This window comes from Pinus tabuliformis, chromosome 8 (assembly GCF_031772625.1).
Source record: "Pinus tabuliformis cultivar Carrire ecotype Pingquan chromosome 8, CPIR1, whole genome shotgun sequence".
NCBI lineage: Eukaryota > Viridiplantae > Streptophyta > Pinopsida > Pinales > Pinaceae > Pinus > Pinus tabuliformis.
This window is the reverse complement of record NC_142294.1, coordinates 974,759,598-975,047,955: the sequence shown is the minus strand read 5'-3', so window position 1 is coordinate 975,047,955 and position 288,358 is coordinate 974,759,598.

The following is a 288,358-nucleotide window of genomic DNA, read 5'->3' as shown; positions in this document are numbered from 1 at the left end:
ACTCGGTGTCTCCATTCCCCTAGTTCCATCACCTTTATGTTGGAGTTACTCTTTATGAAGATTGTTGGAGCTGCTCTTTAGTGGTTTGGAACGGAGGACATGGAAAATGGTTATGCTTGGTGTGTATGTCACAAGATAAAGTGAGTCAAACATTAAGGAGAAAAGAGAAAGAATGACAATGCATCTTCATTATATTTTGATTTCCAGGTATTTGGAAATACACAGGCACTGTTTTTATGACAGTTCACACGACATATGAAGGAATTAATGGCAAAAGCTGAGTTAAAGTTGCTTGAAGGATTGTAGATATATAATTGTTTGCAAACAATTATTCAATTAAATTTCTACAACCAATTTTATGTATGGCATGAATCCTTAGAAAGATGAAGTTTTGGGTACTGAATTTTTCGCTGAAAATTCAACTGGAGGTGTGCGCTACCCATAGAGATGGTGCGCTACGCACAAGGGATGCGCTACGCATTGGGATTCACTGGCCTGTGCAAAATAGCACGCGCGCTATGCACATGCTGCGTGCAGCGCACTTGGTAAGCGCGCTACGCGTATAATTTCAGGGCCAAAATAATTTGCCCTCCACAAAAATTCAATTTGTTTCAGCTCAATTCTTCTCCAATACGTAAGGCGATGTTTACAATTATGGAGTCGTGCTGCTTGAAATGGTTACCAGAAGATCTCCCAACGCTTTCAATAATAAATATGTTAATGTTGGTTTAAATGAAAGTGAAGCCCAGAGCTCAAGTTCCAAGTCAAGTTCACTGATTGAATGGGTGGGTAGTTTGTATCCGGAGAGACTGATGTGCGATGCAGTCGATGATGCTCTCAAAGTCAATGCCAAACTGAAGGAGGAAATGTTCATTCTTATGACAAGAAACGGCCAGGGGGTCTTTGACTCGTGAATACAGTGTGTCATTGAACAGGGACATTCAAGAAGGTGCACAAACATCAATGGCGGATCGACTTCATCAAAGTCCAGTTTTTGGGTCACAACTGTATGATTTCGAAGGCAAAGCAAGTATCTCTGTTTCTAGTCCAGAAATTGAAAAGTCCTGTAATCGATGATAGACTGCTTTTACCTGCAAATCGCTCCTTTTCATCAAAAAATTCCAAGAGAATGGACTTTGATCGCAGGAATGGAAATATTGAAAATGGTTTTACTTGATTGGGAGGATGGAGTAATGCTGATAAAGTGAAAGAGCTGGGAAAATATTCCAACAAGTATCAAAGTTGCAATTCCTGGTTTATTTCCATCGGCCAACACGGTGGAGGGAAGCTGCAACATTCAAAAAGTGGAGTGAAGAGATACAAATATGGAGAGTCAGATTTGATTGTAAATTTTCAAAATGAAACATTTACCAGCTCTCTCCGAAATGGATCTGCTTTTGACTTCGAAAAGGGCGAAAGCAGCAAATAATCCACAAGCGAGAGGAGATGGAACGATATTTCATTTATAGTGGAGAAGGTGAAGCAATCAACTATTCTGAGAAGAAAATATGAGCAAAAAATTGTTGCACAGTTGTCCAGTGAATTTTATTCATGCTCCACCCAAATATTTTCTCCACTATTAGTCATTATTGCAATTGGTGTGTACTTCTGGTTCCTCTTGTTGTGGGGAAAAATGCCTATGCAGGACGATCCTATCCACCTAAGGTGTGACAGTGCCTTAGCAACAAACAGAGACAGCTATCCTAGTATTCTTCCTTTATGAATTAAGAATGAAGAGAGATGGATGGACTAACCGGTGTCTTCCGTTTGTCCCTCGATCCGGTTTCTCTTCTCTTGGAGAGTTCCCTGCTACTTGCCTTCTCGCTCGCCCAGCTTCAAGAGGTTTCTGCAAGATCACAAGAAGAGAACACTACACAAGACATTGATTCATATTCATAACTAGTTCAGGATTAGAAATAAACTAAACATACTAATGCAATCATACATCAAAGATACACCAGTATATAGGAGAAAACAAGATAGCTTTATTGATGAATAATAAGGTTCAGGAAGAGATACAACCCAGAGGGCTCCAATCCAGCATCTCCTTCCCAGCAAATGGAATTCCTATCTTCACCCCCTTCAAAGCATTAAGCACCCAATGATTCCAATCTCAAACCAACAGCAATTCTTTGCAATAACAAAATTCCAGCCCCCTAGATCTCATGGAGGAGAGATCCATATATAGATGTTTGGAGAGAGGATGAGTTAGCTTGAGATCTGACTAGTGTCCTCTCCCTCTGTCAGTTCTTGATTCCACTTGGAGGTTCTTGCTTCCACTTGGAGATTAGGAACCTCTTACTCATCACTAGTCGAATTCACTGAGGCAAGTGTCATTGAGGAAGATTCTGGAAGCTTCCTGGGTCTTGACACCTCTTGGAATGAACTTGCCATTTGTCCAATCTCGCTCAACGCACCCTGGTAGTGCTTCTACCTGCGTTGCAGTGTAGGTAGCCAGTGTTGGCTTTGGCATTCAGCGCAGACAGCTAGTGGAGCCACTGAATTGATCCTGAATTGACTTGTTTTTGAGCAGTTTCTGGTGGAGAACTTCTATGAATTGTTGTGGTTTGTCAGCCTTGTTCCTCTAGGGGTAGGAACAACATGTTTAGGGACTTTGGATCCCTTAGATTATGGACATTTCATGCTCAATGCTGTAAGGCACAAAAATGTGTATAACAGTTGCCCCCTAAAGTATGAGGCCGTTTATCGGGTGAAATGCTTTATCAGGGGGATCCGAAGTTCATCCAATGCTGGGAGGAGACCTGCAATACATTATTTTTCATACTGCTTTCATGATCTAGCTGAGGCAGGCATTCCCATGCTCAGCTTTATAAATTCATTTTTCTGTACATAGAACAAACAATCATCTGATGGTAGACTGATAATTTTGATGAAATTATCATCCTTTGGGTAGGATGATTATCTGCTGCAATGATGTACATGTCAATGTCTTTATCTTTCCTGAATATATATCGCAGCCCGGATGGATGAAACTAGATCCGGGTCTTCAAACTCGTTCGATCTTCACTCTAAGTACAAGTCGATCCATGTGAGAAATTCTCTGAAGTCGAACATGGAAAGACATCGCTTGATTACCGGTCAATGAGGTAAACCGTTAACAAGCGCGAGAGGAATCACCGATAATGATAATGACCCTCAAGGTACTGCAGTAAAATTAACGTGGTGTGAATAAAGGACTTGGCGTCGAACACCATGAAAAATATTTCGGTCGAAGGTCATTGATGTATACCTTTCGCCGAGAGTGAGAAACTTGCCATTGAGGTATGCAAGCTTCAAAGTACTGAAGGGTTTGTTCCTAGATCAACTTCTTGGATAATGAGCTGATGTCAACAAGAAGCGATCCGTCAAAGGAGGGCCTTAATGAATCCCACATCAGTGACACGGAACGGAGCTAATGATTTTGGTGGAGGCGAAAATGATCTGTGACATATGATTCAGGGTGGCGGTCATGAAAGGATGAAGGATAATGTACGGCAGTGGATGGGACACGGTTGAATTTTCTGAACGACTTCTCTTGAACATATGGCGACACTGATGCAATGGATCGGTAGCATTACCCCAAATATGGATGGTATGGTGAGACCATGGTGATGTGACCGGTGAATGAAACAACCCAACCCGATTGTGGTACGGAGGAAAAGTGTCATGTTCAAGAGCGACTTGCTACCATCAAAGTTTTCTTGAGTTTCTCCCAATTTTTCCCCAGTCATTGCTGACCAGTACCTATTTATTTTTGTCAAGCTTGAGGAGGATAACATATGCTTGTTCTATAACCTGCCCTTCGGGCAAGCCCATCGCTATGTTTTAACGAGCCTAGCGATAGTGAAACTCGTTCTCGTCTAAAGACAAGTTTGTCGCTATTTAATGATTTTAACGAGTCTAGCGACAAAGATAACTCGGTTCTTTTCATTTTTAGAGAGTCTGAAAAGATACATAAAGTTAACTCCAAAAGTCCTTTTTCGTCATCTAATCCCTTAGGTCCGAAAAATTATAAAACAATATAGAAGGGATGAGTTTTCGATAGTTTTAACGAGCCGAATAAAACAAGCGCTCGATCTTTTTGTGCAATAATCCCTCAGGTCCAAAAAGATTAAAATCTAGAGGAGGGATAGCACTTCCTGTCCCTTTAACGAGCTGGAAGGCCAAGGACTCGGCAATCTTTTCATATTTTACGAGTCAGATGAAAAGAGCTTAAAGAAGACTTGTCTTTTGAGGAACGAGTGATGAAACAGGTTAGCAGCTGATTCCAGGTACAGGTTGGAATTTTCCAATCACGGCAGTGTCACAAGGATGGCTAGTGAAATCACTCTTCGCAGTTGTTCCTCAAAATGGGTAAACAAACATATGGAGGTGAACGATCGGCCAATGGAAAAGTGGAGGTGACGGGCAAACATGACCAAGGCTTTAATGGCTGATGATATTACATTCACAGTGGTTATTTACTGGGTAGTTCATTTTTTAACGAGCTTAAACGCGGGTGGAAACATTTGCTCAATCTTATGTTTATTTTTTAACAAGCATGAACTATGTGCTAAAACTGCTCGGATCTTGCGTTTATTTTTTAACGAGCATGAACTGTGTGCTAAAACTGCTCAAATCTTGCGTTTATTTTTTAACGAGCATGAACTGTGTGCTAAAACTGCTCGATCTTATGTTTATTTTTTAACGAGCATGAACTATGTGCTAAAACTGCTCAGATCTTGCGTTTATTTTTTAACGAGCATGAACTGTGTGCTAAAATTGCTCGATTACCCAGTCATATGATAAGAATGTCTCAGTGAAGATGTTATTTTTTATGGAGCTTCATCTCACGAAGCTTTGCTCCGGATCCTTTCGTTATGCAAGTTTGGAAACGACTAATCCTACGAGTTTAAAGGGTTAGACCTACAGGTTTAAAGGGAGGACCTAAAAATTTAAAAAATAAATAGCCGCCCCTTGCTTGTACTCCAAAAGGTTTGCATGCCCCCAGGTATAAAATACGATTTCAAGGTTACCCTTACTTTGTCCGCCAAAACATTTGTTTAAGCAGGAAAGGCCTACCTCTTTCAGGCTACCCAAAGATTGTTTCATTAATCTTTCAAACAAAACACTTCTTCGGCGGTGTCTACCGAGATAGACAAAGGTGAATGACCTTAGTGCCAATCACGTAGCTTTGACAAGAGAATCTTATTCTAGAATAACCCTCTTCTAGCATGGGCGGGGTACAGACTAGTCATATTCTCCCGCGGAAACCTACCTTATACCCAAAGTTTTCCTGCTGAAGCAAACCAGGACGCATGCCCCCTGGGTTCCAGTCCTATCCTCCCAGATTACTCGCGCTCATCAGGAGGACGGACCGTGGGTTGAGACATTTCTTGCGTGAAGAGACCATTTAGGGATGGTATATGACTATTTGCGATGCGTGATCCGGGAAATGAAAGCTGGTCCACGAGCTTGACCATTCTTCCTTCGTGCGGAAAACACATTACTCTAAAGAGTGAGGAGACGATGGCTCCCATGCAATATATATAGTCTCGTCCAAGGAGTAGGTTATAATCCAAGGGTCCTTGAATGATCATCACGTTCATTTGAACGGTCTTCCCTTTCAATGTGATAGGCACATTAGGGAGGATCCCTAAAGGTCGACTGGTTCCTTTATCAAAGCCTGTCAGATTTCTCATTTCAGGCAAAAGCGTTGCCGAACCAAGCGCTTTCCAAGCAATAGAGGAAAGGATACTCACAGATGCCCCCTCATCAATGATGGTGCCAGCCATTACCATTCTGTATATTTTAACGATAATTCTGAATGGTATGCTTGCTGGCAAACGGGGTCTGCCTAGTTGGTTCTAGTCGAACGAGACAACCAGGTTGCTTGGTGGTGGGACCGAATAGATGGCCGGGTATGACTCTGACGAAGTTCCTTCCTGCGATAAAGGAATGGGAAAATTTCCCCCTTGTTCGTCAGAGTCTATGTTGATGAAGAGAATTTGGACGGTGTCGTCTTTATTCTGCTCTGTGATGGTATCATTCGAAGATAGAGCCTCTGAAGGCAAAACCGGGTCAACTGCCGCCTCAACCTTTTGACTTTTGTCAGGTATGGATTCAGACGGTTCATCCTCAATGATAGGTGCTTCGGCTGACCACCTGAGCGGGCTAGCCGGGTTCTCTACTGGTGAAGGACCTGGCAGGAGTTTTTGATATCCAGGAGGAAGTTGCACTGGTAAAACCGGGCGATCTTCCAAAACTCTTTTAGCCTCATCTAAGAAGGGACAACGGTGGATGGCATGGTTGCCTTCACACAGTTTGCAGGGAAATCTAGCTTTCCCTCTCTGTCCTGTGACTTCACTTTCACTAGTTGACGGTGAGCTATCAACATGGCTATCAGAGGTTGATGCCACCGAATTGTGCAAACGGGGAGACCAGTCCCTTAGTATCCGAGGGATGCAGGGACAATCTCTGTGGAAGTGGTCTCCCTTGCATATGACACATGGCGATTTAGGCCTAGTCAGTGCTGTGTATGGATTTTTGTCAGACGCCACTTGTTTGCCCCCAGTCGCTTTTGGCTCCTTCTTCTTCTTCTCTTTCTTCTTCTTTTCCTTCTTCTCCTTAGGAACTTGGGTTTTTGTTTTACCATCAAGCGAAGAGGAAGGAGGAGAGGGAGAATTAGATGAAGTAGAAGGCTGGTGGGTAACTCTGGTCTGGTCTGGCTGTTGATTCGACTGTTCAGGAATAGTGGTGTTCTGAACGACATTGGTTGAGAAGAGCCAGACCGGCAAGCCAATTGTCAGTCCTGGAAGCGACAATGTGGCCATATGAGGCACACCAACATCTCCCCAAGAGGAGAAGGGACTAGGATTTCCACAAAGGGGAATTCCTTGGTTGGTGTGCTCCATTTTCTCAACCTAAAGATCAACGCAGGAATAGGGGTGATTGTTCCATTTAAAATAAATTTTAACGATGCTTTAGACACAACTTGCTTTTTCAATTTTAAAGAGTCGAGAAAAAGCTAAAGATGACTCTAGTCTCCTTCGATGTTTTAACGAGCCCGAAGTGACAAATTCTCGGATGGACTTTTTCTGTTATAGAGTCTGAAAAAGGCCAAAAGAAACTGCTCTGGAGTTCTAGGCAGAGGGTGTGCCAAACTTTTCGCAAAACCACAGAATACTTTTTAGGGTACGGGCGGTCGATCTTCCTGAATGTTGTGTTCAGTGCATTGCGATCAGTAGGGCGGCCGACACGGCTTCCTAAGGATAAAGGTTTTATGCCTATAGGGGTCTCCCAATATATACGCGACGGTACGTGGGAGCACAATCCGTACTGGCGCTATCGTCCCTCAGGAGGAATCACCCACCATCAACGAGATCGACAGTCACCAGGCTTTACGACGCCGAAACATGTCTCTAGCCTAGACCTCTATGTTGTGCGTTATGTTGCAAAGCGTTGTTAAGTTCATTTAATTTATTTTAGGTTGATCTTTTTAGAAGTTTGCCTTTTGAGGTTCACCACGAGATGTATGATACAATTCCTAAATGCAGTCTAAAGATGATAAGCAAGCTTTATATCTTTTCAACTTATGAAAATCCTAGCTACAAAGGGAAAAGAAAGACACCATCTTTTCTCAAAGAGCAATCAACACACTCTAATGCACTTTTCCTAAATCAAACATTAAAACTATCAAGATGCAAATGCACAATGTAGGTGTTTGTTTTCCGCTTTCTTAGTATTGATGCCTACAAAGAAAGCTTTTTGTACAACTTTGAATTTGCTTTTAAATGACCAATACAAACAAGTTTACTTTTTCGAAATCAGAGAGGGTAGAAGAGATTACAACACTTAACGATTTCCGAAATAAATACTTGTTTCGACACTTAAAAGAGACAAACTCAAACCAAAAGCAAAAGTAAATGTATAATCAACTGCAAACAGCCAATGAACTCTCTTCTAAGATCACAATCAACAGATCTGAATCAAGGGCTACAAGATGACTATTTCACTCTTGCAAAGGAAAACTGTGAATGACGCCACAAACACATAAAAACACTCACAGTATTTTTGTACAAAAGGAGGCAGAATTTAAGCAGAGAAAAGGAGTTATCAGATTGGTACCTATGCTGGTTACAGGCTGCAAAAGTCAGAGATCAAAACAAGGCAAAACAGAGCAGAGAACCCCAGCTGCACAAGGCCTAACTGGATCAGCGCAACCTCAACACAGGGGTTTTGACATTCAGCGCAGGTAGCCTTCACGGGACCTGCGTTGAAATGTAGAACCTCTTCACAGGGGTCGCGCTGAAGGAGAAACGAGAGTTTCTCACTGGGTTCTGGGTCACAGATTGCTAATTAATCTACTGTTTCAGGCCAAATAAAAGCAACAAGCAAGGTGCAATCAAAGGGATGCTTTGAGGGAGTACTAAGATCTATCACAAAGGATCATCAAATCATTTGTGAGTCCATTGTTCAGATCATAGACAAGTCCAGTGATTGGATCAAAGCAGCAACTGTCTACTTTGCATCTAAGAATAGCAGATGCAGTTCGATTGTTGATGTCGAGTCTATGAAACAAACAATGATAGAGACACAAATAAAATGACTAAACAGATATCCCCAGCGGAGTCGCCAATTTGTTGTGGGGAAAAATGCCTATGCAGGAAGATTCTATCCACCTAAGGTGTGACAGTGCCTTAGCAACAAACAGAGACAGCTATCCTAGTATTCTTCCTTTATGAATTAAGAATGAAGAGAGATGGATGGACTAACCGGTGTCTTCCGTTTGTCCCTCGATCCGGTTTCTCTTCTCTTGGAGAGTTCCCAGCTACTTGCCTTCTCTCTCGCCTAGCTTCAAGAGGTTTCTGCAAGATCACAAGAAGAGAACACTACACAAGACATGGATTCATATTCATAACTAGTTCAGGATTAGAAATAAACTAAACATACTAATGCAATCATACATCAAAGATACACCAGTATATAGGAGAAAACAAGATAGCTTTATTGATGAATAACAAGGTTCAGGAAGAGATACAACCCAGAGGGCTCCAATCCAGCATCTCCTTCCCAGCAAATGGAATTCCTATCTTCACCCCCTTCAAAGCATTAAGCACCCAATGATTCCAATCTCAAACCAACAACAATTCTTTGCAATAACAAAATTCCAGCCCCCTAGATCTCATGGAGGAGAGATCCATATATAGATGTTTGGAGAGAGGATGAGTCAGCTTGAGATCTGACTAGTGTCCTCTCCCTCTGTCAGTTCTTGATTCCACTTGGAGATTAGGAACCTCTTACTCATCACTAGTCGAATTCACTGAGGCAAGTGTCATTGAGGAAGATTCTGGAAGCTTCCTGGGTCTTGACACCTCTTGGAATGAACTTGCCATTTGTCCAATCTCGCTCAACGCACCCTGGTAGTGCTTCTGCCTGCGTTGCAGTGCAGGTAGCCAGTGTTGGCTTTGACATTCAGCGCAGACAGCTAGTGGAGCCACTGAATTGATCCTGAATTGACTTGTTTTTGAGCAGTTTCTGGTGGAGAACTTCTGTGAATTGCTGTGGTTTGTTAGCCTTGATCCTCTAGGGGTAGGAACAACATGTTTAGGGACTTTGGATCCCTTAGATTATGGACATTTCATGCTCAATGCTGTAAGCACAAAAATGTCTATAACACCTCTCCAAATCAATGGTGATTGTTACAAGAGTTGTGAGAGTTAATTGATGCGAAATTCGGTATTCCGCTGTAATTTATGTTTTCCATCCACCATTCAATTTATTTTTCAATCGCTTCTATCAGCTGGGGTGATGATAGTAGATTATGCTTCAGAGTACTAATGCAATTACTAGATTATTGATTGTGAAGCATGCAAATCTATTTTGCATGGACAAGGGTGCAACATCTGATCCCATTTCAAATGACAAGAAAGTAATTTCCGTATACATGGACATTGCGCTTTAATGGTATTGGAAAGGAAGCATTTTTGGCCATGAATGCAAGCGAAATGAAACGCTTTTAGAGATATCGACACCTACCAAAAGCCAAAAATAAACAGAGACATCTGTCACAACAGAAAAACGAGGTAAGAACTGGGATATAATGGGAGATCACCTTTTTCAGTGTCCACCTGGTCTACCGTATGCCTTGTTGCAGGGCACACTTGAAACTCGAGGTGCGGATTTTGTAGAGGTGCCTAAGGAAGCTTGTCCAAGTATCAAGAGAGGTTCGGTAGCTTGGATTGATGGTGGGCCTGTTTTCTTCATCAGTCTTGCAAATCATGATGGATGGGATAGAAAATATACAGTTGTCGCTTTAGTTATTCCACAAGATATGTCTATTGTTGAAAAGATTGTTGAACTTCCAACGATCCCAGCAATGTGAAGTAAAATTAAAGTTGCTGAGTTAGGAAGGGCCATAATATGCGATTACTTGGAGAAGCTAAACTCCTATCGAACATGTGTCGTTATCTCGATTTAAACCATTTTTATTAAGAATTGGTTTTTATTCAACGGTAATGGAAGTGAATAGACAGTCAAACCCAAATTAAACACAGAATACCAACCATAAGCAGAGAAGTAGGGTCGATTTGTCTATTTTTGACCTCAGTTGCATTTCAGATGGTCTACACTCTAGATTCTGTCTTTTAATTGGCCATCAACAAACAAATGTAACGCTGCTCCTTTTTAGAGCAGACCTTTCCTATTTTCATCATTTCAATTGAAACAGCGCCCTTGTTTTGGGTCGATCTGTTTTCTCCTAGCTGAGTCTTATTTAATGTATTGAAAATCATTTGTAAGAGAGAGAATTCTGGCAGAGGTGTAAGGAGAAAAACAAAGCTTCTATTGTATAGTTTTGACAGAGATTTTAATGAAAAAATACAGCATTGGCTCCTGAGATTCCTGTGGTATGACATTTGACATATGTTTCTTCTCTGTCTCATACGTTCCTTGTTATGTTTACTGTTTCATTGCATAATCATTTCTAGATGAATGCTTTCAAGTAGAAGGCCAGAATCCAGTTTACTGCTCTGCCCTGGAGGAGCATTCAGTGTTTGTGTATCCTCTTCTGTCTGAGAAGGATTCATTATATATGCCCTTTTCAACCTCTCGACTGCCTTTCACTCCATACAATTCCAATTTGATTGTTAAACTTCATGCTTATCTTGCCTCAGGAGATAATCTGCGTTTTTCATTTAATCTCTGCTCTTGCTATCTTTGCTCCACACAGCCTAGAAAACCCAATCATTTATCAAAAAACCCCTTTCTATCAATTTACTAGCCTAAAATCAGTTCCAGTTTGAAGTCATCTCGCATCCTATTGCTCATTTTCTCGAGATCGACTAGAGAGAGCCCTCTCCTATCCTCGTAGGGCTAGCTATGAGGCTGAGCGTGGTTTGATGTAGCCTCGAGTTTTTCCTTTCTTCAGCCTGAGGAAGATTTGAGCACTAACATAGTGGTGACCATACTGGGGAAGATGGTTTGCTGTTGATGTGACATTCGACTTGTAGATTGTCTTGCCCCAGTACATGAAATCAAGTTGCAGATCTGATGCTGATGGTGGACAGCAGTCAGACACATATGAAGGCTGAAACATTCACCTGGCGACTCCAACTTGATCCAGACATTCCAGTGCTCGCTGATCCATTCATGCAATGGTAGGGTACGTGGCAAACCCTGCACTATGTGAAGCTGTAAAAGAAGTAAGAAATCAGTTAGCAGATTTTGAAATTAATGAAGATTTTTTCATTGTCTTGCTTCAATGTTTGAAATCTCCGAAGTTTCCTCTTGAAGCTAAAATTGGTGTCTGTGAGTTAGTTGTTGAAAGAATTGAGAAGGAAATTCAGTATTTGAATGAGCAGATCTAGTCATATGATTTCTGAGATCCTAAAAACTTCTTGGAAACTCTTCCTCCATCGAAACAAGAAATAATAGAGTTGCCTACAGATGTTTGCATTGACAGTGTGCAGCTGGAGGTATGTATTGCGGAGTTGGGGCAGCAAACAGAGTCTGGCTTTCGCGATCCTATTGCGATGTACATGGAAATGTTGTTCATTTTGACTGACAAATCAAACTGTCTTTTACATGATCAGACTCATTATGTGCATGTAGGGCTGCCAGCAATTGCATCTGTGATCTGGTTGAAGTAGTCTCAAGCAGCATTCTTCTCAGATTTACTTGAATGGTTGATCTGGCATTTCAGTATTACCTGATCTACTATTTTTACAGCAAAGTAGGGTATATTTTGTAAATAAATAAGCAGCCAAAAGGTAGCATTTTGTTCTGAGTTTCATTACAGTTTTAGTGTGAAGTTTGTTGAGTCAGTTTTTTAAGCATTTCAGTCAAGTTTCACTCCATAAATGAGTCAAAAATCTCATGTTTTCTATTGAAATAATGATTCCATAGCCCAATGGATGGAGGCACTGTTTGCTCTCCGAAAGATTTGCAGTTCTTGGCACCTCCAAGAAGTGGCAGCTGCCATCCCCATTGGAGCCAATGTTAGACTCAGTCTTGTCAGTCCTCTGTCAGAGTATAATTCTCCAAGGTTCATTTCTCGTCATTCATTAATGTTACTGTGGTCCAGAAAAGAGTCATTTTAGAGTCAAGGTTTTATAGTTGGTCTTCAAACTTGTCAAATGATTCCTACAGGCTAGAAGAAGGTTCAGTGAGTTTCTATCTCAAGATGGTTACCAATGCGAGATGGATTCTTCTTCAAAACCCCGTTTTGAAGAGAAAATCATCAGATGTGTCTTTGTAATAAATAGGTAAGTTGTCAAAATGTTTCAAATCTTTCAACTCTTCAAATGACAGCCCTGTTTTCAGCTTCAAAGGCAGCTCTGTCACCGTATTATCTTCACCATTTTCAGCAACCCTGCAACAGATAGACAAGAGTTAACAGTCACCATATGAGTTGCAAAGGTTTTTCTTCACTGATTTTAAGCATCCTTATGTTTTGGGAACCATTGTCTCCATCTTCACTCGGTGTCTCCATTCCCCTAGTTCCATCACCTTTATGTTGGAGTTACTCTTTATGAAGATTGTTGGAGCTGCTCTTTAGTGGTTTGGAACGGAGGACATGGAAAATGGTTCTGCTTGGTGCGTATGTCACAAGATAAAGTGAGTCAAACATTAAGGAGAAAAGAGAAAGAATGACAATGAATCTTCATTATATTTTGATTTCCAGGTATTTGGAAATACACAGGCGCTGTTTTTATGATAGTTCACATGACATATGAAGGAATTAATGGCAAAATCTGAGTTAAAGTTGCTTAAAGGATTGTAGATATATCATCATTTGCAAACAATTATTCAATTCAATTTCTACAACCAGTTTTATGTATGGCATGAATCCTTAGAAAGATGCAGTTTTGGGTACTGAAGTTTTTCGCTGAAAATTCAACTGGACGTGCGCGCTACCCATAGAGAGGGCGCACTATGCATTGGGCTTCACTGGCCTGTGCAAAATAGCACGCGCGCTACGCACATGCTGTGCGCAGTGCACTTGGTGAGCACGCTACGCGTATAATTTCAGGGCCAAAATCATTTGCGCTCCACAAAAATTCAATTTGTTTCAGCTCAATTCTTCTCCAATACGTAAGGCGATCTTTACAATTATGGAGTCCTGCTGCTTGAAATGGTTACCAGAAGATATCCCAACGCTTTCAATAATAAATATGTTAATGTTGGTTTAAATGAAAGTGAAGCCAAGAGCTCAAGTTCCAAGTCAAGTTCGCTGATTGAATGGGTGGGTAGTTTGTATCCGGAGAGACTGATGTCTGATGCAGTCGATGATGCTCTCAAAGTCAATGCCAAACTGAAGGAGGAAATGTTCATTCTTATGACAAGAAATGGCCAGGGGGCCTTTGACTCGTGAATACAGTGTGTCATTGAACAGGGACATTCAAGAAGGTGCACAAACATCAATGGCGGATCGACTTCATCAAAGTCCAGTTTTTGGGTCACAACTGTATGATTTCGAAGGAAAAGCAAGTATCTCTGTTTGTAGTCCAGAAATTGAAAAGTCCTATAATCGATGATAGACTGCTTTTACATGCAAATCGCTCCTTTTCATCAAAAAAATCCAAGAGAATGGACTTTGATCGCAGGAATGGAAATATTGAAAATGGTTTACTTGATTGGGAGGATGGAGTAATGCTGATAAAGTGAAAGAGCTGTGAAAATATTCCAAAAAGTATCAAAGTTGGAATTCCTGGTTTATTTCCATCGGCCAACACCTTGGAGGGAAGCTGCAACATTCAAAAAGTGGAGTGAAGAGATACAAAGATGGAGAGTCAGATTTGATTGCAAATTTTCAAAATGAAACATTTACCGGCTCTCTCCGAAATGGATCTGCTTTTGACTTCGAAAAGGGCGAAAGCAGCAAATCATCCACAAGCGAGAGGAGATGGAACGGTATTTCATTTATAGTGGAGAAGGTGAAGCAATCAACTATTCTGAGAAGAAAATCTGAGCAAAAAATTGTTGCACAGTCGTCCAGTGAATTTTATTCATGCTCCACCCAAATATTTTCTGGCACTATTAGTCATTATTGCAATTGGTGTGTACTTCTGGTTCCTCTCCAAATCAATGGTGATTGTTACAGGAGTTGTGCGAGGTAATTGATGCCAAATTCGGTATTCTGCTGTAATTTATGTTTTCCATCCACCATTCAATTTATTTTTCAATCGCTTCTATCAGCTGGGGTGATGATAGTAGATTATGCTTCAGAGTACTAATGCAATTACTAGATTATTGATTGTGAAGCATGCAAATCTATTTTGCATGGACAAGGGTGCAACATCTGATCCCATTTCAAATGACAAGAAAGTAATTTCCGTATACATGGACATTGCGCTTTAATGGTATTGGAAAGGAAGCATTTTTGGCCATGAATGCAAGCGAAATGAAACGCTTTTAGAGATATCTACACCTACCAAAAGCCAAAAATAAACAGAGACATCTGTCACAGCAGAAAAACGAGGTAAGAACTGGGATATAATGGGAGATCGCCTTTTTCAGTGTCCACCTAGTCTACTGTATGCCTTGTTGCAGGGCACACTTGAAACTCGAGGTGCGGATTTTGTAGAGGTGCCTAAGGAAGCTTGTCCAAGTATCAAGAGAGGTTCGGTAGCTTGGATTGATGGTGGACCTTTTTTCTTCATCAGTCTTGCAAATCAGGATGGATGGGATAGAAAATATACAGTTGTCGCTTCAGTTATTCCACAAAATATGTGTATTGTTGAAAAGATTGTTGAACTTCCAACGATCCCAGCAATGTGAAGTAAAATTAAAGTTGCTGAGTTAGGAAGGGCCATAATATGCGATTACTTGGAGAAGCTAAACTCATATCGAACATGTGTCGCTATCTCGATTTAAACCATTTTTATTAAGAATTGGTTTTTATTCAACCAATAACGGAAGTGAATAGATAGTCAAACCCAAATTAAACGCAGAATACCAACCATAAGCAGAGAAATAGGGTCGATTTGTCTATTTTTGACCTCAGTTGCATTTCAGATGGTCTACGCTCCAGATTCTGTCTTTTAATTGGCCATCAACAAAGAAATGTAATGCTGCTCCTTTTTAGAGCAGACCTTTCCTATTTTCATCATTTCAGTTGAAACAACGCCCTTGTTTTGGGTCGATCTGTTTTCTCCTAGCTGAGTCTTATTTAATGTATTGAAAATCATTTGTAAGAGAGAGAATTCTAGCAGAGGTGTGAGGAGAAAAAAAGAGCTTCTATTGTACAGTTTTGACAGAGATTTTAATGAAAAAATATAGCGTTGGCTCCTGAGATTCCTGTGGTATGACATTTGACATATGTTTCTTCTCTGTCTCATACGTTCCTTGTTATGTTTACTGTTTCATTGCATAATCATTTCTAGATGAATGCTTTCAAGTAGAAGGCCAGAATACAGTTTACTGCTCTGCCCTGGAGGAGCGTTCAGTATTTGTGTATTTTCTTTTGTCTGAGAAGGATTCATTATATATGCCCTTTTCGGGCTATCGACTGTCTTTCACTCCATACAATTCCAATTTGATTGTTAAAATTCATGCTTATCTTGCCTCAGGAGATAATCTGCGTTTTTCATTTAATCTCTGCTCTTGTTTTCTTTTCTCCTCACAGCCTAGAAAACCCAATCATTTATCAGAAAACCCCTTTCTATCAATTTACTAGCCTAAAATCAGTTCCAGTTTGAAGTCATCTCGCATCCTATTGCTCATTTTCTCAAGTTCGACTAGAGAGAGCCCTCTCCTGTCCTCGTAGGGCTAGCTACGAGGCTGAGCATGGTTTGATGTAGCCTCGAGTTTTGCCTTTCTTCAGCCTGAGGCAGATTTGAGCGCTAACAATGCACATGAAACTCTTTCTTCAAATTTGGGAAGATTAGAATTGGCACAGTGACCATCTTTTCTTTCAAGATATCCAAGCTCTTCTTACAATCATCGTTCCAACAAAATGTGACAACCTTCTTCAATAGTTTCTCCATAGGCATGGTGATTTGGGCATAGTCTTTGATAAACTTTCTGTAGTATCCTATATGTCCCAGGGTAACGCGCAACTACTTCACACTCCTCGGTGCTTCCATGTTCAATATCACTGCTATCTTCGCAGTTTCTATCATCAGTCCTTGTCTCCGAACAACATGCCCCAACAGGACCCCAAAAGGAACACAAAACGAACACTTTTTGCGATTGAGCATGATGTGGTATCTTTGAAAAGTATCCAAAATCAGGTGCAAGATTGCTACATGGTGCTTAACCAGGCCAAACATAGTCCAATCATCAAAATATACCTCCAGGAACTTATGAATAAATTCCTTGAACACAACAAAAACTACGCGCGAGAAGGTCATAGGTGCATTCTTCAATCCAAACGGCATTATAGCATACTGAAAACAACCCCACTCAGTTGCGAACATTGTCTTGCTCCTATCCTCTGGCGCGATTTTGATCTGGTGGTACCCTCAGAACCCATCAGTGAAGGAATATGCTTCCTGGCCACCTACATTGTCCAAAACTTCATCAGTGAACAGAGTCGGGAAAGGATCATGTACGCATGCATCATTCAACTTTCTGAGATCCACAGATATCCTTATTTCATCTTTCTGCTTCTTCACTTGTACCACCATTGGGATTACCCAGTTAGATTCTTCCATAGGCTCCATGGTACCTGCCGTTAGCAGCTTTTCCATCACTAAGAGAACCTTCTCCTTATATTTCAGATTGAGATGATAAGGTCATTGCTTAACTGGCTTTACGTCGGGTTTCAATGTAATCTTCATCATACCTAGGTCCTAGATTATCCCCTTCAGATCTATAAACTTGGTAGGGAATAAGTCCTGATATTAGTGGAGAAATTCAATGACCTTATCCACTGTCATGTTGTCCCAGTAGTCTCTAATATTTGCGAATTTGGGTTCTGCCTCTGTACCATTCACTTGTTTCGTTTTCAATGGCACGGTTATATCAGGGTTCTCAATCTGTGGTCCTTTAACCTCGCAATGATCTTATGTTTCCGGAATGTTAATTTTCCACGGATCCTCATCTTCTTCCTCAGCAGTCACGTTATATCACTTCAATGCGTGAATTAGCTAAGTATCCCACTCATGCTGAACTAGGTCTAAAGGATCCTGTGGTATCCGAAAGATAGCTGCTTTCACCTCTTGTAGTGCCTCGTCAATACAGTCAAACCTATCTTCAAAACTGAATTGCATCACAAAGCCATCGTGTAGAACATCCAATTCACCTATACCATGGTGGAGCTTTGTTTCTATGTACCAATTCATTGGGACAACATCTAGGGTATGACAAAACAAGTGCACCCACTCAAGTTGGGGCTTTTCTCCATAAGCCTGGGTACATTTGGCCAAATGCACGTGCGGATCATCCTGCCCATCATACTTGTCTGTCATTCACATATTAGGCTTCCCAAATTGTATTCTCATCATCCTCCTACATTTGCATCAATCATCAAAGCTTCCTTTATACGTACCCCACCATCTTGCGGGTGTAGCGCGCAGTGCCTAGTCCAACGCCTAGAAGTGATGATTTTCTGATACCTCTCTTTCAAATGCATCCAAATAGATATCTACCTCATTTAGGCCATCATAAGTAGGTAGGTTTGTTACCTCTGAGGACACACAACATAGCGATCGGGTCATCATATTGCAATTTAGCGTAGTTACTTCATGTAACTAATTCTGCGAGTGTTCTATCTCTTCATCAGAGTCCGAAGTGTAGAAACTCTCACGATCCCAAGTAATTCGTCCATCTGTGGTGGGATTCACCCAATCTTGATCTCACACTATTATCTTGTAGATACATTCCAGATCGTCATCACTCTCATAATCGTGGACTTATTCTGTATAGCGTGATCCTTCAGCAGGATTTAGGGGTACTATTGCGTGTAACAATTCCTTCTCAAAGATCATCTTCAACTTCTTTAGATTGATTAGTCCATTCATATCAGTAGCCCAGTCAATTCCTAGGAGCACATGATAAGGATTACTGTCATACACTATCTCTATTAATTCAAAGTCATCTAGCGTGCTCGCTCCTTCAATATCCACAATCACCCCCTGCAGCTGTTGCATGGGAATGATCTTCTGTTGATTTTCCATCCTTAGCTGAATCGAAGACGATTGTAGCATGGGTCTCCCCATTCATTCCCAAGTCTACTTTGGTAGGACATTCGCGTCCAACCCTAGGTCCAAAATAACATGATCCATTTCATACTCTCCTAGCTGTGCGGTCAGTCTCATCTCCGTCCCATCCTTGTTTTATGCTTTCCAATCTTTCTTACTACGCACGATTCACCTGGCGTAGTTCTAGTGCATCTATTGATGAGCTCTTGCAACCCTTTCATAGCCTTACTATCGCACAGTAACTTCATATAGGTCTCCAGCAAAGTTGTGAGCATAGAGGGGTCCATCTCTTGGTTAGGCTTATCCTTGCTTCCTGAGGTGGAGGCCTTAGCAAAGCTCTTCTTAGCTTCCATGAAGGTTTCGCGTGCGCACTCCAAATAGAACATAGCTTCCTGCACTGGAGCTTTGCAGACCCACACACTGTCTTCTGGCTATTTCCCCTTGTCATCTCCCATCGCGATTCCACTCCTTAGCACTATATTTACGTTTGGATCTTCTTCACATGTCTCAGACCTCATCATCTGTAGGTTCTGAGTCAGTGGAGGTGGTAGCGCCCCTTTGTCACGTATCCTAGCTATCAGTGTAGGACAATCTTTCATTTCATGATCAAACAACGTGCAGTACTTACAAAACAGACGTGTTGGATTAGTGCAATCACGCACATAGTGTCCTAGTCCTTTGCAATTGTAGAAAATCAACCGTCCTTGACCTCTGCTAGGTCCTCCTCTGCCTCGCCCTCGTCTGTGCCCCTGAAATCCTGTCTGCACCAACCCTGCGCTCTGGTCATGGGGCCGCATTTCAGAATGAACCCTATATTTGGGAGTTCTATCTGTCATCAATTCATAACTCCTGCAATTACACTCATCATGCCCTGTCGACCTACAAAAGTTGCAAAACAGCTGTCGTGGTGTCTATACAAACTTCTACAGTATATGAAAATTATTCGTGGCATGTTTTCCTGCTACCTGACAGATAGCACACCATAATTCAAGCCCCACGCTAGATCCTTCTTGAGCTTCTAGCCTTAGAGGCATTGGCCCTCCTCCTACAATATAGTTCGCAACGACCAGGAAATGGTCCTTGTCATGACCCTGACTCTTGCATTTCAAGCACCATACCTCCTCACGCATCTCTGGTCAAACCGTCCTGTCCTGCTTCAGACTTTGTATCTCAATGCATAGATTTTTTAACTATGCATGGATTTGCTGAACCCCCAAGTTTGGATCTTGCATCAAAGTTTCATGCAGTCTCATTGCAATATCTAAGGCCTCCGCCTAAGTTTTTATCTTCTGCTGCAACAACGCGACCCTTAAGTGTGGCTGTAGCGAAGCCACAAACCACTTCTGATGCTATCCATCTGTCAAATTCATGTTGGCTTCATGGATTGTACACTTCAACCTATGATCTAGCTCTCAAGGCATCTCACCTGGTTGCATCGCATTCTCCTTGAATCCCACAATTAACTGTGCCTCAAATTTAGGCCTATTGAACTCTCTACTCAGTGTTGTTTAGATGTTTGCCACTCCAACATTCAGGTTATCATTTGAGTACTTGATATACCAGGTTAGCGCGTGATCTTGTAGGGCACTAACCAATGTCACCTTATTTATATGATCATCTGTAACACCTTGAGCTTCCCATACATCTTTCACAATGAACTAGAATTGGTCCGGGTCCTCATTTCCCAAGCCTTTGAACAAAGGCAGCTTCACTCCATTTGCCATACTGAACTATGGTGGAGGTGGAGGTGGTACGGGTGAAGTCGGACGTGATGGTGGTGAAGCTGGAGGTGGTGTGGATGGAGGTTGTATTCTCGGGAATCCTTGTCTTATTAACTAAATAGTTCTTTGCAGAGAAACCTTTGCTATCCCTTCCTTGTCACCTCGTGGAGGTGAAATCAATGGACATACTCCAAACCCTTTTGTCCTTCATTCTTGTACATTTTTCCACTTCACGTAGTTCCAAACATCAAGATAGCTGCATAACCCGTTTTTTTCACAATATCATTTTAATCCAAGTATTCAAATATTTCACCTACTTACCTCATGGTCCCTTGAAAATGCACCGCTTCGCTTCACCATAGCTGACTGAGGTGTGTTATAGACATTTTTGTGCCTTACAGCATGAAGCATTAAATGTCAATAATCTGAGGGATCCAAAGTCCCTAAACATGTTGTTCCTACCCCTAGAGGAACAAGGTCAGCAAACCACAGCACTAAAAATCAGTTCTCCACCTGAAAACACTCAAAAACAAGCTAATTCTGGATCATGTCAACTGCTCCACTGAGCATCTGCGCTGAATGTCAACTGCTCCACTCTGTACCTGCGCTGAATGTCAAATCTAATGAAGGCTGCCTGCGCTGGACGAGATTTGCCAAGTGGCACAGTCATTCTGCAAGGTGTCAAATGCCCAGAAAGCTTCCAAAATGACACTTGGATAAGGGAATTCGCCTTGTGATGAGTAAGAGGATCTAGATCTCCAAGTGGAAGCAAGAAACTCCAAGTGAACTCAAGAACTGAAGTATAACTGAAGTGGGAGAGGACACTAGTCAGCTTCATGCCAGCCTCAAGCTGACTCATCCTTTCTCCAAAACTCCTATATATAGAGCTCTCTCCAGAGGTCTAAGGAGGTTGGAATCTGGTGAATGTAAGGAAGTGCTGTTGGTTTGTGCATAGAACTATTGGGTGATTGCTTTGAAGGAGGTGAAGAGGAGATTTCTTTCTGCTGGGAGGTGTTGCTGGATTGGGCCTCTTATGGTTGTAACACTCTCAGAACTTTACTTCTTCCATTAATAAAGCATTTGAGGTTCTTCTATATGCATGTGTCTCTGTGGCGTATTGATGCTTGTATATTTGATTTATTCTAATCCTTGAATCAATTATGGATTTATGCTTCTTGTAGTTTCCTTTTCTTGTGCTTTTGCAGGATCTTTGTGTAGCTGGGCCAGTGAAAGAGCAAGGAGCTGGGAGCAAGCAGCAAAGAGGGAAGATTGGATCGATCATTAGCGGAAGATAATGGTTAGTGGATCTCTTTCTCCTCTCTCTTACATCTCATAAAGAAGTAATCTTGAATAGCTTTGCATTCGGTTGTTGCTGAGGTACTATCACCCTTAGAGTGGGATAGGGTCATTCCGTATTGGATACTTTTCCCAACAACAAGGTGTCGACCGTGAATTCAGTCACAAATCCTCATATGATGCAATCGAGCCAATGATCAACATCATGGGCGATATTGTACTCAGACGCTTCTAATTTTTGTATTAGCTCTGGGGTCCAAACAATAGGACCGTCAAGTTTCCACATTCCTTGGATATCTGCTAGCTTTGTGATCCACTCGTATAGCTCAATTGGGAATGAGTAGAAAAAGATCTCATGGATCTCTATATACAGGTATCTATTGAGCCACTGTTCCTTTGTTAGTCTCGGGTTTCTATTCTCCTGTGCTACGAATTCATGGATCTTCCTGTCCAACCAGTCTCCAATCTCTTTCTTAGTTGGATTCCAGTGATACGGCATCACACATCTCTTATGCAGATTCCGGTCCTGGGAATGAAACAATTTGTTGGCTTGAGGGGGCCTGACCCAGGTTTAGTGTTAAATAGCCAAAAAAATCCCTACAGTATTGGCCCTTTGGGAATCAACCCGCAGAGCACAAACCGAAGTCTCACCCGAAGCAGTATGGGGGGATGCTAGAACTAAGTTTCCGCACACAGAGATGGTTGTGATGTCATTTGATTCCCTCTATTCCTACCTTCATGCAGGTCGCTTCGCTCTAGGGCTTGGAAGACGAGCCCTCTATTTCATCCTCCCGTACCTCCGCGGAAGGGTACAATTGACCTTCATGCAACCTTAACCTGTTACTCAGGTACTTTTGCGCTGCTATGGTAGCTTGCTGTGCAGATTCCCCAAATTAATCTAAGTGATTTTCTTATCTCATTAAATACTTAAATTTAACACCGTGTAAACAAATGTTTGTAATTACGTTCAATTATTCAATGTAATTGCAATCATTCGCGAATCATATAGCCCCAAAACTGCCCTTGGGGGATCCCGCTCCCAACAGGAGGACTAGCCTTACAGTGGCACCGAGTTCCATGGAGAACCAGACATGCCCTTACCAGATGGAGAGGATTTCGACGATGAAGGTAAAAAATCAATTTTTAATTTTGATATTTTTTAATTGTTTTTGGTATATATGTGCTTATAACATTTCTCTTGTTAATGCAGACATTGGACTAGAGTGGCCTGAAGGGATGTCCCCAATAGCTAGGTGCATCCCCTGCCCAATTGATGTTGTCGCTCCTTATCAGGAGGGGAGTGACAACGAGGAGGAAATCATGAGGAACCTTGAGGGGTTGACTCGTGGTATCCCCGAGTATGCTCGGGTAGGAGACATTCCTTGCTAGTACCATAGACACATGGTAGGAGTTTAGGATTGGATCCGTCGATTGCTAACTTGTGTTCCACAAGCTATATCATGCTACCACGATCACCATGCTGATTAGTTCCTAGGTCCAACAATTTTTTGAGGCCTGCGTCCCACGGATATATGAGGGCTACGAGCCGCCGATGTTATTTTGGACACAAATATTATTTTTTGGGGTTCTTATGTATCAAACATTATCACCATATATATATATATATATATACATATATATATATATATATATATATATATATATATATATATATATATATATATATATATATATATATATATATATATATATATATATATATATATATGTGTGTGTGTGTGTGTGTGTGTGTGTGCTGTATTTTCTTGCTTACTATGGTACAAATGGTTTGTTCTATGTTTTCACATGTTTTGTAAATGTCTATCCAACACATAATTAGCTAATGGATCTGTCAATGTATTCATGCGCTTAGGAATATGATGATGTGTAATGTAATCAAAATGTCTTTCCAGTAGATGAATACGGAGATACATTCTCAATCTTTGAGGGTTTATGATGGAATATTTCCTGTTGAGTTGAAGGACGACAAGCTATGAATTCAAGTTGACAACCAACTCTCTAATGTCAAGAGCAATGGCTTCCAACAACAGTTTGATGACCGCACTGTATTCAACAATGTTGTTAGTTATATGACCTAAACAGATACCTTGAAGGTCAATCAACTCACCGTTAGGGTCACAAATAGCCCATGCCGCAGATGATAGGTTCTGGGTGCTACGACAAGCTCCATCAGTGAAATCGATGTGAGGAGTCGCAGACATTTGCAAAGCATGAAAAACATAGTAAACAGGAAAGATGTTTGAAAAATAACACACGAAAACACACTGAAAAAAAATGAATGACACACTAATGTACACAAGTAACCATGGAAGATGACCTAAGAATGTAGAAATTTTGAATAATTTAACACATATTCACAGAGATTATCCCGATCATACAATTATAAGCGGAACATGTATAATACATAATCTCCTCTACGTTGATCATCAATTTACAGAAGCGGAAAACATACACAGGCGCACATAGAAGCATCAATCAAACTCATAAACACAGTATGTATCCCGGGGAAAGCATCTCGCTAAAAACCCCAACAATATGTATATTATATTGATTGAATCATGTAACATTACAAAGCATAATACTTCTCACAAGTATCTCCACCTGTTACACACAATACAGCTCAGATTTGGTCTCCAAATCTCCCCCGCTGCTTGCCTGCCTCCACTGCTCAATACCTGCTCAAGAACTCATGAGAATGGCTTCCCAAACTCGTTTTTCACCTGCAAAATAGTCACTCACTCTTTGTGGACGTGAGAAAAGGCTAACATATGGGCCAAAAACGTGAGCAAACTCATTGGCATACTCAATCCCTTGATTGTGCAAGATCTGATGCACAACTATAGTCACAACTGATAGCAATCTGATTCTCTACCACTTGTCCCTGTTGAACTGAACATGCACTGACATGCAACTGAGTTAACTGATGTATTCTTTAGTTGTATTATGAGTTAATAATTAGTTTAACAACTCATCATTAGTCTATCTGCAGTTAGACTAACTACAACTAGTTTAACTAAGTCAAACTGAACACAACTCCATCAACTGTACCTCCAGTCCACTAAACTCAACTCACTTGAGTTCTAACTGAAGTCATGCATGCAACAACTCAACTGACTCATAAGAAAAGCGTATTTCCTTCTGACAGCTGCATGTGCCACCTCTGTAGCTCAAACTGAAGTGCTCCAAGAGAATAAGATCAAGTTTATAGTCCAAATATTATTGTGAGATAATAATATTTGACTTTTCTATTTTTGACAGCCAGTCTAAAAATAGACTTTGATCACTCACACTGTGATCACTCACACTTTCATCAAAAATAGAAGTCCATCTATTTTTCCCAACTTGATCAATCATCCATAAACATAGACATGATCCATATGTCTAAAAATAGACATAGTCTAAAAATAGACTTGCGCCAAAAATAGCCTGCGGGCCCACTTAGTGAAGGCGACTCTTTTCACTAAGCTCCATCATCTTGTTGCAATCTCAACAAGAATTTCTTGTTGCACACTTTTCAACACTCCCTCTCAACAAGAAAGGCTTCCTCTCAAACCCGATCCTGTAACTCTGGAATGTTATCCATGCAACACATCTGGCCGGTCCACTTGCTCTGTCATCAAAGTCTCTGACTGCTATTGCCTCTGTCGACTGAAACTCTGCATCTCTATGCTCTTTAGTATCTGACTGCTCTAGCCTCTGTCACTTTGATCTCTGACAACATCCGTGCTGCTGCTGGTTCTATCTCCCAGCATTGCATCCGCACTGCACCTCCCAACTGACCTCCCTGTTGGGATAGAAACACCCTCTGATGCTGAAGCTCTACCTGCTGCTGAAAAGTGCTCCCTCTCTGACATCTGCGCTACTGCAACATCTCCATGCATCTCTCACCATTGCACACCTCTCTTTGCCATCTAGCACTGTGCAAAACACTTGTGCCTCTCGCATTGCTACAGCCTGCTAGCTATGCGCTGTCCTGGGATTCCATGCACTGTCGCTCTCTCTGCCGCTCCATCCGCATCTGTCTCTACCCAATCAGTCAGTTCCTGCTACTACACATCGGGGCTCCCGTAGCAAGGTCTCATCCAAGAGGTTGGGTACCTCAAGGATCTTGCCCCTCCTCCTTGGGATGATCAATCCACATCACCCCACCTCCTACCTGGAGGTATGGCTGCATGCGATCCCTCAGCCCACCTGGCTTGAAGTTTCCCCCTACTGGAGGTCTATGGATGAGTAGATGTCTCTACTCGATCTCCTTTCAGCTTCCCCTGTTGTGGCTCCTCCACAACCTCCTGAAGCTGCTGCACCAATCGTGGCTCCTCCACAATCGTCTGAGACTTCTTCTGGCTCTGCATGTTGAGAGGTAATATACGCTCCCTCTCAACCACCAAGTCTCCATCAGTTGCCTTGCTGCTCAAGGCTTTGCATGCATCTTGAACCTCAAGAGCATACAGGTTCCTGACCTGTGAACCAATCTCATGACAACGAAAGCATCGCACCTTCGACTTGTCAACCTTCTTCTCATCATTGGAAGAACTGGATTCGGAAAGAGAAACCTTCCCCTTCCCCTTCTTCGCCTTACTCGCTAAGGCACAGTTCTCCTCATCCTGCATGGATGAAGAACCGTCTCTGGTGCTCCGTCTAATCTCCTCCTGCACAAGATCCGACCAAAGTCTCTCCCATCCTGGCAGTTTCTCCCTTCCATTCACTGAGTCCTGGTAGCTATGCCAACTCTTAGGAAGGTCAAGGAGTCCTAGACTCACCATCCTCATCATCAACAGTAACCCCCACACTTCCCAGCTCATCTCGACACTGAGTGAACCTCGTGAGATACTGGGGCATACTATCTCCATTCTCGAACTGAATGTTTCTGAGTTTTATCTCTTGCTTTGGAATTAAATTCGAATTCCACCAGCACAAAACTCAACTGCTTCCGATCTAGAATTCGTGAGAACAAATTATTTCTTGTACAGAGATTGACTGTATGGGCATTCACCGGATATCTCACCTTCCAAAGGAAGGATGAATCCAGAGGCTACCTGGCTCGATTACAGACTCTACCTGAAGAAATAGAATGTAAACACTTCCTGAATAGTAGATCTGATGATCAATCCTCACTTGATATCCTGTAAAAATCTCTTCTACAAATCAAGCAGCTCCGATACCATGTAGAAACTTTTTCTACAAATTATCTAGCTCTGATACCATGTAGAAATTTTGAATAATTTAACACATATTCACAGAGATTATCCCGATCATACAATTATAAGCGGAACATGTATAATACATAATCTCCTCTACATTGATCATCAATTTACAGAAGCGGAAAACATACACAGGCGCACATAGAAGCATCAATCAAACTCATAAACACAGTATGTATCCCGGGGAAAGCATCTCGCTAAAAACCCCAACTATCTGTATATTATATTGATTGAATCATGTAACATTACAAAGCATAATACTTCTCACAAGTATCTTCACCTGTTACACACAATACAGCTCAGATTTGGTCTCCAAATCTCCCCCGCTGCTTGCCTGCCTCCACTGCTCAATACCTGCTCAAGAACTCATGAGAATGGCTTCCCAAACTCGTTTTTCACCTGCAAAATAGTCACTCACTCTTTGTGGACGTGAGAAAAGGCTAAAATGTGGGCCAAAAACGTGAGCAAACTCATTGGCATACTCAATCCCTTGATTGTGCAAGATCTGATGCACAACTATAGTCACAACTGATAGCAATCTGATTCTCTACCACTTGTCCCTGTTGAACTGAACATGCACTGACATGCAACTGAGTTAACTGATGTATTCTTTAGTTGTATTATGAGTTAATAATTAGTTTAACAACTCATCATTAGTCTATCTGCAGTTAGACTAACTACAACTAGTTTAACTAAGTCAAATTGAACACAACTCCATCAACTGTACCTCCAGTCCACTAAAATCAACTCACTTGAGTTCTAACTGAAGTCATGCATGCAACAACTCAACTGACTCATAAGAAAAGTGTATTTCCTTCTGACAGCTGCATGTTCCACCTCTGTAGCTCAAACTGAAGTGCTCCAAGAGAATAAGATCAAGTTTATAGTCCAAATATTATTGTGAGATAATAATATTTGACTTTTCTATTTTTGACAGCCAGTCTAAAAATAGACTTTGATCACTCACACTGTGATCACTCACACTTTCATCAAAAATAGAAGTCCATCTATTTTTCCCAACTTGATCAATCATCCATAAACATAGACATGATCCATATGTCTAAAAATAGACATAGTCTAAAAATAGACTTGCGCCAAAAATAGCCTGCGGGCCCACTTAGTGAAGGCAACTCTTTTCACTAAGCTCCATCATCTTGTTGCAATCTCAACAAGAATTTCTTGTTGCACACTTTTCAACAAAGAATAGTACTTCTTGAGAGAGCCCATGTTGGGCCTCGGGCAATCGATCAACATAGATGGACACCAGAGTTTTACCGTTGTCATGACGAGTAAGCATTGACTCAACCAAATAATAGAGTAGAACTCGTATAAGGCATTGCCCCCATGCCTCCTAGGCGAGGGAGGGTTACGAGTCAGATGAAAACCCCATTGAAATAATGGGAAATCGGTAAAAACTCGGGGAGGGAGAAAAAAATTGAATCCATGAAGGAATAAAGGTGCCCTCAGTTGAAAGATCTTGATCATGTCAGGATAAACTGACACATCGATAATAGCTGAGAGGATAACTCTTCGAGATTGGAAGACATGACCCCCGGGTGAGGCAAGAATGAGGAGCGATGGTGAGTATTGGTCCAAGGTGGTTCCTTGATACCTTCATCAACAAGGAAGGTCTCGACTAAGGGATCAAGTGATTATGAAGCGCCAAGCCATGGGGATTGAGAGTACATATCGAGAGAGGTCTTAGAAATAGAAGAATCAGAGGATGTAGAACTTGAAGCCGGAAAAATTTCCATGTAGTTGACTTTAGCGGGACTAAGCAGCATAATCTCGCCCCAGGTATCAATAAGATCTAGTGAAGGTATGACCCAAGGATCAAATTTAACTAAGACCATGTTGACGGAGGCAACATGAGGAGGTGGGAGCAGAAAAATTCCCATTCAAGCAGAATATTTAAAAAGACCTGCCCCCACACTCTCATAGGGAGCACCAGTGTGCTTGACATATGGAACATTTCCATTCAAGGAGGAAGAGGCAAATAAAGATAGCTGGTCGACCGTGACAATCTTCCCTTGATGGGGAAAACAAATCATGAAAAATAGGGAGGAGGCTACAACATGCTTAGCATGGATCTAGCTCCAGCCGAGTAGAAGATTATAATTTAGATTGGAATCAACAATCTCTACGTCGACTTGCACTTTCTTTCCTTTTAGGGTAATGGTAAGGTTAGGTAAGACACCGAAGGGTCACGAATTGCTCCCATTGAATGATTCCAAAGTGTTTAGAGATTGGTTCAAAGTAGAAGAACCAATAGCCTTCCAGCATGGGGTTGACATGATGCAGGTGGAAGCACCTTCATCGATGACAGTCTTGTGGATGGTATTCACATTGATGATTACCTGAACGAGAAAGGAAATATGATGAGGGAGGCGCGGAACATGGTTTTCTAGATCAAAACATATCAAATTGGAATCGGTGAGATCGATACCCCCGATAGCCGACAACAAAGATTTCCACTACGATGGTTAGCTTTGGAGAACCACAAGAGTCGATATAGTTGACGGCACCTGAGTCAAATCCTCAAAAATATTATAGTGTTGAGTGGCTTAGGCGTTAGAATTGTACGAGGATTTCCACAGCACACCTCGAGAGGGTGGCTATATAGCAGAATCTAGGTTAGGACGCTCGATATGAAGAGGGCCAGAACTCAGGGAAAAAGAAGAAGGGGTGGCTTCCTTCTCTTTCCTAGCTACTGAAGCACAATTTTGATAATATTTTGATCTAGTAGCCACATTAATAGGCGTACTCATTATGAACACTTGAGATCCTGAGGAAGTAGATGATTGGGGTTGGTATACCATTTGGGTCCGTTGAGACGAAATGGCTCTTTGAGGACAGTGGGGGTCCCTTTGAGGAAGCGACTAACTTCGGATCATCGGGGACAATTCTTAGTGTAGTGATGTTCGTTGCAAATGAGGTAGGGATACCTAGGTTTCCATTGTGAAGATTCGCCAGCAGACAATTTGCGAGGACCCTGTTTTGGGGCATTGGCTTTACCCTTGCCTTTGCCTTTCTTCTTACCTTTCGAGGCTTTTTCTACTGCGGTAGTCTTAACAACGTGGACCTTTGAGGTTTTACCAGGGCCAGGTGGATTCTGGGAAGAAGTATTAGGAACAACATTTGAGACTGACTTCTGTTTGGAAGAAGATTTAATGGGGGTCTGGGATACTGAACCATAACTCCATCAACAGGAGGTACAACTTGTGACTTTGACACTGTGGGATCGGATGATGGTCACGAAGCATCGGGTAATAACTCATACAAAGTGCTAGACTAAGAGTAAACTAGACCTAAGTACTGGGCACGAGAAATGGCTTGCTCTTCAGTAACACATCCACCCATAGCTATATTGCAAGCAATTAGGGCCACGAATGATTTAGTGAACCATTCAGTGAGCAAATGATAAGCAATATCAAATTTGATCAAGCGATGTCTATGTCTCGATTCATGGATGTGATCGAAGACGTGTGTCGCAGTATCTTTCTTAAGCAATGTGAGCAAATAGGTGCCAGTTTCATAGTGAAATGACATCTGAAAATGCGTGAGGAAAGCCATGGCTAAAGAGTTAAAGTCATGGTAAGTATTTCGAGGCAGCTCGATGTACCACTTGGCTGCAACACCTGTGAGGGTTCATGGGAAAAGATGGAGATAAATGGAATCATCAACGTAATTGTTCAAAGAGCACTAGAGGTGATATGTCATCACATGTGCCTGAGGATCTTATTTTTCTTTCCCATCGAACTTTGGACAATCGCTTGGTATCTTGGATGGCACCAGAGGTCAGTATGGCGAACGCAAGATTTGATCATTCGTAAGGCAAGATACATCTAGCAACTCTAGTGTGGCCAAGAATGGAAATTGGGTGTTAAAAGGCACAAGAGGTCGGTAAGCGGGTCCGAACGGAGGAGCCCATCCCTACTGGTAATGATTTTTGCCCCATAGTGGGGGATTTTGGTCATATGGCATCTGATGCTGCCCCCATTGCAGGTTACCTTTACCATAGGGAGGATTTTGACCTTTAATACCTTGGAACTATCTGGCCATAGGTTGTTGATAAGCAACGTATGGGTTAAAAGGATGTTGAGCCTATTGACCTTGGACATATGGATATTAGATTTGTTGTTCTTGAACATAGGGGTGATGAACATGTTGTCCTTGAACAAGAGGATTTTGGACTTGATGTCCTTGGGCATAAGGTTGATACACTTGCTGCCCTTGGACATAGGGATTCTGCACTTGCTTCCCTTGACAAAAAGGATTTTGAACTAGTTGACCTTGGGCATTAGGGTTTTGTACTGGATGTCCTTGGCCAGAAGGTTTCTCGACCTGTTGACCTAGGACAATAGGATTTTGGGCCTGCTGCTGCAAGACTTGACCTTAGCCTTTTCCTCACAAGGGTTAACCTTGTGGTTGAAAAATTTGTCCCTTTGGGCTGCAGAGGTTGGCCCTACGAGGACATGGGCTAGGAGGTGTGTGTAGCATATTGCATCTGTTGCTGCATGGTTTGCTGCAACTATTGCAAGGGTTGACCATGCGGTTGTTGCAACTGACCTTGCTGCAGGATCATCTACCCTTGCTACAAAAAAGGTTTCCCTTGCGGTAATGAAGGTTTCCCTTAGTGTTGTAGAGGTTGTCCTTACTATTTCAAGGGTACTTGAATAGTGCCCAGAAACTTTTTGCACTAAATCTAGCCATAACGAGCCTGGATGGTGGATGTGTGAGGCTGAATGTACTGCCAAGACTGAAGGGTGTAAGGTTGATTAACCATTCCTTGAGAACCATATGGAATGTAAGGATTTTGGTATTGGACCTAAGCCTCGTAGGGCTGCTGATACTGGACATTGCTCGATCTAGACGGACCAACTAGATTTTGAACCTGTTGGTACTCGACATTGCTTGATCTAGTAGGATCAACCGGGTTATGAATAACACCAGAAGAAGGCTGGTTCATACCAAGCATGCGAGCTTGTGATCCAATCACATTGGTGGCACCTGACACCATAGAAACATTCAGATTTTTCTCCCCAGGAAGTGGCAAAGCTTGGCCACTGATTAGAGGGATGGAGGAACTGACGAAGACATTCTTTGAAATCATTGGTTGTGCTTGACGGGTGACCCGGATTGATGATACAAGGGTGTTTGGGATGGTGGGTTGCACCGAGACTGAGGTAACATCCTGTTGGGAAGTCATGCTTTCAATGAATGGACCTGAAGTAGGCATGGCGCTTGACACCCAAACAAGGTTATGGTAAAGTGATGAGGCACTAGGTGTACCTAAAACCAACTGTGCCAAAGACACATAGTTAGGTGGAAAATTTGTGGGAATACCCCCTGTATAGCGGAAACCATTAGGAGGAAAAGGTTACTCTTCCTCCTTGACAGTGTGTTGAGTAGAAATTTCAGACTCTTCTAGAGAGGTGACTGGTGCATCGCCTTCGGGTTCCGTATCCGGGAACAAATGATGACGAATGGCCAAAGAAGTATGAGGGAATAGTTCCAAAGGAACACCCAGCGAGTCATACAGACTATAAGGATGCTGTGGTGATATCACAACAGGGTCAAACAGATGATTCAAAGGATAGATAACCAATCCAAGCTGACCATTATTGGTCAGCGAGTTCTCAGGAGTTTGAATGAGATTGTCTAGAGATTCCGAGCCAAGACCAATAGATGACCCAATATCTAATGTAGGCGGAGGATGAGATGACAAAGGTTGAATGCTCAGAACAATTCCGAGTTCAACACCTTGGTCCTAGAGTGACTCTGGTAACTTAAGAAATGGCTCCTCAGACAATCTTTTAGACGGAGGAGAGGAAGAGGAACTGGGTGAACCAGATGGTTCAACCACGATGACCTTGTCTTAGTCAACAGAAAAAATAAACTTCAAGGCTTTAAAATTTTCTTTTTAGGGAAACTAACAATTTTGTCTCAGAAAAGACTAATGTGGTGTTATCAAATCATGGGCAATCAATTATTAAGACACATAAAAGACTGGTGCTCTTTCATTTTTAAGAGTTGGGAAAGAAACAAAGATGACTCTATCACTTTCGACTGGAAACGAGATCGACAGGACAAGTGCTCGAATGATCTTTTAAGTTTAATGAGTCAAAAAGATCAAATGAATACTCTGGATGATCTAGGTAAACAAGATTACCAGGCAACCATGAACTGGATAATACCTCCCGACGAACTGAGAAGTAAGAGCAGGCAATCCCTCGAATGCTGTGTTCGGTGTATTAGATTTGCCAGGTGGCTGACTTGACTTCCTAAGGATAAAGGATTACAGCCTAGAGGGGTCTCCCTTTATATACTTGATGATATGGGGAGCTAAAATCCATACTAGCACCGTCTAATGCCAAAGCTAACAACAACTACTAGGTTTAAAGACGCCGGAACACGTCTCTAACTTAGACCTTCTAGATATGATCGTTAAGTGTCAAATGCGACTTAGGTTAATTGAAGTCATTTTAAAGTTTATCTTGAGTTATGTTTTAGTTTTCAGGTCTTAGCGATGCAACTTGAAAAACCCTAAATGCAACTAAATGGGACTATACCCTTTCAATTTGATGAATTTCCTACACTAGAGAGGGTAGAAACTACATAATCAAATGCAAAAAACCAAGCAAATGAAAGCAAAATGATATTTCACTACTTCACTTTTCAAAAAAATAAACTAATGAAAAATGCATTCCAATTCCTAATTTCCTGACAAGCACATTTATAACAGTCCTTTCAAAAGCAAAATAGTTCTTTTTGTTATCAAATGCGAATGAAATTCTAGTCTTTTAATGATGTAGGCTATCGTAGCACAATGATGCAACAAACTAGAATTTCATACTTTGCATGAAACAACAAAATAAACGTTTTGCATACAACACTTCATTGAACAAGTTTATGAGACAATCAACTCTCCAAGAAAATGAAAACATGAAAAGAGAGTCTCATTTAGACTAATGAAGCATCGACTTTACCAAGAACAAGACAAGCAATGTAATCCATGCTGGAAAAGAAACGTTTAGACAAGCAAATGAAAAATTTTCAAACTTGTGTAAAGGAGGTCAAAGTCATAAAAGGGCCGCAAACGAAATGCAAGGACTAAGTACACCTACAACTCGACTCACTAAGTTCACAAATGGATTAATGGATGACAATCTAGATGCCCTAGTGTCACTAACCACCCAATGACTCAAGAAATCAATAAAAAATATGATAAACCAACAAGAAAACAAAACCAAATGAAAATAAGCTTTCTGGTGAGGGAGAAAATGATCTAAAAGGCTTACAGGGTCAAAATCATGAGAGCAAAACACACTGGCCAAGATTGGGGAAAAACACTAATCTTCACTTACAGGAATCGGTGTGACTGTCTAATTGACAACAAGTGCCAGAGGCTGGTCGGAATGACTGTTTCTCAGCATATCACACTAATTGGAATGACTATCATCGGATTAAGCACACTGATCGAGGGAGCTAAGATTTTTTTTTTTTTGAAATAGGGACCAGATCTGCTACTATAAACTTCAAACACATGCCAGTAAGAAGGAGAAAAGAAACATAACCAAAGCAAAAAGTGGAACTAGAAAAGTTCACAAGAAATCATGAAATCCAAGATAAACAAAAGGATTGGGTCCCTAGTGGACTCACCAATTTGTGCTGAAGTAAAATTATAAGTGCAGACACAAACAAATTCCTCTAGCCTGATAATGGGTCTAGCCACAAATGATATGTTCTATGGAAGATTTCCTTAGGTTAGAACCAATTAATAGGGCCAACCTCTTAGTACACTTATCTCGTTTGATGATGTCCTTGTTTGCTCGCTCCAGCTAACTCTCGTTTCCTTCTTCAAACACCTAAAACAAGTAAACAACAACAAACAAAAACCGTGATAATAGACAAATTATAATTCTAACAAGTCAAGAAACATTAATCCATGAACATGTAAGATGACACATCATGTAGGAAATCAATTGATAGTTTCATATATATTGAATCAAGAAGAGATTACAACCATTGTCTTGACGTTGCTATTCTCCTCTAACAAGACCAGGTTCTCACACACTTCTGATAGAGTTCCATGATGGCCTCAACAATAATAGTTTTAAGGCTCTTCCCTTTAGGCTTCACTCCAAACGAAATCTCACTTCTCCCTCACAAAACTAGAGAGCTATAACTATGAATAGCTTGCTATTTACTCCAAACTTAATTAGCACTAGCACACCAACATTAACACTAGCTTGTGCTTGGGAAAAAGGGAGGCTTATATAGGATGAATGGATGGAAAATGGATCCTCTTCTCATGGGATAAGGTCTTATCCCTTGAGGTAGTTCCATCACTATAGGGTGAAGGATCCCAAACTGACATCCTCGACCCCATCCGGCCAAATCATTTACCCGACTTCCGTTACAAAGCTTCTAGAGTTGGAACCTTTGAATCTTAATCTAAAAAATTTCCATAAGAGGACCAACGCGACTGGAAAAAAGCTTAGTCATTCTGATCGTCACTAGGTATAGTGCTAATCCCTGCATATCGACACGAGAAAGAGAAGGGCCATTAGTGCCGGTCTTGTAAAAAATACGTTTTAGGGGAAATGGTGCGAAAGGGAATTGATTTTCTCATGAAGAGGGACACAATGGGGGTTTCTTCATGAAGGGAAAGCATGTAGGGTTCACTGTAGAGGTCCTCTAGGATCAAGGAATGGGGAGTATAGGGACAGTGACAAAATGTTGTGTAACACCAGGCAAAGACATCACGAAATTCCTTAAAGAGGGTAGTGTAAATCTTGATCTCATCTGGAGAACAAGAAACCCCAACATGGATGTTTTCGACAATTTTTGGTTAAACAGAAATGTCGATGGGTATCATAGTAGTAATGTTCCCCATGTCACCCTCAGAAAAAACTTCATGTACTAGAATAGGTATTTGAAGTGGATGGGTCATTGTATGGGAAACAAAGGTATCTAAACATGATGAAATCTCTCCAAGGCTCAGGAGAAATGAGGAACAATGATGGGAATCATTCCAGGGAGTTTCTTCAAGAGACATAAACTCGGTGATACTCTCGTCATTGGGAAATGTCTCATTCAAGGGATTTGTAGAATCCCAAGAACCAAGCCAAGGGAATTGTGACTACGCATCTAGATGCATACTAAGAGTAGCATGACTTTCAAAGGCAACCGTTGAAGCCAAAAAAACAACTTGATAGTTTTGTTTTTCTCGGCTCAACAGCATGACATCGCCAAAATAATCAACATGATCAAGATGGGGAATGATCCAAGGATCATGAAAAGTGGATATCATGTTGATGAAAGCAACGTTTTGAGGTGTGAGGGAAAAATTTCCCATAAGAGCAGAGTCTTTAAAAATACCCCCAACACTCTCATAAGGGATGTCAGTATTTTTGACATATGGCACATTTCCATTCGAAGATATAGAAGAGAAAAAAACTAACTGATCAACGATGACTATTTTCCCCTCATGAAGAAAACATAGCACACGAAACAAAGTAAAAACCACACAAAACATAGCATGGGTCCAACTTCGACCAAGTAGAAGGTTATAATTCAAATTGGTGTCAATGACTTCTACTTCTTCAAGTTCTTAACAATACCGTAGGTGGAAACACTCTCATCAACAACAGTCCGATGAATCGTCTTCCCTTTTATAATGACTTGGATTGAGAAGGTAATTTGATGTGGAAGACATGGAACATGATTTTCCAGGTCAAGGGTAATCATACTTGAATCAGTAGGGTCAATTCCTCCTATAGTGGATAGTAATGCTTTCCGGTGCAATGGAAAAATCTGGAGAACTTCCAAGGAAGACATTGTCGAAGGCGCTTGATATAAATATTCGACAATATTGTAATGTTGGAAGCTAGTGCATTCACATTGTAAGATGATTTCCGAAGGAAACTCTTATAAGGTGGTCGGGTAATGGAGTCATTATTAGGTCTCTCAATATGGGGAGGGCTAGAACTGGGTGGAGTGAAAGTGGAAGTTGTATCAGTAACTTCTTTCTCCACAACTTGTTTGGGAGGATTTAGATAGTCTCTTGACCGGGTGATAATAGAAATAGGTGTCGTTCCACTCATAAAAATGTAAGAACCCGAAGATGAAGAAGATTGTGGTTGTTCTACCAATTGGGTTTGTTGTAATGGAAAAGGTTCTTTTAGTACAGCTAGTGTCCCTTGGGTTCCTTTTAATAAATGGCTAACTTCAACATGACGGGGACAATCCTTGGTATAGTGATCTTCCTCACAGATGAGGCAAGGATATTTGGCCTTACATTTAGATGCAACATCAGCAGATGATTTTGGAGGATCCTGTTTTGGGGTATTATATTTGGCTTTTCCTTTGCCCTTATTTTAACCTTTTGAGTTTTTTTCTGCCGCAGTAGACTGAATGACATTAATCTCAGAGATTTTACCAAGATTTGGAGAGGGATTCAAAGGAGGATTGTATGCAGTAGTTGAAACAGAATTCTACTTCGGAGAAGCTTTACTGGAATTTTGAGTCACTGAACCAATAATACTGCTGACAGGTGGCACATTTGGAGGTTTAGAAGATGTAAGATCTGTAGACGGTCTCAGAGCATCAAGTAAGAGATAATATAATGTGCTAGATTGGGAATATACCAAATCTAAATATTTGGCATGGGAAATGGCTTGATATTTGGTCACACAACCACCCATAGCTATGTCCTTGGAAATTTTATTAATGAATGATTTGGTAAACCATTTAGTTAACAACTTATCAGCTAAATCAAACTTGATAAGGCGATGCTGATGTCTCCTCTCATGGATGTGATTAGAGATGTGGGTAGTAGTATTCTGTTCGAAAGACGTAAGAAAATGGGTACCGGTTTTATATCGAATTGGAAACTAGAAGTGATTAAGGAAGGCCATTTCCAAAGAGTTGAATTCTTGATAGGCACCTCGAGGTAACTCAATGTACCATTTCATAGAAATACCTGTCAAGGTTCGTTGGAAAATACATAGATGAATGGAGACATCAACCGAAGAATTGGATGAACACCATAAATGGTAAGTCATAACATGGACTTGGGGGTCTTCTCCAGATATTCCTTCGAATTTCAGACATCACCAAGAATGATAGTAGGAACTGGAGTCCAATATGTGAATGGAGTATTGGGTCATTTGTGAGTCTTGACATGTCCAGTAGCTCCAACGTGCTAGAAATGGCAATTGTGGATTGAAAGGCATGGGAGGATTTTGATCAAGCCTAGATTGTTGATTCCAACCTTGTTGGTATCGGTTCTACCCCCAAATTGATTTTTACCGTAAGGAGCTTGATATTTCTCCCACTCAAAGGTATTCTGACCATACAAAGGTGAATGTTTTCCCCACAAAGGTGGGTTTTGACCAGGGTAAGTTTGATACTGACCTTTCAAAGGTACTTGAGAACCATAGGGTGGATAAATAGGTTGTGAATATGGAGGATTGATCCAAAATGGATCCTAAAAAACCTCTAAGTATTCATATACATAACTATCAAAAACACTATCGCTTTGGAAAAACATTAAGAAATGGTGAAAAACAGAGTAAGCGAAGATTCAAACAGGATGCACAGGAGCCATCGGATCAGACCAATCAATGGTCCAAATCAAATTGGCATATCGCAATCGGCAGAGGCTAGCGGGACATATCAGAGGCAACAATATGGAAATCGTGATAGCGATCAGTGCAATTTAGCGAGGACTATTGATCAAGCATGCAAATCAATGACCCAGATCAAATCACAATATCGCATTTCTAAAACTCAACGGTGGACTTACCAAAGGCCCAAAGAACATGCGATATGTGATTGCGATATATCGCATCACAATATCACATTGCAACGATACAAAAGAGCGGGGCCGATACAATATGCGACTTACGATAAGCCAGACCCGATGGGGTTATGGATGCGAATTGATATATTTTGAGTTCTAGTAAAAAGGTTTTTCCTATGTATTTACGTATTTCCGTTATAAAATCAAAATACAAAGGAAATGTGCCAGAAGTGATAAAACTAGACCGGAAAGGTTTATAAATGCAACTCTATATTATTTGAGTTCTGTGGTAAGCGGGATTTCGGGCGGGCCTTAGGTGGTAAGTGGTATTGGATGGGCTCCACTCGATCCCATACACTGGCTGACACATGGCTTGGCACAAGAGAGAGGAAACCACCTTTTCGAGTGGATAATCTCTGCGCATACAAGCCACCCTAAATGAATATTAGCCGTTGGATCTGAGATCACATAGATCAACAGTGGGTGTGTGACAGCAACCAAAGGTGGAACCAATAGGATTATAGGGTGGATTCGATGCTATTTCAAGTCCGATAGAACATTTTTTGCCATATTTTTCAGTGTTTTTGTGTATTTCTCTGTGTAATAGAGAAACGTGTTCCCAGGGATTTCAATCATGCCAGTGGTCCTTTCTGTTTAAAAATAGGTGGCCACCATACCTGAGAGCATTTTACAATGATTGTTTGATGCTCAAAAAGGGATTTGAACAGACAACGACTGAGAGCTAGAGAGCGTGAAAGGGGAGACGAACAGGCAAGCACTGATAGGCTTAAAATCCAGTGAGTAGTAGAAACAGAGGAGGCAGTTGCTGAGATAGAGAGAAAGGAGAAGACAAAGAGCAAGACAGAGAGTCTGTGTAGTCTTGTAGACTTGAGGATTTCAAGTAAATCCTTGTTGTTTTTTCACTGTGGTGTTGAGACTCAGTTTGAGCTCAAACTTGTAATAATTTACTCTTGAAGACATAATATAGAGGTCAAATACTGAAAGTTGGACTAGGAGACATAGTCAGGAAGTCTGGTGAACTCCTCGATTATTTTGTTGTGTTAATGTGTGTGATTTCCATGTTTTCTAACTACTCATTGTCTATATTATTAGCAATCTTTTTGATCCATTACACTATGTAATATATGCATTCCTGCACATAAGTATGTAATACCTTTTAAGATCTCATTTTCAGATCAAGTGGTATCAGAGCTTTAGGTTTTGTTAATGTTAGAAAAGCTTGTGCTAGATTTGAGTGCTAACTAGATTAAAGCTCAGACTAGGAGAAGGATAACTTGTTGAGGCTCATCCAGAGATTGGAAGAGTCTATTCTTAGAGAAGAGTGGCAGAAGAAACTCCATTGAGATCCGAGTCTCAATTTATGGAAGGTTTTAAGGCCATGCAGGCCATCGTGGAAGAGATGTATCTGGAGTTTAAGAAGGGTCGACGTGAAAGCACCTCAAAATCTAACCCAGAAAAAGGAGTAGAGGAACCTTTTCTAGTTGCCAATCCAGAAGGCAAAGGAAAAGAAGAAATTCCTTCTCCACCAACTCCTCCATCATCACCTACCTCATCATCTTCTTCGCATAAAGCTATCCCTGATAAGAAAAAGAAGGAAACTTCTTTGATTAAATTAGATGTGAAATTTGATTTGCCAATTTATGATGGAGAACTAAATGCAGAGAAGCTAGATAATTGGATAATATAGATTGATGTATATTGCAGGGTGCAAAACATTGATTCAGAAAGGAGAAAGATTTAGTTGGAAAGACTTCGACTTGGAGGAACTACACTAGTGTGGTGGGAAGGCAAGACACAAGCTGATCTGAAAAAACATGGTAAAATACTTTCTACCTGGAAATATTTTTTTTCTGCTATCAAAAAGAAATTCTATCCTCTAGCTTACATGCAATAGGAAATGATGAGTTGGCAAATTCTTCACCAGTTGAAGGGTCAAAGTGTACAAAGTTATACTCAAGAATTTAGAAAAAGAGCTTTAACTCTAGGAATATCATTAGACTCACCTGAGACTTTATTAAAGTATATAGGTGGTCTTCATAGTTATTTAAGGCATACTATTCTCATGTTTAATCCCACTATCTTAGATGATGTATCAGTTCAAGCAACACATCTAGAAGCTAGAGGAAAGAATGTAAACCTAGAGATTAGCGGAACATCTAAATCTTCCATAAGCAAGAACAAGGAGAAGAAGAAACTGAAATGGAAGGAGAGGAAAGAAAGAACTACAGAGGAGGGAAAACCTTCCTGCACTCATTGCAAGAAAAAAGGACACGATGAGGCACACTGCTAGTCTTTGCATCCAGAACTAAAACCCAGGAAGTTTGGTGGAAAGGAGAAGAAGAATGATACTGCTATTCAGAAAGACTTGGGGTTAGATTCAGATGATGAAACAACAGTTACAACCATGAGTATTAAAGGTAAAGATTCTGAAGCATCCACTAGTAATTCTACACAATATGTTAATAATGAAAGTAATGAGAGATAAAGAAATGAGCTTTTTCATATAGAGTAATTTCGAAGCACAATAAGATTGATAATTTGTTTGGTAGTAGATCACAAGTAAATTTGATTTATGAAACAATTGTAAAGAAGTTGGGATTAGAAACAAAACCTCATGAGAAGCCATATCCATTAGGTTGGGTGTGTGATAAAACAAAGCTACAAGTAACAAGACAATGTAAACATAGGTTTGCTATTGGATCAACATTTGTAGATGAGGTTGAGTTAGATGTAGTTCAATTAGATATATGTGGTATTGTTTTAGGAAGTCCATACTTGTATGATAGAAAAGCTATCTTCTATAGAGCTTAAAATAAGTGTCAACTCACTAAAGATGGAATAAAATATATTGTAAGAACTCCTAAACTCAAAAATAACTATTCCCTCATAAACTCAGGACAGATGAAAAGAATTGTGAATTCAAGTAAGCAGTTTTTACTAATGGTTGTAAAGGCAAAGGATCCTGAAAAATCCAATGCATTTGAAAGCTGTGATGCTAAACAAAAAGACGATTTAGTTAAATTTGTTTCAGAGTATGATGCTCTATTTCAAGAACCAAAAGGTCTACCACCCAAGTAAGAAATAGTTCATGATATTTGTTTGCAGCAAGATGCTCCATTACCTAACATTGGAATGTACAAGTTATCAGCTTTAGAGAATGCTGAGATAAAGAAGAAGGTACAGGAGTTGCTCAAAAAATGGTTTATAAGACCAAGCACATCACCATGTGGATCTCCAATCGTGCCGGTGAGAAAGAAAGATGGTTCATGGAGAATATGCATTGATTATAGAGCACTGAATAAAATAACGATCAAGAACCGTTATCCTCTTCCTCATATTTATGATCTACTAGATCAATTGAAAGAAGTAGTTTACTTTTCCAAGTTAGACTTATGAAGTCGCTATCATCAGGTCAGAGTTGCAGAACAAGATGCATAGAAGACTACTTTCAAGACAAAGAAAGGACTGTATGAATGGTTGGTTATGCCTTTTGGCTTAACTAATGCTCCTTCTACGTTTATTGGGAGTTATGAATGATGTACTCTGACCTTTTATTGATGATTTATAATTGTTTATTAGATGAAATTCTTGTTTTAAGCAAGACATGGGAAGACCATGTAAAGCATGTAAAGCAGACTTTAGATGTTTTAAGAAAAGAAAATCTTTATGTAAAACTGTTAAAATGTGAATTTGACAAAACATCTTTAAATTATTTGGGTCATATTGTAGGTGATGTTTAATTGAAGATAGATCCCTCTAAGGTTGAAGCCGTTGTGAACTGGCCTAAACCCAAATCTGCTACAGAGGTTAGGAGTTTCCTAGGGGCAGCACAATACTGGAGAAAGTTTATTGCTAATTTCTTATTGATTGCAGCTCCATTACATGCTTTAACAGGATTAAAATAGGTGTTCAAGTGGGGAGTCAAACAACAAAAAGCCTTCGACACCTTAAAAGAAAAAATTAGTACAACACCAGTACTAGCACTGCTAGATCTTCAATATCAATTTGAGATTGAGACAGATGCTAGTGATTATGCCATGGGATAAGTGTTGATGCAACATGGTAAACCCATATGTTATCATTCTGAGACATTTACTTCTATAGTAGTTAACTATCCCACATATGATAAAGAATTGTATGCATTAGTACAAAGTGTGAAAAAGTGGAAACATTTCCTAGTGGGTAAGGAAACAATCATACATACAGATCATCAACCACTTCAATATTTGTACTCACAAACTAAATTGCAGCAATCAAGACATTATAGGTGGATGGGTTTTCTACAACAATTTCATTTTGTCATCAGATATAAGAAGGGCATACACAATAAGGTTGCCGATATGATATCAAGACCAATCATAAATGCATCTAATATACTTAAGCATAATTCAGTAATGCATGAAAGTTACATTGAACAATATGCTCAAGATGTAGATTTTAAGGATGTATATGAAAATTTAAGTCATGGCAAACAAGTAGAAGAATTGGATTATTATGTAAAGGACCAACTCTTATATCACTTGGGAAAGTTATGCATTTCACAAACTGAAAGCATTGACATGATTCAAGAAGCACATGCTTCTCTAATATCAGGTCATTTTGGTGTAAGTAAAACAATTGCACAATTGCAAAGGTTCTGTTATGGGCCAAGAATGCATGAGACAGTTTCTAGATATATCAAAGGGTGTGCTATGTGTGCTACAAGCAAGCCCAGTAATAGAAAATTAGGCTTGTACACTCCACTTCCAATTCCTTCTCGTCCTTGGGAAAGTGTTTCCATGGACTTTGTTGGGGGATTGCCAAAATCTAGAAAAGGTCATGATTATTTGTATGTTGTTGTGGATAGGTTTAGTAAAATGTGTATTTTTATGCCTTGTTTTAGCACCTAAATCTGCCTTAGGCTGAAGGAAGGCAAAAATTAGGGTAACCACAAACCACGCTCAGTCTCGTAGCTAGCCCTATGAGAGTAGGAGAGGGCTCTCTCCGAGTCACACTCAGCGAATGGATAAGCAAAATGGTCTGAGATGACTTATAATGTGATGTTTACCTTAGGCTAGTAAGTGAAAAAGGATTTTGGAAAAGATTTTCGAAGTGACTGAACTTCTGAGATGTATATGGGACTGGCGCTTAGCAAAGAAACAGAGAATTGAGAATGAAGGCACAAATTATTCTGTGAGGCAAGGTAGGCGGGAAGCGCATCAATTTTAGTTTTAAGATATGGCGGAATGGAGAGATTGATTAAGAAAATGAAAATGGCATGGACAACATCAATCCTTTTCAACAAAAGAATGAACACTGTACATGAAATTTTCCCAGAGGTAGAGCAATAAAATTGAATTCTACCTAATCTCATTCGAAAAATTTCACCAGAAATGAATATGAAATGAAATATGGAACATAAAAAGATACATATGAAACATAAGAGACACACTTGCTACACTCACAACCACATGAATCTCATGAAATAGAGCCACTACCTTTCATTAATTCTCTGTAAAAATATACAATGCAGAAACAAAGTTTCTTTCCCACAGTCTCCCAAAAGTTACAAGCCAGCCAACCCTTTGCAAATAAATTTTCTTACAATATATAGAAAGTGTTATATACATTTTTGTGCCTTACAACATTGAGCATGAAATGTCCGTAATCTAAGGGATCCAAATTCCCTAAACATGTTGTTCCTACCCCTAGAGGAACAAGGCTAACAAACCACATCAATTCACAGAAGTTCTCCACCAGAAACTGCTCAAAAACAAGTCAATTCAGGATTAATTCAGTGGCCCCACTAGCTGTCAGCGCTGAATGTCAAAGGCAACACTGGCTACCTACGCTGAATGTCAAAGGCAACACTGGCTACCTGCGCTGAGTGAGAGTTGACATGTGGCAAGTTCATTCCACGAGGTGTCAAGACCTAGGAAGCTTCCAGAATCTTCCTCAATGACACTTGCCTCAGTGAATTCGACTGGTGATGAGTAAGAGGTTCCTAATCTCCAAGTGGAAGCAAGAACCTCCAAGTGGATTCAAGAACTGACAGAGGGAGAGGACACTAGTCAGATCTCAAGCTGACTCATCCTCTCTCCAAACATCTATATATGGATCTCTCCTCCATGAGATCTAGAGGCTGGAATTTTGTGATTGCAAAGAATTGTTGTTGGTTTGAGATTGGAATCATTGGGTGCTTAATGCTTTGAAGGGGGTGAAGATATGAATTCCATTTGCTGGGAAGGAGATGCTGGATTGGAGCCCTCTGGGTTGTATCTCTTCCTGAACCTTGTTATTCATCAATAAAGCTATCTTTGTTTCTCCTATATACTGATGTATTTTTGATGTATGATTGCATTAGTATGTTTAGTTTATTTCTAATCCTGAACTAGTTATGAATATGAATCCATGTCTTGTGTAGTGTTCTCTTCTTGTGATCTTGCATAAACCTCTTGAAGCTGGGCGAGCGAGAAGGCAAGTAGCTGGGAACTCACAAAGAGAAGAGAGACCGGATCGAGGGACAAACGGAAGACACCGGTTAGTCCATCTATCTCTCTTCATTCTTAATTCATAAAGGAAGAATACTAGAATAGATGTCTCTATTTGTTGCTAAGGCACTGTCACACCTTAGGTGGATAGGATCATCCTGCATAGGCATTTTTCCCCACAACAAATTGGCGACTACGCTGGGGAGATCTGTTTAGTCATTTTATTTTTGTTTCTATCATTGTTTGTTTCATAGACTTGACAGCAACAATCGAACTGCATCTGCTATTCCCAGATGCAAAGTAGACAGTTGCTGCTTTGATCCAATCACTGGACTTGTCTATGATCTGAACAATGGACTCACAAATGATTTGATGATCCTTTGTGATATATCTTAGTACTCCCTCAAAGCATCCCTTTGATTGTACCTTGCTTGTTGCTTTTATTTGGCCTAAAACAGTAGATTAAATAGCAATCTGTGACCCAGAACCCAGTGAGCAACGAGAGTTTCTCCTTCAGCGTAGACCCTGTGAAGGGATTCTGCATTTCAACGCAGGTCCCGTGAAGGCTACCTGCGCTGAATGTCAAAACCCCTGTGTTGAGGTTGCGCTCAACCAGTTTGGCCTTGTGGAGCTGGGGTTCTCTGCTCTGTTTTGCCTTGTTTTGATCTCTGATTTTTGCAGCCTGTAACCAGCATAGGTACTAGTCTGATAACTCCTTTTCTCTGCTTAGATTCTGCCTCCTTTTGTACAAAAAGACTGTGAGTGTTTTTATGTGTTTGTGGCATCATTTACAGTTTTCCTTTGCATGAGTGAAATAATCATCCTGTAGCCCTTGATTCAGATCTGTTGATTGTGATATTAGGAGAGAGTTCATTGGCTGTTTGCAGTTGATTATACATTTACTTTTGCATTTGGTTTGAGTTTGTCTCTTTTAAGTGTTGAAACAAGTATTCATTTCGAAAATCGTTAAGTGTTGTAATCTCTTCTACCCTCTCTGATTTCGAAAAAGTAAACTTGTTTGTACTCGTCATTTAAAAGCAAATTCAAAGTTGTACAAGAAGCTTTCTTTGTAGGCATCAATACTAAGAAAGCGGAAAACAAACACCTGCATTGTGCATTTGCATCTTGATAGTTTGCATGTCTGATTTAGGAAAAGTGCATTAGAGTGTGCTGATTGCTCTTTGAGAAAAGATGGTGTCTTTCTTTTCCCTTAGTAGCTAGGATTTTCAAAGTTGAAAAGATATAAAGCTTTCTTATCATCTTTAGACTGCATTCAGGATTGTATCATACATCTCGTGGTGAACCTCAAAAGGCAAACTTCTAAAAAGATCAACCTAAAATAAATTGAATGAACTTAACAACGCTTTGAAACATAACGCACAACATAGAGGTCTAGGCTAGAGACGTGTTCCGGCGTCGTAAAGCCTGGTGACTGTCGATCTCATTGATGGTGGGTGATTCCTCCTGAGGGACGATAGCGCCAGTATGGATTGTGCTCCCACGTACCGTCGCATATATATTGGGAGACCCCTATAGGCATAAAATCTTTATCCTTAGGAAACTGTGTCGGCTGCCCTACTGATTGCAATGCACTGAACACAGCATTCAGGAAGATCGACCGCCCGTACCCTAAAAAGTATTCTGCGGTTTTGTGAAAGGTTTGGCACACCCTCTGCCTAGAACTCCAGAGCAGTTTCTTTTGGCCTTTTTCAGACTCTATAACAGAAAAAGTCCATTCGAGCATTTGTCACTTCGGGCTCGTTAAAACATCGAAGGAGACTAGAGTCATCTTTAGCTTTTTCTCGACTCTTTAAAATTGAAAAAGCAAGTTGTGTCTAAAAGTGTCGTTAAAAATTTATTTTAAACGGAACAATCACCCTTATTCCTACGTTGATCTTTAGGTTGAAAAAATGGAGCACACCAACCAAGGAATTACCCTTGGTGGAAATCCTAGTCCCTTCTCCTCTTGGGGAGATGTTGGTGCGCCCCATATGGCCACATTGTCGCTTCCAAGACTGAAAATTGGCCTGCCGGTCTGGCTCTTTTCAACCAATGTCGTTCAGAACACCAGTATTCCTGAACAGTCGAGTCAACAGTTAGACCAGACTAGAGTTGCCCACCAGCCTTCTACTTCATCTAATTCTTCCTCTCCTCCTTCCTCTTCGCTTGACAGAACTGGTAAAACAAAAAACCAAGTTCCTAAGGAGAAGAAGGAAAAGAAGAAGAAAGAGAAGAAGAAGGAGGAGCCAAAAGCGACTGGGGGCAAACAAGGGTCGTCTGACAAAAATCCACACACAGCACTGACTAGGCCTAAATCGCCATGTGTCATATGCAAGGGACACCACTTCCACAGAGATTGTACCTCCATTCCTCGGATACTAAGGGACTGGTCTCCCCGTTTGCACAATTCGGTAGCGTCGACCTCTGATAGCCATGTTGACAGCTCACCGTCGACTAGTGAAAGTGAAGTCCCAGGATAGAGAGGGAAAGCTAGATTTCCCTGCAAACTGTGTGAAGGCGACCATGCCATCCACCGTTTTCCCTTCTTAGATGAGGCTAAAAGAGTTTTGGAAGATCGCCCGATTTTACGAGCGCAACTTCCTCTTGGATATCAAAAACTTCTGCCAAGTCCTTCACTAGTTGAGAACCTGGCTGGCCCGCCTAGGTGGTCAGCCGAAGCACCTATCATTGAAGATGAACAGTCTGAATCCATACCTGACGAAAGTCAAAAGGTTGAGGCGGCAGTTGACCCGGTTTTGCCTTCAGAGGCTCTATCTTCGAATGATACCATCACAAAGGAGAATAAAGATGACACCGTCCAAATTCTCTTCATCAACACAGACTCCGATGAACAAGGGGGCAATTTGCCCATTCCTTTGTCGCAGGAAGGAACTTCATCAGAGTCATACCCGACCGTCTATTCGGTCCCACCACCAAGCAACCTAGTTGTCTCGTTCGACTGGAACCAACTAGGCAGACCCCAGTTGCCAGCAAGCATACCATTCAGAATTATCGTTCAAATATACAGAATGGTAATGGTTGGCACTATCATTGATGAGGGGGCATCTGTGAGTATCCTTTCCTCTATTGCTTGGAAAGTGCTTTGTTCGCCAGTGCTTTTGCCTGAAATGAGGAATCTATCAGGCTTTGATAAAGGAACCAGTCGACCCTTAGGGATCCTCCCCAATGTGCCCATATGTTACACTAAAAAATGTCACCTTGACTACTTACAGTTAGTATGGCTCAAATCAACAGTCATGCTACCCTCTTAGGCAAGTCTCATGCCTCTGTTATCCATCTCAAACTCAAAGAAGAGAGAAAGTCTTGTAAAAACTATGTTTATCTCTGGGGTCGCAGGTTCTCTCTAGCCTTACCTGCGGGGACGCTGACCATGTTCACAAAATCTGCGTCCATGGACGCTCTGTATGTTAAGGGATAGGTGCGTCCCTCTGTAAAAGACAAAATGCGCGAGTTTTATCTTGAAAAAGTTACTTGTGGTTACTTCTAGAACATTCTAGAGGTCGGTTTGATGAAATGGATGCGCCTCCAGTTGGTTCATGTATCTCTATTAAGGGGGAACTTATCCCATCAATAAGGGAGCTATCCCACCCATAGAGGGGGATGATCCCATTGATAGTGGACCTGAATAACCTCTTTACAGCACTATAAATAAAGGCATTGAGCCAGAAGGAAAGGAGGTTGGAGCTATACATTTTCTTTGGGTAAATGCTGCAGGATTTAGGTCTTCCATTAGAGCCTTTGTGAGGAGAGATTGTCTTCACTTGATTCTACTTGGGAGAGGGTGAGCTTTGTCAAAGTAGAGGAAAACCCTTGATGGACCCTGGGAGGAACTTGCACAACACCAAGGCCAGGTTGTAAGAGTTTCTTTGTTTCGTTATTAATACAAACTGGTTTATTTTTCTCAATAGCTTGTGTTAATGAGTTATTTCATGTGTTCCTTGGTCTGCATGTTGAATATATGTTTTATTATATGAAATGCAAGTGCTTGGTAATTGTTTGATTGTTTGTGGTTGCAGGAATTGACTTGAAGGAGGAGCTCATCCGGATCGTCAAGAACGGACTTCAACAACAGCGTTTTGGAATAAGGTAAGCCTAAACACTTGTAGTTTTCATGTTGTAAAAGGTGTATTTAGAGAAAGATCACTCCATTTTGTCTTGTTTGTCATTAGAATGTCTTAGACTTCTAGGAAGGTCAGTCGTGTCCGCACCCTTGACAGATTCCGTGTGACAAATTGGCGACTCCGCTGGGGAATCCATTAATGAGAGAGTCTTTTCCTTTATATGAACTTTGCTTTGAGAAAATCATTTTTATTTTCTGGTTTTTGACTGTGAGAATTAGTATTTGGGTGGCTTAGCTGTAGATTTAGTTGGCTTTAGTTTTTCTTCCTTTTTCCAGAAGGACGCAGTCTCTGTGTGCTGCACAGTGCGTCCTTGGACGCGCTGTTGTCGACTGCACAGTGCGGGGCCGCACCTGTGACAACGGGTGGCCTGCGTCTTCCTGTAAAAGTTAAGAAAATTCCATTTTTGCTTTAAATTACTTTTAGATTTTGTTTTTTCTTAGTGTTTTCTGCCCAGATCCTTTAGTACCCTGTCAAGAATTCTCACCTGAACTAGTTTTGTGAGCTTTGAGTGTTTTAGTGGTTTTCAACGAAGTTTAGACCTAGGGTTTGATTTTTGGAAAGGCTTTGTAGTGACTTTGAGCTTAGAAAGTTGTCCAGCCTTAGATATCTCTGGTTAGTCAACCTTCTTAGAAGTTGAGCCTGTCGTAAAGTCTCCTTGTTTGAGCAACTTGTCATTTGAGTTGTTTTGGGTCAAATTTCGAATTGCTTGTTTTTAAAGTATTGATTTCCATTTTCAAAAAGGACAAAAAGATTAGAATTTTGTTTTGACTAGTTTTTGGTTCTGCAATAAGCTAGTCCTTGATTTGATTGTGATCAAGTAAAACACCTTAGAAATAATCATTGTTAGTTTTGGCCTCGTTAAGATTGCTTAGAGTAAATTTGCCTTTAGTTTGCTTATGAGTGCATTTTCATAGATTTTAAGAGTTGTTAAGATTGATTTTTGGTTATATTAGATTTACTTGCTTTATTAAAAAAAAAATACAAAAACATCTTCTTAAAAAGTCTTGTTTCAAGTAGCTTTTTGTTTTCAAAAGAAGAAAAGAGTTTTTTCGTGCATGTAAAGAGAAGTTATGTTTTTATGCTTGGAAAAGAAAAACGAATTGTTTCTTTGATTGTCTTCAATTAAGAAGTTGCTTTTATAAAGATTGCATTCTCTCAACTTTTTAGTTAAGCAATTCATCGAAAAAGTAAAGTAGTGGATAAATCATTTTAGGTGCATTTTGTAGTGGTTTCGAGTCGAGTCAACACACCACTAGTTTCACTTCCATCACCTTTTGACTTAAGAAACAACCTTAAAAGTAACGCTTAAATTAAAATCAATCTAGTAATCTTTATTTTTCTAGGGCTCTGAAGCACCAACATAGCTTAGGCTAGGGTCTTGGAGTAGGTGAGTACTTAACTCTCCAAGACTACAAAACCAAACAGATAGTCTATCTTGAGTAGAACAAATCCAATTGTTTCAGTTACATTCTGGGAAAGCTCCTCTTAAAGGAGAAACACGAGCTCGTGTCCGAACCAGTGAGGGGATCATTCCTCCCTCGTTGGGAACGACGCCAGGCAGTACGTATTACAAACGGTAAACCTCGGATTAACCATTGTCGAGGAGCCAGGGGTCACTTATCGGTAAACCTTGGATTGTTGTCAAGGAGCCGGTAAGGGGATTGGAGCTTGCTACTCTGCCCTTGCGTGCTGTCGGAGTTTAGACTGTTCCCCCAGGTGTAATTGTTGTGATTGGTAACCTTAGTGGCCATAATATCTAGGATTCTACCCAAGGTGACGGTGGAGGGAAGGTCCCACTGTACCTGGAGCAGACGTCGGTTATACTCACTTGGATTTTCTGGGGGGTTCGCTTCACTTCGAGACGGTTAAAGTGGAGGAACTTGGTCCAGTCTATTCATTAAGCAGGTTGCCGGGGTAACTGTTCCACCCACTATTTCTGTACTGAATCCTGCGAGGTTGGGCCTAATCACCAACTAGCGCTTTTGGTCCGGAAGACTACTGTTTGTGTGTGGTTTGACGCTCTAGATTATTTAGGCGTGTGCTTCAAATTTGATTGGTTCTTTAGAAGACTTTAGGTGGTTTGATTTGAAATTTTTTACTTTGATTTCGTGTGTTGTAGTTAAAATCTTTAATTGTGGCGGAATTACCGAGAAGGTCCCGTCGCATTGCGGGCCAGTCTCCTGAAGTTGTTTCTGTGGCCGAATTGTTGAGAAGATCCCGTGAACTTAGGGGTTCACCTCCTCGAGACGACCCCAGTAATTTAGAGGGTTTAAAGGTCCTTGTAACTCCTAGTGGCAGAGTAGGATCACCTGAAGAAGGAGAATCTTCCTTGGTAGTCCATCCAGATTACCAAAGATTAGAAACAGGTTACAATCCCGAAGCTGTTACAGTTTCCGAGCTTGCTGGTAGTTTTTCATCTGCCAGTGAAACAGGCGAAGAACCTGAAATTTCAGAACCTGTTACTCCAACTCCTAGTGTTCCTGATTCACCAAGAATAGAAAGAATTATCACCGAAAATCTTCCTGTTGGATTAATTGCTATAGAAGAACTTGTTCCAGAGGAAGAAATAGGCGTTTCTGATTCTGAAGATCTAATTACCCTTGATCTAAGGGAGCGTGAATCCATCTTTTACAGTCCTCCTAGAAGTGAATCTTGGTACCTTGCATTAACCAATTTTTTAGACAACTCAGTAGGTTTTTCTACACCTCGTACTCCGGTTCCACCTAGAGGAATTCATTCTCCTGTAAATATGTCTGGTCAGTCATCTGTGTTTTCACAAAGTCCTGAATCATTTTTACATGGCGGTCCTTCTGTTCCTACTGGGTATCAATCACTTTCTGGTACCTTTGCGGGAGCATCTCCTCAACCTGTTGATCATGGGTTATTAGTTGGAAACAGTGGTAATGTACCATTGAGTATAGGTGACGTTTATATGATGTCAGGTTCAACTCCCATTAACCAACCTCAAGGTGGCCAATTACCGCCTGGGGGGCAACCTTCGTTAATGCCTGGGGGGCAACCTCAAGGTACTTCATTCGTGACTGGGGGGCAACCTCAAGGGTATCAACCCCAAGGGTATCAACCCCAGCCTCAATATGTACCCCAAAGTCAACCTCAGTATCAGTATCAACCTCAAGGATGGCAACCTCAAGGATGGCAACCCCAAGGGTATCAACCCCAAGGGTATCAACCTCAAGGATACCAACCTCAAGGTCAAGGTCAACCCCAGTATTCGTATTTACCTCAAGGTTATCAACCTACGGGTCAATACCCTGGTCAAGGTTATCAACCACCTCAAGGGCAATCATATGGGACTACACCTTACAGTTATCAACCCTATCCTCAATACGGCTATGGATCTCAGTATCCTCAACCTGTTACGAGTCAATACCCTGGAATGTTAACATGGGATCCGTCACAGGGTCAACAGATGTCGCAACCAAGTATACAGTCGGTACCTCAAGCAGGACAACCTGCAGTTCCTGGTCCACCCCAGCAACCGCAACCTGTCCAGTCAAGTGTTCAGACCCCTGTAACTTCCGTAGTTACTCAGCCGCCAATTGCACCTAGTACTCCACCTCACACGGCTGCAGCAACTACCGCTTCATCTACCATGCTTACTTCTGGAGTATCGGCAGCTCCGGTTTCTACTGTCCCTGTAACCACTCCTCAGACATCTGTACCGTTGTCTGGACCCACGGTTCAAACCACAGTCCAGATGCCTGCAGGCCAACCTGGTACAAGTACGGTTGTTACTACTCAACCTCAATTTGTTCAACCTCCGTACCAGGGACAGTATCAACCTGGGCAAGCTGCCCAACAACCGGTTTACCAGTATCAACCGTATCCTGGGTACACTTATCAACCACCTCAGCAACCCCAGTACGGTCCGGTTAATCCTGGTTTTCCAGGAGGATATAATATCCCAAATGCGACTCCTGTTCCTAGTTATCCTGGATATCCTCCTCCTGGGGCTGGTATTGTGACTCAGAGTTTTAGAGATCCTAACCGGCAGTTACCGTTTATTGCGACTTTAGATTTACCCGACTTGACGCGCCTAACGAACGATCCAATTCAATATCTTCCGTTCTGGCCGCCAATGCCAAATAAGTTGCCCAGCGATATACCCAAGTTCGAAGGTAAGTCTGGAGAGGATCCGTCTAATCACGTGATGACTTACCACCTCTGGTGTGCATCAAATTCCATCTCAGATGATTCTATCCGCTTACGTCTTTTCCAGCGTACACTCATTGGTCTCGCAGCCAAGTGGTACATTGAGTTGCCACGGGCTTCTTTTTACAACTTTAGCCAGTTAGCTACTTCATTCTTAACTCATTTTCAGTTACCAGTCAGATACGATAATGGTACAGAATTATTAACTTCGCTAAAACAATCGACATCCACGTACATTTCTGATCACATCCATGAGTGGAGACGTCGAAGAAGATTAGTGAAAGTTTTTATCCCGGACCAAATTTTAGCTGAATGGTTTGTAAAATCATTATTACCAAGAATTACTGAAGATGTAGCTAAGGCCGGAGTAGTTACTGAGGAGCAAGTCATTGCTCAGGCACAATACCTTGACTTAGTTTACACTCAGTCGGGTACGTTACACGAGAAAATTCCGGATCTTCCAAAGTCAAACCAAATCGCTGCTGCTCCTTCGGGATCTCATGCCGCTGATGGTATGATCGGTATCGTGACTACGAAGAGTAAGAAGAAGTCTTCCAAGACCTCCAATACTCCAATTATCACTTTGCCTGATTCTCCGACAGGAGAGTCTTCTCCTCCTGAACTTACCGCCGACATTCACGCTGTAGAGTCATCTACGGCCAAATCCAAAAACGGTGGAAAGAAGAAAGGAAAGAAGAAGGCTAAAGCAGACAAGGCTCCAAAGGAGAAAACGGAAAAGTCGGAAACCAATGACGAAAAGCGCAAACCTCGTTATCCTTGTCTCATTTGTGAAGAAGATCATTTTACGAGAGACTGCCCTCATCGGGCCGAGGTAGTGAAAATAGTTAAAGGTTCTCCCACTCCTGCTGTGTTAAAGAATCCATTTCCCGAGCAGGAAAATAAGATGATAGGTTCTTCTTCGAATGCCAGTGAAGAACCCATTTTGATGATGTCTCATGTCAGGATTGCGACTCGATCGCAAGATTATGGTAGTAAGGCTCCTGTTGATGGTAAAGAAGCAGAATCTTCTCACTCTAACCCATCAACCTCAGCTCCTGGTTCCGATCCACTACAGATCGAAAAACCTAACCCAGACTTAGTGATTAAGCCGCCCGCCAAGGGTGTACTTCGAAGGTCTGCTTTCAATCCACATGCGAGAGCAGCCCAGAATTACAACATTGTTGAAGACTTAGCTGTTTCACCTTCAGCAATGTCGGCACTCGAAGTGCTGCAATCATGTCCAGCGCAACGAAAATTGCTTTTGTCGGCTATTGGAGCTGTCGATGTTCAGGACCCGAACCTAATGATCTTTGATCTAGAAAGTAGTACACCGCGTCTCCCCCATCAAATGGCTTTCCAAATTCCAGTGATAGTCAAAAACAGGCCTATTCATCGGACTGTGATTGATGAGGGAGCTTCTACGTGTATTATGTCGATTCAATGTTGGAGATCGCTTGGTTCTCCTTCGTTGAACCAATCCCCCACCATCCTTAAGGCCTTTGATGGCCGTGGGTTCCGTCCGTTTGGTATTCTACAAGAATTGCCTATAGGGGTCGAAGGTAAAACCGTTAGTCTGGATGTGGAAGTGGTTGATGCCCCTCTAGACTACAACCTTCTTTTGGGTCGAAGTTGGTCATATGCTATGACAGCGGTCGTTTCATCGGTCTTCAGAGTCATTAAGTTTCCACATAACGGTAAGATCGTGACTATTGATCAGCTGACATACTTTTCATCCGACCCAACCTCTTTAGAAACTATCCAGCATGTTGGTAAAACGACAATCCCTTATAGGGACATTGGTGTAGGTTTAGTTAAGGATTCCGGTTTACTGGGAACTTTTCCTCTCCCTCCACTCAATGCAGACCCTTCGTTTGCAACAATTCATATGATCACGTCAGAAAACATTATTTATGATGATCCTTGGTATGTTCCCTCTGACTCTGAGCTAGACTCACTCGGTGATGTTATGCCGTTGAGTCCGTATGAGATTGCTTATGAAGCTCTTATGTCTTTTACCGACTTTCATTCAACCGACCAAATGAATGTGGTCAGTGAAGAGTCACTTTTCACCTCACCCTTAGAACGGATAACGTTTCCCGAAGAAGTGTCATCTGACGAACAACTTCGCGAAATCCTAAGTGTAGATGATCTACCATGGGAAGATCTCCATCACAGATCTTCGTTTTTACCTAAGGATGATGCATTTGAAAATGATTTTTCATCTATCTTTACCGCTGAATATGTCAAAGACGCTCAGGATCCAACGAAACATTCTGATTCAGAGCTGAATTTAGGGAATATTTCTCGTACTATTCCCATTGATATTTCAGTGAAGCCCGGAATCGAGGAGAACATTCATATAGGTGCCGCATGTACTGAAGAAGAAATCCAAACTTACAAGGCCCTATTCCAAGAATTCCGCGACGTGTTTGCCTGGTCTTACGAGGAAATGCCGGGAATTGATCCTGCCATTGTTGTTCATGAAATCAAAACCTACCCGGATGCTAAACCCATTCGGCAACGGTTGCGTCAGATTCACCCTCGAAAAGCGGCTGCAATTAAAGCAGAAGTCGAAAAGCTGTTGAAAGCAGGTTTCATTTATCCGATCCCGTTAACGGATTGGGTATCGAATATTGTTCCCGTCAATAAAAAACAAGGAACAATAAGAATCTGTATCGATTATAGGGATATCAATCGAGCTTGTCCAAAAGACAACTATCCTACGCCTTATATCGATCAAATAATTGATGATTGTGCCGGAAGTGAGATGTTTTCCTTCATGGATGGTTTCTCAGGTTATAATCAAATCAATATTCTACCTGCCGATCAACCAAAAACGGCATTCATTTGTCCATGGGGGACATTTGCTTATTGCAAATTACCTTTTGGCCTTAAGAATGCCGGTGCTACTTTTCAACGGGCCATGTCTTATGCATTTCATGACATCAAGCACATTGTGCAACCCTATCTCGATGATTTGCCTGCTCATTCTTTACACCGAGCTGATCACCTTGTCCATTTACGAGCAATCTTTATGAGGTGTAGGCATTATCGAATTCGGTTGAATCCCCACAAGTGTGTTTTCTGTATAGAAACAGGTCGATTGCTGGGATTTGTTGTTTCCAAAACCGGCATTCGCGTCGATCCCTCGAAAGTCGAGGCTATCATCCAATTGCCTCCTCCTTCGAGTTTGCGCCAACTCCAAAGTTTGCAAGGGAAAGCAAACTTTTTACGCCGATTCATCCCTAACTACGCCGAGGTCACTAAAGGTTTTACACGGTTGTTGAAACAGAACGTACAATTCTTTTGGGACGAGATTGCTCAACAATCTTTTGATGCATTAAAACACGCGTTGACCCATGCACCGTTATTGCATCCTCCCAACTACAACCAGGACTACTTCTTATACCTCGCAGCTTCGCATTCCACCATTGGAATGGTGTTAGTTCAAGAAGATGAATTCAAGGCAGAGCATGTGATATATTACCTTAGCAGAACCTTAAATCCAACTGAGTTAAAATATTCACATGTGGAGAAATTGGCCCTGGCAGCCGTTCAAGCTGTCCAGCGTTTTCGTCACTACATTCTTCTCCGCAAAACTACTGTTATTTCGGATTGCAACCCTATGATTTATATCTTGACAAAACAACTGCTAGGGGGCAAGTACTCTAAATGGATCGTCATCCTGCAAGAGTTCGACTTGGAGTTTGAGAAGTCCAAGTCTAAGAAATCTTTAGTCTTCGCGGAATTGATGTGTGATTTCCCGAGTGCTGACACAGAGACTGTGGCAGAGGAGTCCATTGCGGACGAATCTTTGTTTCTTATTAGCACTGTAGATCCGTGGTATGGGGATATAATCATCTATCTCCAAACCCAAACCTTTCGGCCTGAAGCTTCCAAGGAAAACCGTCGAAAAATTCGGTTTCAATCCCAGCAATACAGAATTATTGGAGATACACTTTATCGCCTGGGGGCAGACTTAGTTTTTCGACGTTGTTTAACTCACGATGAGGCTGAGAGAGTTTTGAATGATTGTCACTCTGGAGCATGTGGCGGTCATATGTCTGGGTATGCCACAGCTCAGAAGGTGTTGCGCGCTGGCTATTTCTGGCCGTCTATGTTTAAAGATTGTATAAAATGCCACAACTGTCAAGTGTTTGATCGCAAGATGCGCGCTCCACCTGCTCCTCTCCACCCTATAATTGCCGCTGGTCCATTCGCCAAATGGGGCATTGACTTTATTACTTGTAACCCTCACTCGGCCGGGGGGCATGCGTATATCATCCTTGCGGTTGATTATTTTACTAAGTGGGCCGAGGCGATGCCTACATTCGACGCAAGCGGCAAGACAGCTGCACTTTTCGTATTCAATCATATCATAACTAGGTTTGGTGTCCCACAAGCAATCATTACGGACCATGGAAGCCATTTTCGAAATGTCATGATGACTGAGCTTACAAGCCAGCTTGGTTTGCGCCACGATAGCTCTACACCTTATTATCCGCAAGCCAACGGTTTGGTTGAGTCAATCAACAAAGTTCTAGTCGTCATGATTCGACGGATCATTGCTATCCATCGAACGAATTGGCATAACATGTTATTTTCGCTATGGGCATATCGAACTTCAAAAATTCAACAGGTTTGGTGTCCCACAAGCAATCATTACGGACCATGGAAGCCATTTTCGAAATGTCATGATGACTGAGCTTACAAGTCAGCTTGGTTTGCGCCACGATAGCTCTACACCTTATTATCCGCAAGCCAACGGTTTGGTTGAGTCAATACACAAAGTTCTAGTCGTCATGATTCGACGGATCATTGGTATCCATCAAACGAATTGGCATAACATGTTATTTTCGGCGCTATGGGCATATCGAACTTCAGTGAAAAATTCAACAGGTTTCACCCCTTTTCAGCTAGTTTATGGCTTAGAAGCTGTGTTACCTATTGAGTGCGAAATCCCATCACTTCAAATGGCTGTCGAATTACTTCCAGCTACTTCCGAAGAGGAGAAACGGTTGTTATACTTGGCTAAATTAGATGAGACTCGACGTGACGCTACTTTAGCTATCGAGACTCACGCGAAACGAATGAAAGCTCAGTACGATAAAAATGTAACCCTCGAAGTTTTTCGGAAGGAGACCTAGTACTATTATATGATCAAGCGAACGATAAGCTAGGTGCTGGAAAATTCGTTCCCATGTGGCATGGGCCCTACATTGTAAAGCGAAAGCTAGCAAAAGGGGCTTATGAGTTAGTTGATTTTGATGGGGACTCTTTGGGCAAACCCAGAAATGGACTTTACCTAAAGAGGTATTATGCTTAAAATGATGGATGGAGAAATTTTTAGATAGGTTAGATTTTCTTTCTAGCTAGCAAGTGTGCTTAGCTTAGCAAGTGTGGTTTTTCGTCATTATTTTGGCTCATCTTGGTTTTACTCTTAATATTGTAGATGTCGACGCCTCTCCAAACATACATTGGATTTGCTGATGGTGCTTGTCGTAGTACACGGAATATCTCTTCCGCAGCTTGGGTTATCTATTCGCCCTCTGACGAGTTAGTTTCTATGCATGGGGTAAGCCTCGGTCAAACAACGAATAACATTGCAGAATACAGTGCAGTGGTTGAATTATTATCCGAATCTATTTCATTTGGAATTCGACGTTTGATAGTGAGGTTAGATTCTGAACTTGTTGTATTACAGCTTAATAGAGTTTATGCCATTAGAAATCCTGTGTTATTAAGGTTGTTTTTGAGAGTGCGTCTCTTGGAACGTGAATTTGATTACATTGAATATCAACATATTCCAAGGTCTTTGAATACATTAGCAGATGCAATTGCTTCTCGAGTGTTGGACAGACATTTATAATAATCATGCAAGTAAATTTAAAGACATTTCATCATACATGTTAAACAAGATAAGCCGGTAATAGTGATATATAGATATAGATAGAAGTGTGTCCAAAAATATATACATCGTCTTCGATCATAGGTTTAACACACCTTATGATCGGCAAAATGATAGTACAAAAAGTCAAAAATGTCACATGTGACTACAAAAGTGACTAGTCAATCACTGGTGGTGCTCTCTGTACGACACCACTGCGCGGGCTACCTTGCGCAGAAATCTCCTAAACGGTCCAGGGACCGCGACTACGAAGCGCTGAAGCCTCATAGGAATATCATCCATAGCAGTCTCAGGTATATCTGCCGTGAGACGCTCTAGATCATGCTCCAAATCAGCTAGTACTTCTGCTGTCGCATCCTGTAGGGCCGGTGCCGGTGCAGCTGGATGTCGTCTGTCGTAAGGCCGGAGATTGGCTGGACGCTGTGGTCCAACATCTGCATTTTTAAAATTTTACTGTTACTTTGAGACGATATATATGAAAAATAAAAAATACATAATTAGAAAACTTGTGAAAATGAAAGTACCTCTGTCATCCCATTGTTCTCCCTGTGGAAGAACCATGTCCGGATCACCTCTGAAATCCATTCCGGCATATGGAAAGTCTTGTATCACAAAAAGCTGGCCCTCTAGCCAGTCGAAGTAACTGTCTGAGAATCGAACCACTGCAGCACCCTCGTCAGGATGCCGGGCCATCACCGCAACCCATCGAACAAGCTTTGGCTCCCGAGGACCCAAGTCATCAACAGTGAGTTGCTGAGGGATCAGCATAGGAACTCTCTCCAAGGCAAAGCTCACGACTATAGGCCCATATCCAAAAGTTTTTAGTCGTCCGTTCTTTGCCTTGGTTAGTTGGCTCTTCATATGAGCCGACACAGCTTCGCACCAGTTGAAGATGGTGCCTTGGTAACAGTCAACTGCCATCCGCATTTGGGATCCGGAAGCAATGTGCAAGGCGGCCGCGCCACAAATCCTAGTGACCGTAAATGCAATAACTCTAAGTTCCGCCAGAGCGATGTGCTTTATCTCCACGCCTTTTTATGGCGAGTCCCTGGTCTGCACCACTCCTCGCGGAGATCATCAAGGGATTGGCCACCCGGCCTGGTCCCCGCAAGGTTGAGTTGCTCACCTCTGTTTGGCAAGCCAGTGAGAAAGTATACATCCGAGGGCTCTATCTCGAGCTGGTGCCCTCCAATGTAAAAACATTGATCTTGAACGTTCCATCGCTCAACCAGCCATTCCAAAAATCTTACCTGGCCCCTCATGCCCGGTATGGTCCAATATTTGTACAATCCACATGTTCTTAAGGCATCCAGAGAGGGTTGGTGGTTAATCGCAGCTTCATCGTCCTCTACGTGCTCTCTCTCTCTCCAGTCTAACATGTTTTAGGTCCTGCACATCAAAAGAGTCAATTAGAAATTAATTTGAGCAAATTTGGTGGTTTTTTGAGAGAGTTGGGGTTTTGAAATGCGCCCTTTGCGGAAGACGCACCCCGGCTTTGTAGCACAGGGCGTCCGGACGCAGCTCGCCTGAAGGCGGACTGCGTCCCCCGACCTTTTTCCCGTGTGAGAAAAAGTCGGGGGACGCAGGTCACCCGAAGGGCACCTGCGTCCGCCGAGGGGCGCATTTTGAACCCAAAACCCCCCCAAAAAATGAAACAGAGACCAAAAACAAAAAACTAAACGGATAAAAATGAAGAGTGGGATGTGTAAAATACCTCGGTGAAGCGGCGTTCGATTCCGACGGTCAGATTTTCCGCAGCAACCACGGGAAGTTTCTTGTCAAAAGCTCCTTTTTCAACCTCAACAGTGAAACGGTAAAAATGACATGGTAAAAGGTCTTTTTATAGGTTTTTTGGATGAATTAGTTCATTTTTTACCATGAAAAGATGTTTTCGAATGTATTTTTGCCTATTTTAAACAGGTATGAGTAATGTGTCGCTTTTGTGCAGGACGAAGGGATTTCGAGGGAAATTGTAATTTTTCACAAACAAAATTTCAGAGTCATCTTTTAAGCCCTTTTCTGACTCCTAAAACATGAAAAGATCGCCGAGTGTTTCTTTTTCACTCGTTAAAACGGAATTAAAAGACGGTCCCCTTTTAGCTCTTTTCTGACCGCAAAATCAGGAAAAGATTGCCGGGTTTTTGTCGTTTCAAACTCGATAAGGAAATAAAACGACGTGTCTTTGATCGCTTTTTACTTTTCAGGTCAACGACACTATTATGAAAGTACTCCTTGGTCGCAAGATCAAGCGGTTCCCCCAGGTATTATTTTATACTTTTTCGGGCTTGAGGGACACAAATATACGAAAAAGTTCAACGTGGAGTTTCCTTAAGTTTTTCAGACTCTCTAAAAATGAAAAACGCCGAGTTTCTCCTATACTGGGCTCGTTAAACTTTTACAGTAAAGGACCTGTTCAATTACAAACAGGAACGAACCACTCCTTCCTAGGGTTCGAATTTAAACTAGGTTGGACTCGTCCGAAGGATGAGCTTATAATCAAGCATATGTTATCCTCCTCAAGCTTGTTAAAAATAAAGAGGTACTTGCCAGAAATGGTGGGGGAAAAGAGAGAAGAATGAACCTATTTGTCACCTTTTGTCTCAAAGAAACTTTATTACCACTCTTGAACACGACACTTTTTCATTCACCTGGGTTGGGAAATCTTTTACCTCACAGTTGACCAAATCACTTTGAAAATCTTTAACCGGGTTCAGGGATCAACTTTGAGTTATTCGTCACCAAACCATCTGTTGTGTCGTTATGTGTTCAAGAGGTCTGCAAGCAAAACTTTCATCTGCAAAATACTTGTCATCCATTTGACCATCCCTGAGTCAGTCCTTACAGCAACATTTCTTCAACTTGAACAATGATTTCGTGTTGCGGGCTTGCCTGCAACGGGTCGCTTTCTATCGACATCGACACATTATCTAGAAAGATGACTTAGGAATCGACAGTACCTTGAAGTCTGCATGCATCAATGGCAGGTTTCTCGCCTTTGACGTCAGTTTACATCATTGACTTTCGATCAGAGGATTCCGTGAAGTGTTCGACATCAAAACATCTATTCACATTTCACGGGTTGTGCTTGGTACTTTGAGGACCATTGACATTACTGGTGGTTTCTCTCACGCTTGTTAACAGTTTACATCATTGACTGGTAATCAAGTGGTTTCTACCATGTTCGACATCGAATCATTTAATCACATGGCTAGAATCGTACCAATTCGGGAAGTAGAAGTGAAGACCCTGGATCTAGTTTCTACCATCCAGGCTGCGAGGAGTTTTGTATTCATTGTCTATGTAGACTAATCATAAACAGATGGCTGCGTCCATACTGTGTCTACAAAAGTCTATAAAAATGATGTACTGCAAGATCATTCCTGTATCAGAATAGTTAGTCCATTAGTTAAAGTTTTGAATCTGAGTATGGGAATGCCTACCTCAGTGATGATATAATCTTATCCATGTATTTTGTGTTGAAAATTGCAGGTTCCAACCAGGCCATCCACAAGGCAATCCTTGAAATGATAAAGCGCTTCACCCTTCCTAGAATTACAAAACCCTATTCTATTCCAGGCTTCGCACTTTAGGGGGCAATCTGTTACACTAAAAAATGTCACCTTGACTACTTACAGTTAGTATGGCTCAAATCAACAGTCATGCTACCCTCTTAGGCAAGTCTCATGCCTCTGTTATCCATCTCAAACTCAAAGAAGAGAGAAAGTCTTGTAAAAACTATGTTTATCTCTGGGGTCGCAGGTTCTCTCTAGCCTTACCTGCGGGGACGCTGACCATGTTCACAAAATCTGCGTCCATGGACGCTCTGTATGTTAAGGGACAGGTGCGTCCCTCTGTAAAAGGCAAAATGCGCGAGTTTTATCTTGAAAAAGTTACTTGTGGTTACTTCTAGAACATTCTAGAGGTCGGTTTGATGAAATGGATGCGCCTCCAGTTGGTTCATGTATCTCTATTAAGGGGGAACTTATCCCATCAATAAGGGAGCTATCCCACCCATAGAGGGGGATGATCCCATTGATAGTGGACCTGAATAACCTCTTTACAGCACTATAAATAAAGGCATTGAGCCAGAAGGAAAGGAGGTTGGAGCTATACATTTTCTTTGGGTAAATGCTGCAGGATTTAGGTCTTCCATTAGAGCCTTTGTGAGGAGAGATTGTCTTCACTTGATTCTACTTGGGAGAGGGTGAGCTTTGTCAAAGTAGAGGAAAACCCTTGATGGACCCTGGGAGGAACTTGCACAACACCAAGGCCAGGTTGTAAGAGTTTCTTTGTTTCGTTATTAATACAAACTGGTTTATTTTTCTCAATAGCTTGTGTTAATGAGTTATTTCATGTGTTCCTTGGTCTGCATGTTGAATATATGTTTTATTATATGAAATCAAGTGCTTGGTAATTGTTTGATTGTTTGTGGTTGCAGGAATTGACTTGAAGGAGGAGCTCATCCGGATCGTCAAGAACGGACTTCAACAACAGCGTTTTGGAATAAGGTAAGCCTAAACACTTGTAGTTTTCATGTTGTAAAAGGTGTATTTAGAGAAAGATCACTCCATTTTGTCTTGTTTGTCATTAGAATGTCTTAGACTTCTAGGAAGGTCAGTCGTGTCCGCACCCTTGACAGATTCCGTGTGACACCATAACATTGAAAGGGAAGACCGTTCAAATGAACGTGATGGTCATTCAAGGACCCTTGGATTATAACCTACTCCTTGGATGAGACTATATATATTGCATGGGAGCCATCGTCCCCTCACTCTTTAGAGTAATGTGTTTTCCGCATGAAGGAAGAGTGGTCAAGCTCGTGGACCAACTTTCATTTCCCGGATCACGCATCGCAAATAGTCATGTACCATCCCTAAATGGTCTCTTCAGGCAAGAAATGTCTCAACCCACGGTCCGTCCTCCTGATGAGCGCGAGTAATCCAGGAGGATATGACTGGAACCCAGGGGGCATGCGTCCTGGTCTGCTTCGGCAGGAAAACTCTGGGTATAGAGTAGGTTTCCGCGGGAGAATATGACTAGTATGTACCCCGCCCATGCTGGAAGAGGGTTATTCTAGAATAATATTCTTTTGTCAAAGTTACGTGTTTGGCACCAAGGTCATTCACCTTTGTCTATCTCGGTAGACACCGCCGAAGAAGTGTTTTGTTTGAAAGATTAACGGAACAATCTTTGGGTAACCTGAAAGAGGTAGGCATTTCCTGGTAGAACAAATGTTTTACTTGCAAATTGAGGGGTAACCTTGAAATCATACTTTATGCCTGGGGGATTGCAAACCTTTTGGAGTGCAAGCAAGGGACGGCTATTTATTTTTTAAATTTTTAGTTCCTTCCCTTTAAACCTGTAGGTCTAACCCTTTAAACTCGTAGGATTAGTCGTTTCCAAACTTGCATAACGAAAGGATGCGGAGCAAAGATTCATGAGATGAAGCTCCATAAAAAATAGCATCTTCACTGAGACATTTTTATCATATGACTGGGTATTCGAGTAGTTTTAGCACACAGTTCATGCTCGTTAAAAAATAAACGCAAGATCCGAGCAGTTTTAGCACATAGTTGATGCTCGTTAAAAAATAAACATAAGATCGAGCAAATGTTTCCACCCGCATTTAAGCTCGTTAAAAAATGAACTATCCCGGTAAATAACCACAGTGAATGTAATATCATCAGCCATTAAAGCCTTGGTCGTGTTTGCACTGTCACCTCCACTTTTCCATTGGCCGATCGTTCACCTCCATATGTTTGTTTACCCATTTTGAGGAACAGCTGCGAAGAGTGATTTCACTAGCCATCCTTGTGACACTGCCGTGATTGGAAAATTCCAACCTGTACCTGGAATTAGCTGCTAACCCATTTCATCACTCGTTCCTCAAAAGACGAGTCTTCTTTAAGCTCTTTTCATCTGACTCGTAAAATATGAAAAGATTGCCGAGTCCTTGGCCTTCTAGCTCGTTAAAGGGACATGAAGTGCTATCCCTCCTCTAGATTTTAATCTTTTTGGACCTGAGGGATTATTGCACAAAAAGATCGAACGCTTGTTTTGCTCAGCTCGTTAAAACTATCGAAAACTCATCCCTTCTGTATTGTTTTATACTTTTTAGGACTTAAGGGATTAGATGACGAAAAAGGACTTTTGGAGTTAACTTTATGTACCTTTTCAGACTCTCTAAAAATGAAAAGGACCGAGTTATCCTTGTCGTTAGACTCGTTAAAATCATTAAATAGCGACAAACTTGTCTTTAGATGAGAACGAGTTTCACTATCGCTAGGCTCGTTAAAACATAGCGATGGGCTTGCCCGAAGGGCAGGTTATAGAACAAGCATATGTTATCCTCCTCAAGCTTGACAAAAATAAAGAGGTACTGGTCAGCAATGACTGGGGAAAAATTGGGAGAAACTCAACAAAACTTTGATGGTAGCAAGTCGCTCTTGAACATGACACTTTTCCTCCATACCACAATCGGGTTGGGTTGTTTCATTCACCGGTCACATCCATGGTCTCGGCATACCATCCATATTTGGGGTAATGCTACCGATCCATCGCATCAGTGTCGCCACATGTTCAAGAGAAGTCGTTCAGAAAAGTCAACCGTGTCCCATCCACTACCGTACATTATCCTTCATCCTTTCATGACCGCCATCTTGAATCATATGTCACAGATCGTTTTCACCTCCATCAAAATCATTAGCTCCGTTCCATGTCACTGATGTGGGATTCATTAAGGCCCTCCTTTGACGGATCGCTTCTTGTCGACATCAGCTCATTATCCAAGAAGTTGGTCTAGGAACAACCCCTTCAGTACTTTGAAGCTTGCATGCCTCAATGGCAAGTTTCTCACTTCCGGCGACAGGTATACATCAATGACCTTCGACCGAAAGATTTTGCGTGGTGTTCGACGCCAAGTCCTTTATTCACACCACGTGAATTGTACTACAGTACCTTGAGGGTCATTATCATTATCGGTGATTCCTCTCGCGCTTGTTAACGGTTTACCTCATTGACCGGTAATCAAGCGATGTCAGTCCATGTTCGACTTCAGAACATTTCTCACATGGATTGACTTGTACTTAGAGTGAAGATCGAACGAGTTTGAAGACCCCGGATCTAGTTTCATCCATCCGGGCTGCGATATATATTCAGGAAAGATAAAGACATTGACAAGTACATCATTGCAGCAGATAATCATCCTACCCCAAAGGATGATAATTTCATCAAGATTATCAGTCTACCACCAGACGATTTTCTGTTCTATGTACAGAAAAATGAATTTATAAAGCTGAGCATGGGAATGCCTGCCTCAGCTAGATCATGAAAGCAGTATGAAAAATAATGTATTGTATTGTATCTTATTACAGGTCTCCTCCCAGCATTGGATGAACTTCGGATCCCCCTGATAAAGCATTTCACCCGATAAACGGCCTCATACTTTAGCGGGCAACTGTTATAGACATTTTTGTGCCTTACAACATTGAGCATGAAATGTCCATAATCTAAGGGATCCAAAGTCCCTAAACATGTTGTTCCTACCCCTAGAGGAACAAGGCTAAAAAACCACAGCAATTCACAGAAGTTCTCCACCAGAAACTGCTCAAAAACAAGTCAATTCAGGATCAATTCAGTGGCCCCACTAGCTGTCAGCGCTGCATGTCAAAGCCAACACTGGCTACCTCCACTGAATGTCAAAGGCAACACTGGCTACCTGCGCTGAGCGAGAGTTGACATGTGGCAAGTTCATTCCACGAGGTGTCAAGACCCAGGAAGCTTCCAGAATCTTCCTCAATGACACTTGCCTCAGTGAATTCCACTGGTGAAAGCAAGAACCTCCAAGTGGAATCAAGAACCTCCAAGTGGAATCAAGAACTGACAGAGGGAGAGGACACTAGTCAGATCTCAAGCTGACTCATCCTCTCTCCAAACATCTATATATGGATCTCTCCTCCATGAGATCTAGAGGCTGGAATTTTGTGATTGCAAAGAATTGCTGTTGGTTTGAGATTGGAATCATTGGGTGCTTAATGCTTTGAATGGGGTGAAGTTAGGAATTCCATTTGCTGGGAAGGAGATGCTAGATTGGAGCCCTCTGGGTTGTATCTCTTCCTGAACCTTGTTATTCATCAATAAAGCTATCTTGGTTTCTCCTATATACTGATGTATTTTTGATGTATGATTGCATTAGTATGTTTAGTTTATTTCTAATCCTGAACTAGTTATGAATATGAATCCATGTCTTGTGTAGTGTTCTCTTCTTGTGATCTTGCAGAAACCTCTTGAAGCTGGGCGAGCGAGAAGGCAAGTAGCTGGGAACTCACAAAGAGAAGAGAGACCGGATCGAGGGACAAACGGAAGACACCGGTTAGTCCATCTATCTCTCTTCATTCTTAATTCATAAAGGAAGAATACTAGAATAGTTGTCTCTGTTTGTTGCTAAGGCACTGTCACACCTTAGGTGGATAGGATCATCCTGCATAGGCATTTTTCCCCACAACAGAAAGTGTAGAGAAGAGATGGAATGCCCAGGGTTTGGGAAGTTACTCAAATCATTTCAAAATGGAGATGGAGAGCCAACCATCAGCTACAGGTGTAGCGCTCTCAAGCGTGACATTTGGCTGTGGTGACTCTTTGCATTCTTCGCCACTTGGATAGATGCCCACCTGGAGATTAAACTCTTTAAAATTTTCCTTTGGTGCCCAAAACCCGAAGAGTGGATGACCGGGCCCACTTGGAGAAGTCGCGACCCGAAATTTCGCGAAACGGGAGCAAACTGGGCAAAATTTCCTTTGTGTGTCGCACGCTTTTCTCTGTGCATCGCGCTACTTTGGGGCCTGTTTTGGGGCACTTTCAGTTGTCCAAAATGTACACAAGTGGGCTTGTTGGAAAGCTTGGCCTGTCTACCTTCCAACCCAACTAGAATGTCTAAATTTGAAGCTCATTTGATGCTCCAAAACTTCATTCTTCCAAGACTTCTTTCTGTCTGTCCAAAAAGTGGCAGAGAGGCCATTTTTGGGTGTTTTTTGACCTTTAGGAGACCCAAAACTTATCAAAATTTCTAGCCTAGACACCAATAGACATATTTTTCGATGCTGAATCCAAAAATGCAAGCCGTTCCTCAATCTTAGTTCTAGAATTTTAGCGCTTCGCGGGGTGCGTGACGCATAGTGAGAAAAACCCTGTTTGTGCACAAAAAATTGTCAAATGACCAAAAATGACCCAAAAATGCTCCAAATTTTTTGTCCAAGCACCAGTAAGCATGATTTTTCATGCTGAATCCAAAAATGTAGACCTTTCTTCATTTGGAGCTCGCCATTTTTAGCACCGCGCCAGTGCGCAGCGCATAGGGAAGTGGCGTGGCGCACTAGGCTGAGGCACGACGCATATAGCCTGTGCATAACAGTTTTTTCAGGAGACTTTTGGAGGCCTTCCTGGTGTCCACATTGGGCACAGGATAGCGTGTTGGAAATGTATTTGAGTATACTTTCGAACACAAGTGAAATTTTGCAATTTGGAGTTCATTTGCCCTGTCAACAATCAAAGCTCCCAAGACTGGTCAAAATGTGCCAAATGAGGCTGCCTAAAGGCAGAGTGCTGTTACAGTCAACTTTTGAATGTCTTCCTCAACTCCAAATTGAGCTCATGATAGCTCATTGGAAATATATTTGTGTATGGTTATCATTTGACTCATCAAGCAAGTCATTTGGACAACCGAGCTAGGAGAAAACTTGATTTTTCCAAGGTCACTTCAGAGGTGCATCAATTCTCCCGAGACAACTATATTTTTGACATTTCTCCAAAACCATGACACCTGTGTAAAAATTGAAGGATTTTTTTCTTCCTTGGCATGTTGTAGACAAAAACCTCTCTCAGGTTTTCCAAATTCATCTTTTCTTGCTCAGAAACATCATTTGAGTAAAACCTGCCCCGATGTGTGGAACAAGGGATTTGTCGAAATGAAGTGAAATGAAGGCGATAGGGAGCTTCTAAATTCTTGAGGAAATTTTGGGAAGTATGGATGGATGTTAGGAAGTATGGGAAAGTAAAATCTCAGAGACTGGGTGAGGGGAAGGGGTCCAAAAAGGTAAGACACAGGTCCATCCTAGAAAATTGCCAGGTTGTAGCAAGAAACTAGGGTTTGTGCAAAAATGAGGAATTTGGGGAATCTCAGTGATGGGAAGTGTTTGATAAGGTACTTTAAGGATGGGGGAAGGTGTATGAACATCAGGATACAAGTTTTGCTGATGATTTGACCATCCAAGAGAAATTAACTTCCAAACCCTAGGAGAGGGAAATGAACCTTGCCTAGGTGCAACTGAAGCATGAAGAAGGTGTAAAATGACCCAGTGGGACTTGACATGATAATGACAACTCTCTGAATGATGGTACACTCAGCTGAACTGTGACATGGATCGACATTTGGATAACTTTTACAAGGGTAAAATCAAACCCTAGACCCAATGCTTAGTGACCAAATTTTGCTTGAAGACTCACTGAAATGACAAAATTTGACCTTGACACATTAAAATCACTTTGCAAGAGCATGTTTGATCACTGGACGAAGGCTGTAAAGACTGACACTAACATTGGCTCCAATAGGGATGGCAGCTCCTTGGAGGTGCCAAGAACTGCAGATCTTTGGGTGAGCAGATAGTGCCTTCGTCCATTGGGCTATGGAGTCCATTATTCCGACAAAATAACATGACTCAATTTATTGACTGAAAATTGACTCAAACTGACTCAATGCGAACTGAAATGACTGAAAAAATTGACTCTATGCAAAAGGAAATGACTCATGACTGACTTAACTAAAACAAGTATTTACAAATCTTGTTCAATGGTAGCAGTCTATCAAGATTCGAGGGTTTCAAATCAAGATGACAGCCACCTGCGTACTAATGCAATATGTACAATCATGTGTAATGTGTCTTCCAATGGAACCAATCAAGTAGATGCCTCCTTGATTGATTCTCCTGATCAGATCTTCTGGCCAACAATAGATACTTGTAACTGGGCATCCAAAAAACTAATTGACCCTGATCTCCTTCATCACCGAATACTACAATAATCACCTTCACGGCTGACTGCAGTAAATCTGCCATTGGATCCTGAAGAACATGAAGATTTTCTTCCTGCTGAAGAAACAAGGTGTCCTTTGCTTCAAATTCTGGTCTTCCTTCATCATGTGCTTCAATAAAACTATGCTCCTGGGCTTCAAAAAACTCTGAACAGGTAGATGAGCACATATCTTCTTGGAAAAACATTTCAACACATGAAACATATGAAGAGGAATCTGAATGGAAATCCTGAACGTTTTGATCTTCTGTGGTGTGAATGTACTGAATGAAGGTCTGATCTTGTTTTTCATACACTGATTGGATTACCTCCTCATGAAGGCTATATTCTAATGAACTGAGAACATTTGGATCCAAAACTTTGTCTTCTTCATCCCAAATGATTTGAACAACAGGGTTCTCTTTCATAGGATTCCATACTAGGCATTCTTGGTCATCACAGTCTGAATCTGGAACTAAAATAGCTGTCCTGACATTATCACATTCTGAAATTAGTACTGAACTTACTTTCATGCCGTCTTCTTCTATTGACAGACCTGAACCGACACTTTTTCTTTCATCAACTTCAGCCATATGGAACTCTTCAACCTACTGATCTATTTCATATAATTTATGTTGACTGTCAAGATGCAAAATTCTTTCATCGTCCACCGTACTACAATCTTGATCATGCTGCAAATTTTCATGATCGTCTTTATGCTGCTGAAAGGGATTTTCATACAGGGCTTCCATGATCTCATCATCCATGAAATTATCATCTTCATAATATTTTTCAAGGCTTTCAATAAAAGTAGAAGCATGTTTGCAACAATCATGAACTAGATTTAATGACGGATAAGATTCTTTATACTTCTCAAAGAATATTGAATGAAAATCCTTTAGACAATAAATGGAAGCAGGTGGCAAACTTTCATACCAAGATCGGGCTTCGTCTTCCAGAGTAGCCATAAACATTTTCATCAAATAGTCTTCAGGAAAATCGATCTTTAATTTATGCACGTGAATGTGAAATTTCACCAGATGAAGAGCAGCGTCATTACCTTCCACATTTCTGAACACAGGCAAATTCTTTGACCAATCTACCTTGGGCATTTTATTTGGAAAACCTGGGATGTGATCTCGGCTCATGGGAGCGTATCTTCTTGCAATCCGATCCATCTTAAGAAATCTCAAAGCTACTGATCCCTCTGCAGTGGAGTCACCATGAAGGACTGATTGCATGGATTCTTCAGTGAATGGAGTCGCCAGGTGAATGATTTCAACCGTCTTCTTATGTCTGATCGTTGTTCACCATCAACAATCAGCTCTGAACTTGAGATATGTACTGGGGCAAAACAATCTACAAGTAAACCATTTCATCCCCAGTATGGTCGCCACTATGTTAGCACCTAAATCTGCCTTAGGCTGAAGGAAGGCAAAAATTAGGGTAACCACAAACCACGCTCAGTCTCGTAGCTAGCCCTACGAGAGCAGGAGAGGGCTCTCTCCGAGTCACGCTCAGCGAATGGATAAGAAAAATGGTCTGAGATGACTTACAATGTGATGTTTACCTTAGGCTAGTAAGTGAAAAAGGATTTTGGAAAAGATTTTCGAAGTGACTGAACTTCTGAGATGTATATGGGACTGGCGCTTAGCAAAGAAACAGAGAATTGAGAATGAAGGCACAGATTATTCCGTGAGGCAAGGTAGGCGGGAAGCGCAGCAATTTTAGTTTTAAGATATGGCGGAATGGAGAGATTGATTAAGAAAGTGAAAAGGGCATGGACAACATGAATCCTTTTAAATAGAAGAATGAACACTGTACATGAAATTTTCCCACAGGTAAAGCAATAAAATTGAATTATACCTAATCTCATTCGAAAAATTTCACCAGAAATGATTATGAACTGAAATATGGAACATAACAAGATACATATGAAACATAAGAGACACACTTGCTACACTCACAACCACAGGAATCTCATGAAACAGAGCTGTTGCCTTTCATTAATTCTCTGTAAAAATATACAATGCAGAAACAAAGTTTCTTTCCCACTGTCTCCCAGAAGTTACAAGCCAGCCAACCCTTTGCAAATAAATTTTCTTACAATATACAGAAAGTGTAGAGAAGAGATGGAACACCCAGGGGTTGGGAAGTTACTCAAATCATTTCGAAATGGAGATGGAGAGCCAACCATCAGCTACAGGTGTAGCGCTCTCAAGCGTGACATTTGGTGACCCTTTGCATTCTTCGCCACTTGGATAGATGCGCACCAGGAGAGAAAACTCTTTAAAAGTCTCCTTTGGTGCCAAAAAACCAAAGAGTGGATGACCGGGCCCACTTGGAGAGGTCGTGACCCGGAATTTTGCGAAACGGGAGCAAACCAGGCAAAATTTCCTTTGTGCGCCGCGCGCGTTTCTTTGTGCGTCGTGCTACTTTGGGGCACTTGTTGGAGTCAAAAATGTGCCCAAGTGGGCGTGTTGGAAAGCTTGGCCTGTCTACTTTCCAACCCAACAGAATTTCTGAATTGGAAGCTCATTTTCCCCTCCAAAACGTCATTCTCCCAAGACTGCTTTCTGTGTGTCCAAAAAGTGGCAGAGAGGCCATTTTTGGTGTTTTTTGACCTTTAGGAGACCTAAAACTTATCAAAATTTCTAGCCCAAACAATAGTAGACATATTTTTTGATTTTGAATCCAAAAATTCAAGCCGTTCCTCAATCTGAGTTCTAGAATTTTAGCGCCGCGCGGGGTGCGCGACGCACAGAGAGAAAAAACATGTTTGTGCACAAAACTTTGTCAAATGATAAAAAATGACCCAAAAATGCTCCAAATTATTTTTCCAAGCACCAGTAGGCATAATTTTTCATGATGAATCCAAAATTGTAGACCTTTCTTCATTTTGAGCTCCCCATTTTTAGCGCCGCGCACTGGGAAATGGCGCGGCACACTAGGCTCAGGCGCGACGCATATAGCCTGTGCGTAGCGGTTTTTCCAGGAGACTTTTGGAGGCCTTCCCGATGTCCAAATTGGGCGTAGGATTGCTTGTTGGAAATTTAATTGAGTCTAGTTTCCAAAAAGTAAAATTTTTCAATTTGGAGTTCAGTTTCCTTGTCAAAAATCAAATCTCCCAAGACTGGTCAAAATGTGCCAAATGAGGCTGCCTAAAGGCAGAGTGCTATTACAGTCAACTTTTGAATGCCTTCCTCAACTCAAAATTGAGCTCATGATAGCTCATTGGAAACATGTTTGTGTCTAGTTATCATTTGGCTCATCAAGAAAGTCATTTGGTCAACCGAGCTAGGATAAAATGTGATTTTCCCAATGTCACTTCAGAGGTGCATCAATTCTCCCGAGACAACTATATTTCTGACATTTCTCCAAAACCATGACACCTGTGTAAAACTTGAAGGATGTTTTTCTTCCTTGGCATGTTATGGACAAAAAAATCTCTTATTTTTTCTAATTTCATCTTTCCTTGCTCAGAAACATCATTTGAGTAAAACCTGCCCCGATGTGTGGAACAAGGGATTTGTCGAAATGGAGCGAAATGAAGGGGATAAGGAGCTTCTAAATTCTTGAGGAAATTTTGGGAAGTAGGGAGGGATGTTAGGAAGTAGGGGAAAGTGAAATCTCAGAGACTGGGTGAGGGGAAGGGGTCCAAAAAGGCAAGACACAGGTCCAACCTAGAAAATTGCCAATTTGTAGCAAAAAACTAGGGTTTGTGCGAAAATGAGGAATTTGGGGAATCTCAGTGATGGGAAGTGTTTGATAAGGTAATTTAAGGATGGGGGAAGGTGTATGAACATCAGGATACAAGCTTTGCCTATGATTTGACCATCCAAGAGAAATTAGCTTCAAAACCCTAGGAGAGGGAAATGAACCTTGCCTAGGCACAACTAAAGCATGAACAAGGTGTAAAATGACCCAGTGGGACTTGACATGATAATGAAAACTCTCTGAGTGATGGTACACTCAGCTGAACTGTGACATGGATGGACATTTGGACAACTTTTACAAGGGTAAAATCAAACCCTAGACCCAATGCCTAGTGACCAAATTTTGCTTGAAGACTCACTGAAATGACAAAATTTGACCTTGACACATTAAAATCACTTTGTAAGAGCATGTTTGATCACTGGAGGAAGGTTGTAAAGACTGACACTAACACCTTGTAACAAGCAGGTTACAACTGAACAAACAACAAAGTTGTTCTTTCATAATGTATGGGTTCATTTTGGTTTACCCACTTCTATTGTATCTAATCGAGATTCTCGATTTATTGGGAAGTTTTGGTCAATTCCGTGGGAGTTGATGGATACCAGTTTGAAGAGGAGCACAACATTTCATCCACAAATAGATGGTTAGATAGAAGTGGTCAACAAGGCAGTGATCCAGTTGCTCTGAGGCTATTACAGCAAGCATCCCAAGCTTTGGGATGAGCACTTGTGCTATGTGCAACATGCTTACAACCATGCCAAGCCCTCTTCTACTCAGAGGTCTCCTTTTGAGACTTGTTTTGGTTTTATACCAAAGTCTCCCTTGGATTTTGTCTTTGTTAAAGATATAGTAGTTGATGGACACAATGATGTGGACAAAGCAACCAAGTTCATTGAACAAATCTAGGAAATTCCAAGCAGTACAGGAACAACTAGAAATAAGTCAAGCCAAGTACAAGGAAAGACATGACAAGCTTCGAGTTGAGAATAGTTTCCGAGTTGGTGATCAAGTCTGGTTGTACATAAACAATGATAGAATGCAAGGTGAAGGTAAGAAGCTAAAACCAATAAGGTATGGACCTTTCAAGATACTTGATGAAATGGTGAAAATGTTTACCATCTTATATGCAGATCTATTTAGTTGTTAATGCAGAAAACTTAAGATTGTATGAACGATCGATGATTGAAGATCCTGAAGAGCGAATTCAATTGCCTTCTATTGAGGATCTGTTGCCTAAATATCTCAATGAGTTGTAGGAAGACACAGTTCTGAAGAGTAAGGTAAGAACTACGCGTCGAGGGGATGTTGAGTACCTAACAATAGGTCTCAAAGGTTCAAATCCAAGCAAAGCATGATGGATAGAAGTTAAACAAGTGAGGAAGTTGTATCCTCACTTGATTGATGCATAAAAACAAACTTTTGGTGGTCCAAAAGCTTTTCAGTGCGAAGGTGTGATCCAAAATGGACCCTAAAAAACCTCTAAGTATTCATAGACATAACTATCGGAAACACTATCGCATGGGAAAAAAATTAAGCAATGGCGAAAAACAGAGCAAAGCGAAGGTTCAAACAGGATGTACAGGAGCTATCGAATTGGACCGATCAACGGTCCAGATCAAATCGGCATATCGCAATTGGGGGAGGCCAGCGGGAGATAGGCAGCCTTATGGAATTCGCGATAGCAATCAGTGCGATTTAACAAGGACTATTGATCAAGCATGTAGATCAACGACCCAGATCAAATCACAATATTGGATTGCTAAACTCAACATTGGACTTACCAAAGGCCTGAAGACCATGCGATTTGCGATTGCGATATATCACATCACAGTGATATAAAAGAGCGAGGTGAATACAATATGCGACTTGCGATAAGCTGGACCTGACGGGGTTATGGATGCGAATTGATATATTTTAAGTTCCGGTAAAAAGGGTTTTCCTATGTATATACAAAATTCCATTATAAAACCAAAATACAAAGTAAATGCACTAGAAGCAATAAAACCATACCCAAAATGTTTATAAATGCAGCTCTATATTATTTGAGTTCCGTGGTAAGCAGGATTTTGGGCAGGCCTCGGGTGGTAGATGGTATTGGACAAGCTCCTCCCAATACCATACATTGGCTGACACATGGCTTGGTGCAGGAGAGAGGAAACCACCTTTTCGGGTAGATAATCTCTATGCATATAAGCCACCCGAAATGAATATTAGCCATTGGATATGAGATCGCACAGATCAATTGTGGGCGTGTGATAGCAAACAAAGGTGGACTCGATAGGATTATAGGGCGGATTCGATATTATTTCAAGTCCGATAGAAAGTGTTTTGTCATATTTTTCAGTGTTTTTGTGTATTTCTCTGTGTAAACAGAGAAATGTGTTCCCGGGGATTTCAATCGCGCCAGTGGTCCTTTCTGTTTAAAAACAGGTGGCCACCATACCTGAGGGCGTTCTACAATGATTGTTTAATGCTCAAAATGGGATTTGAACGGACAGTGACCGAGAGCCAGAGAGCTCGAAAGGGGAGACAAACAAACAAGCCCCGATAGGCTTAAAATCCAGTCAGTAGTAGAAACAGAGGAGGAAATCGCTGAGACAGAGAGAAAGCAGAGGACAGAGAGCAAGAGGGAGAGTCTATGTAGTCTTTTAGACTTGAGGATTTGAAGTAAATCCCCGTTGTTTTGTCAGTGTGGTGTCGAGACTCAGTTTGAGCTCACACTTGTAATAATCTGCTCTTGAAGACATAATATAAAGGTCAAACACTAAAAGCTGGACCGGGAGATGTAGCCAGGAAGTCTGGTGAACTCCCTGATTATTTTGATGTGTTAATGTGTGTGACTATTATGTTTTCTAATTGCTCATTGTCTATATTATTAGCAATCTTTTTGATCCATTGGACTAAGCAATATAGGCATTCCTGCACATAAGTCTGTAATACCTTTTAAGATCTCATTTTCGGATCAAGGATAAGGATTTTGTTGCAACTATTAACCTTGATAATAAAATTGTTGACCTTGCTATTGCAAGGGTTGACCTTGTTGTTGTAAGGGTTGGCCTTGTTGATACAAGGGTTGGTTTTGCTGCTGCAAGGGTTGCCCTTACTGCTGCAATGACTGTTGATAAAGCCCTTGTTGCACATAAGGTCCTTGTTGTACATATGGTTTCTGTTGTTGTAAAGTTCCTTGTGGAATTTGTTGAGTTCCAAGTTGGTACTTATAGGTTATAGCATGAAATTTATCAGATGCCCCAAATGAGGGATTTGAACTAGGTAGCATTTGGGGTCCTGCCTGTTGAGTAAAGGGTGGATTTTGAGGTTGTGCTGAGACATACATAGGGTACGGTTTCTGGTAGGGTATCTGGGCTAAAAGAGGTTATTGATATGGGATTTGAATTGATTAAGATGGAATAGATGATCTAGTAGGATAAGGTACACTGCTAACATTTTGACTAACTCCGTTAGGGTGAGTTTGAGATCCTCTACATAAGTTCCACCCGAAACAGGAGGTACGTATGGAGGAGTCAGTTGTTTCTCTCCATGTGGTGGGATAGGTGGTGGCACACATCAAAACTCCAGCTGGTAGTGATAGGGTGTAACAGAGCAACTTGCCATCAACACAAACATACAGTGTAGCAAAACACACTAGCCCTAAAAATTAGGTTTTTAGTCAACCTTCTTCGAAATGAATTCAGGGAAGTTTTCCTTTGATTATTTAAGGAGGTTTTCCTTTGTATATCATGATGTATATGCTGCAAAATTTTCAATGTTTTGGAACTTTGGATATGGAACAAGAAGTGAACATGAGGTGTAACAAAATACTGTGTAATAGTTCACCAAGGACTAGGTTCAACAGAAATTTCCTCACCTCATGGAGGCTCTGCATGCAATGGGGACCATTGATTCCTAAGGAGGGAGGAATGATCTAGGTGGATATTCGTGGCCACCCACCTATTCCACCTAGACCTCTAGTCAGTTTCATTTGTTTCCTTGTTTATTTCAACATTTACTATTTTTAGAAATTTTTCAGGTCATGATTTTCCGGAGCAGTTTTGACCACCTAAATGGTGTTTTTTTAAGGTTCGCAGCAGGCCCTCGGCCATATCAAGACGCCTACCACGAATTCCATAGTACTCAAAGAGACCATTCTAACAAGGTATCATATGTGTCAAACGAAGATAATATGACCAAGTTACGACCCCGGGATGTTGGCTCCCCAACTAACCCTAACGTGGCCGACAAACTCTTGGCGATCCATCTCCTAGGGTTAGGGTTTTGGTTCTTTATTGTTTTCCCTTGTTGTTAAATAATAAATAGGCCCTTGAGCCACATTATAACACAGGTTAGAGGCATGTAGCCGCCACATCTCTTCTCAAAGATAAGCTATCATTGTTCGAGCGAGTTTATTTCCATTATCTTTGTAAGCATATTTCAGTATTCTGATATTAATGAAATGAATTGCTATTTATATTGCATCTCTATATTTATGGTTATATCTATAATTTGTTACGTTCCTATTTAAGTTCAGATCAATATCAAAAAAAGGTAGATCAACGACTTGAAAATTATCCTCTTCATGGGGGAAACCTCCTTTACATTACATAAATGAACAATTCATGGATGATTCAAGTGAAAAGACCTCCTTGGTATATATAGGAGTCTAAGGGATCACAATATAATCATAATCTACATAACAATAATAATGTAAGGGCACAACAATAACAATAGGGGGCTACCCTAACAATACAAATAATGGGAATACACTAGTATTATAGGGACCTAAGATGCCCTTCTCCTTCAAAAAAGTGTTGTCCTCATGAACGCTTGATTAGTTCTAGATGCTTCTATATAAAATTATCATCTTCCCATGTGGAATATTCAACAGGTAATTTCTTCCACTTAATGATATGATCTAAAATTAATAAATTCCATATTTGTCGGGTTCTTGTTTTTGTGACTGCTTCAGGCTCAAATATGATTTTCCTTCTTCGTCAAGTTATCACAACACTATATGAACTAGGATCTTGTCATTGATAACCTTCTTTAAGCATGAAACATGAAATGGCATGCTCTCTATGACCCTCGTGATAATCCTCTTACTTATGTTTATAACCATTAAGTTCTTTATCTAAGTCTATGTGGTCTATGTGAACTTTAGTGAGTGAATGGGCCACTCAGTGCTAGATGTTGAACTGGTGAAGTAATAGAATAGTGGACTTCATGTCTTGAGATCATGTTCAACCTTTGGTGTGAACTCTTTCCCTTTTCAATAATTTCCATTAAACCTTGGATCTAGCTTAGGAGTGTTCATCTACAAGAAACATTTCACTGTAGCTAGCCTATAGTTGGGTGGAGAGTGGAATTCCCTCCTTTAGTTTCCAACCATTTCAGTCTATTCAAATAAGTATTCATGGATTATACAAGTTACACTTTAGGATAGGGTATGCCTTATTGTGTTTATGAACCATGACTAATCCTATGCCATATATGTATGAATTCCTGATTTATTATAAAACATATGGTTGATAAACTAACTTGTATATCTATGTTGATTATGATTTGTTTCAGTCATGTGGCTAAAAATTTCCTGGTCATGTGAAATTTTTCTGACACGTTCCTAATTGGTGATATGAAAATCACTTAAGTATAATTGTGGTTTCACTAGTTCAGTCTTTCTTACACACTTATAAGTTTGGGAAAATCACTGCCATAATCATGATTGTAACAACCCTCGTGAAAATTCCATGTAATAGAAGTAAATAAAGGAAAAATAATAACCACAAATTATGGGACACCTATTCCAAGCTGAATATTGGGCAGAATCCTAGTGATGGGGATCACTTGTGATTTTTTATGGCTAAGGAACTTGGCAAAGGAAATGGCTAAGGATTTGGAAAGGAAAAATGGCATTTTGGTATAATTATTTATGAAAGTAATGGAAATTAGGAGAAAAGGGAGGTGAAAGGTCACAGGTTGCATGTGAGGAGGAAATTGAAGGAAATGATGGAAAATGAAGAAAATAGAGACCTCATTCATAAAAAGGCTTTAGAGGATCTGTTGGTAACCTTTTTTCAATTTAGTTTTGGATCTCTCTCATCTCTCTCATATTATTGGAGACTTGGAGTTTTTATTGGATCACTCTTGGAGGGTGTTGTTGGTGAACTAAGATGTCTTTTTATAGGAAATCTTAATTCCTACATCAATTGTCAACCCAAGGCAAGTCTTTTTATTTCAAGAGTTTCAACACTATATATGTAGTGAATTAAGAGGTTAACTAATAATAAATCGTTGCCATTGCTAATGACTATCGCATCAAACTGGAACCAAACAATTCTGAAATAAGTAACTCAGAAAGAAATTCATAACATACTTTGCAATTCTACTTAACCTATTATGAAAGAAAATGAATCTGAATACAACTGTATAAATATTAAATGGAATTGAAACTAACTCACTCAATCATTAAAGAGAACTACGACAATTGAACAACAAATCCTAATTGAACAGCAACTAATAATTGAACAACAAATGATAATAGAACAACAAATGATATTTGAACAACGAATAACTATATGAACATATTAAGGAAAGTGATCAATTCTATCTCTGAAATCTATGATAACATTACTTGGAAGGAATCAACGATCTAATGATGGAACTAACATAACCAATTCAACCAAAAGCATTACGCATATATAACACACGGCTAAATCTGAATCTCAAATGAATAACAAAATCAAATTGAAATTGACAATCCTCATGATAATCAAAATGATATTAACTTAACATTAACAAACAATAAAGAATAAAATAGAAAATGTTATAGCACAGGTGAAGCAGTAGATATTCTCTTGACTGGGCTCAGAGTCGCCAAAAGTCTCTGCTATGAGATACTCAAAATATAATGATGATTTAAACACAATGTTCTTCATTCAAATGAATAACTGAGTTACAACATCACCAAAGTAATAGTATTATATGTCCAAAAGAATAATTATAAAATGTGAATTTCAGAAGTAGTCATGGAGTTTTCCTTTTGGCCTTATAAATAACAATTAGCAAAGTAAATAGATAAAAGTGAATCCTTAGGATCAAGGGATCCTGAGGATTTCACAATACTCGACTCAGTTATGTCATAAAATAGCATCGGTCTGCCCGGTCTTCCGCTGTCCTGCTTTGCCTCTGATGTCGTCTTTTTCTTTTATAAGATGCTGTTGTTCTGTCGATTGAAAAAAAATCGTCCAATTCGCGTCTTCTGCATATAAATATAGTAAAAATCAGTTTTTCCTGATTAGATTCGTCTAATTTGTTACTGATTACTTTTACCCAACTTTAGTTGTTATTTCTGCTACTTTTATCCATAAACAAAGATAATCATGTGAGGATGAGTGCTAAGTAAAGCTATTACCAAGGAGAAAACATACCTTTTTATTGACCCAACATACTCCCCAACTTACCTTGTTGCATGTCCTCATGCAATTAAATGGTTTAGGTGCAGCTGGGTTAGGGAATAGGCAAGGTATACCTCCTCCTTATAAACTCTGAAGCCATTTTTCTTCTTAAGTACAATGAAAGCCTAGTTTACTTCTTGATCCTTCAAGTTGTAGTCATTGTGATACTTATCTGGAGGATACCATATGATTGGGGTTCTATACCGACATCCTATCCATTCAGGGCCCATGGTTAAGACCATGTTACTGTATTTATGGAAATGAGAGGAGGCAACTTTAAAGTTCTGGTATCCAAATGGTTCTCGATTTCTAATATTATTGCCGGATACTTCCCACCTTTATTTGGCTGCAGACAAGGCTTCTTCCTTGATCTCTTGGAATTACTCCTTCCCAGCTTGTATAATATATTTGTGGAATGGCTCTAATTGTCCCACAACACCAGCACGCTTCATAAATTGCTTGTGCCTGACAGAGAGATGTAAGGGTTTTGTAGGTCCCCCCGTAACCCATACGTCGATGCCATATTCATGCTTTCTAAAAGTATTGTGAGCCTTGGCCCACTTGGGTTTGTTAGTAGAAAAATAAAGAAATGCCTAGAATTGGACATCCCCTATAAAGGGGCTAGGGTTGTTGTCTCTATCATCTTCCAAAAAGAAATTGTGCATGTAAAGTTCACACAGGAGGTGTTGTACCTGCTTTTTTTGCTCTATGAAGCACTTGACAAAGTCCAAGGTAGTTTTTATTTCCATAGACTTGCCAGCCTTAACAACTTTAATTTTCAGCAGGAGGTACGTTTCCACGATGAATAATGCATAGTTTGTAGTAGGACCTCGACATGACAGGGTGTTTGAATAAAGAGAGCATACACTCTCCAAATGCTCTTTAGCCTTTTGTAATTTGTCCTGTGCTTTCTCAACCCTTTTCTACTCAGCTTTGTACTGAGCAAAGGTCTCATCCTCAGTAGCTGTGAGTGCCTCAAACTTTTTCCTTAATTCTTGATGTATATGTAGGGGCAATACTTCCTCTTTGTGTTGAGTTAATTCCTATTGAACCTTCAGTAGTTCATTTTGAAGTCTCCTAATAAATGCCTCCTTTACTAAGGGAATGTAAGCAGGTGTCTCCTATATTTGGGCTTCATTATCTCGTGTCTCCATAGGCTCAGTTTAAACAACAACCTTGGTTGCTTCTTGAATTATGCAAAAATCAACTGGGATGATTTCTTCAGCATTAGTTTGAACAAGAACGTTCATAGTAGGTTAGTCCGTTTGGGTCTCTTGTGAGAAAACACGGGGGTCTTCAGTCTGCATTTCAGTGTCTTCTACAAGACATGGCTCTATCTGAGTTTCCTTTGAACAGATCAAAAGAATCTCAGTTTAGGTTTCAACGTCTTTTCCAGAACAATTTTCTTTCTGTGTCCCTATGTTCTCCATTTTCACTTTCAATTTTCTGGCTCTGATTGCTTCTTTTAATCACCGTCTTAGCTACCCAATTATTCTCTTCTATTTTCTATACTTTTTAAGCATATTTCTGAGCCTATCCTTGTAGGTTTTCTTTATTCTTGGAATTCCAACTGGCGGGGGTGCAACTGCATTTTCCTCAAGTTCATGCTCAGGTGGTATTGTATCAACATCAGGGAAGGTATCTCCCGATGGAGCCTCACCTTCTAGCTCTTCTTCATCATGAATTTCTCTCTCAAGAGACCCCAATAAAATTGTGTCTCCTAAGCAATTATCATTATCCAAGTTTTCTTCTAGGTAGGCCTTGTCCTTAGGGGACTTAACTGGGTGTACTCGGGAAGATGTAGGAAAATCCAATTTATATGCCATAGTACTAATATTTTGCAGCACCCTGTAGGGACCATAATACTTGGGTGATAATTTATTATCCTTCTTAGCTTTCTTAAGGGGCATTTGTTTGTATGGTTTTATCCGTAAAAATACCAAGTTGCCTACATAAAAAATTCTTTCACTGCGATGTTGATATGCTATTTGTTTCATTCAATTCTTTGCTAGAGTGAGTTTATCCTTTAAGAGTTGGAGAACTTGTTTTTTATTCTTGATGTGATCTTCCACTTCTTGAACCTTAGAATTTTCTCTTAAATATGATGTGATGGATGGTGCATGATATCCATAAAGTGCCATAAATGGGGTCATTTTTTCTGCAGTATGGAAGGAAGTGTTATACCACCATTCAACTAGAGGTAACCACTTAACCCATTGTGTTTGTTTATCAGATACAAAGCAACGAAGATATACTTTCAAACATTTCTTCACTATGTCCATTTTCCCATAAAATTGAGGATGATAATATGAGCCATGAGATAGTTGAGTACCAAGACATAAAATAATAATGTCCAAAATTTTCAGGTGAAAATGGGATCTCTGTCACTTACAATAATCTTTGGGCTTCCATGTAGATTTTGAATTTCTTCCATAAATGCAATGGCCAATGTAATGGCTTTAAAAGGATGAGATAATACTCAAAAGTGTGCATAATTGGTAAACCTATAAACTACCACCATGATGACACTCTTTCCTTCAGACTTGGGTAAAACTGTGATAAAATTCATTGAGACCTTCTCCCAAAACTAACTTGGAATGGCTAAAGGTTGTAACAAACTTTTGAATATCAGGTTTAAGGCCATCCCAAAAAATTCCTTCTTGACCCTATGGTAAGTTTTTAAAAATCCTGAGTGCCCTCCTAACAGGGAGGTGTGCAATTCAAAAAGAATCTTTTGCTTGATTTGGGAATTCTTACAAATATATAAGTGATATTTGTACCATAATGAATACTTTTTCTAGCTAATTGTCTTAGATGTACTAGGATCTTGCTGCAACTTTTGAATGAGTGTCCACACCTCTTCGTCATTCTTCCATTCATCCCTTTGCTTTGGTTATCCAATCAAGTTGGCTAATATAAATGGCTCAAAGAAATTCTTCCACATCCTCATCCTTTCTCGATAGTGTATTTGCAACAAAATTTTGCTTCCCTTTTTTGTAGATGATTTCAAAGTCATAACCCAAGATCTTTGTGACACATTTTTACTACTCTTCTGAAGATAATCTTAAAAATATTTAAGACTATCATGATCTGTTTTTACCTTGAAGTGTCTTCCCATTAAGTAAGGTCGTCATTTCTTTAGTGTATGTAGTATTGCCAACATTTTCGTCTGATAAGTAGGTTTGTGTAAATACTTTCATTTGATTGGATGACTTTCAAAATTAATGGGTCTTCCTTCTTGCATTAAGAAAACACCAATTCCATTTCTTGAGGCATCACATTCCACAATAAAGGTTTTTATGATGTCTGGCATTTCTAAGGCTGGTGCTTGGTACATTGCATCCTTAATATGTTCAAAGGCCTTAGTTGCTTCTAGAGTCCAAGAAAATACATCTTTATTCAGTAATTTTGTTAGAGGTACTGTTGTTCTCCCATAATTCTTAATAAAATTTTGGTAATACCCTATCAAGCCAAGAAATCCTCTAGGATGCTTTATGGTTGTGGGGATTTTCCATTCCTTAATGGATTTAAATTTGTTAGGGTTTACCTTAACACCCTCATGAGATACAATATGACCCAAATATTCCACATCATGTATTCCAAAGAAGCATTTGGAGGTTTTTGCATATAATTTCTTTTCCTCCAATAGTTTGAGCACCCTGTCAACATGTTGAAAATGATCCTTCCAAGACTTGTTGTAGATTAGTATATCATCAAAAAATACTAACACAATTTTTTTAAGGAAGGGTTTGAAAATGGAATTCATCAAACATTGAAATTTGGAGGGTGCATTAATAAGGCCAATTCATAATGACCCTCATGAATTTTGAATGATGTTTTCAGAGTGTCTTCAGTCTTCATTATAATTTGATGATATCCTGAATGAAGATCTAACTTGGTGAAGTAAATTTCTCCATGTACTTCACCCAAAAATTCATTAATGACAGGATGGGAAATTTATCTTTAATAGTGAGCTTGTTGAGATCCATATAATCTAGACACATATGTCATCATCCATCCTTTTTGTGCATTGATACTACTAGAGCTGAGGAAGAAGTTTTACTAGGTTGAATTATACCAACTTCTGGAATTTTTGCAACCTTACATTCAATTTCACTCTTTTGGGCCTAGGTATATCTGTAAGGTTTGATGTTTGGATGAAAAATTCATGGAATCAAATGAATAGCATGATCATGATATTGAATAGGTGGGAGGCCTTTGGGAGTATCAAATACCTTGGAATAATTGTCCAAGACCTTTTGGAGATTTGAAGAAATAGATTATTTCGATGTTTGAACCTCTAGTGAGCATAATAGTGCAATTATGCCATTTTGTTATTTCTTCTTAAGATTTGTCATGACATTACAACTAATTATCTTTCATATTTTCCTTGTGATACCCCTTAATTAAACTTCCTTTCCTTCCCAACAAAATTTAAGAAAAGTTCTTGAAAATTAGAAGCTATCGTCCCCAAATATTGTAACCACTGGACTCCTAGTACAACATCAACACCACCCATTGAATTGGAAAGTATTGGACTATTCAATACATATTACCCCATGGTTAGCTTGATATTATGGAACTTTCCAGAGAAATTTATAGTTCCTCCATTTGCAACCATCACTTGACACTATGGTGCTGGATATAGGAAGTAATTCAATTCCTTGGCTATTTTGTAATGAATGAAATTATCGCTACTACCCGTATCAATCAACACTATTACCTTTTTCTTATTGATATATCCTTATATATTAAGAGTTTGAGGAGTGGTAATTCTTTCCAATGAATTACAAGATATGGTTGGATTCATTTCTTCTTTCTTTAGGGTTGGTTCCTAGTGTATATCCTCCTCTTTTGATGTTTCTTGTTCCTTTTTGTCCTCCTCTTCACAATCTATGTGAATAATTATTCTCAGCACACTTATGACCTTTAGTGTATTTTCTATCACAACTGTAACAAAGCCATTTTTCTCTTTTTTCCTCCAATTTTTGTGGTGTCAGCCTTGTAGGTTGTGGAAGGCTAGGAGCAACAACACTTCCATCCTTGTAGTTGTGAGTGGTAGACTTCCTTGTTGCCATAATTTTTCTTTCAAATTTTCTTGCCACTCTGAATACCTTCTCCAATGAATAAGGTTCCCAAAGGCAAACCTCATGTTGGATGTTATCCTTCAAAGTCCCTATGAAGACAGCAATCTTATCTTGCTTTGGAATATCAGTTACCATGATATTCAAGTTTTTGAAGTCCTCGATGTATGTTAGGTCCCTATACTGCTATTGTAACCCCTTATTGTTATTATTGCAACCCCATTATTATATTGCTATTCCCATTTAGTACCCATATTGTTATTATTGTGCCACATAGAAGGGCAGGATAACTTCTATCACTAAGCATGCAAGCACACACGACCTCTCTCTCTCGGGTCTTCACAACGCCATCGTCTTACAAATCCAAGTTATTTTGAAGTTCAGAAACTGACCTCAGACAGGTGGCCCAACAGGGTTCAATATTAATTCAAATAAAAATTTACAGAGCTTTGCAAGTTACAATCAGAGATCAAAGAAGCACTCCCTCAATCACTCTAGGCTTCTCATGGAGAGATCTCTTACTTATAACCTTACCAAAGATTCTACTCTATTCTATGACATGACTAAAGGTGGAAATAATTGAGGATCCTGTTGGCATTTTCTGATTCAACGGTGTCTACTAAACTTTTCCATTTACAAAAGAAAAGACTACCAAGGTCCTTTCAGACTCCTATCAGAATCATAATTGTCCTCGGATGATTCTTGTCTGTCTAAAGTAGTTTTTTCTAATATCTTTAGATATTTGTAGTCCACCATATTTGCATATTCTTCATCCCAATTGATGTTATATGGGTCTTGGGCATCTTGGTACATGTCTTGAAAAGTGGAATCTTCAGCTTTACCTTTTCCTTTTTGATATGTTGTTACTATTCCTTTACCTTTTGGAGATGCTCTTCTGGTTGAAGTTTTTCCCTTATCCATATTTATCTTTATCGTAGGGAGATTCTCTTGCTGTGGAGAGAACATCAAATGTCACTTTGCCCACTTGTTGACAAAAGAGATAGGACTAATTTCTATGTCAAGAAAATAATCTTTAAATACTTTTCCGGAAGTAGGTGAAGGCTGGACTGCCAGCTCAATTCCATCTAGAAGCTCCCACCTAAAAATCTGAAACATATTAGTGGAAGTCTCTGTTGCATGTTGAACCCATAATCGAAATTTTTCATTGATGTAAGCTTTTCCTTGCCATCCGATTTCAAAGATTATAGATGTACAAATTCTGTTCGAAAGCATCATGTTGACAATTTGAACTACATCATTATTCCAGTTTCCTACAACAACACTAATTGTGATTAGTGCCTTCTGATTGATTACAAATTTTAAAACTTTTGGATCTCCCTGTAGTTCATCAATCTTCCATATGGCCTGCTTCTTTTCCACTAATTTTAATTTTCCAAATTCTTTGAACCAGAGAACTAATATTTTGGAAAGCTCTTCTTTATCTTCAAACTTGTTGCCTCCCATGGTTGCATAACAAAATACTTGTGCAAACATATTTAGGGAGATGCTTTCTCTTAGTATTATGTTTTGATAATCCCAGGGTGATGAAAACGTTCTTAAATATTGTAATGTCCTTTGGATACATTGAGAAGTTCTAACTGATGGCTTCTTTCTGCAAAATCCTTCTTTAATTTCCCAATCACCAAAATTTTCAAAAATCTCATATTGGGGAAACGTGTCTATGGATGCATAATTTTCATCGAATCTCTGTAGGAACGCTGCCTCAAGTTCTTCAAAAATATCTGGAATCCTAAAAGACCAAATATATCTTTCAATCTCTTCTTTGACTTGTATAGTTTCCAAATCTAACATTTGTGCTCCAGTGTAAATACTTAGAGCAAAATCTATTCCTCCTATCAACTGATAATAGTTCAAGATTTTGAGGATCCAAAGCATGTGTTAAAATAAATTTTTAACTTTCATATTGGGTAAAGGATATAAATTTACCAGATCAGCATCTAAGCCTAATGTTATCCAAACATTTTTGACTGCCATGCTTGGCACTTCTAGATCAATTTATTTCTTCACAGTCTTAGTCCCACAATCTTCTTTATTTCTTTAGTCACCTGGCTAACATGACCTTATAAGACTTTAAATATATGTACAAATGTACTAAAATAATCATCTTGTGGCTCCTTCCCTGGTATAGTAAAGAGTGCTTTATTCATATCTCTTTTCAAGGAATCAACTAAGAAATTAGAATTTCTTGGAACCCATTCAATGTCAAATTCCAACTGTTGAAACCATATTTGCCATGAAAGAAACCTTCATCGAGCAAGCTATCTTGAGATTTTAGCATACATAAAATTTTTGAAATTCATTGAATCTGTTCTAATTAGGAACTTCACTGGTGCTAGATATAATTCAAAACGCTGAATTCCATTAAAAATGGCTAAGGTTTCATTTTCTGCAATAAAGTAATTCTTTTGATGTGGAGAGAACACACCAGATGCATATGCACATAATTTTTCTTCTTCATTCTCCCTCTTCTAAAAAAGAATAGCTCCCCAAAAACTGTCAGAAGCATCTGTTTGTAATATTAGAAGGCCATCACTTGGTAGCTTTGGTAGCTATTGGCATTTTGATTTAAGTTCTTTGATGACTGCAGTTGCTTCTCTAGGTCATCTTCCTTTTAAATGCTGCCTGATAGGTGTTGTTTTTTCAGATAGCCTGGGGATATATCCGTGAACATAGTTTAAGACACCTAAAAACCACTGAATGGCTTTCGTGTCCTTTAACTCATCAAGAAACTGAGACAGTTTGGTTAAAACATGGGGCTACATTTGCATTTGTCCATCTACTACATTGAGCCCCAAAAAATCAATACTGTCTTGGAAAAGAGCCATTTTCTTTTTAGATAATACGATACCATGATTTTGAACTTCATGCAAGAAGATTTCCAAATGCTTCAAATGTGTTTTTAGATCAGGACTATGTATAAGTATATCATCTATATATGTGGCTATAAAATCATACTTACCAAAAATATAGTCCATTCTTCTTTGAAAAAAAGTAGGCACATTTTTCAGTCCAAATGGTACTACCTTACACTGATAAAAACTAGCTGGGCAAGTGAAGGCAGTTTTATGCCGATATTCTTCTTGGATTTGAATGTTATAGTATCCAGACTTCATATCAAACTTGTTGAATACTTTGCTGTTTTGAATCTTCTGCATAATTGTTTCTGGCTTGGGCAGAGGGTAATGGAAACTCTGAGTAATAACATTTAGGGGTTTATAATTTATTACCATTTTAGCCTTTCCTCTGACAATTTCTGAGTGATTCCTTTTTCTGACATGATGTGCTATGAAAATTCTGAGGCAGACTCATCTTGCGAGCTATCAGAAGTTTCTTCTGTGATTTCTTTATCACTATCTTCATATTCTTCACTATAATGTACCTCTTCTGAAAAATATTCATCATCAAAAAAATATTTACAAATGTTCATTTTTTGTACACAATCGACATCTATTTCTACATATGAAGCCTCTGTTAAAATATATACATCAGAGACATCATCTTCAGGCTCAAGAATAGAACAATCATCCTTAAATTCCTAAATTTCAAAACAAGATTTTAACTTATTAGAGGAAGTATTAGGACACTTTCTAGAAAAATGACCTTCTTGTTTACAAATGAAACAATAGTTGTTGTTTCTTGGTCTATTTCTTTTCTTCAAAAATTTGAATTTTCGGAATGGCTTCTTGGGAATAGAAATTCTCTTGGTTTGAACATTCCATATTTTTTGGTTTCGTTTTCTTTTTAAATGGTGTCCATGGTAACATTGCTCGATAGACATCTGAACTGGGTGTAATATCATGTGCCTTTTTCTGCCAACATAAATATTTAACCTTTTCAGTGCACCTGAACAGAAGATCAACCCAATAAACTTGATCTATCTTTTTGGCTTGTACCTCTAGATCTTTCATTATGAGATCTCCTAGAATCCCTGGAAGCTTGGAAAGAAATGAAATTTTTTGAGCGGTGTCATTGGATAAATTTGCTTTAAATACTTTAGCCATAAAATATTTACCAAGTTGGTCAAGATATTTCAAATCTTTTAATTCCATGTGGCTTAAGTCTATTATAAGCTATTTTTTCTCATCTACAGGTTCTAGAGCAAACTAAGTTTAGTGTTGCCAGTCCCGCTTCCATGACTGCTCTGCGTTCCTCATCGAATGGTCGCATCCAGCAATCATATACTATTCCTGTTATTCTTTTCTTAACAAGTACCATGATGGAAAGATTATCCAGTTTTGTCGTAACCTGCATTTGATACAGGGCATCGATCCATATCCTAATGGATTCTCCTGGATTTGATGAATTGTCTAAATCTAAACCATACCCACTTGCATTTGCAACATATAAATCTTCTTCTACTCTGGGGTATTTAGACACTTCTTCGAAAACATGTGCTTTATTTTCATCATTTTTTGAAGGTAGAATGAAAGAAGGGAACTTTGAAGTAGCTTGGTCAAGAGTCACTACTTCTTTCTTTGAAGAAAATGGTTTTTTTTTTTTTATAAACTTCTTCTTTTACTCTAGAAAGTTTTCCAGAGATTTTTGAGCTAGACTCTTCTGCACTTGTTGTAGTGATTGCTTCTTCAGTTTCTTCTTCTTCTTCTTGATCCCAACAATTGGGAGTGCTCATATCTACTCTAAATTTGGGGACTTCTTTGGCTTTCTTCTTTTGTCTCCTTCTTCTCTTTTCTTCTTTTTCTGTCTTCTCATTTTGTTGTTCATCATATAACAGTTTGAGATTTGCATTTATTAATTTTGCTTGCCTACCCAGGTCATCTAAAACATCTTCAGCATGTGCACACCATGTTGTTAGATAATTTCCTATTTGATAAACTTGATATAGATCAGTAGGATTTTGAGAGTTGTGTTCTAGAAGAGGTTCACAATCAACTCTAGTGGGTGGCTGTTTTTGACTAGGATGAAGAAGTACAAAAATTAGTTTTTGGTGGCGACTTTCCCCCTTTGACATAGTGACGGTTTGCATACTGAAACTCTTCTACTGGTGGAAAATGAGACATGGATGTTATAAACATTTCATTTACAACAAAAGACAGTTTTTCTTCTGGTATATACAATTGATCAAAAGGAACTGAAACACTAGTTTTTGGAAGACAATGACTATATATATTTCTAGAAAAAGATCTGCGACTACTTGTAGATGGTTGACTTGATTCAGGAATGGCTGGTAGTACATGTTTTTGTGGCATACATATTGGTCGAGGTATGGATGACCTATTAGGCATGATGCATACCCAACCATCACTTAGAGACATTCTTTCCATTTTCCCCTTTTGGTTGTCTATAGAAACCAATGACTTATATTGAATATACCAATAATTTGGAAGGGCTTATTTATCATAAGAAACACCCTCAACCTGTGCACTGCTAACTCCTACAGTCACACAATCTTTAAGTACTGGTTGTTTTAACTTTGGTTGAATAGTATTGGTAAGTTGAAATGATGTTTGGACTAATACAGACAAGAACTCACTATCCTCCACCATTTCAAGACCTTGAACTCCAACCAAGATTTTCCAACAGGTCTTAAGATGAGTATCAGATAAACTGATGGCATAATCTGGATATATGGTTCCATATTGACAACCAGAGGATAAATTTCCCAATATTGTTCCAATTTGGGCATGGTCGTAATTATTGTGCCTAGTATCAAACACTTCTGTTATGCATGGCGTATTTAAACCATGGCGGAACAATGATGCTAAACCAATCCTTATCCCTCCAAAATGCAGATAAGAAAACTTCTTTTCTTGAACATATTTTTTGAATTTTTTAATTTCATCTTTAGAAAATAAATTCAGACCGACTATATGTACAGATGGTCCAGAGATCTTGATCTTTAACTCTACTTATTTTAACAAGCTCTTTCGAGAAATACAAAATATAGATGGAACCTGATAGATTTCGTTTGAGCTTAAGATTGGTGGGTTCCATGTTTCAGGGTATTCTACCTTCTCATGCTCAAAGCATTCAGTTTCAATATATCTAGAATCGACTTCAGAAATAGTACGTCTATCGATACTAGAAACGGATCTCAAAAGGTTTGGCATTTTAAAACTAAACCAGAGATCGACTGAAGCAGCTTTTATCTAATAAGCAATTGTAATACAAAATCTTTTCGAATGCTACCTGGCTGGCTTCAGACTCTGTCTATAGCTTGAGTAAGAAATTTCAGGACTGAACAGGGCTCTGATACCAAAATATTTGGAGAGTACTTAGATTAAAATAATAATGCAAGACTTTGTTAACTTACTCGAAAAATTTGAATATGAACGAAGGGAAAGTAAACTTCTCACACTAAGCATGTGAGCACACATGACCTTTTTCTACCATCTACAAGCAGTCGCAGATACTTTTCTAGAAATATATATATACATCCTATTCTAGAAACTAGTGTTTCAATTCCTTCTGATCAATTGTATATACCAGAAGAAAAATTGTTTTTTGTTGTAGATAAAATGTTTAGAATGTCCATGTCTCATTTTCCACTAGTAGAAGAGTTTTAGTATGCAAACCGTCGCTATGTCAAAGGGGGAAGTGGCCACCAAAAACTAAGTTTTGTACTTCTTCATCCGAGTCAAAACAACCACCCACTAGAGCCGATTGTGCACGTCTTCTAGAACACAACTCTCAAAATCCTACTGATCTTCATCAAGCTTATCAAATAGGAAATTATCTAACAACATGGTGTGCAGATGTTGAAGATGTTTTAGATGACCTAGGTAGGAAAGTAGATTTAATAAATGAAAATCTCAAACTATTATATGATGAACAACAAAATGAGAAGACAGAAAAAGAAGAAAAGAGAAGAAGGATACAAAAGAAGAAAGCCAAATAAGTCCCCAAATTTAGAGTAAATATGAGTGCTCCCAATTATTGGGATCAAGAAGAACAAGAAGAAACTGAAGAAGCAATCACTGCAACAAGTGCAGAAGAGTCTAGCTCAAAAGTCTCTGGAAAACTTGCCAGAGTAAAAGAAGAAGTTTATAAACAAGAAAAACCATTTTATTCAAAGAAAGTAGTAATGACTCTTGACCAAGCCGCTTCAAAGTTCCCTTCTTTCATTTTACCTTCAATAAAAAATCAAAATAAAGCACATGTTTTCAACAAAGTGTCTAAATAACCCAGAGTAGAAGAAGATTTATATGCTGCAAATGCAAGTGGGTATGTTTTAGATTTAGACAATTCATCAAATCTAGGAGAATCCATTAGGATATGGGTCGGTGCCCTGTATCAAATGCAGGTTACAAAAAAACTGGATAATGTTTCCATCATGGTCCTTTCTAAGAAAAGAATGACAGGAGTAGTATATGATTGGGTGGATGGGACCATTCGATGAGGAACGTAGAGTAGTCATGGAAGTAGGACTTACAACACTAGAACTCTTGTTGAAAACTCAGTTTGTTCCAGAACCTTTAGATGAGAAAAAACAACTTATAACAGACTTAAGCCACATGGAATTAAAATATTTGAAATATCTTGATCAATTTGGTAAAGATTTTATGGCTAAAGTCTTTAAATAAAATTTATCCAATGACACCGCTCAAAAAATTTCATTTCTTTCCAAGCTTCCAGGGAATCTAGGAGATATCATAATGAAAGATCTAGATGTACAAGCCTAAAAGATAGATCAAATTTATTGGGTTTATCATCTGTTTAGGTGCAATGAAAAGGTTAAATAATTCTGTTGGCAGAAAAAGGCACATGATATTACACCCAGTTCAGATGTCTGTTGAGCAATGTTACCATGGACACCATTTAAAAAGAGAAAGAAAACCAGAAAATATGGAAAGTTAAAACCCAAGAGAATTTATAATCCCAGCAGCCGCACCATGTTGTTAGATAATTTCCTATTTGATAAACTTTATCAAGATCAGTAGGATTTTGAGAGTTGTGTTCTAGAAGAGGTTCACAATTAGCACTAGTGGGTGGTTGTTTTGACTGGGATGAAGAAGTACAGAACTTAGTTTTTGGTGGCCACTTTCCCCCTTTGACATAGCGATGGTTTGCATACTTAAAATCTTCTAGTGGTGGAAAACGAGACATGGATGTTCTAAACATTTTATTTAGATCAAAATAATAATGCAAGACTTTGTTAACTTAATCCAAAAATTTGAAGACGAATGAAGGGAAAGTAAACTTCTCACACTGAGTATGCGAGCACACATGACCTCTCTCTCTCTCGGGTATTCATGATGCCATCGCCTTACAACTCCAAGTTCTTTTGAAGTTCAGAAACTGTCCTTAGACAGGTAGCCCAACAGTCTTCAATATTAATTCAAATAAAAATTTACAGAGCTTTGCAAGTTACAATCAGTGATCAAAGAAGCACTCCCTCAATCACTTTGGGCTTCTCATGGAGAGATCTCTTACTTAGAACCTTACCAAAGATTCTATTCTATTATATGACACGACTAAAGGTGGAAATAATTGAGGGTCCTGTCGGCATTTTCTGATCCGGCGGTTTCTACTCAAATTTTCCTTTTACAAAAGAAAAGACTACCAAGGTCCTTTCAAACTCCTATCAGAATCATAATAGTTCTCAGATGATTCTTGTCTGTCTAAATTAGTTTTGTCAAATATCTTTATATATTCGTAGTCCAATATCTTTGCATATTCTTCGTCCCAATTAATGTTATATGGGTCTTGGGCATCTTGGTACATGTCCTAGAAAGTGGAATCTTCAGCTTTAACTTTTCCTTTTTGATCTGTTGTTACTATTCCTTTACCTTTTGAAGATGCTCTTCTTGTTGAAGTTTGTCCCTTATCCATATTTTTCTTTATTGTATGGAGATTCTCTTGCTGTGGAGAGAACATAAAATCTTGCTTGGCCCGCTTGTTGACAAAAGGGATAGGACTAATTTCTATGTCAAGAAAAGAATCTTTAAATACTTTTCCGGAAGTAGGTGAAGGTTGGACTACCAGCTCAATTCCATCTATAATCTCCCACTTAAAAATCTGAAACATATTAGCGGAAGTCTCTATTGCATGTTGAACCCATAATCAACAATTTTCATTGATGTAGGCATTTGCTTGCCATTACATTTCAAATATTATAGATGTACAAATTCTATTCGAAAGCATCAGGCTGACAATTTGAACTACGTCATTATTCCAGTTTCCTGCAACAACAATAATTTTGATTAGTGCCTTATGATTGATTACAAATTTTAAAACTTTTGGATCTCCCTGTAGTTCATCAATCTTCTATATGGCCTACTTCTTTTCCACTAATTTTAACTTTCCAAATTCTTTGAACCAGAGAACTAATTGTTTGGAAAATTCTTATTTATCTGCAAACTTGTTGCCTCCCATGGTTTCATAACAAAATACTTCTGCAAACAGATTTGGGGAGATGCTTTCTCTTAGTCTTATGTTCTAATAATCCCACGGTGATGAAAACGTTCTTAAATATTGTAATGTCCTATGGATACATTGAGAAGTTCTAACTGATGGCTTCTTTCTGCAAAATCCTTCTTTAATTTCCCAATCAGTAAAATTTTCAAAAATCTCATATTGGGGAAACGTGTCAGTGGATGCATAATTTTCATCAAATATCTGCAGGAATTCTACTTCAAGTTCTTGAAAAATATTTGGAATCCTCAGAGACTAAATATATCTTTCAATCTCTTCTTTGACTTGTATAGTTTCCAAATCTAACATTTGTACTCTAGTGTAAATACTTAGAGAAAAATCTATTCCTCTTATCAACTGATAATAGTTCAAGATTTTGAGGATCCAAAGCATGTGTTTTGTAAATTGGCATGACCAAAGATCAGATAAGATTTTAAAATTAAGTTTAACCTTCATATTGGGTAAATGATATACCTTTACCAGGTCAACATCTAAACCTAATGTTATGCCAACATTTTTTGACTACCATGCTTGGTACTTTTGGATCCATCGATTTCTTCGTAGTCTTAATCACACAATATTCTTTATTTCTTCAGTCATCTGGCTAACATGACCTTCTAGGAATTTGAATATATGTACAAATGTACTAAAATCATCATCTTGTAGCTCCTTCCCTGGTATAGTAAAGAGTTCTTTATTCATATCTCTTGTTAATGAATCAACTAGGAAATTAAATTTCCTCGAATCCATTCAACGTCAAATTAAAGCTGTTGAAACAATATCTACCATGAAAGCAACCTTCCTCGAGCAAGTTGTCTTGAAATTTTAGCAGACAGAAAATATTTTAAATTCATTGAATATGTTCTAATCAGGAACTTCATTAGTGCTAGATATAATTAAAATGTTGAATTCCATTAAAAATGGCTAAGGTTTCCTTTTCTGCAATAAAATAATTCTTTTGATGTGGAGAGAACTCACCAGATGCATATGCACATAATTTTTCTTCTTCATTCTTCCTCTTCTAGAAAAGAATAGCTCCCCAAAAACCATTAGAAGTGTCTATTTGTAATATCAGAAGACCATCACCTGGTGGTTGTAGCTTTGGTAGTTGTTGGCATTCAGATTTAAGTTCTTTGACAACTGCAGTTACTTATGTAGACCATCCTCCTTTTAAATGCTGCCTGATAGGCGTTGTTTTTTCAGATAGCCTAGGGATATATCTATGAACATAGTTTAAGACACCCAAAAACTATTGAATGGCTTTCATGTCTTTTAACTCGTTAGGAAACTGAGACAGTTTGGTTAAAACATGGGGCTGCATTTGAATTTTTCCATCTACTACATTGATCCCCAAAAAATCAATACTATCTTGGAAAAGAACCATTTTCATTTCAGATAATACAATACCATGATTTTTAACTTCATGTAAGAATATTTCCAAATGCTTCAAATGTGTTTTTATATCAAGACTATGTATAAATATATCACCTATATATATGGCTATAAAATCATACTTACCAAAAATATAGTCCATTCTTCTTTGAAAAAAAAGCGGGCACATTTTTCAGTCCAAATGGTACCACCTTCCACTGTTAAAAACCAGCTGGGCAAGTGAATGTAGTTTTATGCCGATCTTCTTCTTGGATTTGAATTTGATAGTATCCAGACATCATATCAAAATTCCTGAATACTTTGCTATTTTGAATCTTCTACAGAATTATTTCTGGCCTGGGCAGAGGGTAATGGAAACTCTAAGTAATAGCATTTAGGGGTTTATAATTTATTACCATTCGAGCCTTTCCTCTAATAATTTCTGAGTGATTCCTTTTTCTAACATGATGTGCTGTGAAAATTCTGAGGCGGACTTATCTTGCGAGCTATCGGAAGTTTCTTCTGTGATTATGAAAAATCTTCATCATTAGAACAATATTTACAAATGTTCATTTTTTGTACACAATCAACATCTGTTTTTGCATCTGAAGCCTCTGTTAAAATATATGCATCAAAGACATCATCTTCAGACTCAACAATAAATCAATCATCCTTAAATTCCTTGATTTCAAAACATGTTTTTAACTTATTAGAGGAAGTATTAGGACACTTTCTAGAAAAATGACCTTCTTGTTTACAAATGAAACAATAGTTGTTGTTTCTTGGTCTATTTCTTCTCTTCAAAAATTTGAATTTTCAAAATGGCTTCTTGGGATAATAAATTCTCTTGGGTTTGAACTTTCCATATTTTCTAGTTTTCCTTTTCTTTTTAAATTGTGTCCATGGTAGCACTGCTCAACAGACATCTGAACTGGGTGCAATATCATGTGCCTTTTTCTGCCAACATAAATATTTAACATTTTCAGTGCACCTGAATAGAAGATCAACCCAATAAATTTGATCTATATTTTTGGCTTGATCTTTCATTATGAGATCTCCTAGATTCCCTGGAAGCTTAGAAAGAAATGAAATTTTTTGAGTGGTGTCATTGGATAAATTTGCTTTAAATACTTTAGCCATAAAATATTTACCAAATTGGTCAAGATATTTCAAATCTTTTAGTTGCATGCGGCTTAAGTCTGTTATAAGGTGTTTTTTCTCATCTACAGGTTCTGGAGAAAATTGATTTTTCAACAAGAGTTCTAGTGTTGCCAGTCTTGCTTCCATGACTACTTTGTGTTCCTCATCGGATGGTCCCATCCAACAACCATATACTATTCTTGTCATTCTTTTCTCAGCAAGGACCATGATGGAAACAATATCCAGTTTTTTTGTAACCTGCATTTGATACAGGGCATCGATCCATATCCTAATGGATTCTCTTGGATTTGATGAATTGTATAAATCTTAAACATACCCACTTGCATTTGCAGCAGATAAATCTTCTTCTACTATGGGGTATTGTTGTGGCCACCAACAACCCCCCTCCTTATTTAGTATTAGCAATAAGACTAGGTAAGTGGGGACCCTTAGTAAAAATTTCAAAATTCAATTAAAACTCATGTATTATACTCAAGAAAACATCGCATCGCGTGAAGAAGATAGGACATTTCCTTGTGAGTAGAATAATAAACTGTGAGAGTGCGACGCGAAATCCATCGCATCGCATGCATTAAGAAACGATCATAAACGAAAACCTTAAGAAATCACCAATGGCCGATATGCGACACTGCATATCGCAACATCGCATAAACAACCCATAACCATTTAACAAATTGTAACAATCTGCGATCTTGCAATAACGTGATACTGCGATTGGCGATCGCGCGAAACAACAATCTGCGATTTTGCAATAAACGTGATTGGGCAACCTTGCGATAACACATCTTGATGAGAATGCGATAACGCGATAACGCGATGATGCGATGTTGCGATGCGAATCACAAAAATCATCCATCGCAGATTTTCCCCGGCTCAACATTCAAGAAAAATTGGATACGCGCGTTAATGAAAATTAATGAATGTATGCCAAGTGTTAATGAAAGACAGTTTTGTGTTTTTCGAAGAGTTAGTTCACGTCAGGTGGCATGTTTTTGTACATCCGTAGAGCTCAGAGCTTTGTTGTCAATTTTTATTATCATTACTCTCTCCTTATGTGTGAACTGCAGGAATGAAAAACAGAAATGATATGAAGCAATGTGCAGGGAGCGATTAAGGAAAAAGGTAAAGCTCCAATGCTCGGAATCAGAGAAGAAATGCCCTCATGAACGGATACCGCATGCAACAGAGCCGCAAATTCCAGAGCACTACTGAGCTATCCATTACAGATCTATCAGTCAGAGCCATGGTTCAATGAGTAGTTGAACAATGCTGATATCAACAGGCAATTTAACGCTCAAGGTTAGAAGCTCACGAAAGCAGTATGTTTGCAAAATTTTAAAGCTTATACCCGGTGAAAGAAAAGGCGCTAAAGCCGAAAAACACACCAGAAAGGCCCAGATCAAAGAACGGAGGTAGTTTTCGATGTGCGATTAGCGCCTAGTGCTAATCGCGCATTGCTAAGAAAATTGCTCAAAAAGCAAAGTCCCTAACTGCTTAGTCACTCGTAAGCCCAGAAAACGCAAGAAAGCAAAGGCAGAGGAAATTTGAGGGTTAACCAAGTGGAATTTGGGTTATTACTGAGCATACACAGTAAATCCACATAGGCAGAGATGATTCTCAAGTATATCTACTATTTTGCTGGAAACAATGGTGCCAACGCTTGCCATTTCTGTTTGCTTAGCTCAACCAAAAGCAGAAGACAGTCAGCCGACTCTACCCAGGCAAATATTGAATGCTCGCAACACTAAGGAGCAAATGCAGAAATAGTTAGATATTAGATTTAATTTTTAGAAATAATTTTGCTTAGAAAAAGGGTGGTCATTTAAACCGTATCCTGAATCTGTGTAATTAAGTTATTTAGTTAGTAGTATTTAAACCCTTCTCATGCATTTAGAGAAGGGTCTAGAAATTTATCAAAAACTTGTCCTCAGAACATGCACTTTTGCACCCTCAGAGGAGGTTTTGGTCAATGAATGGATCAAGATTTTTTGATGTTTGCATTTGATATCCGCTACTAATGTTGCACTTCTGTACTCTTAGTAGATGTTAGAGCAAGGAGAGATAAATCATTATTGCTTGAAGCTTATGAGTAGGACCAGTCATAAATGGTACTTTTATCTCTTGACCATTTATGCTTATATGTTAAAGTGATATACAGTTTTTAGTTGTTTATATGTTATTGCATGAATGTTTGAATTACCATTTGGCACTTTTGTACGGTGGTAGCTATTTATTTATATTTAATGTATGAATAACTTACTATGCGATATGCTGTTCACAACTGTTTTGCCTAACTTTTTATGCAAAATAGTTCATCTTAATTGATTTCCTTTCTTATAATCGCTGAATGATCTTTATTACCAATTGTTATTTGAAATCTCTTTAGATCGCATAATAGAAGAATTACATCCTGGGTTAGCATAGATTAGATGTGCTGTTTTTATTAGATTACCATAGCATAGAATTAGATTAAAGTTTGAATTAGAATAGCTTATATAGTTATTGTTAGATCAACAACATCCAATTCTACACACACACACACACACACCCATAGATTGAGAAACTGGTCCCATTATCCCCAGTCAGACCCGCTACACCAAATGGATAAGGAGCTGCCAACCAAGGTCCGGACCGGGCGGGTATCCCCCTTGTTGTCGACCCGATTTTAGGGGCTTCAACATATTTGGCGCTAGAAGGAGGGCATGGACTATGAATGGCAAGTAAATCGAAATCTGAATACCATTTTGAGAGTAAATCGCCCTCATCATCTCCCCCAACTTCCCCATTACATTTAAATCTAGAGTCAGAAGTCGCTCAAGTATCAACCACTGCTACACACCCTAATATTTCAGACCAATCTACCATTGAACCTTTTGAAGTCGAATTCCTGATTCACAAACTTCAGCAATTTTCCATCTCCTCTCAGAGGTCTGATAAATCTCAAGGCAGCGTGACTTCATAGTACAACCCTGCTCATCCCCTGACCAGGTTAAAGAGTAAAAAGTTTGGCGTTCAGCCAACCAAATTACCTCTTCCCACCAGGAAAAAAGCAAGGAAATCACTGCAAGAGTCTGACAGTGAGACTCTTTCGTCTGCATCATCCATCTCAACTACTTCACCGCGAAGTCAACCATCCACACCTCCACTCCAGATCATCGTCCATCCATCCACTGGAACCCCCACAACCCCTCTTCAATCATCTACGATCATAGTATCCTCATCCTCCCAGCCAGAGGGATCATCTTCTACACTTTCCTCTGTTAGCAGTTGAACAATGGCCCAGTCTCCATGGAACAATCCTGGGGCAGTCTTAATGCCTGCACCCTTGAGTCAAATACCGGCCCATCCCGAGAAATGGCTGCCCAAATTCAATCCCGAGGTAGGCATGCTAGCAGAAGAGCACATAAACAACTTCATGTTTTCCATTAATCTCAATGGAGTTACTAATGAAGATGTTGTTGTTCGGCTTTTTCCCTATACACTGCAAGGGACAGCCGGGTCATGGTACTTTTCATTACCCTCCGGATCCATCACAATTTGGGAAATCTTCCAGGACCAATTCCTAACCAAGTTTGGTGATGACAGATCAACGACAACGTTAATCAATGACCTATCCAATCTTAAAGCTGAAGCTAGAGAGCCTATTAAGGATTTCAATTTACGGTTCAACAAAATTTTCAACAAATTCCTACTGCTTCTCACCCCAGCGAAGAAGTATGATGTGAATGGTATATTACCGCTCTGCCATCAAACATAGCCATCTTCGTGGACAGGGCAAATAAAACAACATTAGCTGAAAACATGAAAGAGGTGATAGCAGTAGAAAAACGAATAATAGACCTGGAAAAGAGATCTACGGTAAGTCCAAAAGAGTCACCTTCAAGGAAGACTCCAAGAAGAAACAAGCAAAAGATCCTTTTGATTTGGAAGGATTGCAGAAATTTCTAAAGACCATGTCCAATGAGATGGTTGACATAAAAAAACAAGTAGCAGAAACTTCTTCGAAAAAGCCCTACAAAGCTTTTAAAATAGGTCCTTCAATGGATGCAAAGCCACCCAATGCCATTTCAAATGCTGAATTTGAGGAAGAGGAAGAGGAAACTGCCACTGAAGGGTAGACCGATGACAAAGAAGTTGTGGAATTACAAGGAATGTGGGATTTCATCCTCCCACAAGAGGAAGATCAAGAAGTATTTCCAGTTAGCACACGACGTAAAAATCAGCTTGATCCTCCCCAAACTACCCCTAAACAGAAGAGCGCAAGCTCTGCAACAAATGATAAAGTCGTGACAAAGAAAACGACATCTAAAGCGACTCAAACTAGCCCAGTCCAAGCAGATGAAACGACTCCATCGAAAACACTGATAGTGTCGGATGAAATGGAGTACAATATTATTTATGACATGAAAAAGACTAGGGCTAATATAACCCTTTATGAACTAAGCAAGTTGAAACATCAACAAAAGATAATGATGAAAGAATTACATGTCGTGCCAGTTGCACCTTTGCCTGACGCTGTACTTTCTCAAGCTTCCCACAACATGGGAAGACCTCCAACTAACGCGATCAGTAAGATTGATCCAAACGACATCGCCTTGATTGGAGGAAGATCAAGATCTCACACTCCCCCGTTTCTCCTTAGTTATGAAATCTTCAATAAAAATGTGCACAATTGTTTGGTAGATTTTGGTGCTTCATCGAATATTTTACCCAAATATATATGTGCCAAATTAAATGTTGAACTATAGAAATCCGTAGTGTGCATAGTTCAGCTAGATCTATCTCAAGTCAAAGTGATCGATGAACTAAATCAAGTAACCATAAGATTGTCATCCAACCCTAAGGTATGGCAGGTTATTGACATTCTAGTTGCTGACATCCCAGTATTCTATGGCTTAATCCTTAGCAGGGATTGGTCAGAGAAACTCCATGGATACTTCGCAACTGATTGGTCACACATGTGGCTGCCCTACAATGGTAAACCAAATCAAATAAAAGTTGAACGAGAGCTACACCAGAAGTACATAGTAACGGAGTTAGAGGGAGAAAATGAACTGGTAGTGTATAACAACAATATCATTGGAAATTACTCGGTAGATTCTTTCCTCGGAAATTTCAATGCTCATGTGTCACCTTATTTAGAAAATTTTGTTTTGTCCCAAGTCGAAAATTTTTCTCGAACTGATAGTTCGAAATGTATTAATTTTTTAGATAAACCTATAAATACATCTTTGTTTTGGAAATTATTTTTTGATGGCTCTAGATCTAACGAAGGAGCAGGAGAAAGATGCGTTCTGATTAGTTCAGAGGGAGAAAAGATCATGCTCACATGTAGACTCAAATTTGATTGCACAAACAATACAGCAGAATATGAAGCTTTGGTGCAAGGCCTGTACGAGACAATTGGGTTAGATGTCAAGTATCTTCAAGTCTTTGGAGACTCTGAGATTGTGGTTAAGCAGGTACGTAACACTATACATTGCTTATCAGGTCACTTAAAACACTATCAATCTTTAGTACAAGATCTGACTGATCATTTCACAACGTTTAATATTTCTTTAATCCCCAGACTCCAAAATGCTAGTGAAAACCTTTTGGCTAACGTAGCTTCTAAGCTTATTCCCTTTGAAGATTTTAGTCCAGATAGATTCTCAATAGAATTAATCTTTAGACCGTCCATTCCTGAAAACATCACAAATTGGAGAGTATTCAATGATGATCCTGATATCGTAAATTTCCTCACATCTGAAGGATCCTACTCCAATCAAATAATTGACGAAGACTAGCACGATCGACAATTGCAAAAAAATAGCACTAATAATTCTATACCTAAGTCGGTGGTTAAGTTAGAAGACTTATACGATTTGAAAGATCGGTTTAAGAGGTCTACCAATTCAAAACTCTACAGTTCAACCTTGAACTACGAATTAGTAAACCTAAGGACCGATACTAAACCACAAAACATTAATCTAGGCCTCGGCCTAGCCCCTGAAGAGAAACTAGTGTATATTCATCTTCTGAGACAATATAAAAATGTTTTTGCCTGGAATTATGATGAGCTGAAAACATACGACACTTCTATCATCCAGCATACTATTCCTATGATCGATAACGAAAAACCTGTCCAACAAAAGCTGAGAAAGATCCACCCCAATTTAGAAAATTAGATAAAAACTGAGCTCAATAAGTTACTGAAAGCTAGGATTATCTTTCCCGTCAGACATTCCAAATGGGTCTCCAATATGGTACCCATTAGAAAGAAAAACGGAGACATTAGGATTTACATTGACTTTCGGAACCTTAACAAAGCCTGTCAAAAAGACAATTTTCCTCTTCCACCGATGGAGCAAATACTGCAGGCAGTGGGAGGCTCAGAACTAATGTCTTTCTTGGATGGATTTTCAGGATACAATCAAGTGTTGGTACATCCTGATGATCAGTTGAAAACCACATTCAGAACTAAATGGGGCACATACGCATATCGGAAGATGCCATTTGGTTTGATTAATGCTGGTGCTACATTTCAGAGAGCCATGGACATCGCATTCAAAGGTTTAGTCAATAAATCTGTAGTAATTTATTTGGATGATATAACAGTGTACTCCAAGAAGCGAAGCGACCATCTCAAATACCTGAAACAAATCTTTCAACGGTGTTTAAGGTATGGAATTTCACTTAACCCAAAGAAATCTTTTTTCGCACTAAGTGAAGGGAAACTTCTAGGATTCATAGTGTCGAAGTCCGGTATTCACATTGATCCTAATAGAATCAAAGAAATTTCTAAAATATCCCTGCCTCATAACAAAATAGCCATGCAATCTTTCCTTGGTCAAATCAATTTTATAAAGAGATTCGTTCCAGATTTTTCACGAATCGTGTCTCCTTTGCAAACCATGATTAAAAAGAATTCAAATTTTAAATGGGGTCAAGATGAACATGAAGCATTCAACCTGATCAAGCAAGCTATTATTAATGCTCCATCTTTAGCAACCCGAATTTTTCAGAATATTTTATTTTATACACATTTGCCTCAGATAAGTCATATGCCGCGATACTAACTCAAGCGAATCAAGAAAAAGCGGAAGCTCCAATTGCATTTTTTAGCTCAAATTTACAAGGTGCTGAACTCAATTATTCAGACGTGGAGAAACAGGCTTATGTTGTTTTCAAAGCGGTCAAATACTTCAGACCTTTCTTACTTAAAACCCATACTAAGATCATAGTACCGTTTCCAGTGGTAAGGAATCTTCTAGTACAGAAGGATGTGGGTGAGAAAAGGGCCAATTGGGTTACTGCCTTACAGGAATACGACCTTGAGATCAAACCAACAAACATTGTAAGAGGTCAAGGCTTCTGCAAAATGCTGGCCGGAGCATCGCAAATTTATGAAATTTCATCTGAAGAGGTACAAATGTGTGAGGTAAGCCTAAACGATGCAGAATCATTATATGCTGATATCATTTATTATCTTAAGAATGTGTATGCTCCTTCACACCTTGATCATACTAAGAAAAGAGATCTAAGATTGAAAGCTAAACAATATCAGCTCATAAATGATATTCTTTTCAGAAAAAATTATGATTCTGTTCTTCTTAGCTGTCTTGAAAAAACTGAAGCTGAAAAAGTTTTGCAGGAACTCCATGATGGGCCAGCAGGCAGACACTATGTTGGAGATGCTACTGCACATAAAATCTTACACGCAGGATATTACTGGCCCACGCTGTTCAAATACTCACACAGTTACGTGAGGAGATGTCAAGTCTGCCAAACTACTGTTGGGAGACAGAAGAAGCCGTCCCTGCCACAACAGCCGGTAAACATCGAGCAACCTTTCAGTCAGTGGGGCTTGGACATAATAGGTGAGATCGTTCCTCACTCTTCTAAGCAGCATAGATACATCCTCACGGCAACATATTATTTAAAAAAATGGGTAGAAGCAGTTCCGCTCAAGACAACTAATTCTGAAAATATTATTGAGTTCATAGATCAATTCATAATCACTAGGTTTGGATTTCCATCTGCTTTAATGTTTGATAATGCATCATACTTTTCTGGAAATGCAATGACTAAATTTGCACTTAAAATAGGATTCAAACTTAAATATTCAGCCAATTACTATCTACAAGATAATGGGTTAGTTGAGTCAACAAATAAAAAGCTAATCAGGATTATTAAAAGAACAGTTGACCAGAATCAAAAGAATTGGCACAAAGCTTTGGTAGATGCTTTATGGGCAGATAAAATAATGCAAAAAGCTTTAATCGGCACTTCTCCCTTTAATTTAGTTTATGGGAAAAAAGTGGTTCTTCCAACTCACTTAGCCATTCCCTCTTTGTCTTTAGTACAATACATTGATGAAGTACCCACTTCCTCCTTATAGCTGAGACAAATGGAAATAATTAAATTAGAAGAAAAACGAGAACAAGCTAAGAAAATGCATGCTCATCATCAAGCGCTAGTAAAATCCTCTTTTGATTCAAACATAATGACCAGAAAATATTTTCAGATGGGAGATTTAGTTTTAAAGTGGGATAAGGCTCATGAGGAAAAGGGCAAACATACAAAATTTCAAAGGATGTGGCTTGGACCTTTTCAGATTGTTGAAGTCATAGGTCCATCAAAATTTGTGTTACAGGATTTAGCAAGTAAGAGGGATCCTTTGCCTGTTAATGGACAAATTCTCAAGAAATATTTTCCATAGAAGATTATTCTTCTATTTTTGTAGAATAGTTTTCTTTTTATAATAAAACCAATTGTGAGTGGTTACAATAGGTATTTACGAAAAAGACACCAATTCTCTTTTAGATTTTGAGCTTTTCGCTTGTATAAATAGCAAATCTTTTGGAAAATTGATCTTTATTATTGACAGATACAGTTAAAAACTTTTACCTAGATATGATACGAGTTTCAACTTCAAAGAATTTGATGAAAGCAACCTTTAGTGAAGAAATTGTTTTATATCAGCACAATTAAAGGTATCAATAACAAAATGAAGATTCTCTGTAGAACAGCTGTTTCCAAAAACTCTATTATTGTCATCCATAGCTATCTTAAGGAAACAATGACTTCCTCCCTGCTAAGGAAAATCACAGCTTTCAGAGGGATAATCCAAGGATACACTATATCTTGAAGAATAAGAGGTCTCATCACGAGCCAGCTTATCATGATCACAGATATTATAATTTGCTGACTTTGCCAATACTGTCTACCACAACAGGGCAATGGCTCAAGATTTTGCAATCAAAAGACAAGGGGTCTCATCACGAGCCAGCTTTTTCAGAGAAGTTATGAGTCAAGTGAGTGACTGTGTCATAATTTGGCTACCAAACCAAGACATTATTCTTTAAGAATAAAAAGAAAATCAAAGCAATAAGTGTGAATATGGATTTTTCTTTGAAATTTGTAGGTCACCTTAAGTAGGATATAGGATCATTGCTGGGTAACAGGTAACCCTGTCGAGGCTATAAACGCCTGCTGGTAGCAGAGGCTCTACCTATGACAAATGAGCATATTTAAAACTGGTTTACAGAGGAGACTTTATTTTATCTTTACAAGACCAAGTAATGGCTGATGTAAATACAAGTACTAGCCTAAGGAAGCAAATAATTAGAATAGAAAGAGGTTGAAACAAAATATCATTGACAGTTTAAAGCATAATGTACTCTATCTTTCCATAACAAAGTTTGATTTTCTGAAAAATTTTCTGTTTTGGAAGTTTGAAAAATTCAATAGAAAAACAGAGATAACTGGTTCTTCCAAGTGAATCGCCAATTGTTGTGGCCACCAACAACCCCCCTCCTTATTTAGTATTAGCAATAACACTAGGTAAGTGGGGACCCTTAGTAAAAAATTCAAAATTCAATTAAAACTCATGTATTATACTCCTTAAGAAAACATCGCATCGCGCGAAGAAGATAGGACATTTCGTTGTGAGTAGAATGATAAACTGCAAGAGTACGACACGAAATCCATCGCATCGCATGCATTAAGAAACACTCATAAACGAAAACCTTAAGAAATTGCCGATGGCCGATATGCGACATCGCATATCACAACATCGCATAAACAGCCCATAACCATTTAACGAATTGTAACAATCTGCGATTTTGCGATAAACGTGATCGGGCAACCCTGCGATAACACATCTTAATGAGAATGCGATAACGCGATGATGCGATGTTGCGATGTGAATCACAGAAATCATCCATCGCAGATTTTCCCCGGCTCAACATTCAAGAAAATTTGGATACGTGCGTTAATGAATGTACGCCAAGTGTTAATGAAAGACAATTTTGTGTTTTTCGAAGAGTTAGTTCACATCAGGTGGCATGTTTTTGTACATCCGTAGAGCTCAGAGCTTTCTTGTCAATTTTTATTATCATTACTCTCTCCTTATGTGTGAACTGCAGGAATGAAAAACAGAAACAATATGAAGCAATGTGCAGGGAGCGATTAAGGAAAAAGGTAAATATCCAATGCTCGGAAGCAGAGAAGAAATGCCCTCATGAACGGATACCGCATGCAACGGAGCCGCAAATTCCAGAGCACTACTGAGCTATCCATTACAGATCTATCAGTCAGAGCCATGGTTCAATGAGTAGTTGAACAATGCTGATATCAACAGGCGATTTAACGCTCAAGGTTAGAAGCTCACGAAAGCAGTATGTTTGCAAAATTTTAAAGCTTATACCTGGTGAAAGAAAAGGCGCTAAAGGCGAAAAATGCACGAGAAAGGCCGGGATCAAAGAACGGAGGCAGTTTTAGATGCGCAATTAGCGCCTAGCGCTAATCGCGCATCGCTGAGAAAATTGCTCAAAAAGCAAAGTCCCTTATTGCATAGTCACTCGTAAGCCCAGAAAATGCAAGAAAGCAAAGGCAGAGGCAATTTGAGGGTTAACCAAGTGGAATTTGGGTTATTTCTGAGCATACACAGTAAATCCAAATAGCCAGAGATGATTCTCAAGTATATCTGCTATTTTTCTGGAAAAAATGGTGCTAGCACTTGCCATTTCTGTTTGCTTAGCTCAACCAAAAGCAGAAGACAGTCAGCTGACTCTACCCAGGCAAATATTGAATGCTTGCAACATTAAGGAGCAAATGCAGAAATAGTTAGATATTAGATTTAATTTTTAGAAATAATTTTGCTTAGAAAAAGGGTGGTCATTTAAACCGTATCCTGAATCTGTGTAATTAAGTTATTTAGTTAGTAGTATTTAAACCCTTCTCATGCATTTAGAGAAGGGTCCAGAAATTTATCAAAAACTTGTCCTCAGAACATGCACTTTTGCACCCTCAGAGGAGGTTTTGGTGAATGAATGGATCAATATTTTTTGATGTTTGCATTTGATATCTGCTACTGATGTTGCACTTTTGTACTCTTAGTAGATGTTAGAGCAAGGAGAGATAAATCATTATTGCTTGAAGCTTATGAGTAGGACCAGTCATAAATGGTACTTTTATCTCTTGACCATTTCTGCTTATATGTTAAAGTGATATACAATTTTTAGTTGTTTATATGTTATTGCATGAATGTTTGAGTTACCATTTGGCACTTTTGTACGGTGGTAGCTATTTATTTATGTTTAATGTATGAATAGCTTATTATGCGATATTGTTATAGACATTTTTGTGCCTTACAACCTCGAGCATGAAATATCCATAATCTAAGGGATCCAAAGTCCCTAAATAGGTTGTTCCTATCCCTAGAGGAACAAGGCAAACCAACCACAACAATTCACAGAAGTTCTCCACTTGAAAACACTCAAAAACAAGCCAATTCTAGATCATGTCAACTGATCCACTGAGCATCTGCGTTGAATGTCAACTGCTCCACTGTCTTCCTGCGTTGAATGTCAACTCCAACAAAGGCTACCTGTGCTGAGCGTAATTGGACAAGTGGCAGGCTCATTCCTCAATGTGTCAATGCCCAGGAAGCTTCCAAAATGACACTTGCATCAAGGAATTCGACTGGTGATGAGTAAGAGGTTTCAAATCTCCAAGTGGAAGCAAGAACCTCCAAGTGGAAGCAAGAACCTCCAAGTGGACTCAAGAACTGAGAGAGGGAGAGGACACTAGTCAGATCTCAAGCTGACTCATCCTCTCTCCAAACATCTATATATGGATCTCTCCTCCACGAGATCTAAAGGCTGGCATTTGGTTATTGCAAAGAATTGTTGTTGGTTTGTGGCTGGAAACATTGGGTGCTTAATGCTTTGAAGGGAGCTGAAGAAGGAATTCCATTCTGCTGGGAAGGAGATGCTGGATTGGAGCCCTATGGGTTGTATATCTTCCTGAACCCTATTATCAATCAATAAAGCTATCTTGATTCTTTCCTATATGCTGGTGTATTTTGTATGATTGCATTAGTGTATTTTATTTACTTCCAATCCTGAATCATTTATGAATATGTATATTTGCCTTTGTGTTGTGTTATTCTCTTGTCGCAAGTAGCTGTTCTCTTGTCACAGGTAGCTGTTCTCTTGTGATCTCGTTGGATTCAATTAGTTGTTCTCTTGAGCAAGCGAGGAGACAAGTAGCTGTGGACACATAAAGAGAAGAGGATCTAGATCGAGGGACAACCGGAAGACAAAGGTAAGTCTGCCGATCTCCCCTCTTTCACATTTCATAAAGGAAGAAATCATAATAGCTGTATTCGTTTGTTGCTAAGGCGCTGTCACACCTTAGGTGGATAGGATCGTCCTGCATAGGCATTTTTCCCCACAACAAATTGGCGACTCCACTGGGGAAGAACTTGTTTATTCATTTCATTTGTGTTTCCGTCATTTGTTTACTTCATAGACTTGACAGCAACTATCGAACTGCATCTTTCCCGGATGCAAAGTAGAAAGTTGCTGCTTTGATCCAGTTGCTGGACTTGTCTATGATCTAAACTAGATCGAAAATGATTTGATGATCCTTGTGATAGTCTTTAGTACCCTCTCAAAGCATCCCTCTGTTTATACCTTGCTTGTGTTTCTGATTTGGCCTGAAACAGTTGATTTTTGAGCATTTTGTGACCCAGAAACCAAGGGAAACAAGATTTTCTCTTTCAACGCAGGCACTGTGAAGGCAGTCTGCATTTCAACGCAGGTCCCGTGAAGGCCACCTGCGCTGAATTTCAACTCCACAGTGTTAGACTTGCGCTGATCCAGTGTGGCTTTGTGCAGCTGGGGTTCTTTGCTGTCTATTGCCCTGTTTTGATCTCTGTTTTTTGTAGCCTTTAACCAGCATAGGTACAAGTCAGATAACTCCTTTTCTTTGCTTAGATTCCGCCTCTTTTTTGTACAAAAAGACTGTGAATGTTTTTATGTGTTTGTGGCGTCATTTACAGTTTTCCTTTGCATGAGTAAAGTAGTCATCCTGTAGCCTTTGATTCAGATCTGATTGAGAGTGATCTTAGAAGAGAGTTCATTGGCTGTTTTCAGATTGATTATAGATTTACTTTTGCTTATTGGTTTGAATTTGTCTCTTTCAAAGTGTCAAAACAAGTCTTTATTTCGAAAATCACAAAGTGATTGTAATCTCTTCTACCCTTGTTGATTTCAAAGAAAGTGAACTTGTTTGTATTGATCTTTTTAAAAGCAAATTCAAAGTTGTGCAAAAAGCTTTCTTTGTAGGCATTTATACTAAGAAAGTGGAAAACAAACACTTGCATTGTGCATTTTGCATTTGATAGTTTGCATGTTGGATTTATGGAAAGTGCATTAGAGTGTGCTGATTGCTCTTTGAGAAAAGATAGTGTTATTCTTTTGCCCTTAGTAGCTAGGATTTTCAAAGTTGAAAGATAATAAAGCTTGCTTATCATCTTAGACTGCATTTAGGAAGTTGTATCATACATATCGTGGTGAACCTTGAAAGGCAAACTTTAGAAAAGATCAACCTAAAATAAACTGAATGAACCTAACAACGCTTTGTAACATAATGCACAACATAGAGGTCTAGGCTAGAGACGTGTTCCGGCATCGTTAAGCCTAGTGACTGTCGATCTCGTGGAAGGTGGGTGATTCCTCCTGAGGGACGATAGCGCTAGTACGGATTGTGCTCCCACGTACCGTCGCGTATATATTGGGAGACCCCTATAGGCATATATCTTTTATCCTTAGGAAGCCGTGTCGGCCGCCCTACTGATCGCAATGCAGTGAACACAGCATTCACGAAGATTGACCGCCCGTACCCTAAAAAGTATTCTGCGGTTTTGCGAAATGTTTGGCACACCCTCTGCCTAGATATCCAGAGCAGTTTCTTTTGGCCTTTTTCAGACTCTATAACAGAAAAAGTCCATCCAAGCATTTGTCACTTCGGACTCGTTAAAACATCGAAGGAGACTAGAGTCATCTTTAGCTTTTTCTCGACTCTTTAAAACTGAAAAAGCAAGTTGTGTCTAAAGCATCGTTAACAATTTATTTTAAACGGAACAATTACCCTTTAATTCCTGCGTTCATCTTTAGGTTGAAAAGATGGAGCACACCAACCAAGGAATTCCTCTTGGTGGAAATCCTAGTCCCTTCTCCTCTTGGGGAGATGTTGGTGCGCCCCACATGGCCACATTGTCGCTTCCAGGACTGACAATTGGCCTACTAGTTTGGCTCTTTTCAACCAGTGTCATTCAGAACACCACCATTCCTGAACAGTCGAGTCAACAGTTAGATCAGACAAGAGTTGCCTCCCAGCCTTCAACTTCATCTTCATCCCCTCCTTCCTCTTCGCTTGACGGAACTGGTCGAATTAAAAACCAGGTTCCTAAGGAGAAGAAGGAGAAGAAGAAGAAAGAGAAGAAGAAGAAGGAGCCAAAGGCGACTGGGGGCAAACAAATGTCATCTAACAAAAATCCACACACCGCACTCGTAAGGCCAAAATCGCCATGCGTCATATGCAAGGGAGACCACTTCCATAGAGATTGTCCCTGTATCCCCCGGATACTAAGAGACTGGTCCCCCCGTTTACACAATTTGGTAGCATCGACCTATGATAGCCATGCCGATTGCTCACCGTCAACTAGTGGGAGTGAAGCCCCAGGACAAAGTGGGAAAGCTAAATTTCCCTGCAGACTGTGTGAAGGCGATCACGCCATCCACCATTGTCCCTTCTTAGATGAGGCAAAAAGAGTTCTGGAAGATCGCCCGATTTTACGAGCGCATCTCCCTCCTGGATATCAAAGACTCCTGCCAAGTCCCTCACTAGTTGAGAATCCGGCTGAGCCACCCAGGTGGTCAGTCGAAGAACCTGTCATTGAAGAAGAACCGTCTGGATCCATGCCTGACGAAAGTCAAAAGGTTGATATGGCAGTTGACCCGGTTTTGCCTTCAGAGGCTCCATCTTCGAATGACACCTTCACAGAGGAGAATAAAGACGACACCGTCCAGATTCTCTTCATCAGCACTGACTCTGATGATCAAGGGGGCAATGCCACCATTCCTTTATCGCAGGAAGGAAGTTCATCGGAGCGATATCCGGCCATATATTCGGTCCCACCACCAAGCAACCTGGTTGTGTCCTTTGATTGGAACCAACTAGGTAGACCCCGGTTGCCAGCCAGTATACCATTCAGAGTTATTTGTCAAATATACAGAATGGTAATGGGTGGCACTATCATTGATGAGGGGGCATCTGTGAGTATCCTTTCCTCTATTGCTTGGAAAGCGCTTGGTTCGCCAGCGCTTTTACCTGAGATGAGAAGTCTATCAGGTTTTGATAAAGGAACCAGTCGACCTTTAGGGATCCTCCCTAATGTCCCTATAACACTGAAAGGGAAGACCGTTCAAATGAACGTGATGGTCGTTCAAGGACCCTTGGATTATAACCTACTCCTTGGACGAGACTATATATATTGCATGGGAGCTGTAGTCTCCTCACTCTTTAGAGTAATTTGTTTTCCGCATGAAGGAAGAATGGTCAAGCTCGTGGACCAACTTTCGTTTCCCGGATCACACATCGCAAATAGTCATGTACCATCCCTAAATGGTCTATTCATGCAAGAAGTGTCTCAACCCACGGTCCGTCCTCCTGATGAGCGCGAGTAATCCGGGAGGATATGACTGGAACCCAGGGGGCATGCGTCCTGGTCTGCTTCGGCAGGAAAACTTTGGGTATAGGGTAGGTTTCCGCGGGAGAATATGACTAGTCCGTACCCCGTCCGTGGTTGGAAGAGGGGTTGTTCTAGAATAGGATTCTTTTGTCAAAGTTACGTGTTTGACACCAGAGTCATTCACCCTTGTCTATTTCGGTAGACATTGCCGAGAAAGTGTTTTGTTTGAAAGAGTAACGAGACAATCTTTGGGTAACTTGAAAGAGGTAAGCCTCTCTCATTAAAACAAATGTTTTGACGGAAGAGAAGTAGAGGTAACCTTGAAACTCTGTTTTATACCTAGGGGCATGCAAACCTTTTGGAGTGCAAGCAAGGGGTGACTATTTATTTTTTAAATTTTTAGGTCCTCCCTTTAAACCTGTAGGTCTAACCCTTTAAACTCGTAGGATTAGCCGTTTCCAAACTTGCATAAAGAAAGGATTAGGAGAAAAGCTTAGTGAGATGAAGCTCCATAAAAAATAGAATCTTGATGAGGCACTCTTATCTTGTGACTGGGTTATCGAGCAGTTTTAATGCGGAATTTATGCTCGTTAAAAAATAGAAAAGCGATATCGAGCAGTTTTAACACGGAATTTATGCTCGTTAAAAAATAGAAAAGCGATTGTGAGCAAGAGTTTCCTCCAGAGTTCAAGCTCACTAAAAAATGAACCTACACCGGTAAATAACCACCGTGATCGTAATTTTATCAACCGTTAAAGCCTTGGTTGTGTTTTGCACCTGCCACCTCCACTTTTCATTTGGCCGATCGTTCACCTCCATATGATTATTTACCCATTTTGAGGACCAGCTGCGAAGAGTGATTTCGCCTAGCCATCCTTGTGACACTGCCGTGATTGGAAAATTCCAACCTGTACCTGGAATCAGTTGCTATCCCTTTTTATCACTTGTTCCTCAAAATACGAGTCTTCTTTAAGCTATTTTCAATTGACTCGTAAAATATGAAAAGATTGCCAAGTTTTGGCCTTCCAGCTCGTTAAAGGATAGGAAGAGTTATCCCTCCTCTAGCTTTTAATCTTTTTGGACCTGAGGGATTATTGCACAAAAAGGTTGAGCGCTTGTTTTATTCGGCTCGTTAAAGTTATCGAAAACTCATCCCTTCTGTATTGTTTTATACTTTTTCGGACTTAAGGGATTAGATGACGAAAAAAGAATTTTGGAGTTAACTTTATGTACCTTTTCAGACTCTCTAAAAATGAAAGGGACCGAGTTATCCTTGTCGTTAGACTCGTTAAAATTGTTAAATAACGACTTGTACTTAGAGTGAAGATCGAACGAGTTTGAAGACCCCGGATCTAGTTTCATCCATCCGGGCTGCGATATATATTCAGAAAAAATAAAGACATTTGACATGTACATCATTGCAGCAAATGATCATCCTACTCAAAGGATGATAATTTCACCAAAATTATCAGTCTACCATCAGACGATCGTCTGTTCTATGTACAAAAATGAATTTATAAAGCTGAGCATGGGAATGCCCGCCTCAGCTAGATCATGAAAGCAGTATGAATCATAATGTATTGTATTGTATTTTATTACAGGTCTCCTCCCAGCAGATGGATGAACTTCGAACCCTCCTGCATAAAGCATTTCACCCGATAAACGACCTCATAATTTAGGGGGCAACTGTTATAGACATTTTTGTGCCTTACAGCCTCGAGCATGAAATATCCATAATCTAAGGGATCCCAAGTCCCTAAACAGGTTGTTCCTACCCCTAGAGGAACAAGGCAAACCAACCACAGCAATTCACAGAAGTTCTCCACCTGAAAACAATAAAAAACAAGCCAATTCTGGATCATGTCAACTGCTCCACTGAGCATCTGCACTGAATGTCAGCTGCTTCATTGTCTACCTGCGTTGAATGTCAACTCCAACAAAGGCTACCTGCGCTGAGCATAATTGGACAAGTGGCAGGCTCATTCCTCAATGTGTCAATTCCCAGGAAGCTTCCAAAATGACACTTGCATCAAGGAATTCGACTGGTGATGAGTAAGAGGTTCCAAATCTCCAAGTGGAAGCGAGAACCTCCAAGTGGACTCAAGAACTGAGAGAGGGAGAGGACACTAGTCAGATCTCAAGCTGACTCATCCTCTCTCCAAACATCTATATATGGATCTCTCCTCCACGAGATCTAAAGGCTGTAATTTGGTTATTGCAAAGAATTGCTATTGGTTTGTGGCTGGAAACATTGGGTGCTTAATGCTTTGAAGGGAGCTGAAGAAGGAATTCCATTCTACTGGGAAGGAGATGCTGGATTGGAGCCCTATGGGTTGTATCTCTTCCTGAACCCTGTTATCAATCAATAAAGCTATCTTGATTCTTTCCTATATGCTGGTGTATTTTGAATGATTGCATTAGTGTATTTGATTTACTTCTAATCCTGAATCATTTATGAATATGTATATTTGCCTTTGTGTTGTGTTCTTCTCTTGTCACAAGTAGCTGTTCTCATGTCACAGGTAGCTGTTCTCTTGTGATCTCGTTGGATTCAAGTAGCTGTTCTCTTGAGCAAGCGAGGAGACAAGTAGCTGTGGACACACAAAGAGAAGAGGATCTAGATCGAGGGACAACCGGAAGACAAAGGTAAGTCTGCCGATCTCCCCTCTTTCACATTTCATAAAGGAAGAAATCATAATAGCTGTATTCGTTTGTTGCTAAGGCGCTGTCACAACTTAGGTGGATAGCATCGTCCTGCATAGGCATTTTTCCCCACAACAGATATGTTGTTCACAAATGTTTTGCCAAAATTTTTATGCAAAATAGTTCATCTTAATTGATTTCCTTTCTTATAATCGTCGAATGATCTTTATTACCAGTTGTTATTTGAAATCTCTTTAGATCGCATAATAGAAGAATTACATCCCGGGTTAGCATAGATTAGATGTGCTGTTTTTATTAGATTACCATAACATAGAATTAGATTAAAGTTTGAATTAGAATAGCTTAGATAGTTATTGTTAGATCAGCAACATCCAATTCTACACACACACACCCATAGATTGAGAAACTGGTCCCATTATCCCCAGTCGGACCCGCCATACCAAACGGATAAGGAGCTTCCAACCAAGGTCTGGACCGGGCGGGTATCCCCCTTGTTGTCGACCTGATTTTAGGGGCTTCAACAGGTATTTAGACACTTCTTTGAAAACATGTGCTTTATTTTGATTTTTTATTGAAGGTAGGATGAAAGAATGGAACTTTGAAGTGGCTTGGTAAAGAGTCATTACTTCTTTCTTTGAAGAAAATGGTTTTTTTTGTTTATAAACTTCTTATTTTACTCTGGCAAGTTTTCCAGAGATTTTTGAGCTGAACTCTTCTGCACTTGTTTCAGTGATTGCTTCTTCAGTTTCTTTTTCTTCTTCTTGATTCCAATAATTGGGAGCACTCATATCTCTCTAAATTTGGGGACTTCTTTGGATTTCTTCTTTTGTATCCTTCTTCTCTTTTCTTCTTTTTCTGTCTTCTCATTTTGTTGTTCATCATATAACAGTTTGAGATTTGTAATTATTAAATTTGCTTGCCTACCCAGGTTAAATCTTTTAATTCCATGTGGCTTAAGTCTATTATAAGCTGTTTTTTCTCATCTACAGGTTCTGGAACAAACTGAGTTTTCAACAAGAGTTTTAGCGTTGCTAGTCCTACTTCCATGACTGCTTTGCACTCCTCATCGGATGGTCCCATCCACGAATCATATACTATTCCTGTCATTCTTTTCTCAGCAAGGACCACAATGGAAACATTATCCAGTTTTGTCGTAACCTGCATTTGATACAAGGCACTGATCCATATCCTAATGGATTCTCTTGGATTTGATGAATTGTCTAAATCTATAACATACTCACTTTCATTTGCAGCATATAAATCTTCTTCTGCTCTGGGGTATTTAGACACTTATTTGAAAACATGTGCTTTATTTTGATTATTTATTGAAGTTAGAATGAAAGAAGGGAACATTGAAGTGGCTTGGTCAAGAGTCATTAATTCTTTCTTTGAAGAAAATGGTTTTTCTTTTTTATAAACTTCTTCTTTTACTCTGGCAAGTTTTCCATAGACTTTTGAGCTAGGATCTTCTACACTTGTTGGAGTAATTGCTTCTTCAGTTTCTTCTTCTTCTTCTTGATCCCAATAATTGGGAGCACTCATATATACTCTAAATTTGGGGACTTCTTTGGCTTTCTTCTTTTGTCTCCTTCTTCTCTTTTCTTCTTTTTCTATCTTCTCATTTTGTTGTTCATCATATAATAGTTTGAGATTTGCATTTATTAAATCTGCTTGCCTACCCAGTTCATCTAAAACATCTTCAGCATGTGCACACCATGTTGTTAGATAATTTCCTATCTGATAAACTTGATCAAAGATCAGTAGGATTTTGAGAGTTGTGTTTTAGAAGAGGTGCACAATTAGCTCTAGTGGGTGGTTGTTTTGACTGGGATGAAGAATTATAGAACTTAGTTTTTGGTGGCCACTTTCCCCCTTTGACATAGTGATGGTTTGCATACTGAAACTCTTCTACTGGTGGAAAATGAGACATGGATGTTCTAAACATTTTATTTACAAGAAAAATGGTTTTTCTTCTGGTATATACAATTGATCAAAAGGAACTGAAACACTAGTTTCTAGAACAGGATGACTATATATATTTCTAGAAAAAGATCTGTGACTGCTTGTAGATGGTTGATCTGATTCGGGAATGACAGGTAATAGATGTTTTTGTGGCATAAAGATTGGTCAAGTTATGGATGACTTATCAGGCATGATGCGTACCTGACCATCACTTACAAATATTCTTTTGTTTTTCCCTTTTGGTTGTCTATAGTAGCCAATGACTTACATTGAATATACCAGTCACTTGGAATGGCTTCTTTATCATAAGAAACACCGTCAACCCATGCATTACTAACTCCTACAGTCACACAATCTTTAAGTACTGGCTGTTTTAAATTTAGATGAGCAATATTGGTAAGTTGAAATGATGTTTGGACTAATACAGACAAGAACTCACTATCCTCCACCATTTCAAGACCTTGAACTCCAACCAAGATTTTCCAACAGTCCTTAAGATTAGTACCAAATAAACTGATGGCATAATCTGGATATATGGTGCCATACTGACAACCAGAGGATAAATTTCCCAATATTATTCTAATTCAAGCATGGTTGTAATTATTGTGCCTAGTATCAAACACTTTTGTTATGCATGGCGTATTTAAACCATGGCAGAACAATGGTGCTAAACCAATCCTTATCCCTCCAAGATGCAGATAAGAAAACTTCTTTTCTTGAACATATTTTTTGAATTTTTGAATTTCATCTTTAGAAAATAAATTTAGACTAATTATTTGTACAGATGGTCCAAAGATATTGATCTTTAATTCTACTTCTTTTAACAAGCTCTTTCAAGAAATACTAAAGATAGATGGAACTTGATAGATTTCTTTTGAGCTTAAGATTGGCGGGTTCCATGTTTCAGGGTCTTCTACTTTCCCATGCTCAGAGCATTCAATTTCAATAGATCTAGAATCAGCTTCAGAAATAGTACATCTATCGATACTAGAAAAGGATCTCAAAAGGTTTGACATTTAAAAACTAAACTAGAGATTGATTGAAGCAGCTTTTGTCTAATAAGAAATTGTAATACAAAATCTTTTCGAAGGCTACCTGGCTAGCTTCAAACTTTGTCTATAGCTTGATTCGGAAATTTCAGGACTGAACAATGCTTTGATACCAAAATATGTGGAGAGTACTTAGATCAAAATAATAATGCAAGACTTTTTTAACTTACTCGAAAAATTTGAAAAGAATGACCTGGGTAGGCAAGTAGATTTAATAAATGCAAATCTCAAACTATTATATGATGAACAACAAAATGAGAAGATAGAAAAAGAAAAAAATGGAAGAAGGAGACAAAAGAAGAAATCCAAAGAAGTCCCCAAATTTAGAGTAGATATGAGTGCTCCCAATTATTGGGATCAAGAAGAAGAAGAAGCAACTGAAGAAGTAATCACCACAACAAGTGTAGAAGAGTCTAGCTCAAAAGTCTCCGGAAAACTTGCCAGAGTAAAAGAAGTTTATAAACAATAAAAACCATTTTATTCAAAGAAAGAAGTAATGACTCTTGACCAAGCCACTTCAAAGTTCGCTTCTTTCATTCTACCTTTATTAAACAATCAAAATAAAGGACATGTTTTCAAAGAAGTGCCTAAATACACCAGAGTAGAAGAAGATTTATATGCTGCAAATGTAAGTGGGTATGTTTTAGGTTTAGACAATTCATCAAATCCAAGAGAATCCATTAGGATATGGATCGGTGCCCTGTATCAAATGTAGGTTACAAAAAAACTAGATAATGTTTCCATCATGGTCCTTGCTGAGAAAAGAATGACAGGAATAGTATATGATTGGTGGATGGGACCATCTGATGAGGACCGCATAGCAGTCATGGAAGTAGGACTGGCAACAATAGAGCTCTTGTTGAAAACTCAATTTGTTCCAGAACCTGTAGATGATAAAAAACAACTTATAATAGACTTAAGCCGCATGGAATTAAAAGATTTGAAATATCTTGACCAATTTGGTAAAGATTTTATGGCTAAAGTCTTTAAAGCAAATTTATCCAATGACACCGCTCAAAAAAATTCAAATTTTTCCAAGCTTCGAGGGAATCTAGGAGATCTCATAATGAAAGATCTAGATGTACAAACCAAAAATATAGATCAAATTTATTAGGTTGATCTTCTGTTCAGGTGCACTGAAAAATTTAAATATCTATGTTGGCAGAAAAAGTCACATGATATTACACCCAGTTCAGATGTCTGTCAAGCAGTGTTACTATGGAAACCATTTAAAAAGAGAAAGAAAACCAGAAAATATGGAAAGTTCAAACCCAAGAGAATTTCTAATCCCAAGAAGCCATTCCGAAAATTCAAATTTTTGAAGAAAATAAATAAACCAAGAAACAACAACTGTTGTTTCATTTGTAAGCAAGAAGGTCATTTTGCTAGAAAGTGTCCTAATACTTCCTCTAATAAGTTAAAAGCTTGTTTTGAAATTGAGGAATTTAAGGATGATTGGTCTATTGTTGAGTCTAAAGATGACGTCTCTGTTGTATATATTTTAATAGAGGATTTAGATGCAGAAATAGATGTTGATTGTGTACAAAAAATGAACATTTGTAAATATTGTTCTGATGATGAAGATTTTTTAGAAGAGCTACATTATAGTGAAGAATATGAAGACAGTGATACAAAAATCATAGAAGAAACTTTCGATAGCTTGCAAGATGAGACCGCCTCAGAATTTTCACAGCACATCAATTTAGAAAAATGTAAGACGCCAGAACCATTAAGCCCACTGTTGTTATTGTTGTGCCCCTACATTATTATTGTTATGTTGACTCTGATTATATTATGACCCCTTAGACTCCTATATATAGAAAGGAGGTCTTGTCATTTGCATCACCCAATAATTGTTCATTTGTGTAATGTAAAGGAGGTTTCCCCCTCGAAGAGGTTGAATTCTAAGGTGTTTAGCTTTCTTTTCTATTTTTTTGTGATATGGTTTCATAACATTTTGTATCAGAGCTTTGGATTCTAGGGTTTCGCTGCTCCAAATAGGTCATCGTGGCATTTGTGTTATAACTTTTTTCTGAGATGTTTCAGAAGATAAAAAACAATACCCATGTGAGATGAAATCTCGCTAAGCCTCGGGTCCAAATTTTCGATCTTCTCTCACTATATTGTTGGAGATATGATCTGAGGAAGTGAGGGATTTTTGAAGCTCCAGAATTCCATATCAAACAGGTCATCGTGGAATTTTCACTATAATTTTTTTTTACGAAGTTTTAGACTCTGAAATTAAAACCCATTTGAGCCGAAAAATTGTTGACATGCGGGCCCGAATATCAGATCTTGTTTTGCTATATCTTCATAGATACAATCCAAGATATTTAGGGTTTCGACAGGCTCCCGAATTACATAGTTGTGATAACAAATACACTAAAGGTCATAAGTGTGCTGAGAAGAAATTATTTTACATAGATTCTGAAGAGGAGGAAGAAAAGGGTCAAGACACATCAAAATAAAAGGATATACACCAAGAACCAACTGTAGAGAAAGAAGAAATGAATCCGATCATATCTTGTAAAACATTGGTAAGAATTACCACTCCTCAAACTCTCAAGATAGAAGGACATATCAAGAAGAAAAAGGTTCAAGAAGCGAATGATCACATCAAGCATCAAGAAATGAATCTGACAATATCTTGTAATACATTGGCCAGAATTACCATTCCTCAAACTATCAAGATATAAGGACATATCAAGAAGAAAAATGTAATAGTGTTGGTTGATTTAGGTAGTACCCATAATTTTATTCATTGTAAGATAGCCAAGGAATTGAATTGCTTCTTATATACAGCACCAGAGTGTCAAGTGATGGTTTCAAGTGGAGGAAGAATAAATTTCTCTAGAAAGTGCCATAATATCAAGCTAACCACGGGAGAATATGTATTTAATAGCCCAATGCTTTCCATTCCAATGGGTGGTGCTGATGTTGTACTAGGAGTACAATGGATACAATCCTTGGGTACAATAGCTTTTAATTTTCAAGAACTTTTCATGAAATTTTCTTTGGAAGGAAAGGAAGTTGAATTAAGGGGTATCATAGGGAAACCAGGAAAGATAATCATCTCTAACAGAATGACAAAGCTTCTAAAGAAATATCAAAGAGGTGTAATTGCACAATTATGTTCGCTAGAGGTTGCCACAATGAAAGCATCTATTTCTCCAGATCTCCAAAAAGTCTTGGACAATCATTCCAAGGTATTTGAGACTCCCAAAGGCCTCCCCCTTATTCGTGATCATGATCATGCTATTCATTTTATGCCAAGAAGTGTTCCTCCAAACATTAGGCCTTACAGATATCCATATGCCCAAAGGAGTGAAATTGAATGTATGGTTGCTGAAATGCTAGAGGTTGGTATAATTATCCAACCAAATTCAATAAATGAAGCAAGGGATGAATAGAAGAATGATGAAGTAGGGTTGGACCTCATTCAAAATTTGTAGAAGATCCTAGTTCAAACAATATTGCGAGAACTTGACAAGGAAGGAAAAATCATATTGGAACCTGAAGTAGTCACAAAACCGAGAAATCGACGGCTACGAAATCAATCAATTTCAGAGTATCTCATCAAGTGGAAGAACTTGTTGAATATTCCACATGGAATGATGATAATTTTATAAAAAAGTATACAGAACTACTCAAGCATTGAGGACAACACTTTTTGAAGGAGAGGGCATGTTAGGTCCCTATACTTCTATTGTAACCCCTTATTGTTATTAGTACAACCACCTTATTATATTTTTGTGCCCATTTAGTACCCATATTGTTATTATTGTGCCCCATAGAAGCCCACTATTGTTATTGTTGTGCCCTTACATTATTATTGTTATGTCGGCTCTAATTATATTATGACCCCTTAGACAATTGTATATAGAAAGGAGGTCTTGTCATTTGTATCATCCAAGAATTATTCATTTGTGTAATGTAAAGGAGGTTGCCCCCTCGAAGAGGCTGAATTCTAAGGTGTTTATCTTTCTTTCCTATTTTTTTGTGAGATGTTCTCATAACAATGTGCTCCGCCATTGAACCCTTTTTCTTAAGATTTATCAATTGGCTAAAGAAGGTGTTGCTTTTCATATCCTCATAATGTGCTATCATTTCCTCCATAAAAATTGACCAAGTGATAAGTGGTTGACGAGAACAAAGCCATTGATACCATACAAACTGATTAGGTTCTAAATATAAAGTTGCAATGCGTACCTTTTGTGTGTGGTGCACATCATGAAGGTCAAAATATTGCTACGTTTGTAGTATCCATGTTACCAGATCCATTCCATCAAACTTCCTAATATCTATCTTTCGAATGTGGTGGGTATTCAACCCAACATTGGAGTATCTAAAATCATAATTCATATTCCTTTTGTCCTCACCATGATTTTCATGGATTATCTTGTCACCATTGGGAAGCCATTCTTGCAGCAACTTTGTCAATTTTTCCATCTTGACATTCATCATTGCTTCCATGTCTTCTTTAAACCATTCTTCGAATCTTCCATGTATGCTTTTAAAGCATCCTTCAAAACTTCCATGTTCCCTTGTAGTTCATCTTTGGTTTCTGTTTGTGAGAGTGAAATTTATTGCACTTGGTCTCGTAATTTTGATTTATCATGTTGCAATTCTTCCTCTTCATGAGTCATAGTAGAGCTTTCTGAGGGATTAGTGGGTGTACAATTGTTTTGTTTGGGAGGAATTTTAGAACAAAATACTGATATCTATGCTTCAATATTCCCTTTGAATTAGTTCAAACTGATTTTTCAAACAAATGTTATGTAAAATTTTAAAACATACACACCTTTTTCTTGCTTTTTAGTATCTCGATATTGAAGTTCCTGCATCTCTGCAATTTCAGATCTCCAAGTTCTTAAATTCCTTCCTTTAGTATCCCTTAGAGTCTTCTTTCCAACCCAACAAGTCAGCCAAGGTTGGATTATTCATGGAAGAGTTATGCCCAATCTCCCACGATGACCTGATTATAGATTGGTTCAGTAGAGAGAACTTGTATGGAATGCTACATGTCCCTGTTTCGACCTTTGGTACTGAAAATTATATGGTTTTAATTTCGGCTTATAAATCTTCGTAGAAAAATAGTTATAGTGAAAATTCCAATATGACCTGTTTGAAGAAGCAGAACCCTAGAATCCAAAGCTCTGATACCAAATATTATGCAACTAGATCACAAAATATAGATGAATGACTTAAAAATTATCCTCTTCGAGGGGAAAACCTCGTTTACATTACATAAATGAACAATTCTTGGATGATTCAAATGATAAGACCTCCTTGGTATTTATAGTGGTCGAAGGGGTCATAATATAATCAGAGCCTACTTAATAATGATAGTGTAAGGGAAAAACAATAACAATAGTGGGCTTCTATGGGGTACACCAATAAAAAACATGGAGGATACATGGAAAAAACAATAACAATAGGGGGCTACACTAAAAATAACAATAAGGGGAATACACTAGTATTATAGGGACCTAAAATAGTGATCCTGACTCACCTAAACAACATAGCCTAGACTCTTAATTCGGGTGTGAGTTCATTGTGAAATCCGTTGTATGGATGACTCACCCATCCATCAACTTGTGAGACCTCATAGTGAGTATTCAACATGTTCTACAAAATTTTATACTTTGAATTTTTGTTTCCAAATTCCTTTTGATTTCAGACAAGCCCAACCATTCTTGATATGGTTGCCTGTAAGGAGAAAGACTTGCCATCTACAAAATCAAGAATTGAAATCTAACATATCCTGTACCCTTACCTGTGCACCCCCTGACATGGATTCCATATTTTATTTTACCCATGCTATCATACAACTACGTTGAAGTGCACAAAATGCATACTCCCAAAATTTTCTAGGACAATAATAAAACTTGGACCATTAATGTGCCTAGAAAAAACAAAGATGTGCATCTAAGTGCACTTCACCAGTTTTATAGGGAATCTAACCCACTCACAATCATGTCTTAAATATGCATTTCATTAAATCCATTTAGTTCATATACTCAGTTCATATAATGGAATCAATAACAAAACATGCGATCCAACAATACACGTTAATTCAAATGAAGTAAGAACAAACATTCATCATCTCGTAAAGACTATAAAATCGTTGAAATTGAAGATCTTAAACCACATGCAAGGATTTGACCATTCCTTAATAAAATAATAAAGGAATTAACATGCAAAATTCACATAGGAATTTTCCATTCCTCATCATGAATTTAAGAATTTAACCAATAAAATAAATATGTACATAGGATTCAATCATATGCAACATAAGTAAAAACTTATCTTATGTAGAAAAAAAGCTAACAATTGAGATTGAGACTTTAACTCTCCACCCAACCTTAGATGAGCTGCAACTAATATTTCTTGCAGTTTTCACCCCTGAGCTAGATTTCAGAGCTTGAGAGAAGTGCTTCATGGAACAACCAAAGCTTCTCATAACACCAAGGAATCTAGAGATAGCACCATCTCCACCCCTGCCAAACTAGTTATACCAAGGAACCTAGAGGCTACTCCACCTTCACCCTTCAAAAATAAAATAGAATCAGAAGGCTACTCCACCTCCACCATTAAATAATCTCCCTTAGTGACACTCCACCCTAACCGAGAATATATAATACACTCAAAATGAACCCATAAGAAGACCAACAATGATTTCAGTGGCTTCACCCTAACCCAGGAATCTAAGCTTGGAAACAAGAAATAGAAGGTACAAGACAGTCCTTGACTAGGAATTTAAAGAGTATAGTATCTACTATCCAACTATTAGGGAATCTAGAGATTTCCCTGCCTCCACCCTTTAACTAACACAATGATCTAGAGGCTACTACCCTTCACTTGAGAGATGAACAAATAACTCTTCCATTGCTAAACCAAATTAGAAGTCCACTCCAACAATCTATTGAATGACCTTTACACACTAATGTCGTTTCCACCCCTTCTTATTGTTGTGTTCTATTTGACCAAAGAGTGTTGACCCAAAACAAACTATTCCTTCTTGTATATTTTTCTTTTTGATGAGCACCTTCTCTCTCATGGTTGTTACCACTCTCTACTAGACTCTCTCCACGTTGTTTTTTCATTTGTTTAATCTTCCATGTCTTTCCATGTGCTTGGACATACCAATAACTCCCTTGGCCAATGCAATCCACTCTCCTTTAATTTCTTGTCCTTTCTTGCTTGTAAATTTGTCCAAGAAAGCAGGGTCCTACTATCCTCCTTAGAAATACCCATTTACTTCTTCCAGCTCCCTTTAATTTTTAGTCACCTTCATTAAGGCCAAAACTAGTAAGCCCATCATTTTCATTAAATGGGCTACTTCCTCCTATTTCTCAAGAAACTTCCTCAACTCAAGCTCTGAAATCCTTGTCCCTTCTCTCCACCAGTTGATTGTGATTACATTTCCAATAATAATTACAAGGAATTTTTTTATAATGTTTAGAAGAAGGCACTTGCAAAATGGGTTGTTACATACCCCACCCCCTTGGAGGAACACCATCCTCAGTGTTCTATACCTGAACACAATTAAAAATCTTGCTCTAAACTAAGCATAATATACCATTGTGAGTTGTATATATACAATTATGCACAACAATTTACAATCAATATATATTTTCTTAGGTTGCAAATACAATTGGATATGTTGCCGTCATTTGATGAGTGATCTCCCATGTGGATTCCTCAAGCCCAAAGTGCTTTCACTACACCTTGACTTGCTGGATAACTTGATTCTAGACTACAATATGCCTGTGATCTAGGATGTACCCAGGTTTTGGTTGGTACTCTCGTTTTGATTCCACATCTAGCACCGACCAAGTAATCACATGATTACCATATTGTATATAAGCAATGAAACATGAAAAACATCAAGAAATTTTATAGTAGGAGGTAAGGCCAATTTATATTCCATCGGCCCCAGTCTTTATAAGATATGGAATGGACCACAAATCCATGGTTCCAACTTGGTACAAACACAATTTTCAAGGAATTCTTCTTGGGTTTGACTCATAGGTAGACATGTTCTCATACTTTGAATTCTTTATAAACTCTATGCTTGTATACGTAGCTCTTTTTCTTGTCTTGAGTGGATTTTAAATTTTTCCTAATGGCTACCATCTCCTATTCCATCTCTTTAACATATCCTGTCCAATATGAACCCTATTCACTGGATCACTCTAGCTGATAGGAGTACTACACTTTCTCTCATAAAGAGCTTCAAATGGACTCATATTCAATGATTCTTGGTACCCATTATTGTAAGAAAATTCAGCTAGTGGAAGAAACTCCTCTCACTTCCTTAGCTGACACATGACATACATTCTAAGCATGTCTTCTAGTACTCTATTTATCCACTTTGTTTTCCCATCTGTTTGTGGATGGTATGTTGTGCTTTTTGTCCTTAGGTTAGCAAATAATTCCTTCCAAAGTTTAGAAATGGATTTTACATCTCTATCTGAGATAATTATATTGGGTACTCCATGCAATATTACAACCTCTTTCATGAAAACATTGGATACATCACTAGCTATATAAGTTGATTTAACAACTACAAAGTAATCATCCTTGCTCAATTTTTCCATTGCAACGATAATGGAATTGTGTTGATTGGTTGTCCATGGTAGTCCTATTATAAAATCCATTGAAATTACTTCCCACTTCCATTATGGAATAAGGATAGGCGGAAATAAATCAGTTGGGTGCTTAGTCAACCTTTACTTTTTGACTTTTGATACAATTAGAAATGAAATCAACCACTTTTTTTTTTAAATCAGGCCAATACTTTTTTTTTAATGGTTGTTAAGGTATTTTGATAACCTGGGTGGAAAAAATACAAATTTTCATGAAATTATTTTAATATGTGCCTTATTAAGTTATTTTCATTTGGAACATAACTTCTATTTTTAAATATGATCAGTCTATCCTTTGTGAGGTAAAATACTTTATCTTCCTCACCTTCCGAATCTTGTTGTAGCTTCTTTTCCAATGACTAGTATTTGACATCTATCTATCCAAAAACCTTAATTATTTCAGTCAGATTAGTTTCATAGGAACTAATGGCTATTATGTGAGCCAATTGAACTCATCTTTTGAGTGCATCAACAACTCAATTCTCCTCCCCTTTGATATATCTCATTTCAAATCAAACTCACTGATTAAAGCCTTCCAGTTTTCTTTCCTGACACTTAATTTTGGTTGATTGAATAAATATTTTAGACCTTTTGGTCCGTCGTCAATATAAATCTCCTTCCTAGGAAATAATGCCTCCACATTTTTAAGGCATTAACAATGGAAACGAGTTCCAAATCATGAGTCATATAGTTATGCTCCTGCTCATTTGATTTTTGTGATTCAAAGAAAATAACTTGCCCCTCTTGTATGAGGACCCCACCCAATCCTTCTTTGCATGCATCTGTACATACAATGAATTCATTTTTTGGATCATCAATTCGAAGAATTGGTGCGTAGGTGAGTAACTAATTCAACTACTCAAAACTAGCAATGCACTAGAAATGCATAGCTACAAAAAAATTTCTCCTTTTCTCTACGATGTTGTGATTGAATGACCATCCTAGATAAATTTATGATGAATCTCCTATAATAACCCTCCAGACCCATGAATAAATTGATCTCAATGAAATTCTTTGGTGCTTGTCATTCCATGATGGCTCTAATTTTCTCTAGGTCAACCACTACGCCCTCCTTTGTGACTACATATCCTAAATATTGGATATTGGACTAAAAGCATTCACACTTTCTGAGTTTTCTTAGACATTATAATCCTTCAAAAATTGTAGCACTACTTCCAAGTGCTTTTCATGTTCCACTTTTTCTTTTGAATAAACTAGAATGTCGTCTGCAAATACTAACACAAATTTGTCTAGAAGATAAATCAACACATTATTTATCAAGAACATGAATGTTGCAGGTGTATTGGTAAGTCTAAAAGGTACTAACATGAATTCATAACCTTATTCAGAATGTTTTCTTATGAATTTATTAGTCCTTCATACACACCTGGTGATAACCAAAGCTCAAATCAATTTTTGAGAAAGCTACTGCTCCCTACAACTAATCGAACAAGTCATTAATTAGCGGCAATGAATATATATTATTTGTGGTAGATTTATTGAGTTTCCTATAGTTTATAAACAATATGAGTGTACCATACTTCTTCTTTATAAATAAAACTGGTGCACACCATGGTAACACACTTGTCGTGGTGTACCCTTTGTCTAACGTTTCCTTGAGTTGTAGCTTCAACTCCATGAGCTCTAGAGTACTCATATGATATGGTGCTTTAGATACTAGCATTGTCCCTAGCAACAATTCTATGGAGAAGTCCACATCCCTATGTGGAGGTAATCCGGGGTTCTCTTTTGGAAATATATCTCTATATTGGTTTAGAATTGGGTGCTCCAACTAATTGTTGCCACTATTATTTTTTAGAATTGCTACTTATTTGCATAGTGAATAATTTACATCCATTTCAATGATTTTTTTACTTGCATCACTATTACCAAGTGCACTGATCTGGGATTTATTTTACCTTGCAACATTATTCTTTCACCCTCTCCATTAAGGCATTCAATTGGTTTCTCAAAGAAGATGATATTGGTCCTATGATGGGCCAACCAATCGATTCCCAACAAGGCGTCATATGCCCCCAATGGAAACAAATTAAAACCAGTTGGTGTAGTTGTGCCTTTTGACATCAAGGGACATGATCTGATAATATACTCCACCCTTATTTTGGTTCCTATGGCTAGTTGAACAAGGCATGATTACTTGTGTGCTCCTTTAACCAATTTTCACTTTTCTGAAATTATTGGACTAATACTAACTATAATTTGAATCAGAGTCTATCAAAATTGAAATAATTTGATCATAGACTCGTACCTTCCATTTTTATAATTGTTGCATGTTTCTCAGATTGACTGTTATCCATTGTTGAATAAAATTTAGGCATGCTTTGGGCGACATCCTCAATTGTCTCAACCTCTTGCGCACTACACACCCTCGGGCCAATGTTCTTTTGTTGAGGACAATCCATCTTTTTATGGTTTTCTCCACATATATAACACTTCAGGAGTTCCCTTTCGAAATTCTTATTTTCTTCTCCCGTCACTTGAGAAAACTGACCATTATTAGCAACATTAAGCTTTTGTTGACTCTTTCAATTGACTAGGGCCATGTTCACTCCTTTGACTGCTCTCTACAATTTTCCTTTAAATTTTATGTTACTCTTTGATTTCCAGTTTGTTTTTTACTCAATCTTACACCTAGCTTGCTGATAGCAATGCTTCAGCTTTATGATTTCATCTTCAAGAGTTTGTGGTTCATCAAACTCAATTAAATATTTAAATACCTGTGGCATCCCACTAATAAATATTTGGATTTTTTTGGTTTCATCCTTGAGGCGGGGAAAGAACCTCAGTAGTTCTAGAAATTCGGTATTGTATTCTTCATCGAGCATCTACCCCATCTTGAGTTCATACAATTCATTGGCCTTACTGTCAAAGTACCTTTTTAGTCAATTTAGTTTCCTAAATTGCTTTGCATAAATTATCAATCGAGGCTCATAAGCTGATGAAGTGTAGTGTACTGTATGTGCTAGTTAACTCTTCTTACTTCGTTGTTTTGAGGATTTTTGTTCTTTGATCCCTAATGATTTACAATTTGAACTATGAGAAACCAAATCTAAATTTCTTAAAGGTGAACTAAGAGCTCAAAACCTAGTCAAAATCTAAGTTAAGAGATGGGGAAAAAGACAGAGCGTCTATTTTATTTTGTCATTGATCCTAAGTCAAGAATTAAAAGGTGAAATTTTTAAGGCTAATTGAAATAATTACAGAGAATGAAACTGACTAAAGCACTTTTAGTTGTCCAAACCTTCAATTTTGAAAGATAACTTTCTTGAGATGGCATACAAGCAACTTACTGTACTTTATAGTCCAAAGAACTAAATCAAATATGCAGAGAGTAACTAATTGATTTCAATCCTCATGTGAAGTGAGTGTTTAACCATTTAGTTTAGGATGGATATCAGCTTGAAATGGTGACCAAAAACATTTATTGACATAGTGGATTGGAAATCTGAACTAGGAAATAAATAACAGAAAAAACAAAACAGTGGGTAAACTAATTAACAATGCATCATCATTACTTTCAACCTTACTCTGTTTAAAAACAAAGTTGTTTCCTTTATAAAATGGGTTAGAGAAAAAAGATTGCACCATAGAATTCTAACATTGTGCTATTGATCAGAAATAAAAGAAAGAAAACTACAAGGAATCAACCTAAGTTACAAACACTGCTAAAAGCAAATAATGAAACTAAAAACTGAACAATAAACAAATAAAAAGAAAAAAAACCTCCTTCAGTGCAGGGGCCCTCTGCAACTGACTTAGTTGAGCTACTAACTAGCTGAAGATAATCTTTCAAATGATCACTGGTCAAAACACGACTTCATATTATTAACAGGAACAAAAATTTCAAAATTATAGGGCTAATAAGTCTGAGCTTAATACATCCAAAAACTTTGAACTGCTCTTAGTTCTGTACAATTGGTATTTAAAGAAAACATTCATAACTGTCTTTTGAGGAAAATTAGATACAGGTGGTCTAACATTTTACAACAGATCTGCGTAAATGGTTGATCAATGACAGGTAACTTTAATTCGAGCAAGATGGTTGCATAAAATCATTAACACCAGTGGCTGATCCGAGTTAATGCTACAACAAAACTTTCGGGTTTTATTAATTAACCACGAAGAGTGGACAAAGAGTCCTATTGCTCCCATGTTTCTTCATTTGACTCCTCCTTTGACTGTGGTCTTGAGCTGGATATTTTATTGATCTGGGCTGGGTGACTAGGATAGGATCAATGTGGAGGAAATTCTAGAGATGCTCATGTGGCTAGTTTCTTCGTTTGACACCTGTAACCTGTTCAACCTTGGAAGTAGCTATGAAACACATAGTTAGCTACAGAATAGGTTGTGCTCCGTAGCTAATTTTCAAAAATTTATTTCAAATAGAAAAAACATAGAAGTATAACATGTCAATATTTAATGTATTCCTTGAGACAAAATCTATCATTTATCAGTGATGGGGATATGTCTTTTATGGAAAACAAGAGAAAGAAGTGAGAAAAGTTGTCAAAGAGAGAGTAATTCTAAGGTCCAACATACCCCCACTGCTAAATCATTGCATGTCCCCATGCAATTTTGCTAAAACTGTGAACTCTTCTTTCCTATTGCATCTTCTTAGATGCCTCTGCTAGTACATCTAACTTTCTTCTCTTGCATCTCTTTGATGTGACTGCCATCCTAGGTTTCTTCATGAGAAGTATGTATTTAAGGTTGATGAATGTTTTGTTAAATTTTCTATTATTCCTCTTCAACTTCCTATTCTTCTTGTACCATAGCCCTAGGTGCATTATTGTATTATCATGAATGGCTTTATCCAATTTTCTTTGTTCCTTCAGGGTTTCATTTTATTTATTGATATGCCTGTTCAATATCTCAAACTCATAGATTTCCTATTTGAGAGAGTCAGTCAGAGGTTCTTCTGGATTGACAGGTTTTTGTGGATTGGTTGAGGATCCTGGATCCATTGAGGCACTTTTCTTTTCCAGCGATTCTATGTAATCATAAATTTGTTGCTGCACTGGGTCTATGCCTGGGGATCCTCCACTAGGGCTGCCTTCAAAATATTGTTTAGGAAAGTTTTGAGGACTGTATGTAACTGGAACATTTTCAGGAGATGGTACTGGGGTTTCTTCTTCTAGATTTATGAACTCTGTTCCCTATGATGATACCTTCTTTACCATACCTTGGAGTCTAGAGCTCCTTCTATGTTGTAGGGGGTTTATGTTCTCCTCCTTTGTACCCTTTTTTTCCTTTCCTATCTTTTCCTTCCTCTTGATTTGTTTCCTAATCTCTGTCAATTTTTCAGAGATTAGTTGTTCATCATCTTGTTGTAATGAATATTTAGGTTTGTTCTCAGTAATTCCACCAACTTTCTTTTTTATCTTTCCTTTTTGCTTGATTTGCTCCTGATCTTTATCTCAGAGACTGTCTCTTCATCATTTTTCTGTGTGGAGGACTCAGGTTTGCTTTGAATGGTCATACTGGTCTTTTTCCTCTTACTCCTTTTGACATTACCCTCTTCAGGTGATTTTGGTGTCTCTTGGAAATAGTTTCTTATCAAGAAGTTTTCCCAAGTATCTCCTATTATTTTCAGATGATACTCAACCAGTATTTTTACCAACCCAAGATGGTACATAGTTGTGTCTATGAATTCTATTTTCTTCTGTACATTTGAAGGCATCCTCCTTAGACTAATTAGAAGGAAGAAAGGGAGGTTGATGTTTCCATTTTCTAGAAAGTTCATCAATAAACGTATATAATAAATATACATGCATTAGAATCTTCCCTCACAGGGAATAAATTCTTGTAATATCAAAAGCATGCTTCTCCATTTATTTTTAAGTGTTGAAATAGGAATTCCTTTTCTAAACATAGTGAAATCCATACTTGGGTTCCTGAGGATTACCTTCCATGATTCACTGTGAAATTCTTTGTTTTTGAACCATCTCTCACCAAGTCTTGGAAGTTATGTAGCCTCTGCTATGTAAGATTCTGTTACTGCAAACTTAATGTCTCCAATCTCTACTTTTGTAGCATCGAATGATCTAGCAAAATATTTTGTGATCTCCTTGTGATATCCATCAAAATTTTCAATGAAATTGAGCCATCTAGTCTTCTGCAACGTCTCCTTGAGTTGTGGGTATCCTTCCATAAACATTGCCCCTACAGGCTTTGCCATGACAATGAGTCCTATGGTCTCTGTTTCGTAGAATTTTCTAACCTTCAAAATTACTCTCCTGGTCTATGAAATGGATTGACTGCGGGTATGGTGAAAAATAACTATGAGTTTGCATGGAATAAGTAGACGATGAGGGTTTGGAGAGACATGAATACGTTGGTCACATTGTAGTTTTGACTGTTAACAGATGGAGTTATTAGAGACCATTTAAGTACAGAGTAGCGGAGGTGTGGTATGATGAAATCATTATAGACCATTTGGTATCAAATGTAAAAGATGTGGAGGATATGTGGTATCATGAAGTGGCAGTCAAATCAAATGATGACTTGTTAAGGAGACATATGATCATTCATATTATACATGACTTATGTTTATGGCTTGCTAATTGAAATAAATTTTCATTTTACCTTTAGAAGTTAACCTTTTGCTTGATAATTCTTTTGGTGTAGATCTGTAGGTACTTTGAGCATGGTTGATCTCCAAAACATGATTCTTCAATTTCCTTGCATTCATGATTTATTTGTAAGCTATACAATTGTGCCAGAGCTGATAAGTAAGTTGTAGCTATAGAATCAGATTAGTTGCAGAACGGAATTAGCCGCAGAATGTGAAAAGAAGGAAAACTTAAATATGGCTTATGAAATATGGATGCAAAAATAAAATGGAAATGAGTTATGACAGTGAGATGGTATGAGATGTAAGATAAAATGAAAAAAAGGGTGAAATGGGGTAAAACTATAAGAAGATAAAATGTAAATGAAATATGACAGTGAGATGAAGTGGAACTGTAGAAAAAAATGAAGACAGAATGAGATGGAATGAGATGATGAATTTGCAGATGTAAATGAAATATGACAGTGATGATGACAGTGGAGAACTGTAGAAAAAAATGAAGACAGAATGAGATGGAATGAGATGATGAATTTGCAGACTCTAAACTATAAATGAATGTAGCTTTTTGTCACTACTTATTACAGAAAGTAAATGGAAAATATAGGATGTCAAAAATCTCTAATTTTCACCCTGTATTTTCTATATAAGGATCCCAATCAATGATTGGTTTTCAACCTCATACAATTATTATTATTATATATATATATATATATATATATATATATATATATATATATATATATATATATATATATATATATATATATATATAAGTAAAAATAAAGACTAAGTTAGTGGAGAAGAAGAATTCTTCTTCACTAGCTTCATTTCAGAGTTATCTTGGAAAATCTTAATGAACTCCTCTCTTGAAACTGGTTTTTGATATATCTTCAACCGATGACCATTCACAAGAAGAGGTATTTTGCTTCCATCTATTGTCCTTATCTTTACTGCTCCATTATTAAAGACTTCTTCAATCTCATATGGCCCAAGCCAATGAGTTTGAAACTTCCCTTGAAAATCTTTGAACTTTGAATCGAACAACAGTGCTCAATCTCCTGCTTGAAACTTTCTCTCCTTAATATATTTATCATGCCATTTAGCCCTTTGTTGTTGGACTATACTAGTTCTTTGGACTGCATCTTGCCTGATTTCATCATGTTCATTGAGTTGCTCCAATCTATGTTTCTGTGTCCCTAATAAATCCAATCCTAATTGGACTTCCATCTTGAAGGTTTTGATTTGAAATTCTATAGGGAATAGAGCTTGTTTCCCATAAACAGTTCATAGGGTGTATGTCCCATTATGTTCCTCCATGTAGTTCTATAGGCCCATAAGGTTTCAGGAAGCCTTTTTGCCCAATATCTTCTATGTAGATGCACAACCTTAGTGAGATTTCCTTCAATCACCTTATTTGTAGATTAAAATTAACCATTTGCTTGTGGATGATAGGGAGTAGATTTCCTATATTTGATCTTGTAATCTTCCACAAGACCCTTCACCATTTTAGATGTAAACTGAGATCCCTGATCTATCACAATTTCTCTTGGAACACCAAAATGAGTGAAGATGTCCTCAAAAAGAAAATTAACTACAGATTTTTCATTAGAAAAAGGTAATGCTTTTGCCCATTTAGTGTCATAATCAGTGCATAGCAATATATACTTCTTTTACTTAGATGAAGGATTAATTGGCCCAATAAAATCTAAGGCCCATTTTTCAAAAGGTTCAATGAGTACTTGAATTTATAGTGGAATTTCATTTGAAGGAGCAAGTTTCCCTACCCTCTGGTAGCTTTCACACCTCCTGACATATTGTTTGGCATCTTTGAAGATGGACGACCAATAATATCCTAAAGAAAGGATTTTATAGGCTGTCCTTTTGTCAGTAAAGTGTCCACCACATGGCTCATCCTGACATGCCTTAAGAATCTCAGGAATTTAACTTTCCCTAACACATCTTTTGATCATAAGATCTGGGCCTGTTTTATACAATTCATTAGTGATCCATGAGTATCTTGAACTTATCTGAATGATTTTTCTTTTTTTCTCTAGGAAACAAATGTCAAGGTAATTTCTATGTGACTAAATAATTAGCAATATCTGGAAACCAAGGAGTTTGAGTATTCATTTCAAAAATATATTCATCAGGAACTTATGTTCAACTAGAGTGTCATCTTTGATATTTTGAATTATGGACAAGAAATCAACAACTATGTTTTGTTTTCAAGGTCTATCTAGCACAATAATATTGAATTCTTGCAAGAGTAAAAGCCATCTTGTAACTCTACCATTAATAATAGGTTTATTCATTAAATATCTAATTGCAGAGTGATCAGTATGAACAAAGGTTTGATAACCTGTTATATAATGTTTGAACTTGTTGATTGCATGAAAAAAAGCTAAAAATTCCTTTTCAGTTACAGTATAGTTCAACTCAGTGGGAGTCAAATTCTTACTTGTATAGTAGATGGCATAGGGACTCAAGAATTTTTGTCCTAATACAGCTCCCAGAGTTGTATCTGAAGCACATGTTGAAATGTGAAAAGGTAGTTTCCAATTTGGACCTCTCAAGGTGGTTGCTTCAGATTTTTTTTTTTAAGTCTCAAATGCTAACTGGCAGTTAGGATTCCAATTGAATTCACAATCCTTGGTGAGTAATTTGAAGAGTGGGGATGCTATTTTAGTGAAATTTTCTATAAATAATCTATAGTATCCTGTGAATCCTAGAAAACATTGAACATCCTTTTGGCAATTTGGAATGGATAATTTAGATATGACTTCAACTTTATATTTAACAACTTTAATCCCATCTCCTAAAATGTGATGCCCTAAAACAATACCTTCTGTAAAAATCATAAAATATTTTTCATGGCGTTGTGAAAGGTTTGCTTCCTTACATATTTTAATAACTCTTTCCAAATTTTCCAAAGCTTCTTCAAATGTATTCCCATAGACTATAAAATCATCCATATATACCTCTACACGATCACGTATTAGATCAGGAAAAATTCCTAGTACTGCTCTTTGGAATGTCCCAAGTGCATTACATAACCGAAAAGGAAGTACTTGGTAGGCATAAGTTCCCCATGGACAAGTAAATGTGGTTTTATCTTGATCTTCAGGTGCCACTTGAATCTGATTGTAACCACTGAAACCATCCAAGAATGGGAAATACTTCTTACCTGCTAATGTATCTAACACTTGATCTATAAAGGGAAAAGTAAGATGATCTTTAAGGGTAGCTTTATTCAATTCTCAGTAATCGATGCACACCCTCCATTTACCATTCTTTTTAGGCACAATTACTAATGGGGAAACCCATTGGCTGTCTGAAATTGGGTAAATGAAGTTTACATTCAATAGGTTTGCAGCTCTTCTTTCACAATTTCCCTAATATTTGGATTCATTCTTCTATGAGGTTGTCTGATAGGTCTACAATTTTCCTCAATGTAGATGTGATGTATACAAATATTAGGACTAATTCCTTTCATGTCAGTATATTCCCATGCATATGCAGCATAATGTTGTTGTAATGTCTTGATTATCTTTTCTTGTTGTAATTTCTCCAAGTTATTGTTTATGTTCAATGTTCTCCCTGGAAATATTTCAATTGTAGAGCTACCAAATTCTTCCATAGAATAAAGAGACATCTGCCTAGATGACAAATATTCAATATTGGATTTTTCTTGAAATTGATCATGTTCATATTCTAGAGATGATTCAAAATTTTCCACTGTATTTAATATTTGACTATCTTCACTAATATCTAAAATAATAAAGAGAGGTTGAATGTCATTTTCATCATCAATCCATTCTTTGTCATCTATTTCTGTGATTGTTCTTGCTGGAGGATATAGAGTGAATTTCTTTGTTGAATTCCCATTAGAAATATACATATCACCAGATCTACAACTAATGAAAGCATCAACTATGGCTAGCCAAGGTCTTCCTAATATGAGTGGATGTCCTCCTAGATTGTTCTTGGGGGTTAAGATCATAAAATCAACAGGATATTCCCAAGAATATAACGATACTGAAATATCTTCTAACACTCCATCTAGTTTGATTACAAATTTGTTCACTAATTGTAGTAATGTACGGGTGTAAAGAAGATTAGGAAGCTTGAGATGTTCCATGGTTTGTTTTCTCATGATGTTTATTACTTCCCCTAAATCAATCAATGTATTTGGACTTTCAACTCCTTTGATATGTGTTTTCACAATTGGACTTGTTGGATCTACATATTTTTGTAAGGCCATTTTCCCCATCATTATATCTGCTATTTTTCCTACGAGGTAAATTATTTTTGTTTATTTTTCTTTTATTCTTGGTTTCTTTATGCTCAACTCCTTTATTGTTTTAGCTAGGATTGGAATCTCCTTAATGGCTTGTAACAAAGGAATTTTGATACAGACATTTTTTAATTCATCTATAAAATCATAATTAGGAAATATGAGGTGCAGAAGTAGATACTAGCTGCTCAATGATAGGAGTTGAGTTCACTGGTTCTTTCTATTTTTCATTTTCAGTATTTTGGTTTCAGAGAGATGTCCCCTCAAAAATTTTATTGGGTTCTATAGAATCTTCCTCATAATTGTCTTGTTCCTGAGTAACTACAGAAGGTCTTTCCTTTTCTAATATCCTACCAGATCTTAGTTGAACTTCATTGAGATATAGAGGAGTGATCATATAAGTTGGAAATTGTTGTCCTTCCACCATGTAAGTATTTTGAGGATTTTTATTTTTGGGGTTTGGTAATGGTTGGGCAGGTAGTTGATTTGGTCTCTGCTGAAATGGAAGTAAAAGTTGAGGACTTTGTTTTTTTGTGGATTTCATTGTGGAAATAGTAATGAAAGTTGAGGGTTCTGATTTTCAAGTTGTGGCTACTGATTTTATTGTGGAATGTGTGGGGAGGATAATTCTGATATGATGGAGGATATTGATAATATTGAGAAAATCTCCCATAAGGATTTTGTACTTCTTGTGCCCAAGGTTGAGATTGAGATTAAGGTTGAGGCCAAGTTTGAGATTGAGATTGAGGTTGAGGCCAAAGTTGCTGCCAAGAATTCCAATTTGGTGGGGCTAAAGATACATTTGATTGTTAAATCCCTGATTTTGTGGCCCCTGCCAAGGTTTTCCAGAGACAAAAAAAAAGAGGTTCTGCTAAATTTGGAACTTTTTATTCTTGAAAAATAGCCTTAAGACCTGGAATCGAAGGACAACCCTTGGTTTCATGATTCTCTGAGAAAATCATACAAGTCTCTATAATTTTTGCATCTAAAGGGAATTCTCTTAGAGCATGTTTTTTTCTGCATTTTGGACAGAAAATAGCTAAAGCATTAGCCAAGGTTTTCTTCTTGTTTTGCAACTTAATGGTGTCTATTTGCTCACTAAAACTCCCTAGAATATCCGTTTTGAATTCGTCAAGAATATTACCAATTTCTACCCTACTCACTGATCCAGTTGCAGATTTATTTACTTTAACAAGAGAAGGATCTCTTGGACCTTTCCCAGCTTTGGATTTCCCTCTTGAGAGATGAACACATAATTCTCCTATATCATTTAATTGGAGTTGAGAGATATCTCCCTTCCCCGTCATGTTAAGGATATCTATCAACTCATCTCTAATGGCTTTTAATAAAAGAGCTTTTAAGGTATCTTCATCTAAATTGTCCATATTTTCTCTTTCAAATTATAGTTTAATCTCTCAATCAAATCCTCTAAACTTTCATCCTCTCTTTGCATCATTTTGAACACTTCATCTTTGTGATTGGTAGGCATGTAATAATCCAAATACCTATCCAAAAAAACATTTTTCATGTCATCCCATGTTCTAATGGACTGGGTGACTAACCCCATGAACCACTTCAAAGCAACTCCTTTCATTGTTGAAGGGAACAACTTAAGTTTTTGAGAGTCTTCTAGATAATCATAGGTTCTACACAAGACTTCAAACTCAAATAAAAATGTTTCAGGATCCTCACTTTTTAACCCATGGAAGTTTGGGAGGAAAGAAGTTGAGATATTTTTCATTATGGAATTTGTTTCTTCATCCAATATAGAGAATCCAAAAGAATTATCTATTTCATTATTTCCTCTACCTCTTCCTCTACCCCCTCCTCCAAACAGTGTGAATTCTCCATCCTCTCCTTCTTCTACCATTATAGTTTCTTTAGGGTCAGTATAGGGTTCAACTTGCAAGGTTACTTTCTCCTCCTCTGGTTCTTCTATTAATGGGATATGGGAGAGAGGTTCTACTTCTTCTTCCTCACCAAGTATTCCTAATTCTTCAACTAAAATGTGATCTCCTGTAGAGGTGAAAAAGGCTAGTCTTGCTATTGGAGATCCAAGAGTTTTCTCCTCTAGGACTAACTTGGTAGATGAAGTAGGAGATTCTTTTGATTGGATTTCTGCCCCTAGAATTTTAAGAGTTCTATGGCTAGGAGTATGAGTTTGTGATGGAGGTGTATCTCTTTTTGTTCTTGGTGGAGTAGGTGGTGTTGTAGGAATTGAACTCCTACCTCTAGCTATAAATCTATCCCTAGAGTCTCTTTCTCTATGCATATCTTTTTTTTTTAATGTAGGAGATAAGGCTACCTAGTTACACTTCCTCGGAAGTGGCGCCAAAATGTTTAGTCAATTTAGTTTCCTAAATTGCTTTGCATAAATTATCAACCAAGGCTCGTAAGTTGATGAAGTGTAGTGCATTGTATGTGCTAGTTAACCCTTCTTACTTCGTTGTTTTGTATTTTATATTGTTTTGGGGGTTTCTGTTCTTTGATCCCTAATAATGTAAAATTTGAACTATGAGTAACCGAATCTAAATTTCTTCAAGGTGAACCAAGAGCTCAAAAGCTAGTCAAAATCTAAGTTAAGAGAAGGGAAAAAAAACAGAGTGTCTATTTGATTTTGTCATTGATCCTAAGTCAAGAATTAAAAGGTGAAATTTGTAAGGCCAATCGAAATAATTACAGAGAATGAAACTGACTAAAGCACTTTTAGTTGTCCAAGCCTTCAATTTTGAAAGATAACTTTCTTGAATGAAACTAAAAACTGAACAGTAAACAAATAAAAAGAAAAAAACCTCCTTCAGTGTAGGTTCCCTCTGCAACTGACTGAGTTGAGCTGCTAACTAGCTGAAGATACTCTTTCAAATGATCACTAGTCAAAACATGGCTTCATATTATTAATAGGAACAAAAATTTCAAAATTACAGAGCTGATAAGTCTAAGCTTAATACATCCAAAAACTTCGAACTGCTCTTAGTTCTGTACAACTGGTATTTAAAGAAAACATTCATAACTGTCTTTTGAGGAAAATTAGCTACAGGTGGTCTACACATTTTACAACAGATCTACGTAAATGGTTGATCAGCTACAGGTGACTTTAATTCAAGCAAGATGGTTGCATAAAACCGTTAACACCGGTGGCTAATCCGAGTTAATGCTGCAACAAAACTGTCGGGTTTTATTAATTAACCACGAAGAGTGGACAAAGAGTCCTGTTGCTCCTAAGTTTCTTCGTTTGACTCCTCCTTTGACTGTGGTCTTGAGCTGGCTATTTTATTGATTTGGGTTGGGTGACTAGGATAGGATCCATGTCGAGATGATTCTAGAGATGCCCATGTGGTCGGTTTCTTTGTTTGACACCTGTAACCTGTTCAACCATGGAAGTAGCTACGGAACACATGGTTAACTACAAAATAGGCTACATTCCATAGCTAATTTGTAAAAACTTATTTCAAATAGAAAAAACATAAAAGTATAACATTTCAATCATTTAATGTCTTCCTTGAGACAAAATATATCATTTATCAGTGATGGGGATCTGTCTTTTATGGAAAGCAAGAGAAAGAAGTGAGAAAAGTTGTCAAAGAGAGAGTAATTTTGAGGTCCAATAGTACCTTTTAGATAGGTAATTTCCTCTAAAATATTTCTCAAAATCAGTATACGACAATTCTTCCTCCCTTATGTTCTTCACATTTAAATCTCAACCCTAGATATCACCCTTTCCATTCAATCTAAAGGTAGTCACCTTTGCCTTCATGTTCTCAGAGTAGTTGTGGACTCTGATGAGCTTTATCCTGAGAAGCTATGCTTTTGCATCCTCTGTTCTCTTCAGTTCACCATCAAATGTAGGAGTTTTACCTTTCTTGAACTCCTATGGTATGTATTATTCTCTCCTTCTTTTATGATGATGATGTTTTCTTTGAGTAGCACTAGAATGTTTCCCATGGGTTCTTGTTCCTCATTTTAAAGTAATCAATGGAGTACCTCCGTTTACTCTGTCTTCACTTGATGGCCTGTCACCTTTCTTGGATCCACTTCCATATGATCCATTAGTTCTTTCTTGTTATTTTCTTTGCCTTTAGGAGCTTTTCCTAATCCTATGGCTAGCTCCCAACTCATACTTCTTTTTCCTTTGTAAGTATGAAAGACTTTGTAGTATGAATGCATTCACTTTAGCTTGTTCCCCTTGTGCCTTGTGTTATCATAGTTTGGTTTCAAGGTAATGGCTGAGAGTAGTTGTTTGAATTTTCTGACAAAAACTTATGAGACTAGCAAATATTTTGTTAACATTGGTTCAAATATTTTAAATGAAATTGTTGACAAATTAAATGGCGGAAAATGTTCACTTTCTTAAGAAAATAGGCACTGTGGAAAAAATATGTTTTTGGTCTTCTTTGTGTCTATATATGTTCTCAGTTATTGATGCAGGGTTCTTAGTTATTTTTATAAAAAATATAAATATTGGGCTGAATGAGTTCCAACCTTCAAGTTTATTTCAATAGCTAAGTCAACCAAATCTTCAATCCAACACAAACCGATAATGTAGACATGTTGTTGGTGGAAGAAAAAAAACTTAAACACAATTTAAGTTACATTGCTAACAGTTAAGTGTTAGCATTCCTTTTGAAAATATTTTGACAAAGCCTTGACAATTAAGCTATTAACAATTGGAGAATATACATTTTTTGAGGAGACGATAAGGGATTTTAATCACAATAGAGCTCATGCAAGATGGATTCACACACCAAGATTTGGTTTTGATAAATCAAATCCGAGATTCTTGGTGAACTTACTATTTTGAACATGACGACAAAAATTTGTTTTTTTTACTCTATTTTCCCTATAAAAAGTAGTAACTTTGGGTGTGATTTCTGAATATTCGGAAACAAAGTTTTGCCAAAATAGGATTTTGTTGGGAAAGAACCTATTCACAAAAACCTCTCTTAGTTTTTACACAGGTGTCACAATTTGAGAGTTACAAAGGAATATTTGGAACCTACTTTTCAGGAATTCGCCAAAATTAAAATTTTATATATTTAGAAAAACGCCTAATCAACTTGCAATTGGAGAGCCACCTCATCAATTCAACTTGGGGATCATATATTATCTCCTCCTTGATATTTTTTTATTTAGTAAGCTAAAGATAGATGAAGAGGTTTGGGATCCATTATTTTTGGATCTTGAAGAGTTTGTAAATGTTCTATAAAGAGAACCAAGGACTGGGGGATTTTTTTGAAAAAAAAAGACCTATATTGTTGTAAATTTTGGGAGATTAATACAATTTTCTATGTGTAGAAGTATATGTGCAAATTCAAATATTCATGTGAAAATGGTTTCTTGTCTGTGCTTCTACATGTGTTTGTTTCCTTATTTGTCACTCATATGATATTTTTCTTCAGTATTTGATTAAAGGTTAAATGAATTAGAACTCATGTTGGATGCTCAAGTTCATAGTTTCAAATACTTAATCGTTTTTCAACGTAAATGTCAATTTCATAAATAAATTTTAGTGCTTTATTTCTGATGTTTATTTTCTTTAGTCTTCTACCATATTTTCCTTGATAACTTGTTAATGAATCCATTTTCTATCTTTCCTTTGCTAATCTCTGTTCATAAGGATTATATTTATAAAACACCTAATTATATCAGAGACTCTATGCCTAATTGTCAAATTTCCTTACTTCCAAACCAAATTCATATTTTTCACAATTTTAGATTTGGTCACCGAGCATATTAGAGACCTATTGCTATTGTGAACTAGAGTAGTAGAGTTGATAATATATCCCTCTCCATATTGAAGGGACAACTTTCAATCCCAACGTGGTTAGAGCTTACCATAGAGGTTTTCTCCCACAACCAAGAAAAACCCATGAGTGATAGCATCTTGGCATCGTTACCAGGGATGTGAAGTTTCAAGTCAACATCTCAAAAGAATGAAAACAAACAGATTTTCTCTCTGATGGTGAGCAAAGGATAGACATAGAAAGGTTTCGCATCATTCACTTGACGAATCCACTCTCAACAGGATCTAGAAATCAAAATATCACTTGTGACTCGATTGGATCAATATGAATCTACAATCTACAAGTTATGCTTTGATGAATTGTGCTCATATACATGGCTTTATGAATCATATTCCTTGAATAGATTGGAAATCATACTTGCCAAGATTCAAATATATGGAAGATGACAATGTTGCTCTTCATCTGGTCAAGTTTCATATGCATACACATAACTGGGGGTTAAATTTCATGAATATTGTCTCATGAAAATGTTCATGGCCACTTTGGAAAGAACGATGAGATCATGGTGTGAAAAGTTACCAACTACTAGTTTATGCCCTTTTCAATATTTTCATACAACATTCTATGAAAATTATAGATAACATTACCCATATTTTTCATTGTTTCGAAACTATTGTGAATGCTTTGAAAATTTTATTCAACACATTGAAAATGAATTTGTTGATGAAGAGTTAACAGATGAAGAAATCAAAGAAGCATTGTATGAAAATTATTTTCAACTGAAAAAGTGGATATTAGATGATAATAGCCATGATGCACAGGAACATTCTTAGCAGATAATAGTTTCTCCCTTGATTATAGATGAGAGAAATAGGAATTTTAATGTTCACATTCATACGCTTTCTCCTGAGATTGACGTAGAGATCCAACGGTTTTTAGAAATTCCAATAGACAAAGAGAAGGATATGGATAGCCAATAAATATGTTCTGTAGTTCATTTGCCTCTTGATGAAGTCACTAATGAAGAATTTTTTGTTTTAGATGCCTCTGAAAATGAAGGAACTATTAAGGATTTTTCACCTTTTGAAGAGATTAATATTGAAAATGTAGAAAACCAAGATATTATTCTTGTTGAAGTACATAAAACATCACTTTCCAATATTTGACATACACATGTTATGGATGTTACATTTGAAAGCATTCAAGAATGCATTTTTTTTTTTCACTTATGTGCATGACAAGAAAGATAAAAATATTGTTCCCATTTCTTTTGAGAACGATCTGGAATCTGGCGAAATGGAGCAACTAGTAATTACAGAAGAAGGTTGCCCTTTTATTTTTATTGATCAAGGAGAGGTATTTTTTCATATTTTTGAACACCTTTTGACAATTCTATTGGATTCATTATGGAAAGAAAATATTACATTATTTATAGGCCATGGAGGTAGTATCCATTGGTCTATTGAGTTCTCATTTTAATTATTATTATTATTATTATTTTATTTATTTTTATTTTATTTTTATTTTTAATTTTTAATTTTTAATTTTTAATTTTTATTTTTTATTTATATATTTATTTATTTTTATTTTGTTTTATTTTTTTATTTTTTTCTTGTTGAAAAAAGATGAAAGCACGTTGTATTCAAACAACCATTTACTTGATTGGATTTATTGCAAGTTGTTGTTGTTGCTACAACAACCTCCAAAATTTTGGCCTACATCAAGTTTTGGACCCTACCTTGGTCTTGTATATTGTTGTCGCAAACATTGAAATCCATTTGCAAGAATTGAACATTGAGGTGTTTTTGTCCCTTTTGCAAGAAACAAAACATGTTGTCTTTTCTCAGTTAAGTGTCGCACAATGTAAATGATCTTGTTTTGATGGTTCTATGGGGTTACCCTTGTGTAAAAGAGTTGATCTTACCATGTAAAAATCTATCTCACTCATTTCCAAAGTTGTAAGAATTGTCACACAAGTGTCGTCACGGTCATTGCAAAGTTTATCTTTAGTGTCGTACTTTTCATGAGTCATTGCAAAGTTGTCATACTAAGGGAAGTATGTTTTTCATGTGTTCTTGATTATATATATTGTTGTGTCGTCAATTCTTCTAAGTGTGTGATCATAGTTGAGTCTTATCATTGTTCACATTAGCTTCATCGATCTGACACTTAGTTAAATTTCAAAAACTCTCCCACTAAGCAACATAGCCTCATTCAAATCTCCTAAATTGTGCATTGTGAAGTCTCAGCCCTATAACCACAACCCTGGCTCTTGAAACTACACAATGCATAATTCCTACCTCCCTGGACTATGCAATACGCATTTTCAGTGCTCAAGCTTGGACTTTGGCCTCCAAAACTACACAACTCAACCCTCCAACCTGGCCTCAACTACGCATTGCATAGTCTTTGAGCTGAAGCCTAGCCCTTGAGGTCTTGAACTACATAATTCCACAATCACCAAGTCTGATCTGCCTTCTAGAAATGCGTAGTTGGCTAAAAAAATTCAAAACCCCTCAGCTCGGCTCACGGAGTCTTAAAACTATGCAATTTTCCTTCCTAGTCCATCCTAAACTATGCATTACCCAGTATCAAGGTTCAAGATTCACCCTTGATTGCCTGAGCTATGAAATTGGGTAGTCACTGAGCCTCCCCCTTAGCCTGCAACCCATTTCCATCTCAGTCAGTGGATCAACATGCAACATCTTAGCTTAGGAGTTTATCGAACTGATTTTGTCTCATCATGAGTGAATTGTAGATGTAGGTACTATGTCATATCATGATAGGATGGTGAATAAGGAGATGAATAATGGAAAAATTATGGAATACATATTTGTAGCTGACTATGAAAGCTGATCAAACATGAGAAAGTAAAGGGACACCAGTTTGTGACCATAGCTCAAGACATGATATCATTAAAGACTCCTTACATCTATGCCATGTTGAGGTAGTTAAAAGAGCATTCCATAGAAGACACATAGCAAGGAGAAGTAAGAATGGATTGACATTGCCATGTCAACATGCAGTCCATGTCAGCATTGTGATGTCATGTCATGCCATGAGTCATTATATGCCACATCATTATTATGGATTATGTAATTTACTATTCGAAAATGTATTGTGAGGTGGAATTCCAAAGGACATGTACAGAAGATGAAGAGGCAAGTAAAGTTGAAAATACATAGGAAGTCAAAAGGTCATGAGGGTAGTCAAAGAGTCACAAGGAGGTGAAGCATCACCCCATTGGTTATATATACACCCTCATTGTATGAGGAAAGTACTTTTCACCTTGGCTCCTCCCACAAGGCATTAGAGAGATAGGTTAGTTCATTTAGGGAGTAAGTAGTGGCTCCAATGCTCCACTATTGGAGCTAGTGGTGTCCATTGCATAATGTGTCCAAGAAATTTTACTTAATATATGAAGCTTGATGGCTAACACATTCTTCATGCATGGATTATGAATATTTGTAAGACTACTTTATGAATGTTTGTAATTCATGTTTACTTTCACCTATACTAAAGTAGTTGAACTATTTCAGTTATTTTAGTGCTTATAATATTGAGAATGTGTTGTAATGGTTGTTATGACTGTCACATATTTGCGGACTAATCCGTTAGATGTTAGAAAAATCCTTCTTTTTTGTATTGGTTTCAATGATAGTCACATCTTTGTAGGCTATTCTGCTAGATGTTAGAAAAATTATTCGTGTTTGCGTGTGTTTCTACTAGATTGTTACTATTACCTTTCTCTTAGAGGCTCACTTTCTTCTCCCTTGCAGTATAAGAACCTTGACACACCTATAATGAAGACTCACCAAGCACATTCACTTTAGTTTCGAAGTACATGTGCATCCCTATCTCTTGTTGACAATTAGAGCCATGGAAAATATTTAAGAAACTGGAAATCAAGCCATATTCTGGATGGGGCTCCTATCCCAAATGGTGTGAGGTCTAATTGGGATCAGACATCAGGGAGACCACCTTTGGGGATGGATTTCTATCACCTTCAACAAATGGCGCTAGTAGGAGAGCCAGATGACAAGATTTGCTCATTAAGTCTATTTTGAACCTCTTATCTAAAATTGTTCCTCCTCAAATGTTACTCTCGGGGTGTTTCTCTAATTTATCCATTTGTCAATTTTTAATCTCTGATGAGCCTATTTATCACTTTCCTCAGTCAAAGTTTGATGGTGAGGATGGAACATCCATAACTGAGCACATTTTTTATTTTCTTAATTTTTGTGAATCTTATGAAGTCAATAATGAAGATTTTCCTTATCTACTTTTCTACCTCACCCTTGAATGTCGAGTTAAGCAATGGTGTCATACCCTACCATCTGCTTCCATCCATTCTTTTCATCATTTCCTCCAGGGTATTTATCAAGAATTCGATAGTTATGATTACTGGGATGTTCTTAAAAGAGGCAATCAGTTAAGAATGAAGCCTAATGAATCAGTCGATTATTTCTCTGATCAATTCCTTCACCTTTGTTGTGAATTTCTCGAAGAAGATATAGATTGGGATTTCTTGAAAAAAAATTTTAAGCATGGTTCATATCTCTTCGCATGGTGAACCTGAACCCCCTGATGTTTCTACTTCCCCAACTCTTGTGAATCATGAGACACCTCTAATTTTAGAGGAGGAATTTACTGCTCCTTTTGTTCCTTGTCCTCCTTCTTTTTCCAATTCTGATGAGGATGGCTTCGTGTGATGATAATATAGTGGGGAAATATGTAGATGAAATTCCTAACCCATCTCTTCATCTTCCTTACTCTTTTCATGATTCATATCTAATGGAAGAAACCCTGGAATGGCTCATGGAGCTTAGGGTGAAGGCTAATCCTTTCATTCCTCAAGATGACACTAGCACTCTAAAAATCAATCTTGAATCTGGTTCCATTGAAAGTGTTACTTGTTCAGGGGAAATTTGTCATCCTATATCATCTACATGTTATGAATAGGTGTATCATGATTTGCTTGATCAATTTGCAACACAAACTATCTCTTCATGTTCTCCTGATTTTTAAGTTGTTGTTTCAAATTTTGATAAGATACAAGGCTGTCACAATACACTGGTAGAGGAGGAGGAAAGTGAAGATACTCTTTATCTCTCTTCTCTTTTTCAAAGCACCCCATGTCAAGATAATGTGCTTCCATTCTTGGACGATTTTCAATCTTCTAATCTCGGTAGTGAATCAAATGCAACCAATTATTTCAATCAATTTGTATTCTTGGGCAACAATCATTTCGATAATGATGACTTTGTTGATGTATGAAATCACGAATTCCCAGGTGCATCAACTGATCTTTTAGTTTCACATGAAAATTTTAATTTAGATCTAGAATATGATTTGGTTAAATAATATGTTCTTATCAGAACTTCCTCTTCATCTCACTATCCCTTGTGCTCTACTGTTTGCGATGCATCTACTTGTGACAAAGATACTCCATGCTCTTTAAGTTATTCATCTGATAATTTAACTTCTCAATTGTCACAAGGTGGTGAGATTATCCATGGTGTAATTGAAAACAATCTAACCATTGAGTACTCTTCCCATCCCTCGTCATCTCTTCTCTTGCATGGAGACAACTCTTCAAATCAGCCTACTCGCAAAATTTCTCCGATTCATATATCTTCATATTTGTGATCAGAAGAATCTTTCAACTTGAGTAATCTGGTTGTTAAAGTTGAAAAATCTGGTCAAATTAGTGACAGAGATGGCTTCCATCCGCTGTGCAGTGATCTTATTTAAGCCAATGGTAGCAGATATCCTCACACCATGCAAGATCCTATTCAATCTTCAGGATGAAATTTTACAATCCTTGAAAGTTCTGTGAATTGTGAGGAAGTCAAGGTACTTCTGTAGGTTTTAACCCTATACAAAATTACCTGCACACAGATTCTAAAAATAGAGAATAAACAATGATGAGAATATAAAACAAATATACAGAGATTTTCCCTAGATTGATTTTTCATTATGTTCCTTTCAATGTTACAATACATATATATACATGCCAAGGCATTCATAAACGCCAATCCATTAACCATGGATTAGAATATAACCATAGTTCCCTTAACTGTATCTATAAAATATAATGGGTAGAAAACCATAATGCCCAAAACCATGTGCAAAACCCATGCACAAAACCATAGGTAGGTCCACCCACCTAATATAGGGTCCAAAAAGTAATCCTTGGGGCGTTTCCCTAGACCCCGCGCAGGGGGTCTACCACCTCCTTGAAACCCACCAACAGGGGGGTTTTCGCCCCCCCTATGACCCCCCTGCTGCACCCAGTGCAACGAACAGGGGGGCCGGATTTCACCCCACCCCCCCCCCCCCCCCCATGACACCCCATGCATGCAACTAGCCATGGAAAGAATATAACACACACCCAAGGATATTGTTCGACATTTCATAAATCAACACTCCACATGTCTTTCGCAACATGGACTAACCACCTCTCGTGGTTCCTTATCTCTCACAATGCTACGTTGAATAACACCTGTGGGTTTTGGTCGAATGACAATTGTGATTCCCAACAAGTGGTATGAGAGCGTACACCATGAGTTTGAATCACAACTTCCTTACATTGGGGGGAGGGATATTGTTGGGCATTGGATAAACCAATGCTCCATGTGTGTTTCATGACATAAACTAAAAACCTCTCGTGGATCCTTATCTCTGGCAGTGCTATCCTTGATTGACACCTATGGGGTTTGGTCTAATGACAATGATGATTCTTAAAAACTTCAACTTCTAGTAATGGTTATGTCAGGATATTACAACTCTGGTAAGCCCCCCGAACTAAGTTAGATTTGGTTTCTTCCGCACAATCCTTCTCTTTGTATGGTTTCACTCGGTGTAAATATATTGTTGAAATATGTTTGGTATTTCGGATGTAATCTTTCAAACTTTCAAGATTTAGTTGTTGCTTAGATTTAACATTCTATTTCACATGATACATCTCCATGCAAGGCTCTTGTACTTAACTCGGGTTTGGGATGTGTTTCTCCCACCAAGTCATGGAATGGTGAAGTTGATAATTTCAAAGGTTATCTTTGGCTGAAGGAATCATGCCTATCAGATTCATTTCCTAATAGTTGATGAGTAGCAATATTGCAACAAGAATGCTACAACTCTTGGGCTACCAGCTTTACTTTATCAACTCGGGGTTCGTACAACTTGGAGGTGACAGTGTTGTATACACAAGTAAAAGTGATCGTTCTACCTTTTGTCCTATTTAGCTAGCAAGAGACCACTAGGGTTTTCAAGCTAGACTTCTTTGGATTCAGAAGAAGCTTGGTTCCTTGATGAAAGAAATAGAAATCTACTTGAAGAGAGAGCTGATCTACTCCTATAATGAAAAAAACTGAAATTCAATGCTAAGGCACACCATTTCCTAATTAACTAATAAGAGATATGATTTGTAGTGATGCTAAATTAATATGAATAAAATGCTACTAACCTAAGCATGGAAGTTAGAAACTTCAAACATAATTGTTATGCATGTAAGGGATTGTAATAAATCTGTTTTGTCTTTTTATGCTTTTCATGAATAATCAAGGGGGCAAACTAATCTCCCTTGGTGATGTGACAGGTGGTTTAGGGATGTTGGTTGATGGCTATAAGGTTCAAGAGATGGTTGGAAGGTTTGGGGGACCCTTGGGTGACCTTGGGAGGCTTCCTAGAGGTTTTCCCTCAATTCGGCCTTAAAACAAGCCACTACAGGAAAACCTACAGGATGTACTAGAAACCTACAGGATTCCCTGTATTTCTAAAGGATGCAGCCATGAGAAAAATGATGGGTGTTGGAGGTGATGGAAGGATTAGGAAATGTGGTTGATGGGTGAAATGGAGTGATTAAAGGCCTAGGATCACTCAAAACCCAAAACCAAGTTTAGGAGATGGTTGGGTTCACTCAAAATGCTTGGGGAAATTTCTATATAAAATGATGAAATTGGTGAAGGTTTTGATGAAAACAGGGAGTGCCTATGGGTGGATGAAATTGGAAATTGGTTGCTGGCTATGAGATTTCTTGCTACTTCTAATGCACCTACTTTGCATCAAACATGTGTAATTTCCAAAAAATCATGTAAACAAGAAGAATTCTCATGAGCTAGAAAAGAAGAATTTAATGAACTAATTATCTACCTTATGCATGAAGAACTTGCTGAATAAAATGGAATAATCGATGAGATCTACTACAAGAATTTATATATAAGAGAAGGCATGAAATCCCAATTTTCAAAACTAATAAAATGATCGTTTAAGTACACTAAACTCTAAATATCATGAAAGAAATGGAAATTTGTCTGTTTGGGCCGCATAAGGGTCTTTTCCTCAAATCATGATCCGAGAAGGATGAAGTGAGGCCAAAACACCTATTGAAACCTTTGTGGTGCCTCTTTCATCCCTTCTAACCTGCTACTAAAGTAAGGAACAAATGGAAGCAAACTAATAAACAATTAATCAAATATACACTACTTGCAATGAAAGACTTCTAAAGACAGTTTAACCATGAACCTATAAAACTAAGCTAAGCATAAAGATACAAGAAGAGGAGAATTTTCTACTAGGTTTGGTCCCTAACCCAAGGGCTTTAGCCCTCTGAGTTAACTCAGTACTGAATCAAAAAAAATCTCATTGTTATTACCAAAACAGAAAATTACATCAAAAGTATTCCAAAAGTGTGGAGCTTGAAAATAACTAATTTTTTTGCAATAAAAATTTGAATCCTAATGAGGCTCTAGGCCTCTCTACTTATACAACTAAATTCTCCAATGAATTCCTTAAATTTAGGGAGGTTCGGCTCCCAAACTCGAGATGAACTAAATCTTTGTTTATCACTTGCTAGGATGCCTTCTAATCTTCATGACTTGGCTACTTGCACTCCGAGCTGGTGTGATTAATGGAGGAATATTCGAGTGGAGGAGTAAATGAGGAGAATTTACCTCGTACAATCTCTCCCCCTTGTCCCATTCGAGTTTCAAACCTTAGTCTTGCCAAATTCCTTGATTTTCTCTTCCAAACCTACATTCAATGCATATTAGTCCACTAGGAATAATATCTTACTTTAACTCATCTCATTAAACAAAATATAATGAAAACATGTAATAAGTTGCGAGAAAAGTTGGTTTGACTAAGACAGGAGGTGAATTAAGGCCCATATAATTACCCAATGATGAGGCTCATCATCACCCCCTACTGAAAGTGTTGCTCATCCTCTAAGCAACTCAATCAATATCCATGTCTTTCATAGCTCTAGTGGCCTCCCTGACATCCCAAGCCTCTATTGTGGTTTCCTTTTCTTGTTCATAGAAACTTGTTGTCACACGGAATCAGTCAAGAGTGCGGACACAACCGACCTTCCTAGAAGTCTAAGACATTCTAATGACAAACAAAACAAATTGGAGCTATCCTTCTCTAAACATGCATTATGATATGAGAAATCAAGTGTTTCGTTCTTACCTTTGTCCAAACGCTGTTGTAGAAGTCCAAGCTTTGTTGATCTGGATGAGCTCCTCCTTTTCTCCAAAGCCTGCAATCACCAACAGTCAAACAATTAAATAGCACCTGATTATAACATAAAACAAAGCATATTCAACATATAGACCAAGGAGTACATGAAATAACCCATAAACAACAAGTTATTGAGAAGAATGGACCAATTTGCATTAAAGGTAATCAAAAGGAACCATTACAACTTGAGCCTTGGTGTTGTGCAAGCTCCTTCCAGGGTCCACAAGAGTCTTCCTCTACTTTGACAAAGCTCACCCACTTCCAAATAGAACAAGCAAAGATGGCAATCTCTCCTCACAAGCTTCTAAATGGGAGTCCTAATTCCTGCAGCATTTACCCTTAGAAATGTATAGCTTTCAACCTCTTTTCCTTCTGGCCCAATGCCTGTACTTATAGTGCTCAAGAGGAAGTTAATCAGGTCCACCATCAATGGGATAATCCCCTCTTTGGATGGGATAGCTCCCTTATTGATGGGATAAGTTCCTCTTTGGTAGGAGTGCATGAACCATCTGGAGGCGCTCAATACACGTCGAACAATCTTCTAGAATGCTCTAGAAATGACCACAAGTAAGTTTTTGAAGATAAAACTTGCGCATTTTAACCTTTTCAGAGGGACGCACCTGCCCCTTTAGATACAGAGCGTCCTTGGACGCAGACCTCATGAACAATAGGTGCGTACCCGCAGGCAAGGTTTGAGAGAACCTGCGTACCCAGAGATAAATACATTTATAAAGACTTTCTCTCTTTCTTGGAGTTTGACATGGATAGCAGAGGCATAAGACTTGCTTAAGAGGGTAGTATGACTGTTGATAGAGCCATACCAACTGTAAATAGCCATGGTGACATTTTTTAGTGTAACAGATTGCCCCCTAAAGTGCGAAGCCTGGAATAGATTAGGGTTTTGTATTATCTAGGAAGGGTGAAGCGCTTTATCATTTCAAGGATTATCCCGTGGAGAGCCCGGTCAGAACCTGCAATTTTCAACACAAAATACATGTATAAGATTATATCATCACTGAGGTAGGCATTCCCATACTCAGATTAAAACTTTAACTAACAGACTAACTACTCTGATGCAGGAATGAGTTTGCAGTACATCATAATCATAGACTTTTGTAGACACAGTATGGACGCAACCATCTGTTTATGATTAGTCTACTTAGATAATGAATACAAAACTCCTCGCAGCCTGGATGGTAAAGATTTGATCCAGGGTCTTCATTCCTACTTCTCGAATTGGTACGATTCTAGCCATGCGAATAAATGAGTCGATGTCGAACATGGTAGAAACCACTTGATTACCAGTCGATGATGTGAACTGTTAACAAGCGTGAGAGAGACCACCAGTAATGTCAATGGTTCTCAAAGTACCCAGTACAATCCATGAGATGTGAATGAATGAGTTGATGTCGAACATTTCACGGAATCCTTCGATCGAAAGTCAATGATGTAAACTGACGTCCAAGGCGAGAAATCTGCCATTGATGCATGCAGACTTCAAGGCACTGACGATTTCTAAGTCATCTCTCTAGATAATGTGCTGATGTCGATAGAAAGTGACCCGTTGCAGGCAAGCCCACAACACGAAATCATAAGTTGAAGAAATGTTGCTGTAAGGACTGACTCAGGGATGGTCAAATGGATGACAAGTATTTTGCAGATGAAAGTTTTGTTTGCAGACCTCTTGAACACATAACGACACGACAGATGGTTTGGTGCTAAATAACTCAAAGTTAATCCCTGGAACCCGGCTGAAGACTTTCAAAGTGGTTTGATCAACTGTGAGGTAAATAATTTCCCAACCCAGGTGAATGAAAAGTGTCGTGTTCAAGAGTGGTAGTAAAGCTTCTTCTGAGACAAAAGGTAACAAATAGGCTCATTCTTCTCTCGTTTCCCCCACCATTTCTGGCAAGTACCTCTTTATTTTTAACAAGCTTGAGGAGGATAACATATGCTTGATTATAAGCTCATCCTTCGGATGAGTCCAACCTAGTTTTGATTCGAACCCTAGGAAGGAGTGGTTCGTTCCTGTTAGTAATTGAACAGGTCCTTTACTGTAAAATATTTTAACGAGCCCAGTATAGGAGAAACTCGGCGTTTTTCAATTTTAGAGAGTCTGAAAAACTTAAGAAGACTCCAAGTTGAACTTTTTCGTAGATTTGTGTCCCTCAAGCCCAAAAAAGTATAAAATAATACCTGTTGGAACCGCTTGATCTTGCGACCAAGGATTACTTTCATAATTAGTGCCACTGACCTGAAAAGTAAAAAGCGATCAAGGACACGTCGTTTTATTTCCATATCGAGTTTGAAACGACAAAAACCCGGCAATCTTTTCCTGTTTTTACGGTCAGAAAAGAGCTTTAAGGGGACCGTCTTTTAATTCCGTTTTAACGAGTTTAAAAGAACAACTCGGCAATCTTTTCATATTTTGAGAGTCTGAAAAGGGCTTAAAAGAGAACTCCAAGGTTTCACTTTTTCGTAAGTTTTAACGAGTTCGAAAAAGGGATAAAAATGTACTCATATGGCCGACTTTCAATTTAATTTACGAGCAGGAAAAGACGGAAAGAACTCGGCATTTTCATTTGTTTTACGAGAATGAAAGATAGCAAAATAATCTCGAGATTTTCATGAGTTTAACGAGTCTTGAAAATAACTGAAATTGACTCGAGATAGGTTTCATTTTTACAAAAGCTTGAAACGAAGAAAAACTATGCTTCAAAGTAGTTTCATTTTTACACAAGCTTGAAACAGAGATAAAACTGTGCTTGATGCCCCCTAAGCATAACTGCTAGAGCGCATGCCCCCCAGCTTCATTTCATTCAAGTACGGTGGATGAAATGAAGGTTCAAGAACGAGATCATTTGAAAGACTCGACCTAAAACTGTAAGAAAATTATGCAAAAAACGGAAATAACTAACCTAAAAACTTAACATTTATAAGATCTCGTCAATCTCTCGACTCAAGTAGAGGAGGATTTGTTTCATTTTTTAACGAGCTTGACACAGGAAAAGAACTATGCTCGGATTCAGTTTCATGTTTACGCAAGCTTGAAACGAAAAACTATGCTTGTTATAAGTCCACATGCCCCCAGCATAAAGATGCAAACCAAGGTACATGGGTACATGCCCCCCAAGCTTCATTGCATTCAATGAGGTGGATGGAATGAAGCTTTACTTTCAAGATCTTGGAAAGACTTGTGGGAGTTGTTTCATTTTTTAGTGAGGTTGACACAGGAAAAGAACTATCCTCAAACTACTCTCTACAATCTACCTAACAAAAAACTCTACTGTAAAAACCTTGATTCATTTTTTAACGAGCTTGACACAAGACAAGGAACTATGCTCTAAAATCCTTGATTCATTTTTTAATGAGCTTGACACAAGACAAGGAACTATGCTCATGACTACTCTCTACAATCTACCTACTTAACCTACCCTTGTTTCATTTTTTAACGAGCTTGACACAAGACAAGGAACTATGCTCAAAAAGTTCGCATGCCCCCAGTATAATGATGCAAAGCGAGGTACATGCCCCCCAGGCTTCATTGCATTCAACCAGATGAATGGAATGAAGGTTTACTTTCAATATTTAATTTGAAAAGGGAGTTGTTTCATTTTTAAGGAGGTTGACACAAGAAAAGAACTATCCTCATACCTGATTCATTTTTAACGAGGTTGACTCAGTAACAGGAACTATCCTCTAACCTGATTCATTTTTTAACGAGGTTGACTCAGTAACAGGAACTGTCCTCACACCCTATTTTCTACAATCTATCTAAATATCCTAAAATCTAGCTGATTCATTTTTTAATGAGGTTGACTCAGTAAAAGAACTATCCTCATAACTCCTTGTTTCATTTTTTAATGAGCTTGACACAAGACAAGGAACTATGCTCATGACGTCCAGTTTCATTTTTTAACGAGGTTGAGACTAGAAGAAACTATCCTCACGCACACTGATCATGGCTTCCAACTGGAAGAAAGACATGTCAATGGACATACCTTGATCATGGCTTCCAAGAGGTCTTCATCAGAAAGAAGAATAGTTCTCTGGAAGGAACACATGGCAAGGGACTCAAAAGGGATAAGAACATCGTGTTCAAGTAATCCCATAGAGTTTTCCATGTCAATTACCGGATCTAAATCAAAGGAAGATGAGAAAACAATGAGAGGCTCACTTACATCGGTAACTGAAAACATGGGACCAGTTGCCACATAATTAACCCATGGCAGGGTAGATACCACTTTAGAATCAGGAACATTTAGGGGTGGCATATTATTGGTAGTCGAAACAAGACTAGGGAACGAAAGCTGGTCTACAGTCACAATACTGCCATTGTGAGGGAAAGACATCACGCGAAAGAGTGTCGATACGACAGCTTTCATTGCATAAACATAGTCTCGCCCAAGGAGTAAATTGAAATCCAAGGGACCTCGAACTACCATAAGATCAATACAGACAGTTTTACCTTCCAAGGTAATAGAAAACTTAGGAAGGATCCCTAAAGGTTCACTAATGGTTCGGTTAAAAGCTTTCAGATTCTGCGTAATAGGCGCAAGCTGAGGGGAACCCAAAGCTTTCCAAACAATTGAGGATAAAATACTAACAGAAGCACCTTCATCTACCTGAGTACGATGTATGTCCCTACCACCAGCCTTGACAATGATTTGGAAAGGGATGGAGGAAGGAAGACGAGGTTCTGTCAGTCTATTCCAATCAAAGGAAAAGACCTCAGTACTTGGAGGGGGTTCTGTAGAAACAGGTGAAATGCCCCCCGGCATAAAAGAATCTGATGTAACAAGAAGAACCTGAGCGGTATGAAGTTCACTCTCTAAATGGAAAGTGGGATCGACCGAATGTGAAATTGAATCGACCACTTGATCAACTAATGGATCATCAACCTGAGTGGCATGAGTTTCACTCTCCAATGGAAGAGTGTGATTGACTGTACTTGAATTTAGATCAATCACTCCGTCAGTTGACGGTAGGTTGGGAGAAAGTTTACGGTAACCAGTTGGAAATTCTTGCTGTGGAACAGTAAGTTTTTCCAACAATGTTGAGGCTTCATCCATGTGAGGGCAAATGTGAGTTTGATGACTCCCTTTGCATAACTTACAAGGAAACCTAACTTTACCCTTTTTCCCAGGAACCTGACTATCACTGGTTGATGGATCAACGGAAAGTTGATGAGATTTTTCTGACCATACTTCCAAGACCTTTGGAATACCAGGACAATTGACAAGGAAGTGGTCACCCTTACAAAGCCTGCAAGGGTATTTGGGTTTACGATGCATGTCGGAATTTTCCTCAACACAACTAACACTTACAGCCATGGTTGGTTGGTTGACTTCTTTCTTATCTTGCTTCTTCTTCTTCTTCTTCTTCTTCCCTTTCTTCTTCTTCTTAGCCTCCTGGTTACTAGCATCAAGGCTTTTACCAGGCGAAGAGGAAGAAATGGAGGAAGAAAAATTAGGCGAAGAAGGTAAAGGGTCAACAGAAGGTTGGTGATGTTGAGATGGTGAACTCTGTTGAAGTGAAGCATCCGGTTGAGATGGAACAATTGGAGTACTTTGGGCCAACGAAGTTGAAAATAACCATATCGGTAATCCTATTGTAAATCCAGGTAATGACAAAGTAGCCATATAAGGAGGACCAACATTTCCAAAGTAAGGAAAAGTACTAGGATTCTCATTGGGAGGGGTTCCTAGGTTGATAAATTCCGGAACATTTGCCATTATATTCAACTTCAGTGAATTTTATTAACAATTTAAAACTAAAATTAACAATTCACAATGCACACCTAACAATTAAAATTCACAATTCACACCTATGGTCTCTAAAAGTAAAAACAAACAAATTAACACGCGCTATCAAATCTAGGAGTCAAACCACACACAAACAGTAAGCTCTCCGGACCGAAAACACTAGTTGGTGATGAAGCCCAACCTCGCAGAATCCAGTACAGAAATAGTGGGTGGAACAGTTACCCCGGCAACCTGCTTAATGAATAGACTGGACCAAGTTCCTCCACTTTAACCGTCTCGAGTGAAGTGAACCCCCCAGAAAATCCAAGTGAGTATAACCGACGTCTTCTCCAGGTACAGTGGGATCTTCCCTCCACCGTCACCTTGGGTAGAATCCTAAGATAATGGTCACTAAGGTTACCAACAGCAACAAATGCACCTGGGGGAACAGTCTACACTCCGACAGCACGCAAGGGCAGAGTATCAAGCTCAATCCCCTTGCTGGCTCCTTGACAATAATCCAAGGTTTACCGACAAGTGACCCCTGGCTCCTCGACAATGGTTAATCCGAGGTTTACCGTTTGTAATACGTGCGTGTCTGGCATCGTTCCCAACGAGGGAGGATTGATCCCCTCACTGGTTCGGACACGAGCTCGTGCTTCTCCTTTAAGAGGAGCTTTCCCAGAGTACAAATGAAACAGTTGGATTTATCCTACCACAAGATAAGCTACTTGTTTGGTTTTGCTGTCTTGGAGAGTTAATTACTCTCCTACTCCAAGACACTAGCCTAAGTTATGTTGGTGTATCAGAGCCCTAGAAATGTAAAAATTACTAGATGAATTTTAATTAAGCGCTGTGTTATTAAGGCTGTTTTTACTCAAATGGGTAAATGGATACGAAACCAATGGTGTTATGACCCGACTCAACTGAATGCAATCGAATATGATAATGCAATCCTTTCAATTCGATGAATCCTAACTAAAGTAAGGAGAGAGTTTCCATTCACTTACAACAATGCAAAAATTGATCACTAAGAGAAAATATAACAGATTCTCTAATGCACTAATTTTATCAAGAAAAACTAATGCAAATCAATTCCAAACCAATTTTTTTTATTTTTATTTTTGTGTAAATTCAAATCAAAGAAAGCTGATCTAAATCTACGATTGATTTTTCAGAATGTAAACTATGCAATGGTAATCGAAGCACAATTCACTTGAAAAGTATGCAAATGTAATCTATGCACATTTTTCATTCATATTCTGAAAGTGAGAATTCTAATTATGCAAATGTGATCTATGCAAGAGAATCCTCAAACACAAGATGATTCTAATGTGATCTAAGAACCAATCAAGTGCAAGTCGAGAAAATTGGGTGAGAGTTCCAAAGATCAAAAATAAAAATACTCAAAGGCGATCAAAAAGATGCAAAATTGTGAAAAGACTGAAAGAAACCTCCAAGTAATGACCAAAGGAAAATAAATCAAGAATTTCTCAAGAAAGAGACTCAAAACACCCAATTGATGAAAGCTTAGAGCAAGAATGCTAATGAAACAAGTTCAGGTGAAGATCTTTGACAGGAGACTAATGGATCTGGGCAGTAAAAACTAAGAAAAAGCAAAATCTAAGAGGAAAAATGTAAAAAATGAAATTTTCTCAAATTTTGGCAGGGGACGCAGGCAACCCGTTAGCACAGGTGCGGGCCCGCTCTGTGCACACAGCAAAAGTGCGTCCAGGGACGCACTGTGCAGCACTCAGAGGGTGCGTCCTACTGAAAAACTCAAGAAAAACCAAAATAAAACTAATCCTAAGCTAACCCACCCAGAGACAGAATCACAGAGCCAAAACCAAAAAAATAAACCAATTTTCTCAAAGCAAAGTTCACACAAAGGAAAAGATTTTTCTCATCAATGGAATCCCCAGTGGAGTCGCCAATTTGTCACACGGAATCAGTCAAGAGTGCGGACACAACCGACCTTCCTAGAAGTCTAAGACATTATAATGACAAACAAAACAAACTGGAGCTATCCTTCTCTAAACATGCATTATGATATGAGAAATCAAGTGTTTCGTTCTTACCTTTGTCCAAACGCTGTTGTAGAAGTCCAAGCTTTGTTGATCTGGATGAGCTCCTCCTTTTCTCCAAAACCTGCAATCACCAACAGTCAAACAATTAAATAGCACCTGATTATAACATAAAACAAAGCATATTCAACATATAGACCAAGGAGTACATGAAATAACCCATAAACAACAAGTTATTGAGAAGAATGGACCAATTTGCATTAAAGATAATCAAAAGGAACCATTACAACCTGAGCCTTGGTGTTGTGCAAGCTCCTTCCAGGGTCCACAAGAGTCTTCCTCTACTTTGACAAAGCTCACCCACTTCCAAATAGAACAAGCAAAGATGGCAATCTCTCCTCACAAGCTTCTAAATGGGAGTCCTAATTCCTGCAGCATTTACCCTTAGAAATGTATAGCTTTCAACCTCTTTTCCTTCTGGCCCAATGCCTGTACTTATAGTGCTCAAGAGGAAGTTAATCAGGTCCACCATCAATGGGATAATCCCCTCTTTGGATGGGATAGCTCCCTTATTGATGGGATAAGTTCCTCTTTGGTAGGAGTGCATGAACCATCTGGAGGTGCTCAATACACGTCGAACAACCTTCTAGAATGCTCTAGAAATGACCACAAGTAAGTTTTTGAAGATAAAACTTGCGCATTTAAACCTTTTAAGAGGGACGCACCTGCCCCTTTAGATACAGAGCGTCCTTGGACGCAGACCTCATGAACAATAGGTGTGTACCCGCAGGCAAGGTTTGAGAGAACCTGCGTACCCAGAGATAAATACATTTATAAAGACTTTCTCTCTTTCTTGGAGTTTGACATGGATAGCAGAGGCATAAGACTTGCTTAAGAGGGTAGTATGACTGTTGATAGAGCCATACCAACTGTAAATAGCCATGGTGACATTTTTTAGTGTAACACTTGCTTTCTTTTCTACCTCCTCCCATTGCCTCTTTTCTTCTTCTTCCTTCCTTCCTTCTAGAATTCCTAAGAGTAGTGGTGGACCGAGTCTCAAGCCAATCCAATTGAATTTGAGCTTTTGCATAGATTTCTTGTACATGGGTGTCCTATTCAGTACTTCTCTCATTCTCAGAGGAGAGTGGTACTCTCTTATCTTTGAACTGTATGGCAATGTGTTCCATCTCCTCCGGCAAGCTTGTATGCTGTCATCCCCTAACAACTTGAAAATGTCCTCAAAATGTGTAATTGCTTGCTCTTGGGTAGAAAGATACCTGGGTGCCAGTCGAGGATTGTTTGCAGTTAAATTATGTGTACTAATGAGGGCCATTGGATTCGACTACTCAGCTCTGATCATAAGAGGCTCTGTTTGTTCTTTTTCCAATATCTTCTTCATTTTTGAAGCCCTTGCTTTCTTATGGTTCATCCATGATTCCAAAGCCATCAAATATAAATATCTTAGCTTGGCATTAGGGTCCCATACATTCATGTCTGTTAAGGCCATGTTATGCAAATAAAACCCATACATCTTGGCCCTATCTTCCAATGTAATTTGATCACAAAGATAAGTGAACTGTCTATAATCCTGAAATGGCATAGTGCCTCTCTGTCTTAGGGTGTTGATTTGGAACTGTAGCCACTATTCCATAAGGTATATGGCATAGGATTTAGCTGGAATCCTAAACCAGATTGCTTCCAAAGAGAGACTGGCCATACATGCCAATTGGTTCTCTCTTTCTTGCAGCTGTCCTTTCAACCATGCATTTTCTATCTCTAACTGATTTCTCATTATGGCCTCTCTATCTCTCAAGCTACTTAGTTCTCTACCCATCTCCTTAAGCTTCTCCTCCATGTGACCAATGTCTTCCACCCCCTTGGATTTGGCAATCTGCATCCATCGATGAGTTCTATCTCTCTCCTTCTCAAGCCCAAAGAATCATGGAATAGCAAATTTTTGTGGAATGACCTTTCCCCCTTCAATAAATCTATAGTAGGAGTCAAGGCTAGGTTTGGGGCTAGGTTCCCGTAGCTCTGGGTCCTCTTCTTTAGTTTCTTGCTGTAGGCTTCCCTCCTTATCCAAATTTTGTGTCTCCTGTAGGTTTAACAGAGTATCTCGTAGGACTATTTCAGCTTCCTGTAAGTCTTGTTGTGTATCATGTAGGATTTCTTTTCCTTTGGATGAGGTGGATCTAGTTATAGGTATTCTCACATAGGTGATAGGAGACTTAGGAGGAGGCATTTTCTCCTTTTGTTTAGGTGAGTCCTCAATTACAATGGGAATTTTGGTTGGAGTTTGGGGTTTCCCCTGCCTTATTCTTGTGATTTTCCTTGTCCTGAAATATAAGGGCGTTTGCCTCTGTCTTTTCCCTTTCTGTTTGATAGGGGTGATAAGAGCAGTGACGGAAGTTGTTGATTCTCTCTCAGTGGGTTCTGGGGACACCCTAGCTGACTCCTCCTTGTCATCTTCTTCCTCTTTTCCATTTCCCTTTTCCTCTATGTTTTTCCCCTCTTCTCCTCCTTCTAGATCCTCATCTTGTTTATTAGTCTCCTCCTTGACATCTTCCTTTGTTTCCTCATCACCTTCCTTCTCTTTCTCCCCTTCTTCCTCCTCATCTATCTCATCTCCTTCCCCCTCTGTTTCTTCTTCATCTGTTTCAGTTTCTTCCTCATCTTTTTCACTGACAGTAGGACTAATGTCATAAATGAGGGCTTTGATATCTTCCTCTGTCTACATGTCTTTGAAAATTTCCCATTGGATAGGAATTCTAAGGTTGTGGAGGGCATATTCTATGATGATTCTTATTAAACCATGGTGGGATAACTGTTGGTGGTTTCCATCTTGCACCTTTATGCTTATGTCGATCAATGATTGCAGAAGGAAGTACGGTATGTTGAGTTTGTGGTGAGGAGGTGTTTCTACTCCAAACCTCAATTCTTCAAGAAGCCTAAAGTGATATCCATAAACCACACTATACTTACCCTCACATGATATGTATTTGATAAGGTGGTAGCTCACCTAATTCCAGGGGTATGGTAGGTTTTCTCTCCTTAATCCATTTTTGTCCTCAATGTGTTCTTCTCCCTCTAAAAATAACTTTTTCTTAGCAATATGGTTATCTCCCTTGCCTTCATTTCTCCAAGGCACTCCTAGGGGAAGTGTGGTAATTCTGCTTATGAGTTCAGGGGTGAGTTCTATGGAGAGGCCTCTTACCACAATAGTGGCATGAATTCTGGTTAGTGGAATGAGGGAGAGAGCAAAATATCGGGCCACTTCATCATAATACCCTCTTAGTTTTTTAAAATAACCCATCCAATTATGGCTTTTGAAGATTTCTAACACTTGAGGGTGTTGGTGGATTCTCACAGTACTAATGGGCTCCCTTATATTAAACCCCCCTGTAATTTTGTTGGTGAATTTGGAGGAGTTGAGATGGTTGACACAATTGTTTGAATACAAAAGTAAATAACTGAAAGAACTATGGAGACAATTCCCTTACATAGCTGCCAAATTCACTCACTACTAGGGGAGTTTCTGTTCAATTCACTTTGCAAAAGGGGAGTAATTATAGAGCCTACCTCTTCATAGTGTTTGTTGTAGTCAACCCTCGTGTTTTCCCCTTTGAAACTCCTCTCGGCCAATCTTGTAGACTGTCTCTCTGTATCCTATAGGATTCCTATGCGAACCTGTAGGACTTCCTGTGTAATCCTGTCAGAAGTCCTGTGTAGGGGACAGATGGAATTTTCCTCTTCCATAGGTTGCCTGGGTATGAGAGTGACTTTTCTAGAGTGAGCCTCGAGGAAGTGAATGCATGAGTGCATGGAGATCAATGAGTATTTCCTCTTATGACCGAGTTATGTGAGGTGGTGTGCTGGCAGCAGAGGTACGTTTTGTATTTTTGGACCATTGGTCCTCACTACCACCTCATCATTCCCCTCTCCTCATAATCAAATCCCAATTCATGCCTCCGTAGACTTAACTATTTTTTTCCTTCTCTTCTCTTTTTTGACTTGACTGCTACCAAATGTGGGAGGACCAACTATTTTGTCTTCATCGACTGAACGAAGGTGGCCAAGTTAACTGGCCACCTTTTGCTTATAAACCAACTTACTCGTAACCTTTATATATTTTAACTACATTATGAAAATGAGAGAGTGAAGTGAGATACCTACCTATGGTGCTAATACCTCTCTGTAGTTGTTGAAGGCCAGAGGTGCTTCCCATGTGTTGGATGCATGCTACTTTTCCTTCCTTTCTTTATTTATCTCTGATGATACCTTTGATGTGCAGGTACCTGGTGTTTCAGATATTGGTGGTGGTGTTGCTTTGGAGTTCCTTCTGCTCTTGGATCATCACGCTAGAAGCTTTCTGCAATCATGATTTGTATTCTGTGGGATAAGTTGCTACATGATTTCCTACAAGATGTCATGTAGGTGCTTCTGCCTTAGAATTTCTGATCATACACTCTATTGGGATTTTGAGGATGGTGACATGGATTGAGAGGAAGATTAGGAGTGTGGAGAAATGAGAAATACTCAGGTGCTGCTCCCTTCTGCTCTCTGTTTCATTTTTTTCTCTCTGTGTTTTCTCTTGAAGACTATGATATATATATATATATATATATATATATATATATATATATATATATATATATATATATATATATATATATATATATATATATATATATATATATATATATATATATATATATATATATATATATATATATATATATATATATTTTTTTTTTTTTTTTGAAATTTATTTGTTTATGGTGAATGCAGGGGTGATGAAAGTGAAGACAGGTATGGTGATGAAGTTGTGATGTAGGGATGCCATTATTTTGACATGGAAGGTCATTTTCTTGCCCTAGGGTCACTTCCTGTTGGACTCTCTAGCCATTGCAATTCCTATAGTATCATCCTAAAGGTTTTCAGGGGATCCTGTAGAAAACATAGTCCCCTTGTAAACTGAAGCAAAGGAGTGAAAAAAAATGAAAGAAATGGTGGAGTGATGAATGAAAATGGTTGGAAAAATAAAAATGTGAGTGAAATAGGTCCCTTTTTTATCCTCTGTTCTCTAATCATCCTCCTGTTGACCTGTAAACATTAATTTTTCTTGATTTTTTTCTTTTTCTCTTTTTTCTTTTGTTGAAAATAAATAGGCTGCCTCTGAGAGGTTTTCATCCTAGCTGTTTTCCTTGGGTGCCTCAAGAGAATTTTTCACCCAGGGATATTTTTAATTTTCTTTTTTGACACCATTGGGCTGCCCCAAGAGGTTTTCAACCCAATAGTGGGACTCAGGTGCCTCATGGAGGTTTTCACTTGAGTCCTTTTTTTTCTTTTTTTTCTCAGTGATTTGATGAGGCACGAGCTGAAACCTTCTCCACCACCATCATTTCTTTATTGATACCATCAATGAACTCTTTCTTTGACAATGGTATTTTGTAAACTTTCAATCGGTCTCCATTGACAAGTAAATGAATGGCCTCTTCATCTGTGGTTTTGATCTACACTTAACCATTATCATGACATCTTTCTATAACATAAGGTCTTAGCCATCTTGTCCTTAACTTGCCCTTAAATTCTTTATATTTGGAATCATATTACAAGGCCCAATCACCTTCTTGAAATTGCTTATCCTTGATGTTCTTATCATGCCACATCTTCCTCTGAAGTTGAGTTACCTCTTTTTGTAGGAGGGCTTTCATCTTGAACTCATCTAAACCATTTAACGGAAGCAATCTCTCTTTTTGTGCATTGCTAAGGTCTAGATCTAGTTGGGTTGCCATCCTTAATGTGTTATACTCAAAATCAATGGACAACAAGGCAGTTTTCCCATAGACCAGCTCATAGGGTGTGAATCCAGTGGTGGTCTTCCAAGTGGTATTATAGGCCCAGGTGGCCTCAACTAGTCTATCTACCCAATCTTTCCTATTGCTATTAACCACTTTGGTCAAGATGCCCTCTAGCGCTCTGTTGGTCACCTCCACTTGCCCATTAGCTTGTGGGTGATAGGGAGTGGAGGTCATATGCTTGATCTTGTGCTGGTTGAGCAAGAATTCAATCATGTTGGAGGTAAACTGGCTGCCTTGATCAGTGACCAGCTCTCTAGGGTACCTAAATTTGTAAAATATATTCGCCCTTAAGAAATCAACCACCTTCTCCTCTGTTGCTACCTTAATTGCCTTGGTTTCGACCCACTTAGTTAGATAGTTAGTGCACACAATGTGTACTATTTTTGCTTGGAAGGAGGGTCAATAGGTCCAATGAAGTCCATGCCCCACTTATCAAATGGCTCAAAAGTCACTTGAGGCTACAGAGGCATTTCATCCCTTGGAGTAGGCTTTCCCATCCTTTGGCACTAATCACACTAACTAGTATCTATTTTCACATCCTGATGAAGAGTGGGCCAATAATAGCCTACTTGTAACACTTTGAATGTTGTCCTCTTTGCTACAAAGTGACCTCCACAAGGCCCATCATGACATGTTAGAAGGATGTCAAAGACTTCCTCCTCCCTGACACACCTTCTCAATATTTTATCTGGACCAAGTTTTAAGAGATTCCCCCAATCCAAGTGAAGGGGGCACTCTTCCTTATAATATTTCCTTTCTCTTTGGAGGACAAGTTCGGTGGGAACTATGCAGATACCAAATAGTTTTCTATGTCAGCAAACCATGGAGAGAGAACTAAAATGGAAAACAAGTGCTGATCCGGTAACTGGTCATCAACATTCCCTCTTCACCTACAGGCAAAGTCAATCTAGACAAAAAGTCTACAACAACATTTTCCTTACGAGGCTTATCAACACTAGCTAGATGAACTTGTTGTAATAAAAGCAACCATCTTATAATACGAGCATTCACATCAAGTTTATTCATTAAATATTTGATTTCAGCATGGTTAGTATGGAAAAATGCTTGATAGCTTATAATATAATTCCTAAATTTGTTCGATGAATGCACAACAACCAGGAGCTCCTTTTCGGTCATTGTGTAGTTTAGTTCAGCCTTTGACATATTCTTACTGATAAAGTAAATGGCATAAGGCAATTTTTCATCTATCCAACCTAGGGATGCTCTTATGGCTTTTTATGAGGCATCAACATGAATGTGAAAAGGAAGGTCCCAATTTGGGCCTCGGAGGATCGGAGCAGTGGTTAACTTGTTCTTCAAGATGTCCAAGGCCTCTTGACAACTTTTTGACCATATAAACTTAGATTATTTGGCCAGCAACCCAAATAAAGGAGAGGCCAACTTGTTGAAGTAATTTATGAACCTTTGGTAGTATCCAACTAATCCTAGGAAACTTTTGACATCTCTCTACTTTTGAGGAGGTGGGACCCTTTGGATGATAGCTATTTTGTTTGGGTCCACCTGCAGTCCTTGCTGAGATATTGAATGACCTAGCACGGTTCCCACACTCATCAATAATTCACATTTCTCAGGACTGAGAGACAGGTTCATCTCAATTCATTTGTGTAGTACCTTACATAAGTTGGACAAAGCCTCCTCGAAATCACCCCCATAAGGTGTGAAATTGTCCATATAGATTTCTACCACATCATGGACCAACTCAGAAAAGATACTTAGGACTGCTCTCTGAAAAGTGGCAGGAGCATTGCATAGGCCAAAAGGAAGGACCCTATAGGAAAAAGTGCCCTAATGACAAGTGAAGGTGGTTTTATCCCGGTCTTCCAGGCTAATCAGGATTTGGCTATACCTACTGAATCCATCTAGGAAAGAGAAAAACTTTTTCCTTGCCAGGCAATCTAGCACTTGGTCGATGAAAGGAAGAGGGAAATGGTTGTTATTTGTGGCTTTGTTCAACTCCCTGTAATCGACACAAATCCTCCACTTACGATTTTTCTTGGGAACTAAGACCAAAGGAGAGACCCACTCACTATCGAAGATATGATAAATGAATCCTGCATCTAGTAGTTTTTGTAGTTCTTCTTTGACTATATCTTTATGAGATGGATTCATCTTCCTTTGGGGTTGTTGGACTAGCTTGCAACCTTCTTTGATGTAAATATGGTGAGTACACACTAAGGGGTGCACTCCCTTCATTTATTTGTAACTCCAAGTGAAGGCATCCAGATGTTCCTTTAACATGTTGCACAACTCCTCCTCTTGGAGAACAAAAAAAGATGGATTGATTTTCAAAGTTTTCTCAGGGCTGAATTCTATGGTTTTGACACGGAGAGCGTTGGAATCAGCCAAGTACAGATCAACTGGATGGTTGTTATGGGTTTCCTTTACTACTTCTTCGAGGGACAATGTACTGGGAGTTGGAATTTGGAGTAGGTGTTTAATCAACTCATCTTCATCCTGTAGTCCTCCTCGCATGGTTGTTTCTAAGGTATACAGTTGGGCAAAATAAGACTCATCTTATTCCTCCTCTTCCAACCATGAAGGTAAATCATGCTTTAGACATGGTTGAGTAGGAGGGTATAGGACTAACTAATTGGACATATGCCCATTCTTGATGGTCATATTCGCAGCTCTGCAGCTAATGTAGGCATCAACAGTGGCTAACCAGGGCCTCCCAAGGGTGAGAGGGTAACCAGTAAGCTTAGCCTTAGGCTGGATAACTAGGAAATATACACGGTACTCCCAAGAGTCAATGGAAACCATCACATCCTCCACAATCCCCTCAGGGGTCACTGTGGAGCGGTCTACAAGTTGCAGGATTGTTGTGGTCTTTCTCAATGAACCTTGAAGGTTGAGCTTGAGCATATTGTCCTTGGTCATCACATTAATGGCAGCCCCAAGATTGATCAAAGTGTGTGGGACAATGGTGCCATTGATGTGCACATCTACTACAGGGCTTCTAGGGTCCAAATACGTCGGACAGATTACCTGCCCCAACATTAAGTCAGATAGTTGTCCAATGACATTAATGGTAGGGGAATCTCCTTTTCGCCTCCCTGGATGCTTGAAACACTTCTCCTTAGTAAAATTGTTATAAATAGGTAGATCCTTGATGGTTTGGAGAAGTGGAATCTTGAGACATAGGTTTCTCAATTCTCCTAGAAGTTCAGTCTCTGCTGGGGTAGGCTGGAGTGGTTGAGTTAATCTCTTAGGAAATGGTGGATTTACTTTAAGAATTATTTCCTCTCTTTCTTCTTCAACCTCCCTAGGTGGAGGTGGAGGTTGTTATCTGGGAGAACTCTCCTAGATCTCAAGTTAATTTCCTAGATCTCCACATCATAAGATATATATGATGTCTCTCCACTGTATACTTGTCATGCCTATCTGTTGTTTGAGTTCGGATTTATCTGGGCAGGGATCTGGGGTTGTTTAGGTGGAGAAAAGTGTAACAGGTTTGGTTGGGCAGGTGGTGAAGGCGTTAAGGCTAGGACATTGTTGTACTGGGGCCTCCAATCCTGGGGTAGTGCATTCCACTGAGGTTGTGGAGGAGCATATGGTTTAAATGTCTGGTTAGTTGGCTGCTAATGATACTGAGATGCAAAGGACCAAGGAGGAGGTGTAGACCAGGAAGGATGAGCAGGGGGTCCCTAAGAAGGTATGGATGTGGTCTGGTTGGGGTTGTAATATGCATGGGATGACCCTTACATGCCCTGCTAGTATGGCCTAGGCCTATGAGGTCTCCTTTGGTTTATGTAATAGAGCTGCTTAGTGACCCCTTCAGCTCCTTGATATACAACTTTGAGTCTAGGAAAAGAAGGGCACTTTTCTGTGGAGTGGTTTTCTTCACAGACTGAGAAAATCCCAATAGAATTCAATGGACATTCATTCCTAGGGTGTCTCGTGGTGCATTTAGGATAGAAAATGGCCAAGTCTCTCTTTGCTTCCTCCTTATTTCTCCTAATGTTCATAGTTTCCATCTACAAGGCAAGGGTTTGTAGCATCTCACTCTTGAAATATTCCACCATGTTTCCAATTTTACCCTTGATGGATGAATTGGAAGATGATGTACTGACCATAGGTTGACTTCCCCTACCCTTTTTCCAAGTTGTCCTATAATGGTTTCTAAAGACGTTCTTGATATCCTCATAGGGTAACTGGTATATATCTCCTCCTGCTAACAATTGTAGGGTATCCAAAAGGTCTTCCCTTAATCCTCTAAGTAGGACCAGCCTTAGTGACTCAGGGTCAAGTGTGCACCTGACCCTTTTGTAACTAAGATGGAATCTTTCTTCATAATCCTCTAGGGATTCATCATTACCTAAGGTCATCCTAAAAATTTCTTCTTTAGTATCCTTGGACCTACAGTAGTCTCGATACTTGTTGTTGAAGGCTTGCTGCATCTGAGCCCAGGTTGTGATGATATCCCCAGGTAAACCCATGAACCAGCGCAAAGTTTCATCCTTGAGGGTAGATGGAAATAGTTTCAAATTTTTCTCATCATCTGTATAGTCATAGGTTCAACATATAACAACAAACTCAAATAGGAAATTGTCGAGATCTTTTGTGGTCAGGCCATGGAAATGAGGAAGGGAAGAGGGGCTTATGTTTGTCATATTAGTGTCCCCATTGGTTTCCATGATGGGGAAGGCACCCTCAACTATCTCTCTATTCCTTCTATCATTTCTGTTTTCAGCCATTGGCTCAGTAGGAATGGGTTCTTCTCCTCCCTCTGTAGGTTCTTCAAATATGTTTGGTTGCTCACCTAAGGGCTCCTCCAGTTCACAACCACCGAAGAAGAGGGAAGGTTGGCTGTTTGATGTAGTGGAGGTATTTGCCAAAAGTTTCCCTAAGTTGTCCCTATTCCTATGAGGCAGGAAAGGAAATGTTTTTGGCAATTTTTTCAAACTTTGGCTTTGCAAAACTGAAATTACAGATTGAATCAAAACTATTCACTTAATGAAAAGTTAATTGTTGAATTGAAACATAACTTGCAAAATTAAAATTGCAGACTGAATGAAAACTACTAACTGAATGAAAAGATTAACTAGTTGCTTGAAATCTAACTTGCAGAATGGAAAGGAAAGCAAGGAATGTAGAATTAAAAAGAAGCAAACTAAATTACTTTTATAGAAATGAAACTAATGGCAAGATATTAGAAACACGAAACAGAAGTAATAAAGCAGTAATCAGATATTAATCAAACACCTCCCCGGCAACAATGCCAAAAAGTGATGAACACCAATATTTCAGCAAGAATGCAACAAATATTGGGCTACCAACTTTACTTTATCAACCCGGGGTTTGTACAAACTTGGAGGTGATAGTGCTATATACACAAGTAAAAGTGATGGTTTTTCCTTTTGTCATTGTTGAGATGGTGAGAGACCAGTAGGGTTTTCAAGCCAGACTTCTATGGATTTAAAAGAAGCTTAGTTCCTTGATGAAAGAAATAGGAATATACTCTAAGAGAGAGTTGATCTGCTGTAATAATGAAAAAGATTGAAATTCAATGCTAAGGCACACTATTTCCTAATTAACTGCTAAGAGCTATGTTTTGCAATGATGCTAAATTAACATGAACAAAATGCTACTAAACTAAGCATGGAAGTTAAAAAAATCAAACACAATTGTTATGCATGTAAGGGACTATAATAAATTTGTTTTATAATTTTATGCTTTTCATGAAAAATCAAGTATGAAAACTAATCTCTCTTGGTGATGTGAAAGGTGGTTTAGGGATGCTGGTGGATGGCTAGAAGGTATTAGAAACCTAAAGGATTCCCTGTATTTCTATAGGAATCAGCCATGAGCAAAATGATGGGTGTTGGAGGTGATGAAAGGATTAGGGAAGGTGGTTGATGGGTGTAATGGAGTGAGAAAAGGCCTAGGATAACTGAGAACCCAAAACCATGTTTAGGAGATCGTTGGATTCGCTCAAAATGCTTGGGGAAATTTTTATGTAAAATGATGAAATTGGTGAAGGTTTTGATGAAAACAAGGAGTGCCTATGGGTGGATGAGATTGGAAGGTGATTACTAGCTATGAGATTTCTTGCTACTTTGGAAGCACCTACTTTGCATCAAACATGTGTAATTTCCAAAAAAGTCATGTAAAGAAGAAGAATTCTCATGAGCTAGGAAAGAAGAATTTAATGAACTAATTGTCTACCTTATGCATGAAGAACTTGCTGACTAAAATGGAATCATGGATGAAATTATCAGCTTGGTGGGGCTCGACCTGAGTTAAGAATTAGTTAGCCAAACAAATCCCTACACTACTGGCCCTTTTGGCATAAGCCTGCGGAGCACGGACTAAACTCTCACCTGAAGCAGTATGGGGGGATGTTGGAACCAAGTTTCTGCACCTTGCGATGGTGGTGATTTTGGTTTATTCCTTCTCTTCTTGCTTTCGCGTAGGTCACTTAGTTCTAGGGCTTTCCAGACTAGCCCTTTATTCCGCCCTTCATTACCTCCGCGAAAAGGTACGATTGACCTTCATGCATTTCTAACCTGCAGCTCGGGTACTTTCGCGTTGCTAGGGCAACATACTGTGCAGATTCTCAAACTAGTTTAAGTGCCTTATCTTATTAAAAAATCATAGTTAGGACCACGAAAACAAATGTTCTTACTTGCATACACTTAACCAACGTAATTGCATACATTCGTGCATCATATAAGAATTATAAATGAAATTCATCCATAACATGTCAAGATGCATTAATAGGAAAAAAAGACACAGAATTCATATAATGCTTCTCTTTATTGATATCTTCAGATGATTATAAACTATATCCACCCTGCACACATAGCTACAGGGGTCCATGCAATCAGTGTGGACTTCCACCCTAGGGCTCTGCACACTCAGCTGCAGAGCCTCTACCTACGCTATGACCTGAAACTTAGACTTCTTACTTCCAAGCTATGACTATCTATCCCTGGAAAACTCTTCTTAAAGCTTACTTACTTAGATCTTTTTATACAATCCCATGGTCCGCGGACCATGGGTAGATCTTTTAGAGGTAACTTTAGTTTACAAAAAAAAGGGTGGATAACCCTTTATGACTCATGACACCTTTGGACTCCGTGACCACAATATGCGGAGACTTTACAACTTTACTACAAAATTCGACCCAAAACATGTGTTTTTGGCCCCAAAACTGTCCTTGGGGGATCCCATTCCCAATAGGCCCCCAACAAAAACATCATTACTCACCTTGAGTCACTCGTTAGGTGTAGAGATCTTAGAGCGAAGACCTTCCAGTGCAACTCATATGACCACAACCTCAGCAGTACACTGTGCGGCCGCCTAGTTCGTGTCTTCAACCATCTGCTCGGACACTGCTCCTGAACTGTCAACTTGAAGCTTTTGCTGAGTTGCTTACAGAGTCACAAGCTTTCCTTCAGTAGAGCCTATCAACGTGTGAGCCTCATCCAACTAGGGCTTTATTCATGCCTTCAGTACTGCTTCCTTGTGTAGCACTACATCCACTTGTTCCTTCAGCTGCTTGGCCTCCTACAGCTTCACTAGTCTCTGTGTGAGCATGATGGTTCACACTATGCCATTGAGTTCATCATAACGCTATTGTAGCTCACGTGCTTCTATCTCCAGTCGCTATACATTAGGGTCCTCCTGTAAGCTTGTCATGACCTCAAACCATTGCTTAAAAAGTTGCGTGGAGTGTGCTACTGCACTGTCCATTGCTGTTATTGCTTCTGTGACAGTGGTCGCCCGCCGCTCCTTCACTTCTAGTGGAGTTCAAGGCTGGGCCATCAACTTTAACTTTGTGATATGTAGGTTTAGCTCCAATTGAACCCTTGCCATTTTTGTATGAGTGTTGCACACCCCCGTGGACAGCGTGTGAACTGGCACCTCAACTGGTTCTTACTCAAGAATGGCCAACTCCACGACCATTTGGCATGCCTCCTCAAAAACCTGGATAATACGCTTGTTATGATTGTGAAGCTCGGTCGCAACTAAAATGGAAGAGTCTTGCTGTAGTGCATCTGCGTATTGTTAATCCGCTGCTCACTAATCACATGGAGGGTGCGGTGCTCACAGGTCCTGTGATGCAGGAAAGTGTTCCCTCTGCAGATAGAGGCAACCCCTCTAGCACTAGAGTGGGTCTAGTCACAAACAAGGACAGATCAACAATAGCTTTCCTTAAACAGTCATAGTTGGAGGCCTACCTCAACCGGTGGTCAATGGAGTTCCGTTGCGCTACTCCAGTTTCCACTTCTTTCTCCTAATGAGTGATCAACCTGAAACAATGCAAAGGAAATAAAACAAAGCACGTAACTGGAAAACAACAATGATCTATTTACTCATAAAGTCAAGAAGTCATGAGCTATCAGGTACATTAAATACAAGACATAGGAAAACATCATTGATTATATTAATAATGAAATAAGAGTAAGCGTACAACAAAAGTCTTGACATCACAAGCCTTCTCAGAGGGATCCAGCCAGCATGTTCTTCAAGCATTCACTCTTTGAAAATGGATCTCCAAACATATAAGTCTCTCTCACTCATAGGTTTTACACAAGATTAAGGGCACTTCACAACCTTCCACAAGCTATCAACAATCCCACACTTGTCACACTCACACCAGCTATCTAGCAAACTACAAACACTAACAACATTGCTCAACTAGCCAACTATCAAAAACTAGCAATGCATAGCCATGGTGAGAGTTTAAATAGGAGAAAGAGTCTCCATGAAAGGTGGAAGAGTGAGCTTATCCCAAAGGAAGGTAGCACAATTGATGGAACTGCCATGCCAGAGAAAGGAGGGTGATACAAACTATGCCAACAACCAGGTCTGGAGTCATCTGGAAGGCCGACTGTTGGAACAAATTCGCCCAATCTGGATCATCGTGGGGACATAACTGAGCTGTAGTGCTAACATTTCTAGTGAGTAATGTAGCTAGTCAGATCATCGCTAAAGACAATAAGTAACCTCGTGATGGAGCGTGAAATCGGGCCATCGTGGGAATCAGATGTACTTCCGCACTGGTAGCGCAGCTAGACTGTTAATGAGCGCCTATCAACACGTATATTTAGTCCACAGACGTGATGAGGAAGATAACTTAGGAAATACGAGTCTTCTGACAGCACAAGAGAGCATTTGTTCAATATGAGCATGTTTTACTTGGACACATGACACATTAGATGGACTGGGGCGAAGGTAGTGACAAATTACTGTGTAACAGATGCCCCTTAAAGCATGAAGCCCGAGAGAGTGGGAGGGGTGAAATGCTTTACGAAACTGACTGAGCTAGAACATGATCTGGAGGAACCTGCATGCAAGTACAACTGATATCTTTGATAGTGACATACATGTAGTCTAGGCATGGGCGCGACCATCCAAAAAAACGTCTGAACTATATCTGTGGTATGGACGTAGCCATCCAGCTAATAAGATCATGATAAAAGGTATGGTCGCAACCATCCATGAGGACTCAGGTATGGTCCCATCCATCCATCAATGAGTCATGTAATCATGAACCAATCCATGTAGCCCGAACATGTGTAATTTTAGTTCGGGGTGTTGAACCCATCCGATCATAGTACAAATTCTAGCATGCGAATAGATGTGCTGAAGTCGAGCATGATATAAAGTCGCTTGATTACCAGTCAATGCTGAAAACTGTTAACAAGCATGAGAGAAACCACCAATAATGCCAATGGTCCTCAAGGTACTAGCTAGCACAATCCACGAAGTGTGAAAAAGGAGCTAAAGTTGAACACTCATGGAATCACCCAATCGACAACCAATGATGAAAGTCGACCATCAGGTGTGAAGAACTTGCCATTAAGGCATGCAAGCTCTAAGGTACCAAAGGGGATCTCTAGATCAATCTCCTGGATAATGAGCTGATGTCGACAGGAGACGACCTGTCACAGGAGGGCCATAATGTTTCTCCCACTGACAACATGAGATAAGGAACAAGCGGTAGATGGCGAGACAGAGCATCAGAGGAGAAGGCAAGGGTGTAAACTGCAGAAGGATTATACTCTTGAACATGTCGGTGACACGACTCCAAAGGGTGGCAGCATTCAGGTACCAAGGGATCAGAGGCATGATGGAAATGGCATGAATCAGATGGAATGAGGCTCAATGACAACCCAACCCTGTGGAAGGCCAAATGACGATGTATGGATGTCCCAACCCGACAAGAAGGAAAAGTGTCAATGTTCAAGAGTGACTAGCTGCCATAGACAATCAATGATAAACCTACTGTTGAATCCAACCTAGTAATAGTTTAACGAGCCCTAGGAAGGAGAAGCTCGAGTCTCTTCATGGTGACGAGTCCAATGTCATCAGGGTTTAATGAGTCCAACATAGGTAAAACTTGGAGTCTTTTTCATGTTCAGGGAGTTTGAAAAAGACATGGAAAATAAAACTCCAGGGGGGTCCTTTTTCATAAATTTGTGTCTCTCGAGCCCGAAAAGGTATAAAATGGTACTCGAAAGAACCGCTTGACCATTACGATCAAGGAGTAATTTTCATGATTAGTGACCTCGACCCGAAAAATTAGAAAAGCAATCAAAACCATGTTGTTTTGTATCCAATAACGGACCTGAAACGGCAAAAATCCAGCAATATTTTCACTTTATATGATTAGAAAAGAGCTCAAAGGGGACCGCCTTTTAATTCTATTTAATGAGTTAAAAGGAACAACTCGGCTATCTTTTCATTTTTCAAGTCAAAAAGGAGCGTTAAAGACTACTTTACCTAGAGGAATAAGTGGTATAAAGGGTAGCAACTGGTTCCAACAATGGTGGAATTGCTCAAAACATTTAATGGTCAAGAGGTTGGCTAATAAAACCACTCATCACTGCAGTTCCTTAGGAAAGGATAAACAATCAAGTGAAAGCATATGATCAGCCAAAGAGATGATGACAATGGCATGAAACAACCAAGGCTCATCTAGCAGAATTTAGCGGATAGAAATGATAATCACGAGGTGTAAATTAGGTATGGGTTCATTTTTACACAAGCTTGAACCATGGAGAACTTTTCTTGGATTCGGTTTCATGTTTACACAAGCTTGAAACAAAAAACTATGCTTGTTATAAATTCGCATGCCCCCAGCATAATGATGCAAATCTAGGTACATGCCCCCCAAGCTTCATTGCATTCAACGAGGTGGATGGAATGAAGGTTCACATTCGAGATCTTGGTAAGACTCGACTTGGATTTTACGAGATCTTAATCAAAGACTTGATTTGGAAAGGGAGTTGTTTAATTTTTTAATGAGGTTGACATAGTAAAAGAACTATCCTCATAACCCTTGTTTCATATTTTAACGAGGTTGACACAAGATCGAGAACTTTCCTCAAGACTCCTTGTTTCATTTTTTAACGAGCTTGAGACAAGACAAGGAACTGTGCACCAGGATCCTTGTTTCATTTTTTAACGAGGTTGGAATAGGGACAAACTATCCTCGTGCACCTTGTTTCTCTTTTTCATGACGTCGACACAAGAAAAGAACTATCCTTGACACTCCTTGTTTCCTTTTTTAATGAGGTTGACACAGGAAAAAACTATCCTTGTACCCTTGTTCATGGGCCACACGAGAACATGGCTCCTAAGAGGTCTTCATGGGATGGAAGAAATGCACACTGGGAGGAATACATTTCATGATGCACAAATGATAGATCAGGTTCCAATGCCCCCAGTACATGAAGTACAAGACCATCTGCATGATCATCAGCAGCGGCGGAGATAGAACGGGTAGCCACATAATTGACATGTGGCAAGGAAGGCACTGCTTGCGAGCAAGAACCGATAGGGGACAATGGCTGCATAGGAGGCACCGGGGGACTAAAGAACAATAATTGATCGACGGTCACCATTCTTCCGTCGTATGGAAAAAAAACCACATAGAAAAGTGAAGAGATGAGGGCCCCCATGGCATAAACATAGTCATGGCCAAGACTGAAGTCTAAAGCCCGTTGGACAACTGTTGGAGAGGTAAATCCCCTCTACAGATAGAGGCGACCCCTACTAGCCCAGAACAGGTCTAGCAACAATCAATCAATGCTACTGTGAAAGTTCCTAATTGCAAATACAAGAGAGGCAATGAACACCTACTTGGATTCCAACGCTATTGTTTGACGAAGAGATGCTGCTCTCGCTCCTTCGCTCTGGCCGGTCACGATCTTCCACGATCTCCGTGAATAGATACCTACACGCATGAAGAGAGAGACAAACACAAGCGTGAAATCTAATAAAAGCAATTATACATCAGTCAGAAAGGATGTAATTCACATTAACCATTACAAAGACAAATGAGAATGGAACCATAACAGTAGTCATCTAGTATTAAATCAATAACAGAGAAAGGTACAACCAAAGTTCTAACGCTGAGTCCTTCTCGAGAGGGTCCAGCCAGCAAGTCTCTTAAGCATTCACCCTCGGAGGTAGATTCTCCCAAAACAAAGCTCTCTCTCACATAAGAAATACTCACAACCTTCCTTAAGCTTCCTCTAGCAAAACCACACTTGTCACACCAACTACCTACTAGCAGCAGCAGTCTAAGCACTATGAATTCCACACTATCCAAAACTAGCTGCTCATGGCAATGGTGGAGGTTTAAATAGGAGAAGGAGTCTCCATGAATGGTGGGAGGACAAGCTTATCTCCAAGGAAGGTGGTTCCAAATGACGAACATACATGCCATAGAAGGGAGGGCGATACTCACAAGGCTAACAACCAGGTCTGGAGTTATCTCGAAGGCTGGCTGTTAGAACAAATTCGCCCAAACTGGATCAGCGCGGGTGTAACACTGAACTGGAGCGCTGACAGCGCATCATAATAACGGAGCAGGCTGTGTCAGCGCGGCTCAATACTTTCATAGGATGCGCTGGCTCATAAAATTCGACCAGCGTTGAAAACCCGTGTGCTTCCGCGCTGGCAGCGCATCAGTTACACTATCAGCCACCAGTCAGCGCGGTTATTTTAAAAACAGTCACGCTGATGCAATAACTTGGTCATTTGGCCAGTTTAGAGAGCATGAGCATGGTGCATTTGATTTCATGACACAGTAGGGAGACTGACGAAGAGACAGTGACAATTTACTGCATAACAGATGCCCCCTAAAGCATGAAGCCCGAGAGAGTGGGAGGGGTGAAATGCTTTACAAAACTGCTGAACTGGAACACCACCAGGAAGGACCTGCGTGTCTGTACAACTGATATCTCGATTACATGTAGTCTAGGCATGGGCGCAGCGATCCAAAAGACATATGAAGAAGGTCTGTGGTATGGACGTAACCACCCAGCTGAAGAGACCATGAGGATAAGAGGGTATGTTCGCAGCCATCCCAAAGACTAAGGTATGGGCGCAGCCATCCATCAATGAGTCATGTAATAACAATCCACAAAATCGCAGCCTGGTTCGTAATAGACAAAAACCAGGGTCTTGCGCTCCATCCCAATCCGAACAAAGTACAAGTCCAAGCATGTGAATACATGAGCTGAAGTCGAACATGCATGAACATTGTCTGATTACCAGTCAATGATGAAAACTGTTAACAGACGCGAGAGGTACCACCAATAATGACAATGGTCCTCAAGGTACTTATAGGTACAATCTGTGGCATGTGAATCAATGAGCTGGTGTCGAACACCCGCAGAATCATCCGATCGGAGGCCAATGATGAAAACCTCATGTCGAACACGAAGAACCTGCCATTGAGGCATGCAGGCTCTAAGTCACCTGAAGGGAGTCTCTAGGTCACTTTCTTGGATAATGAGCTGAAGTCGACAGGAAGTAACCTTGATCGAAGGTGGGCCATGATGTTTCCCACATCATCGACACGAGACAGAGAAAAATATTTTGTGTGAGACATCAGAGGGAGGTGGTAAGCTTGCAGAGGCCAACTTCTCTTGAACATATCAGCGGCACAATAGCGGATTTGGCAGTATCTGACATCAAATGAGCAGAGGTCATGGTGACAAGGCAATGAGCAGATGAGAGGTCAAATAGGATAACCCAAACCCACGGAGGCTAGCGTAAAACAAGATGAGAAATCCCCACCCAGACACGAATGCAGACGAGTGCCATGTTCAAGAGCGACATACTGCCGACACGACCATTATTACAGTTTTATTTTCCCCACCATTTCTGGCAGGTACCCCGATTATTTTTGGATGACAAGCTTGACGAGGATAGCATATGCTTGAAAAGGCGTCATTTTGACGATGTCCGATGTCATGAGGTTTTAACGAGCCTGACAATGGAGAAACTCGGCGTCTTTTCCTGTTTAGAGAGTCTGAAAAGACAGCGGAAAAGGAAACTCCAGGGGGGTCCTTTTTCATAAAGTTGTGTCTCTCGAGCCCAAAAAAGTATAAAACAATGCTCGAAAGAACCGCCCAACTAGTATGATCGAGGAGTACTTTTCGTGAATAGTGACTTCGACTCGAAAAAGTAAAAAAGCGGTCGGAAGCACGTCGTTTTAGAGCCAATAACGAGTGCGAAACGACAAACACCCGGCAATCTTTTTAAGTTAAACGGTCGAAAAAAGAGCTTTAAAATGACCGCCTCTCGTTCCTTTTAACGAGCCGAAAGGAATCTCGGCCATCTTTTCTTGGTTTATGTCGGAAAAGAGCTCAAAGACGACATTTTTTTTTTTGGGACCAAGTGCACATAGAATCGTTATGACCACGCCGGTTACTAGAACCTGCACAAGCATACCAACCACGTAAACCTATTCGACATGTTCAAAAACATAGTAAAACATGCATAAAAGCATAATATAGCGACATTAGGGCTAAATCCATGGTAAAAATATGACAAAAACCCACATTGATAAGAAACTATAGTTAATTATGAATTTTTTACCATAAATAGGGGGGTAAAAGTCATTTTTTACCATTGTTACCATTTCAAGTTATGAAGAATGTTGTGGAGCTGCCAGGTTGACGGAGCGATTTCCAGCCCGTGCGGACACCATTCATCCGGTAGCTTGTTCCAGGTAGGTTCTCCTCCCCCTGCGCTTTAATTTGAGTCTTTTTGAGAGCAATTCCACGGTGGGAAGTGGCCCTTTGGGCAAATTTTTTGAGCGTTGGTGCGCTCTCAGTCAGCGCGGATTTCCCGCTCAGGTCCGCGTTGATCGATTTAAATTTACACACACCACCTCTTGGGTCAGCGTGGAAAACACGTGTGCTTCCGCGCTAACCCAAGGAAAAAACAACGGGGCGCCATGATCAGCGCGACTGTTTTAAAAACAGCCGCGCTGACGCCGTAAAAATTTGTTTTTAAGAAAACGAACGTACAAATTCGAACGATTAGCGCTCTAATGTTTTTCCATGGTCTTGCAGGACATAATTTCTTTTGTTTGGGAAGAGAGGGCTCACGATGATGAGGATATCGCCGCTTATGCCATTGTCGAATGCCGAAATGCAATGCGGGCATGCGGGTTTCTGAAATTCTTCCTCACTCTGCGCCTGAGGGCGCAACCTGATCTGCTCGAGCTCTTAATCAGAGCTTGGAACCCAGTTGATGGGAAATTCACAATCCGTGGCCGGGACATTGAGTTTGATTCCACGTATATCTATTTCTTGACTGGATTATCACGCCGGGGCCAGATGCCCATCCTGGAGGGGCAATGTTATAGACATTTTTGTGCCTTACAGCATGAAGCATGAAATGTCCATAATCTAAAGGATCCAAAGTCCCTAAACATGTTGTTCCTACCCCTAGAGGAACAAGCTCAACAAACCACAGCACTGAGTAGAGTTCTCCACCTGAAAACACTCAAAAACAAGGCAATTCTGGATCATGTCAACTGCTCCACTGAGCATCTGCGCTGAATGTCAACTGCTCCACTGTCTACCTGCGCTGAATGCCAATTGCAAAGAAGGCTACCTGTGCTGGGCGAGTTGGGACATGTGGCACAGTCATTCCTCAAGGTGTCAATGCCCAGGAAGCTTCCAAAATGACACTTGGATCAGGGAATTCGACTGGTGATGAGTAAGAGGGTCTAGATCTCCAAGTGGAAGCAAGAACCTCCAAGTGGACTCAAGAACTAAAGAATAACTGAAGTGAGAGAGGACACTAGTCAGCTTCATGCCAGCCTCAAGCTGACTCATCCTTTCTCCAAAACTCCTATATATAGATCTCTTTCATGAGGTCTAGGGGGGATGGAATCTTGTGAATGTAAGGAAGTGCTGTTGGTTTGAGTTTAGAACTATTGGGTGATTTGCTTTGAAGGAGGTGAAGAGGAGATTTCTTTCTGCTGGGAGGTGATGCTGGATTGGGCCTTTTATGGTTGTATCACTTCCTAAACTTTACTTCTTCCATTAATAAAGCATTTGAGGTTCTTCTATATGCATGTGTCTCAATGGTGTATTGTTATACTTGTGTATTTGATTTATTCTAATCCTTGAATCAATTATGAATGTATGCTTCTTGCAGTTTCCCTCTCTTGCCATTTTGCAGGATCTTGGTGTAGCTGGGCCAGTGAAAGAGCAAGGAGCTGGGAGCAAGCAGCAAGGAGAGAAAATTGGATCAACCATTAGCGAAAGACATCGGTTAGTGGATCTCTTTCTCCCCTATTTTACTTTCATAAAGAAGAAATCTTAGATAGCTTTGCTTCGATTGTTGCTGAGGTACTATCACCCTTAGAGTGGGATAGGGTCATTCCGTATTGGATACTTTTCCCTACAACAGGAAACGACCCAGCGGTGAGATTCTTGACCAGCTAATGGCTCGAGTGTGTCCAGGGGCTGTTAAAACACGGAGTGGGAAGGTTGGTATTCCGACGGTGAATGACTTGGTTCTTCGCACCATACTCTTTATGGTGACACAGGCAGTGGGCTCTTTGGCCAATCATGAGGCATCAAAGACCCATCTACTACTGGCTCTTGAGTGCTTACAGCCCACCATTTTCAACTGGACAGCAGCAGTGACGACCAGCATGAAGAGGCAATTGAGCAACTGTCGACGCAGAGAGTCGAAGCAGTTTGCCTATGGGTCGCTCTTACTTCCGCTCATGATGGAGTGGGTGCTGGCCCTACAGCTGCAGAACATGGTTGTGGATCCACCCAGAGGTCCCCAGGAGACGAGGGCTAGCCGATGGGCCCGCGTCATGCCACGTCGAGGTGGCGGCCGCCCAGTAGCTTGGGGAGTGTACTTTCGAGAGTGGCTAGATCGGCAGGTCATTTTCGTAGAGGAATGGCCATATGCCAGTATGGACTTCTGCAACGATCCTGACATGCCACTGCCCGCGGGAGAGCATTGGGAGGATGGAGGTATGACACTTGATCTCTTTTTTAATATTTTTTAATTTTTTTGATTTTTCATGTACATGTCTTGATAAATGTCACGGTGTGCAGATGTGGGACCCGTGAGACCCATTGGTCTAGCCCCAGAGGCACGGAGAGAGGGGCAAGGTGCTGGAGTCCTGGACCTAGCTCCTCCCGGAGTTGACACGTCGGAGACTATAGCTCGCAACCTTGAGGGTTTACTGGAGGGGGTGCCAGATTACCAGGGGGTCGAGGATGTCCCCATAGCTCATCAGATCCACACAGTGGGGGTGGAACCCAGGATGCACCGCCTTTTGAGGCGGGTGGCACGGGCAGCTGTATGCTATAGAGAGCATAACCCAGCTCAGTAGTCATCTAGGTTTTATTTCCACGGATGTTTTGAGAGACATATGTCTCAGATGTACTGAGGACACCGGTTTTACTTTTGGACATATACACTTATTTTTGAGCGCCTTAGCGCGCCACACGATATATATATATATATATACATACATATATATATATATATATATATATATATATATATATATATATATATATATATATATATATATGCTATTTTTGGATGGATCGTTTCACATGTGATGATGTTTTTTAATATGTTATGCAAATGTCTAATACAAATGTGATCTAATGTATTAGTTGCACAACATACGACCCATGTATTTTAATTTTTATGCAAGCTACATGCAAACTATGCTTGGAAAAGAAATTATTTACACATGCTTATTCTATGGTCTTATTATGTTTTCTATCTCTTCTTGTATGATGTTCATCTATTACGCAAATGTCTATCCAACACATGGTTTGCCAATGCATTGGTTAACGTATTTAATCGTCTCGGAATGTGTTGATATGTGATATAATCAAAATTCCTTTCTAACAATCTCACACGTAAATACAACCTTAGAATGCGTTAGTCTCTGACGGAATATCGCCCGTTGAGTTGATGGACGACAAGTTGACAGTCCAGGTTTACCACCAATTCACGAATGCCAAGATCAACTGCTTCAGCTAGTAATTCAATTACAGCACTGTATTCGGCAACATTGTTGGTGGTACGGCCCAAGAACACGCCTTGAAGATCTAGCAACTCGCCGTGAGGATTGTAGATCGCCCACGCCGCAGAAGACAAATTGCAAGTACTATGGCAGGCGCCATCGGCGAAGCCAACATAAGGTGTACTAGACATCTGCACAAGAAGCAGAAAACAAAATAAGAGGCAAACACGCCTTCACACCAAAGCAAAACAAGAAATCATGCACACATAACACACTTGCTAAGAACACGCATATGTACAAACTAGGTGCATGAAATCATGCATAATATTTTTTCAAATAAAGCCCATTGCGGGGCTTGTCGAGAGGATTTCCTTCGTAATCGATCAGCTCATATGCCCCCTTTTGCAAAACTCTCTTCACGATATAGGGGCCTAGCCACATGGATTCGAGTTTACCTGCCCCCAGCTTATCCTTAGCTTGATCATAGAGCAGTACTAGATCTCCCTCAACAAAGGAACGAGGTTGAATGGTATTGTCGAAGTGAGCCTTAACCCTCTTCTTCTACGCTTCAATAGCTAGAGAGGCTAAGCGACGGGTCTCGTCTAGCCGTTCTAAATAAAGAAGCCGTTCCTCCACCGGAGTGGTGTTGGGAAGCAACTCGACAGCTAACTTTAATGAAGGAATTTCACACTCAACAGGAAGGGTGGCCTCCAGTCCATAAACAAGCTGAAAAGGAGTGAAACTGGTGGTGTCCTTCACAGAGGTCCGGTAAGCCCACAAGGCGGGGAACAACATCAGATGCCAGTTAGACTTGTGCGTATTCACGGTACGTTGGAGCATTGTGATCAAAACTTTGTTCACATATTCAAATTTGCCGTTGGATTGAGGGTAATATGGCGTCGAGCTATCTTGACGCAAGCCTAGCTGGGTCGTTAGTTCTGTCATCATGTGATTACGGAAATGTTTTTCGTGATCTGTGACAATAGCCTGGGGGACTCCGAACCGAGTAATGACATGATTAAACAAGAACTGCGCTGCTGTGTAACCGTCTTCGTTCAATGTAGGCATCGCTTCGGCCCATTTGGTGAAGTAATCCACGAAAACGATGATATATCCATGCCCCCCGGTCGAACGAGGGTTACAAGACGTATAATCGATGCCCCATTTGGAAAATGGACCTACGGTAACAACAGGGTGCAGTGGTGCAGGAGGTGCACGCATTTTCCAGTGGTAGACCTGACATTCATGACATGCACGAAAGGCAAGGATACAATCCTTGAAGATAGAAGGCCAGAAATAACTAGCACGTAGGATTTTCTGGGCGGTGGCATATCCAGACATATGGCCGCCACAAGCATCGGAGTGGCAGTCATTCAATACCCGCTCAGCCTCCTCGAGAGTCAAGCATCGGCGGAGAACAGAATCAACGCCGAGGCGGTACAGGGTATCGCCAATAATGCGATAGGATTGAGATTGGTGACGAATCCTTTGTTGAGTGTCTTTCGATACATTATGATGGAAGGAAGACGTCTGCAAATATACTATGATGTCCCCATACCAAGGGTCGAGGTTGTTGATTAGAAACAATGCTTCATCCGGGATATGCTCTTCCGGGACGAGATGGTACAGAAGGGGATGGCAAAGAACAGAGCAATTCGGCAAAGACCAGAGATTTCTTAGACTTGGCAGCAGTAAATTCCAAGTCAAACTCTTGTAGGATGACAATCCATTTCGAGTACTTGCCCCCCAGCAGCTGACGTGACAAGATGTAGGTCATTGGGTTGCAGTCGGAAATCACGGTTGTAGTGCACAATAGGGTATAGTGCCGGAATCGCTAGACGGTGCAGACGGCTGCCAATGCCAACTTCTCGACATATGCGTAGCAAGTTTCTGTATCCAAGAGATTGTGACTAAGGTAATAGATAACGTGCTCATTGCCATCATCATCATCCTGCACCAAAACCATGTCGATGGTGGTGTCAGCAGCAGCTAGATAGAGAGAATAATCACGGTGATAGTTCAGAGGTCTTAAGAGTGGGGCTGAGACAAGGAGGTCCTTGAGTCGCTCAAAAGACTCCTGGGCGATGGCATCCCAATGAAAGGGTGTGTCTCGCTTTAATAACCATGTGAAACCCTTAGCCACCTTGGCATAATTCGGAATGAATCATCTAAGGAAATTCGCTTTGCCCTGCAGGCTCTGCAATTGCTGCAAAGAGGCAGGGGGAGGAAGATTCAGGATGGCCTCAACTTTGAGGGGATCCAGAGGGATGGCTTCTCAGGAGACGATGAACCCGAGCAGTCGGCCTGATTCTACGCAGAAGACACACTTATGAGGATTAAGCCTTATGCGGTAGTGTCGACAGCGGAGAAAAATCTCACGAAGATGAGAGGGATGGTCCTGACGCTTAGCTGAATGAGCCGGAAGGTCATCCAGGTAAGGTTGTACAATGTGACGAATATCATGGAAGGCATAAGACATTGCACGTTGAAATGTAGCGCCGGCATTCTTTAGACCGAAAGGAAGCTTCTTATAGGCGAAGGTGCCCCAAGGACAAATAAAAGTTGTCTTATGCTGGTCTGTGGGTGCAATGTTGATCTGGTTATAGCCAGAGAAGCCGTCCATAAACGAGTAAATTTCACTTCCGGCGCACTCATCAATAAGCTGATCGATGAAGGGCGTAGGGAAGTTATCCTTCGGACAGGCACGATTGATATCACGATAGTCAACACAGACCGGGATAGTGCCCTGCTTTTTATTCACAGGGACTCTATTAGACACCCAATCCGTAAGGGGAATGGGGTAAATGAAACCAGCTTTAAGAATTTTTTCGACTTCGGCCTTGATGGCTGCAGCCTTTTGGGGGTGCACAGGGCATAAGCGCTGACGAACAGGCTTAGCACCTGGGTATGTAGGTATTTCGTGCATGACTATACTAGGATCGATGCCGGGCATTTCCTCATAGGACCATGCGAAGACATCACGAAATTCACGAAATAAAGCAGTATAGAGTTGAACTTCCTCAGGAGTGCAAGTGACTCCGATATGAATGTGCTCGACAATCCCTGGTTTAACAGAGATGTTGATCGGTTGGGTTTGCGTGATATTTCCCATATTGCCCTCTGAAGACACTTGATAAAGCTGAATGGGTGTTTGGAGGGGCGGGGATGGGACACATGAAGCAAACCGCTCGAGACATGCAGTCATTTCCGGATGGGGAGGGAGAAACGAAGAGCAATGGTGGTGATCTGACCAAGGGAGCTCTTCGAGAGACATGGTCTCTATGATGGCTTCGTCGGAAGGAAATATTTCCTTCAATGGATCCGAAGTAGCCTCATCTCCTAGCCAAGGGAAATGATCATATGAATCGGGAACACTGCTCGGGAGAGCAGGTTCATCAGGGGGAGCCGATGCAGCAACAATCTCGATGTAGTTGAGTTCGGCAGGACTCAACGGCATCATATCACCCCAAGAGTCTTCCTGGTTAGCAGGAGGAAGAACCCACGGATCTGAGCATACAGAGATCATGTTGATAGGGGCGAGATTCGAAGGTGGGAGGGGAAAAACTCCCATTAAAGTGGGATCTTTGAAAAGTCCGGCACCCACGCTCTCGAGTGACTTTGAGGTATGCTCCACGAATGGTACATTACCTTCAGAAGAAGAGGCGAAGAAGGAGAGCTGGTCCACCATGACAATCTTCCCCTGGTGAGGGAAACGAATGACACGGAACAGGGAGGAAGCCACGGCCTGCATGGCGTATGTCCAGCTCCATCCGAGGAGGAGGTTGTAGGTTAGATTGGCGTCAACAACTTCGACCTCCACTTCTACGGTCTTTCCTTCCAAAGAGATGGGTAAGCGTTGGAGGATACCGTAAGGACGAGACTCTCTTCCATCGAAAGCTTCTAACGTCGTAGGGGACTGACTCAAAGCAGGGGAACCAATCGCCTTCCAGCAAGCAACAGACATGATGCAGGTTGAGGCACCTTCATCAATAACCGTACGATGAATCGTTCTGCTATTGATGATGACCTGTATAAGGAAAGCGACTTGGTGAGGCAGTCTCTGTGTAAAACCCTCGACATCGAAAGAAATCAAATCTGAATCTGTTGGGTCGAAACCAGAGATTCTGGGTTCGATCCCTAGTGGAGTCACCAAATTGTTGGAGAGGTAAATCCCCTCTACGGATAGAGGCGATCCCTACTAGCCCAGAACAGGTCTAGCAACAATCAATCAATGCTACTGTGCAAGTTCCTAATTGCAAATACAAGAGAGGCAATGAACACCTACTTGGATTCCAACACTATTGCTTGACGAAGAGATGCCGCTCTCGCTCCTTCGCTCTGGCCGGTCACGATCTTCCACGATCTCCGTGAATAGATACCTGCACGCACGAAGAGAGAGACAAACACAAGCGTGAAATCTAATAAAAGCAATTATACATCAGTCAGAAAGGATGTAATTCACATTAACCATTACAAAGACAAATGAGAATGGAACCATAACAGTAGTCATCTATTATTAAATCAATAACAGAGAAAGGTACAACCAAAGTTCTGATGCTGAGTCCTTCTCGAGAGGGTCCAGCCAGCAAGTCTCTTAAGCATTCACCCTCGGAGGTAGATTCTCCCCAAACAAAGCTCTCTCTCACACAAGCAATACTCACAACCTTCCTTAAGCTTCCTCTAGCAAAACCACACTTGTCACACCAACTACCTACTAGCAGCAGCAGTCTAAGCACTATGAATTCCACACTATCCAAAACTAGCTGCTCATGGCAATGGTGGAGGTTTAAATAGGAGAAGGAGTCTCCATCAATGGTGGGAGGACAAGATTATCTCCAAGGAAGGTGGTTCCAAATGACGAACAGACATGCCATAGAAGGGAGGGCGATACTCACAAGGCTAACAACCAGGTCTGGAGTTATCTCGAAGGCTAGCTGTTAGAAAAAATTCGCCCAAACTGGATCAGCGCGGGTGTAACACTGAACTGGAGCGCTGACAGCGCATCATAATAACGGAGCAGGCTGTGTCAGCGCGGCTCAATACTTTCATAGGATGCGCTGGCTCATAAAATTCGACCTGCGCGGAAAACATGTGTGCTTCCACGCTGGCAGCGCATCAGTTACACTATCAGCCGCCAATCAGCGCGGTTATTTTAAAAACAGTCGCGCTGATGCAATAAACTTGGTCATTTGGCCAGTTTAGAGAGCATGAGCATGGTGCATTTGATTTCATGACATAGTAGGGAGACTGACAAAGAGACAATGACAATTTACTGCGTAACAACAACCATGATGTCTATATAGATGGTTTTGCCCCCCAAAGTAATAGGAAGCTTCAGGAGGATCCCTAAAGGTTGACTGGTTCCTCCATCAAATGCCAACAGATTCTGCATGACTGGCACAAGCTGTGGGGAGCCCAAAGCTTGCCAAGTAGTGGAAGGCATAAGACTGACAGACACACCCTCATCTAAGATAGTGCTAGGTACTGTCTTATCATAGGCATGTACTGTAATCTAGAAAGGCACATAGGATGGAAGGCGGAAGACAGTCAAATGACTCCAGTCGAAGGAAACAACCGAACTACTTGGTGAGGGAATCATATGATTTTCCCCCTACTCTATAGGAACCAAAGAAGGACTCTCGTGATCAGCAGGGATAGGAGGGTCATTTTCAGACTCTGGAGAATCTGATGAGACGAGAAGAGCATGGGCATGATGCTCTTCTGAAATAGAGTGATGAAATGGTGGTGAACCCAAGTCGACACTCTCTCCGATGAATGGTTGCTTTGGAACAGGCTTAGCATAGCCAAGTTCGGAAAGAGGAGGATGGAAAAGAGAAGAATCTATTTCAATTTCTTTTCTAATGAGGAGAGGGTCTAAAGAGAGCCTCTGATAACCAACGGGAAGTTGGGGGGAAGAAGCTGTAATACTTTCCAAAACAGTGGAAGCTTTATCCATGAGCGGACAAAGGTGAAGGAGATGGTTGCCTTCACATAGCTTACAGGGGAATCAAATCTTCCCTTTCTTCTTACCATTTCCAGTTGATAGGGTAGCATCGCCATGAGCTTCAGAGGACAATGAGGGATGAGCTAGATACTTCTAAGATCCTAGGAATGCCAGGAAAATCACGAAGAAGATGGTCACCTTTGCACAATTTACAAGGAAACTTAACCTTCCGCGAAGGAGAAGAAGGTGGTTCGACCTGAGATGTACTTGGAGTAGTAACTGCACAGGTGGCCTTGCATTTATCATACTTCTTCTTCTTCTTCGTCTTCTTCTTCTTCTTCTTAGTCTCCTGGTTACTAGATGTGAAACTTTCACTAGGCGAAGGAGAGGAGGAGGAAGAAACAGGGGAAGAAGGCGTAGGATCAACCTTGGAATCATCGTGTCATGGTTTGGACGAAGTAGACGGTGGAACAGGAGTTATGACACTTGGGACCACTGAGGTTGAAAATAACCATACGGGCAAACCGATGGTTAAACCAAGCAAAGACAATGTTGCCATATACAGAGCACCGACATTTCCAAAAGAAGGAAATGGACTAGGATTCCCATCTGGGGAAAGACCTTGGCCAGTAGACTTGGGGAATTTTTCCATCAGGAACGAGCCTGAAAACACTCAAACTGTAATGAAGAACTCTAACTGTTACCAAGAATATTTGTGGGCAAATAAATTTTATGACACAGGAACAAAACTTGACCTTTTCATGTTTCAAGAGTTGAGAAAAGGACGAAAAGGTGACTCTATCTCTTTTGAGGTTTAATGAGCCTGAAAGGAAAAGTGCTCTGATGGACCTTTTCTTTTAAGGAGTCTGAAAAGGAATGAAAGTGACTACTCTGGAGAACTAGGAAAAAGGTTTACCAAACAACCCGTAAAATTGCATATACACCTTGGCAGTCATATGAAAACCAAGGAATTTCCATACGGTAGTCAATCTTCCTGAATGTTGTGTTCGGTGCATTACGGGTTGCAAGGCGGCAGACACAACTTCCTAAGGATAAAGGATGATAACCTAGTGGGGTCTCCCAACATATACTCGATGGTACATGGGAACACAATTCCGTACTAGTGTGTTATTGAGTCACAAAAGGAGGAATCACCCAACCTTGAGTGGAAACAAAAGTGACTAGGTTTAACGATGTTGAAGCACGTCTCTAGCCTAGACCTCTAAATAGTGTGCGTTATGTTCCAATGCGTTGTTAGATTTATTTAGTTCATTTTAGATTTGATCTTGGATTATGTTCTAGTTTTCAAGACTTACCATATGTATAGAACAAATCCTAGGATGCAGCTAGAATGAATGAAAAAACCTTTTTCTTCAATGAACACCTACCTATGGGAGGGTAAAGAGATCATTCCCAAACCAAGACAACAAAGGCAGTTATTCAATGCATACAGAAATCAATTCCTAAAGTGCACAGATACTACTAATGAGAGATTTAAACATTCACTCTCCAATATGCAAACTTGAAATGCAAATTCACTTTCACTTTCGTATACTAAATGAATGAAACCTTTTTTATTTTTATGTATTTAAATCTAGAAGAAACAAATAAGAAACAAGCAAGTGTGGAAAAAACCGGTTGATCCAAAAAATTTTGATCTATGTTCAGTAGTGAAGAGAAATCGAATCAATGCCAAAGATTGGTTCAATAACAGTCACTAAACAATAAACCAAAAACAAGCAAAGGGGAAGGCTCAATCAAGCCAATAAGAAGATGCAAATGAACCTTGAGCAAACAAGAAACCAAGCCAAACTGATTCAAGAGACTTGAAACAATGAACTAGGTCACATGAGCAAAAAGGGCAAGATTCATTCAACAAAGCTCATGAAAGAGTGCCTTAACCATAAAAAGTGAAAAACAAGCTACTAAGCAGGTGAGAAAAGCAAGGGACCAGTAGGACTGATGGACTCAGGAGGCAGAATTGAGAAAATAAATTCTACAACAATCAGCGTGGGTAATACACCAGTAGAGGGCGTTGATAAAGCACTAGCCGTAGTAACAGATCGATGTCAGTGCGGAAGTACATGATTTTTCTGCGCTGGTCGGATTCTCAGAACCATTGCAACTATGAGGTGTAATTGTTATAGACATTTTTGTGCCTGGCATCAATGAGCATGAAATGTCAATAATCAAGGGATCCAATGTCCCTAAACATGTTGTTCCTACCCCTAGAGGAACAAGGCCAGCAAACCACAGCACTTAACAAAAGTTCTCCACCTGAAAACAATCAAAAACAAGGCAATTCTGGATCATGTCAACTGCTCCACTGAGCATCTGTGCTGAATGTCAACTGATCCACTGTCTACCTGCGTTGAATGTCAACTGCAAAGAAGGCTACCTGCGCTAAGCGAGTTTGGACAAGTGGCACAGTCATTCCTCAAGGTGTCAATGCCCAGGAAGCTTCCAAAATGACACTTGGATCAGGGAATTCGACTGGTGATGAGTAAGAGGTTCCAAATCTCCAAGTGGAAGCAAGAACCTCCAAGTGGACTCAAGAACTGAAGTGGGAGAGGACACTAGTTAGTCTCAGACCAGTCTCAAGCTGACTCATCCTCTCTCCAATATCCCTATATATAGATCTCTCTCATGAGATCAGGGGAGGCTGGAATTTAGTATTTGCAAAGAATTACTGTTGGTTTGTGGCTAGAAATATTGGGTGTGTTATGCTTTGAAAGGAGCTGAAGAAGGAAGTCCATTCTGCTGGGAAGGAGATGCTGGGTTGGAGCCCTATGGGTTGTATCTCTTCCTGAACACTGTTACTTTCAATAAAGCTATCTTGATTCTTTCCTATATGCTGGTGTATTTTGTGTAATTGCATTAGTATATTTGATTTACTTCTAATCCTGAATCATTTATGAATATGTATATTTTCCTTTGTATTGTGTTCTTCTCTTGTTGCAAGTAGCTATTCTCTTGTCACAGGTAGCTGTTCTCTTGTGATCTCATGGAATTCAAGTAGATGTTCTCTTGATCGAATGAGGAGGCAAGTAGTTGTGGACACACAAAGAGAAGAGGATCTAGTTCGAGGGACAACCGGAAGATAACGGTAAGTCTGCCGATCTCCTCTCTTTCGTATCTCATAAAGGAAGAAATCATGATAGCTGCATTTGTTTGTTGCTAAGGCGCTGTCACACCTTAGGTGGATAGGATCGTCCTAAATAGGCATTTTTCCCCACAACAAAATTGGCGACTCCGCTGGGGAAGAACTTGTTTATTCATTTCATTTGTGTTTCCGTCATTTGTTTACTTCATAGACTTGACAGCAACTCTTGAACTGCATCTTTCCCGGATGCAAATTAAAAGTTGCTGCTTTGATCCAGTATGTTGGACTTTTCTATGATTTAAACTAGATCCACAAATGATTTGATTGATCCTTGTGATAGTCTTTTGTACCCTATCAAAGCATCCCTATGTTTATACCTTGCTTGTGTTTCTGATTTGGCCTGAAACAGTTGATTTTTGAGCATTACCTGCGCTGAATGTCAAACTGACAGTGTTGGACCTGCGCTGAACCAGTGTGGCCTTGTGCAGCTGGGGTTCTTTGTCATCTCTTGCCCTGTTTTGATCTCTCTTTTTTGCAGCCTTTAACCAAGTAGGTGCTAGTCTGATAACCCTTTTCTTTGCCTGAATTCCGCCCCAATTTTTGTACAAAAAGGTTGTGAATGTTTTTATGTGTTTGTGGCGTCATTTACAGTCTTCCTTTGCATGAGTAAAGTGGTCTTTCTGTAGCCTTTGATTCAGATCTGATTGAAAGTGATCTTAGAAGAGAGTTCTTTGGCTGTTTGTTCAGATTGATTATACTGTTACTTTTGCTTATTGGTTTGAATTTGTTCTTTTCAAAGTATCAAAACGAGTCTTTATTTCGAAAATCGCAAAGTGATTGTAATCTCTTCTACCCTTGTTGATTTCGAAGAAAGTGAACTTGTTTATTTTGATCATTGTAAAAGCAAATTCAAAGTTGTGCAAAAAGCTTTCTTTGTAGGCATTCATACTAAGAAAGTGAAAACAAACACCTGCATTGTGCATTTTGCATTTGATAAGTTTGCATGTTGGATTTAGGGAAAGTGCATTAGAATGTGCTGATTGCTCTTTGAGAAAAGATAGTCGCTCTCTTTTCCCTTAGTAGCTAGGATTTTCAAAGTTGAAAGATTGTAAAGCTTGCTTATCATCTTAGACTGCATTTAGGAATTTGTATCATACATCTCGTGGTGAACCTTGAAAGGCAAAATTTAAAAAGATCAACCTAAAATAAACTGAATGAACCTAACAACGCTTTGTAACATAACGTACAACATAGAGGTCTAGGCTAGAGATGTGTTCCGGCGTCGTTAAACATAGTGACTGTCGATCTCGAAGAAGGTGGGTGATTCCTCCTGAGAGTCGGTGGCGCTAATACGGATTGTGCTCCCACGTACCGTCGCGTATATATTGGGAGACCCCTATAGGCATATATCTTTTATCCTTAGGAAGCCGTGTCGGCCGCCCTACTGATCGCAATGCAGTGAACACAGCATTCACGAAGATCGACCACCCGTACCCTAAAAAGTATTCTGTGGTTTTGTGAAAGGTTTGGCACACCCTCTGCCTAGATCTCCAGAGCAGTTCCTTTTGGCCTTTTTCAGACTCTATAACAGAAAAAGTCCATCCGAGCATTTGTCACTTCGGGCTCGTTAAAACATTGAACGAGACTAGAGTCATCTTTAGCTTTTTCTCGACTCTTTAAAAATGAAAAAGCAAGTTGTGTCCAAAAGTGTCGTTAACAATTTATTTTAAATGGAACAATCACCCTTTAATCTTGCGTTGATCTTTAGGTTGAAAAGATGGAGCACACCAACCAAGGAGTTCCCTTGGGTGGAAATCCTAGTCCCTTCTCCTCTTGGGGAGATGTTGGTGGGCCCCACATGGCCACATTATCGCTTCCAGGACTGACAATTGCCTACCAGTTTGGCTCTTTTCGACCAATGTCGTTCAGAATACCACCACTCCTGAACAGTCGAGTCAACAGTTAGATCAAACAAGAGTTGCCTCCCAGCCTTCCACTTCATCTTCCTCCCCTCCTTCCTCTTCACTTGATGGAACTGGTCGATCAAAAAATCGGGTTCCTAAGGAGAAGAAGGAGAAGAAGAAGAAAGAAAAGAAGAAGAAGGAGCCTAAGGCAACTGGGGGCAAGCAAATGTCATCTAACAAAAATCCACACACCGCACTTGTAAGGCCTAAATCGCCATGCATCATATGCAGGGGAGACCACTTCCATAGAGATTGTCCCTGTATCCCACGGATACTAAGAGACTGGTCCCCCCGTTTGCACAATTCGGGAGCATCGACCTTTGATAGCGATGTCGACTGCTCACCGTCAACTAGTGGGAGTGAAGCTCCAGGACAGAATGGGAAAGTTAAATTTCCCTGCAGACTGTGTGAAGGCAATCATGCCATCCACCGTTGTCCCTTCTTAGACGATGCAAAAAGAGTTCTGGAAGATCGCCCGATTTTACGAGCGAATCTTCCTCCTGGATATCAAAAACTCCTCCCAAGTCCCTCACTAGTTGAGAATCCAGCTGATCCACTTAGATGGTCAACCGAAGCACCTGTCATTGAAGAAGAATCGTCTGGATCCATGCCTGACGAAAGTCAAAAGGTTGATACGGAAGTTGACCCGGTTTTGCCTTCAGAGGCTCCATCTTCGAATGACACCATCACGCAGGAGAATACAGACGACACCGTCCAAGTTCTCTTCATCAGCACTGACTCTGATGATCAAGGGGGCAATGCCACCATTCCTTTGTCGCAGGAAGGAAGTTCATCAGAGCGCTATCCGGCCGTATATTCGTTCCCACCACCAAGCAACCTGGTTGTGTCCTTTGATTGGAACCAACTAGGCAGACCCCGGTTGCCAGCCAGTGTGCCATTCAGAATTATTTGTCAAATATACAGAATGGTAATGGCTGGCACTATCATTGATGAGGGGGCATCTGTGAGTATCCTTTCCTCTATTGCTTGGAGAGCGCTTGGTTCGCCAGCACTCTTACCTGAGATGAGAAATCTATCAGGTTTTGATAAAGGAACCAGTCGACCTTTAGGGATCCTCCCCAATGTGCCCATAACATTGAAAGGGAAGACCGTTCACATGAACGTGATGGTCGTTCAAGGACCCTTGGATTATAACCTACTCCTTGGACGAGACTATATATATTGCATGGGAGCTGTAGTCTCCTCACTCTTTAGAGTAATGTGTTTTCCGCATGAAGGAACAATGGTCAAGCTCGTGGACCAACTTTCGTTTCCCGGATCACACATCGCAAATAGTCATGTGCCATCCCTAAATGGTCTATTCATGCAAGAAGTGTCTCAACCCACGGTCCGTCCTCCTAATGAGCACGAGTAATCCGGGAGGATATGACCGGAACCCAGGGGGCATGCATCCTGGCCTGCTTCGGCAGGGGAACTTTGGGTATAGGATAGGTTTCCGCGGGAGAATATGACTAGTCCGTACCCCATCCGTGGATGGAAGAGGGGTTGTTCTAGAATAAGATTCTTTTGTCAAAGTTACGTGTTTGACAACAGTCATTCACCCTTGTCTATTTCGGTAGACATTGCCGAGGAAGTGTTTTGTTTGAAAGATTAACGAGACAATCTTTGGGTAACCTGAAAGAGGTAAGCCTCTCTCGATTAAAACAAATGTGTTGGCGGAGGGTAAGTAGAGGTAACCTTGAAACTTTTTTTTATACCTGGGGGCATGCAAACCTTTTGGAGTGCAAGCAAGGGGCGACTATTTATTTTTTAAATTTTTAGGTCGTCCCTTTAAACCTATAGGTCTAACCCTTTAAACTCGTAGGATTAGCCGTTTCCGAACTTGCATAAAGAAAGGAAAGTGAGCATAGCTTTGGTAAGGCGCAAGCTCTATAAAAAATGGGATCTTTCGTGAGACACTCTTAATCAAATGACTGGGTAATCGAGCAGTTTTAGCATAAAGTTCATGCTCGTTAAAAAATAAACGCAAGATCCGAGTAGTTTTAACGCGGTCTTCATGCTCGTTAAAAAATAAATATAAGCAGTGAGCAATGTTTCCTCCAGAGTTTAAGCTCATTTTTAACTAAAAAATGAACCTATCCCGGTAAATAACCATTGTGATCGTAAATTTATCAGCCATAAAAAACTTGGTCGTGTTTGCACCTACCACCTCCATATTTCATTTGGCCGATCATTCACCCCCATATGATTGTTTACCCATTTTGAGGAACAGCTACGAAGAGTGATTTCACCTAGCCATCCTTGTGACACTGCCGTGATTGGAAAATTCCAACCTGTACCTGGAATCAGTTGCTATCCCTGTTTATCACTCGTTCCTCAAAAGACGAGTCTTCTTTAAGCTCTTTTCAACTGACTCGTAAAATATGAAAAGATTGCCGAGTTTTGGCCTTCCAGCTCGTTAAAGGACCAGAAGAGCTATCCCTCTTCTAGATTTTAATCTTTTTGGACCTAAGGGATTATTGCACAAAAAGATCGAGCGCTTGTTTTGTTCGGCTCGTTAAAGATATCGAAAACTCATCCCTTCTGTATTGTTTTATACTTTTTCGAACTTAAGGGATTAGATGACGAAAAAGGAATTTTGGAGTTGACTTTATGTACCTTTTCAGACTCTCTAAAAATGAAAAGGACCAAGTTTTTCTTGTCGTTAGACTCGTTAAAATGATTAAATAGCGACAAACTTGTCTTTAGACGAGAACGAGTTTCACTATCGCTAGGCTCGTTAAAACATAGCGATGGGCTTGCCCGAAGGGCAGGTTATAGAACAAGCATATGTTATCCTCCTCAAGCTTGACAAAAATAAAGAGGTACTGGTCAGCAATGACTGGGGAAAAATTGGGAAAGATCAAGAAAACTTTGATGGTAGCAGGTCGCTCTTGAACATGACACTTTTCCTCCGTATCACATTCGGGTTGGGTTGTTTCATTCACCGGTCACATCACCATGGTCTTGCCATACCATCCATATTTGGGTAATGCTACCGATCCATCGCATCAGTGTTGCCATATGTTCAAGAGAAGTCGTTCAGAAAGAGTCAACCGGGTCCCATCCACTGCCGTACATTATCCTTCATCCATTCATGACCGCCACCCTGAATCATATGTCACAGATTGTTTTCACCTCCATTAAAATCATTAGCTTCGTTCTGTGTCACTGATGTGGGATTCATTAAGGCCCTCCTTTGACGGATCGCTCCTTGTCGACATCATCTCATTATCCAAGGAGTTGATCTAGGAACAACCCCTTCAGTACTTTGAAGCTTGCATGCCTCAATGGCAAGTTTCTCACTTCCGGCGACAGGTATACATCAATGACCTTCGACCAGAAGATTTTGCGTGGTGTTCGACGCCAAGTCCTTTATTCACACCACGTGAATTGTACTGCAGTACCTTGAGGGTCATTATCATTATCGGTGATTCCTCTCGCGCTTGTTAACGGTTTACATCATTGACCGGTAATCAAGCGATGTCTTTCCATGTTCGACTTCAGCGCAATTATCACATGGATCGACTTGTACTTAGAGTGAAGATCGAACAAGTTTGAAGACCCCGGATCTAGTTTCATCCATCCGGGCTGCGATATATATTCAGGAAATATAAAGACATTTGACATGTACATCATTGCAGCAGATGATCATCCTACTCAAAGGATGATAATTTTCACCAAAATTATCAGTCTACCATCAGACGATCGTCTGTTCTATGTACAAAAATGAATTTATAAAGCTGAGCATGGGAATGCCCACCTCAGCTAGATCATGAAAACAGTATGAATCATAATGTATTGTATTGTATTTTATTACAGGTCTCCTCCCAGCAGATGGATGAACTTCGGACCCTCCTGGATAAAGCATTTCACCCGATAAACGGCCTCATACTTTAGGGGGCAACTGTTTTAGACATTTTGTGCCTGGCATCAATGAGCATGAAATGTCAATAATCAAGGGATCCAAAGTCCCTAAACATGTTGTTCCTACCCCTAGAGGAACAAGGCCAGCAAACCACAGCACTTAACAAAAGTTCTCCACCTGAAAACACTCAAAAACAAGGCAATTCTGGATCATGTCAACTGCTCCACTGAGCATCTGCGCTGAATGTCAACTGCTCCACTGTCTACCTGCGTTGAATGTCAACTACAAAGAAGGCTACCTGCGCTGAGCGAGTTTGGACAAGTGGCACAGTCATTCCTCAAGGTGTCAATGCCCAGGAAGCTTCCAAAATGACACTTGGATCAGGGAATTCGACTGGTGATGAGTAAGAGGTTCCAAATCTCCAAGTGGAAGCAAGAACCTCCAAGTGGACTCAAGAACTGAAGTGGGATAGGACACTAGTCAGTCTCAGACCAGTCTCAAGCTGACTCATCCTCTCTCCAATATCCCTATATATAGATCTCTCTCATGAGATCAGGGGAGGCTGGAATTTAGTATTTGCAAAGAATTGTTGTTGGTTTGTGGCTAGAAATATTGGGTGTGTTATGCTTTGAAAGGAGCTGAAGAAGGAAGTCCATTCTGCTGGGAAGGAGATGCTGGGTTGGAGCCCTATGGGTTGTATCTCTCCCTGAACACTGTTACTTTCAATAAAGCTATCTTGATTCTTTCCTATATGCTGGTGTATTTTGTGTAATTGCATTAGTATATTTGATTTACTTCTAATCCTGAATCATTTATGAATATGTATATTTGCCTTTGTATTGTGTTCTTCTCTTGTTGCAAGTAGCTGTTCTCTTGTCACAGGTAGCTGTTCTCTTGTGATCTCGTGGGATTCAAGTAGATGTTCTCTTGATCGAACGAGGAGGCAAGTAGCTGTGGACACACAAAGAGAAGAGGATCTAGTTCGAGGGACAACCGGAAGATAACGGTAAGTCTGCCGATCTCCTCTCTTTCGTATCTCATAAAGGAAGAAATCATGATAGCTGCATTCGTTTGTTGCTAAGGCGCTGTCACACCTTAGGTGGATAGGATCGTCCTAAATAGGAATTTTTCCCCACAACAGTAATTACACCATCCACAGGATATTACAAAAGGGTGAGCATGATGACAGTGTGACTGTTAAATTCAAATCCATGATGACTTTCAAAACAATGACAGGTGAACCAAAACTCCCAAATCAAAAGTAGTAAATTCTTCAATCAAATAGAGGTACTTCCCAAATCAAGCCAGGAAACTTAAGAGACTAATAACTAACCCCGAAACTTCAAAAGAGACCAAATCAAAAACCAAAAACAAGAGCAAACAAAGAAAGAACAAAGGTCAAGCTCCCCAGCGGAGTCACCAATTTGTGATGCAGGAAAGTGTTCCCTCTACGGACAAAGGCAACCCCTCTAGCCCTAGAGTGGGTCTAGTCACAAACAAGGACAGATCAACAATAGCTTACCTTAACAATCATAGTTGGAGGCCTACCTCAACTGATGGTTTATGGAGTTCTGTTGCACTGCTCCAGCTTCCGCTTCTTTCTCCTAATGAGTGATCAACCTGAAAAAATGCAAAGGAAATACAACAAAGCATGTAACTGGAAAACAACAATGATCTATTTACTTACAAAGTCAAGAAGTCATGAGCTATCAGGTACATTACATACAAGACATAGGAAAACATCATTGATTGTATTAATAATGAAATAAGAGTAAGCTTACAACCAAAGTCTTGACGTCACAAGCCTTCTCAGAGGGATCCATCCAACATGTTCTTCAAGCATTCACTCTTTGAAAATGGATCTCCAAACATACAAGTCTCTCTCACTCATAAGTTTTACACAATATTAAGGGCACTTCACAACCTTCCACAAGCTATCAACAATCCCACACTTGTCACACTCACACCAGCTATCTAGCAAACTCACAAACACTAACAACATTGCTCAACTAGCCAACTATCAAAAACTAGCAAGGAATAGCCATGGTGAGAGTTTAAATGGGAGAAGGAGTCTCCATGAAAGGTGGAAGAGTGAGCTTATCCCAAAGGAAGGTACCACAATTGATGGAACTGCCATGCCAGAGAAAGGAGGGCGATACAAACTATGCCAACAACTAGGTCTGGAGTCATCTGGAACGTCGACTGTTGGAACAAATTCACCCAATTTGGATCATTGCGCGGGAACAACTAAGCTATAGCGCTGACATTGCTAGTGAGTAACGTATCTAGTCAGATCATCTTTAAAGATAATAAGTAACCTTGCGTTGGAGCATGAAGTCGGTCCATCGTGGGAATCAGATGTACAGTTCCGTGCTGGCAGCGCAGCTAGACTATTAATGAGCACCTGTCAGCGCGTATATTTAGTCCACAGATGCGATGAGGCAGATAACTTAGGAAAAATGGGTTTGCTGGCAGCACAAGAGAGCATTTGTTCAATATGAGCATGTTTGACTTGGACACATGACACAGTAGATGCATTGGGGTGAAGGCAGTGACAAATTATTGTGTAACAGGCCCTCAACTCCACAATCACTCCATCCTGCAAAAGGTGCAGCGCTTCACCAAGTAGCATTGCCAGATTCAACCCTACTCCCTTTAGGGCACTGACAGTGGGCCTGTAAACTTCATTCTCTGTGGTTAGTACTCCATCAGGTAGCACTACCGCACTGGAGGCCTTTGTGTGCAGCATCTCGGTAGCTAGAGAAGTGCCGATAGCAAGGATGGTAGACACCATGCCAACCTGTGATGCACAGGTCTGCAGCTCCTGCGAACCTGTCTGGATAGCCCTCAGGATTATTTGTTACTATTAATCAAACTATTGTAGGGCCTTCGTGGTAACATCCTGCACCATGTCACCAATGTCACAGAGATCACCCTCTATTAGTGTGATTGGGTCCACTGATGTCTTGGTAGCCTTTGATTTCTTCCTGGGCCCTCCTTTCTCTTGCACCCTTGGATGCTTGATGCAGGTGGACGTCACCTGTGGGTCTGTGCCATGCTGTTCTGTCTGCTCATCCGTCTCCTCCTTTGTCTTAGGTGAAGGAGACCTCGCGCCTTTGTCAAAGCCTCACTCTGTTCCACTTGTCTGCTTCTCTGTCTGTTGAGTGGCGTTGCACTCCGCTCGAGCCTTGTCGGCGGCCTCCTTCTTTCTCTTTTCAGCTAGATGCATCATCTTTAGCTTGGCCTCCTCCTTCTTTCTCTATGTGGCAGACTTGCTTCCTCCCACCGCAAAGTCTGTTATGGTGCGCCATTCTACTGGCCATCGATCAAGTATTACATTAATGGCATCATCCATTGCTAGGTAAGGAAAGTCATACCTTTTCTGTGGAGGGTCCTTCCGTGCCCTGATGGACACATGGTTGAAGTCTACTTTAAACTTTGCGTAGCCTTGCAAGTTGTCATACACCGTAGGTGACAGCCATAGTTTACGATTGATAGCCATATGGATGTTCATCTCCATCAAGATCCAGAATATATTGCCATCCTTGATGCGCTGTGCATCCTTGGTCGTCCATAATGAAGCTTACTTCAGTGCTTTTGGTAGGTCTGGCGCAACTGAAGGGAATTGGTTGTCCTTTGGCAGCTCCCATGCTACCAGCACAATCGAAAGTAAGAGCCACGTGTAGTGGAACGTTTTGCTGAGGTCCTGTGGTTCACGACAGTTTTCAAGGAACTCACTGTGTAGATAGTCCACCCAATTGAATTGAACTCCTTCGATGCACTAGGATGATAGCACTACGACAGGCGCCGACACCTCATCGACGCAACACTTCCTCATTACCTTCCACACTAAAATATGCATAGCTACCTTTGTAGTAGGGTCACAGATTCTGGATATGGCATATCCACGTGGCTTCTTCACCAGCTTAAAGTTTTCTTTCATGGCCTCCGTGAGGGCCTACTCACCACCTTTTCTGCCAAATATCATGGCTGGATTTTCTCTTGTGTAAGGTAACCGCGTGATCCTGTGGATCAATCTGTCAGTGATGGGTATTGGCTCCTCCAGTCATAGACACCCGTCATGCACCAAGCATAGTAGTAGCTTGATGACCAATATTGTAACCGGGGTGCAGTTATAGTACGACACTCAAAGCATGTTGAGCAACCCTGCCTTGTCTACGCCTTTGAGCCACCTCTGGGGCTCCAATGAAGTCATTCCGGTGGTTCTGTCGATAATGCAACACATCAGCTGCTCAGTCGCCAGGTGTGGGAACTTATCATGATCAACCAAGTCCTAGTCTTCGAGTTTTAGTGGAGGAAACTACCCTAAGCACGGTCCTTCGAAGACAATTTCATCCTGCAGCAGAGGGGTTTGCAAGGGGACCTTTCTCTCATCGATGTATTTAGGCACCTTGGTCTTGCCATTGCGTAGAGGGATGTACTCAGGTAACCGATTGATAGGGTCAACACCCTGGGCTTCAACTTCCTCCACATCCACTCCCACACCCTCATCATCCATCAGGATGTCTTCAATTTCTTCCTCCTCCAGCTCCAAATTGATGGTTTTTCCCTTCTCCTATGTGGTAGGATTTGGTGGATTTCTTCTTGGTGATACATGCATTGGTATTATAGGTTGCTTGCCCTTTTTATGCTTCATGCTCTCCTTGGTAGGGGTCAGCTTTGTTCTCGACATCCTTGGTGATGTGGGGACTTCAACTAATACTTTGGCAACCTTTGGAGAAGTTACTTCTGCCTCCATCTTAATTTTCGGCACAAACTTATCTGTTGCAGTATCTATAGCTTCTATGGGCACCGAAGTTCGTATTGCTCATGATTCATGTACGCCTAAGAGCTCAAAAACTCAATTCTCAAAATGCCAAGTGTTTTTCACTAGAAAACCACATGTAATTTATAGGGCATTTTGAACTCAAATCCCTCTGTTCCCCCCAAATTCAGTTCATTAACGCTAGATTGGTATTATATTTTCAAGGATCTAACCCATAAATTCCATCTTAAATGTCAGCCACCCTCTCCATTTGGCTACATTTCTATTGTGAAATCATGAATAGTGACTTTAACAGTCACTTTCCGGCTAACCTAAATGATTTCTCCCTGGGTAGCACAGCTCCCTTCGTGCTACTATGAACTGTGTGACACTTCCTTGCTTCGTACAATCCTCTAATCGTGTAGCTCCCCAACTCAGGTAGTGTATTTTATAGTTCCGTGCCTCCTTTTAGCTGCCTGGAGTGCTAAGACTGTGCTACCTTCATATAGTCACATGGATGGATTGTCGATGTATGGCTTCAATCGACTGCCATTCACCTTTCCTAGGAAGGGATCTCCATTCAATTTGACCAGCTGTATCGCTTCTCCATCGGTAATCTCCTTAGTGACATAGGACCCTAACCAATGCATTTTGAATTTCCCTACAAATTTAGAAAAATTGTTGTCATATAACAAAACCAGGTCATTTAACTTAAATGTGCGAAGTTTAATGTGTCAATCATGCCATGATTTTTCGCACTGCTTTTGGACCTGTTGGTGAAATCCAACTAGAAATATTTCTTCCTCAAGATCATCCAGCTATGCAAGCCTCTCTTCCAGGGCTCTGTAATTTATCATACCCATTAGTTTTGCTATGCACAAGATAGGTACAATGTATTCCATGGGCATCACCACATCAACACCATAGACAATCCTAAAGGGTGTTTGTCTAGTCAGCTTCTTACATGTCGTCCGATAGGCCCACAATATCGCGGGTATGCGTAGGTCCCAATCACTTCGCTGAGTGTTTCAAACCTTGGTCAGCGCATTCTCCAACACCTTATTGAATGATTCCACTGTCCCATTAGCCTACAGGTGATAAGGCATGCTCTTTTGGTGATAGAACTAAAATTCCTCTGTCAGTGTGTTGCATATTGCGATCACTCATCAAAATATTTGGACACCCAAATCATGTCAGTACATACTCAAAGAGGAACTTTGCAGCAGTCACGCCTGTGCAATCCTTCATAGGCTGTGCCTCTACCCATTGAGTGAAATACTTTGTCGCGGTCATAACGTACCTCGCTCCTGTCTTTCCTTGGGGATGGATGGGTCCCACAATGTCTATCACCCATTTCTTAAAGGGTTGTAATGTCATTTGTGGGTTTAGAGGCATCTCATCCCTCCGTGATGGCCTACCAGTCCTTTGACATACATCACACACTTTGCAATATGCTTTTGAGTCCTCATGGAGGGTTGGCCACCACAATCCTTCACGTAGAATCTTCTGCACGGTCACTCTCCCTACATAATGGCCTCCCATGGCACCCCCATGAGTGTTCACGAGGATGATGCTCCTTTCAAACTTTGGTACATATCGTCGCAGTATCTCATCAGACCCCATTTTGTATAGATGCCCAGCAATGACAGAAAAATATGTCACATGCACCAATAACTCCTTCTGCCAGACGGTGTATCCTTCATTGGTAGTTCCTGTCGTTAGGAAGTGTATGATATCTTCAAAATGACCATCCATGACACACACTGCAAATAGTTATGTGTCAGGCAATCCCTCTTCCAAATCAGTGGGCTCTTCACTATTTCGATGCGTGACAGATGGTTTGGTCCTGTGTTCAGTCATTCAGGCTTCACAATAACTTCAAAATCATATTCCTGGAACAATAAAAACCATTTGTAGATCTCCCCCCCCCCTCCCCAACACAGGCTTATTGACTAGGTATTTCAGCGCAGAGTGATCTGTATACATCTTTAAATTGTCACCCAACAAGTAGTGTCTAAACTTCTAGGGTGTGTATACCATGGATAACCCTTCGTTCTTGGTGGTGGAATAGTTCTTCTCTGCCTTGGATAACATTTTTCTTGTGAATGCTATAGAATGGTCCAAGTATCCTCTGCTAGCCTATTTCAGTACTGCTCCTAGCTCTATACGTGACATGTCGACATGTACATGAAACTCCTTCTTCCACTTCGAGAAGACTAGGATCGACACAGTGACCATATTTTCTTTCAATACATCCAAGATTTTCTTACAATCCTTGCTCTAGCAGAATGTGACATCCTTTTTTAACAACTTCTCCATAGGCACGGTGATCTGGGCATAGCCTTTGATAAACTTTTTGTAATATCTTGTATGTCCTAGGGTAGTGCGTAGCTATTTCACACTCCTCGGTAGTTCCAAGTTTAGTATCACTGTGATCTTCGTGGGATCTACCATTAATCCTTGTCTGCAAACCACATGACCCAGCAGGGTCCCAAAAGGAACACAAAATAGGCACTTATTCAGATTGAGCGCGTTTTGATATCTTCAACAAGTATCTAGCATTAGGCATAAACTGGCAACATGGCATTTCACCAGCCCAAACGCAGTCCAGTCATCAAAGAATACTTCTAGGAACTATGAATAAATTCCTTGAACACCGCAACAACTACGCAGGAGAAAATCGCAGGTGCATTCTTTAATCTGAGTGAAATTATAGTTTACAGAAAACACTCCGACACGATTTTGATCTGATGGTACCCAGAGAACCCATCATTGAAGGAATATGCTTCTTGGCCACCTACATTGTCCAACACTTCATCAGTGAACAGAGTCGAGAAAGGATCATGTACGCAAGCGTCATTCAAATTTCCGAGATCCACGTTGTTATCACTCAGGTTGTTCCCTGCCTCGTGAAGGGAATACAACTGAGGTAACCACTAACCAATCTTTCAGCGGAGGTCCTAGCCTACCTGCAACCAGAGAGGGCTCTCTCTTAATAATTTAGCTTTGTTTTGGAGTAATTTTAGGCTAGTTATGATGTATAGGGTTTTGTTTTAAATTTGGTTGGATGATCAGGCAAAACTGGTATGCAGTCTCAGAACAGTCTAGACTATTGGGCAATGGAGTCAATGATGGTGTACTGCTAAAAGTATTTCTCGGGGAAAAGGTAATGTTAAAGAGCAAGACATGCATCTATGGAACAATTCTTCAAATCTGGGAATCGATGGCTTGAAATCAGGGAATGAAAGGCAGTCAAGGATCTTTCACTATACTGATAGAGGGAAAGTGTAAGAATATTATCTAGGAGCAATTAAGAATTCCTAAACAACATTCATAATGAGAGAATCAGTGCAAACATGAGCAATTAAGAATTCATATTTATGACCAATTCTGAAGAAAACACAGTTAGAAACAGAGATTGAGCAGAGGGTGCATTCAAACAAGTCCTGAGGTATTCTTCTTCTCTATTTCTATGGTCATGAAACATATATGTGAATTTTGCATACACAGAAAAGACAAAACATGGTTTAGGAAAACTTATTGTTCCATTAAACGACACAGGAATTCTGTAGCAGAACGTAGTTCATTACTTTCACATCTAGACAGTGCAGAGACCATGAACTTCACCAACCATTTGTATTATAAAGTCTGAAAATTTACAGCGCAGCTCTTAGGGAGAAAATCACCAACCCCAAATACGTTCTATGGGGAGGTATATATACAAAAATGAGATGCAAAATATCTAAATGATGAGTCTTCATGCAATAAATTACATCACCAACTCTTCTAAGGAAGTGAATAAAGAATTAAATGCTGCAGTAAGTATTAGCTTGCTAGCTGTCCATTTTGTCAGGAAATTTAGACTTTTGGGATCAACCGAGTCGGCTGAGGCTGCGCTTTTAATTTTAGTTTTTTGGGCCTAGTGTCCTAGTGATTTGCTGAGTTACTGCTTTGACCTGCTCTGCCTATTGTCTTCATGCTCTGTCCGGTGCCCGTGTACTCAACTCTGCTGACCTATAGATGACCCATGGCTGACCAAAATCCGAAACTAAAAAGAAGAGGAAAAAGACCGAAATTACCTGGGCAAAATTTCTAGCATTGCCTGCCACCAGTCTTTACGACGTAGCTGATGTCTTTGTATTTTTATGAGTGTCTCATCAGCTTCTGTGTATTTATAAAAATTGGGTGGGACCTCAAACAGATGATTGATTTCATGCTCAATGTAAAATAAGTTATCTAATTTTTCATAAAGACTCTGTCCTGGGGGAGGCCCTGTTTCTTCTGAGGTACTTGAAGATGCAGTAATCTGATTTGTAACATAACCCTGGTGGCATATTGTTCTTGGGTCAGCAGTCTTCCAGTGCTGATCAACAAGCTGGGCAATTCTCTGCTTTGTAATGTTCCAAGATTTAACTTGAAATTGTCTATATCTACCTGCATTTCATGACATTTCCTTTCCAGAGTTTGCACAAATTTTCTTAAGGTCAGCACCTTCTTTGCTGTCAATATGGTATCTATTCTACTCATGATTTTCATTGCTGCAAGCTCCTCTTTGGTATGTTTGTTCAAGAAGTTGATCATCTTATTGGCTTGTTCAGGCATACCTCCCAATGTTGCTCTAGCTCTTTGATTTTCAAACTGGGCCAGGCCTATTAACTCAATCTGTTCATATATAGCCTGAATTGATCGCCATTGGTTAGTGATTGACTGATTGATTTTGGCGCACAAAATCTTCTTTTTTCAGCTAGATTTTTTTCCAAAGTCAGCTCCTTCTCTAAGGCTTTTATTTTGTCATTCAAGGCCTTAATTTCCCTTGTTTTTTCAGCTACTGTCATTTTGGATTTATCGTAGCTTGCTTCTATCTTGGCCAACTTTTCCTTGGCCTCTTTTATCTCTGTTGCTTGACCTTCTAGCTCTTTGACAAATTTCATCATTTCATCCATGCTCATGATAGATTCAAGCGTTGTTGTAGTTGCTACTGCTGTAGTTGTTGGGATGACTGGAGGGATTGCTACTGCTTGTGTAGGAGGAACAGGGACATCAGTTGGAACTGTTTGAGGTGGCTGGGAGGTCGACTCTCCCTGCTTGCCTTGGACTGCTCTTTCCAATTCTTTCTCCATCTGAATTATTCTTTGGTTCATTCTCATCAGTAGATCCATTGTATCCTCAGCCTCTTTTTCTTGTACCAGCTCTGCAGTTTGAGGGTTCATAGTAGAAGGCAACCCCAATTGTTTTCTGAGGGAAAAAAGATCATCTTCTTTTTTCTTCATAAGGGCTCTGACACCCTTACGATATTTAGGATCATGTCCTACGTCCACAATAATGTCCTCCAATGTTTTTATTCTGTTGTCTTCGGCTGAAGAGGACATTCTTTCCAAATCTAGTTGAGTATTTGTATTCTTCAAATATTCCTTCAATTCGTGGGCCAGCATGGCCTTATCTGCTAGAGTGGCATAGACCATATCACCTATTTGCTTGTGCAATTCTATTTGATCCATGGGGTGAATGTCCTTGGCAAGGACCTCTAAATTTGTCTTCACATAATCTGCAGCTGACTGTGGCTGCTGTATCTTCAGCTTGAAATGGCTAAGAATCATTTTTTCTTCTTTGGAATCATAAGTTGTCATCAATATTTGTTGTTTGGCAGGTGTTGCCTTGGTGAATTGATCATATAACTGTATTCTTAACAGTTCATTTTGAGCCTTGATTTCCATGAAAGCAGTTTTGATACCAGGTGGCTGCTTGCTTTGTTGTGTTGAGGAGGAAACCTCCATGCCATGCTGCCTCTCTTGCTCTCGCTGGAAAGAGCTAGTAGGTGTTTGCTGGCTTGCTTCCCTTTCTCTCCTTGGACTTTCTAGGACCTCTTCACTAATTTCCTCCTCAATTGGAGGATCAACTCTTTGCCTCTTGGCTTCAAGTTGCTGTGTAGACCCACTAGCAGGTGTGGAGTCTTCTCGGTCTCACTTCTTACCTCTTTCCTCATTAGCAGGAGTTTGTAAAGTTGGCACTTGCAGTGCCTCTGTTTTTGTGGAGGATCTTTCTCTTGAGCTTGCTCCTTTGAGATGGTAGGTTGTTCTGTAACCATTTCTTGCTCTGTAGCCATTGGCTCCTTGCCTTTTGCTATACCTGTTGCTGTTGTAGACCGTTGTTGGGCAGCTTGTGAAGCTGCAACTGTAGATGGGCCTTCTTCAACTTGTCGTGGCAATTTGAATGTTACCTGCTGAAAAGAATCCAAGTCAAGAGTTTTTTCTAAATCTTTGACATTTTGCTCCATTATTTCTTCTTGAGTGAGTTCTTCAACTAATGTGCCTTGCACCGACTCATCTTGATTAGCAAATTGTTCAATGTGTGGGGTTTTGCAGTGTTCATATGCTTTCAGCCTATATTTAAATCTTGTGGCACTGATAAAGCCATCCGGGTCATAAGGGACCCACCAGAAACTCCTTTTCAGCTTGATCTTCTCCTTCAATATTTGGTCAGCATCTTGCCAACCTTCTTTCTTGTTCATAATAAAGGGGCCTAGATGGTCTTTAAATTTTAGGCGAGCTTTCTTCTTGGCACTATGAAAATGAGTGAGATCGGAATTGATGAGTTGCCTGTAGTACTCCAAGGCAAACAGTCCCATTGGTACATATCTTGGGAGCCTGTAAGGAGAGAGCTCATAGCCATAAATTCTAATGGCAATGTGATTTTGGTAGAGATACCAATCACCTATTTTGTAATTCTTGGACAGCTGCAAGATCTTCTGCATGTCATATGATAATCTAGGAGGATGAGTTCTCATTAGGAGACAAGAGACTGGGTAGACAAATTGGTCAATGAACTCACAGTAGGAATATGGAGAGTTTTGAACCTCATGAAAAACTGATGACCAAAGGATAACAGACCTTCTTTCACCCTTTGAATCCAACTTCTTAATGGGACATTGGAAACATTCTGACTAGTAATACATGAATAAATGATAGATATATGATGAATATTTAAAGACTCCCTCCCTATCCAGTTTCACTAGCTGGTCATGTATTTTGTTGGAGATAAATTTGGCATAGTTATACTTGACAGCAGGGGGCTGTCCTCGGCTGTATGCAGATAATAAAACCAACATTGTTTCATCAATGTGCTCACTTGTTTTAAAACCCAGCACAGAGGAAATCATATCTACAAGCAGCTTGCCCACCTCATTGAAATTGACATGTAGGAAAGGAGGGGGCTCTGTAGGCTGGCGGTCTGCCCTCATAAATGTCTTGGCAATTCTTGCAATCTCAGAGCTGGAGAGCTTGGAGCCTTCATCCAGCAAATATTTCATAGAAAAAGGAACCAGTAGCTGAGTCTGTTTGTAGTTTAACATTTGGTTAATGGAATCAGGAGTGATATGGAAGAGTATGCTCCCAGATGGAGACTTGATAGCTCTCTGAGTTGGATCATAGTTCTCAGCACATAGATGGATAATCTTATGAAAAATATTAACAGAGGGGAGGAAGTAAAAAGGAAAATTAGACTCCCATATGCCATAAATATCACAGTTGTTTAAAAAACTATTTCTCAACTCGCAGAAGGTCTGCAAGTGATTCTTGTCCCCAACCAAATCTTGAATGAGGTAATCTTTATCAGCTAGGGGCATTGGTTCAAGCTCTCTGTTGGGTGGATTTATAGGAGTAATGTTTAAAGCTATTGGAGTGGCCATTTTGAAATATTTCTGTATTTGTGCATGAAATAAAGATTAAGGCAACAACAGGCTGAGGATAACTGCTTCTGAGGATTTGCAAATGAGTTGCACAATGAGTTCAAATGAGGCAATAGTCTTCAATATGTGTAACTATAATGGAAAAGGCAAGCTTTGCAGATTTTGGATAAGGCCGTTTTTTCCTCTTTGATAAATTCTCTGGGTTGAAAGACTGTAAGGGCAAATTGCAGAAGGAATGGGGATTATTTCAGCCCAATTACTGAAGTCTTTTGTAGTGGAATGTGGCAAAAGGGGATAATGCTGAGCTTTTATGAAGTTCTTGCTGGGAACACGAGCTTAAAAATAGCTTTCAATGGTGAAATTGTAAGTGGGCGCCAGTTTACACAGTTTCTTTTGAGCTGGAGATTTATCAGTGAATTTAGGTAGTATTTGGGTACATGAGTAACTTTAATTTGGGGATTTGCAGGTATTTAAGCAAGTGAAAAGGAGAAAATGGTGAAAAACAGGGTTAACAGGTGAAATTCGGTAAATACCTGGTTTTTAGGCACCGAGGGTGGTCAAGCTAGTACAATGGCGAACAATGGAGGCGAATCTACAGGCAGCAGCAACTCGATCGTTTGAATTTGAACTTTGGTGGTAAAACGACATAAAACAGCATGCATAGCTCTCAGAACTGACCAATGAAAATAAAAAAAACAGTCGAATTGGTGTATTTTTATGAAAATTCGGGACTTTCGCGCTTTTGGCGCTTTGTTGGGATGATGTCAGCATGACGTCATCCGGCGGGTAGCGAGTGCGACGCGATGACATGGTTGACGACGTGGAAGAGGACATGCTGTTGATGAGCCCCAAATTTGATAACATTTTGGGCTCATTTGGCCTAACTACCCTTGCTCAACCCTTCATTTTTCATAACTTATGCATCATTTTTTAGTATATTTATGTCATTTGTACGAATAAGGGCAGTCACTATTCCTAGGAGGCTAACACGTGCTTATTTTAGGTTTTTTTGACATTTAATGGAGCAAAACCACGCAGATGAGGGCTAGGAGACAGCCAAGATGGGGTTGAGGATTCGTAGGAGGATTGTCCACAACATTAAATGGCCTTCCTCGGGATTTTCACCCCCAACTCCGAGCTCTGACAGCCACCACAGCCGGATCTAGCAGGCAGCCAAACGGACTTTGAGGAAGTAGCAATTCACTCTTAGTTTGGTCAGCCAAGCCCCACTGATTTAGGAGGCTAGCTTAGGGCCTCGAGATGTATAAATGATAGGGTTTTAGCCTTCGAAAAGGACTTTTGAAACCTTGTTGCACATTCTGGATTACGAGCTGCTAGCTCTGTTTTGCTCTTTTGTAGCCATTATTGGCATGTTATTTGACTTATGATTATTATCTTTTAATGGAAAGCAGGCAGATTTGAGTTCAGTTCTGAGTTCTTAAAGGAGCCATAGCTCTCGATGTTGGGCCCAACCTGAGAATTTAAGGCCTCCTTCCTTTGTATTGTTATCTTTCTTTCAGCATTATGTTTTCTTTCCTTTACATGCATTCAAACACAATTTGCTGAGTTAGATTTCTTGGTATGGTTAAGTAGGACATTGGTAGAAGACAAAGTTTCTTTAGTTGTTTAGAATAAATTGAAGAAGATTGGAGTTGATAAAAGTTCTAGAAAAGGGTTGCTTGCACACTCATTTCCACCTCTTTCAAGTGGCTCGAATTGTAGACAGTGCTACCCACCAAAAACATCGGTTTACATGTTCATGCAATCTTTGATGCAATATCTTGTTTGTAGAAGTGTCCATGCGTTTAGATCTCTTGGAATGTTTCTCTGTTTCAATACCATGCATGATTCTCCTTAGGAATAACGTTGTTGTTCATTGGTTTTGTTAAACAGTTAGAATAGGTTAATAATATTTCGGTTGTGTGCAGGACGTGGATGATTTGTTTCGTTTACACTGTGCAGCGCTACTCCCTCACTCTCTTGTCTTTCTAAGTCGTGCCCAGGCCAACTACTCGTTCCCCAATTAGACCCATTGTCTCTCAACTATTCTATTACCCTCGTTATTCTACCTTTTTCGGCCTTACATTCCCTCTGCCCTCTTTAAGACAACCTAGCTTAGAACACCCCCTCTCTATCTCATCTCTCTATCGCTGAGTCATTACAAACTCCCCTCCTACCTCCCTATCCATCCATGCAGCCTCTTCCACTCACCCATCACCCAAAAATCCAATTGTAGAACATCCTGTAGGAATTACTGAACTTCCTGTAGAAATTCTGAACATCCTGTAGAACCCCTGCAGACTTCCTGTAGAAGCTCATAAACACGGTTGCTTGGCATCTAAACTTCGTGAACTTCTCTGAAAGGATGTTAGGGACTCTTTAGACCCTCTCTGAGCCTTCCTGACCTCTTCCAAGCATTTCCCTCCTTGATCTGCCCCTGCACAGTAAATATCCAGTTAGAAGCACATGCATAATAATTCCAACAACTTGAACAAAAATACAAAAATATGTTCTCTTCAGATCAAAGTAGTCTAGACACATGCATCTCACCTTCCTAGAAGTAATGGCATCTCTTCCAGTAGTTTGCATTCCCATCTTTGCATCAGTAGGACTAGCTGGTAGAATTAGGGTTTGCTAGGGTTTGTGCTTCTTGTTGGCTTTCAGTTCCTTTCTACAGTAGGTTAATTTCCTTTGAGTTAGCTTTCATTCATCGGTTAAAAAGCTTCTTCTAAGAGCTCATAGAAGTTGGCTTGAGCCCTAGCGGACTTGTGCCAGCTGACCAAGTGACAGCTGCGGCAAGATCTAGTACTTGTGCATACAGCACCGTCGCTTCCAAGTTTGTTACGAACTACCGGGTTGATAAAATTAGAGAAGGAAGCTCCAGGAGTTGTAGCATTATTGCTACAATACTGGAGCCCACCATATTTTTGGCGCCGTTGCCGGGGAAGCGTCAGAGTATTAGTGATTGTTGCTTTTCTTCTATTTTCCTACTCTCGCCTTCTGCTAAGTAGTTTATTTCATTTCCATTTTGCAAAAGTAGCATAGACATTTCCTTCTTTCATAGATTAACATTTCAATTTCGCAATTTCAATTCCTGCAAGCGTAGGTTAGCATTTCAGTTCTGCAAGCATAGATTAGCATTTCAATTCTGCAAAGCGTAGCTTAGCATTTCATTCCTGTAATTTCATTTGAGCAAAATAGAGTAGTTCTTTCATGCTTTCATTTCAATTCCGCATTTCCATTTCAGAAAGATAGTTAGTTGCAGTTCAATCTGTTTTAGTTTTGTAGGTACCAGAAAAACAAAAGCAATCAGAAGTCTTTTCATTTCATGCCTCGTAGAGACCGAGATAAAACAGGCAAATTCTTACCCAACACCCCCACCACATCACTGAGTCACCCTTCTCTCTTCTTTGGTGAGAGTGATCCAGAAGAACCTATAGGCGAACCTCCTGAGATATACGAAGATCCTATAGTAGAAGAAGAGTTAGAGACCACTCCATCTGAAGCTATGGCTGACAATAGGGGAGAAGATGAGAGAATTTAAGGTGCCTTCCCCATTCGAGAGACCAATGGAGACGTGAAAATGAAGAACATCAGTCCCTCCGCTTTACCTCACTTCCATGGACTGACTACTGAAGACCCTGATACCTTCCTATTTGAGTTTGTTGTCCTTTGTCGAACCTATGACTATACTGAAGATGAGCAGAAACTGAAACTCTTCCCCTCAACCCTTAAGGATGCAGCATTACGCTGGTTCATGGGCTTACCTGGGAACAGTATCACCACTTGGGCTCAGATGAAGCAAGCTTTCAATACCAAATATCGGGACTACTGTAGGTCCAAGGAAACCAAGGGAGAAATCTTTCGGATGACCATGGGGAATTATGAGTCTTTAGAGGATTATGAGGAAAGGTTCCAGCTTAGCTATAAACGGGCCAGGTGCACACTTGACCCTGAATCTCTTAAGTTGGTCCTGCTCCGAGGAGTCCCGAAAGACCTCTTAGATACCCTTCACATGCTAGCTGGAGGAGATATTTACCAACTACCTTATGAGGACATAAAGACTGTGTTTAGAAACCACTCTGGGGCAGCCCGGAAAAGAGGTAGAGGAAACCCCCTCTCAGCTGGTATTCCTTTCTCCAAACATGAGTTTGCAAATCAATTAGAGGATCTCAAGAGTGAGGTGAGACAGACCATCGCCATGCAACTTGATACATTCCGAATCTAGCAGAAGAAAGAGGAAGATGAGAGGGCTTTGGCTATCTTCTGCCCTAAGTGTACAAGGAAACACCCTAAGAACGAGTGCCCATTACATTCGGTTGAGGTATGTTTTGTCTGTGAGGAGGACCACCCCACAAACCAATGTCCAACCTTATCTGGGCTTAAAGCCATGTATCAAGGGACAGAAGCGCCCACTGAACCTCTCTATTTCCTCAACCAAAGAAGGCCACATGGACCTAGACCTTACCAACAGGGGATGTAAGGGACACCCCAAACCTATTACAGCCCCAACCAATCTGCTCCTATGCCTTCCTGGGGACCTCCTGTTCATCCTTCCTGGTCTATACCTCCTCCATGGTCTTACCCACCTTAGTACCATACTCAGCCCACTACTCCTCCATTTCACTCACATGCCCAACCACAGCCTCAGTGGAATGCACCTCAACCGGGGTGGAGGTCCCAGTACAACACTCCTCCCGCCATTTTGCCTCCACCACCGGCTCAACCACAACCATTACCTCCTGCTCCTCCAAGGCAGCCCCAAATGCCTGCTCAGGCGAACCCGAACCCCAACAACATACATGCCCAGCAGGTATATACTAGGGAAACATCATGCCCTACCTATGTTGTGGAGATCCAGGAGATCAATCTGCGATCTGGAAAGACTCTTCCGGATCGCCAACCTCCTCCCCCAGAGGACAAGGAATATAAACAGGAAAGTGAACCAAAGGCCATTCCACCCTTTCCTGAGAGACTAACAACCACCACACAACCCAACCCAGAGGAGGATGAGCTTCTGGGAGAGCTCAAACAGTTGTGTGTGAAAATACCACTTCTCCAAGCCATCAAAGATGTACCGATATACAACAAGCTGGTTAAGGAAAAGTGTTTTAGGCAACCAGGCAGGCAAAAAAGAGATGCTTCAACCATCAATGTCATAGGACAACTGTCTGATCTTATGTTGGGACAAGTTATCTGCCCAAAGTATTTGGATCCTGGGAGTCCTGTAGTGGATGTCCACATCAATGGCACCATCATACCTCACACATTGATTGATCTGGGGGCTGCCATTAATGTGATGACCAGGGATACCATGCTCAAACTCAACCTTCAGGGTTCCCTGAGAAAGACCTCGACAATCCTGCAACTAGCATATCGCTCCACCGTGACTCCCGAAGGGATCGTAGAGGATGTCTTGGTCTCAGTTGACTCTTGGGAGTACCCTGCTAACTTTTTGGTTATGTAACCAAAGGCAAAGCTTACTGGATACCCTCTCATTTTGGGAAGACCTTGGTTAGCCACTGCAGATGCTTACATAAGCTGTCGTGCAGGAAACATGACCATCAAAAATGGTCCTATGTCCAAGCAGCTAGTCCTATACCCTCCTGCCCAACCCTCATTAGAGCATGACTTACCACTTTGGTTGGAGGAAGGAGAAGAGGATGAGGTGTACTCAGCACCTTTGTGCACCCTAGACACCACTAGGGGAAGCCTCCCAAACGAGGATGATTTGATTGAGACCTTGATCCAGACTCCACCTCCCAGTGCATTTTCCTTAGAGGAATTGGTGGAGGATGCCCAAGCCAGCACCTTAGTGGACCTTTGTGTGACCGACCCCATCACTCCCAGAGTCAAAAATGTGGAGTTCGGCCCTGAGAGAACGGTAAATATCAACTCCTCCCTATCTCCTTCCCAGGACAAGGAGCTGTGTAGTCTGTTGGCCAGTCATCTAGATGCTTTTGCTTGGAGCTATAAGGAGATGAAAGGAGTCCATCCTTCGATCTGTACCCATCACATCTACATCAAAGAAGGCTGTAAACCGGTTAGGCAACCCCAAAGGAGAATGAATCCAGCCCTGAAGGACATCGTCAAGGAGGAATTACAAAAACTGTTGGATGCCAGATTCATTTACCCCATCTCGGATAGTGAATGGGTGTCCCCTTTGGTGTTGTTTCCCAAGAAAAACGGGAAGTGGAGAATCTGTGTGGACTACCGAGAACTGAACAAAGCTACCAAGAAAGACCATTTGCCTCTACCTTTCATAGATCAAGTGTTGGATGGACTGGCAGGAAAGAAGTTTTTCTCTTTCCTGGATGGGTTTAGCGGGTATAACCAGATCCAAATCAGCCTGGAAGACCAAGATAAGACCACCTTCACTTGTCCTTGGGGTACCTTTTCTTACCGAGTTCTTCCCTTTGGACTATGCAATGCTCCTGCCACCTTCCAGAGAGCCGCCTTTAGCATCTTTTCTGAGCTAGTCCATGATGCGGTGGAAATCTATATGGACGACTTCACTCCTTATGGGTCCAACTTCCAGGAAGCATTGTCCAATCTGGGAAAAGTCCTAACCAAGTGCATTGAGATGAACCTGTCCCTTAGTCCTGAAAAGTGTGAATTCTTGATGACTGAAGGGACCGTGCTAGGCCATACCATTTCTTGCCAAGGGTTAAAGGTGGATCCTAACAAAATTGCTCTCATCAAGAAGGTTCCACCTCCTCAGAAGGTAAGAGATGTTCGAAGTTTCTTAGGATTACCAGGGTATTATAGGAGATTCATTAAAGACTTCAACAAGCTAGCCTCGCCATTGTTTAGCCTCTTGGCAAAGGATGTTGAGTTTAAATGGACTGACGATTGTCAGAAGGCTCTGAATTAATTAAAGGACAAGTTGGTGTCTGCCCCAATCTTGAGAGGTCCAAACTGGGCCCTACCTTTCCACATCCACAATGATGCCTCAAACAAAGCCATAGGGGCAGCCTTAGGATAAGTTGAACAAAAACTTCCATATGCCATCTACTTTGTCAGCAAAAACTTATCCAAGGCAGAACTGAATTACACTGTAACTGAGAAAGAATTCTTGGCAGTGGTCCATGCACTGAACAAGTTCCGACATTATATCACTAGCTATCAAACATTTGTACATACTGATCATGCTGCAATTAGATATTTAATGAATAAACCAGATGTGAATGCTCGTATTATTAGATGGTTACTTTTGTTGCAGCAGTTTGATTTGACTATCGTTGACAAACCAGGTAAAGAGAATGTTGTTGCTGACTTCTTGTCTAGATTGGATTTACCTGCAGGTGAGGATGGAACAGTGGATGACCAGATGCCCGATGAACATCTGTTTGCTATTTCAGTACTCTCTCCATGGTTTGCTGATATAGCAAACTACCTTGTTTCAGCACAGTTCCCTCCGCACTTATCCTCAAGAGAAAAGAGCAGAATCGTCAAAAAGAGTGCCTCATTCACTTGGATCGGGGGCAACCTGTTCAAGCTTGGCCCTGATCAGATCTTAAGGTGTTGTGTAAGGGAGGAGGAAGTCTTTGATATCCTCCTCACCTGTCATGACGGGCCTTGTGGAGGACATTTTGCAGCAAAGAGGACTGCCTTCAAAATCCTGCAGGCAGGCTACTATTGGCCCACGCTTCATCAAGATGTCAGAAGATATATCAGCCAATGTGATCGATGCCAAAGGATGGGGAAACCGACTCCAAGGGATGAAATGCCTCTCCAACCTCAAGTGACTCTTGAGCCATTTGAGAAGTGGGGTATGGATTTTGTGGGTCCAATCAATCCTCCTTCGAGGCAGAGGTCTTACATCATTGTGTGCACAGACTACCTGACAAAGTGGGCAGAAGCAAAGGCAATCAACGCAGCGACAGAAGAAAAGGTGGCCGAGTTCTTAAGAGAAAACATCTTCTACAAATTTGGCTACCCAAGAGAACTAGTCACCGATCAAGGAAGCCAGTTCACCTCCAACTTAATTGAAGACCTACTAGCTCATCACAAAATCAAGCATAGGACTTCCACCCCCTATCATCCTCAAGAAAATGGGCAGGTGGAAGTCACCAATAGAGCATTGGAAGGGATCTTGATTAAGGTGGTGAGCAGCAGTAGAAACGATTGTGCAGATCGCCTGGTTGAGGCCACATGGGCTTACAACACCACTTGGAAGACCACAACCGGCTTCACACCTTATGAGCTGGTCTATGGGAAGAGAGCTCTGCTTTCAATTGAATTCGAGTACAACACTTTGAGGATGGCAGCTTAGCTGGACCTGGATCTCAGCCATGCCCAACAAGAAAGGTTATTGCAGCTGAATGGATTGGACAAGCACAGAATGCAGGCCCTTCTTCACTCAGAAGTAGTTCAACTTCAGAGGAAGGTGTGGCATGACCAACACCTCAATGACAAGCAATTTCGGCCGGGAGATTGGGCACTGTTGTATGATTCCAGGCATAAAGATTTCAAGGGGAAGTTGAGAACCAGATGGCTGGGACCATATGCAGTGGAAAAATGTAATGAAAATGGATCTATTCTTATTCGGACCATTGATGAGGAGGCCATCCCTATGCTTGTTAATGGGCATCGGTTGAAGATCTACAGAAAGCCTCTGTCAAGACAAGAATTCATCAAAACTGTGGAAAAATTAGTGCTGGTCATCGAGAAGGGTTCTGCCTCTGTTTTGGGCATACCCTGAAGATCTTAAAAAAAAATAAAAAATTAAATAAATAAATAATAATAATAATAATAAAGATCCTTGGGTGAAAACCTCTCTGAGGCTCCCAAGGCAGATGGTAGGGGTGAAAACCTCATAGAGGCGCCCCTGCTGTCTTTCAAAAAAAAAAAGAAAAGAGGGGTTTGAAAAAGACCCTTGAGTGAAAACCTCTCTGAGGCGCTCAAGGCAGATAGTAAGGGTGAAAACCTCATGGAGGCGCCCCTGCTATCTTTCAAAAAAAAAAAAAAAAACAAAAAAAACAGGGACAACAAGTTCATAATGTGGCAATGCATGCAGGTTGCAGGTATTCTATGAAGGAAAAGAGGTCCCTCAACTCAAAGACAAGGGTCCTTATTATGCTACCAGGTGACCTCACCAACACCCCCTCCGAAAACACTCATCTTCTCCAAGGTCTAGGCACGATTTGATCACCGTTTAGTCTTCTACAGGAAGCTACAAACTTTCTACAGGAAGTTCTGTATTTCTACAGGAAACTTCCTGTAGAAGTTTTGGACGGCCCAAAACTAATTGTGTGGGGAGATCTAACGACCGAGGTTCGGCATGGAGGCATGCAAGCTACTATTTTCTCCATCACACACTGCTGTCGCCTCCTTCTACCACCCCAGTTGCCATGCAATGAAAAAACCTGCACAGTCAAAATAGAACATTGAATTATCAGAGGGAGCGCTTCTCAAATAAATGAAAAAGATGCAGAGATACCATGCAATACTTATCAAATCCATCCGAGGGCCCTGCGATCATGATTGTGATGCCACCGCCTCCGCTGTCTCAGCATAGATCCGAGGAAGAAAAAACTGGTACAGGACATCCTACAAGAATCCCGTAGCAGTTCATCTAGCTAGGGTGTACACCATTAAATCTCCTGCAACATGCAATAATAGAGCGGGCACATGTAGCCGAGTCACAAGCTTCGTCATCAGTTGCAGTCTGCAAGGAAGGACCCCCGGGCCTATGCAAATAGCAGCAACAAACAAATTTAATCACCATCGTCCTGAAACCTGGAAAATCATGTCGCGGCCGCACAGGTAAGTGCCTCGCCCTTTCTTTCGTCAAATTACATGAATACTACTCTAGAATGTTTGCAAGTATGAAATGAACGGGTTGAGCAGTCGAATGGCCACTCAACTGGCCACGACAACCAGTCAGATGGTCTAGTCGGATTTGTAAAGTGGTGGTCGTGGCAAGAAAAACGGGTAGTGGACACGTGAGAAGCGTCCTGTCGGGGAGAAGCGCGATTTAACGAAAATGGCGGCGGCAGATCTGTGGGGAATGATGCGGCAGTTGGGGAGATTTGCAGTGAATGAGTAGGTGACGTCGTCCAACGGTCCGGTAGGGATAGCTCACCCCTGCGCCATGAGTTTGGCCGGGATTCAAATCTATCGGCTAGATCGCCACCACATGCATTTATCATCAGCCGTTTTGAAGTCATGTGAGCGTTCGAATTTCTCTGAAGCTCGTTACTCCAAGTCTTCGGCTTGTTTGAACGTCTGGTAGCGGCACAAAAGGCGCAGAACCACTACCGTGCTCTCCAGAACCCGTGCGCTGCTTCTACAGGAAAGCTACGCTACAGGAAGCTCACTGCCACGAGGAAAATTGGTCTCTTCATGTCAAAGGTGGCGAATTGGAAAAGGTAAGCCTGAACCTGTTCCTCCCATGCAATTGGTTTCGAGGGTGGCGGAGTCGACGTTCTCAAAAACGTAAAACTACAGTCTGATCATAAAAATTGCAAGCGTTGTCTTCCTTTTGCATGAATTGTCGTCGAAGTATATGTGGGGTTTTCTACAGGATGTGATTTGTAATTAAGCCCTGTTAAGGCTCATCTGTAGATAGTCTTCACGAATTGTGTGCGTGGTAGAGGCGTAGTTCTACGCTCTGTCCCAAAAGGCTAATTTTTGATATGCACCCGCCACCTCCAGCTAACATAGTAGGTTTTCACCATGTCGGGTGGATTCATCCGAAAGGAATCGAAAAACTAAAGGAAATTAAGGGAGAACCCTGAGGTGGTGGAACTGTTCACTCGTGCGCGATGGATGTCGTTCTGCGACAAACTTCAAGGTTATGATGATGAGGTGGCAGAAGAGTTCTTGCAAGCTCTGAAGCCAAAATCAAAAATGCTGGCCACTGTCAATTTTAGGGGTTTGAGTCTCAGACTCACCCCATAGTTCATCAGCAGAGTCACTGAGCTCCCAATGGGAGTACCGTGGGACAAGGAGGAGAGGAAATTAGGCCAAAAGGCTAAAAAGGAATTCTTCCCACCAGAGGAGCAATTCTCAGAGGATAAGAACGGGGTTCGCAGAACTAGCTTACAACCACTTTGGAGTGAGGTCAGCCTCCAAATTATGAAATACATCACATGCGAAGGACGGTTCAACATTGTATATGGGTACCATTTCTGGCTACTCACAAAATTAAGGCATCAGATGGACCTACCTACAGAAAACAAACTAAGTATTCCCTACTTTCTACTGCAGTCTATGACTGAATGTGCCACCAAGTTAAAGGAAGGCACGCCAGACCAGGTAGCCCACCATGGGCTCATTAAGCTCCTCGTGGAGGATGCACTCCACACATACAAAGTCCCTCTCTCGTGGGAAGCCTTCTGGAATCTGACTAAGGATGGTGATATAAAAATGTTGGCCGAAGAGCTTGGCTCCTCCAGCAATGAGGAAAAGGAGTCAGTACACGCAGAGAAGAAAGGGAAAGGCCAAGAACCCACGGCCAAAGCACCAAAGAAAGAACAAAAAGGGAAACAAGAGAAAAAGGTTGCCGAAGAGAAGGATGACAAATCTACATTGACACCTAGGGAGAAAAGGTTACAAAGTAGGGTGGACAGGACTGAACCCGTCTACGTCAGTAAAGGCACCTCGACAACAGCCTCAGCAAAGTCAAAAAGCACAACACCCGCAGTCAAACAAGCTAAAACGGTGCCACCTGTTTCTATAGGAAAACCAAAAACGGCTTCTACAGGAAGCCAGAAATCAGTTGATAAAGGGCCTTCTACAGGAAGCCCTGAGAAAGGAAAACCAAAGGAAAAGAGAGCCGACATTCTTGCAAGGGAGGCAGCAGCCGTGCTGGCCGCCCTTAGTACACCTCCTAAGCCGAAGGAAAAATGAAAGAGGGAGATCCCTCTGTACTTCAAAGCCAGGAGAAGTGTGAGAATCAAAACGGGCAAGCCACAGCCTCCATCCAGCAGCCCAATTACTATAGAGGATGCCCCTACTTCGCCCAGGGAGAGGTCCCCCTCAAAAATATCAGTCACTTATGAGCGGGGGAGCCCGAAGACAACCACGTGGAAAGAGAGAATGGACAGGTTGGCTTCAGAAGCCCGACTACAGGATGCTGAGGCTGCTCTACAGGAAACCTTAGCCCGACTTAAGGAGACAGAGAGAATGGAGGGAGAGGCACCCTCATCACCACCGAGGGAAGACGAAGTAGAGCCGCCAAGAGAAGAAGAGAAAGAGCATATTCCGGAGCCTAGTCCTCAGCCAAGTCTGAGCTCATATTATAACTTCTTAGAAGCTGGAAAAATTATACCACAGAAATTCACTGTGCCACTTTTCTTTGCATTGGAGGAAGAAAGGGTGAGAACCCACACGTGGATGAAAATAGCCAAATCAAAAGGTGTGGTGGATATAGGCCCCTTGGAGGAACAACTCAAGGAGGCACGAAAAGAATTAGCTATGGCTAAACACGTGGCAAACTGCCAGCGGGTGTTCCTACAAGAAGAAAACGAGAAGCTTAGACTGCAGCTACAGGAGCTGAAGAAGGAAAAGGGCACATCCTCAAGGGACACTACAACAGAACATCAAGGCAGAGAAGGACTGCAAGTCGGTCTCGGGGAGCCAACCTCGCATCTACAGGAAGGGGAACTGCAAGCACAAATTGAGATACAAGCTCTCAAACAGCAGTTGCAGTAAAAAGAGGCAGAACTGGCTTGCATGGCCAGTTGGGCCATGGATGCTATACAATGCAGACAGCCGGCCAAATCCTATGGTCTGTACCTACGAGACCAATGGCAGCAATTTCAAATCAACGCATTAGCGCAAAGGGGTATCTCCCAACTCCAAGACCCGCAGCAGTTCACAGCGTTATGTAATAGCAATTCATCAGAGGATAAGTTCAAACTCTCGGAGTTCTATCTCCATAATTTGGCCCTTCCTAACGTGACTACAGGGGATCCCAACACAGTTGTAGGGGATATGCAATTGATGGCATTTGCCTCATGGTTGAACCATGAAGAGAAGAGGGCAGCAGAAGTCAAGGAAGTCATGGACCGAGAATTACATGAGCCACTGCTGATCAGAGCAGAGCCAGGGGATCCCACAGCAGTGATAACGGCCCACCAACACTTAGCCACCAATCCTCAAACTTTATTGAAATACATGGATCAGTAGGCACATGCCATAGCCCATTTCGAGGATATGGAGCGACTATTAGGGGACAACTGTGTTCATGCTTGCACCCGCCGATGGAACTCATTGTCCCACAACCTTAAAATCAGAGAATAACATACTCCAACTCGAATGAGGGAAGCTCTAGCATGGGTGCCCCTTTACAAGAAATCCATACAGAACCTCCAAGCCAATTGGATTGGCCTCAAGCTAAGCCCACCTCTGCTGTTAGAATTGATGGAAGGAAGCACAGAAAAAGAAGAGAAAAAGCAGTGGGAGGAGGTGGAAAGGAAGGCTGGGTTCCATGCCAGTGAGGAGGAGACCACTTCAGACGCCTGGGATGTGAGGGTGGCAGTGAAAGCAATGAAGGACGAGGAGCTGGATTAGTTGCTCAAGGATGAGCAATCATTTTAGCTGGGGGGTAATGATGAGCCCCAAATTTGGTAACATTTTGGGCTCATTTGGCCTAACTACCCTTGCTCAACCCTTCATTTTTCATAACTTATGCATCATTTTTTAGTATATTTATGTCATTTGTACAAATAAGGGTAGTCACTATTCCTAGGAGGCTAACACGTGCTTATTTCAGGTTTTTTTGACATTTAATGGAGCAAAACCACGCAGATGAGGGCTAGGAGACAACCAAGATGGGGTTGAGGATTCGTAGGAGGATTGTCCACAGCATTCAATGGCCTTACTCGGGATTTTCACCCCCAACTCCGAGCTCTGACAACCACCACAGCCGGATCTAGCAGGCAGCCAAACGGATTTTGAGGAAGCAGCAGTTCACTCTTAGTTTGGTCAGCCAAGCCCCACTGATTTAGGAGGCCATCTTGGGGCCTCGAGATGTATAAATGATAGGGCTTTAGCCTTCGAAAAGGACTTTTGAAACCTTGTTGCACATTCTGGATTACGAGCTGCTAGCTCTGTTTTGCTCTTTTGTAGCCATTATTGGCATGTTATTTGACTTATGATTATTATCTTTTAATGGAAAGCAGGCAGATTTGAGTTCAGTTCTGAGTTCTTAAAGGAGCCATAGCTCTCGGGGTTGGGCCCAACCTGAGAGCCTAAGGCCTCCTTCCTTTGTATTGTTATCTTTCTTTCAGCATTATGTTTTCTTTCCTTTACATGCATTCAAACACAGTTTGCTGAGTTAGATTGCTTGGTGTGGTTAAGTAGGACATTGGTAGAAGACAGAGTTGCTTTAGTTGTTTAGAATAAATTGAAGAAGATTGGAGTTGATAAAAGTTCCAGAAAAGGGTTGCTTGCACACTCATTTCCACCTCTTTCTAGGCGCTGGAATTGTAGACAGTGCTACCCACCAAAAACATCGGTTTACATGTTCATGCAATCTTTGATGCAATATCTTGTTTGTAGAAGTGTCCATGCATTCAAATCTCTTGGAATGTTTCTTTGTTTCAGTACCATGCATGATTCTCCTTAGGAATAATGTTGCTGTTAATTGGTTTTGTTAAACAGTTAGAATAGGTTAATAATATTTCGGTTGTGTGTAGGACGTGGATGATTTGTTTTGTTTACACTGTGCAGCGCTACTCCCTCACTCTCTTGTCTTTCTAAGTCGTGCCCAGGTCAACTACTCGTTCCCCAATTAGAGCCATTGTCTCTCAACTATTCTATTACCCTCGTTATTCTACCTTTTTCGGCCTTCCATTCCCTCTGCCATCTTTAAGACAACCTAGCTTAGCACACCACCTCTCCATCTCATCTCTCTGTCGCTGAGTCATTACAAACTCCCCTCCTACCTCCCTATCCATCCATGCAGCCTCTTCCACTCACCCATCATCCAAAAATCCGATTGTAGAACATCCTGTAGGAATTACTGAACTTCCTGTAGAAATTCTGAACATCCTGTAGAACCCCTGCAGACTTCCTGTAGAAACTCATAAACACAGTTGCTTGGCATTTAAACTTTGTGAACTTCTCTGAAAGGATGTTAGGGACTCCTTAGACCCTCTCTGAGCCTTCCTGACCTCTTCCAAGCATTTCCCTCCTTGATTTGCCCCTGCAGAGTAAAGATCCAGTTAGAAGCACATGCATAATAATTCCAACAACTTGAACAAAAATACAAAAATATGTTCTCTTCAGATCAAATTAGTCTAGACACATGCATCTCACCTTCCTAGAAGTAATGGCATCTCTTCCAGTAGTTTTCATTCCCATCTTTGCATTAGTAGGACTAGCTGGTAGAATTAGGGTTTGCTAGGGTTTGTGCTTCTTGTTCGCTTTCAGTTCCTTTCTACAGTAGGTTAATTTCCTTTGAGTTAGCTTTCATTCATCGGTTAAAAATTTTCTTCTAAGAGCTCATAGAAGTTGGCTTGAGCCCTAGCGGACTTGTGCCAGCTGACCAAGTGACAGATGCGGCAAGAGCTAGTACTTGTGCATACAGCACCGTCGCTTCCAAGTTTGTTACGAACTACCGGGTTGATAAAATTAGAGAAGGAAGCTCCAGGAGTTGTAGCATTATTGCTACAATACTGGAGCCCACCAGTTGGCGAGGCATGGATGCGAGTGGGTGATGTGGTAGTGACACGGGGCAATGGCGGGTCGACGTGGAGGTGATGTGGTGCTGACATCATCTAGCAGAGGGTGGTATCTGGTTTCCTCCCGCACCACCTTCGGGCCTGAGCAGTTTTGGGGAGGGGGCCTCCGAACACGCCGGGAGGATGATGCGTGGTGGGGGTACGACAGGGAAACCGCCCATCCCCCGGACGCTAACCTCCAGCGGATTTGGATATGAAAACGACCGCCCACCGTTGATCTGTGGAGTGGGATATTGGACGGTGGACGGGGCTAGTGGAGTGACAAACAGTTAGGCGCGGGACCCGACCAAATATAAAATGATAATATGCCATGGGAGGGTGGGAAACTTTGGTTAATGTGGGTTTAAGAGTTATATACACCGGCAGAATGTTTAATGTTTAAATAAACGTTTAAACACCAAAATTTAGAAAATGGACGTGGAGGGTGTAATAATAAGGTTTATGAGCGAAGGGGAATGACTATTAATTTAACCAGAGGTTAAATTAACTCCAGGTTAGGACGCGGAAGGGTTCATATTAGTCCCAAATGGACTAATATCTCCCAAGACTATGTTACATAGCTATAGTGCTATAGGGTAGGATATTTAGTATTTTTTGGGGTTTTTATATGATTTTTTGTAGAAGTAGGGGTGGGAACATAGGTTAGGGAGCTATATAATAAAATTAGAAGTTAATATGATTTTGTGGAGTGAAAGTGTAGGGGAGAGGCTAAGTTTATGAAATGAAACTTAGACATAGGAAGTGTAATGGAGTGTGGAGAGATGATTTTTACACAAGAAATGTGGCTTCTTTTCATTAAGGAAAGTCGAAACTTGATTTAGTATTTTACAAAAATGAAGTGAAATTAAGACTTGTTGGGCATATCCCAAGGTCCGTTAGGGGGATGTTATTAAGAGACTTTTAGGAGGAGTGAAGGGGAATTAGACATGCTTCCATAGTTGTGTAATCAGCCAACTTCTTTGACATTTCTGTCATTGATGAGATGAGATCTCCTTGACAGTACCATAAGTGACCAAAACCTTGCTTCTGCAACCTCAAACTACCTACCCAGCCTAATACACGTAACATTTTTTCTTCCTTTTGAATGGCTGCACTTAGACTTGCAAACCATGATTATCCTCGTTTCTTTTGACAGCAATATCTAAATGTACCCTTATCTCTTCCAAGGTCCCAGGTTAAGCAGTTGGGCTCCTTAATTTCTCTACATAGCTACTCATATGCCAAGCTTAAGCTGTTTGGACAGACATTCTTTCACTATTCTACAATAGAAATTTAAACATGGCATGGTCCAGATTGAACTATTGGGCCACCCATCAAGTGTGATAACAACAATACTTACATCATCTATATATATACAAAATATGGAACCTTTGCAACATCAAAGATGAACATATTTGGCACTTCCACTGTCAATCATGAAAAATGAAACCTATTGGTATAGGAAGCTAACAGTGGCTCCACTTGGGGATGGATTTTCCATGTGAAAAGCTAAGAACAGCAGGTCAGATGGCCTTATTTTTCAATTCTTGTTGTAGTCTAAAACTTCATTGTCTTGGAGACCATTGATCTGAATCTTTGTAACCTGTATGCAGTACCTTTTTTAGCTGTTCTGTCTGAAATTACAGCTTTGCTTCTTGCTGGTTTCTGTGAGTGCTTATCATCATCTTCATACTTCCCAAGTGTTGGCATTATGATTCTAGTTTGGCTCTATGGTACAGGTGTTGTACTTGATGGCAACTCACTCAAGTGGCAAAACTCTGTTCAGGCTCTCAAAATGATGAAAATTACGAGGTTCGCAGGTGAATGGTTCAAAAGGTGCGGACCTGCAGGTTCGTCGTTCATGAAGTGCGGTTATACTCGCATGTTACCCATTCAGAAAGTGCGGTCCCCCAGTTCACTCACTTCAAGGCAGAGAAGTGCGCTCACGTGGGGTTTCTTATGTTTGGCCAGTGGTATTTAGCCTGTCGTTCATAATCCTATGGTTTTGGCTTGTGGTATAGGATCTAATTTAGCCCCGGTTTGGATCCCTTGTATTGGTTATTGATGGTTTTGTCCCATGGTGTGAATAAGGGCTTGACTATAAATAGGGAAGGAGATCACTTGGCTGATATATCTTTGAAAGTTGAATATCTTAAGATCTGAATTTTGGGTTATCAGTTTTAAAAGCTAGATCTAAATCAAGGTAAAATTTAAAGGTGAATCTATTGCTAAGTCGTGATCTCTCGGGTGCATGATCAGATCTGTGGATCTGACTGTCTGTGGTACATTGGAGGACTGTTAATTTGGCCCTAATCAGAGGTTCGTAGGTGATCTACAGCGTGAGGGTGAGGGTACGCAGTATAGAAGAAGGCACAATGCGGGTATACGCAGCACAACTGAAGGCGCAGTGCGAGGTACGCAGTACAGATGAAGGCACAGTGCGGGTATACGCAGCGCAGCTGAAGGCACAATGTGGGGTATGCAGTACAGAAGAAGACGAAGTGCGGGTATACGCAGCACAACTAAAGGTGAAGTGCGGGTATCCGCAGGTTTATATTGGTGAAGTTGCGGACCTGTTTTGAAATATTTGTTGGCTGCCTGTTTTCTATTTGCTGATGTGTTCTGGGTTTAGGTTACTGGTGTTGGTTTTCTGTTTACAACATTTTGAGAAGTTTGGGTGGCTCATTGGTTTGATTGTATAAAGAGATTGGTTGATTCACATGTACTTGATGTTTATTTGATGTTCTTGGATCCAGTCTGAAAATTAATGAAAAGTGGTCCTTGAAAGAAAAGAAGTAGGGGGTTGTAACTCCCTTCCAGGCGAGACTGGAAAATGAGAGAGAGTTGTAGCTCTCTGCAGGTTGCAGCCTGCATACTGGTAAAGGACTGAACCAGTACAAAATCATTGTAAAAGGAGTTTCTAATTGAAAGAAGATAGAGACATATTGCAGCAGGTGGTTTTCACCCACATTGGGTTTCCACCTTATATCTGGTGTTCTTTGGTGTGACTATCTATTTTTCTTGTTCATGCTCATTATTTTATGGTACTGACATACAATATCTGAAGAATAATTCAAAGTATAAATATATTGAAAAGAATTTGATAATACTGATTCACCCCCCCTCTCAGTATTATTTCCAACAATTGGTATCAGAGCAAGTCCTTTTGAAGGAGCTTGATCGCTTGAAGGAAGATCTTTCATCATGAGCAACTACGAGAGGGAAGCATCAATCAGGCCACCGATTTTTTATGGGACAAACTTCGTGTATTGGAAGTTAAGAGTTACTGCCTATCTTCAATCTTTGGGTACAGAAGTCTGGGACATCATAGAAACTGGGTATACTTTTCCATCAACTACTCCTACAGATCCAGATGAGAAGAAGAATTATGAAACAAATGCAAAAGCAGCCAATACTCTTCTAGGATGTCTATCTCAATCAGAATTTGTGAAATTTATGCAGCATAAATCTGCAAAAGAAATATGGGACAAGATTGTTCTGAGCTATGAAGGAGATGATCAGGTAAAACGTGCAAAACTTCAAACCCTCAGGATTCAATATGAAAATCTCAAGATGTATAAGGATGAAAGTGTGACTAACTATTTTCTTCGTGTGGATGAGATTGTTAATTGTATCAAAAATTTGGGTGAAGAAATAAAAGAGGCTGTTGTGGGCTAAAAAGTTCTAAGATCTTTGTCACCTAGGTTTGAATCTAAAGTTTCTGCTATAGAAGAAAAGGAGAATCTACAACATCTTAAAATGTCACAACTGCATGGAATTCTAACTACTTATGAAATGAGGAAAGGATGTCCATCTGACAGGAGAGAAGCTTCCTTCAAGGCTTCAGGCAAAGGAGAGTACTATGAATCAGGACATGGGTCAGAAGAAGAAGAAGAATCAAATTTTGTCAGAAATATTCAACGGGGTGCTGGACGGTTCAGAGGTAAGTTACCCTTCAAATGATTTGCTTGTGGAAGAGTAGGTAACTATGCTGCCAAATGTCCTCATAAGGATAAGATCGACAAGGGAAAGGAACCTATTAGATGGAACAAGAAACAGAATGAAAATAAGAAAAGCTACTACACTCATGAAGACAGTGATGGTCTATCAAATAGTGATGAAGATGAACGAGGTAATGACTATAAACTTTTAATGGCCTTTGAAGATGATGATTACATGGATGCTATATATGTGGATAGTTTCTATGAAGAGATTTCTAAACTCAAGACATGTATAGAAGAAAAGAATGTGATCATTGATACTCTCCAATTTCAAATTGATGAAAAAGAAAAATTTCTTGAAAAGTTAGAATGTGAAATTGTTGGCCTTAGAAAAGAAATTGAGAAAACAAATGCTATTAATCTTAAGTTTGTCAAAGGATCTGAAACTCTGGATGAGATCATCAATGTACAACGTTCTCCGCTAAACAAGACAGGTCTGGGGTATAATGGAGAATCATCTCAAGCATCCACCTCAAAGAGTTATCTTGATGCAACAAGAAGGAATGAGCAAAAGCACAATGGAGATCACCAGGTAAAGCAGGGACGAATTACATCAAGAACAAACAAAGACTACCAGGTAAACCAAGGGCAATCTGTCTTAAGGATGAACAAAAGCTACAACTAGCCACACGTAAAATCTTCTCAACCTGCTTCAAGAATGGATGACAATAGAAATTAAAATCATTTGGCCGGTAGATTTGATAACCGTAGAAGTTTCTTCCATGGCTAATGTTTCTCTTGCCATAACTTTGGTCACAAAGCAGCTCAATGTGTTGCATATAAAACAATCATGACTAGAGAAGCTCAAAAACAAAGAAGTATGACTGGGATTACAAAAAGGACCTATAACAACTTTTCGGCTCTTGAAAATCAAATTGAATGTTCTATTTGTAATAACTTCGGTCATGAAGATTCTGAATGCAGGAGCAGCTTTCAGCAGACAAAGGAACAAGCCTCAAGCACCAGAACATGGAGAATAAGGGAACCACAATCAGAAAGATGTGGGATAGCCTTTTATGCAGAGGGACGGGAAAATCTATGGTACATCGACAGTGGATGTTCGAAGCATATGACAGGTGATAAAGAAAACTTGAATCATATTCTGCTTGATAAAAGGGAAAGAAAGTTTCTTTTGGAAATGATACTCCTACAGCTATAAAAGGAAAAGGCACAACTCAGTTGAAAGAAAAGGTCAAAGCTGGAAATGTTTTGTATGTTGATGGCTTGAAGCATAACCTTCTGAGTGTCAGTCAGATGTGCGATCAAAGAACCGAGGTAATATTTCGATCAAATGGATGTAGTGTTCGTGATCTTGATACAGGGAAAACAATGATCAAAGGTAGAAGAACTCCAAATAATCTATACATATTTGAAGAAGGACAACAACAATGCTATTTGAGCAAGGATGATGAACATTGGTTATGGCACCGAAGGTTGGGGCATCTAAGCTTTTCACAAATAAGGAAGGCATGCAAATATCAGGCAGTTCGTGGTCTTCCAGATATCAAAATTCCAGACAACACCATATGCAAATCATGTCAGTTTGGTAAGCAAACCAGAACCAACTTCTCGGAGAAGGAAGGATCAGCCAGCAGGCCTCTTGAACTAGTCCATACAGATGTGTGTGGTCCTTTCAGGACAAGGTCACCATGAGGAGAAGAATACTTGATATTATTCATTGACGATTTCTACAGGTTTGTTTGGTTAGGAATTTTGAAGCACAAAGACGAAGCATTCGAAAATTTCAAATCCTTCAAAACCTTGGTTGAAAATGAATCAGGTTACAAAATTAAGTGCCTCAGTTCCGACAGAGGTGGGGAGTTTACCTCAAATGAATTTTTCAATTTCTATGAAGAACATGGGATAAGAAGGGAATTCTCTACAGCTAGAACACCTCAGCAAAATGGAGTGGTGGAAAGGATGAATAGAACAGTCCAACAAATGGCTCGTGCTATGCTTGATGAGTCTGGAACTCCCACAACTTTCTGGGGTGAAGCTGCATATGCTGCGGTTGTTATTCTCAAAAAAACAAATGTCCGAGTAAACAACACTCAAACTCCTCATGAGCTCTGGTATGGTGAGACTCCTTCGGTAAAGCATTTCAAATTTTTTTGGAGAAAATGCTATATTAAGAATACTGATGAGCAACTTGGCAAACTTGAACCTAGAGCAGATGAAGGTATTCTTCTTAGTTATTCTCCACACAACAAAGCATATAAGTGCTACAATAAAAGACTTGGAAGAATTGTTGACAGCATTTATGTAGTGGTTGATGAAAAAGGATACATTCCTAGGCAAGTAAATCATGAAAATATCGAAGAAAATGACGACTACCCTCAAAGACAGAATGATGAAGAAGAAGAACCTCAAGGAGCACCAGAGGAACAGATAAGGATAGAAGAGAAGACTCCATCCAGGTACGTTCAGAAGAATCATCCAGAATCTCAGATTTTGGGGCAGAAAGAAGCAGGTGTACAAACAAGAAGAACAATTGTAGAAGCTTCAAGCTATTTGGCATTACTCTCCTCCATTAAACCACAAAATGTAAGAGAGGCATGCAAAGATGAATGTTGGGTCAAAGCAATGGATGAAGAACTTGAGCAGATCGAAAAGAATAACACTTGGGAGTTGGTTCCTAGACCAAAGGATAAGAATGTTATAGGGACGAAATGGATCTTCAAGAATAAGTTGAATGAAAATGGGGAAGTAATTAGAAACAAGGCTAGACTTGTTTGTAAAGGGTATGCCCAGCAAGAAGGAATAGATTTTGATGAAACTTTTGCTCCTGTTGCAAGACTTGAGGCCATCCGAATGTTCCTTTCTCTCTCAAGCTTTCAAAAGTTCAAAGTATTTCAAATGGACGTGAAATCAGCCTTTCTGAATGGAGACTTAGAAGAAGAAGTATACATTGAGCAGCCAGATGGTTTCATTCTTGGAAATGATCCAAATCTTGTATGCAGACTGAAAAAGGCTCTCTATGGTCTTAAACAAGCTCCAAGGGCTTAGTACTATCGTTTGGACAAATATCTTCATCAACAAGGTTTTTCAAAAGGATCAGCAGATAGCAATCTTTATAAAAAAATTGAAAATGACAAATTGATAATACTTGTTGTGTATGTAGATGATATTATCTTTGGCAGCAATGAAGAAGCTATGAGTCAAAGCTTTGCCTTGGTGATGCAGAAAGAATTCGAAATGTCTTTGCTTGGAGAACTGACATATTTTCTTGGATTGCAAATCCAACAAAATGAAGGAGGGATCTTCTTGTCTCAAACCAAGTATCTCAAGCAGATTTTGAAGAAATATGGTATGGAAGATGCAAAACCAATAATTACACCCATGGTCACAGGATGTAACCACAGTGCAAATGATGAATCAACAGTAGTACATCAACCAACCTACAGATCTATGATTGGAAGTCTACTTTATTTGACAGGTATCCGACTAGACATCATGCATGTAGTGGGAATAGTTGGAAGATTTCAGGCAAATCCAAAGGAAACTCGTCTTCAGGCAGTAAAGAGAATTTTCAAATATCTTCAAGGGACTCAAAACTATGGCTTATGGTATCCTAGAGATACAGATCTCACACTTCATGCTTATACAGATGCAGATTGGGCCAGAAGTGTGGATGACAGGAAGAGCACAAGTGGTGGTGCATTCTTTATGGGTTCTAGATTAGTATCTTGGTTCAGCAAGAAACAGAGTTCAATTGCTTTGTCTACAGCTTAAGCGGAATATGTGGCTGCTGCATCCTGCTGCACTCAACTCCTTTGGATGATGCAGACCTTGCAGGATTTTCAAATGACTTGTACACCATCTATCTCCATCTTATGTGATAATACAAGTGCAATCAACATTTCAAAGAACCCAGTCACGCATTCAAAGACCAAGCACATACCAATCAAGTATCACTTTCTCCGGGAACAAGTGCTTGAATAGAAGGTCAAGTTGGAGTATGTTCCTTCTAAGGAACAAGTTGCTGATATACTCACCAAACCATTGCCCAGGGAGACCTTTGAATACCTCAGGCAAAAGCTGGGGGTTGTTGATACATCATCTTGTTGTTGACTCTCTTATGATTGTTGGTTGTACGCAAGGTTCATCTGGGGTATATGCGTACATTTGCTGAGTTGCGGATTGGTCGGAGATTGAATGGCACAGGTTCAGGAGGAGCATATAATGCATTGTTGGCATTATGGAGGAAGTACATAAGGAATATTGCTACAATATGTCTCTATCTCTTTCATGGTCATTTATGGTGTTTGGTGGATTATGGTTCTTCTTGAAGAAATTTATTTCCTTTGCAGATCTGGTTTATAGTCAGGAGGAGCATGTTCTTAGGGGGAGCATAACCCTTTGCGCTTGATGTCAAAGGGGGAGAATGACGTTGAGGATCTTGAGGTTGCCATCAATTCCAAAGGGGGAGATTGTTGGCATTATGATTCTAGTTTGGCTCTATGGTACAGGTGTTGTACTTGATGGCAACTCACTCAAGTGGCAAAACTCTGTTCAGGCTCTCAAAATGATGAAAATTACGAGGTTCGTAGGTGAATGGTTCAAAAGGTGCAAACCCGCAGGTTCGTCGTTCATGAAGTGCAGTTATACTCGCAGGTTACCCATTCAGAAAGTGCGGTCCCCCAGTTCACTCACTTCAAGGCAGAGAAGTGCGCTCACGTGGGGTTTCTTATGTTTGGCTCGTGGTATTTAGCCTGTCGTTCATGATCCTATGGTTTTGGCCCGTGGTATAGGATCTAATTTAGCCCCGGTTTGGATCCCTTGTATTGGTTATTGATGGTTTTGCCCCATGGTGTGAATAAGGGCTTGACTATAAATAGGGAAGGAGATCACTTGGCTGATATATCTTTGAAAGTTGAATATCTTAAGATCTGAATTTTGGGTTATCAGTTTTAAAAGCTAGATCTAAATCAAGGTAAAATTTAAAGGCAAATCTATTGCTAAGTTGTGATCTCTTGGGCGCATGATCAGATCTGTGGATTTGATTGTCTCTGGTACATTGGAGGACTGTTAATTTGGCCCTAATCATAGGTTCATAGGCGATCTACAGCATGAGTGCGGGGGTACGCAGCACAGAAGAAGGCGCAGTGCAGGTATACGCAACGCAGCTGAAGGCGCAGTGTGGGGTACGCAGTACAAAGGAAGGCACAGTGCGGGTATACGCAGCGTAACTGAAGGCACAGTGTGGGGTATGCAGTACAGAAGAAGACGAAGTGCGGGTATACGCAGCACAGCTGAAGGTGAAGTGCGGGTATCCGCAGGTTTATATTGGTGAAGTTGCGGACCTGTTTTGAAATATTTGTTGGCTGCCTGTTTTCTATTTGCTGATGTGTTCTAGGTTTAGGTTACTGGTGTTGGTTTTCTGTTTACAGCATTCTGAGAAGTTTGGGTGGCTCATTGGTTTGATTGTATAAGGATATTGGTTGATTCACATGTACTTGATGTTTATTTGATGTTCTTGGATCCAGTCTGAAAATTAATGAAAAGTGGTCCTTGAAAGAAAAGAAGTAGGGGGTTGTAGCTCCCTTCCAGGCGAGACTAGAAAACGAGAGAGAGTTGTAGCTCTCTGCAGGTTGAGCCTGCATACTGGTAAAGGACTGCACCAATACAAAATCATTGTAAAAGGAGTTTCTAATTGAAAGAAGATAGAGACATATTGCAGCAGGTGGTTTTCACCCACATTGGGTTTCCACCTTATATCTGGTGTTCTTTGCTGTGACTATCTGTTTTTCTTGTTCATGCTCATTATTTTATGGTACTGACATACAATATCTGAAGAATAATTCAAAGTATAAATATATTGAAAAGAATTTGATAATACTAATTCACCCCCCCTCTCAGTATTATTTCCAACACCAAGTCCTTTTCTTGATTTCTTATGGTGGACTCAAAATACACATCCAAAGTGGTGTAATCTCCTGATTTCTCTTTAAAATTTGCTGCACTTGATTCCTTATCAATCTGCTGTAAATGAAACTGCTAGAAATACAAATATTTATGTACAATATACAATTATGTTGTGTTCATCAAAGGGGATCAAAATAATGTTTGAGCATTCTCCCATTGACTGGGCCTTCTTAAGTATTTGTGCTATCCAAACTCTTCAGAAAATAAGTGTTATTACCTTGTACAACTTGAATAACATATGGTCCCTTCCATAGGAAATCAAACTTGCCATGTTTCCCTTTATCCTCTCTTCTAGAATCCCATCTCAGCACTTTGTTTCCTATGAAGAAATCTTCAGCATTTGTTCTTTTGTCAAAGATCTTCTTGAGTTTACCTTGTAGAACCTGGGTTCTCTGATATACTTCTTCTCTTGTTTGCTGCAAGTGAATATTTTGATTGATCCTTATTTGAATATCATTAGGCTCTGCTTGTATTTCTTGTAGTAACTTGATCACATGGATTCCCAAAGATGAAGGAAATATTGCTTCCATTCCATAAACTAGTTCATATGGACTTGTACCAATGGATCTTTTAGTGGTCAATCTGTCTGCCCATAGTGCATTCACCAGTTTTTTATGCCAATTCTTTTTATTCTCCTCTAAGACCTTTTTGATGATGTTGATGAGGCTTTTGTTGGATGATTCAGCTAGGCCATTACCTTGAGGGTAATAGGCTGTGGAATGGCCCAAGGTCATGTGGTATTTGTGGCAAAAGTTGATCATTCTTTTGGATTTGAAAGCAGTAGCGTTATCTGTAATAATTTTTTCTGGACAGCCAAACCTTGACAAGATGTTGGTTTCTAAGAATTGCATGATAACAGAGTCATTGGCTTGCCTACAAGGGATGGCTTCTATCCATTTGGTAAAGTAGTCTGTGGCAGTCAAAATCCACCTATGTTGGCCAGAAGATGAAGGGTGGATTTCACCAATGAAGTCTAAACCCCATTGTTGGAATGGTCTTTCAGTTGAAATAGGTTTGAGGGGTAAAGGTAACAGCTTTCTTTTGCCTTCAAAGATTTGGCACTTGTGGCATGAGACAACAAATTTTTTCACATCAGCAAACAGGGAGGGCCAATAGAACCCAGCCCTTAGGATTTTATCAGCTGTGGATTTCCAGTATAAATGTCCTCCACAGTCCCCTGCATGAAATTCCTTGATTACATTTTCAGTTTCATCCAATGTTAGGCAATTAAGCAAAATACCTTCATGATTTCTCCAAAACAGTACATTATCCATAATACAAAAGTTTGATGCCTTCATTTTTAAGAACCTCTTTTTTGTCCCGGACAACCCTGGAGGAGCTTACAGGCTTAACAATACAAAACATATGCCAGCATACCAGGGTGATTGCAAAAAGGCTTGATTGATCTGTGGAGTCGCCATCTCCTCTTCATTGTCTAGTTCATTGATGTCAAGGGCTTGGAAATTGGTTTCAGTCATTAATTTGGCTAGTCCTTGTCCTTTTATCAGTTTTGTAGGCTTGATTTCAATGTCATATTCTAAGATATTGGAAATCCATTTGCCCCTTTTTCCTTTAATTCCTTCTTGAGTTAAAATGTCCTTGACCACTACATTTGGAACATAGGCTATCACATGTGAGTATAAAATGTAAAATCTGAAATCCTCGATGGCTTTTACAAGGGCATATGCTTGTTTTTCCATGATTTTATATTTTAAGGGAGCATCTCTAAGAGCTTTGCTGAAAAAGGCAATGGGCTCTCACACCCTTGGTCATCTTTTTGCAATAGGACAGCAGCAATTGTATGTTCAGAGGCAAAGGAAAAAATGATGAAATCTCTATCAAACTTGGGGCTGGTGAGGACTGGCGTTTTTGTTAGGGCTGTTTTGATGTCCTCAAAGGCTTGTTTGGCTTCCATGGTCCATTTTACTTTAGAATCTTTCTTCAGCATATTTTTTAACAGTCTTATGAGCTCGGCCAAATTAGGAATGAATCTTCTCAATAAGTTAATCTTCCCTAGAAAAGCTTGTAGTTCTTTGATGTTTCTTGGATGAGGCACTTGAAGGATAGCTTGAATTCTATCCGGGTCGATCCTAATGCCATATTTTGAAATGATGTGACCTAGGAGCTTGCCTTCCTCTAGGCCAAACAATGATTTCTTTGGATTCAATGATATGCCATATTTTCTGCAAATTAGGAACACTTGCCTTAAATGTTCTAAGTGTTCTTGGTATGATTTCGAAAAGGTAGTGAGATCATCAAGGTAGATTACTAGGAAATCATGGATTTCTTTGGCAAAGGCTATATCCATTGCTATTTGAAAAGTGGCCCCTGCATTTTTGAGTCCAAAAGGCATTTTGACATATTTAAAGGTTCCCCAAGGTGTTGTAAAGGCAGTTTTGTCTTGATCATCCGGGTGGACTAAAATCTGATTGAAACCTGAAAATCCATCTAACAATGAAATTCTGGAAGACCCCACTACCCTTTGTAAAATATGATCCATCTTGGGCAAGGGGTAATGGTCCTTGAGAGAGACTTTGTTCATTTTTCTCAAGTCAACACATAATCTTATCTCTCCACTTTTCTTCCTAGTAGGCACTAGATTTGAGATCCACTCTGAGAACCTGATTGGAGCAATGATTCCTGCCTCATACATTCGTTTAATCTCTTTTTCAATTAGAGGGAGAAGGACAGGATTCACTCTTCTAAGATTTTGTTTAAAAGGTTTTTGATTCTCTTTCAGAGGTATAGTATGTTGGATGACTGAAGTATCATAAGGTTTGAGGTCCTCATAACTCCAGGCAAACACATCTTGGAATTCCTTAAACAAGTCTATATCTTTCAATTTATGATCAACAGGCAAGGCTTTGGAGAGTTTTACCATTTTGGGATTTTCTGAGGTTCCAATGTTGCAGTCCTCAATTTCAGCATTCAGTGGTTGCATTTTTGGCTTCCTTGAGATGTCATTTGAATCGAATAAATCCTCCAAAGGAGTCAAGCCTGTGGGTAGAGAATTGTCTTTTAGTTCAATTATTTCAACTTATGCCTCAGCTAATTCATCAAGGTCTATTTGCTTCAGTTCTTGTAAATTTCTGTCATCAAAAGTAGTTCGATGCAAGATCATATTTGTTGTTTCAGCTGATATATTTTGTTCAATTCTGTCTATCTCTTGTTGTTGATCATCCATGGTATTTGCATCAATGTTTATGCTTGAGAATTCCTCTTGCAAAGTTAGGAAGTTATTTATCTGTGTGTCACTTTCAAAGACTTGCCAATTTCTGATATTATCTGGGACAACATACCTATGTTTAATTTCAGTAGTGAAATGGTGTTTGAGCTCAAATGGTAGCTTGCAAGTGCTAGCAAAGGTTGCCAAGCTATGTGCATGTAAATTGTGCTTTCTAAGAATTTTGGTTAACTGAGATTCTGAGAAGGTGTTAAGTATTTCAATGGCTGCCCCTCTGTAAGCCCTCAACCTAGGATCATTTGTGACAAAATTTCCCTTCATCTGTTGTATGATCAGATCTGAATCCCCTAGAATTGAGACTTTGGTTGCACCTAGATTCTTGATGATTTTGAGACCTAACAAAAGGGCTTCATACTCGGCCATATTGTTTGTGCATCTAAAATTTAACCTATATGTGTGACCTTCAGCATGGTCATTCTGCATGTTGTGTATCCAAACCCTTGCCCCTGCTCCTAATTTGTTTACTGAGCCATCAAACTCTAAGTACCATAAGATTTCTTGATTATGATTTGTCTTAAAAGTTTTAGAAGTTTGTTCAATGGGCAGATTTGGATCTTGTATGTCATTTGATGTATCATTTCCCTTTATTACATCAATCATAACAACAATTTTTTGATCTTGAGTATTAGATTGTTCATTCATACTTTTTATTTGTGGTGCTTCTATGAGTTTGACATCATTCTCAGGACACATGCCAGCATTATATAAAATGAATGAATCCATATCAGAATGTGTAGAATAGATGGGGAAGTTTTGGGGTTTTTCTTGACTGCTAACCACATATTTCATTAGTGTTTCACGGTACAATCTCTTTGGCTGTCCAAAGACTGAAATAGTGGCATAGGACATGTCTAGTTTCAAAGATCCTTGGAGATTTTCACCCCAAGATCTTGACAAAAGCATACCATACTTAGGTGGAATGTCAGCTATGACCACATCCATCATAATTGTTTTGGTTGGGTATTGGACCAAGGAAACACACAAATATTTAATTAGGCCTAGACACCTGACTTGGATGGAATCAAATGAAAACAAATCTTTGTATGGTCTTGTGATATCTAGGTCTAGTTTTTCCATCACAGATTTAGGCATTAGGTTATGGGAAGCTCCTAAATCAAACATTGCATTGTGTAGCACCTTGTCATGAATGTTTAAACTGACATAAAAAGGTGGAATTCCTCCATTCGTTGTTTTTCCATTAACTTCAGGAGCAAAACGTAATTCAGGTTGATCATCTAGAACATTTACAACATCCCTATTCTCTGGTATTTGGAGTGACCTATTGATTTGTTGTTTATATACTTCATGTTTGGCCAACTCAGAGAGAGGAATGATTATTTTCATCTTACCAATTTCTATTTCTAGTTTGAAGGGTTTCTCCATTTGAGTTCTTGTGTTGTGACCAGCAGACTTTTCTTTTTCGGCTGAATCTTCAGTGACCTTCTCTTGATTTTGAATGTTGTTTTGAGGTACCTCTGTTTTGGAAATATTTCAGGAATATTGTTTGAATTTCCTTTTGTGGGAGGGCATGTAAATGTCCGATTTTTAGTGGGTTGTACATCTGATACATCTTCCACAGTAACTTCTCTTGGGTTTGGGTCTGTTTTATCAGAGGATTCTGTGAGCGCAACTTTATCTTTTACTTTCTTTGACTGCTTGGTATCCTTGAGCTTGGTAGTTTCAGGCACATCTATGGTTCTACTTCTTAATTTGTACTATTTATGAACCTCATAGACTGTTGCATCATAGCCTTCTCTAAAATCAAATGACTCTCCTGATTTGGTTTGAAATTGATTGAAATTATGGGCCTCTTGATCTTCTTGTGTTAGAAAGACTTGGTGTTCACTGTCCAAACCCATCAAGTTGATGTGAGGGTCCTCTGTTGGTTCACTAGATGTTGAGGCCTCAGCATAATTCTCTTGAAATGGAGGTCTGATGTTCTGGTCAAGGCCAACCCTTCTAACATTTGGATTTTGATTTTTTCTAAAGCTTGGGTTTCTTGCAGTGTTACTTTGTTGCCCTTCCCATGATGATTTTCTTTCAATGGTTTCTACTCTATCTCCAAGCCTGTCCATACCTTTGATTATTGCATCAAGTTTTTGCTCAAAAGCTGAAGGTTCTTCTTTAAAAGTAGTTCTTCCTTCAGCTCTTGCCCTATTTCCTTTAGCAATTAGGTTTGCCTCCACACTAACAGCTATATTCTGCATGTCTGCCAAGCTTGGAGGGGCTCTTTCCCTCAATTGGTATGCCATGTCAGAATCAAATCCATCAGGGAATTTGATCAAAGCTAAATCAGGTGGAGGTCTAAGGTTTTGAGGATTGGCATTATAAACATTGTTGGATCTAGTACAATAGTCTAGGACAGTTTCTTGTGGGCCTCTTTTTATAGTGTCATATTCTGATAAAATATGCAAGGGATCTTTCTTCTTTTCCCATATGTTGAGAAATGTTTGGTAAAGAACATCCAGATTAGCTATGGAATTTGCAGGAAGAGCTCTAAACCAGATTCTTACATCACCTGTTAAACTTTGGACAAAAAATTTCATTCTCACATCATCATCATCTATTTCATAATTCTCAAAATAGTCCTGCATTCTCTTAGTGTGTTGCTGGGCTGTATATGTACTTGTACCATCAAAATAAGTGATATTACTTTCATAATATTGAGGCATAGCCTCTGGATTTGCAGGTAGTTGTAAAGGGGAATAACGATTTGCCATATTGACAGGGATAAATGGGACAACATGAAGGAATGGAACATTTGGGACAGCAAGGATAGTAGCAGAAATATGTGTTGTGGATGGAGGTGCAGAGAAAGTGCTTTGAGAGGTGGATGAGGAAGAAGGAGAAGTAGGAGCAATGTGAGGACGAACCGAAGCTTTAGCAGGGGTTGGAATATAGTTTTACTGAACTGTTTCACGGCTTGAATCAGCAAAATCTTCTTGTTCCTCTTGTTTCCTAAGGATCTTTGGGATTAAGTTGGGATTGTCAAAAACAGCTGGAGGATCTCGGTCAGGATTTGACCTAGTATACCGAGTTATTTTCTTTGGAGCCAGCTTCTAAACCTGTTTTTGGTATTTTCTGGGAATGTTTTAGAATCACAATTTTTGCCAATGTTTTACAAGAATTCCTTAGAGATAGGGAGGCTTTGGATTTTCTTTGAATATTTTCAAAATAGGGAAAATGGTCAAATCTTTGGAACAACTGTCTAAATCCTAAAATTTTTAGAAAATGGACAGCAGTGGAAAACAGTCATTCAAGTCCCCAGTGGAGTCGCCAATGATGTTATCACTCAGGTTGTTCCCTGCCTCCTGAAGGGAATACGACCGAGGTAACCACTAACCAATCTTTCAGCTGCAGGTCCTAGCCTACCTGCAACTAGAGAGGGCTCTCTCTTAATAATTTAGCTTTGTTTTGGAGTAATTTTAGGCTAGTTATGATGTACAGGGTTTTGTTTTAAATTTGGTTGGATGATGATTTCAGGCAGAACTGGTATGCAGTCTCAGAACAGTCTAGACTATTGGGCAATGGAGTCAATGATGGTGTACTACTGAAAGTATTTCTCGGGGAAAAGGTAATGCTACAGAGCCAGACAGGCATCTATGGAACAATTCTTCAAATCTGGGAATCGATGGCATGAAATCAGGGAATGAGAGGCAGTCAAAGATCTTTCACTATACTGATAGAGGGAAATTGTAAGAGTATTATCTAGGAGCAATTAAGAATTCCTAAACAACATTCATAATGAGAGAATCAGTGAAAACATGAGCAATTAAGAATTCATATTTATGACCAATTCTGAAGAAAACACAGTTAGAAACAGAGATTGAGCAGAGGGTGCATTCAAATGAGTCCTGAGCTATTCTTCTTCTCTATTGCTAAGATCATGAAACATATATGTGAATTTTGCAAACACAGAAAAGACAAAACATGGTTTAGGAAAACTTATTGTTCCATTAAACAACACAGGAATTCTGTAGCAGAACGCAGTTCATTACTTTCACATCCAGACAGTGTAGAGGCCATGAACTTCACCAGCCATTTGTATTATAAAGCCTGAAATTTTATGGCACAGCTCTTAGAGAGAAAATCACCAACCCCAAATACGTTCTATGGGGAGGTATATATACAAAAATGAGATGCAAAATATCTAGATGATGAGTCTTCATGCAATAAATTACATCACCAACTCTTCTAAGGAAGTAAATGAAGAATTAAATGCTGCAGTAAGTATTAGCTTGCTAGCTGTCCATTTTGTCAGGAAATTTAGACTTTTGGGATTAACTGAGTCGGCTGAGGCTGCGCTTTTAATTTGTGTTTTTTGGGCCTGGTGTACTAGTGATTTGCTGAGTTACTGCTTTGACCTGCTCTGCCTGTTGTCTTCATGCTCTGTCCGGTGCCTGCGTACTCAACTCTGCTGACCTGTAGATGACCCGTGGCTGACCAAAATCCGAAACTGAAAAGAAGAGGAAAAAGACCGAAATTACCTGGGCAAAATTTCCAGCATTGCCTGCCACCAGTCTTCAGGAGGTAGCTGATGTCTTTGTATTTTTATGAGTGTCTCATCAGCTTCTGTGTATTTATAAAAATTGGGTGGGACCTCAAACAGATGATTGATTTCATGCTCAATGTAAAATAAGTTCTCTAATTTGTCATAAAGACTCTGTCCTGAGGGAGGCCCTGTTTCCTCTGAGGTACTTGAAGATGCAGTAATCTGATTTGTAACATAATTGTTCACCCTGGTGGCATATTGTTCTCGGGTCAGCAGTCTTCCAGCGCTGGTCAACAAGCTGGGAAATCCTCTGCTTTGTAATGCTGCAAGCTTTAACTTGAAATTGTCTATATCTACCTGCATTTCATGACATTTCCTTTCCAGAGTTTGCACAAAATTTCTTAAGGTCAGCACCTTCTTTGCTGTCAATATGGTATCTATTCTACTCATGATTTGCATTGCTGCAAGCTCCTCTCTGGTATGTTTGTTCAAGAAGTTGATCATCTTATTGGCCTGTTCAGGCATACCTCCCAATTCTGCTCTAGCTCTTTTATTTTCAAACTGGGCCAGGCCTATTAACTCAATCTGTTCATATATAGCATAAATTGACCGCCATTGGTCAGTGAATGACTGATTGATTTTGGCCCACAAAATCTTATTTATTTCAGCTAGAGTTTTGTCCAAAGTCAGCTCCTTCTCTAAGGCTTTTATTTTGTCATTCAAGGCCTTAATTTCCCTTGTTTTTTCAGCTACTGTCATTTTGGATTTATCGTAGCTTGCTTCTAGCTTGGCCAACTTTTCCTTGGCCTCTTTTATCTCTGTCGCCTGACCTTCTAGCTCTTTGACAGCTTTCATCATTTCATCCATGCTCATGCTAGATTCAGGTGTTGTTGTTGTTGTAGTTGTTGGGATGACTAGAGGGATTGATGCTGCTTGTGTAGGAGGAACAGGGACATCAGTTGGAACTGTTTGAGGTGGTTGGGAGGTCGACTCTCCCTGCTTGCCTTGGACTGTTCTTTCCAATTCTTTCTCCATCTGAATTATTCTTTGGTTCATTCTCATCAGTAGATCCATTGTATCCTCAGCATCGTTTTCTTGTACCAGCTCTGCAGTTTGAGGGTGCATAGTAGAAGGCAACCCCAATTGTTTTCTCAGGGCAGAAATATCATCTTCTTTTTTCTTCATAAGGGCTCTGACACCCTTAGGATATTTAGGATCATGTCCTAGGTCCACAATAATGTCCTCTAATGTTTTTATTCTATTGTCTTTGGATGAAGAGGACATTCTTTCCAACTCTAGCTGAGTATTTGTATTCTTCAAAGATTCCTTCAATTCATGGGCCAGCATGGCCTTATCTGCTAGAGTGGCATAGACCATCTCACCTGTTTGCTTGTGCAATTCTATTTGATCCATGGGGTGAATGTCCTTGGCAAGGACCTCTAAATTTGTCTTCACATAATCTGCAGCTGACTGTGGCTGCTATATCTTCGGCTTGAAATGGCTAAGAATCATTTTTTCTTCTTTGAAATCATAAGCTACCATCAATCATTTTTGTTTGGCAGGTGTTTCCTTGAGGAATTGATCATATAACTGTATTCTTAACAATTCATTTTGAGCCTTGATTTCCATGAAAGCAGTTTTGATACCAGGTGGCCGCTTGCTTTGTTGTGCTGAGGAGGAAACCTCCATGCCATGCTTCCTCTCTTGCTCTTGCTGGAAAGAGCTAGTAGGTGTCTGCTGGCTTGCTTCCCTTTGTCTCCTTGGAATTTCTAGGACCTCTTCACTAATTTCCTCCTCAATTGGAGGATCAACTTTTTGCCTCTTGGCTTCAGGTTGCTGTGTAGACCCACTAGCAGGTGTGGAGTCTTCTCGGTCTCGCTTCTTACCTCTTTCCTCATTAGCAGGAGTTTGTAAGGCTGGCACTTGCAGTGCCTTTGTTTGATGTGGAGGAGCTTTTTCTTGAGTTTGCTCCTTTGAGGTGGTAGGTTGTTCTGTAACCATTTCTTGCTCTGCAACCATTGGCTTCTTGCCTTTTGCTGCACCTGTTGCTGGTGTAGACCATTGTTGGGCAGCTTGCGAAGTTGCAACTGTAGATGGGCCTTCTTCGACTTGTCATGGAAATTTGAATGTTACCTGCTAAAAAGAATCCAAGTCAAGAGTTTTTTTTCTAAATCTTTGACATTTTGCTCCATTATTTCTTCTTGAGTGAGTTCTTCAACTAATGTGCCTTGCACCCACTCATCTTGATTAGCAAATTGTTCAATGTGTGGGGTTTTGCAGTGTTCATATGCTTTCAGCCCATATTTAACTCTTTTGGCACTGATAAAGCCATCCGGGTCATAAGGGACCCACCAGAAACTCCTTTTCAGCTTGAGCTTCTCCTTCAATATTTGGTCAGCATCTTGCCAACCTTCTTTCTTGTTCATAATAAAGGGGCCTAGATGGTCTTTAAATTTCAGGCGAGCTTTCTTCTTGGCACTATGAAAATGAGTGAGATCTGAATTGATGAGTTGCCTGTAGTACTCCAAGGCAAACAGTCTCATTGGTACATATCTTGGGAGCCTGTAAGGACAGAGCTCACAGCCATAGATTCTAATGACAATGTGATTTTGGTAGAGATACCAATCACCTATTTTGTAATTCTTGGACAGCTGCAAGATCTTCTGCATGTCATATGATAATCTAGGAGGAGGAGTTCTCCTTAGGAGACAAGAGACTGGGTAGACAAATTGGTCAATGAACTCACAGTAGGAATATGAAGAGTTTTGATCCTCATGAAAAACTGATGACCAAAAGATAACAGACCTTCTTTCACCCTTTGAATCCAACTTCTTGATGGGGCATTGGAAGCATTCTGACTGGTAATACATGAATGAATGATAGATATATTATGAATATTTAAAGACTCCCTCCCTATCCAGTTTCACTAGCTGGTCATGTATTTTGTTGGAGATAAATTTGGCATAGTTATACTTGACAGCAGGGGGTTGTCCTGGGCTGTATGCAGACAATAAAACCAAGATTGTTTCATCAATGTGCTCACTTGTTTTAAAACCCAACACAGAGGAAATCATATCTACAGGAAGCTTACCCACCTCATTGAAAATGACAATCTCAGAGCTGGACAGCTTGGAGCCTTCATCCAGCGAATATTTCATAGAAAAAGGAACTAGTAGCTGGGTCTATTTGTAGTTTAACATTTGGTTAATGGAATCAGGAGTGATATGGAAGAGTATGCTCCCAGATTGAGACTTGACAGCTCTTTCAGTTGGCTCATAGTTCTCAGCACATAGATGGATAATCTCAAGAAAAATATTAATAGAAGGGAGGAAGTAAAAAGGAAAATTAGACACCCATATACCATACATGTCACAGTTGTTTAAAAAACTGTTTCTCAACTAGCAGAAGGTCTGCAAGTGATTCCTGTCCCCAACCAAATCTTGAATGAGGTAATCTTTATCAGCTAGGGCCATTGCTTCGAGCTCTCTGTTGGGTGGATTTATAGGAGTAATGCTTAAAGTTGTTGGAGTGGCCATTTTGAAATTTTTCTGTATTTGTGCTTGAAATAAAGACTAAGGCAACAACAGGCTGAGGATAACTGCTTCTGAGGATTTGCAAATGAGTTGCACAATGAGTCCAAATGAGGCAATAGTCTTCAATATCTATAACTATAATGGAAAAGGCAAACTTTGCAGAGTTTGGATAAGGCCTTTTTTTTCCTCTTTGATAAATTCTCTGGGTTGAAAGACTATAAGGGAAAATTGCAGAAGGAATGGGGATTATTTCAGCCCAATTACTGAAGTCTTTTGCAGCGGAATGTGGAAAAATGGGATAATGCTGAGCTTTTATGAAGTTCTTGCCAGGAACACGAGCTTAAAAACAGCTTTCAATGGTGAAATTGTAAGTGGGCGCAGGTTTACACAGTTTCTTTTGATCTAGAGATTTATCAGTGAATTTAGGTAGTATTTGGGTAGATGAGTAACTTTAATTTGGGGATTTGCAGGTATTTAAGCAAGTGAAAAGGAGAAAATGGTGAAAAACAGGGTTAACAGGCAAAATTCGGTAAATACCTGGTTTTTAGGTGCCAAGGGTGGTCGCACTGGTACAATGGCGAACAATGGAGGTGAATCTGCAGGCGGTAGTGGCTCGATCATTTGAATTTGAACTTTGGTGGTAAAATGACATAAAACAGCATGCATAGCTCTCAAAACTGACCAATGAAAATAAAGAAAAGCGGTCGAATTGGTGTATTTTTACGAAAATTCGGGACTTTGGCGCTTTTTTGGGATGATGTTAGCATGACGTCATTCGACGGTTAGCGGGTACGGCACGATGACGTGGCTGCTGACGAGGATTACGACATGGCAGAGAACACGCTAGCAAGGCAGGGATGCGAGTGGGTGACGTGGTAGTGACACGGGGCAGCGGCGGGTCGACGCGGAGGTGACGTGGTGCTGACGTCATCTAGCGGAGGGTGGTATTTGGTTTCCTCCTGCACCACCTTTGGGCCTGAGCAGTTTTGGGGAGGGGGCCTCCGAACACGCCGGGAGGATGACGCGTGGTGGGGGTACGGCAGGGAAACTGCCCATCCCCCGGATGCTAACCTCCGGCGGATCGGGATATGAAAACGACCGCCCACCGTTGATCTGTGGAGTGGGATATCAGATGGCGGACGGGGCTAGTGGAGTGACGGATGGTTAGGCGCGGGACCCGCCCAAATATAAAATGATAATATGCCATGGGGGGGGTGGAAACTTTGGTTAATGTGGGTTTAAGAGTTATGTGCGCCGACAGAATGTTTAATGTTTAAATAAACGTTTAAACACCAAACTTTAAAAAATGAAGGTGGAGGGTGTAATAACAAGGTTTATGAGCGAAGGGGAATGACTATTAATTTAACCAAAGGTTAAATTAACTCCAGGTTAAGATGCAGAAGGGTTCATATTAGTCCCAAATGGACTAATATCTCCCAAGACTATGTTACATAGCTATAGTGCTATAGGGTAGGATATTTAGTATTTTTGGGGGTTTTTATATGATTTTTTGTAGAAGTAGGGGTGGGAACATAGTTTAGGGAGCTATATAATAAAATTATAAGTTAATATGATTTTGTGGAGTGAAAGTGTAGGGGAGAGGCTAAGTTTATGAAATGAAACTTAGACATAGGAAGTGTAATGGAGTGTGGAGAGATTATTTTTACACAAGAAATGTGGCTTCTTTTCATTAAGGAAAGTCAAAACTTGACTTAGTATTTTACAAAAATGAAGTGAAAGCAGGACTTGTTGGGCAGATCCCAAGGTCCTTTAGGGGGATGTTAGTAAGAGACTTTTCGGGGGAGTGAAGGGGAATTAGACATGCTTCCATAGTTGTGTAATCAGCCAACTGCTTTGACATTTCTGTCATTGATGAGATGAGCTCTCCTTGACAGTACCATAAGTGACCAAAACCTTGCTTCTGCAACCTCAAACTACCTACCCAGCCTAATACACCTAACATTTTTTCTTCCTTTTGAATGGGTGCACTTAGACTTGCAAACCCTGATTATCCTCTTTTCTTTTGACTGCCCTCCTATGTAAATATACCCTTATCTCTTCCAAGGGCCCAGATTAAGCAGTAGGGCTCCTTAATTTCTCTACATAACTACTCATCTGCCAAGCTTAAGCTGTTTGGACAAACATTCTTTCACTATTCTACAACAACAATTTAAACATGGCATGGTCCAGATTGAAATGTTGGGCCACCCATCAAGTGTGATAACAACAATACTTACATCATCTATCTATATACAAAATATGGAACATTTGCAACATCAAATATGAACATATTTGGCACTTCAAATGTCAATCATGAAAAATGAAACCTATTGGTATAGGAAGCCAACACATGCATATCCTTACTTCATCCTTCTTCTTCTTCTCCTGTACCACCATTAGGCTTACCCAGTTAGATTCTTCCACTAACTCAATGATGCCTGCTGCGAGCATCTTTTCTAGCTCTAAGTGGACCTTCTCCTTATACTTTGGATTGAGATGGTAAGGTCTTTTCTTAACCAGCTTCACGTTGGGCTTCAACGTGATCTTCATAACACCTAGGTCCCTGATTATCCCTTTTAGTTCTGCAAACTTGATAGTGAATAAATCCTGTTATTCACGGAGTAATCCAACGACCTTATCCACCATCACATCATCCCAGTAATCTCCAATCATCGTGAATTTGGGCTCTGCCTTCGTACCAATGTTTACCTATTTCGTTTTCAGTGGTGCGGTTATATCAAGATTCTCAATTTGTTGTCCTTCAACCTCGTGATGACCTTCTGTTTCAGGGATGTTAATCTTTCGTGGATCCACATCCTCTTCTTCAGCGGTTATGTTATAGAATTCCAGCATGTGACTCAGCTGAGTAGCCCAATCAGGCTGAATCAGGTCTAAAGGATCCTGTGGTATCCTAAAGATTGCTGCTTTCACCTCTTGTAGCACCTCATCAATACAGTCAAACCCATCTTCAAAGTTGAATGTCATTATGAATCCTTCGCGCAGAATATCCCATTCACCTGTAGCATGGCAGAGCTTTGTTTCTAAGTACCATTTCATCAGGATGACATGCAGGGTGTAACAGAACAAGTGCACCCATTTAGATTGGGCCTTCTCTCCATAAGCCTGAGCCCATTTCGCCAAGTGTGCATGCAGATCATCCTGCCCATCATATTTTTCTGTCATTTGTACCTTCGGCTTCCCAAAGCATGTTCTCATCATCTTCCTACATTCACGGCAATCATTAAAGCTTCTCTTGTGCGTACCCCACCATCTTATGGGCATAGCGCACAGTGGCTAGTCCAATGCCTAGAAGCGCTGCTTCTCTGGTACCTCCCTCTCAAATGCATCCAAAAATACATCTACATGATTCAGGTCATCATAAGTGGGTAGATTTCTTACCTTTGATGACACACAATGCAGTGACTGGGTCATGATATTACATCTCAATGTGGTTACTTCATGTAACTGATTCTACTATCACTCTAATTCTTCATGAGAGTCCAAGGTGGAGGAACTCTCACGATCCCATGTAATTTGTCCATTCGCTGTTGGATTCACCCAATATTTATCTCACACTGTTATATTGTAGATACAGTTGAGACCTTCATCACTCTCATAATCACAGACTGGTTCAGTATAGCACGAGCCTTAAGTAGGATCTAGGGGTACTATCATGCGAAGTAATTTCTTTTCAAATATCATCTTTCACTTCTTTAGTTTGATTACCCTGTTCATATCAGTAGCCCAATCAATGACAAGGAGCGCAGGATAGGGGTTGCTTTCATCCACAATTTCTATTACTTCAAAGTCAGCCAACATGCTCACACCTTCAATGTATACAATCACCCCCTACAACCGTCCCATGGGGATGATCTTCTGTTGATTCACCATCCATAGCTGAATCAGATAACACTGCAACACGGGTCTTCCCATCCACTCCCACTTCTTCTTTGGTAGGACGTTTTCATCTGACTGCAGGTCCAAAATAACCTAATCCATTTCATACTCTCTTATCTGCATGGTCAGTCTTGTCTCTTGTCCCATCCTTGTATTATGCTTACCAATATTTCGTACTACGCGCAGCTCACCCGGAGTGTTTCCGGCACATATATTTATGAGCTCCTATAACCACTTCATAGCCTTGCTATCGTGTAGTAACTTCATGCAGGTCTCAAGGAAGGTTGTAAGCATAGAAGGGTCCATCTCTTGATCAAGCTTATCCTTGCTCCCTCAGGTGGAGGCCTTAGCGAAGCTCGTCTTCGCTTCCATGAATGTTTCATGTGCACGATCCAAATCAAACTCAACCTGCTTCGTTGGAGCTTTTCAAACCCATGTGTTGTCTTCGGGCTATTTCCCCTTGTCATCTCTTGTTGCGGTTCCACTTTGGAGCACTATATTCATGTTCAGATACTCTTCGCGTAGCTCAGACCTCATCATTTGCAGGTTCTGAGTTTCCTGAGGTGGTAGTGCCCCTTTTTCACGTTTCCTTGCTATCAGCATAAGACAGTCTTTCGTTTCATGATCAAATAGATGCAATACTTGCATGTTGGACGTGTTGGGTTAGTGCAATTGAGGGCATAGTGTCCTGGTCCCCGGCAATTGTAGCAGATCAACTATCCCCAACCTTTGCTAGGTCCTCCTCCACCTCAGCCTCGTCCGCACCCATGAAAGCCTGTTTACCCATTCCCATGCTCTGGTCAGGGGGTTGCATTTATGCCTGTACCCTATAGGCAGGCGTTCTATCCATCATCAATTCATAGCTTTTGTAGTTGTGCTCATCATGCGCTACTAACCTACAGAAGTTGCAGAATAGTTGTTGCGGTTTCTGGACAAACGTTTGCTGCAAATGATAGTTATTTGTGGCATGTTTTCCTACTACCTGACATATAATGCACCACAATGCAGTCCCCGTGCTTGGTCCTGTTTGAGGTTCCAGCTTCAAAGGCATCAGTCCTCCTCCTACAATATAGTTCACAAAGACTGGGCAATGGTCTTTTTCGTGCCCCTAACCCTTGCATTTCAGGCACCATACCTCTTCGTGCACCACTTGTGGAACTATTCTGTCCTACTTCAAACTTTGCATCTCAAGGCAAAGATTTTTCAACTGTGCATGGATCTATTGAACCCCCAAATTTGGATCTTGCATCGGTGTTTCATGTAGTCTCATTGCAATCTCCAAGGCCTCTACCTGAGTTGTTATCTTCTGCTGTGACAGTGCAACCCTTAGGTGTGGTAGGAGTGAAGCTACGAACCATTCGTAGTGCTATCCATTTGTTAAGTTCATATTAGCTTCACGGATTTTACACTTCAACCTCTGATCTAGTTCCCAAGGGGTCTTGCCTGGTTGCATCGCGATTTCCTTGAACCCCACAATCGACTATGCCTCATATTTAGGCCTACTAAATTCTTTGTTTAGCGCGGTCTGGATGTCTGCCACTGTAACATTTGGGTTATCATTAGGGTACTTGATGTACTAGGTTAGCGTTTGATACCATAGAGCACTAACTAGTGTTTCCTTATTCATTTGATCATCTGTAACACCATGAGATTCCCATACAGCTTTCAAGATGAACCAAAAGTAGTCCGGGTCCTCATTTCCCAAGCCTTTGAACAAAGGTAGCTTCACTAAATTCACCATGCTGAATTACGGTGGAGGTGGAGGTGGTACGGGTGAAGTCACAAGCGATGATGGTGAAGTTGGAGGTGGTGTGGGTGGAGGTGGTAGTCGTGGGAATCCTTGTCTTATTAACTAAATAACACTTTGCAGAGAAGCCTACGCTACTCCTTCTTCATCACCTTGTGGAGGTGAAATCAATGGACTATATTCAAGACCCTTTCGTCCTTCGTTCTTGTAATTTTTTCTGCTTCGCGTAGCTCCAAACATCAAGGTAGCTGCATAACCTATTTTTTGCACAATAACATTTTAATCTAGGTATTCAAATATTTCAAGTATTTACCTCGCGGGCCTTTAAAAAAGCATTGCTCTGCCTTGCTGTAGCTGATTGAGGTGTCGACTGCGAATTCAGTTACAAATCCTCCTATGGCGTGATCGAGCCAATGATCGACAATGTGGGTGATCTTATCCTCAGATGCTTCCAATCTCTTTACTAGCTCTTTGATCCAAACAATAAGACTGTCAAGTCACCACCTTCCTTGGCTATCTACTAGCTTCGTGATCCATTTGTATAGCTCAATCAAAAAGGAATAGGAAAAGGTCTCATGGATCTCTGTATATAGGTACCTATCCAACCACTATTACTTTGTCAGTCGCGGGTTTTTGTTCTCCTGCACCGCGAATTGATGGATCTTCCTATCCAACCAGTCTCTGATCTCTTTCTTAGTTGGATTCTAGATATATGACATCACACATCTATTATGCATATTCCAGTCCTAGAAACAAAACCATTTTTTGGCTTGGTGGGGCCTAACCCAGGTTCAACATTAGTTAGCCAAACAAATCCCTACAATATTGGCCCTTTCGGCATGAGCCTGCGAAACACAAACCGAAGTCTCACTTGAAGCAGTGTGGGGGAATGATGGAACCAAGTTTCTGCACCCTAAGATGGTTGTGATGTCAGTTAATTCCTTCTATTCCTACTTTCACACAGGTCACTTAGTTCTAGGGCTTGCTAGACTAGCCCTTTATTCCGCCTTTTAGTACCTCCGTGAAAAGGTACGATTGACCTTTGCACAGGCCTAACCTACGGCTCAAGTACTTTTGCACTTCTAGGGCAGCGTACCGTGTAGATTCCCAAACTAGCTTAAGTGTCTTACTTATCTTGTTAAAAAATCATAGTTAGCACTGCGTCAACATATGTTCTTACTTGCGTTCACTTAACCAACGTAATTACAAATATTCGCACATCATATAAGCATTATAAATGAAATTCATACATAACATATCAAGATGCATTAACAAGAAACAAAGACACATAATTCGTAGAATGATTCTCTTTATTGATTTCTTCTGATGATTACAGACTCTATCCGCCCTGCGCACACAACTACAGGGGTCTGTGCACTCAGCTGCAGACTTCCACCCTAAGCCTCTATGCACACAGTTGCAGAGCCTCTACCTATACTATGACCCAAAACTTAGACTTCTTACTTCCAAGCTATGACTATCTAACTCCGGAAAACTCTTCTTAGAGCTTAATTAGTTAGCTCTTTTTATACAATCCCATGGTATGTCGACCATGGGTAGATCTTTTATAGCTGACTTTTCTTTACAAAAATAAGGGCGGACAATCCTTTATGACTCATGACACCTTTGCACTCCGCGACCACAAAATGTGGAGACTTTACCACTTTACTACAAAATTTGACCCAAAAGATGGGTTTTTAGCCCCAAAACTGTCATTGGGTTATCCAGTTCCCAACATATATCTACTGCAAGAATGAAGTTAGAAAAGGTGGCAATGAAATCCTACTTTACAAAACTGATCAACTGCTAGTTTAAGTACAACAAAGTCTAAATATCATGAAAGAAATGGAAATCTATCTTTTTAGGCTGCATAAGGGTCTTTTCCTCAAATCATGATCCCAAAAGGAAGAAGTGAGGCCAAAAAACCTACTGACAACTTTGTGGTGCCTCTTTCATCCCTTCTAACATGTTACTGAAGTAAGGCACAAATGGAAGTAAAGTAATAAACAATTAATCAAATCTACACTACTTGCAATGAAAGACTTCTAAAGGCGGTTTAACCATGAATATGTAAAACTAAGCTAAGCATAAAGATACAAGAAGACGAGCTTTTGCTGCTAGGGTTGGACCCTAACCCAAGAGCTTCAGTCCTTTGAGTTAACTCAGTACTGAGTCAAGAAAAATCTCATTCTTATTACCAAAATAGAAAATTACATCAAAAGTCTTCCACAAGTCTAGAGATCGAAAATAACTAGTCTTTTTGCAATAAAAATTTGAATGCTAATGAGGCTCTAGGCCTCTCTACTTATACAAATGAATTCTCCAACGAATTCCTTAAATTTAGGGAGGCTCATCTCCCAAAATCAAGATGAACTAACTCTTTGTCTATCACTTGCTCAACTGCCTTCTAATATTCATGACTTGGCTATTTGCACTTCGAGCTGGTGTGATTAATGGAGGAATATTCGAGTGGAGGAGGAGTAAATGTTGAGGATTTACCTCCTACAATCTCTCTCCCTTGTCCCATTCGAGTTTCAAACCTTCGTCTTACCAGAATTACTTGATTTTCTCTTCCAAACCTGCATTCAATGCATATTAGTCCACTAGGCATAATACCTCACTTTACCTCATCTCATTAAACAAAATATAATCAAAACATGTAATAATTTGTGAGAAAAGTTGGTTTGACTAAGCTAGGAGGCGAATTAAGGCCCATATAATTACCCAATGATGAGGCTCGTCAACAGTCATCCCCTTGTTTTTCTTGTGAATGTTATATTGTAAATATTTCTCTTCATCACACCTGAAATCCTCTTGATAACTAATGAATGCACGAGTGATCTGGCCAATCAAATTCTTCTTCACTCATTAGATCTTGACAGCTTTCATGTGTTTTTTGTACTGGCATTCATTTTCACTTATTACAACGATTACGATGCTAGTGCAGTATTTTACTAGTTACAAGGAAATGGGTTGTCATATGTATCATGTGAGGATGGTGATTCATTTATTCAAGGAATGCATAAATATGTTCAAATTGATCCATCTTTGAACTGAGAATCTCATACCATAAATATTCCATCTGATCATAATATTAACTATCATTCATTTAATCATTTTCCCATAAATATATTTGATTACAGTTGTTTCACATTGGTTAATCCTTACAATTTATCTCACCATTCAAATACGTGTGAAGAAGCTGAGGCACTTAAGCGTTCGCTCATGGATATTTCACATCCTTGCTATCTTAACAAGCCTTCAGAATATGATTAGATCCATTTATCCTTACAAGATTCTCATCTTGATCTCGTGCTTTTAATTGGAAATTCATATTTTCAAATATTTCAAGATTCTCAAGAGGATGTTTTTTAGTTTCATGATCCAACTGTTGAATGGTTGGAGCAATGTTACCTGGAAAGCTCCATCGTGAATAACAAATTTCGATATTTCCTCATGCTTTCTAAGGAGTAAAATGCAGTTGAAGAAATGTTCGTAAGAAGCTTCCGAGGTTTGTTTAACTATGGTCTTCATCGAAAATGTTAGAATTAGTGGTTGTGACACATCTTTCTGCCCATAGGAAAGACCTTCCATTTGTTGTGCAAGTTATTCAAGCTCTTATATTTTTTGTCGCACATTACCATATTTTAGTTTCAATCGATTGTATCTTTGTGATTGTAGGTCAGGTTGAACTATAGTGGCTTCATTGGAAATTTCATTATATGTGACCCCAACCTTCTAGCTATTAGGTTAGGAGTAGGATTAGTTGCATTCTATTTTTCCCTCTCTTGCACTCATTATGCACTTGTTATCTTTAGTATTTCTTTTCTTTTCTTACCTCTATCTTGCATCATGTTTTCTTTAGCCTCCTATTGTTTGTACTTTGCTTTCACTTCCTTGTTGTGTCGTGTCTTTTCCTTTTTGTTCTATTGATAAGAATTTTCATGAAGGGTGTATTATTTGGGCTTGAAAGAAAATGTGGAAAAATAGAAAAGGAATTTGTGACACTACAACATTTGGCTAACTCTCTGTCCTCTTTATTTGTGTTATCTACATCTTTTGGTCGATGACGTTCAGTGGAAAAATATGATAAGTTCGTTAGGAGAGTTTTGGTCGAACCATGACACTTGTGTCTATTCTGGAAACCTTATGCCCACACTCGGTTCATGTGTTTTGGTGTTTTCATGCTTATCCAACCAGTAGAAGAGGAAAAGGGAAAAAATATAAATGAGAAAATGTAAATAAGAGATATCTATATGCTTCTCCGAAGGAACAACCTCTCATGCTCTCAATAATTTGGGATCCCTCTTCCGCCCATGAAATAAAAAAGTTCCAATGCACAATCCTATTTAAATATATAAATAAGGTGAAGGAAGAGAAAGGATTCCTACGAATAGAGTTGAATCAAGCAACTCTGTCGGGGTACTGTCCAAGATCATTGGAAGTGGAGCAATCTTTGTGTTCCTATAGTGATATCGTCAGGGTATTATCCCGACTTGCTAGAAGAAAAGCAACACTAAAGATGAAAAAATATACTCTGAAAATGTAAAGCTCACAAACTACACTACCCTTTCAAATTCAAAACATTGTGATATTGTTCAATGTTATGATTGAGTTCAAACTGAGAAGGCACAAATGGGACCATGTTTATCCATGAGGTATGTGGGGAAGCCAAAGTAATATGCATGATGAATCAATACTCCTCAAAGAACAGAAACCCTACATGGAAGAGTCAACCAACACAGAGAAGTTGCAATTCTACCAGTGTGTCACAAACTATTGTCATTGCTACAATACCCTCCGAAATTTTGGCCTGCACCAAATTTCAATGCCTACCTTGGTCTTGTATATTGTCATAGAAAACACTGACATCCATTCCATGTGTTTTATCTAAGTGTTTTGGTTCCTTTTGCAAGAAAACCAAAATGTGATCTTTTCGCATGTTAAGTGTCACACAATGTATATGAGGTTGTTTTGATGGTTCCAAGGGCTTACCCTAGTGTAAATGAGTTTATATTACCATGTAAACATATGTCACACTAATTTCCAAAGTTGTAAGCACTGTCACACAAGTGTCATCACGGTCGTCGCAAAGTGTATCTTCAATGTCACAATTGTTGTGAGTCATCGCAAAGTTGTTGCACTAAGGGAAGTATGTTGTTCTTGTGTCCTAGATGATCTATGTTATTGTGTCATCAAGTGTTGTAAGTATGTGAGCAAAGTTGAGTCTTATCATTGTTCTATTAGCTTCATCGATCCCACACTTATTCAAATTTTGAAAACTTTCCAACCAAGCAACTTGGACTCATTTGACCCTCCTAAACTGCACATTGTGCAGTCTCAACCCTCTAGCTACAACCCCACGTCTTGAAATCGTGCAATGTGAAATTCCTACCTCCCTAGACTGTGCCCTGTGCAGTTTTAGTGCTCAAGCCTGGAACTTGGCCTCAACTGTGCATTATACAGTATCTAAGATCAACCCTAGCCCTTGAGATCCTGAGTTTCATAATTACGCAATCACCAGGTCTTCTCTAACTTCTAGAACTACACAGTTCGCTGAAATAGTGCAAAACCCCTCAACCCGACTCACTGAGTCTCAAAGTTGTGTAATATTCCTGCCCAATCTAGCATAAACTATGCATTGCATGGTCTCAAGGATCAAGATTCACCCTTGACTGCCTAAGATGCATAACTACGTAGTCACTGAACCTGCCCCTTAGCCTGCGACCCAATTCTGGCTTAGTCAGTGGATCAACATGAAACATCTTAGACTAGGGGTTTATCAGGATGATGTCGTCATGGTCATGAGTGACTTACAGATGTTGGTACTCTATCATATCATGACAGGATGATGAATAAGGAGATGAAGAAGGTAAACATGCTCGAAGAAACAACTATAGTTGATTATGAAAGTTGATCAAACATGAGAACGAAAAGGGACACTTATTTGTGACCACATCTCAAGATTTGATATCATTGAAGGCTTCTTACCTCTAGGCCATATGGAGGTGGTTAGAAGAGAATTCCCAAGAAGAGACATAGCAAGGAGAAACAAGAATGGCTAGAAATTGCCATGTCATCATTCAATTCATGTCAACAGTGTCATGTCATGTCATGTCATGTCATGAGTTGTCATATGCCACATCATTATTGTGGATTATGTAATTTACTATTCGAAAATGTATTGTGAAGTGGAAGTCCAAAGGACATGTACAAAACATGAAGAGTCATGTAGTGTTGAAAAGTCATAGGAAGTCAAATAGTCATGATGGTAGTCAAAGAGTCACAAGGAGGTGAAGCATCACCCCACTGGTTATATATACACCCTCATTTTATGAGCAAAGGACTTTTCACCTTGGCTCCTCCCGCAAGGAATTAGAGAGACAAGCTAGTTCTTTTGGGGCGCAAGTAGTTGCTCCAACACTCCACTATTAGAGCTAGTGGTGTTCATTATATACATGTGTCTAGGAATTTTTACTTACTATATGAAGATTCATGGCCAACATGTTCTTCACGAATGGATTATGAATATTTGTAATATTGTTCTGTGAATGTTTTTAATTCATGTTTACTTTCACCTATACTAAAGTAGTTGAACTATTTAGGTTATTTTAGTGATTATCATATTGAGAAAGTGATTTAATGGTTTCTATGATTGTTGCCTCTTTGTGGACTAATCCACTAGAAGTTAGATAGATCCTTCTTGCTTTTATTGGTTACAATGATCATCGCATCTTTCCAGACTATTATGCTGGATGTTAGATGAATCATTCATGTTTGCGTGTGTTTCTACTAGAGTGGTACTATTACCTCTCTCTTAGAGGCTCAATTTTCTTCTCCTCTGTGGTAGAACCTTTACACGCCTACAATTCAACACTCACCAGACACACTCACTTACTTTTCAAAGGTATGTGTGCATCCGTCCCTCTTTCTTACAGTTAGAGCCAAGGAAAATCTTTAAGAAACCAACAATCGAGCCATATTCTGGATGGGGCTCCTATCCCAAATGATGCGAGGTCCAATTGGGATCAGATATCGAGAAGACCCCCTCGGTCGAAGAATTTCCAACACTGTCAAGAAAAGTATGATTTTAATTGATAGGAGTTACTAAATGGGTTAGAGTAGTAAATGGTGTAAAATAAGCTTATTGGGGAAAACATTTATTTTATGTTTGATTCTCAGCAGTTTGCACTATTTTTGAGTTTGGGTTGCAGCTTAGTTACTGGTTAGGTTGGGATAGATCATGTTGTAGGATAGAGTTTTGGGTCAACCCAATGGAATAGGAACCTAGTCTACGGGTTTCTGGTTTCCTCTCAAGGTGACAACATCCCTATTAGAGCTGGTTGTTATCATAGTTTGGTTTCAAGGTAATGGCTTCAAGGGAAATGGATGAGAGCCATTGTTTGGATTTTTTCACAAAAAACTTAGGAGCACTGATAGATATTTTGCTAGTGTTGGTTGAAAGATTTTAAACCAAAATGCTGAAAAATTAAATGACAATGAATGTTCATTTGTTTAAAAAAATAGGTGTTGTAGAGAAAATTGTGTTTTTGGTCATCCTTGTGCCTAAATATGTTCTTGGTTACTAATGCAAGGTTCTTAGTTATTTTATAAAAATAACAATAGTGGGGTCAATGAGCACCAAAATTCAAGTTTGTTTCAACAATGAAGTCAACCAAACCTTCAAGCCAACACAAACCAATAATGTAGACATGTTGCTAGAGGAAGCAAAAAAGCTTAAATAAAGTTTAAGTTACATTGCTGACAGTTAATATCTCAGTGTTCCTTTTGAAAATAGATTGACAAAGTGTTGACAATTAATCTGTCAGTGACTAGAGCAGATACATTTTTTGAGGTGGCTAAGGGGTTCTAATCACGATAAATCTAAAGAAAGATGGATTCACACACCAAGCTTCAGTTTTGATGAATCAAACCGGAGATCCATTGTGAACTTACTATTTTGAACATGATGATAAAACTCTATTTTTTAACTCTATTTTTCCTCTAAAAGACAGTAACTTTGGGAGTGGTTTCCAAACATTTGGAAACCAATTTTTGAAAACAAAAATAGGGTTGTTTTGGGAACAAAACCATTAACAAAACCTCTCTAAGGTTTTGCATAGGTGTCACAGTTTGAGATATACGAAGGAATAGTTGGAGCCTATTTTTTAGAAATTCACCAAAGTTATTTTTTTCTATATTTAGAAAAATTCCTAATCAACTTTCAATTGGAGAGCCACCTCATCAATTCAAATTGGGGATTTGATATTATCTCCTCCTTGATTTTTTTTTTTTATTTAGTAAGCTAAAGATAGATGAAGAGGTTTGAGATCCATTATTTTTGGACCTTGAACAATTTTTAAGTGTTTTATTAAGTCAATTGTGAAAGACAACCAAGGGTTGGGAGTTTTTTGGAAAAAGATAGACCTTTTTTATTGTTGTAAATCTTAGGAGATTAATAAAATTTGCTATGTGCATAATATGGGTAGTTTCAAAGATTCATGTGAAAATGGTTTCATGTCTATTCTTCTACATGTGTTTATTTCCTTATTTTTCACTCATATGATATTTTTCTTCAGTATTTGATTAAAGATTAAATCAATTAAAACTCACATTGGATGCTCAACTTTATATTTTCAAATACTTTATAATTTTTCAACATAAATATCATTGCAGAAATCACTTTTAGTGCTTTGTTTCTTATGTTTATTTTTAGTAGTCTTCCACCATATCTTCTTTGTTAACTTGTCAAAGAATCCATTTTGTATCTCACATTTGTTTATCTTTGTTCATAATGCTTTTATCTGGAAAATACCTAATTTTTTCAAAGACTCTATGCCCAATGGTCCAATTTCCTCACTTCCAAACCAAATCCATCAATTTTCACAAGTTTAGATCTGGCCACTGAGCATACTAGAGGCTTGTTGCTATTGTGACCTAGAGTAGTGTTGGTTTAGTGGGTCTTGACCCAAGTTCAGAGTTAAGTTTTCTAAACAAATCCCAACACTACTGGCCCTTTTGGCATCAATCTATGAAGCGCAGACCAAAGTCTCAACCGAAGTAGTATGGGGGGATGTTGGAACCAAGTTTCCACACCCAGAGATGAGCGTGATGTCGTTTTAAGCTCTAAACCTTCCTTTCCACAGATCGATAAGCCTTTATGGATTATCGATATAACTTCTCTTTACCAACCTCTAGGCCTTCACGAAGGTCTATGACTGCCTTTCGTAGACCTTAAACAGGTGAATCATCCACTTACGTGATTATGTAATTTCTCTTAGTTCTATATTTACCCAGATCGACTTAAGTGTCTGATAACCTCAACATGCATTAAGATATCTTTTGCATAAATAGATATTATTACTTGCATTCTTATAATAGTGTAAAATATGCAAAATATCGCATCAATACAATATTAAATCATAAACCCATAATTTATCATAACATAATCGCATTCATTCATAATAGAAGTAAATGGAAAAAACACATATATTTCCAAAATAATCTTCTTTATTGATACTTCAATTCTGCTTACAGACTCAAGACTACCCTGCTCACTTAGCTCCAAGAGTCCGTGCACTCAACTGCAGACTCTACTCTAGGCCTCTACACACACAACTGCAGAGTCTCTCTTCTACTCGAAGACTCTTCTATTTTTTGCTAATCACCCATTACATTCATTCTTCACTATCTTCTATTTGTCTTAGACTCTCTAAGACTCCTTTTTATACAATCCCGTGGTCCGCAGACCATGGGTAGATCTACTAAAGTTGACACAACTTACATAAAAGAAGGGAAAAACCCTTTATGACACTTTACTATCTATGTGCTCTGCAACCACAAATTGCGAAGACTTTACACTTTACATAACAAAAACTTGGGCTTTCTGCCCCAAAACTTGGGCTTTTGGCCCAAAATTAATTGTAGGGGACCTTGTCCCAATAGCCCCCCAACACAATTATCGTGACTTGCCCTCGAGTCACTATGCTGGTGTAGAGATCTTACTATGGAGACCTCCTAGCTCGAATTTCGCCACTACTACCTTAGTCGTGCTCTACGTGGTGCCTGCTTGATCTGCTCCACCAGTTGCTCAGTTGTTGGCCCTGCACTATCTTCCTTTACCTTTTGCTGAGTCCCCTGTAGGCTCCCCAACTTCTCCTCAATGGTGGCAGAGATAAAATAGGCATCGTCCAGCCAAGGCCCTAATCTGGCCATGAGGACCGCCCCTTTCTGTTGCGCTGCCTCCACCTATTCGAGCAACTACTTTGCCTCATGTAGCTTAGCCAATCCCTGTGATATAGTGATGGTGCACATAGTTTCTCTTGCTTCATCATACTACTGCTGCAATTCGCAGGCTTCTGTGTTCAACCTCTGTAGGTTAGGATCTTCTTGTAGAGTTGTAATGACCTCCATAGACTGCTCAAAGAGCGTGATGCAATCTTCCACCATAGAATCTACTGTTGCAACTGCATCCTTCACAGCGGCTTCACACTGTGCTCTGACCTTTGGTGGAGTTGAAGGTTGTGACTTCAACTCAATCTTTGTTATCCATAGGTTCAGTCCAAACTAAACCTTGGTCACTTCTAGTTTTTCATCACCCACTCTTGCAGACAATTTCCTAATCTTGGCCTCCAACAATGCCTCTTCTAGTATATGTAGCTCAGGGACTATTGTGCATGCCTCGGCCACCATAGCTGTAGTTCACTTGTTCGGCTCCTAAACCTTCTTCCGTGCATCTAGAACTACTGTTTTCTCAACGAAAATCTATTCATTGTTGACTTTCTGCTCACTGATCAAGCTCAGCACACACTGCTCCCAGTCCCAAATTTTTGTAATCACACCTTCTTGTAGGGTGTGAAGGAATTCACTGGGAAGCACGGCCAAGTTGAGGCCAACATTCCTTAAATCACTGACAGTAGCCTTGTCAGCATCCACCTTCATGCTCAGAGCTCCATGAGGCAGTGTGACTGCTCGGAGATCCAAAGATCAGACCAACTCTATTACTTGAGTAGTCCTCAATGCCAAACAAGTTGATGTCATGATGCTCTGCCCTGCACCTGCCTACAGTCTAGTTGTTTGGATCTGCAGCTCACGCAGACCAATCTGTATAGCGATGAGTGCTTGCTTCTGTTGCTGCTCAAACTGTTGTAGCACTTCTTCCATCATGTCCCTTACCTTATCACCAATATCATTCAAGTCACCCTCCATTAAGGTGATTTGATCTAGCAACGACTTGGATCCTTTAGTTTTATTTTGCCGTCCCTCCTTTTATTGTTCCCTATGATGGTATACGCAGAAAGGAGTGCTCTCCAGATCTCTACTGACTTGTTCCGATTGTTCTCTGTCCAACTATTTGGGGTGAAGGATATTTCTGACTTCTGTTAGAGCCGTGCTCTTCCTGCTCTTCTTGTTCCTTTGCAGTGCACTCCCCTTCTGCTAGGGCCTTCTCCTCAGTCTCCTTCTTCCTCTTTTCTACCAACTACTGATCCTTTAGTTGGGCCGCTTTCTTTTTCTACTTTTCTGCATACTTTCTAGTCCCGATGACCAAATCTGATGCTGTGTGCCAATATTCTAGCCATTGCTTGAGGACCTCTACAATGGCATCATCCATAGCCAAGTAGGGAAGATCATACCACTGCTGATTTGGATCCTTCAATGCCCAGATGTAAACACAGTGGAAGTCCGCTTTAAACTCTATGTACCTAGATAATTGTTCAAAGATGGTTGATGACAACCATGGATTTTAGTTGATGGTTTTGTGAATGATTGCCTCCATCAGTACCCAAAATATTTTTCTTTTTTGAACCCATGCAACGTCCTTTGTGGCCCAAAGAGAAGCAAACTTGGATGCTTTTGGTAAATCTGTCTCAACTGGAGGAAACTGGCTATCCTTCAGTAACTCCCATGTGACTAGAAAAATTGATAGTCATAGCCATGAGTAATGGAAGGTTTTACTTTGGTCCTGTGCCTCTTTGTAGTTAATGAGGAACACACTGCACGGGTAGAGCGCCCAGTTAAACTGTACACCCTTCACACACTAAGTCGCTAATGAGACTAGTGGTGCCAACACCTCATCCGCGCAACACTTTATCATCACTTTTCTAGCCAATATTTGAGTGGCAACCTTCACCGCGGGGTCAATAATACTGGAAATCGAATACCCACGTGACTTCTTCACAAGTTTGAACTTGTCCTTCATCTTCTCGGTGAGGTTTCACTCGCCCATCTTTTCGTCAAATTCCTTTGCTAGATTCAGTCCCAAATGAGGTAACAACGTGATCCAATGGATCAACATATTAGTGATTGGTATCGACTCACTCAACCACAAGCACCCATCTTGCACAAGGCACAACAACTACTTAATTATTGTCAAACTTATAGGGGCGCGGTGGTAGTGAGGCATCCATAAGAGGTTCAACAACCCTACCTTGTTGACCCCATGAATCCATTCCACTGGCTCCAACGTGATGACACCAAAATCCTTATAGAAAACTTACTTCATGAACGTATCGGTAGCTAGGAGGAGGAACTGCCCGATGTCCCCCAAATCCAAATCTTCAAGCTTCAGATGTGGGATGTGTGCCAAGAGCGGACCTTCAAAAGTTATATTTTCTAGTAGTGGGGGTGTGCTCATGAGGAATTGTCCATCTTCTCGGTCCTTCGGGACCTCCACCATGCCCTGGTGTGGAGGGATGTACTCCAACAGCTTCGAAAATGGGTCTACGCTGTCAATATCTATGTCTTTTGTGCCCTCCTCAGCCTCTACGTCTACCACTTTGCCTTCTCCTGTGCAGTTGGCTTTCTTTTTCTGAGCCTGTGTAGTTGGATGTTTCCTTGGTGACTCATGCACCAGCAATGTCTTCTTATGTTTATCCTTCTTTGGCTTGAGAACCTCTCTCGCCAACATAGGCTTCAGTCTAGGTGACCTCAATGCCTTATGCACTACTGCAGGAACCTCCATACTCAAGACCTTAGGGGCATCTCCCTTAGAGATGACAATACCCCCAGTACTAGTAGTCTCAGTTGGTGTAGACATGAAGCTATTAATGGGGTTCAGATTAGACTTAGAGATAGGGCTTGAAAGAAAATTCTCAAAGAGCTCACGTAACAGACAACACAACTCAAAAATCCTCAGAATGCATAAAGTGTTTCTTGCTAGACAGCCACCTATAATTTATAAGTAAATTTGAATTCAAATTCCACCGTTACCCCCAAAATCCGTCCATAAATGCAAGATTGGTTGCAGATTTCTAAAGATTTCACACTTGATTTCAGCCTTAAATGCCTTAAATTCCAGCCTCCCGCTCCTTTTAACTGTCTTCTGGAAGTCAAATCATGAACAATGATAGTAACGACCACTTTCTAGCTACACTGCGTAGTCTCCACCCCTATAGCGCAGCTCCCTTCGCACGTCTATTGGTATTGTGACATCCTCCTATTTCACGCAGACCCCTGATCGCACAACTCTACAACCCGAGTAGTGTAGTTTATAGTCCCACACCTCCTTGCATCTACTTGGAGTGCTAAGTCTATGCTACCATCATATAGTCATCTGGTGGATCCACGGTGTATTGATCTGAAAATCACTTGTGTGTAATCTCAGTTAATTAATTAATGAATGAAGGTATTACAGACTCATGTGTTGGTGTCTGTGTTATCTTAGGCAATGGATCGATAAGATTGAAAAATACACAAATACTGGAAAACAGTAAGAGAAACACAACAAGCAAAAAAGAACACAACAAAATTTAATAAGGAGTTCACCCAATCCTCCTGGGCTACATCTCCGGTCCAAATTTCAGTGGTGGGCTTCTTTTATTATGTCTTTAAGCAGAGTTTTACAATGAGGAACTCAAATTGAGTCTCCTGAAACAGATGATGCTTAGTAGGGTGGTTCTTGGATTCCCCAAGCCACTAGAGTGCATAGACTCCCCCCCACTAAGTCTTGACCTCAATTGGTCTTGATGGGATGAATCTAGTTTGGTACTCAGTTCCTGACAGATATCCTCACAAGGATCGATTGGACCTCTCAGGCCTGGTTTTGTCCACTCGATGTTGCCTTAACTCTGCAGGTCAACTCGACTCTCTATTCTCTGCTTCACTTTTTTTTTATTTCTTTTTCTCCTTCTTCCTTTCTTGCTGTCTCTCCTGTCCTCTTGTCCCCGTTCTCTATCTGTTCGTGGCTTAAAGCCAAATTGTCTCATGAGTGTTCGCTTCCTCTTCCGTCTCTTCAGATTTCTTGATGTTGTCTGCTTAGAATTCCCTGCCTCTATGTCATCGCCACTGCATAATGTTTCAAATGGAGGTGGCCACAAGTCCATTCATGAACTGTGCCAGCTCTTCCTCAAACAGTTTGTTATTTCGGTTACTCTGTATAATGATTCATCAACCAAATTAGCAGTCAAATCAAACTTCAACCTTTATGTGTTTTAGCTTATTTTCTCCCATTGAATCTAGTTTCCCATCAGGCGTAATCTCCACCATTAGATCTAGGGCCTCCAGATCCTATGGTTATTGCTCTTATCGTGTGGTTGACTTGCTCAGATGTTAGCCCGTGATGAGAGCAATTTTCTCTTTCATCTACCGGACTCGTGTCATCCAATATATGGAATCGCTTGTTCTCCTGACAAACTTGCTTACCGCTCAAAATGCCTCCGATATTCTGCCGATTTTTGGAGTGCGGGACCTGCCTTTCACTTTAGCACTTTCTTACGATTTCCTGGCATCCCATGCGACCAAGCGCTAGGGGCTTTTTCCTTCTCGAGGGGTTTTGCCCAACGATGCGCAATTTGTGCTAATTGTACATCAAAAATGGCCTCTGTTTTCTGATCTGGACTTCTGAATTGCTAGTTTTCCTCTTGCGCGGTCTCCATGGGCCTCGGTCAATGCACTTTGACTGAGGTCCTCATCATTCCTTGTAGGCTGCAAACTGCCACTGTCTAGAGGTCTTCCTGATAGCTCATTGTTCACAAGTTTTTGAAGTCTGTCATGATTTCTTAAGTTTTAACAGTGATAGAATAATTTGAGGATAAAATTCGGATCACGACCTTCCCACTGAAAAAGCTTTTGGACCACCAAAATTTGCTTTTCAAGCATCGATTAAGTGAGGGTACAATTTTCTCACTTTTCCAATCTCCATCCACTTTGCACTGCTCGACTTTGAACCCTTGAGCCCAACTCTGAGGTACTCAACATATCCCCTGTGCATTGTCCTCACCTTCCTGTCTAGAACTATGTCTTCCTTCAATTCATTAAGATATTTAGTTAACAGGTCATTAATAGAAGGAAATTGACTCTTCTCTTCGGGATCCTCAATTAGTGAAGGTTCAAACAATCTCAAGAAATCTGCATTCACGACTGAGTAGATCTGCACGTAAACTAGTGGATCAAGGCAAAAAGCATTCTCACCAATTTTGTCAAGTATCTTGAAGGGTCCATTCCTAATATGCTTTAGCTTTTTAACTTCACCTTGCATCCTATCCTGGCTGATATATAGCCAAACTTGGTCACCAACTTGGAAAATTTGCTCCATCCGATGCTTGTCATGCCTTGCCTTGTATTTGGCTTGGCTCTTTTCCAGCTATTCCTATACTGCCTGGTGGATTTCTTGGATTTGTTCAATGAACCTAGTTGCCCTGTCCACATCACTGTGTCCCTCAATTGTAGTGTCTTTACCAAAGACAAAATCCAAAGGAGACCTTAGTGTGAAACCAAAATAGGTCTCAAAAGGAGATCTCTATGTAGAATAATGTTTTTTCTCAGTTGTAAGCATGTTATGCATAACATAAATGTTCATCCCAGATCTTAGGATGCTTACTGCAATATCCTCTGAGCAGCTGGATCACTGTCCTGTTGACGACTTCTATCTGGCCGTCGGTTTGTGGATGGAAATCTATGCTTTTCTTAAGTTTGGTGTCCATTAGTTCCCACAGACTTGACCAAAACTTCCCCACAAATCGGGTGTCTCGATCAGATATAATGGAAGTGGGTAATCCAAAATGAACCCATACATGTTGAAAGAATAGTTTTGCAGCTTGTTCAGCTGTAATCTGTTTATTACAAGGTATCAAAATACACATTTTGCTGAACCTGTCCACAACAACATACATAAATCATAACCTTTCCTAGATTTAGGCAGTCCTCCAACAAAGTCCATAGAAACACTTTCCCAAGGATGATAAGGAACTGGTAATGGAGTGTACAAGCCTAGTTTTCTATTGCTGGGCTTGCTTTTAGCACACATAGTACACCCTCTTACATATATAGAAACTGTCTCATTAATTTTTGGCCAATAACAAAATCTTTACAGTTGTGCAACTATTTTACTTACCCCAAAGTGACCTGATATTAGAGAAGTGTGTGCTTCTCGAATTAACTTTACTATTTCAACTTGTGGAATGCATGGCTTCCCACAATGATATAGGAGTCAGTCCTTTACATGATAATCCAATTCTTCTACTTGTTTGCCTTGACTTAAAGTTGCATATACATCATTGAAATCTATATCTTGAGCATATTGTTCAATGTAGCTCTCATGTATCACAAAATGATGCTTAAGTATAGTAGATGCATTTATAATGGGTCTAGATAACATATCTGCAACTTTATTGTGTGTGCCCTTTTTATATCTGATGACTAAATGAAACTGTTGTAGAAAACCCATCCATCTATAGTGTCTTGATTGCTAAACTTAGTTTGGGAGTGAAGATATTGAAGTGGTTGATGATCAGTATGTATTACTATCTCTTTGCCCATTACGAAATGTTTCCACTTTTTCACACTCTATACTAGTGCATACAATTCCTTATCATATGTAGGATAGTTAACTACTGCAGAATTAAACGTCTCAGAATGATAACATATGGTTTTACCATGCTGTGTCAACACTGCTCCCATGGCATAGTCACTGGCATCTATTTGGATCTCAAATGATCTTTGAAGATTAGACAAGTGCTAGTATAGGTGCTGTACTAATCTTTTCTTTCAGGGTGTCGAAGTCTTTCCACTATTTTCCTCCCCACTGAAACACCTTGTTCAATCCTGTCAAAGCATGTAAGGGAGCTACAATTAAGGAAAAGTTAGAAATGAACTTTCTCCAATATTGTGCTACTTCTAAGAATCTCCTAACTTTTGTAGCAGATTTGGGTTTAGGCCAGTTCACAATGACTGCCACCTTAGAGGGATCTATCTTCAATTCACCACCCCCTACTATATGTCCCAAATAATTCAAATATGTCTTGCCAAATTCACATTTTGAGAGTTTAACATGAAGTTTTTCTCTTTCCAAGACATCTAGTATCTGCTTAACATTATTTAAATATTCTTCCCATGTTTTTTTGAATATCAGAATATCATCCAGATACACAATAAAAAAATCATCAAGAAAAGGTCTGAGTACATCATTCATTAATCTCATGAAAATAGCAGGAGCATTAGTTAAGCCAAAAGGCATAACCAGCCACTCATAAAATCCCTGCTTTGTTTTAAAAGCAGTCTTCCATGCATCTTGTTCCACAACTCTGACCTGATGGTATCCACTATGCAAGTCTAACTTGGAAAAATAAATAGCTTCTTTCAATTGATCTAAAATATCATCTATGCCTGGAAGGGGATAACGATTTTTGATTGTTATCTTATTCAGTGCTCAGTAATCAATGCACATTCTCCATGAGCCATATTTCTTTCTCACCAAAACGATTGGTGAGCCACATGGTGATGTGCTAGGTCTGATGAACCCTTTTTGAGCAACTCCTACACTTGCTTCTTGATTTCTGTGTTCTCTAAAGTGGACAACTTGTACATTCCAATGTTAGGCAATGGAGCATCTTTCTGCAAAATAATATCATGCACTATTTCCTTTTTGGTGGCAGACCTTTAGGTTCTTGAAACAAGATATCATACTCTGAAACAACCTTTTCTAAATCAACTTTCTATTTAGCATTACAACCCTCAAATACATTGGTTTTATCAGGTTCCTTTTCCTTTACAACCATCAATAAGAATTATTTGCGTGAATTTATCATTCTTTTCATCTGCCCTGATTTTATGAGAGTATAATTATTCTTGAGCTTATGAGCTCTTACAAAGTATTTGATTCCATCTTTAACGAGTAGATACTTGTTCTCAACTCTATAGAAGATATCTTTTCCTTCATACAAGTAAGGACTTCCTAAAACAATTCCACATATATCTAAAGGAATTATGTCTAACTCAACCTCATCTACAAATGTTGACCCAAAAGAAAACTTGAGTTTGCATTGTCTACTCACTTGTAGTTGTGCTTTATCATTTAACCATCCTAATGGGTATGGTTTCTTGTGAGGTGTAGTCACTAATCCCAACTTCTCTACAATTTATTCAGAAATTAAATTTACTTGTGAGACACTATCAAACAAAGTATCAATCTATTGATGTTTGGAAATAACTCAAATATCGAAAAGCTCATCTCCTTTTCTCTCATTTTCTTCATCAATAGTAGATTGTGTAGAATTACTAGTAGATGCTTCAGAATTCTTACCTTTTATACCTGTGGCTACAATAGTTGTTTCATCTCCTGAGTCCGACCCCAAATCTTCCTGAATAGTTGTAGCAGTCTTCTTCTTCTTGCCGTCGAACTTCTTAGGTCTCAGCTCCAGATGCAAAATCCAACAGTGCTCATCATCATGCCCAACCTTCTTATAGTGAGTGCAAGAAGACTTTCTCTTCTGTGTAGTGTTAGCCTTCCTTGCTTTCCATTTCTATTTTCTTTTATCCTTATTCTTGTTTGCAGTGGGTTGGGATGATCCCCCAACTTCTAGACTTCCATTCTTTCCTCTAGCTTCTAGATGAGTAGCTTGTACAGATACCTCATCTATACTAGTGGGATTAAACATGAGGATAGTGTGTGTCATGTAGCTATGTAGACCACCGATGTACTTCAGTAGAGTCTCAGGTGAGTCTAATGAGATTCTTAGAATCAATGCTCTCTTTCTAAATTCTTGGGTGTATCCCTGTACACTTTGCCTTTTTAACTGTCAAAGAGTTTTCCATCTCATCATGGCTTGCTGCATGTGGGCCAATGGATAGAATTGCTTTTTGATTGCAGAAACAAATTCATTCCAGACAAAGATAGTCTTACCATGTCTCTTCATGTCAGCTTGGATCCTGCCTTCCCACCAAACTAAGGCAATGCCTCCAAGGCGTAGGCTTGTAAGCTGAATCTTTCTCTTGTCTAAATCAATACTCTACACTCTGGAATAAAAAATAATTTGTCTAATCCAATTCTCCAGATTTTCTACATTCAACTCTCCATCATATATAGGTAAATCAAATTTAACATCTAGCTTAATCAAATATGTCTTGTTTTTATGTTCAGGGCTATTAGGAGGTGTGAGAAAGCTTTCTTCTTTCCCTTTGCCTTTTGAGTGGTCATGGATGAGAGACTCTTCTTCCCCTTTGTCTTGTTTGGAGCCTGATGAATCTTCATCCTTGTGTTTTCTAAAATCCCTATACATTTCCTCTACCATGGACCTTATCGCTAGGAAACTATCTATGAATTGAGGGTCTATCCCCACAGAACCTTCTTCTAACATTCTCTTCTGTGGATAGACTTTCACAATTTTAGGATTAGTTTCAACCAACTATCATTCTCCTAATTTGAGCTTTGACCTAGTTATAATTCAACAACTAAATCCAATATAAGCTTGTCTAACCTTAACAACCTAGAGCTCTAATACCACTTGATCTGAAAATCACTTGTGTGTGATCTCAGTTAATTAATTAATGAATAAAGTTATTACAAACTCATGTGTTGGTGTGTGTGTGTGTCGTGTTATATTAGGTAATGATTCGATAAGATTGCAAAATAAACATATATTGGAAAACAGTCAGAGAAACATAGCAAGCAAAACAAAACACAACAAAATTTAATAAGGAGTTCACCCAATCCTCCTGGGCTACGTATCCGATCCATCTTTCACTGGTCGACTTCTTTTATTGTGTCTTTAAGTAGATTTTTTACAATGAGGAGCTCAATTTGAGTCTCTTCAAACAAATTATGCTTAGTAGGGTGGTTCTTGGATTCCCCAAGCCACTAGAGTGCACAGACTCCCCCCTCACTAAGTCTCGACCTCAACTAGTCTTAATGGGTTGAGTCCAGTTTGGTACTCAGTTCCCGATAGATATCCTCACAGGGATCACTTGAACCTCTCAAGCCTAGTTATCTCCGCTCGATACTGCCTTAACTCTCCAAGTCAGCTCGACTCTCTGTTCTTTGATTCACTTTCTATTCTATTTCTTTGTCTCCTTCGTCCTTTCTTGTTGTCTCTCCTATCCTCTTGTCCCTGTTATCTATCTATTCATGGCTTAAAACCAAACTATCTCATGACTATTCGCTTCCTCTTCCATCTCTTCGGATCGCCTACTGCTTTCCGCTTGGAATTCCCTACCTCTGCATCATTGCCACTACGTAATGTTTCACAGGGAGGTAGCCACTTTCCCCTTCACGAACTACGCCAGATCTTCCTCAAACGATTTGTTATTTCGGTTGCTCTGTATAATGATTCATCCACCAACTCAGTAGTCAAATCGGACTTCAACCTTTATGCGTCATGCCTTATTTTCTCCCATCGAATTCGGTTTCCCATCGAGTGCAATCTCCACCGTTAGATCTGGGGCCTCTAGATCCTATGGTTATCGCTCTTATCGCACAGTTTACTTGCTTAGATGTTAGCCCATGATGAGAGTGGTTTTCTCTCTCATCTGCCAGACATGTGTCATCCAATGTATGGAATCACGTGTTCTCCTGACAAACCCGCTTGCTGCCTGAAATGCCTTCGATATTCTACCGGTTCTTGGAGCGTGGGACTCACCTTTCGCTTTAGCACTTTTCCTATGGTTTTCTGGCTTCCCATGTGACTGAGTGCTTAGGGAGTTTTCCTTCTCGGGGGGTTTTGCCAGAAACGACCTCTGTTTTCCGATCCAGACTTCCCAATTGCTATTTTGCATCTTACACGGTCTCTATGGGCCTCGGTTAGCACGCTTTAGCTGATGTCCTCATCATTCCTTGCTGGCTGCAAACTGCCACTATCTAGAGTTCTTCCCGAGAGCTCATTGTTCACAAGTTTTTGAAGTATGTCATGATTTCTTAAGTTTTAACAGTCATAGAATCATTTGAGGATCCAATTCGGATCATGTATGGTTACAATTGGCTTCCATTTATGTTTCCTGGAAATGGATCTCCATTCAATTTCACAAGCTAAATTGCTCCACCATCAGTAATCTCCTTGATCACATATGGCCCTAGCCAATGTGTCTGAAGTTTTCCTGGAAATTTATCAAATTTGTTGTCATATAATAAAACTTAATCATTTACCTAGAAGGTGTGCAGTTTGATGTGTCGATTGTGCCATGCCTTTCCGCACTCCTTCTGAACTTGTTGATGGAATCTAGCCAATAATATATCTTCCTCCAGCTCGATCAGCTATGAGAGCCATTCTTCTAAGGCTCCATGGTCTGCCATTCCTGTGAACACTACTATGCATAGACTAGCGACAATATACTCCATAGGCATCACAGCCTCTATGCCATAGACCAACCTAAACGGTGTCTATCTAGTAAGATTCTTACATGTATTTCTATAAGCCCATAGCACCACTAGTACGCGCATGTCCCAATCATCCCTCTACACATACGGTGTACTTTTCTGATGATAAACTTGGAATTCTTCCATCAATGCGCTAATCATTTCATTAAGGAAATGCATATCATGATCACTCATCAAAATCATCGGGCAACCAAACCTGGTCATCACATATTCAAATAGGAACTTCACAGTCATTGCCCCTATACGATCCTTCACGAGTTTTCCCTCCGTCCATCTAGTCAAATACTCAATCACAATGATGATATACCTGCACACCCGTCTTCTTTCTTGGAGGCTGAATTGGTCCTACAAAATAAATTGCCCATTTCTCAAATGGTTGCAATGATACCTGCGGATTCAAAGCCATCTCATCCCTCTGCGATGGCTTGCTGGTTCTCTGACATGCATCACATGCCCTACAATATGCTTTGGAATCCTTACGCCAGGTTTGCCACCACCACCCAATGCGTAGATATTCTGCGATGTTGCTTTTCCTGCATAATGGCCTCCCACAGCTCCTCCATGAGCTTCAGCTAGGATACTGCTTCGTTCAAAATCCGTTACATAGCGTTGCAGTATCTTGTCTGATCCCATTTTATATAACTGACCCACAATCACTGAAACGTCTGCCGCATGTACCACTAATTCCTTCTTCTGTTGACTAGTGTACCCCTCTGTTATAAACATTTTTGGGCACTGCAACCCCAATCATAAATGTCCATAAACCAAGGGCTCTTAAGTCCCTAAAAGTGTTGTTCCAACCTCTAAAATAACAAGGTCAACTGATTACATCTTCTCCCAGAAGTTCTCCATGAAAAACTGCTCAGAACTGGTCAAAACTGGACCATCTCACCTGCTCCATGGTCAAAGTTCACTGCATCCCACCTAAATACACATGGGAGGTGCGATGCATCTTGAAAATCCCTTCTATGGGGTACGATGCGTGAAAGTGGACAAATGGCATGGTCAATCTGCAAGGTGAAGGATCATGGAATCTTCCAGAAACTTCTCCTATGACACTTGCCTCTTTGCATTCGCCCAGGGATGAGTAAGAGATCATCAATCTCCAAGTGGAATCAAGAACTATCAGAGAGAGGACACTAATCAAATTTCAAAAGTTGACTCACCCCCCTTGCAAACATCTATATATGGATCCCTCATCCCAGAGATCCAGAGAATGGAAGTTTGTATCTTGTAACGAAGTGTTGTTGGTTTCTTGGTGCAACATCATAGTGTTGGGTGATTTAAGCTTTTCATGAGGTGAAGAAGAGCTTTCTTGCTGAGAGGATGATGCTGGGTTAGAACAATTGGTTGTAATCCTCTTTGCTATTCTTGATTATCAATAAAGCTATTCAAGTTTTCCTCCACATTCTTATATGATTGATGATATATGCATTTGTGTGGTCAATATATATCTGGTCCTATATTGTTTATGATAATAGATCTATGTTCTTGGATAGTGTTATGCTGCTTTGATTCTACAGGTGCTCTTTGAAGCTGGGTAGACGAGGAAGCTAGTGGCAAAGATCTATCAGAAGGGAGAGGAATCAAACAAGGAACCAAGCACAAGACAGAGGTTGGCCTCTTTTATTCCCCTCTTATCTATTTCCCATAAAGGAAAATGAAAGTGGTTTTAGTTTTTTTGTTTCTAAGGTAGCTACCAACCTTATTGGGATTAGCAGCTCTGCATAGACACTAGATTACTCGATAACAAAATGGTGACTCCGTTGGGGACCGAATAGATTGTTTGTTTATCTACATTTGTTTACTTTATAAACTTACAGACGGAGCCTGAAGTCAAGCCATCTAGCCTTCAAACTGCATTTGCTATGCAAGTGCAAAGTAGATCAATGCTGCTTCAGTCTATCTTCAGGTTTTGTTTATGAACTGAACAATAAATTTACAAGCTCTCTAATTTCCCTTGTGGTGGCTCTAGTAACCTCCTTAGATCTACCCTTGTGATTGATTTACTGATTACCACTTGCTCGGCCTAAATCCCTGAACTGAGCTGCAAATTGTGACCCGGAACCCAGTTAAAGTGTCATCCCTGGTCCAGCACATTGTCTCTTCTTTGGATTTTGGATGCATCGCACTTCCCGAGTGTAGTAGGTACGCTGCATCTCTTTTTCCCTGTGTTACATGTGCACTGATCAGACAAGGCCTTTTCTGCTCTTAGATTTTGGTTTCTGTGTTCACTCTTTTCGGCTCTATTTAGGAGTTTTGCTGCCTATAGTCAGTACACCTCTGTTGAAACCCCCTTCCTTGCAATTATTTTGCCTCCATTGTGCAAATGACTGTAAATGTTTATGTATTTTGAGCCATTTTCAGTTCTCTTTTACAAAGAAGTAGCATAACTGAACTATCGTTTCTTGATTTGAAAGTGTCGCAAGTGTCATTTTCAGTCATAGAAGAGAATCCGATTGTTCTTGATAGTTGATTACACTGTTACTCTTGTATTTGATTTGAATTAGTAGTTTTTCAAGTGTCGAAAGAAATTTTTCGATTCCAAATCACAAAGTGTCATCATTATCTTCATTTTGTCTTGAAAAGAAACTTGTTAGTAATGTCGCTTTGAAAAATAATTCAGATTTGCGCTTAGCTTTCTTTTTATCATTCACACATTAAGAAGGTTGAAAACAAATACATGCATGTGCATTTTCATTTAGACTGTTTGTTGGTTTGATTTAGGACAGTGCATATAGTGTGTGCTCTCTGCTCTGCGTTGAAAGAACATCATCTCTCTTTCCTTAGTAGCTAGGATTTTCATTGCAAAAAGAATATTAAATGATTGTTTATCATCTTAGACTGCATTTTAGGAATTGTACATCTACATCACGCGGTGAATGTGAAAAGCAAATTTCTTAAGCAAGATCAACTGTAAAATAAATTTAATGAATCTAAAAAATCTTTGGAACCTAACGCACAACATCTAGAAGTCTAGGCTAGAGACATATTCCAACAGCGTAAAGCCTGGTAACTCTTGTTTTCATTGTTGGTTGGGTGATTCCTCCATTTTGAGACGATAAGTGCCTGTATGGACTTGTGCTCCCACGTACTGTCGAGTATATATTGGGAGACCACAACAGGCTTTATCCTTTATCCATAGGAAGCCGTGTCTGCCGCCCTATTGATCGCAATGCACTGAACACAACAATTGGGAAGATTGACTGCTGTACGCTAAAAATTATTCTGTAGTTTTGCAATTGGTTTGGCAATCCCTCTGTCTAGATTTCCAGAGCAACCTCTTTCATTCCTTTTTAGACTCCTTAAAGGAAAAGGTCCATCTGAGGACTTGTCACTTAAGGCTCATTAAAAATCGAAGGTGACTAGAGACATCTTTTGTTTTTTCTCGACTCTTAAAAATTGAAAAAACAAGTTGTGTCAAAGCGTCTAAAATTCATTTAATTCAGAAACATATTTCCCCTTGATTTTTAGTTGATCGAGTAATCTTCAATCGTGGAAGAAAGTCAATTGAAACCTCGTCGTTCGCGAAGGCTTACAAGTCAACCGTCTTTGTCTCCAGAATCGAAACTGTTACAGATAAAGCGAACTCGTTTAACTAGTTCCAAATCCCCTGGTAAAGTTAGAACAAGTGTGCCGACACCTTCAGAGACTTCGGTTACTCCAAACATTTTTGGTATCCCTGACTTTATAGAAGAAGTTCAACAACCACTAAAGGACAGTAGAACTAATCCTAGTGTGAGGGTAAACACTTGTATTACTAAACCAACTCCATCTACAACTGCTTCGAAAGGTGTTATTCCCCAAACATATGTCGCTGCAGATTCTATACCTTCTTCGGCACCAAAAATATTTTACGGACCTGACTATCTACCTCTTCCACCTGGCCTGATTGCTATAGAAGAGATTGTGGAGGATCCTCCATCTAGTACTCCATCACGATTTGGAGTCGGGATCACTTTATATCCTTCTTCATCATAAATTAGTCTACCGTCATCAGAAGCTCCTGTAGAATCGCTAGGAAATATTTTGGATAGACTAGAAATGTCTGAACAACCGTCGACATCTAGGACTATGTCATCCGACACAGCGACGGAAGAACTTCCTACTGTCACTCCAACAATGTTCGCCGACATACCATCTATCCCAACTAGCTCTCAATCGCTAGAAGGGGCCCACTCAGGGGCTATTTTGATAGTATGGTCCGTTCCTGTTTGTTCATCCATAATAGTATCCGGGAACAATAATGTTGATTCTCAACACATTGATCCTTCAGGGGGTCAATTTGGGCAGTTCGGTCCTTAAGTACAAACAATTCCTTTGAGTACCAGATTACCGACGTATGGGGGGCAATATAACCTTTCATTGTATCCTCCGGGAGGACAACCATACGAGAGTTCACAACAAAATTCAGGTTATGCTGGAATTACATCTAGCAGTTGGGTACCAATATTGCCTCAACAACCAAGAGTTGTATATTCGATGCAACAATGTTTACCTATGTCAAATATACCAACTACGCCAGCTATTGTAACAGTGTCGCAAGTATAAGCGTTGCCTGTTGTATGCCAACCTCAGGTTTCTCAGGTTGCAATGCAACAACCTCTTGTCCCTACGACTCAACCACAATCGCCAACTAGTTGAATGACAAAGGCCCAAACGGGTACAATTACCCCTCATCTTGGTCAAACGGTCAATATTGGACAATAGCACATGGCTTCGCAACCATGGCTGGTGCAATACCAACAAGTATACCAAGGATCTGAGCAACAAATATTTGCAAATAATGGGCAGCCATATATTCAAAATGGTCAAAATCAACCAATCTACAATGGTTATGCCCATCAACCTTACCAAAGTTACCAGCATCAAATGCATTATGTTGGTATGCAAAGACGAACTGCTCAGGCAATTCCATCCTATCTTGGGTATGCTTTGCCAAACCTGAATCAACAGTTACCCTTCGTGGCAACTTTAGAGTCATGATCTAAATCGGCTAACAAACGATCCAATTGCTTATGCCCCTTGGTGGCCAGCTGTTATAGACATTTTTGTGCCTTATAGCTCTAAGCATGAAATGTCCATAAACCAAGGGATCTTAAGTCCCTAAAAGTGTTGTTCCGACCCCTAAAGGAACAAGGTCAACAAATTACAGCTTCTCCCAGAAGTTATCCACCAGAAACTGTTCAGAATCAGTCAAATCAAGATCATTTCAACTGCTCCACTAGCTAGCTACATTGCATAGCACCCAAGTACACTAGCTAGGTGCATTGCAACGCACCCAAATGCACTACCAGGGTGCGTTGAGCGGGAAATGACAAATGGCAATGTCATTCCGCGAGGTGGACAGACAATGGAAGCTTCCAGAATCTTCCCCAATGACACTTGCCTCACTGAGTTCGACCAAGGATGAGTAAGAGGCTCTCAGTCTCCAAGTGGAAGCAAGAACTGACAGAGAGAAGACACTAGTCAGATCATAAGCTGACTCATCCTCTTTGCATACATCTATATATGGATCCCTCATCCCAGAGATCCAGAGGCTGGAATTTTGTACATTGTAGAGAATTGTTGTTGGTTTTGAGATAGATATCAGAGTATTGGGTGATTTATGCTTTGTTGGAGGTCAAGAGGGGAATCCTTTGCTGGGAGGTTGATGTTGGATCAGGAATCATCGGTTGTAACTCCTCCTAGACCTTCTTATTATATCAATAAAACTATTTGAGTTTCTCCTACATGCTTGTGTATCATTGATGTTTGTTACATTTGTATGTTTAGCTTAAATCTGATCCTAAGCTATTTATGAATATAAATCCATGTCTTTGTGTAGTTTTCTTCTTCTGTGATCTTACAGGAACTTGGTGAAGCTGGGAAAGTAAGGGAGCAGGTAGCTGGAAGCTGTCAACGAGAAGAGAGATTGGATCAAAGGACTAGCGCAAGACATAGGTTGGTTCATCCTATTCCTCTTCGTTTATAGTTCATAAAGAAGAATACGAAAGTAGTTTTCCCTGTTTGTTTCTAAGGTCACTGTCATACCTTAGTGAGATAGGGTCGTTCTGAGTAGACAATTTTCTCGTTAACAAAATGGCAACCATACTGGGGATCGTGTCTAATTAGTTTGTTTGTGTTTCTCTTGTTGTTTTTTTCATAAACATAGAAGTAGCAATCGAACTGCATTTGCCATTAACAAATGCAAAGTAGACATTTGCTACTTCAATCCATTCACTGGATCTGTTTATGATTTGAACAGCTGATTCACAAATGATTTGATTGCCCTTTGTGATAGCTCTTATACCTCTTTTAAATCTACCCTCTGATTGTGCATTACTGATTGCTCTTACTCGGCCAAAAACCATAGATTAAACTGCAAACTGCGATCCAGAACCCAGATAGAATTCTCGTTTCTGCCCTAGCGCAGGCTCTGTGAAGAGATTCTGCATTTCAACGCAGTTCCCGAGAGGGCTACCTGCGCTGCAATCCAGTTTCTCTGTGTAACAGGTGCGCTGATCAGCCTAGCCTTGTGCAACTGAGGTTCTTTGCTTCATTTTTTCAGTTTTGTCTCTGATTTTTGCAGCCTGTGATCAGTGTGTGTGTCTGTTTAAAAACCCCTTTTCTTTGCCTTAATTCTGCCTCCTTTGTACAAAAATATTGTAGATGTTCTTTGTGTGTTTGTTACATCATTTACAGTTTTCCATTGAAAAAGTAGAATAGTCATACTGTCGTCCTTTGATTTAGATCTGTCGTACGTGTCGATTTTGATCTTAGGAGAAAGTTTATTTGCTGTTGACAGTCGATTATGCTTTTACATTTGCCTTTGATTTGAGTTTGTGACTTTCTAGTGTCGGAACGAGTATTTATTTCAAAATCATAAAGTGTCGTAATCATCTCTACCTTTTTAATTTCGAAAAGAAGCTTGTTTGTGTTTGTCACTAGAAAGCAAATTCAGATTTGTACATCAACTTTCTTTTTAGGCATCAATATTAAGAAAGTGAAAAACAAATACATGCACATGTGCATTTGCATATTGATAGTCTGTTTGGCTTGATTTAGGAAAAGTGCATTTACAGTGTGCTCTTTGCTCTTTGAGAAAATATTGTGTCTTTCTTTTCCCCTTGTAGCTAGGATTTTCATTGCTGAAAAGAGATAAAAGTTTGCTTATCATCTTTAGATTGCGTTTTAGGAATTACATCTACATCTCGTGGTGAACCCAAAAGGCAAACTTCATAAGAAAGATCAACTTAAAATAAATTGAATGAATCTAACAACGCTTTGGAACTTAACGCACAACATTTAGAGGTCTAGGCTAGAGACGTATTCCGACGTCGTAAAGCCTGGTAACTGTTGTCCTCATTGATGGTTGGGTGATTCCTCCACTTTGAGACGATAAGTGCCAGTACGGACTTGTGCTCCCATGTACCATCGAGTATATATTGGGAGACCCCTATAGGCTTAAAACCAGGGAAAATTTTAAGAACCCCCCCTAAATTTATAAATATAATAAATGGGCGAATCTCCATGGTATATAGGAAAAATGGAAGGCGATTTTATCAATAATATAATATGTATATATAATTTTTTGGCGAAACTCTCACCAGGCATGGCGCATATTTTACTCAATTATAAAATCTTGTAAGATCTTGGCGAGTCTTTCACTAAATAATAAAACTTTGTAAAGTCCTAGTGAATCTTAGCGTAGGCTACATGCTGGTTTAATTCCCCCATTTAAATAGGCTACATTCCAGGTGAATACCATGGGTCAATACCATGTGCCATTTTGGTGAAAACCATGGGTCAATACCATGTGCCATTTTTATTTTTATTAATTCTAATATTAAGGTTAATAATGGTTTTTTGCATCGTATTAATAACAATCTAGTCCATGGTATTTGTCCCATAGTATTTTGGCCATAAGTTTCACCTAAATATAATCCATTTTTTGAGTGTTCGTAAATATAAGGTGACTTATGGAGTAAATATAAAAAAATGTTTTATTTGTTTACCATACCTCTCGTTTATTTATATTTTTATTAATTTACCATACCTCTTTTACAAATATGGTATTTGGCCCATAGGATTCACTTAAATAAAACCTCTTTCTTGAGCCTTCATAAATAGAACGAGGGTTATGGACTAAATATAAAAAGAGGTTTTATTTATTTACGATACGTCTAGTTTATTTATATTTTTATTTATTTACCATACCTTTTGAGTAAGTATAAAAAGACGTTTTATTTATTTACCATACCTCCACTTTACTTATATTTTTATTTGTTTACACCCTTACATGTATATAAGGTGACTTATGGAGTAAATATAAAAAATGTTTTATTTATTTACCATACCTCTCATTTATTTATATTTTTATTAATTTACCATACCTCTTTTATAAATATGGTATTTGGCCCATAGGATTCACTTAAATAAAACCTATTCTTGAAAATGGGCGAATGGATTCATTTAAATAAAACCTATTCTTGAAAATGGGCGAATGGAAGGTTGTAAGTCCTAATTTCAAGGGCTAAATTTACCTTTTTTACCCTCTCCCTTAAAATAAGGTGGGCTATTTGAGGTGATTTGTAAAAATGTACTATGATACAAAATATTCACCCACTAAAAATTTAAAACCCCTTAATTTCGCCAAAGGGCGAACATTCGCCCCTAAAATTATCCTTGCTTAAAACCTTTTATCCATAGGAAGCCGTGTTGGCCGCCCTACTGATCACAATGCACCGAACACAGCATTCAAGAAGATTGACTGCCGTACCGTAAAATTATTCTGCAGTTTTGCGATTGGTTTGGTACTCCCTCTACCTAGATCTCCAGAGTAGTCCCTTTCGTTCCTTTTCAGACTCCTTAACAGAAAAGGTCCATCTGAGCACTTGTCACTTCAGGCTCATTAAAAATCGAAGGAGGCTAGAGTCATCTTTTGTTTTTTCTCGACTCTTAATAATTTAAAAAACAAGTTGTGTCAAAGCATCTAAAAATTTATTTTAAACGGAATATTCATACCCTTTTCCTACATTGATCTTAGGTTGAGAAAATGGAGTCTACCAACCAAGGAATTCCCCTTGGTGGAAATCCTAGTCCCTTCTCCTCTTGGGGAGATGTTGGTGCACCCCATATGGCCACATTGTCGCTTCCAGGACTGACAATTGGCTTGCCAGTATGGCTCTTCTCAACCAATGTCGTTCAAAACACCACCATTCCTGAACAATCGAATCAGCGATTAGACGAGTCCAGAGTTGCCCACCAACCTTCTACTTCTTGTAATTCTTCCTCTCCTCCTTCCTCTTCACTTGATGGGGCTGGAAAAGCCAAAAGTCAAGTTCCTATGGAGAAGAAGGAGAACAAGAAGAAAGAGAAGAAGAAGAAGGAGCCAAAGGTGAATGGGGGAAAATGAGTGTCGTCTAACGAAAATCCACACACTGCACCGACTAGGCCTAAATCGCCATGTGTCATTTGCAAAGGAGACCACTTTCACAGAGATTGTCCTTACATCCCTCGGATACTAAGGGACTGGTCTCCTCGTTTGCACAATCCGATGTCATCAACCTCTGATGATCATGTTGAAAGCACATCGTCAACTAGCGAAAGTGAAGCCCCAGGACAAAAAGGGAAAGCTAGATTTCCTTGTAAACTGTGTGAAGGCAATCATGCCGTCCACCGTTGTCCCTTCTTAGACGAAGCGAAAAGAGGTTTGGATGATCGTCCGGTTTCACAGTTACGACTTCCTCCTGGATATAAAAAACTCTTGCCGAGTCCGTCGCTAGTTGAGAATCCAGCTGGCCCGCTCAAGTGGTCGGCTGAAGCACCTATCATCGAAGATAAACCATCTGAATCCATACCAGACGAAAGTCAAAGGGTCAAGGCGGCAGTTGACCCGGTCTTGCCTTCAGA